Source organism: Ochotona princeps, chromosome 2 (assembly GCF_030435755.1).
Source record: "Ochotona princeps isolate mOchPri1 chromosome 2, mOchPri1.hap1, whole genome shotgun sequence".
In the NCBI taxonomy this organism is placed as follows: domain Eukaryota; kingdom Metazoa; phylum Chordata; class Mammalia; order Lagomorpha; family Ochotonidae; genus Ochotona; species Ochotona princeps.
The window spans coordinates 26,307,264-26,592,730 of record NC_080833.1 but is presented as its reverse complement, the minus strand read 5'-3'; the positions used below and the strand labels follow the sequence as shown (position 1 = coordinate 26,592,730).

Below are 285,467 nucleotides of genomic sequence, written 5' to 3'. Positions count from 1 at the left end.
TCCTTTTTGAGAGTTGTGTTTTCTTTGAAAGGCAGAGTTACGGAAAGGGGTGTGTGGGGCAGGGAGCAGGTTCTTCCCTCTGCTTGTTTACTCTCCAAATGACTGCAATGACTGGGACTGGGCCAGGCTGAATCCAGGAGCCAGGAGTTTCTACATCTCCCACAGAGCTTCAAGGATGCAAGTACTTGGGCCATTCTCCACTGCTTTTCCCGGAACTTTAGCAGGGGCTGAATCAGAAGTGGGGTAGCTGGGACTTGAACTGGTACCCATATGGTATGCTAGCACTGGCAAATAGTGACTGAGCTGATCCGGACCCAGAAGCCAGAGCCTTCTTCCAGATCTCCCACATAAGTGAAGGGCCCCAAGGATTTGAGCCATCCTCTGCTGCTTTCTCAGGCTATTAGCAGGAAACTGAATCAGAGGTGGAGTGGTCAGGACTAGAACTAGTGCCCATATGGGATATCAGCACTACAGGCAGAGGATTAACCTGCTCCGCCGTGCCAGCCCCTTTACTCATTTTATATTAAAGACTTTATTCATTTGAAAGGCACAGTGAGAGAGAGCTTAGATATCTTCACTCCCCAGATGTTTACAAAGGCATGTCTAGGTCAGACTGAAGTTGGGAGCCTGGAACTCCAATCCTGGTCTCCCCTGTGGGTGGCAGGGGCCTCTGCCCTTGGGCCATCTTCTGCTGTCTTAGGTACATTAACTGGCTCTGAAGTGGAGCAGCTAGGACTCAAAACTGGCACCTGTATGAAATGCTGGCATCATAGACTGTGATTTTAACCTGTTGTGCCACATGCCAGCCCCTACCACCGGTGATGGTTAAATCCTGTGGGTCTGTTTCCTCCAGGCAGCAGCAACGTTAGAGACAACTGAAACAGGAGGCTAGAGAGGCCTCTTCAGCTGTAATAATGGAAATGCTCTAGCTGAAAACAGCAAGCCACCCTCCCCTCCTCCACCCATACAAACCCGAGAATCCTGGGCAGCTGGAATAGTACTCTCCCATTACGAGTGTCAGTTTTTAAAAGTACCATTGGGCTGTGAAAGCCACTTTATAATTTCATTGTGCTTGAATAATATGAATTAATACTAGATCAGTAGTGGTGAGGATTAAATAAGAAAACATTTGCAAAGTGTCTACCTCCAGGCTGTGGCTAACCTCAAGGAGTGCTTGTTGAATGAAGGAATGCACAAATCTGAGCAGTAAGACTCCCCTGACCATTTCCAAAAATCAACGTGCAGGGCTTGGCAGCGTGGCCTAGTGGCTAAGGTCCTCACCTTGATCCCATATGGCCGCTGGTTCTGATCCCGGCAGCTCCACTTCCTCTCTGTCTCTCCTCCTCTCAGTATATCTGACTTTGTAATAAAAATAAAACGAATCTTTAAAAAAAAAATCAACATGCAACAGCCCAAATAGCTGAATCTTGGGGACTGTCCCACTGAGCCTGGCACCTGAGGCCTGGTCTAAGAGACACTGCTCATTTTCCATGGCCTGTGAGGATATAGCTGCTCAGAACACTGCAGACAGCACTGTTAGCCCCTTTGGGAATTGCCCCATTTGCAGAGGGCATCCTGGCCAAAGCCATGCCTCTTCCTAGCAGAGCCCATACCCAATGATATGATAAAAGCCTGGCCATTTCAGCTTATTTCTGGACAACTGACAGGCCAATCTAGCCTCAGAGTTCTCTGTGGGACCAGCTGAGGCTCACAACCCAGCTTCTTCTCTGGGTTTGCACTGGTAAGAAGCTGGAATCAAAGCAGGTATCTTAACTGCTAAGATGACCACCTGTCCTTCAAGGACCCTGCTTAATAGATACTCTGCTCTTGGAATTGGCTCAGTCAGCTTCCTGTACCTGTGAACCTGTGAGTGTGCCAGTCCTGGCGGCTGAAGGCTGCAGCATAGGAAAGGACAGAGTCCCTTCACAATGGTGTGGTGTTGGAGGAGGTGGTGTCACCCACCAGGGGCAGCAGCAGTGTAGCAAGGTGACTTCCTAAGGCTCCCAGGGCCATTCCCCACTGCCATTATGGGCAGGTTCACATGCCCTGGTGTGTCCAGTACCCTGTCCAAAAAGGAAAAACTTTCCGACTCTGTTTTCCAAGTCCCAGCTTTGAACGCTCATCTGACTTTCCACAGCACCCCTGCCCCCCTTTCCTATAGCTGGGCAGCCTCCTTGTCTGGGATCTCCCCCCTCCTGCCCACGATAGATTTGTTTTCTGTGTGACAAGGTAATTACAAGTTTGGGGCCAGGAGGCCCAGGAGTCAGTCTGAGAACGGTCATTTCAATCTGGCTCTCCCTGTTGTGCTCACATTATTGATTTTCAGTTTTATTTATTATGATGATTGCGTGTGTGTGTGTGTGCACGCACTAGAGAGAGATCTGGCCTTGGTGACATGAGGTATGGAGGCGAGAGTGCCAGAGCAATTTATTCTTGTCACAATTTAGCTATTTGAAACCACGCACCCACTGGCACTGCTTTTTATCTGCAGGTTTTAACATCTGCTCACCTGTCTTCATTCAGTGCCCTCACCTAACGTTTTCTCAGAGATTCTTCTGGGAAATGGGGTCAGAGGTGACTACCAAAAAAGGGACTGGGGAGAGGAGAGAACAGTCCCTGTTGTTGATGACTGTTGACCCACCTAGGCTGCTTGTATTGTATTCCTGTAGTGACTTTTGGCTAAGCTGCTCCGACTCCCTGCTTCTTGCTTGCCCTGTCTTTTTGGGATCTTCACATGGCAGGTCTCCCCTTCCCACTTCCTTCCTTGCAGGGATGAGGAAAGACAAGCTGGAGGCCCTAGCGAGTGGGAGGGCCTCTGGGCTGCCATGACTGCAGTGGGAGTCAGCTGAGGCCGAGGGTGATGCAGTGGGGCCACGTTCCCCAGGCAGTTGTTTATGTTCATCCTGAGAGAATGAATAAATCATTGTTCAGGGAAGGGATGCAGCTGCCGGTGCCCCCCCTCAGCACATGCCCGGCTCCTGCCCTTTCACTGAGGGCTGCTGGAACAGAGCGAGTTTGTATACCCAGCTCCCCAAATCCTACTGAAGCCTCGCCCTCCTCAGGACCTGCCAGCCCCAAGCCCTTTCAGCACGGCCCTTTTCAAATTAAGCGGTTACCTGTGGAGGGTGTCCAGAAAGCACTCAGGCCCAGCAAGTCTGTGCCCTCCTACTGATGTGCGGGGGGTGGAGGAGAGATGAGGCATCATGGGAGAGGGCAATCCCTGCGGATTTAGTAAGCTCACAGAGGCAGCTGCTAGCAAGAGGGTGGAGCAGGCACCCCCTTCTCACGCCTCCTTCAACTCAGCTTCTCCACCCAGCTCAGTTCCTCAGGAGGGTTTGCATCTTGGCACCTTGGCATTTCTCATTTGGTGGAAGAAGCCACTTTTCCATTTCTTTTGCTTTCTTTTTCTTTAAGATTTTTTTTTTTTATTGGAAAGGCAGATTTGCAGAGAGAAGGAGAGAAGAAAGATCTTCCATCTGCTGATTTATTTCCCCAAGTGGTCACAACAACCAGAGCTGAGCCAATCAGGAATGAGGATCTTGTTTCAGGTCTCCTACGCAGGTGCAGGGGCCCAAGGCTTTGGGCCACCCTTCACTGCTTTCCCAGGCCACAAGCAGGGAGCTGGATGGGAAGTGGAGCAGCTGGGACATGAACCGTCACCCATATGGGATGCTGGTGCTTGCAAGGTGAGGATTTAGCCACTGAGCCTTCCCACCAGGCCCCACTTTGCCATTTCATAGTTTGCACAGACTCCACACCCCCATTCCTTCTTCCGGCAGCTCCCAGCCTCTTCCCCTTTCCGCTGGGGCTGGGTGGAAGGAGAAGCCATTTCCTAAGATTCATTTGGTGAATGCATTTGGAACTTTTCAAAGTCCCTCCTCTGAGGGTTCCTGGGAGGAGACAAGCTCAAGCTTAGTGTATTGCAGATTTTGCTTGAAGAAAAAAAAATATTATCAAAACGTTTCTAATGGTGTGTTTCTCTCTCTCATTTACCACTGAGGCAAGTCTCTCTGAGCGGCGGCAGGGGTGGCTAGGTCTTCCATAAGGTCACCCCCAAAGGTAGTGGAGAAGTAGATGAACCAAACAACTAGGTTGCCAGCTTCCTGGGCCTCCCCAGGAGGAGTAGGCAGGGGAGCAAGGTTCCTTCTTAACTGCCTTCAGGGCTCTGGGGAGGGTCCCTGGGCTTCCCTGGCTGTGTGTGGTTTGGGGAGTCCAAGTGTTAGGTGCTTTCCCAGTGCTTGGGCTCCTGCCTTCATCTGGGAAACCCAGAGCTCCTGACTTCTGGCTTCAGCCTAGCCCCACCCAAACTATTGCAGCCATTTAGGGGAGTGAACCAGTGGTGGAAATGCTCTTTCTCTCTCTTTCTCCCTCTGTCTCTCCTCCTTCCAGATAGGGAGGGAGGGAGGAAAGAAGGAAGGAAGCAAGGAAGGGAGGGAGGAAAGGAAGGAAGGAAGGAAGAGGGCCCGGCATGATAGCGTATCGGTTAAGGTCCTCGCCTTGAAGGCGCCGGGATCCCATATGGGTGCTGGTTCTAATCTCGACGGCCCTGCTTCCTATCCAGCTCCCTGCCTGTGGCCTGGGAAAGCAGTCGAGGATGGCCCAAGGCTTTGGGCCCCTGCACCTGCATAGCAGACCCATAAGAGGTTCCTGGCTTCGGATCGGCTCAGCTCTGGCCGTTACCATTACTTGGGGAGTAAATCATCAGGCAGAAGATCTTTTTCTCTGTCTCTTTTCTTCTCTGTATAACTGACTTGGCAATAAAAATAAACAAATCTCAAAAAAAAAAAGGAAAAAGAAAGAAAGAGAAACCGTCATCAGGGCTTTTCACAACTGGGCCATCTTTCACTGCTTTCCCAGGTGCGTTAGCAGTGAGCTGGATTGGAAGTGAAGCAGCTGAGACTCAAACAAGGGCCCATATGGCCTTCTGGCACCACAGACAGGAGTTTAACTTGCTACACCACAGTACTGGTCCCCTTCCTGTGAGTATTAAGATTGAGTGATTATCTATCCCTAACCCTCAGACTCTTTCTCTGCCTGTTTCCCCTAAACTCCAGCCACACTTGAGTACTCTGTGTTTCTTAAACTCACTCTGAAAGCTTAATTTATTTTTTTTGTTTTTCAGGCTTGGAATAATTTCGTTTTTCTTACCAAAAAAAAAAAAAACACTGCAATACCTTCAGCATGAGGTCTCTTTTCCAGGGCCTTTGGCTTGCTGCTGATGAGCTTGATTCAACCATCAGCCTCTGGCTCAAACACCGCTCTCTGAAGCCTTTGCTTACCCTTTTCTGTTCATTAACTTTATCCCTACCTCTGACCCAGGGCTTGTCACCCTGCACAGCCTCCTCTCTGTCTCCTTTTCAAAAAACGCAGCTCTCAAGGCCATGGCCGCTTTCGATTCTGTGCTGAATCCCCATCGCAGGCTTTGTGACAAAGCGGGCGCTCTGTTCATAACCGCATGCTGCCTGTGAATGACAAGATGGGAAGGGGCAAGGTCTCTGAGGTTGAAAACACTTCATTCAGGACTGCACGGTGGCCCAGTGGGTTAAGCTGCTGCCCACGATGCCAGATCCCATGTGAACATAGATTCGAGTACTGGCTGTTCTGCCTTTTTAATAGTATTGAAAAAAAAACTTGTTTATTTTGTTTGAAAGAATTACATCTTTATGTAATTCTCTTTAGAGGAAGAGACAGAGAAAGACAGAGATCTACCATCTGCTGACTTACCCTCTTAATGGTTATTACAACTAAGGCTAGGCCAGGCTGAAATCCTGACCAGCTGCTCCATGTCTACCTGGCTCCCACTGATGTTCCTTGGTAAGCAACAGATACTGGACCAAATTCTTGGGTCACCCATGGGAGACCTGGATGAAGCCCCTGGCTTATCTAAGGAGTGAGTCAGCAGCTGGACATGTGCTCTCTGTCTCCCTTTTCTCCACCCCCCCCTTTCTGTAATTTTGTCTATCAAGTAAATAAACAATCCCAGCTATAGCAAACTGCCTAGCTTGCTGGGAGAAAAGCAGCCAGGGCAGGCAGACATTCTGGGCCTAGTTCATGCTGACTCTAAGTTAACTATACCAGTGTGCCAGCAGAATTCCCTAGTTTGTAATGTTAAATCTTCAAGGGAGGCTGAGTGGGTTGCCACTACCCACTTACCAGGGTCCTTGGGCCAGTGTGTGGTCCACTAAGAGTTTTTTTTTTAAGGTTTATCTATTTTAATGATTTTTACATGGTTAATTAGGGTGGGAAGGGTCAAGGGTTACAGGAAGGTGGGTGAGATCACCATTTCCACATTCTCTTATTTTCCTTCCTGTATCTGGCAGAAGAGGGGAGACAAGGGGAGAAGCCACATGCAGCCTTCCAAACGCCTCCGTACCTTGGGATGGAGGACAGTCACTCAACACCACCCCAGAGTGCCCAATGTGGGGCATGGTATGAGGGTCCTGACCAAGAGGTGTTGGCAGTTCAACAGTTCTGAATTACTGCCGATCTCGCCACTCCAAGTATGATGAAATCTCTTCAGAATCCACTGGTTGACACAGTCCATCTTAGAGTCTCCATTTGCCTGGACATTTACTACCAACACTTGGCTGGGGTAGTTGATCCATATGTTCTGTCCTCCATCCTCTGTTATGGTACCAGGTGTCCTCTGCAGACTCCAATGTACTGCCATATCCTCCATGTGCACCTGGATATGCTGTCCACTGCTCCATCTAAGCCTGTAAGGAGGCCCATCTCTGATACATGCACTCCACGGTCAGACCATGGAACTTGCAATTCTCTCCACGGTTGGGGTTCTGAGTCCAACAATTCTGTTAGGGGGATTCCCCCCAAAAAAACTTCATCTGAGGCAATCACAGACCAGATTCTTATTTGTGCTTGCCAATACAGGGTCTGCCACAGTCCATCTCCCCAATCAGCTTATACACATGCTGATGGTTGCAATTGCTGGGTCAGTTCTGTCTCCAGCCCTGACTTCTACACAAACTGATGGGTGTTGCAGCCAGCCTGATCCTGCCCACCACACACTCAGCCTTCACATACACCAGGGGGAGCTGCTGCCAAGTCAGAGCAACCCACAATAACCCCTACCAGGCCTGCCCCCTGCCCTGGTTCCTATGCTGGCAAGTATGTACAGCAGACTGATCCAGTCTGTCCCACATCCCATTCAGCTCTCATACATGTCAATGGGCATTGAAGCCTAGTTTAACCCAACCAGCCTCACTATCCAGCCCACACACCTGCTGGTGGGTGCCACCCTGTCTAGCCATGCCTGCCCCAGTCCTGGTTCTCATGCTCACCAGTCAGAGTGACAATCCAAGGGGGAGGAGCCCACTATTTCCTTACTAGGCCCACTCCAACTCCCGGATCTTGTACTCTCCAGGTGGTTCTGCAGTTAAGCTCAATAGAGTTCCCCTCCCCCGCCCCCGTAACAGCATGTGCCAGTTGATGCTGCGACAAAGCTCAATCAACCCACACCCATTCTAGCTTATGCATGCAACTATAGGAACAGTCAACCTAGCCTGGCTTTCCCTTGATCCAGCTCACATGAGGCTAACAGGTATTGTAGCCAGTCTGGTCTGGTCTGTCCCCATTCCAACTCTCATGCTCTCCAGTGGGAGTGATGGTCCAGCCAGAGAGCCCCATGCAGTCCCCCTACTGTGTTAACCTCCTCCCTGGGTCTCAAGTGTGCTAGTTGGGTGCTGCGGCCCAGTCTGGCATGGCCTGCCTCAGCTCAGCATTTGCCAGTGGGTGTTGTAGCCTGGCCAGGCCTGGCCTACCCCCAGTGCCAGCTCACGCTGGTGGGAGCTACAGTCTAGCCAGCCTAGTCAGCTCCTAGTCCCAGGCCCCATGTGAACTGACTTGTGTTGTGACCCAACCTAGCCTGACCCACACTCCATTCTGGTGCTCGGATTTGCCAGAGGGTGATATGAACTGGCCCAACCTGCTTGCCTTCCGACCTGAGCCAAATGTATGCCGGTGTGTATCGTTACCTGGCCTGATCTGTGCTGCTCCCTTTTGTGGTTCTTGCACTCACCTTCAAGGACTTTGTCCCGACAGAGGAGTTGCCCAAGCTCCTCCATCTGAACCTCTCCGAATGCCAGAGCTCATGCCCATTGGTGGGTCCATGGGCCAGCCCTACTTAATCCACCTTCTATCCTAGCAGGAACAGTGACCTTTCCTAACTGGACTTCACCCATTCTGGTTCTTACTGTTGGGTGCTACATCCTAGCCAAGCCTTATGCACATGCAGACACAGCTCACACATGGCTCAGCAGAGGCAGATACATAGCCCAGCCCATCCTATACCCACCCTGGTTCTCATGAGTACCAGTGGGTGCTGGAGTCTAGCCTAGTCTGGCACACCCCAGACCTAATCCACACCTGTGCCAAGGGAAATTGCAGCCATGTCCAGACCAGATAGCAGCCCCTACTCTGGCCTTTGTAGTCACCAGTGGGAACCACACCTAGCCAGGGCATCCCTTATGCTCCCCAACCAGGCCTGTTCTCAGCCACACATCTTGCACATGCTGCTTTTCTCCCAGCAAGTTAGGCAGTTTCTTATAGCTGGGATTGTTTATTTACTTGTTAGAAAAAATTACAGAAAGGGGGGGTGGAGAAAAAGGGAGACAGAGTACATGTCCACCAACTGTGCTAGGTGGGATGCTGCTTGCAGAGAGTCAGTTTCTACTTATCAATTCACTCCCCTCAAATGCCTACAATGACCTGAGGCTGGGTCAGGCCAAAGAACCAATCCATAACTCCCATGTGGCTTATGGGGACTCACTGTCATCACCGCCTCCCAGGGTACACACCAGCAGGGAGCTCGATTCAGGGGCTGGAACCAGCACTGAATCCAGGTGCTCTATTGTGGATCTCAGGCATCCTAAGAGATGTTTTCAACCACCAGGCCAAATACCCACCCTGACTATAGCCTTTAAGTTAATAACCAATACATAATTTGTGTTTTTAGAGATTATTCATGTTTTATTTGAAAGGCAGAGTGACTAAGATACATCTTTCATCTGCTGGTTCACTCCCCAAGTGCCCACAACAGCTGGGCCTGAGCCACGCAAAAGCCAGAGTCAGGAACTCCATTAGGGTCTCCCTTGTGGGTAGCAAGAACCCAAGTATTTGGGCCATCAACTGCTGCCTCCCCAGGGTAAGCCCCAGCAGGAAGCTGGATCAGAGTCAGGACTGAAGCCAGACACTGAGATGGGCTCAGCATCCCAGAAGGGCTCTTTTTTACATTATTCTTTTCAAATAAATATTTTTGTTGTCTTTTAAATTTTATTTTTATTGGAAAGGCAGATTTACATAGAGAAGGAGACACAGAGAGAAAGATGTTCCATCCGCTGGTTCACTCCATAAGTGTCCGTCACTACCAGAACTGAGCTGATCTGAAGCAGGAGTTTCCTCCAGTCCTCCCATGCAGGCAGGGTCCCAAGGGTTTGGACCATCTTCCACTGCTTTCCCAGGCCACAAGGAGGTAGCTGGATGGGAAAGTGGGGCAGCTAGTATACAAACCAGCATCGATATGGGATTCTGGTACATGAAAGGCAAGGATTTAGCCATTGAACCATTGCACCAGACCCCAAATACATATTTATTTTTAATGTTTGTTACTTGAGTGGATGTGCTATAGATACTTGCAAGCCACTTAGTAGGATAGAGACGGATGGGGGTGGCAGAAGGTGGGTGATGGACAAGCCCACAGCCTCCCACCTGTGACCATGGTGGGGGGAAGGGGATGTTGCACCACTCTGTGCCACCAGTGCTAGATATCAGGCGTGATCAGTGCCAGATCACATTAGTGCCAGAGACAGTCCCCCGCTATGTCATCCGAGGGATCTGATGTGAGGAAGAACTTCGGCAGGTTGAGTGGTCTCAATTGTTCTGAGATGTTGTTGGCTTCATTGTGCCAGAGGTGAGAAACCATTTCCAATGCTTGTTGCCTGTCCATGTCTATCTCAGTACACCCGTGGCTGCAGGTACTTGCTGGAGAACTTGGCCTGTAGTGTTGTTCAACCTGCTTTTGAAGAGGTACTTAAGGTCTTCTGTTGATTTGGAGAGGCTGGTTCTTTCGTCTTTTCATGTGCATCTGGATATGTTGTTTATCCTTAGACAGGAGTCAGCAATGGGTGGTCCAGCCCTGCAACATGTGCTTCAACGTGAGACCATACAATTATGGGATGTTTTCTGAGGTTGGGCATCAGGTGGAATGGTCCTGTAGGGATAATGTCTAGGAACCTCTACTAGGCTGGTCCTCAGACCCAGCTCTTATGTGTGCAGTAGTCTGGTCTTGGAGGTGGAGGATTAGCCAGTTGAACCAACACACCCGTCCCCAAAATTTCTTTCTCTCCCATTTCCCCTACTTTGCGTTTGGGACTTGCTGGTGCTAAGATGCTCGGGTTATAGATTGTCAAAAATGACTCTGGGTTCTCTGTTTACAAACCTCACATTTCCTGCCAAGAGGAAGGGAACAATGGGGTTCTGTCTTCAGTAAGTAGAACCCTGATTGACTTTGGCACTGGGGTACTTTGCTATCCTGCTGTGCCTGTGCATGTGGGTAACTGCACAGTTACCACAGAGTGCTCGCAGGCTGGGTGCAGGGCCTTCATCCCGAGCTCTGTCTCATGGGGATTGGCTTTCTTCTCTTAAAAAGCATCTTCCAGGCCTGGTACAGTAGACTAGTGACTAAAGTCCTCACCTAGCATGTGCAAGGATCTCATATGGGGCCAGTTCGTATCCCAGTTGCTTTACTTCCCTTCCAGCTCCTTGCTTATGATCTGGGAATGCAGGAGAGGACAGTCCAAAGCCTTGGGACCCTGCACCCATATGGGGGGCCCAAAAGAAGCTCCTGGCTTCCGATCGGCTCAGCTCTAGCCATTGTGGCCACTTGGGGAGTGAATTGGAATGGAAAATCTCTCTCCTTCTCTCTGCAAATCTGACTTTCCAATAAAACAAAAAAAAGTAGTCTCCCAGCTGGCTGGCTTTGTGGTGCAGTGGGTAAAGGCCAAGCCTGTAAAGCCAGCATGAGTAATGGCGCTGGCTCGAGTCCCGGCTGCTCCATTTCTTATCCAGGAAGGCAAAGGAAGATGGCCTTGGTGCTCCAGCACTCAAGTTGCAGACTCAAGCGGAGCTGCCGGCTCCTGGTTCCACCACTGCAGTAATCTGGGGAGTGCACCAGCGTATAGGTCTATCTCTCCCTCTCCGGAATTCTGCCTCTCAAATAAAGGTGTATTTTAAAGTGATGAGTCAGATACACACACAATAAATATAAAATTCTCAAGTTATGATAAAGCAACAAAAGTGCCCTGAGATAATACAAAAGTCTGCGGTCACAGGTGGTTTCTCAGGGAAAGCTCCGAGATGTGGGGAGAATTTCCGGCAGAAGGAGCGAAGGTTGGGCACAAAGCCAGCCGGCATGCAGGAGCGGGAGACCCACCGACAGAGAAAGAGACTCAAGGATAGAGCAGGGAGTGATCGCCAGAGGGAAGCTAAGCAAAGTGGTGAAGGATCAGATTTTCGTCTTGAAAATCTCATTGCCTGCGCAGTGAGGCGAACCCAGCGCAGGAACCCAGCGAGTGCCGTTGGGCGACAGCACCAGGCCGCGGGCAGCGCGAACTGGGCAGGCGGCTGCGGAGCAGCGACCCGGCGCAGGGCTCCGCGGAAAACCGAGCGCGCCCACGTGGGCCGCTGCGCCCCGCCCCGCCGCGCCGCGCAGTCGCATCCAGACGCCGCAGTCGGAGCCCGGGTCGCGGGGAGGCCCTGCTAGGCACCCCCATCCCGAGCGGGGCGCGCCAGAGCCGGAGCCAGCGGCGCGGGAGCAGGCGCCTCTAGACTGTGAGTCCCGGTCCAAGGGGGAGGGCTGGCCTAGCCAAGTTCAGCGGAGATGGTCTCCGTTTCCGCAGGGGCCCACTATCCGCCCAGGCAAACTGGGGATTAACTGGGGGTGGGGCGGGGCGCCAGGTCTGAGATCCCTTCTTACTGGCTCTGTGAACCAACGCTGCTCGGCCCAGTTCCCACCCCGCCCCAGCTTCCCTAGGGAAAAAAAAAAAATGAAAACAGGGGAGGGTAAGGGCGGATCTGCAGGCCTCTTCCCGCATCTTGAGGATGCTCAGGCTCCTATCCCGCACCATTCCCTCCAGGACTTCGGCCCGCCCCTAGCTTTGCAGAAGGTCTCTGCCACCTAGGGGTCCCGCTGGGATCTGCTGTTCTGTCCCCACCCCTCACCTCCGGTGATCTTCCGGTTTCCTGCGTTTTGGTCACGGGAACCCTCATCTCAATTCAGGCTAGGATTTCCACAGAAGCCGCACTGGGAGGAGTCGTGTCCTTGGCCCTTCCTCCAGGGATGGGGCAAACCAGGGACAGGACGCAAGGTGGTGGATTTGTTCCCGGACACTGGGAGAGAGAGGAGGGGCTCCCTGGGGCGAGGAGGGAGGGGCGCCCAGCTCCTCCAGCTCTTCTATCCTGGCACATGGAAATCCTGCTCCAGGCCTCTCTGCAAGTCTGGGGGGATCCTGGGAGTCTGGTGGGGGCTCGGGTACAGGAGTTGTGAGTCTAGTCAGAAGCCAGAGGAAAAGCAAACCAACAGTTGCAGTTGAGTGGCAATTTCCTACCATCAGGAAAGAAACATGGCTAAGGAGGGTGGCGGAGGGCAGGAAAGTGAAATGCAGTGTGCTTGTTTACATTTACTCAGGTCGCTGGGGAGACTTTGAAGAGGGCTTCAGAGGGGCGTGCTGGTGTGCTAGTGCTGGGCAGAGCTTGGAGAGCTCAGCTGTAAAGTATTGCAAAGGATTTGCTGGGTGGAGGGGGGAGCTTGGAGGAGGGAGAGGCGGGATATTGTAGCAAAGGAACAGGTGTGAGGACAATAAGAGGGTATTCTGGGAACACTGAGCAGTGTAATTGATGGGAAGGCAGAATGGCAAGAAGCCAGTGGCCAGCCGCACACAAGGCATTGCACGTCATGAAGACCTTTCAGATCTGCACTTTAAACAGATTATTTGAAAGAGAAAGATCAGTCTTCTATATGCTCTGGCTGTCTGCAACAGCCAGGCCTGAGCCAAGCCAAAACTGAAAGTCAGGAACTCCGTCCTGGTCCCTGTGTGGGTGGCAGGGGCCAGAGTGGCTGGTTCATTTTCTGCTGCGTTCCCAGGAAGCTGGATTGGAAGCACAGCAGTGAGGGGGGATCGTCACCCAGTGTGGGGTGCCAGCATTGCCAGGGCAGCTCCACCTGTCGGGCCGTAGTGCTGTGCCCTGTTACATTTTTAATCAGTGCTGGTGAGATCAGTGAAAGGGCCATGGGAGTAATTCAAGGTCAGAAAAATGGCCTGGGCCAAATGAAATTGAAGAGCGAGAATTACCTGAATTTGGTGACCAATGAGATGAGGGAAGGAAGCTAAACATGGATTCTGGGCTACTGCCAGGCACTGGCTCGGGTGGCTGAGTGGGAAGGAGAGGTGCCATGTTGAGGATGCTGAGGCGGCTAGCTTGGACCGGGAGATTGCCCGGGCCCTCTGGCTGGCTGCAGGGCTGGGTAACTGTTGGATCTGGACAAGGAACAGATTGAAGAATCACCAGCACATCACGGTCCCCAGAGCTGCAGCAGAGAGCGACCTAACCTGGGGAGAAGCATGTAGACCAAGATGGTGGCCTGCCCCTGAGGGCTATATGGGTGACTGTGAGGGAACAGTGGGGGAAGGGTGGGGACCCACAAAGGGAGCATTAGCAGAGCGAGGGGAGAGGATAGCACGGCCTGCTGCCCTGTGGCCTGGTTGCCATGACTGCAGGCACCCTGCCCTGCCCTGCCCTGCCCTGTGTGACACATTCTTCTGCTTCCCTTCAGCAGACCAGATGTTCGCCATCCAGCCAGGGCTGGCTGAGGGGGGCCCATTCCTGGGGGGCCCAGCCCCTGCAGCATGTCAGCCCCAACCAGACAGCAACTGCAATTTCATGGCAAGTGCCAGTGATGCCAATGAGAACTGGCATGGGATACTGGGCAGGGTGGAGCCCACCCTGTTAAAGAGCTCCTCCAAGCTGTCCTCTGCTAGCCAGGCCTCACAGGCTCCTGGGTCGCATGAAGAAGGGGTCCGCAGCCCCCCTGAGGGAGCAGAGATTCCCAGGGCTGAGCCTGAGAAGATGGGGGATGCCAGCACCATCTGCTCCCCTCTGGAGGACAATGGCTACGCCAGCAGCCCCCTGAGCACTGACAGCCCCAGCAGCAGCAGCAGCAGCAGCAGCCCTGAGCCTGCCTGTGGGACCCCCCGAGGCCTGGGCCCCTCAGATCCTCTTCTGCCCTCTGTGGCCCAAGCTGTGCAGCAGCTGCAGGCACAGGAGCGCTACAAAGAGCGGGAGAAGGAGAAGCACCACGTGCACTTGGTGATGTACCGGCGCCTGGCACTGCTGCAGTGGATCCGGGGCTTGCAGCACCAGCTGGTTGACCAGCAGGCCCGGCTGCAGGAAAGCTTCGACACCATCCTAGACAATCGCAAGGAGCTGATCCGTTGTCTCCAGCAGAGGGCAGCACCATCCAGGCCCCAGGACCAGGGCTAAGGGTGTGTCCCCCACAAGGGTGAGAGGGTGTATGTGGGTATGTCTGCAGGCACATGTGTGGTTGTACACAGATCAGTACATGATCATTTGCTAGCCTGACTGCAGGTAAGTCTGAGTGAGTATGATGTACTAACAGGAAGACAGGTGTGTGCAGGCATATGTAAATAGAGTATGATGCTATGTGTGTGTAAGTATGTAGGAAAAACAGATGTATATAACATGTATGTAACAGGGAGGTGAATTTGTAAATTCATGGGTGGACAGATACCCAAATGTGTGTATATATCTGCACTAAGGATGTTCATACAAAAGGGATGTGTGTGTGTATGAGTGGATTTGAGTTGGGTGTGTATGAATGAGCCCTTGTATGCATAGGCCTGGGTGTCAGGTGCATGTGTATTTGCAGATGGACCAGGGAATAAGTGTATACAGGCTCAGATGCACCAGTCAGGCATATGCTCACACCCTGTTTTACCGTGGCTTAACCACAACGCTTTTGCACCCAACTGGGTCTCACTCTCCCTAATGAGAAAGCATTGGCCTGCTGTTATCTGTCCATGGCTGATCCATCCTCTTGGGATGGTCCAGACTGTCACTCTTCTCCAACCCTCGCGTATCCCATACCTTGCTGTACTGGTCCGCTGTCCTTGATGTAAGAGGTCTAGATCCTCTCTGGCCTGCCGTAGCATCTTTATCTACATTTTGTTAGGGTTAGTTGGTGGAGAATGAATTTGACAGGGGAAGAAAATGGGAGGGGGAAGGTGGTATTCATAGCAGAGAAGACAAGCAACCGTCCCTCTTGAACTCTGCCTCTGGATACCCTGGGAAGTGACAGTAGCAGAACCCTGGGAAGAACAGAACAGAGATTCTGAAGTACCAGTTTTCGACAAGCCAGAGCTCTCTCTGCACTGGGGAAGGAACTGTTGAGAACCACACCGGCTTTAGCTCCCGATGAGAAGGCGTACTTGCAGCAATGGATGGGAGTTCTACAGCACGGGCAAGCAAGCTCTCACTGCCCTCCCTGAGCCTCTGCCTTGCCATGGGCTCTCTGGCTTTTGCAGCTTCGTGCATTGTGCATCTCTGAAGTGGGACTCAGGGCAGGGGTTAGCTCAGCTCTCGAAGATGGGCAGGTGGCCATGTCAGCCCAGGCCCAGGAGACTCTTAGATGGCCTTCAAATGGAGACAGGCTCCAGCAGCGGCTCTGTGGGCTGCAGAGTTGTCAAGCCCCATGCAGGACCAGTGGTGAAGGTGGCCAGGCTCTTGGCTCTACTCCCAGGAGCCAAAAAAATACAAGATCCTTGTGCATGAAGTCACCCTGCCAGGCCAACGATGATGGGGAGGTTGGCAGTGGCAGCCCTGGCCCTTGGGCTCCAGGTGCACCAGGCATGAAGGATTTTGCCATTCCTCTCCAGAGAGCTCCATCCCTGATGAGTGGGTAAAGGGAGGGGTGTGGGCAGCGGGGACTTGGCATCTGTGGCTTCTTGCGTATTGAGTGTGAATCCGGGTCCTGGACTAACGCAGGATGAATAAACCAGGCCGAAGAGTGCAGCCCGAGACTGTGTCATGTTGCTGGGTGCCCTGGGCCTCAGTAGGCTCCCTTCATGCTGGAGTCTGGGGCTGAGTAGTCAGGAGGAAAGGAGCTCAGCCTCCCATGCCTGGCAGTCTGATGGGGAGCTCTCAGGAGCGCCCCAGCCTGATGGGGGAGCTGGGCTCTGCCTTGAGAACCCATGTTGGATTGCCCTCGTCCTGAGTGCCCTGGGGACCTGAATGGATTGTGAGGCTCATGGCTCCTCCCCTCTACCCCCACTGTCACCTACATACACACTCATGTATTCCATCACAGCCTGGACTTGCTGCTGTCCTGAGGGTGGGTGCCTGGGAGAGGCTGAGGGTCATAGAGGGTTCTGACATGCGCAGTCCTAATACAGGTACATGACTCCAGATCTCTGCAGATGCTGGTTTAGATTTCATCTTCCATTTTATAGTTTGTGTAATGATTTATTGATTTCTCAAAAAATCTGTTACTTTTCCTTTTTTATGGAAATCTTCCAGATCCAATGTTGGCCCCAATCTGGGTTGGCACTCCTAACTCCCTGAGGCCAACTAGTTGTCAGCATAAGCTGGTCTGGCCGCTTCTCCAAAAACTCCATTATTTGATAAACCTTATTATTACCTAGTGCTGCATAACACCCTGCCCTCAAGCTTACGATGGGAAACAAGGAAATAAGTCCACATGTGTAAGCTCTCAGGGGCCTAAGCGTGGCTGTTAGGCTCTCTCTTTCCTGATCTGTCCCAGAACTGCACTCAGGGTGCCAGCCTAAGGCAGCTATGCTGGTAACAGTTGGCCCCTCAGTTGGCTCTAAACCCCCCTGCCTTGCCTGGCTTATGGGTCCTTCCAGCATGGCAATCTGCTTCCTCCAAGCACACATGACAGACAAGTGAAAGACTGCTAGGAGACTGGAAGTCCCAATTTCCTGCAGGCTAGAAGTAGGGGATCTCACACGCGGCCAGGAGTCCAGCACTACCCAGCACCACCCGAGGCATGTTGTGGCTGGTTTAGTAAAGGTATATCTTACTGGCTAATATCTACTCAGATGAATTGAAAATTTTCAGAGAAATCTGAGTATTCTTTTAGCTGCTTCCAATAAAGTATATTTAGTTTATAAAAAATTTATATTTATTTTTATTGAAAAGGCAGATTTATGGAGGGAAGAAGAGACAGAAAGATATTGCATCCACTGGTTCACTTCCCAAATGGCCACAATGGCTAGAGCTGAGCCAAAGGTGTAAGTCAGGAGCTTCTTCCGGGTCTTCCACATGGACACAGGGTTTCAAGGCTTTGGGCCATCCTCTGTTTCTTTCCCAGGCCACAGGCAGGGAGCTGAATGGGGAAGTGGAACATATGAGACACAAACTGGCGCCCATATGGGATGCTGGTGCTTGAGGTGGAGGATTATTCAATTAAGCCATTGTACCAGCCCCTGAAAATTATTTTTTTTAAAGATCTACTTTTTTATTTCAAAGGTAGTTAAAGATGGAGACAGAGAGATCATCCAACTGCTGCTTCACTCTTCAGATGGCTACAGCGGCTGGTGTTGGGCCAGGCTGAAGCCAGGAGCTGGGTGTCCCATGTGGGCGGCAAGAGCCTAAGCACTTGAACCTTCTGCTTTTCCCAGGTGCATTAACAAAGAGCTGGCTTGGAAGCAGGCCAGCTGGGGGTTTGAACTGGCACACATGCTGATGCCAGCAGTTCAGGTGGCAGCTTAACCCATTGCACTACAACACTGGCCCCAATGATAAAAATCCTTACATAGGCTCCTTGGTATTTTCTTTTTAAAGTTTGTTTATTTCTGTGTACCTGAAAAGTAGAAAAAGAAAGCAATTTTATCTATACTAGTTTACTCCTAAACACCTGTAACACCCAGGGCTGGGTTAGGCTAAAACTCAACACCTGAAGTTCCATCCTTTGCGGATAAATAGTTCAAGCACCTGAGACAGCATTTGCTGCCTCCTAGGCTGCATCAGCAGGAAGCTGGACCAGAAGTAGAGCAGCCAGGAGAAAATCAGCACTCTATTACAGAATGTGAGTGCCCCAAGAACCAGCTTCACCTGTTACACAATACCCTACCCAAGCTCATTAAAAAAAGTTATTATTTAAACAGTGAGAATGAAAGACACACGGAGATATTGTAGCTATTTGAGGTTCACTTCTAAAATAGCTACAATAGCTGGGGCCAGGCCAAAGTCAAGAGTCTAGATATCCATCAGGGTCCCACACTTGAGTGACAGGGGCCAGGTACTTCAGCCATTGTATGCTGCCTTCCCAGCAGCACTGGCAGGGCAAAGCTCCTTTTAAACAATTAAAGATTAATCTGAGAGGCAGGGAGAGAGACAGAGGAAGCAACATGTCATTCATTGGCTTACTCCCTACATGTCTGCAGTGGCAAGGGATCCAAAGATAGGGGTCAGGAAACCAGCGTCTCCCACATGAGAGGCAGGAACCTAGCTAGCTTCTTGAATCATCACTGTTGCCTTCCAGGATCCCCATTGGCAGAGCTGGAATCAGGACGAAACGCTGGGAATCGAACCCTGGCACTCCAAAACATTATGCAGGTGTCTTAACTGCTAGGCCAAATGCCTGCCCCAAGTATATTTCTTTTAAACCTCACAAAGAATACTTGCCTCTGAAACAGTGAGCCAGAACATTAAACATGCTTGTCTTCTCTGTATGTGACGCGTACTTGGACCACCTCTTACAAGAAGTTCTGGCCAGGGTCTGTGGTTACTGAAGGAGGTGTCTCACAAAGAGGCCAAGTCAAGCCCTCAGGGCACAGAAAGTCCTCTGAAAAGCTCCTTTCCTCAACAGTGAGGACTCTTCCAAACATAATAGCTGCTCAAGGCACACACTCTGCCATCAAACCACCTCGATTTGCATCTTGGCTTCATCATTTTTCATTTCTATAACATTGGAAATATGTTACATTCTTTTTTTTTTAAGATTTATTTATTTTTATTGCAAAGGCAGATACATAGAAAGGAAGAGAGACAGGAAGATCTTCCATCTGATGATTCACTCCCCAAGTGAGCCTCAACGGCCGGTGCTGTGCTAATCTGAAGCCAGGAGTCAGGAACTTCCTCCAGGTCTCCCATGCGGGTGCAGGGTCCCAAGGCTTTGGGCCGTCCTCGACTGCTTTCCCAGGCCACAAGCAGGAAGCTGGATGGGAAGCGGAGCTGCTGGGATTAGAACCGGTGCCCATATGGGATCCAGGTGTGTTCAAGGCAAGGACTTTAGTCACTAGGTCACCGTGCTGGGCCCAAGTCAGTTAACTTCTTTGTGCTGTTTTCTCATCTCAAAATGCAGGTGACAGGGGCGTGGCATTGTGGCATAACAATGCCTTCAATGCCACCATCCTGGATGGGTGCTGGTTGGAGTCCCAGCTGCTCCATTTCTGATTCAGCTTTCTGCTAAGTGCACCTGGAAAACAGCAGAGCATGGCTCAAATGCTTGGGATCCTCTACCCATTTGGGAATCCTGGAGAAAACTCCTGGTTCCCAGCTTCAGCTTAGCTCAGCTCAGCTCCGGCTGTTGTGGCCATTGGGAAATAGAACCTGTGGATGGATAAAAAACCTCTCTGTAACTTTTTTTTTTTTAATTGAAAGGCAGATTTGCAAAGAAAATGAGAGACACAGAGAAAGGATCTTCCATCTATTGATTCACTCCCTACATGGCCTCAATGGCTGGAGCTGAGCTGATCCAACAGGAGCCAGGAGCTGCTTCTGGGTCTGCTACGTGATAATGTGTATTGTGGAGCCAGCAGGTGCTCAAGTATTTGGGTCCCTGACACCTGTGTGAGATACCTGGATGGAGTTCCTGGCTCCTGGCTTTGGCTCAACCTAGTCCCAACTGTTGCAGACATTAGAAGAGTAAACCAAGGTGGTGAAAGAGATCTCTCTTTGTTTTTCAAATAAGATGAGAATAAACAAAAATTTTACAAGTCTTTGAAAAGAGAAAGCTGCCTTATTTTCCTTCCCATGAAATTGCTCTGTGAGCTGAGCGGTAGGCAGCCAAACCAGACCAGGGAAGCAGTGGACACTTACAGGACCCCTTCCGTCACATCTGCTGGGAAGGAAGGACTGGAGTCACTGCGATGTCTCCTGCATGAGATGGACCCTGCCTAGGCTTCCTTACCCGCACCGTCATGAGGACTGAATGACAAAGTGGAGACTACGGTGCACCTACGTACATGGAGAAAATGCTAGAGCCCTGAGGAGTCCACCCCATCCTGGAACAGTCTGATCTGCGCACGTCAAGGAGACGCACATCTAAAAGTGCCACACACACGCCACTCCAGGCCTAGAAGGAAAGTCAGGACCTCTCCCCTCCTCCTCACCTCTCAGCACTCTCACTGTGTTCCTGTTACCCAGGTGGGAAATCTGGGCTGCGTTTCAGGTATTTGGAAATTGAGCCACTGAGGGGAATCTCGGCCCAGCTCTCTCTCTGCTGGTCAAATAAATCATTTTTTTAATATGCTCTGTTGAAAAGAAATATCAAATTTCAATGTGGAAGATTTTTAAAAATGAAAGGGATTGTTTTAAAGTCACAGAGCTGAGAATGGTGCTGTGGGCAGTCACACATCCCCATGGCCGCTGCCCAGAGGAAACCCTTAAAGTTCCTAGGAAGTTTAGGTGCTGGAAACATTCCCTGTGAGGATTCAACATGCAATGGTTCATTAGCAGTTGTTGAGGCTGGCCTTGGACACTTCTTGTTTACTAGTAGAAGATCATGTGATGTTGGAATAGGGGGATTTATCTTGGTGTTTTCAGGATGCAGTTTCCACCATAAGGGTAATCACACAAAGCAAATGATCTGGGCTCGATGTAACGGCTTGATTACCTAATCCACCCCCTTTAAGTGCCCAGGATCCCATATGAGCGCTGGTTCATAGCCTGGCTTCTCCACTTCCCATTCAGCTCCCTGCTGTTAGCTTGGGAAAGCAGCAGAGAATGGCTCAAAGCCTTGGGGCCCTGCACAGGCAAAGGTTAGATCTGAGCCAGGTATGTAGAAAGTTCCACAACCGTCAGCTGTTGTTGCCTGAGATTGGTTGGATTCCCAGGCCCTCTGGGCCCAGAAGCCCTCTATCTCCAGATGGCTCGTCCTCATTCCTTTATCACCAGATCTGGGGACCTTAGGGGTGGGAGTTACTGGAAGAAAAAAGAGGTGTATGGTACTGAAGTCTCAGATGCCACAGTCGGGACCGGTAGGATTCCACCTAAACCCCACCACATACACCCCACCAGCACCACCACCTGGGCTGGGGGACGCGAGGCGTCTCAGGGGTTGCACTGGTGGTCCCCAGCAGGGCAGAGCCACCCTTCAGCTGGGGTCCCTCGGCCCGAGGCGGGATCCCCCTCACCATCCCGGCACGCCAAAGGCACCGACAGAGAGCGGCCTTCCCGGGGGCCTGCCGCGCACCCGCGAGGAGCGCGGCGTGGCCCCTGAGGCGAGGGGGCCGAGGAGACGACTGGGGGTGGGGGGCGAAGAACGACTCCTCGAGGCGTCCCTGGGACCGGCCTGGTGCTGTCTTCCCTCGGGATCTCCTCCGCTCCGGCGAATTAGTTGCCTGCTGTCCTCTGACTCCCCAAACTCGGCCTGAAGCCGCATTTGCTTGCCCACTGGCCGGCGACCCATCGCAAGCCAGCGGCAGAGCCCGGCTCTCGTCAGGCACATCCCTGCTCGGCCACGTGGGTCGGGGTGAACCTCAGAGGCCCCCACCCCACCCCGCACCCCATCCTCGCTCCTCAGGCGGGGCCATCTCCAAGCCCAATCCCTGCCATTTGCGGCCATCCCAGCGCATCCGAGCTCACCTCTCCACCCCAACTTCCACCTGCTGCCTTCGGTCCTGGAGGGGTCACAACGATCTGAGGAGGCATCTACAAGATAGGATGGCTGTGGCCATACCACGCCCAGTATAAGTTCTTCCCCAAGGCTCCCCAGCTGCCCAAGGAAGGTGGTTAGCACGTCTGCAAGGCTTGTTCTGGCCAATTACCCCCTCCCCGCCTGGTCTGCTGTCCTGTAAATCAGCAGGCCCCGCCTCCATTCCTTAGTCCTCCGCCCCTCTCCCCCTCCCTTAGGCCATGAATTCCTCCCTCAGGCCCCTAGGGATCCCTCAGAAAGCTGGGCACCTGCGGATTCCTCAGCGTGGACCCCGCCCACATTCAGCAAACCCGTCCGTGTCCCCTGCCAGCTGCTGACCGGCGCTGCCCAGGTACTCTGACCTCGCTGTCTTTATAACTGACTGAAAGCACCCGTCCCTTGTAGGCACTTACTGCGGCCCTCCACACGCCAGACCCTCTCCTAAGTGCCGGCCCACAAGGGACTAGCAAGGGACTAGACCTAGACCTGGGCAAGGAATTCAAGTGTGGTCCAGGCCGGTGTACGGAACGTTGAAAGCATTTTCCTGAAGCCGGCTCTGGCAGGTGTTGCCGATTTCTGTGAGAACCGAGGCCTGGGACATCAGGGCTGAGCCATACTGACCGGTTTTCTCCTGTAGGGACTTTTTGGGTCTTCACTGCCGCCCCCCACCCTCACCCCCGCCGTGTATACTGTTGAGTTCCAGGGACAGGACGAGTGTCCGCAGAGTTTCGACACAGAACCCCTTTTTCCTGGATGATCTTACACATGCAGCGTTCTGGGGCTCACATTTGAAGAACGCATTGCTGTGCCCCTCCCCTCAGCGTGGAGGGGATGGCAGTGTGTTTAGCACAGGGGAAGGGCTAAGGGAAGTGGAAGGAGCGCACAGTGGAGCTGATAAGGACGTGAAGGAAGACAAGGAGGAGAGGAAAGGAGCATCCTAGAAGAAGCGAAGAAATGAGGATTTGGCCACTGTGAGTGGGTGACCCTCAGGGCTGCACCCCGGGGGGACTCTCCCTTGATGGAAGGTTCTTTCTGAACCAACAACTGCAGCATGGACAGGGATGTTGTCAGCATGCCTGATCTTAGTGCTGTGAGCTGCACGTGTAGCTACCCACATCTTCTGGGATGCTGGGAACAGTTAACAAGCCCTGTGAGCCAGGCAGACCTCTGTCTTCAGGGAGACCCAAGAGCTTCTCTGCGTGGGTGTATATGTGGGGGAGCTTGTCACGGGTGTAGACCTGGTCTTCAGCACAGAGGAGCCCTGTGCCAGGGTCACTGGATTTCCTTATGGGAGTCACCAACTCTCTCCAAAGATCCCTCCTGCTTCATATCCATTGGATTTGCATCAGCAGGACCTGGGTACCACCAATATGGACAAAGTGCTCAATGATGAGGCGTACACGGGCATGTCTGTGTGTCCACGTGCAGATCCTGGCAGATTTGGGGTTGCTGGGTTAGAGGAGAACATGAGGAATTGCTTCCCTGAGAGTTTCTGTCCTGGAACTATAATATTTGTATTTTTTTCAAATATTTATTTATTTTTGTTTGAAAGGCAGATTTTACAGGGAGAGAGGACAGAGGAAGAGATCTTCCATCCACTGGTTCATGCCCCCAAATTACTATAATGGCCAGGAGCCAGGAGCTTCTTCCTGGCCTCCCCCATGGGTGCAGGGTCTTAAGACTTCAGGCCATCCTTTGCTGCTTTCCCAAGCCATAAGCAAGGGGCTTAATTGAAAGTAGAGCAGAGCTGGGATACCAGCACTAACAGGTGGAAGATTAATTTGCCACATCACTGTGCTGGTCTCATATAATCTAGTCTCAGTGTAAGACTCTCACAGGAAACACTGGGGGTACAGCTGATGTGATGGCTCAAGGCTAATCCTCAAACGAATTATGAGGTAACTTGTCCAAGGCTTCGTAGTCATCAGATACAGACTTCCAGTTCCAACACAGAGACATGTCCTATACTAGAAGCCTTTTTGTTCTCACTATAGATTTATCAAATCTCAAAATGATATGGGTGCCAATTCATGCCCTGGCTGCTCTACTTCCCTTCCAATTTCATGCTTATGGCCTCGAAAAGCAGCAGAGACCAGCCCAAAGCCTTGGGACTCTGCACCTGTGTGAGGCACCTGGAAGAAGCTCCTGACTCCTGGCTTTGGATCAGCTCAGCTCCAGCCTTGTGGCCATATGGGAAGTAAATCAGAAAATGGAAGATCTTTCTCTTTGTCTCTCCTTCTCTGTAAATCTGCCTTTCCAAGAAAAATAAATAAATCTTTAAAAAAAGAAAGAAAGAAAGAAACCAGGTTTTAGAGTCTGTATGCACACTCACTGTATGCAGATCCAGAGTTACTTAACCTTTAAGATTTATTTATTTTTCTTGGAAAGTCAGATTTACAGAGATAGGAGAGATAGAGACAAAGAGAGGTCTTCCATCTGCTGATTCACTCCCCAAATTGCTACAATGGCATGAGTTGGTCTGGTTCAAATCTGGGAGCCAGGAACTTCATTTGGGTCTTTTTTTTTTTTAAAGATTTATTTATTTTTATTGCAAAGTCAGATATACAGAGAGGAGGAGAGACAGAGAGGAAAATCTTCCGTCTGATGATTCACTCCCCCAGCAGCCGCAGCGGTCGGTGCTGCGTCAATCTGAAGCCAGGAGCCAGGAACCTCCGAGTCTCCCACACGGGTGCAGGGTCCCAAGGCTTTGGGCAGCCCCTGACTGCTTTCCCAGGCCACAGGAAGGGAACTGGATGGGAAGTAGGGCCGCTAGAATTAAAACTGCTGCCCGTATGGGATCCTGGGGTGTGCAAGGTGGAGGATTTTAGCTGCTAGGCTACAACCCAGGCCCTACTTTTTTTTTTTCCTTTACTTATTTGAATGACAAAGTAACAGTAAGAGAGGAAAAGAGAGTACGAAAAAGTGATCTCCCATTTGCTGGTTCACTGCTCAAATGCCTGTAGCAGTCTGGTATGGACCAGAACAAAGCAAGGAATCTTTGAAACTCAACTCAGGCCTCCCACTAGGGTGGCAGAGTGCCAACTAATTTGATCCATTACCTTCCTTGCCCGAGTTTTGTTGGCAGCAGGGATTGAAAGTGGAGCTGAAACTTGAACAGCTCTTTGATAGGGTGTGTGTGTGTGATCGTGGCCTCTCCAAATGCCTGCACCTTAATGTTAAAGCTTCCAGAAATAAACACTTTGTTTTTTTTTTTATTGTGCTCTAGGTTTTTTTTTTTTTTCTTTTAACGTATTTGCTGATTCACTCCTTAAATGTCCATGACCCCCACCAAAACAGGAACCCTGAGCACAGCCAGATGTTCCATGCAGGTGACAGGACCCGAATCACCTGAGCCACCACTACTGCCTTCCAGGATCTACACTGACAGGAAGTCCACAGCTAGAATCCAGCTCAAGAATTCTGATGCAGGTGCAGGTGCGGAATCAGTGTGCTAAACACCTGCTGCTTGCATTTGTGTGAATCCAACTTCTGTGTTCTTCTTTTAAAAAATGTATTTATTTTATTGGAAAAGCAGATTTATGGAGAGAAGGAGACACAGAGGGAAAGGTCTTTCAAATGTTGGTACATGTCCCAAATGGCCACAACAGAGCTGAGCCAATCCAAAGCCAGGAGCTTCTTTCAGGTCTCCCATGTGGGCACAGCATTCCTAAGTTTCAGGCCATCCTCGACTGCTTTCCCAGGCCACAAGCAGGGAGCCAGATGGGAAGTGGAGCATCCAGGACATGAATCAGTGCCCACCTGGGATGCTTCTGCTTTGAGGTGGAGGATTAGCCAATTGAACCAATGCTGGGCCCCTGTGTTCTTTTGAAACCAATTTTGAAGGAGGTTACTAAGATGTTAGTCTTTATTGTGGTTTTTTTTTTTTTTGTAATTTACAAAGAAGAAAAGTGAAAGCTGCTTATATGAACATGATTAGCCATATTTTTATGGAAGGTACCACACTTAGTATTCCCTAAGGTCACCTGTACGGACTCTAGAAATGGAATGGTTGTGATTACAAGTGCACTAGGGCAGGATGGGAAGGAGGTGGGGTCGGAATGAAGAACGAGGATGGGGAAGGCAATGGGAATAAGATGGAGACATGGAGCAACCCAGGCACGTGTGAGAGAAAGGAAAGGGTGACACGCGTCAAGGCCTTCCCATTTCACCATCACCACAATTCTGTGTGGCAGTTCTCCTATCTTCCCATTTTACAGGTGAGTGAAAAGTGGTTTCTTTGAATGAACTTCATTTCTTTATCTTTTTCTTTAAAATTTATCTATTTATTGGAAAGGCTGAGTGAGTGGGGAGAGTGAAGGCGAAAGGCAGAGATGTTTTATTTACTGGCTCACTCCCCAGATGGCTACAACATTCAAGGCTGGGCTTGCCCTAAAACAGGAGCCGGCAACTTCAGCCAGGTCTCTCATGTAGGTGCAGGGGCCTAAAGCACTGAGCCAACTTGTACTGCTTTCCTAGGCACATTAGCAAGGAGATGACCCAGAAGTGGAGCAACTAGGACTCAAATCAGCACCCACAGGTTCTTCTGACGCTGCAGGCTGTGGTTTACCCACAACCCCGGCCTGGCATGAGCTCCATTTCTGGGAAAGCAAACACAATCCCAGACACACCATTCTTCCCTTTCTCACCTTCTTCCAGCCCCATCTGGAAGAATTAATGTTTGGGAACTTGGGCCTAAACAGCAGTCTCACAGGAAACCAAAAAGGAGTCCCTAAACGGGACAGCCTCCCTGCTGGCACTTAGTAAGATAGAGACAGAAATTTGCCTTTGGAATGGGAGGGGAGGAGAGGTGACAGCCGCTTCTGCTTGGTGCTCTGACCTCTGACTGGCCAGGCACCTGTTATCCTTTCATAAGCAAAAAAAGAGGACAGGGACCGCACTACAACTGCACCTGTGTGTCAAATCTGACAACCTTCCAGGACACCCAAGCTGTCCTACCCCTGCATTCATTCCTACTCCCAAATCCAGCAAGACGTGAGCAGATCCCTTTGAGCTGCCTTTCTGGGTCTTTCTCCACCCATACCTCTGCTCTGACTGCCACCAAGATCTCCTGGCTTGTGAGTGTGTGTACATGAGCATGTATGTATACCTATGCCTATATGTGTTCTGGGGTGGAGGGAATCAGAATGGCTGTGTACCCATCTTACAGATGAGAAAACTGAGGTAGGAGAAGGGCAAAAAAAGTTTTAGGCTCATTTGGAAATGGCAAATTTCCTGTGGAGCTTTCTAGGACCCTGCCTGTTCATAATGTTTCACATTTTTCAAATCATTTCCATCCAGTTACATGGCTATAAGGGAGCTGCAGCCCCACTGTTTCGGTGGAGAAGACATAGCCAAAGTCAAGTAGCATCAACTAGGGTTAGCAGGAGTGGTTAGGGTCACCCCAGCAGGAGGCACCAAATTACAGGCCTGACCTCTCTGTTGCAGTAACAGTGTCACAGTGTTACAGTTGCTGGAATCCTGTCCTTGTATCACCCCGTAGCTTTGACATCACCACCTCAGGAGGCAGGCATCAATATGTCATTTGATAGTGTTGCAGGGTTCCAACGAGATCACGCCAGACAAATCTAGTGTGTATTAAGGAGTCTTTATTAACCAAGCTTGATGATAGCAGGGACCACTAGGAATTAGCAAGGGGCAAGTCCATATGGCAATCCAATCTGAAAATCCCAAGTGGGAGAGATAAGATGGTGGCACAGGGTACAGACATGTTTGATAAGACAGAGAATCTTTAGACAGGGTGAAGTACAATAAGTAGATTACAGGGTTCAGGCAGTAAGCAGGGGATACCTGGAGACCCCCTGGACACAGGGAAGCTGCGGTGACGGGACAGCAGTGTTGCAGTGGACCAAAAAACCACCAGCAGTCAGCGATCGACAACTCCAACCCTGGCAATCCAGGCTCTGGTGATCCGTTTCCAGCACCAGCCAGACATCCAGCAGTGGCCTCCACACAGCTCTTGTGACCACCAGGTGGGAGCCTGGGTCCGTGTGGGGAGCTAGGGTGGCGAGTGCAGTCTGGGACCTGAGAATCGAGCTGGGTGACTGGGACCAGCCACAGGTGGAGAAAGAGCAGGAGACTCAGGGACAGCAAAAACAAACAGACAAAAACAGCCCTGTAACAAAATGGGCAAAGGAAATGAACAGACATTTTTCAAAAGAACAGATTCAAATGGCTAACAGACATATGAAAAGATGCTCAGGCTCCCTAGCCATCAGACAGATACAAATAAAAACCACGTTGAGGTACCACCTAACTCCAGTGAGACTGGCCTACATTCAGAACTCAACTAACAACACCTGCTGGCGTGGATGTGGGGAGAAAGGCACCCTCCTTCACTGCTGGTGGGAATGTAAGCTAATACAACCATTGTGGAAATCAGTATGGAGAGTGCTTGGAAAATTGCAAATAAACCTGCCATATGACCCAGCTATCCCACTCCTAGGAATATACCCAAAAGAAATGAAATCTGCATGTGAGAAGGGGATCTGTAATCCTATATTTACAGTAGCACAATCTGCAATAGCAAAGACGTGGAAACAATCCAGATGTGCGTCCAAGGAAGAGTGGTTAAAGAAACTGTGGTACATGGAATATTATTCAGCTATTAAGAAAAATGAAATTATTCTATTAAACTAGGTGGTCCCAACTAGAGACCATTATGCTCAGTGAAAGGAGTCAATCACAAAAGAACAAATACCAAATATTCTCTCTCAACACGAAAAGTGTAACTCCAATAGTCCAATCTATACTGTTTTTTAAATTTATTTTTATTACAAAGTCAGATATACAGAGAGGAGGAGAGACAGAGAGGAAGATCTTCCCTCTGATGATTCACTCCCCAAGTGAGCCGCAACGGGCCGGTGCGCGCCAATCCGATGCCAGGAACCAAGAACCTCTTCCAGGTCTCCCATGCAGGTGCAGTGTCCCAATGCATTGGGCCGTCCTCGACTGCCTTCCCAGGCCACAAGCAGGGAGCTGGATGGAAAGTGGAGCTGCCGGGATTAGAACCGGCGCCCATATGGGATCCCGGGGCATTCAAGGCGAGGACTTTAGCCACTAGGCCACGCCACTGGGTCCCTATACTGTTTTTTGATTGTTTGTTTGCTTTTGGGGCTGTATCCTATGTGTTTTTATGTCTTTATTTCAGTTTGGTTCCTTTCAAATAATCTCTTTCCTCTAGTCGAATTCATCATGTGCTCATGAACTATACAATGGCATCACTTTTCCCAAGAGACATCTGTGTTTCCTTTTGTCATTCATGTGTTGGTTTCTCAGTGGCACGTTATTTTTTCAAAGTGTATAATATGTTGTTAATGTTGTTGTTGTTGATGCGGCTGTTCTAACTCATACCAGTTGTTGATCTTGTTTCATGGCTTCTCACTTAGGGTAATGTATCGTGATGGAGTACTGGGGTCTATCATATACAGACGTGGGGGTAGAATGGAACATGCATTCCTGCATCCAGATGAAAGATGGATTCCCAATGAAACTGTTGGACTTGTGTAGACAATGGGATGCTGGACTGTCTGACATTGTCTGTACCAACAATGTCGGCGTACACTTAAATAAGAGACTGATACAATTATGATTCGTTATGAAGGACTACACTATTGTAACAAAATGGGAAAAATCTGATGGGGGGTGGGAGTTTGAGGGGGAATCCCAGCCTATACAAAAATGTACCACATAATTCAAAATTCAAAATAAAAATATTAAAAAAAAGAAAGAAAATCCCAAATGGAATAAATGGTCATTACCCTGAAATCCATTCATTAAACTGAAGACCTATGTCCCAACTTCCCCAGTAATGTCAGTTATTTTTTTTTTTTTTTGGATTTATTTTATTTTTATTACAAAGTCAGATATACTGAGAGGAGGAGAGACAGAGAGGAAGTGGAGCTGCCGGGATTAGAACCGGCGACCATATGGGATCCTGGCACGTTCAAGGTGAGGACTTTAGCCACTAGGCCACGCCGCCAGGCCCAATGTCAGTTATTCTAAAATAGACATACAGCAAATGACCTGGGCACACTTACAAAGCTGTAGACATTCACCTTTTCTTGGCTTCTCTGTCCACACTTCATTACTGCTAGGCTTCACCTCTCCTGGAACTCCCGAAAGTACATAAATTAAAAGTACAAAGCATCTTAGCATTGCTATCCTTACTGTCCCGCCTTAGCAGTGAACAGAGGGTGAGGAATACAGACATACAGGGGGCAATGTTCAGGGGATACCCGTCCTCAGACTCCGTCTGCAGGAAGCCAGAGAGCAAGCAGGTACTGGGGAGCTAAGAGTTGGAGTGCCAGAGCAATGCAAGCACTCAACCAAGAGAGCCCCTCCCTATTGTGGGCTTCTATGGGAGTTTGCAAGGGGAGTGGTTATGCAACAATGCAATACCACCCCCTCTCAGGTTCCAGGTGATGTTGTGTGAGTGTCACAGGTGGGCAGGAAGGAACACCTTGGTGGTAGGGGGAGTGGCTTTCAAACTCCTGACCCTTAATTGTCTATCCCACAATAATGGATGATGAACTGGAGGTTAAGTGGCTCTCACAGACCCAACAGCTCATAATGAAGCCAGAAACCTGTTGAATCCTGTGGCAGCACAGGATAGACTGGGAAGACAGGATCTCATTGGTTCACTTACGCATGTGCGGGCACACGCCTGCCCATGTGCAGTAGAGACTGGCTCAATAGGAGCAACTTTTGGCATTTGGGTACTTCTTTAGGTGAGACTGTCCTAGGCAGCATAGGGTCCCAATTTACTGTCCTTGTCCTTTAGACATGAAATGCCAGTATTAGCACTGTCTACCCGACGATTGAGACAACCAGATTAATTTTTAGGGATAATATCTACCCCCTCTTCCTTCAACACACACACTTAGGGCTAGTCTCAGCTTTGGATTCTGGTACCTTTTCTTTCCTCCTTCCTTCCTTCCTACCTTTCCTTCCTTCTCTCTTTTGATTTATTTATTTATTTATTTATTTATTTATTTATTTATTTACTTACTTACTTACTTTAGATTATTTTTATTGGAAAGGCAAATTTACAGAGAGCAGGAGATACAAAGATCTTCTGTCCGATGGTTCACTCCCCAAGTGGCTACAATGGCCAAAGCTGAGCTTATCCAAAGCCAGGAGCCAGGAACTTCTTCCACATCTCCCACGCAGGTGCAGAGTCTCAAGGACTTGGGCCATTCTCTATTGCTTTCCCAGGCCACCAGCGGGGAGCTGGGTGGGAAGTGAAGCAGTCAGAACACAAACTAGCACCCATATGGGATCCTGGCACCTGCAAGGTGAGGTTTTAGCCACGAGGTCATCACGTCAGACCCAAGAATTATTTATTTTCATTGGAAAGACAGATTTACAGAGAGAGGAGAGACAGAGAGAAAGATCTTGTATCTGCTGGTTCACTCCCCAAGTAGCCGCAATGTCCACGGCTAAGCCCATCCAAAGCCAGGAGCCAGGAGCCAGGAGCTTCTTCTGGGTCTCCCAAATGAGTGCAGGGTCCCAAGGCTTTGTGATGCCTTCTTTGTGATCCCGTCCCCTTCATCCTTCTTCCAGCCCCAGCCTGTTATGGGGACTCCTCCTGTCTCTTGAGTTGCTTCCTAGTGTCAGTCAAGAGTTACTGAGCCTGGAGCCTCAACCTGTCTCTGAGGCCTTAGCAGGTGGTTCCTTTAAGGAGGTTGGTTCCCAGGACTAGGGGAGAGGAGGTGGCTGAAGGATGGAAGAGGGAAAGGACCCCACCCCTGCTCCCTGCAGGCATCATCTAATCACCACTGTATGCATTATTACCCGCCTAGCTCAGCGTGCTTTTAAGTAAAATATGCAAAGATTTCCCTCTCAAATGATCTCCCCAGGCAAGCCAGCTTGTTAATGGAAAAAATGCAAATAGGGCCTCAGCTTACTCTCCCAGCCCCAAGGCTCTGGGCAGCTAATGCGCTTTGCTCTTCTCCTTCCTGGGAGTTTCTGTTTGTATTGAAACTATGATTTTGAGGGGGTGCGAGGGAACGTGGGGGTATGGGCATGGAGGAGGCTTTCCTAGTGCCACCCTAAGGGAGAATCTTAGAAGGGAAGGGACAGTTTAGGCACAAAAGTTTGGGGGTATTTGCATGGCTGTGGAGCCTCATTTTCTCATCTGAGGTCTCAGGCCTCGGGCAGTGGGGGTGGAGAGTGGGGTGTGCTGCTGCTGCTGAACCGAGGAAGGGGCTCTGCTTGTGCCCTTGTGCTGGGCATACTTGGCCTGTTCTAACCTGGGGAATCAGATGTGGTGGCGGCAACCTCAGGCTCCTGCCCTGCTTGGTCAGTCTGGAAGGAGAAAGGTCAAGAGGAACAACTACAGGACACCCTAATCAAGCCATCAAAACCCATGTCATCATCCTGAGACCCAGGCACACTGCCTGCTACATTACTGTGCCAAGGCCTGAGGGCCACATTGTCACCCTCGGGTGACTTTCTGAGTGGGCATGCAGAACCCCAGGGATGTGGAGCTCTGGGTCAGGCAGCAAAACAGGCAGGGTCAGGCAGCAAAACAGTTGGGAAGTGTTCCCCAGGAATGCCAATGTCAGGAGAGGTAAGCTGTCCCCAGTTAAAAGGGACTACCATGAAAGCAAACAGATGCACCTTGTGATGCCGGTTTAGAAATAATTTCTGTGGGCTGGTGCAATGGCTGAACTAGCTGATTTTCCACCTGCAAGTGCAGCATCCATATGGTCCCAGTTTGTGTCCTGGCTGCTCCACTTCTCATTCAGCTCCTGGTGGCCTGGGAAAGCAGTGAAGGATGGCCCAGGGCCTTGGGAACCCTGGACGCACGTGGGAGACCCAGAAGAAGCTCCAGACTCCTGACTTCAGATTGGCTCAGCTCTGGCTGCAGGAGCTACTTGGGAAGTAATCCAGTGGATGGAAGATCTTTCTGTCTCTCCTTCTCTCTGTAAATCTGACTTTCCAATAAAAATAAATAAATCCTTAACAGAAAAACCCGATTACAGATGAAATCCAAAGATCTGTGTTATTTGCATAAAATTAATACAAGAGAAAGGAAATAGTTGGGAGTTAAATGAAACCAGACTGACTCTGTGACGAAGACATTCTTTTGTTTTTTTTCCTATATTTGAATTTTTCTGCAATAGAGATTTTCCTTTATTCCTCTTCCCTCCCTCATTCCTTCTTTCCATCTTCCTTACTCTCTTTGCTTTCTTGAGATTTATCTTTTTTCTTTTGTTTTTTTAAAGATTTTTTATTATTATTGGAAAGCCGGATATACAGAGAGGAGGAGAGACAGAGAGGAAGATCTTCCCTCTGATGATTCACTCCCCAAGTGAGCCGCAACGGGCCGGTGCGCGCCAATCCGATGCCGGGACCAGGAACCTCTTCTGGGTCTCCCACGCGGGTGCAGGGTCCCAAAGCTTTGGGCCATCCTCCTGCTGCTTTCCCAGGCCACAAGCAGGGAGCTGGATGGGAAGTGGAGCTGCCAGGATTAGAACCGGCGCCCATATGGGATCCTGGTGCATTCAAGGCGAGGACTTTAGCTGCTAGGCCATGCCGCCAGGCCCTATCTTTTTTATTATTATTATTTCTTTTTACTGGAATGTCAGATTAACAGAAAAAGATTTACAGAGAGAGAGAGAAAAAGATCTTCTGTCCGCTGGTTCACTCCCCAGGTGGCCACAATGGCTTGAGCTGAGCTGTTCTAGGAGCCTGGAGCTTCTTCCACATCTCCCAAGATCTGGGCCATCTCTGACTGCTTTCCCAGGCCACAAGCAGGGAGCTGGATGGGAAGTGGAGCAGCTGGGACATGAACTGGAGCCCATTTGGGATCCTGGCGCATGCAAGGTGAAGACTTTAGGCACTAGGCTACTGTACCAGGCTGTTTCTTAAGATTTTTTTATTTTGGGCCTGGCATGATGGCTCAGTGTCCAGATCTTCGTCTTGCAAGTGATAGGATACATTATGGATGCCAGTTCATGTCCTGGCTTTTCTATTTCCCTTCTAGTTCCCTGTTTGTGGCCTGGGAAAGTAACAGAGGATGGGCCAAGGCTTTGGGACCCTGCAACCCTGTGCTAGACCCAGAGGAAACTTCTGCTCCTGGCTTTTGATGGGTTCAGCTCCACCCATTGTAGTTCTTGCTCACTCCCCAAATGGCTAGAATGGCTGGAGTTGTACCAATCTGAAGGCAGGAGCCAGGAGTTTCCGCGGGGTCTCTGGTACAAGGACTTGGGCTGTCCTTTGCTGCTTTCCTATCTTCCCTTTCTTTCATTGATGTCTTGTTTGTTCTTCCTATCTTATTCTTTCCTTCCTTCCTTCCTTCCTTCCTTCCTTCCTTCCTTCCTTCCTTCCTTCCCTCCCTTTCTCTCCCTCTTGAAATACCAGGAGGATTACAATACATTTCAGGAGAAAGGTGTGTTGGCATGGGAACCCAATCTAGTTCAGGAGCTTGGAGTAGACTTCCTAGGCAATGCGTGTATTTATCAAGGACTTCAGGGTGAGGAGAGAACACAGGTGCAAAGCTTAGAGCAGTTGAAAAAAGCTCAAGTGATGGGCTAAAGGAGCATGCACACTTTTTTTATTGGTGTGGAAGAGATTAGAGATAGAGAGATGGGGATAGAGAGACAGAGAGATGGAGATGACAAAGAAAGACAGAGAGGACATGGTCTCCTACTTGTTGGGTTAATGGCCTGCCCAGACTATCTTAAGAATGTAAGAATGTAAGAATGTAAGTCTCCTGCTTTTTTCTTTTCTTTACTTTCTCTTTTTCTGCATCTGAAAGCACACTCTGGTGCTTGTGTTGGCACAGAGGGGCATGTGCGCTGGGGACAGTTACACGCTCCCATCCTGAAAGTCAGATCTGAATCACTGCCCAACCCCCAGCTTTCCTGACCGCCCTTCCTTGCTTCCATTTCCAAATAAAGGCTGTACTTAATGCCAGGCTTCAAGCAGGAGACAGATACAAAGACAAAGACAGGATGGTTTGTCTCAGGTCCAATTCTGTTGGCTATCAGCCCTCAGGAGAGGGAAATGGTGTGGTTGGTGGCTGGCAGTCAGGTTCTGGGGCCAGAGGCCTTGTGATCAGATTCTGCCTCTGCTGTTTGCCTTCCAATGATCTAGAACAAATTCCTCCACTTCGGTTTTTTTTTTTTTTTTTTTACCTGTACAACATGGTTGACAAAAATACCAACCTCCCAGGAACGTTTTGAAGGTTAAATACATTGCTTTGCATCCAGTATTTGACAATAGCTAGCCTAAAATAAGAACTGAATAAATCCAGTCTTTTTGGAGCACTGTCCTGGAAGAAGGCAAAATAGAGAGCCATGGCAAGGGTAGAGAAAACAGCCTCCTTTGCTTCTGATAATACTCTTTATCTTATTTATTGATTTCCAAGGGAGAGAGAAGATAGTTTCCTTGTTTTAAAATAATATTCTTTATTTTATTTTATTGACTTATTTTTAAAGATCTATTTTTTTGAAAAACAAATTTACAGAGAAAAGTAGAGACACAGAGAGAGAGGGTTTCCATCCGTTGGTTTACCCCCCAAATGCCCACAACGGTTGGAGCTGGACTATTCCAAAAACCAGAAGCCAGGAGCTTCTTCTGGGTCTTTCATGTGGGTTCAGTGTTCCAAGGACTTGAGTCGTCCTCTGTTGCCTTCCCAGTCCATAAGCAGGGAGCTGGATCAGAGTTGAAGCAGCTGAGAATAGAACAAGCACCCAAAGGGGATACTGGAACAATAGGCAGAGGATTAGCCTGTTGAGCCACTGTGTTGGCCCCAATATCCTTTATTTTAAAAAATTTACACATAATAATTGTACGTATTTATTGGTAGAAGTCTGAAGTGGACGGCAAGCTTATATGCAGGACATGGTGGTCACATAGCAAGAAACCAGGTTTCATAGGAATAGCAAAGTCAGGTGAAGACAAGAATGCTGAGGATAAGGAAAGAGAAAAAGAAATGCTGGCTGCTGTAACATTGCAGGAAGTCCCTAGGATTGTAACAGCCTCAAACCAACTGCTCCGTATTTACTTCTGTATTCCCACTTGCCTGTCCCCATCAGTGCTAACACACACACACACACACACACACACACACACAATTCACAAAACTGCTCTATAAAAGAGGCAAGGGCAAACAGAGTGGCTCAGCATGCTAATCCTCCACCTGCAAACACCCACACTTCATATGGGTGCCAGTTCATGTCCCGGCTGCTCCACTTCCCTTCCTACAGCCTGGGAAAGCAGTAGAAGAAGATGGCCCAAAGCCTTGGGACACTGCACCTGCATGGGAGACCAAAAAAAAAAAAAAAAAAAAAAAAAAAAAAGACTCCTGGCTTTTGGCTTTGGATCGGTTCAACTCTGCCGTTGTGGCCATTTGGAAAGTGAGCCAGTGGTTGAAAGATCTTTATTTCTGTCTTTCCTTCTCACTGCAATCCTGCCTTTCCAATAAAAATAAGTAATTTCTTGCAACAAGCAAACAAACAAAGAAAAACTAGACAGAGACAGGTGGAGGGGTGGTAGGGAGAATCAGGGCCCAGCCTTTCTGGAGTGGTCAAGGTTGATGCCCTCTAACGTACCTAAAGATTCTTCCTTTCTATCGTGGCTATCAAGTCTCTGATGGTCAATTTCCTTAACAAAGACAATGTTTATTTATATATTTATTTGAAAGGTAGAGTGGAGATGTGAAGAGCCAGGAGCTCAGTCCTAGATTTCTGTGTGGATGGTAGGGACCCAAGCACTTTATCCATCATCCTACTGCCTTCCAGGTACAATTGCAGGAGCCTGAAATAGAATTGGAATAGCTGGGACTTGAACTGATGCTCTAATATGGAATGTGGGCATTCCAAGCATCTGCTTAAGCTACTGCACCACAGCATTTGCTGTGAAGTTGGAGTGTTTTTTCCCAACCATCTGACCTTACTGGACAGATGAAACATAGATTTTTAAAAGAGAGAGCAGTATCAAAGCATTGTAGTTTTGTGGGGTTTGTGTGTGTGTGTGTGTGTGTGTGTTAAATATTTGAAATAATGTAGAGGAACAGCTAAGGAAATGCTGTGTCCAGTCATGGTTAGGAAGAGGTGAGGGAAATTCCCATTTATCACATTAGGTGATAAAGCTGGGAGCAAAATTGCAAATTACATGGGCCTGGCGGCTAAAGTCCTTGCCTTGAACCCGCCAGGTTCCCATATGGGTACCGGTTCTAATCCCGGCAGCTCCACTTCCCATCCAGCTCCCTGCTTGTGGACTGGGAAAGGAGTGGAGGACGGCCCAAAGCCTTGGGACCCTGCACCCACGTGGGAGACCTGGAAAGACGTTCCTGGATCCTGGCTTTGGATTGGTGCAGTATTGACCGTTGCGGTCACTTGGGGAGTGAATCAGTGGATGGAAGATCTTCCTCTCTGTCTCTCCTCCTCTCTGTATATCTGACTTTGTAATAAAAAATAAACACATCTTTTAAAAAATTGCAAATTACATGGCTTTAATCATATTTAGAAAAGATAGGGATGAAGGGGAAAAAAAACACATTCAAAGGAAATACACCAAGATGTTTACAGTGGTTAACTCTAGATGGTGCTATCTGGGTGTGGATTAAAATAAAATAAAAAATTCCTTCCCAAACTCGGTGAGGCCGGGCTGTAGCACCCCAAAATAACTGGAATGGGTATAGGCCAGTTGGACAAGGGCATTGTTCCTGCCAGGACAGAAGGTGAACTAAATCAGCCTGGGCCAAGGACCCACTGTTGTATGTGAGATCGGCTACTGGAAGGAGACCTGATAGAGGAGCTTGGGGAACTTCTTTATCAGGGTTCAATCCCCTCAGGTGAATGCAAGAACCCAAGTTGGGAGCAGCCTGACCTTACAGTACTCGCTGGCATACATGTGGGTCAGGTCTGGAGATGGGTTAGGCTGGGCCATTCGTAACATCCTTTTGCAGATCTGAGAACCAGGACAGGCTGGGTCGGGCCACAACATCAGCCAGTTCACATTAGGGCTGGGACTGGGGGCTAGCTGGGCTGGGTTGGGCAGCAGCATCCACCAGCAAATGAGGCCATTCCAAACTGGGCTGCAGTAACCATCAGCAAGCAAGAGACCTGGCGTGGGGTGACGGTAGGTACAAGCTGTCAGGACTCCCCTGCTAGGCCACTGCTCTTGTTGGTGAGCATGGGAGCTGAGACTACAACTCCTGTTGATCTGCATGTGAACTGGGTTAGGGGGAGAGCCAGACTTGGATAACTACTGTATCCACTGGTGCAGGCATGAGCCAGAGTAAGGGAAGGCTGGTTGAGCTTCACTGCAGCATTAACTGGCAAATGCTGGGACTGGAGCAAGTCCTGTTGAGCTAGAGTGCGTAATGATCTGGAGAGGGCAAGATCTGGGGAATAAAGTCTGTCCAGTGGGGAGGCTGTGGGCACCTCACTGATGGGTTGGTACTCCCACTGGTGAGCAATTCCACCAGGACTGGAGATGGGCCTGGGCTGGACAGGCGGTGGCACCCACTGGCATGAGAATGGGCTGGAGGGTGGAGTGGGTTGGGTTGAGTTAGGCTTCAATGCCCAACAATGTGTACAAGAGCTAAGTGGGATGTGGAACAGACATACTGGCACATGCTGGCAGGCACAGGAGCTGGTGCTGGGTGCTGACCCAGTGCAGGTTATTGGGGGTTACTCTGACTGGGTTACAGCTCCCCCTGGTGTAGGTGAGGACCGAGTGTGTGATAGGCAGGGTTGGGCTGGGCTGCAGGAGACAAGGCAGGAGATAGATCTATTCTAGCAATTGCAACTATCGGGGTGTGTGTGTGTGTAGGCTGATGTGGGTGACAGGATGAGCTGATACTGTAGTGGCGGGCATACAGAAAAGTTAGGTCTGGGATCACCTTAACTGAGATTTCTTTGAGGGTCCCCTCAACTAAACCACTGGACCCAGAACTCCAGCCATGAGGAGAATGGCAAGACTCATGGTCTGAAGTGGTGAGCATGTGTAGGAGCTGGACTGCATACCCAGATGCACATGAAGGTGGGAGGGCTTGTGAATCTCGGGCACAAGGAAGAAGGCCAAGCACGCCTGCCACCTGTGTGGAAGGCCCCACTGAGTCCTGGCTTTTGGTTTAGGTCTCAAGGCAACCAAATGTTGCAGGCATTTGGGAAGCTAAAAACAGTTGATAGGAGCTCTCCCTATCTGCCGCCTCTCCCTCTCAGACAACTATTTATTTATTCATTTATTTTGAAAGACTTATATTTTTAGGCAAGGACTTTAGCCACTAAACTACTGTGCCAAGACCTCAGATAATTTTTTAAAGGTTTATTTATTTTTCTTGGAAAGGCATATTTACAGAGAGAAGAAAAGGCGAGAAAGATCTTCCATTTGCTGGTTCACTCCCCAGGTGGCCACAATGACCTGGGCTGAGCTGATCCAAAGTTAGGAGCCAGGAGCTTCTTCCGGGTCTCCCATGCGGGTTCAGGAACCCAAGGCTTTGGGCCAGCTCTGACTGCTTTCCCAGGCCACAAGCAGGGAGCTGGATGGGAAGTGGAGCTGCTGGGACATGGACCAGAGCCCATATGGGATCCTGGCACATGTAAGGTGAGGACTTTAGCCACTAGTCTACCTCACTAAGGCCCCCTCAGATAATTTTGAAAAGATAAAGATTGCAGGAGAACTCTGTAAGCTGTCACAAAGAGGTCAGTGAAAGACTTTGCCATCGACTTAATAGCCAAGCAGCCTGGAAGCTGCATAGAGAAACAGGTGATCTCATGGCAGTGGGGGCAGGGCTCTCGGCCACCAGAAGATGTATATCAACTTAGATAAAAACACAGAAGCAGGGATGTGTGGCTGCCACAGGCTGCAGTTCAAACAGAACAGCGCCATCACTGGACTGGAGCCCAGACAGGCGCTCCAACTCAAAGGTACAGTTTGTGAAGACCATGGTTCTGGTGGCACCTGCAGGCTTAGTAAAGAAGAAACAAGAAAGGAAGGAGGGAAGAAAGGAAAGGAAAGGAAAGGAAAGGAAAGGAAAGGAAAGGAAAGGAAAGGAAAGGAAAGGAAAGGAAAGGAAAGGAAAGGAAAGGAAAGGAAAGGAAAGGAAAAGGAGGAAGGAACCTAGAGGGATAATCTGGCGGCTAAAGTCCTCTCCTTGTATCTACTAGATTACCTTGTTTCACTTCCTGCCCAAAGCCTTGGGACCTTGCATCTGCATGGGAGACCCAGAAGAAGCTCCTGGCTCCCAGCTTCGGATAGGATCAGCTCAGCTCCAGCTGTTGAGTCAGTGGATGAAATATATTTATCTGTCTCTCCTTTTCTCTGTAATTCTGCCTTTCCAATAAAAAAATAACCTTTAAAAATAAAAGGAAGGAAAGAGAGAGAACAAAAGAAAAAGAAAGGAAGAAAGCAAGAGAGAGAGAAAGAAGGAAGGGAGGGAGAAAGGAAGACGGAAGAAAGCAAGCAAGAGGGAAGGAAGGAAGAGAAAGAAGGAAGAAAGAAAAGTACTGATTCGTTTTTATTTTTTGTATTTATTGTATCATAACCATGCTATATTATACTAAGGCTGTCAACTACAAGCTGAGAAACAGGCTTGTGGAATTATTGACATCTAGAAGTGACTCCATAATTGTCCTGTAAGAGGCGCTTGGGTTAGTAATTCCTGGGAAGGGAGTGAACCTTGAAATGTTTCCATAGCACTTTACATATTAAGAAAGCATTGTTACGAGCCTGGTGCAGTGGCCTAGCGGCTAAAGCCCTTGCCTTGAAAGCGCAGGGATCCCATATGGGCGCTGGTTCTAATTCTGACGCCCTACTTCCCATCCAGCTCCCTGCTTGTGTCCTGGGAAAGCAGGTGAGGACGGCCCAAAGCTCTGGGACCCTGCACCCACGTGGGAGACCCGGAAAAAATTCCTGGCTCCAACCTTTGGATTGGTGCGGTACTAGACGCTGCAGTCACTTGGGGAGTGAATCATCGGACGGAAGATCTTCCTCTCTGTATATCTGACTTTGTGATAAAATTTAAATAAATTAAAAAAAAAACAAAGAGAAAGAAAAAGAGAAAGAAAGCATCGCGTCAATCAGTATTAGAGGATGAAGGTACAAAGAGAGAAATTACCATGGGGAGGGAGGGTTGCAGATCCCAAAGATGATTTTTATTTTAAAAATATGACTCAGAATGCCAGTGTACGTTCATTCAACTCTTTTCTCTAATTATGCTTTCCATATAGTTGCAATTTATAGTGCATGAATACTACAAATCCTAATTTTTAAAAATGAAATTATGATCATAATTTCCCTTGCTGTGAGTTTAGACTTTTTGATCATTATGATATTTAAAAAAATAGTCAAGAGACAGAGAGGGAGAGGAGACAGAACAGCAAGCTCCTATCTTCTGTTGGAGTCCCCAAATGCCTGTGACAGCTGGGACTGAACCGGGGCCCAGTGTGAAAGCCAGGGCTCAAGCCAGGCCTCCCACACAGGTGGCAGGGATCCAGTTACTTGAACAATCACAGTTGCTGCCCAGAATCTGTGTCAGCAGAAAGCTGGAGTTCCAAGGCACAGCTGGCTGTGGACTCTGGGATCTCTGATGTGGGAAATGGACATCTTAACTGGTATCTTCACCACTAAGTCTAAGCTCCCACCACAATAAGCTCCCACCATCACTGCCTTCTCTCCTTCCTAATCCCTAGTCATGCTGAACATCTCTCACGCTGAGCAATACCTCAATAAGCACTGCTCTACAGACTTGTCAGGCTCCGTGTCAGCATCTGCTGTCAGCTTTTAGACAGTTGGAAATATTTGTCCAGCCTTGGAAGGGAAGTCTAGAAGATAAAAATTTGGGGACCAATTGTCCTGACGAGGGTGGCAGACATGGGGCAGTGGCCAGGTAGAGGGAACAAGGCGAGTCAGAGAGAGAAGGTGGCCCCTTGGAAAGCACAGACCTAACTTGAGGGGTTAGGGAAAGAAAGCCTGGCCAGAGAACGGAGTGGAGGCATGACCATATAGGACTGCGATGGTGTGCTCAGAGGGCTGGCCAGTCAGGGCCTCTCAGAGGGTGACAGCGTCCAGTCACTTGTGTTTATTTGAGGCTCCAGGGTAAATAATAATAAAAAAGTCTAGAAGCAGGTGCTTAGTCTCAGGTGCTGGTTTGGACACTTGTTCCGCTCAGCAGGGTGCCTAGGTTTAATGCCAGCCTCTGGCTTCTGACACCAGCTTCTGATGCAGACACTTAGAAGCAGGTGCTTGGTTCCCTGCCAGCCACATGGGAGACCTGGATTGAGATGCTGGCCCCTGGTTTAAGCCTCATCCAGTCTCGGTCATTGTGGGCATTTAGGGTGTGAACCGGTCGATGGGAGCTTCCTCTCTGCTTCTTCTTTTTTTTTGTTTTAGTTTTAAAGTAAGATTTATTAGAAAAGCTGAGAAAGGTGACTCCCGTCCTAGTGATGGGAGGGGGTTCTGAGATAGAAAAAGACCCTTACCCCCTGCCATAGTGGCAGGAGGAAAAGCTGAAAGAGAAGACCCTAGTCCTCTGCCATAGTGGCAGGAGGAAAAGTAAAAAGACCCCTCCTCTCTGCTTCTTTCTTTAAAAGAATACATTTGTGTCATCCCGATCTATTAAAAATGGAATTAGTGGACATAGTATCGAGTAACCAATATGTTAACAAAAAAGAATACATTTGTAAAAAGATTTTTAAAGAAGATAGTGTATATTTTAAAAGTCCCTCTCCCAAAAAAAGGTCTAATGCTAAGACAGTGTGTTTCAAATATGGCATAATTATTTTTTCATTTGTTTATTTTCACTTTATTTGAAAGGGAAAGAGAGAGTCATTTCCTTTGTGTCTCTTCTTCAAGGCTGCTAATCTCATTCATGAAGTGTCCACCCTCAGGAAGCAATCACCTCGCCAGGGTCCCACCTGCACATACCATCATGTCATGTTATTAAAGAAGTTTTCCAGGACACAATCCAGCCTTAATACGCCAGCCCCTTAATACGTCGTTTGAGCAGACACATAAAGATATGTTGGATTTTTGTGTATCTCATTGGAAATAAAATTGAAAATACACAATATATGCTTTTCATGCATAAAGAGCCTGGCCCAAGAGTCTTTCCTGGCCAGATTTCCCAACTTCCCCTGCACTAGCCCCTGAGGTTAGCAGAAGTTGGCCCCGTCATCATTTGGGGCTCATCCTTAGATGGTACAGCCTTGACTTCCTTCGTTTCTGAGTAGCCTCCTGTTCAGGCCAGACTGTTGGAGATAGAAATGTGGTATGGAATTACAGAATATCACTCAGCAGGGCAACTCTAACCCATGAGGCAGCGTGCAGGGACCTTGGAGGCACAGGCCATGTGAACTAAGCCCACCATGCAGGGATCAATACATGTGTGATTTCCCTCATAGGAAGTGCCTGAAGCAGTCAGATTCATAGAATGAAAGTAGCCTGGTGGCTGCAGAGCCTGGGGATGGGAAAGGGGGTGATTATCACTGAATGAATACAGAGATTCAGTTGTGGAAGACACTGGAGGGGGTAGGTGGCAATGGCTTCAATGACATGAGCCCACTTGACGCCTCTGAAGCGTACATGTAAAGACGGGTAAGATAGTAAACTCTTTTTAAAAGATGATATTCTCATCTTTAAAGGAGTTATTTTTATTTGAAAGGTAGATTTACAGAGAAAGAAGGAGAGAGAGAGGGAGAGATCCCATCTTTTGTCTCACTGTTTTACTCCCAAATGGCCACAACGGCAGGAGCTGAGCTGATCTGAATCTAAGAGCCGACAGCTTCTAGCAGGTCTCCTGCAAGGGTAAAGCAGCCCAAGGAGTTGAGTATCCTCTGCTGCTCCCATGAGCAGGAGCTGGGTGTGAAGTGGAGCAGCTGGAATCTGAACTGGTGGCCATATGGGATACCAGCACCACAGGAAGAAGCTTAGCCTGATATGCCACAGCACCAGTTCCCCGATACATTTTATGTTTTCTCTTTCTTTCACAAATACCCATATCAAGAAAGAGGGTCTCCACTTTTGTGAGGATGCTGTCTGGACCAGCCAGACATAAATAACTTCATGTCATCTGGATGCAAGGAGCACACCTACTATCCACACTCAGGAACTAGGCTAAATCTGCAGGGATGCTGGGGATCTTTTAAAAACTTAACTAATCTCAAATAACAGGGACAACATTGTGATACAGTGGGTTAAGTTGCCACCTGTGTCGTCGATATCCCTTACGGGCACTGGTTTGAGACTCAGCTGTTTCATTTCCCGTCATGCTCCTTGCTAATGGGCCTGGGAAAGCAGCAGAGGATGACCCAAGTGCTTCTCTCACCTTGTTTCTCTGTCACTGACTTTCAAATAAACAAATGCATATGTAACAAATAAATTAATTAATTTGAAGGCAGAGAGAGAGAGAATCTTCCGGCTGCTGGTTCACTTTCCAAAAAGGCACAGTCACAGCAACGGGGCTAAGCCAGGCAAAGCTGGGAGTCTAGAATCCCATCCAGGTCTCCCACATGGGTGCAGGGGCCCAAGCACTTGGTCCATCCTCTGCTGTGTTCCCAGGCACATTAGCCGAGAGCTGGATCCGATGGAGAGGCACCAGGACTCCAACCGAGTGCTCTGATATGGGATGCTGACGTGGCAAGCAGCGACTAATGTGCTGCAGTGCAACACTGGCTGGATGTGGTGTTTTGCGTTATTTTGTTTTAAAGACTTATTTTATTTTTTATTACAAAGTCAGATATACAGAGAAAGGAGAGGAAGAGAGGAAGATCTTCCATCTGATAGTTCACTCCCTAAGCGGTTGCAATGGCTGCAACCGAGCCAGTTTGAAGCCAGGAGCCAGGAGCTTCTTCCAAGTCTCCCACATGGGTGCAGGGTCCCAAGACTTTGGGCCATCCTCCAGTGCTTTCCCAGGCCACAAGCAGGGAGCTGGATGGGAAGTGGGGCCACTGGGATATGAACCAGCGCCCATATGGAATCCCAGCAAGTGCAAAGCAAGGACTTCAGTCACTAGGTTACTGCACAGAACCCTGGATGTGGTGTTTCACACATCATAACTGATAAGTGAATTTCAGTGGCTGATGACTGACAAAAGTAGTGCACACCACACTGAACAAATGTAGCTTGCTTGAATCAGGTGCTGCAAATGATGCTGAAAGGATCCTCTCTGTGACCTGAGGAGTCTAGGAATGTGAACTCTGTGTCTGCATATTTGACAGCTACCAGAGACTGAGAGGAGGACGAAGCTGGTTGTTTTATTGTCATGGCACAAGGGTGATACCTTAGCATTGTGTAGTTTACAACTGTGTGAACACCTTGATGGTGGTCTGTAGGTTAGGGAAACCTATAAGCCCTCACCCACCATCCCAGAGTCCTAAGAAATCCGTGGGAGGGAAAAGGACCTCTGTAGTCCCCAGGATGGGGACTGCCATTACAGTCACTCAGGCAAAGCCTCTCAGGCACACACAGTTCTAGGGAGGCATCTCTGGCCGAGCACAGGGCACCAGTCAGTCTTACAAGCAGGCAGGGATTCTGCAGTCACACGAGGCAGAGCGAGCAGGGTAAGCTAGGTATCCCCCAAGCAAGGGACAGAAAGTTGCAATACCCAGAGAAGACAGCAAGCCCCTTCTTTTACCTCCCTCTCTGGGGTCCTTAGCGGAACAGAGTGTGAGCTAGAACAGAGGGAGCCTCTGTGTGTGTGTGTGTGTGTGTGTGTGTGTGTGTAAGGAGAGCGAGGTGTGCTGAAAAATGAATGTGTCCCTTTTCCAATTTCCCCACAGCTCCCTCCTCCCAGCCCTGCTCATCTGTTCAGGGGAACCCCGGGCCTGTCATTAAGTGTCTTGACACCTCTGCAGCCTCCGTGCCTGAGGCATCTGTCCCTCACCCCTGAAGTTGCTCCCCCCTTCCCCTCACCAGTCTCACAAGCAGCCCTGCTCCAACCTTGGTGTTGAGCCCCTAGAGAGAAGCCACAAGAAAGGAGGGATATGGAGAACATAACCAAGTTGTATGCAAGTATAGGGAAACTTCAAGGTTCGGGAGGCTCCTTCTGACCTGTTGGCCTCTCTACTCCACTTCTCTTTTCTGTGTTCTTTTTTTAAAAATACATTGGCTCATTCAGTGTTTAAAAGAAAATATGAGAAGGGCCCGGCGGCGTGGCCTAGCAGCTAAAGTCCTCGCCTTGAACGCCCCGGGATCCCATATGGGCGCCGGTTCTAGTCCCGGCAGCTCCACTTCCCATCCAGCTCCCTGCTTGTGGCCTGGGAAAGCAGTCGAGGACGGCCCAAAGCTTTGGGACCCTGCACCCGCGTGGGAGACCCGGAAGAGGTTCCAGGTTCCTGGCATCGGATCGGTGCGCACCGGCCCGTTGCGGCTCACTTGGGGAGTGAATCATCGGATGGAAGATCTTCCTCTCTGTCTCTCCTCCTCTCTGTATATCCGGCTTTCCAATAAAAAAAAATGAATTAAAAAAAAAAAAAGAAAATATGAGACGAAGAGGACAAAAGAGTTCACTCCCCAAATACTCGTAATAGCAGCAATAGGGCGAGGTAGGGAGGGTGCAGGCTAGCACAGACTGTGGTCAAGCCAGGAGCCCAGAACTCAGTCCTGCTGTGGGGGGGCAGCTTGAGCTCCACCTGCTGCTTCCCAGGACCTGCGTTGTCAAGGAGCGAGAGCAGGGCCTGGAAACAAACCCACCTGCTTCAGGGCACGGCAGCGGGGTCCTCATCTCATTCCTTCATGCTTTGCTCACAGGTCAATCCCAAAGACAGCTAGAAAGTAATTGACATATGAGGGAACATTTCCCAAGCTTCGCTTTTGAAACTTTCACTTTCTTCACCCAAACACTCACCCCAGTGTGGTGGGCATCTAGTCTCTGGCTTTCTCTTTCTTCTGGGGAACCTTGCTCTGCCCAGCCTCGCTTACTCTGCCCACACCTTTTTCTAAGTACCCTGACCTCTTTTGACTCTTCTGCTTCAACTCTCAGCCCCCAATGCCTGGTGTTCATCCCTCTTCCCATCTTACTAGCCCAGGCTGCTTTCCACAGCCACCCACAGCACAAGGACCTCCCTTGCTTTTTACTTTCTTTTTTCTTTTAAAAAAAAATTAGGATTCAGATTTAACTTTTTTACTTTTTTTTCTTTTTGAGATGTATTATTTATTCAATTGGAATAAATTTACAGAGAGAAGAGAGTGATAAAAAATAGCTTTCATCCGTTAACTTCCCAAATGATCACAACAGCAAGAGCTGAGCTGCTCTGAAATCAGGAGCCTCTTCCAGGTCTCCGACATGTGTGCAGGGGTTCAAGGACTTGGGCCATCCTCCACTGGTTTCCCAAGCTGTAAGAAGGAAATTAAATTGGAAGCAGGATGGCCACAACTCAAGCTGGTACCTATATGGGATACTGGTGTCACACGTGTCACACATGGAGGCTTAGCCAACTATGCCATGACGTCAGCCCCTCTTTCTTGTCCTCCTTCCTCAAGGCTTATTTATTTGTACTTGAAAGGCAGAGCCACAGAGAGAGAAGAAAGGACAGATCTTCCATTCGCTGGCTCACTCTCAAATGGCCACAATGGCTGGAACTGAGTTGGTCCAAAGCCAGGAGTCAGGAGCTTCTTCTGGGTCCCTATGTGGGTACAGGAGTCCAGGTATTTGGGTCATCTTTTAATGCATTCCCAGGCCATTATCAGGAAGCTGGATTAGGTGTGGAGCAGCTGGGGCTCAATCCAGCACCTATATGGGATGCTGTTGCTGCAGGTTAAGGCTTAACAGGCTATGCCATGGCACCAGCCCATATCTCCATTTTGTTCTTCAGTCCACTACATTAGGCTTTGGTCTCCTACTCCACAAACAGCTCTAACTGAGCAAGGGATGGCTTTCATGGCTTCCAACTCAATGGTTTCTATTCAGTCCCTTTTCCTTGTCCACATGGCAGTGTGTGAAATGATACAGCAGGTTTCCTTTTGTAGACCATTTCTTCTATCTTGTAGGAAATGCCCTTATCAGAACTCTGCAATAATCACTTCCCAGAACTCCTGCTCAAAATGATAGACAGAGAAATGCATGCTAGAGAGTTTAGTTTCTTTTTAAAACAACTTTATTTAAGAAACTGTACAGCTGAGTTTGAAAATGGCAAAGATAAAATTTTAGATTTTTAGGTATGCAAGCAACGCTGTGGACCATGGTGGCATTCATGTTCATCGGAGGCATCAGAACATCAAGTGCAAGCAACGTGGGAGTGGATGGCTGCAATGATGCACCACATTCCTGGTACAAAAACCCCAATCTGAAAACAACCCCACCCCAAGGAAAGAAACGGAGCCACAGTTTGTGAACCACATAGGTCAGGAGTGGTCAGTAATTACATTTATGGAAGTCCACGGGAGAAATTTTCCAGGAGATAGGTTCAGTAACAAAAATGAAGGGCAGACCTTGAGCTTACTGGCTAAGATACCAGTTCAGATGCTTCAGTGCTGCATTGTAGTATCTGGGTTCAGTACTAACTCTAGATCCTGACCCCACCTTCCTGCTGATGTAGACTCTCGGAGGTGGCCATGATGGCTCCAGTAGTTGGATGGGAGTTCTAGGTTGAGTTCCTAGCTCCCTGATTCAGCAAGGTACAGTTCTGGTCATTGTAGGCATTTGAGTATTGAACTTGTAAGTGGAGCTTTCTCTCGCTCTGTAAGAAAAAAAATTATAAAATAAGTAATGCTCTAGGAACTACTCTTCGAAGCATGAATGACATGTAATCCAATAGGTCTTTTGAAACAATTTTAATGTGATTGTAGTAAAATTATATATATTCTTACTTCAAATTATTTAAACACTTTGAAAACTTATTCGAGAGGAGAGAGATAGAATGAGAATTCATTCATTGATTCATTTCCTAAACACCTGCAATGGTTGGGCTGTGCTTGGCTGAAGCTGGGCCTTAGCTGGGCACTGGGGAAGTCAGGTTTCCTGTGTGAGTGGCAAGAATCCAAACAATTGTGGTATCACTGCTACACTTTTTTGTTTGAGATTTCATTTCTCTACTTTTGTTTTTAGTCACCTATGCTTTGTTGTCTTACTAAAAACAGTTTTTGTCTATATCAGTGTCTTAAAGTGTTTCTTTTACAGTTTTGGCTCTTATATTTATTTGGAAGGAAGAGTGGTATCTATTCATTTTTTTTAAAGATTTGTTTTATTTTCATTATAAAGTCAGATATACTGAGAGGAGGAGAGATAGAGAGGAAGTGGAGCTGCCGGGATTAGAACCAGCGGCCATATGGGATCAAGGTGAGGACCTTAGCCACTAGGCCATGCTGCCGAGCCCCTATCTATCCATTTTTTAAAAGATTTATTTATTTTTATTGGAAAGTCAGATTTACAGAGAAGCGGAGACAAATCTTCCATCTGCTGGTTCATTCTCCAAGTGGCTGTAATAGCTGGAGCTGAACCAATCCGAAGCTAGGAGTCACAAGTCTCTTCTGGGTTTCCCACGCTGGAACAGGATCCCAAGGCTTTGGGCCATCTTCCACTGCTTTCTTAGGCCATAGGCAGGGAGTTGGATGGGAAGTGGAGTAGCAAGGATACGAACTGGCACCCATATGGGATCCCAGTGGTTGCAAGGTAACGACTTTAGCCACTATTGTGCCAGATCCATCTATCCCTTTATTTATCTATACATTATTTATTTATTTGAAAAACAAACTTGTACACACACACACATCTTCCATCTGCTGCTTCACTCCCCAAATTGACCACAATAACTAGGTAGGGCCAGGTGGAAGCCAGGAGCCTGAAACTCCATCTCAGTCTCCTAAATGGATGTAAGGCCCAGACACATGGGCCATGTTTTGTTGCCTTCCCAGGACATAAGCAGGAAGCTGGATTGGAAGTGGAGCAGCTGGGACTCAAAGTGGTGCTCAAACGGGATGCCAGCAATCATAGGTAGTGGCTTAATTCACTGAGTCACACATAGCCCCAAACCCTCAAGCTTTTAATCACAGTGTTATACTGCTTCACTTTTTAAGTGTGTAGAAACAGGTGTCTATTTCTTCCAAAGTATCATGAACTGCTTATGGTGAGGGACTGGGTTGGATGGGTTTCTGTGACACCTATAAACATTTACCCCATTGAATCCAAGATCTTCAGAGTGGAGTTGGTATTGGATGGGTGAATCAAGATAAAGTTGGTGAAGAGATTGGTGGATAGGGCAGTGAGTGTGGACAAGAACTGCCATAGAAAATCATGAAAAGAGGAGCTTGGGGAATAGGGCACCTGAAGGATTCTGCTTGGGGGTTTGAGACTTTAGCCCTGTAGCTGGTCATTTTGGATAGCCCATATGGATTGCGGTGGGGAGGGAATTAAGAAGGTAGAGATGAGATGTGTTGTGAACATTTACATTCCTCCTTGGATCCTTGGATGAAGAGAGGAATTTGGAGCTCATCCTCCAGGGAGAATAAAGAATCTGATTCAAGGGGTTGGCATTGTGGCACAGGTAGTTAAGTTACCACCTGCAAAGCTAACACCCAATATAGGTGCCAGTTTGAGTCCCGGCTACTTCACTTTCTGATCCAGCTCCCTGCTAGTGCACCTGGGACAGAGTAGAAGGTGACTGAAGTGCTTGGGCCCTTGTACCTACATGAGAGACCTGGATAGTATTTCTGGTTCCTGGCTTCAGCCTGGCCCAGCCCCCAGGCATGTGACCTTTGAGGAGTGAAGCAGTAGGTGGAAGATTCTCTCTCTTTCTCAACTCTGCTTTTCAAATACATAAGTAAATAGTTTTAAAAGGTATTTGGGTCAAAAGTTAAGCCTACTACCCTGTGTCAGATGCTTGGCTTTGACCAGTGTACCAGAGTAATAGAAATACTAGCAATGGTGAAACTGAATGAAGGGTATTCTTTTCTTTCTAACTTCTCTCTACAACTAAAATGATTCCAAAATGCAGCCATGTTCACCTACCGATGAGGATATGTTCTGAGAAAGGTATTATAGGCAATGTCATCATGACAAGGAGCTCACAGAGTGGCTTTCTCATGTCTGGGTGGTGCAGGTCATTCACTTGATGAGGCCCCTTGGTGTGGTCCAGGAATCAGGAAACAAGTGAAGTCCAAGGCTGCAGCTGGCATTATGTGTGTATAGTAAACTTGGTTTTGAGTAAGTAGAACACTATAAAAATCATGATAAAAATCATGGTACAGTCAGAAACGGTCCTTCACTGTCAAATAGTATCTGCTGTAGGACATTATATGTACTGCACTTTTGTGTGTGCATAATAGGTTCTTTTTTTTTTAAAAAAAAGATTTTATTATTATTATTGGAAAGCTGGATATACACAGAGGAGGAGAGACAGAGAGGAAGATCTTCCATCCGATGATTCACTCCCCAAGTGAGCTGCAACGGGGCCGGTACGCGCTGATCCGAAGCCGGGAACCTGGAAACTCTTCCGGGTCTCCCACGCGGGTGCAGGGTCCCAAGGCTTTGGGCCGTCCTCGACTGCTTTCCCAGGCCACAAGCAGGGAGCTGGATGGGAAGTGGAGCTGCCGGGATTAGAACCGGCGCCCATATGGGATCCCAGGGCTTTCGAGGAGAGGACTTTAGCTGCTAGGCCATGCCACCGGGCCCCCACAATAGGTTCTTTTAAACCACCATTGTCACAAACACATGAGCAACATGTTTCACCATGACATTGTGAGGCCTATGTTGTCCTACACCCTAGAGAGTTTTCTGCTCCATTCTAATTTCATGTGACCACTGCTGTATACACAGTCTGCCATTGTCCAACATGTAAAGCAGTACATAGTTGTAAAATGTGACAAACAGAAAGAAAGTTGTAGCTGAGCTAATGACTGGAATCGCAGAAGAGCACAGCCGTTGAAGAGAAAAAGAACTACTGTTATTCTTGGACAGAGCGAGTCACTGGTTTCAAGCTCAATTTGTTCATCTCCACAACGGAGAAGCAGTTTTTGGCAGTGCACCTGCCGGGGATATTGTGATGCTATAACGAGAGAAGATGCAGGAAAAAGGTCAGTGTCCCAGCCGAGTGGTGAATTTCAGCAAGAGGCTGGAAGTCAGCAGGGAAGCAAGTCCAAGGGGAATGGCAATGGGTTGAGGCCGTCACAGTACACTGGGATATAAATAGTGACCCCAACAGACAGGCTGACGGAACAAGTAGGCAGAGTCAGACGCGCTTCAGGAGTGATGCCCAAAACCCTGGGGCCTGGATGGCTCACATCTGGCTCATCCCAGCCGACTGGCTAACTGGAATGCGTGTCCAAACAAACTGAAGGTACCAGAGCTCAGTAGTGTCAGATCCGGATCCGGAGGACAGGGTCTCCCTCCACACCTATGGAGGGGACCAGGAGCTCCCAGCCAGACATGGCACGCGGCAACTTTGGGCTGGAGGCAGTGAACATGGCAGGGCTGAGCATTCCTGCACGACTGGGTCCTCCTCTGCATTAATTACTCGCTGACATGGTCTGCATCGCTTTCCCTTTGTGCTATTTTAATTAACAGAGATCTCCTCCGAGCAAACCAGCTGCTCCATAAGTTGTCAAGTTGTCAGCACACACAAGGATGAGTGGTGGGGGCTACCACTGGGCTCTGGTCGCCATGGCACTGTAGAATCTACGCCAAACCTGGAGCAGGTTAAGACCAGAAGGTGGCTTGGGGCCAGCATAAAGCTCTGAACATGGGGTAAATTGTTTAACCTCTGACCTTTCCTCATCCGTTAGATGAGCCAGTGATGCTGAGTTTCAAAGGACACTTGTAGTAGATGATGATGCTTGATGCCTGGTATGTGCCTTGTTATGAAGCCAGTTTTTGCTCATTTTGGTGTTTGATATCAGGCCCTTTGTCAGGGTAAGAAGCAGCTTCAACTAGACATACAAAAGATAACCACACCCCTAGGAAAAGATGGCCAGAAGAGCCAAGAGGGAGAAAAATGAACGAAGACTTGTCAAGAGGGCTGATGCTATGGTGCAGGGGGTTAAGCCACCGCCTGCAGCATCAGCATCCCACAGGAGCACTGAAAGCCACATCCTGGTCTTCTACTTGGGAGATAAGGATGCTGTGCCATCTTCTGCTGTTTTTTTTCCAGGCACATTAGTAAAAAATCTGTGTCAGAAATTGAGTATCTGGCATGGGATTCCAGATTCAAATGTGGAAACTTCAACTGCTGCACTGCAATGCCAATTCCTCTCCTTTCCATTTTTACATAGCACTTAAATAGGTTTCTTATTTGAGCCTCTTAACTCTGTGAAAAACATAGGATGGCGTATTCAATTAAAACTTTTCATCTGGGGCAGGCAAGACCTGTGGCAAGCAAAAGCAATGAACACAGCAAGGGTAGGTCAGACGCGTCATGGAAAATAGGCAGACAGGTCCTAGCACGATAGCCCAGAGGCTAAAGTCCTCGCCTTGCATGTGCCAAGATCGTATATAGGCACCCGTTCATATCCCAGCTGCTTCACTTCCCATTCAACTCCCTGCTTGTGGCCTGGGAAAGCAGCAGAGAACAGTCCAAAGCCTTGGGACCCTGCACCCACACTGGAGACCCGGAAGAAGCTCCTGGCTTCGGACCGGCTCATCTCTGACTGTTGTGGCCACTTGGGGAGTGAATCAGCCTGTGGAAAATCTTTCTCTCTGTCTCTCCTTCTTTCTATAAAATCTGACTTTCCAATAAAAATAAACAATTTTTTTTAAAAAGGCATGTGGAATCCATGGTGCACCGAAGTGCTGGTCTGGAAGAGTGTGGGCCGCAGGCCTTGCGGGTCCTGGGCAGGCTCTATCACAGTGTACCAAAACACAGGTCTGGGAATGGAGGATCAGGGGCCTCATGCTGGGGTCCCAGGTGGGCCATATCCCCAGCACACCACTGAACTTGACCAGGGGCTTGAGGCTGATGTCCTCTGGGTGGTCTACACGTTTGTCAGGCTAGGTGCTTGCTGGGTCCTGGGCTATGGCTGCTGCACAATACTGCGCTGGTGTAGGAAACGCATGGCAGGAACCTGATTGGTTCCAGGTGGTCATTACAATGCCAGCCCAGGGGCCTGAAGCAGGGCTTCTGACTCTACCTGATGCAGTTGCTGTCTAGGCCAGAAACCTAGGAATCACTCTAAAGGATTTATTTATTCATTCATTCAAAAGGCAAAGTGGCAGGGACAGAAAGAACCTTCCACTGGATCATTCCCCAGATGCTCACAGTTTGCAGGTTTGGGTCAGGCTGAGGCCAAGAGGCAGGAAGTCCATCCAGTCTTCCTGTGTTGGCACTAGGAACCCAAGCACTTGGGGCCTCAGCTACTGCTTTTCCAGGAACATTAGCAGGAAATTGGAATGGAATCAGAGCAGCTAGATTTCAAGGTAATATCAGTTTATTCTACATCAACATACTTTAAATTTAATAAGTGCCTATGGGTCCTCACTAAATATCAGGCAGTGTGCTCAGTCACCCTGTGATTTAAGAATTTTGATGTACATTTGATAGGTGAGGAAACTGAGAAATGTATGCATCTTTGAAATGTCCCCTTCTTTGTATTCTCAAAGCCCCTAGCTCCATTCTCTCTCTCTCTCTCATGTGTGTGTGTGTGTCTGTCCCTAGTGTCATTCCTCAGTGTCCTGACAAAGGGCCCAGTGCCCCCATGGGAACCTGTAGAAGTTCTGGAAGACAGAAGAGAGAGGGGGGAATGTGAAACAGGGTCCACTGGGTACTGGCGAGCAGCTTGCCTGAGTCCCATGAGGCCAAGCCCTCCTCCCCTCCCCACACAGCAGGTGATGTGATCTGGGTTTATGGTTTATAGTAAGGAACAGTAAGCACCTAGTGTCTATTGCAAATGAGTCCTCCAAGACTCAAAGTGCCAGGGTAGATGGTCCACCACTTAGATGTGACCACTTAAAGAATGAACCAGCAGACAGGATCTCTCTCTCTGTCTCTCCTTCTCTCTGTATAACTGCCGTTCCAATTTTTAAAAAAAATAGGTAAATCTTAAAAAAAAAAAAAGATGATAAATGACAGAGCCAACCTGCTCATTTGCACTGCAGTCCTCTGCCTGTGTCACCCTGACAACAAACAGAGAGTTGAGGACCAAACGTCAGTAATCTGAGGACCATATTTCATGAAAGTTGTGTAAAACGGATGACAGATGGGAGCACAGAGGTTTGTGTTTCTGATGGAGGAGCCTTGCTCAGGTCCCCAGGGCCAAGTGTAAAAAGTCCGTGTAATACTAATAATGTCATGTTTATTCAGATCTTTGCAGTTTATAAATATACATTTTCTAAATATACATTGAATAAAATTTGCCAGTTTAAGTGTACAGCTCAAACAAGGCAGGAAGTGCAGTCGTATTTTTGTGTGACTATAGCCACCATATGTCTCCAGAACTCTTCAATTTTGCGAAGCGGAAACCCACCGTCTATTAAACAACAACTTGCCATCTCTCCTCCCTCTGGCCCCTGGAAACCATCCTGGTCCTCTCTGTCTCTATAAACTTGACTCTTCTGGGGACCTCAAAGAAGTGGAGTCCTGCCATCTTTGTCCTTTTTTGGACATGGTGTCGTCAGGGTTCGTCTCTGCTGTAGCTTACATCAGAATGTCCCCCTTTTTTCAGGTTGAACAATATTCCTTTGCATGCACATGACGTGTGCAGTTTATCTCTTTGGATAGCGATTTAATCTGTACGATTATACATAGTAGAGATATGTCCCCACTTTTCAGACAAGAAACTATGATTTAGAAGGGAAGCTGCTGCTCTTAAGGCAAAACCAAGTCTAGAACCCAGGTCCACCTTCTTTCCTCTCCTCACTCCTCACCCGTTTTGAAGAATCCCAGAGGCAAGCCCCCTGCTCAGCTGTGACTGAGACCTTTACACAGGGCGGGGTGGGGATCTTCCCACGCCTGCTGTCCCATGAGTTGTCATTAGCTGTCTAGGCTGAGTCTGACCAGACTCTGGCCTTAGGACAGGGACCTCAGAAGGAGCTAGTGTGAGAAGTGTGGGCATTTCCAGCACAGAAGAGGGTTTTGTAAGATTTGGGCAGACTCTCCTGCCGGATTTGTCAGGCTGATTATTAGGCTGCTCAGTTGTGTTTTTATGAAACGAACTGTTCCAGATGGGATTTCAAAGGTGGGTGGGAGTGGGAGGAAGGAAAACGCAGTGTTTCGCTGATCCTGGCACAGTTAGGGAGAGCACAAACGACGGTGAACTCAGGTGTCATCCTCTATGTTGGGAGGTGCAGTGTCATGTACAGGATCCTATCCCCGGTCAAGAGAAGGGGAAGGGCACGCCAAGCCACCTCAGCCGCTGTGGAAGGCCTCTCTGTGTCCACATCCACGCCCTTCCCTGGTCCTGTGGAAGGAAGGCATTCGGAGGGCAGATCACATCACATCAGGACCTGCCATGGCCTGGCTCCTAACATCCTCAGCTTGCCTTGCCCTGGTGGAGGCCATCGCAAAAGCCCCCTGGATGTTGCCTGCTGCCTCATTAATCGCACTGCTGAGCTCATTAAGTTAATCTTCCTCCTCTCCCTAGTCTCCCAGATCTGAGCTGTCACCTCACTCCCTCACAGCCTGGAGCTGAATTAACCGGTGCTGGCTGCTCGCAAACAAAGATACTGCAGGATCCTTCAGAGGCTGCTGTTGGCTCCTTGACAGAGTCAGAAAAACCGGCAGGAGCGGCTGTTTGGCCTGGTGGACCAAATCCTAGCTGAGATGCTCACTTCCCATATGGAAAGATGCCTGAATTCTCTGCCAGGCTCTAGGTCTCTATTCCAACGTCTTGCCCTGGGAGGCAGTAGGTGATGGCTTAAGAAGTTGGTGTCCTGCATCCCATGTGGGAGACCTGGATCCTGGCTTTGGCCTCAGCATAGCCCTAGTCATTGCAGGCATTTCTCCCATGGTTTGGATGCTCGCTGGAACTCTTTGGTGTCCCTTGGCTTGTGGATACAGCTTCCTGTTCTGCTAGCCATTCACATAGTGTTCTTCCTGTGTGGGTGTGGGTCCAAATACCCTCCTTTTATAAGGACACCAGTTGTATTGCATTAGGATCCATGCCAGTAACTTCTTTTTGACTTGACTACCTCTTTAAAGACAGTAGCTCTGCGCTGGTGTTGTGGCTCATCAGGTTAAGCTGATGCCTGGCATCTGATATTGGAGAGCTGGTATGAGTCCCCGTTGCTTCATTTCTCATCCAGCCCCAGCTAATGAACCTGGGAAGGTAGCAAATGATAGCTCAAGTACTTGGCTCCTGTGTGGCAGACCAGAGGGAATTCTTGGATCCCGACTTCAGTCTGACCTATCCCTGGCCATTGCAGTCATTTGAGGAGTAAACCAATGGATGGAAGATCTTTCTCTCTCATCATCATAATCATTTCTCTTTCTCTATATTTTGAATAAATAAAATAAATATTATAAAAAAAAGACAGTAACTGGAGCTGAGAATCCAATATGTCTTCTTTGGAGCACTCATCTCAACCTGTTACGGTGAGCCCCTGTGCCCCTTGCTAGCCCTCCTCCTTGCATCTTTAGGAAGCTCACGTGCCTTTGTATCTAGAATGGCATCTCAGAAGGAACTTCAGGGCATAGTGACAACCACGACTGTAGTCCAGTGTAAGAAAGAACAAGCAAACGAGGGGGACCAGAGCAGAAAAATCCAAGCTTGTTCAGGACAGTGCTTGTAAGACAGGAAAGCATGGCAAAGTCTCTCCAGGGACTCGAACTGAACCTTTCAACTGGACATAAAACAAGGCTGTGGGGAGGAACACTGACTTATAGTGAAAGAGCTTTCCTCTCACAAAACAAAAGGTTGAGTAAAAGAAGTCTCACACAAAACATCCTTATACTCCCAGGAGACTGAAGATTAAATATAACCTTAGGGTGATGGAAATCAGGAGCCTTTGGGAATGTTGATTAGGAGCAGGGTACAGTGACATCTCTGGGGTAGCTTACTCTGGGTGTCGGTGTACACATATGTAATAATTCACGCAGCTTTGTGTTTGGGATGACATTACATTATGACTGAATTATATCATAAAAAGAAATGAATGAGAGGTGGGCATCATGGTGCAGTGAGTTAAGTCTCTTGTTAGGACATCCACATCCCGTATCACAGTGCCTGAGATCAAGTCCCTCCTCCAGTTCTGACCCAGCCTCCTGTTGATGCACACTTTGGGAGGCAGAAGGTCATGCCTCAGCTACTTGAGTCTTCACCATCCAGGTGGGAGTCTCGGTTGGAGCTTCTGGCTCCTGCTATTAACCTGGCACACTCCTCGTTGTTTTGACCATTTGGAGAGAGAACAAACAGATGGAAGATCTCTCTCTCTCTCTTCCTGTCACTTTGTTTTTCCTGTGAATAAAAAGAAATAAACCTTTCTGGATACTGATAAAACAACCTTTGGGGTGAGAGAAAGTTTTTTTTTTTTTTAGAAGATTCATTTATTTTTATTGGAAAGGCATATATATATATATATATATATATATATATATATATATATATATATATATATCCTCCTTTCTCTCTCAATCTCTCTCTCTTCCTCCCCAGGTGACCGCAATGGCTGGTGCTGAGCTGATCCAAAGCCAGGAGCCAGGAACTCTTCTGGGGTCTCCCACACGGGTGCAGGTCCCAAGGCTTTGGGCCATCCTCTACTGCATTCCCAGGCCACAAGCAGGGAGCTGGATGGGAAGTGGGTGGGATCCCCTATGGGATCCCGGCGTGTTCGAGGTGAGGACTTTAGCATCTAGGGCATGGCACCAGGCCCGAGAGAAACTTTTAAAAAATGAATGAATGGATTTTTTTTTCTGTCCATTGCTAATCCCAGGGCACTGTCCAGTTCCCAAACTATTTCTATCTTCGCTGTGCTCACAGATGAGGAACCATATAAATACACGTCTCTAAGGTGATGTCTATTACATAACAGGTGCTCACAAAATTCAGATTCCCATCATACATCTGTGCAAATCATATTCCAAGGATTGAGAAGAAGTGATGTCCCACGATGAGTTGGGATCTTTTCCCATCTCCCAGCCATGGAGTATGGAGCCAGGTCCTGGAACTAGGATGGTGTTCAGGATTTGATGGAGGAAGAGAAAACAGCAAGAACTCCCCTTCCCCAGGAACAGAACCCAGCCCAGCAGAAACCTCAAATCATAATTAAAAGATGCCCCGCAACTCCCTTGGCAGCATATATTTTGAAGATGAAAGTAAATGATTAAAATAATTAAACATTCCAGCTGACAAGCTGGAGCAAAATCTTGCCAGCGGACGTTTGTCAGTAATTAGCTAATTAATCCTGGCGCAGATTATAAGCCATAACAAACCAGTCAGGCTGAACCGAACCTGCTGCTCAGAATTAGACTTTTAAAAAAGAAGAGAAAGGGTGGGGGAAGGCGAGAGCAAATAAGAGAGAAGGTGTTAAAAATAAGAAACAGACGTGGCATTTGTGGCCACTTGGCCATGCACTCCCAGACGTGGGCTTGGCCTGTAGGGAACCTCCTGGAGCATTCTGTGCCCATGTCAAGACGAAAGGCCCAATGCCTGCTGGGATTTCAACCAGAAAGGATGCAGGAATGGGGAGAGGAAGTGTTCTGTAGCCCTGGCCTCTCAACCAGAAGGAGTGATGGGAAAGTGTCCAGGTAACAGGTAGGAGGTAGTGTCCACATCAGGCAGATGTATCACACTTCCATTAAGCAAGAGACCTCAATAACGGCGAGGGTCTCATTTCTGTGGACAGGAATGACAAGACGCAAGTTGGGAATCAGCGCCCAGCCAAACAGTCTGGGATCAGGGATGGCTTTAGACTAGTGCTATCTGAAAGAAATCAGATGTGAGTTACAAATCTAAAATAAATAAATAGATAGAAAAAGGGAAAAGAAGTAGATGAAATTAAAATACCCTAAAAAAAGAAATAGATGAAATTAATTTTAATAAAATAGTTTTGAGCCAGTATATCCATAATGTTATCATAATAAGATTAATATGATTTTTGTAATATATTTGTGTTCTTTTTCCCTTATCACATCAGTTACATATTTTAAACCTTCAGCTGATCTAGACTCAAACTGATTATATTTCAAGTGTGCAAAAGCCATGTATGACAAGTGACTCCCATAAGCACAACACGGCTCCAGTTATAAAAAGTGGAAGAGAGGGGACCTGTCTTCGGATATCTACACAGAAACACATGACGCCTTGTTCTCTCTCCTTTGCTATTCTTCCACCTTTCTTTTCCTGCTGACTCCCAGCCAAACATGTCCCATCTCTAAGGCTTTCTAAAAATGAATCGTCCGGGCAGCACAGAGGAGAACGATCCAGGGGGACTGGATTCCTGTCCTGGAATCCAAACTCGTTCGGGAGGACTGTCCCGCTGTCACAGCACCAAGAGGTGTGTTCTGCAGTTGACTTTGTGCACCTGCCGGCTTCAGAGATGCTTGGGTACCTGAGTGCTGGCCTTCAGAGAGCCTCATGTAGCAGAAGTCATCAGGAAAAGCTCAACCTTCATAATGATCACACAAGGCAAGGCACAAGAGATGCACATTCTCCGCTGACGGAATGTTCTATAAAGACTGTGGAACGGATCTGCCTCTTGGAAAAGAATTGGGATCTTTGTGCGGTAGATAATTGGCGGCTTTTAACCAGAAACCAGTCCACTTTTCTCCATGCTCTTGGACTAAGCTCTCTACAGATATAGGTGGAATCTTTCAGAACGAATGGCCAGGTGTTAGTAACAGTGAGGGGTATAAGGCATGGCCTTCAACCTGCGGCACAGATCTGGTGGTGCAGCCACTGCCGTGGGCCTCCTTGCCTGGAGGAGCGATGGTGGGGAAGGTGTGTGTGGTGGGGGAGGTGGTCTGGTGTGAGCTCAATCTGCAGAGAGCAGAAGACACTTTCTTTTTTTCAGAAAAAGGATCTATTTTTATCTATTTAAAAAGTTGAGTGCCACAGAAATGGGGAAGGAGGGTGACAGAAAGAGATCATCCATTCACAGGTTTATTCTCCACATGGCTGTGATGATCGGGGCTGGGCCACACCAAAGCCAGGAGTCAGGGACTGCATGGGGCAGGGATCCGGGTGGTTGGGGTGTCTTTGCATATCCAGTAGGAGGGAGTTGAATTACAAGTAGAACAGCTGGGACTTGAGTGCAGACTCTAATTTGGAAAGCCACTATCACAGGCAGCATTTTTTTGAATTTGGGATTACCCCCCAAATTCCTACCCCCCGACAGGTTTTCCCCACATTGCTACAATAGTATAGTCCTTCATAAGGAGTCATAATTCCATCAGTTTCTTATTTAAGTATGCCCCAACATTGCTGATGCAGACAGTGTCAGACAGTCTGGCATCCCATTGTCTACACATTTCCAACAGTTTCATTGGGAGTCCATCTTTTGTTTGGAAGCAAGAATGCATGTTACATTGTACCCCCGCATCTGGATATGGTAGACCCCAGTACTCCATCACTATACATTTCCATAAATGAGAAGACAGGCAGCAATTTTAACTTGCTGTGCCATAACACTGGCCCCAGCCACTTCATTTTAAAAGTTCACCAAAGAGACAAAACATTCCATTCCCTGCCTCCACAACTCATCCTTGTTTGGCCAAATCCCTCTATCCCCCTGTTATTGGAAGAAGGAGCCAGAGTGTTTGTGGTTGTAGTAGTAATTGCTTGTTTGTTTGTTTGTACACCAGAAGATCATATTTAATTATGTATCCTAGCCAACAGCTCTATGTCTGCAATAGATTAGAGCAGCATTGCTTTGGGGCAAACATAGATGGCAAAGAGAATCTTGCGATTGCTCAGGACTCAGGGACATTACTGGGGGCTGGATTGATGCAGGAAGACCCCCAAGAAGATGGTAAGCTATACGTTGGAGATGGGAAGGGACCAGAACCAAGAGGAGGAATGCACTTGGATAGTGGAATATAATGCTCTCGTTCACACAGCACTGTAGAGCTTACAAAGCATGCTCATGTGTGTAATCTCATTTCATCCTCACTGGGCTGTAGGACCCCAGAGGTGCTGTCTCGTTTGAGAAGCAATATAGCATTGAAATTAAGAGTGCAGTCTGCTGGTTTCTGGTTGAATGTGGCAGGTGAAATATATGCATTTATATCTGCTGCCTCAACAAATCACTTAATACTAGAAGTAAAGGAATACAAAGGGGCACAAGGTAGACCATTGATGTCAGCACACTTTAGGGAGATGGCAAGAGGATGGAGGGGTTGGCAAGACTGATGGCTGTATATCAAATACCACAGTAAAGGACACTACAGAGATGTTAGCCAATCAGACCAGGGAGGGCTCAGTAACTGGAGACACCAGCAGGGACTAAGGACATGGGAATGTGTTGAAGGTCTCTTCCCTCTGGCACACAGACACTCACTATGTCTTCCACATCTTGGCAGGGACTCGAGGTTTTATTCTGTCTAAAAAGTAACCAGAATGTGTGTTTGGCCTAGCAGGTGAGGCCCTTGTGTTCTACATTGGAGTGTCTGGGTTTGATAACCAGATCCTGTTCCTGATTCCAGCTTCTTGTGACTACAATTCTGTAAAGCATCAGGGGTGGCTCAGAAAGCTAGCCAGATAATTCTTTAAGAGCATGCTTGATACACCTGTTTGATGCTGGCAGATGCAAAATAAAAATATGAAAAATGTCTTCAGGGTGGGTATTTAGCACAACAGTTAAAATATTGCTTGAAATACTCACATCCCATATTAGGGTGCCTGGTTGGAGTCCTGGCTGCTCCACCTCCAGTTCAGCTTCCTGCCAATCTACACCTTGAGAGGAAGCAGGCTATGGTTCAAGTACTTGGGTTCCTGTTGTTCACATGGGAATATTGAGTTCCCAGCTGCCTACTTCATCCAGGTCCAACTCCAAATATCACAGGCTTTCGGGGAGTAAACCAGAAGACAGGAGATCTCTATCGTTCTGCTCTACCTCTCTATGTCTTAAAAAAAATGCATAAGTATTTTTGAAAATTTATTTATTTTTATTTAAAAGGCAGATTTAAAAAGAAAAGGAGAGACAAAGATCTTTCCTCTGCTGGTTCACTCTCCAAATGGCCGCAATGGTCTTAGCTAAGCCAATTCAAAGCCAGGAGCCAGGAGCTTCATCCAAGTCTCCACTTGGGTACAGGGTCCCAAGAACTTGGGCCATTCTCTGCTGCTTTCATGGGTCATAAGCAGAGAGCTGGATGGGAAGTGGACCTGCAGGGACATGAACTGGTGTCCCTATGAGATGCTGGTCCTACAAGGTGGAAGATTGGCTTGTTGAGCCACCATGCTGGTCCCACTAAATATTTTTAAATGAAGAATTCAACAAAGGAAAAAGACACAGGATCCAGAACATAAAAATGCCAAAGGAATCCCCTGAACATCTTATACCCTGAGGAAGATAGCAGGCTCCAAGAAAAACAAAGAGGAAGTTAATGTGCTCCACTCTGTGGACTCAGCAGTGAGAAGCAATGAGAGTCTATGAAAGAGTTTGGATTTGGGAATATCATATCATAATAAAGATGAAAACTAAGAAAGTGGAGAAAGAAAAAAATCAAGGCCACTATCCTAAGACAAAAATCTATACAAGAAAGATAAGGTAAAATTAGCTTCAGCAGTGCATTGTCTGTGTTAAATCAGTAAGACAGGGGTCAACCATTGGTTTCACAAAACTGCTGTGCTACAACTATATTGAAATAAGAGAAGGCGGGGCGGGCACAGTGGCCTAGCGGCAAGTTCTTGTCTTGAATGCGCCAGGATCCCATATGGACTCCAGTTCATATCCCAGTGGCCCCACTTCCTATCCAGCTCCCTGCTTGTAGCCTGGGAAGACAATCGAGGACAGCCCAAAGCCTTGGGACCCTGCACCCGCATGGGAGACCTTAAGAAGCTCCTGGCTCCTGGCTTTGGATTGGCTCAGCTCTGGCCATTGCGGTCACTTGGGGAGTTAATCATTGGATGGAAGATCTTCCTCTCTGTCTTTCCTCCTCTCTGGTTATCTATCTGACTTTGCAATAAAAATAAAATTAATCTTTAAAAGAAAAAAGAGAAGGAGAAGTGTGGGTGGAGTGATATAAAAATATTAAATCATCACCTTCTGGGTGTTTGGCACCCACGTTGTTCCACATTGGAGAGTCTGGGTTTGGTTCCTGGCCCTGGCTCCTGTCCCCAGCTCTCTGTAAATGCAGAACCTGAGAGGCAGGTGCTCCTCCAAGTAGCAGGGTCTCTGTCACGCATGTCAGGGGACATGCATGGATTCCCAGCTCCTGCCTTCAGTGCAACCTGGTCCTGGCTGGTCTGCATATTTGGGGAGTGAACCAATGAATGAGAGTCAGTCTGTTTCTTTCTCTCTCTCTCTCTCTCTCTCTCTCTCTCTCTCTTTGTGAGTGTTTCTCAAGTAAATGAATAGGAAAAACATTGTGGAAACAAATGGAATCACCATTGTTTTTATCGTGGTCTTCAGACTCCAAGTCTGCTGTTCCTCCCCAGCAGAGTTGTAGAAGCACAGAGCTGAGAAAGCACACGCGTTTCATGTGAATGACAAGTGGGCTTGTTTGGCTGCAAAAGAACTGGTTTGTGCAGGGGAGGAGTGGGCGATGGCTCTGGAGAGGTGACTGCTTGTCACACAGTAGAGCAGGGTGCTAAAGTGAAAGGAAGATGGCTGGAAATTATCCAGAAGAAATGGGAGCACTGAAAACCTTCTAAGGAAAGACGCCTTTCAGGAAGCTTCACAGGCAGCCGTGTGCAGAGGGCGTACGTGTGAGGGTCTGCTTCTGAGCCACGTGGGGGCGCTGTCCTAGTGAAGTGGAATGCTGTGAGCTGGGCTGTGGAGGCACTGGTAGGAACAATGGAAAAATCAAGAAAACAGACAAATCTCTAACTGAAGCAATCAGGAAAAAGGGAGAACAGATACAAACCACCCATCTCAAGCTAGGCAACCAGAGAAGGGTGATCAATATGGAATTGATAAAAATTGTCAATGATGGGATATTAGGAACATGTCTGTGTCAATATATTTGACAATATGGATAAAAATACAGTTTTTAAAAAAGATTTATTTATTTTTATTGGAAAGTCAGATATACAGAGAGGAGGAGAGACAGAGAGGAAGATCTTCCGTCCGATGATTCACTCCCCAAGTGAGCGCAAGGGTCGATGCTATGCCGATCCGAAGCCAGGATCCAGGAACTTCTTCCAGGTCTCCCACACAGGTGCAGGGTCCCAAGGCCTTGGGCCATCCTCAACTGCTTTCCCAGGCCACAAGCAGGGAGCTGGATGGGAAGTGGAGCCGCCGGGATTAGAACCGGCGCCCATATGGGATCCCAGCACGTTCAAGGCGAGGACTTTAGCCGCTAGGCCACGCCGCAGGGCCCAAAACTACAGTTTCTAAAACAGTGGGAAATTGGTCTCATGGTTAAGATTTATCAGGACATCTGTCCCACATTGGAACATGTGGATTCAATCTGTGATTCTGGCTCCTGATCTCAGTTTCCTGGGAATGGGAAATTCAGTAGGCAGAGTGATAGCTCAAGTAGTCGATGGGTTCCTTCCACCCTATGGAATAACCAGATTGAGTTTCTGGAACCTGGTTTTGGCTCTGGTCACTGCTTGTTTATAACAAGTGAACCAGCACATGGGAGCTCTCGCTGTCTGCTTCTCAGTCTTTCTCGCTGCCTTTCTCATAAGCAAGTTTAAAAAGATACTTTCCTGGACCAATTCCAGCTTATTCAAGAAAACAAAGATCACTTAATAGCCCTACATCTATTTTAAAAATCACAACTTGGGCCCAGTTAGATAGCGTAGTGGTTAAAGTCCTCGCCTTGAACGCAACAGGATCCCGTGTGGGTGCCAATTCTAATCCCAGTAGCCCAGCTTCCCATCCAGTTCCCTGCTTGTGGCCTGGGAAAGCAGTAGAGGATGGCCCAAAGCCTTGGGACTCTGCACCCGTGTGAGCGACCCGGAGGAGGTTCCAGGCTCCTGGCTACGGATTGACTCAACTCTGACCGTTGCAGCTCACTTGGAGAGTGAACCATCGGATGGAAGATATTCCTCTCTCTCTCTTCTCCTCTCCTATATTCACCTTTCCAATAAAAATAAATAAAATGTTAAAAAATATTTCTTAATCACATGTTTTTATTTATTTATTTTACTTATACTTGAAAGGCAGAGTCACAGAGAGTAGAGACAGAGAGAGGGGTCTTCCATCCCCTAATTCATTCATTCCTCAAATGGCTGCAGTGACCAGAGGTGGGCTGAACTGAAGCCAGGAGCCTGAAGCTTCTCCTGGGTCACACATATGGGTCCGGAGGTCCATGGACTTGGGGCATTGTCCATTATTCTCCCAAGCCATAAGCAGGGAGCTAGATCCAAATTAGAACAGTTAGGACGTGAACTGGCACCTATATAGGATTGGCGTCATAGGTGGAGGCTTAACGTACTAGGCCACAGCGCCAGCTATCATCTTGATTTAAGGTAAAGAAGGATGCGCCTGTAATTTTACACTGCTTATGACAAAACTCTTGACATTCGGGAACACCATATGCCACTTCACTCATGCAAAAAGTGACTAAGTAGGTATCCCACTTTTTCTTTTGAGATTTGTTTATTTTGTTGGAAAGGCAGATCTACAGAGAAAAGGAGAGGCAGGGTGGTTCACTCCTCAAGTGGCTGAAATGGCTGGAGATGAGCTGATCCAAAGCCAGGAGCCAGGAGCCTCTTCTGGGTCTCCCATGTAGGTGCAGGGTCCCAAGGCTTTGGGCCATCCTTCACTGCTTTCCCAGGCTACAAGCAGGAATCTGGATGGGAAGCAGGCCACTGGGATTCAAATTGGCATCCATATGAGATCCCGGTGTGTGCAAAGTAAGGACTTTAGCCATTAGGCCACCAGTATCTCACTTAAAAAAAAAAAAAAAGATTTCTGGGCCTGGCATGGAGGCCTGGTGGCTAGGGCCCTCACCTTGCACATATTGATGCCGGTTCTAATCTGGTGTCCTTGCTTCCCATTCAGCTCCCTACTCGTGGCTTGGGAAAGCAGTTGAGGACCCTGTGCCCATGTGGGAGACCTGGAGGAGGCTCTTGGCTCCTGGCTTCAGATCGGCTCAGCTCTGGCCACTGTGGCCATTTGGGGAGTGAATCAGCTGACGGAAGATCTTCCTCTCTGTCTCTCCTTCTTTCTATGTATCTGACTTTTCAATAAAAATAAATCTTTTTTTTTTAAGTATTTACTTGAGGTGGCCCCAGCAGGGACCAGCCCCAGACAGCACTATGCCTCTGAAAGTCACTGGTGGGCCTGCTATGGCAGGGGCCTACAGGTTGCCCAGACAAGGGGATTTGGAGATGTATGGGAGTGGGGGCAGCAGCGGGAGTGTTTGACACATGTGAAATGACTTTAGGGGGCTTCTAGGGCCCAGGCCATTACATTTATAGGTAAAGAAAGGCATTTAGATGGGGTAGTTTCAGACCAAGACACCTGCCCGCATGGACATCACCTACAGGCACACACAAAAGCTTGGATTGTGGGGTCTGCCACTCTTTGGCAGGGCAAGGCCACCATACCTGCCAATGAGTGGCAGGGCAAGGGATGGGCCACGTGAGACTGGGCCATGACACCAACACATGAGAGAACCAGGTCTGGGGGCAGATTCTGTAGGGAGTTTGTGGGCTCACCCCTGAGGAACTGCACACCTCTTAGTTTGTGCAACAGCTGGGAGCGATGATAGGCTGAACCTGGGTGGACTGTGCAACTCACCTATACTCATAGAAGCTGGAGTTGGGAGCAGGCCAGGCTGGATCAGGCTGTAATACCTAGTGGAGAGAGTTGCGACTAGAGAGAGTCCAGGCTGCAGCATCTGCTGGCAAGTACTGAAACTGGGGGCAAGTTACCACCAACATGCTTAAGATCCAGGGCTGAGAGCAGGTCTGATAGGGAAACCGTGGGGGCTTCCATACTAGGCTACAGCTTCCACTGGTGTGTCTGACCTTGGAGTGCATATGTCAGGACTGGGCCTCCTTAGCTGTTGATACCCATGCAGTGCAGCGCATACACAGATGCACTCAGAGGACATGCCAGCCTGTTCATCTAGGCTAGCAGAGGACATCGAGTGCCTCATCAAATGACGGAAAACAGAGCAGGTTGGACAGCTTTCCTGGCCAAGCTATGCAGCAAGTGTCTGGGTCTGTGGATGCACTAAGGTGTTTTTTTTTTTGTTTTTTTTTTTTTTTTAACCAGTGGATCTTGGTAGGTTTTTCTCATCCTTGGAGCAGTGAAACTGACACCTCAGAACTGTGAAAATCACCCATGCGTCTCCCTTGGAACATTCTCACCCACATTAGAGTCTCTAAAGTGTCACAAGATGACTGTCCTCTGTCTGTGGGTACTGACGTGATTTGACAGCAAGGAGCAATCTCTTCCCACCTCCACACCCCCAGCAGATACATGAAAAAAAAAGTTGAAGCATTTATCCCACTCACCTTCCTCCATACTTCAACTCTCCCCAGCCTAATCAGAGGTCTACATGGGCATGCATCCCTCTCAAGTACGCAAACAATATTAAAAATAAGATACTTTTGATAAGTATTTATTTGGCAGAGAGAAAGAGAGTACTTCCACCTACTGGTTTGTTCCCCAAATCATCACAATGGCCAGGGCTGGGCCATACCAAAGTCAGGGACTCTATTTGAGTCTTCCACATGGGTGAAAAGAGCCCAAGCACTTCGGCTATTTTTCTAAGCTTTCCTAGATACCATTGTCAGGGAATTGGGTTGGAAGTGGAGCAGCCAGGACTCAAGCTACCACTCATACGTAATGCTGGCATAATGCAGGAACATCTTGACCTACTGCACCTCAATCCTAGATCAGGACTTCCACTTTTTGTAATCACAAGAGTTTTGACTAAGCCAAGTTCTTTAATATTGCCGTTCAGGACAATGGAGCTAGTTGTGTTTGTCCATGGTGCTATTTACTATTTCAACATGGAGTTAATGTCACTGAATTCATCCTCAACTTCAGGTTCCTGTAGCCACAGCATCTGTCTATTGTCCTAACTATAACCTTCATAACCACAGCCCCAGGGGTCTATATCAGAACTTAAGGCTATTTTGCTCTTTTTTTTAATTTATTTAAAATTTTTAGAGGCTGTTGTGATGACTCAACTGACTGCAAGAGCTAGCCTCCCTTGTGGGTTCAAGTTTATGTCCTAGATGCTCCACTTCTGATTCAGCTCCCTGTTTACAGCCTGGGAAAGCAGTGAAGGGTGGCACAAAGTTCTGGGACCCTAGATCCATTGGGAGAACCTGAGGGGTTCTTGGCTTCGGATCAGCTCAGCTCTGGCCATTGCAGCCATTTGGGGTGACCAGCAGTTGGAAGATCTTTCTCTTTGTTTCTCCTCTCTGTAATAATAAGTCACCAAAATAATAATGAGTCAGCAAATGCCTGCAATATCCTGGGATGGGTCAGGCCCAAACCAAAAGCTGAGGACTCAGTCTGGGTCTTCCACATGGATGGCAGGAACCCAAGTACTTGCCTCTTTTCAAGGTGCATATTAGCAGAATGTTGGGTAGGAATCAGAACAAAGATTTGAACCCAGGCACTCCAATATGGGATGCAGGCATCTCAAGCGGTATCTTAACTGTTGTGCCAGTTGCTCCCCTGACAGCCCATAATTCTTAATCACATCTTACAGGTGTGGGGATTTGAGAACATGCTCCCCTCTGGCTGCAGCACCAGCAAAATTTAATGGTTCTACTGAGCCCAACACGGGAAAGACTGAGGCCAGGGTCTGGTGAAAGATGGCCAGAACTGGTTTGGGTATAAGGCCAGTTATTGGTAGACAAATTCAGACCCTCAGGGAGAAATCTAGAAAGACCAAAATACAGGATCAGGGTCACTGCTTAAGGGAAGAGCTCCAGCTTTGGAGAATTAGCCGAGAAAAACTGATGAAGCAGGGAATCCTGCCGTGTGGAATTGGTATAATTGAAAATAGTGGAAAACACAACAGTCGGAAAGGCACCAGAATGTCCGGGTCACCCCCAAGAAATCATGTGCCAAGCTTAGGTGAAAACCTTTCAGTCCAGACGGACCTTGATGAACTGATGCATCTGAGCCTGTCTGGCTCCTTTGCTGGAACTTGACAGTTCATTCCCACAAGGGCAACTCAGTCCTAATGGCTCAGCTGCCTTGAAGGAAGAACTTCTCCAGTCAGGGAAATCATCGAGGCTCTTGCTGTCACTTACACATGGCACCCAAATGATGACAACGGAGGGGAAGTGGGATCTACCAGAGAGAGCCTCTCAGAGTGGACACTTCTCATGGAGAGTAGAGAGACAATTTCTAACTAACATTTTTGGTTCCTACTGTGTGTCAGGGATTGTAAAAATACTTTCACATATATGTCCTTATTTATTCTGAACACCCAGTGAGAAATCTAGTTTTAATTCCTTACACATAAGGGAGCTGGGACACAGAAGGGACTGTGTCCCACATTCTAATGATGAACATGTAGAAGAGCCTTTGATATTTTTTTGTTGTTGTAGTTGTAAGCTCCAAGTAAAGCCATCCACCCACTCACTCATATGGGGCCCTTCAAGATGGTAGTGGCTTTCTGAAGACCACTCATCCTTCTCCCAGTGGTATTGACTGAGGTGCGTTCCAGTCATGCCCTTCTCCTCTAGTCAGCAGCAGCTGGGGAAACTAGGCACCCACCAGGCCTGAGGGTTGCAGGAGGTCTGGAGACTTCAAATGGCAAGGAGGGCAGGGAGTGGGAGGGAACCTCTGTGGAGGAGGGATGCTGGTGGGCGTGGGGGTGGAGTGGGAGAGGACTGGCTCCCTGCTGCTTTCAGAACGATTCTCACCTGCCAATCGATGGCTGGAGACTCACGCAAGTGCTAATCAGCTCCATTGACACACACACAGACTGGGGCTACAATCCATTTTCACTTGGAACGGCAGATCGATTCCTCATTCTCCCTAGTCCCCAACCAGCCTCATCAGACCATCTGGCCTTGAGGGACCAAGAAGCTGGTTAACTCTGCACGTCTGGTCTCCTGTGATCTGTCTTTCTCTGTATCCTCCAGATATCATCTCACATCCCCCAATCCACTTCCAGGCAGTGCAGCAGAGCAGATCTCTTAACTGGGAGTCCCCCGGCCTGGGTCTACTCTGAAATCATCAGCTCAGTATGTGGTCTTGGAACAATCACCTCTTCTCAATGTTTGCAGCTGAGCAATGGGGATGAAAATGTCAGCTCTATGTTGTGAAATGTAGCCAACAGAAAGCACAGGCTGCTGCTGGAAAAACGGGTTCCAACCCAAATCTGGTCCTCCTCCTTTCACCCCCAATCTTTGGGATCTAACATGATTGCAAGGGCATTTCTGCTGACATAAACCTTGGAGAGGTTTTTCTCTTCTCCCGGCTCAGGTGAAGTCGCCAGAAACATTTCTTGACCCATATTCCTTTCCACATCAGACCTCTCATTGGGGTCCTCTGTGCTCTGAAAATTGGGAGCTGTGGGGCAACAGAAACCAAGTAGTTAGGAGCTGACCAGCCGACCCAGCCGGGGTTTCCGATTGCTGAGCTTTACTCCTACTTCTGTCCATGCTGACAGATTCTTTATCAGTGTTTATCACTTGTATTCACATTCAGGAAAGATGACTATGTCTTAGGAATTGTCTTCATGCTCTTTCCATGAATATTCTCTGCCACAGGCAGAATTCTCTGGGCCCCTTAATCCCAATTTGCTGGTCATAGATGCCTGGGCAGGTGTAGGGAATATTTGCTCAAGCTGGGCCAGAGTCTTTCTAACTTCATGTACATCTGGAAGAAGAGCTCCCACTTAGGGATGCTTGTAATAGTGTATGTGAAAACAGTGGGATCAGGTTGCGGAGAGGAGATGGAGAATATAGGCATAAAAACCCAGACACCAGAGAGGGAACAGTGAGGAGGCTTTCTGCTGTGATTCTAGATTCCAGAATTCGGGATCTATATTCTTTCTTGGGGGAGGGGGTTCAGCCAGCTCACCCATGTCTACCCACCACAAGCAAACTTTAAATGAAGCTGGTATGTGCACATTTTTGTGCTATTGTAGCCTTCTCTAGATCAGATCCAGGCATGCACCTGCTCTTTTAAGCATTTTTTATGTAAATACTGACACAGTAAGTGGGGTAATTACAGAAAGACTGAAATAGAAGCACTTAGGCCAAAGGCACAGGCCTTGCAAAAATGTTTCTGGATTAGCATCTGCACACTGTGCTGTACCCTGGAGTTAAATTGCCATTTGTTTATTCATTTAAAAATATTCAATAAATGTCAAGTAATTGCTATGTTCCAGGTCACATAACATGTACTGGACACACACTGGGAACAGGACAAAGACTTTGCTGAAATGAAGCATGCTCTCTATTGAGCTGGGAATTATAGTAATATTAAATAATCTAAGCTCATTTGACTTAAACACATTAATCAAATTATTTAAATATGGGGTAGGCATTATGGCCCAGAAGGTGAGACTACCACAAAGATGCCCACACATGGCTAGTACTGGAGGGCTGATTTGAGTCCCAGGTATTCTGCTTCTAACCCAGCTCTTTGCTGATGTGCCTATAAGGCAGCAGATACTACCGTGTATCTGGAGGATGCAGAGGCAGTTTCTGGCTTCTGAGTCTGGCCTTGCCTAGCCCAGGCTGCTGTGGAGCATGAACCAGTGGATGGAAGATCTCACACACTCTCTCTCTCTCTAGCTCTGCCACTTTGTCTTTCATATAAATAAAGTAAATCTTTGAAAAATGTATTTAAACTTATATATAGAACCTAATATTCCCTAGGAGGTTTTATACACTCATTTCCCATATTAATTGACTCATTAATCCTGTCACTCATATGAAGCACACACCAGTATCTCTTCTTTTCACAGATTGGAAAACTGAAGCACAGGGGAGCTACGTAACCTGCTCGGTCACATGCATAGCAGTACTAGAGCTGGCATTTGAACCCAGGCTACTTGGTTGGTTCCATCACCTCAGTACAAATGCATAGCATCCTATGGTGAAGGATGAACCAATTCCCCTGGTCCAGAGAAAGCTGAGCGGATCTGACCGGTTGCTCAGTCACTCATCAAAGTCCCGTCAATCACCTCTGAGAGGAGCACTAGAGCGATGCCCTGAACTTAGGCCCAGGCTCCTGGAAAGGAGTTCTAGCACTGCTCATTCCACCTAAACTTCCAGACCTACCTTTCTGCTGAGCGCTTCAGAGAGATTCCTGGGGAGGGGCTCCAGGTCTCTCAGTGGCTAATCACTGAACCTGGGCCTCCAGCAGAAGGCTACATCTCCTGACAGCGTCACCGTCAGGTCTCTTCCAGAACATCCACAGCCATCTGCTCTGCTTCAGAAGTCTTCCCACAATCATGCTTTCCTGTTACTCCGGATCCTGACAGCCTCATTGCTTGCTGGCATGATGCTAATAATTCCTCCAGGATCTGCTGGGGCCAAGCCTCTCATATTGCCCCAGGGATTTTTCTAACATACATGCCTGGCTATGACATGATCTTGCTTTAAAAGCCATAGCTCCCCTTGGGGCCGGTGATGTGGTGTGGTGTGGCAAATTCATTCTCTGCCTATAGTGTCGACATTCCGTGAGGGCGCCAGTTCGTGTCCCAGCTACTCTATTTGTGATCCAGCAGCAGAGGATGCATTCAAATCCTTGGAGCCCTATGCCCATGTGGGAGGTCTTGGATCCCTGTGCCCATGTGGGAGGTCTTGGAGCCCTATGCCCAAGTGGGAGGTCTTGGAGCCCTATGCCCATGTGGGAGGTCTGGAAGAAGCGCCTGGCTTTGGATCATCTCAGCTCTGATTGTTGTGGCTACTTATGGACTGAACCAGTAGATGGAATATATCTTTCTTTCTGTCTTTCCATCTCTCCCTGTAAATCTGCCTGTTGAATAAAAACAAATATTTAAAAAAATGAAGTCACAGTTCCTTTCATGATGTTACCATTAGGGGAAACTGGGGGAAGGATATATTGAAATAATGCTATTTCGAGATTTTTCTCTAAACCTAAAATTACTCCAAAATAAAAGCCTTTTTTTTTTTTTTTTTTTAAAGTAATGACTCCTGGAGTTGGTGTCATGACATACTGGATTAAGCCACTGCCTGCAGTGCCACATCTCATATGGGCATGGTTTTGAGTCCTAGCTGCACCACTATTGAGCCAACTTCTTGCAAATGTGTCTGGGAAAGCAGCAGAAGATGATTTGAGCATTTGGGCCCATGCACCAATAAGGGAGTCCCAGATGGAAACTTCTAACTAACTCCAGTTGTTGTAGCCCTCTGGGAAATAAACCAACACATGGAAAATCTTCCTTTCTCCCTGTCTCTCTGCAATGCTACTTTTCAAATAAAAATAATTAAAAAAAAAATTAATGGGGCCAGGCATGGTAGTCTGGTGGTTAAAGTCCTCGCCTTGCATGCACCAGAATCCCATATGCGCAATGGTTCATATCTTGGCTGCTCCAATTCTATCCAGCTTCCTGCTTGTGGCCTGAGAAAGCAGTAGAGGATGGCCCAAAGCCTTGGGACCCTGCGTGGGAGACCTGGAAGAGGCTCTTGGCTCCTGATTTTGGATCAGTTCATCTCTGGCCATTGCAGCCAGTTGGGGAGTGAACCAGTGGAAAATCTGACTTTCCAATAATAAAAGAAAAAGTAGTGGTTCCCACACTATTTACGCTGCTGATTCAAAACACCCTATCAGATCCCTGTCCCTCACTGCTTTCCCACTGCTATTCCCTGGTGAAGCCAAGTAACACATCTGAATACCAATGTAATATTTGAAAAACTCTTCTTTATACCATTAATTTTTTTTAAGATTTGTTTATTTTTATTACAAAGTCAGATATACAGAGAGGAAGAGCTTCCATCTGATGATTCACTCCCCAAGTGAGCCGCAATGGCGGTGCTGCGCCGATCTGAAGCCGGGAACCTGGAACCTCCTCCAGGTCTCCCACACAGGTGCAAGGTCCCAAATCCTTGGGCCGTCCTCAACTGCTTTCCCAGGCCACAAGCAGGGAGCTGGATGGGAAGCTGGGCTACTGGGATTAGAACCGGCGCCCATATGGGATCGTGGCGTGTTCAAGGCGAGGACTTTAGCTGCCAGGCCACCGAGCCAGGCCCTATACCATTAACTTTCTACCCTGTTACCTTGGTGGGCTCCTAACCAGTCATAACTACTTTCAGACAATTACATAACATGTTACTGCATACTAAGCACTAACAAAATGAAAGTTAACTCATGGAATCTTCACCTTAGTCCCATAGGGCAGCTTCTGTTATTGTTATAAGTTTATTTATTTATATGAAAGCAGAGAAGCACGGAGAGCGAGTCTTCACCTACTGGTTCACCTCCCAAGTGCCTGGATCTTTTGCATAGATGGCAGAGACCCAAGTGCTTTCTTGGGTCATCATCTGCTGCCTCTCAGATGGATTAATAGGAAGCTGGATCCAAAGTGGAGGTAGGACTTGAACCCAACTCTGACATGGGGCTGCAGGCATTCCAAGCAGCAGGTGAATGCACTGTGCCACAATGCCTGCTCGAGGAGCTGCTTGTTGACCATTTTCACAGATGTAGGGATAATGTGCTTCAAACCACGTGCAGTCAAACTCAGGTGCCTTGGATCCAGACACCAGGTTCTTCACCCGAGCATTGTGCTGCCATTTACAGCTCAGGTGCCATCTTCTTGGGAAGCTTTCCTTATTTCCTTTCCAGCAAGGTGTCTCTCTTCCCCACTGTCAAATCCCATACTCCTGTATATATTCATGCATTCCTTCAGTAGCCATTAAAATAGAATTACTGAGCACTCACTATTCCCGCCAGCTTCTAGGCATTGGGAAGCTACTTACCTACAACATCTGTATACTCCTTTCTTTCTTTAAAGATCTATTTGTTTTTATTGGAAAGTCAGATATACAGAGAGAAGGAGAGACAGAGAGAAGATCCTCCGTCAGCTGATTCACTCCCTAAGTGGCCATAATGGCCAAAGCTGAGCCAATCCAAAGCCAGGAGTCAGGCGCTTTTTCTGGGTCTCCCATATGGATGCAGGGCCCCAAGTCCTTGGGCCATCCTTCACTGCTTTCCCAGGTGACAAGTAGGGAGCTGGATGGGAAGCAGGGCTGCTGAGATTAGAACCAGCGCCCATCTGAGATCTCAGCACGTGCAAGGCGAGGACCTTAGCTATTAAGCTACCGCACCAGGTCCATCATCTGCATACTCCTATATGAGAATTGTGTGTTGATGTCTCTCTCTCCAGAGAGCTACTTTGTGAAGGTGTTAACCTACATAATGCAGAGTACCTGGCATGGAGACTGACTTCAATAAATGTATTTTGCTGGACTAAATTAATAGTTATTAGAAATTGTGATGGCATTAATGATATTAACCAACCAGATGAGTGTCATGTGGGATTGTAGCAGTATGGACTGCGGGCCAGAAGCCAGGGGCACCATCCTAACTGAGCCCTACTTCAGGATACTTCTGGGAAGATGACAAATGACTTCTGCATGTAGACCAAACAAGTGTTGTCGTTGCGATTATTTCTACAATTAGTGTTGGTGTTACGCCACAGTATGGCAGGAACCAGCAGTGTGCTGGCTGGTTACCCTTGCTCCTGGCAAGGGACACATCAGAGAAGCAGATGCTCCTGGAGGATGAGCAGCAAGGAAGGCCAGACACAGGGTGGGCTCTCAGTCCAAAGTCTCAGCAATCCACAGCTCAGGTCTGGATCACTGAGGCCAGGGCACTTCTGCATTTTCCTTCTGCACCCATAGCTCAAAGCCCTGTATTTATCATGAATGGGATACAGAGAAGTGGATGTAGTGCAGGTAGGAATCACCAGGTTAAAGGACTCTGAACAAGGGGCCTTATCGACTTGCATTGGATCCGAGCTTCAGTGGCATGATTGAGTAGTTAACAGGGAGCTCCAGATAGCAGTTGGATTGTGGGAAGAAGTGAGGCAGAGATTAACTTGGTCCTGAACTCCCTTGTATCCCCAAACCCTGTGAGGACTTCTTTTTTTTTTTAAAGATTTATTTATTTTTATTACAAAGTCAGATATACAGAGAGGAGGAGAGACAGAGAGGAAGATCTTCCATCCGATGATTCACTCCCCAAGTGAGCGCAACGGCCAGTGCTGCGCCGATCCGAAACTGGGAACCTGGAACCTCTTGCAGGTCTCCCAAGCAGGTGCAGGATCCCAAAGCTTTGGGTCGTCCTCGACTGCTTTCCCAGGCCACAAGCAGGGAGCTGGATGGGAAGTGGAGCTGCCAGGATTAGAACCGGCGCCCATATGGGATCGCGGCGTGTTCAAGGTGAGGACTTTAGCTGCTAGGCTACCGAGCTGGGCCCAGGACTTCTTAAAATTTATTTTAGAGAGGGCCCAGCGCAATGCCTTGATTGGCTAATCCTCTGCCATGCAAGTGCCAGGATCTCATTTGAGCAGTTCATGTCCCGGCAGCTCCACTTCCCATCCAAATCCCAGCCTGTGGCCTGGGAAAGCAGCAGGAGACGGCGCAAGTCTTTGCAACCTTGCACACCTATCTTGGAGACCTGGAAGAAGCTCCTGGCTTCGGATTGGCTCAGCTCTGGCTTTTGTGACCATTTGGGGAGTCAATCAATGGATGGGATATCTTTCTCTTTCTATAAATCTTCCTTTCCAATAAAAATAAATCTTAAAAAAATTATTATAGAGGCAGAGAAAGCGAAGAATGAAGAGAAAGGCAGACTAAAAAAAGAGAGAGCCCTCCTACCTATTGGCTTACTCTTCAAATACGATGGCTGGGGCTGAACCAGTTCAAAGCCAGGAGCTGAGAACTCAATTCAGGTCTGTGTGTGTGTTAGGGGGTGGGGCTGGGCACGGACTCAATACCTGAGGCATTACCTTGTGGCTCTCAGAAAGCTGGAACTGGAACCGGGACTTGATCTGGGATGCACACATCCCATCTGCATCCTGTTAGGCCAAAAGCTTGTCCCACTAAAGTTCTCAACTCCGAATGATCTCCTTTGGGACCAGAAGTCAGATGGCACAAATGGTACTTCTGTGACTTTTCCTAAAAGATCCCAGAATCATTGCATTGAGCAATTACAGGCTTCCGAGGTGAATGGAATGTTCCTAAAATCATTATGTCCAGCCCCCTGCCTCTGGGTAGGAAGTTAAAACTAACCGTAGGTGGTAAGTAACAATTGATGGCCATTGGTGTGGTTGGTGCAGTCGGTTTCAGACAGTGTGACACAGCAGCAGGTCTCAAGTCCCCTGGGGCTGCATCAGCTCCTGTGGGATCTTCAGGAAGAATGCTGTGTTTTTGGCCATCTGCAGATGGGACTGCCCTAGTCCCTGGGGATAATGCAAGGAGTAGGAAGGTATCATTTGTCTGAAAGCCTTGGGGATGCAAAAGCCTGTTGCTAAAGATACAACTAGCTTTTGTGTTTGAGTTTGAGGCCAACTGTACACCTCAGAGGTGACGAAGGCAAAGACAAGATTGTCCAGGGATGGGGGTTGCTTGGTCACAAAGTCTGAGACAGAAATTCTTACTCAAGTCATTTAGTAGGGGAGTACTTTCTGCAGGGAGGGTGTAAGAGAAATGCAATGGACAGAGAGTAGAATGCTGGCAAGAATATCATCTTAGCCGATCACACAAGGAAGCTCTTCGGCACAAATCTAACCACAGAATCAGTTCCCCATCGAGGAAAGAGAGCCAATTTTTCACATCTCTGTGCTAATTAGTTATTGATCAAGGCAGGGTGTAGCCTCCCAGGTGTGGAGAAAACAATTCTTCAGATGCAAGAGCAGCTGTGAGTTGTTGCCAACCAACATAACAGAGTGGTGCACTAATAGATCTACAGTCCACCCCACTGCACCAACAGGCTCTGTTTACTTCTCACTTACTGTGTCTAGGCACAGCTTTTCCAGCATCCAGGTTGGTTATAGCTTCTGAGAAAAGTTACAAGAGGAGGCTTTTTTTTAAGATTTATTTTTATTGTATGGTCAGATATACAGAGAGAAGGAGAGACAGAGAGGAAGATCTTCCGTCTGCTGATTCACTCCCCAAGCGGCCACAACGGAAGAACTGAGCTGATCCGAAGCCAAGAGCCAGGAGCCTCTTCTGCATCTCCCGCTCAGGTGCAGAGCCCCAAGGCTTTGGGCCATCCACAACTGCTTTCCCAGGCCACAAACAGGAAGCTGGAAGGGAAGCAGAGCTGTCTGGATTAGAACCAGCGCCCATATGGGATCCTGGCACATGTGAGGTAAGGACTTTAGCTGCTAGGCTACCACGCTGGCCCAAAAGGAGGCTTTTTAAATGAAGCATAGTACCTGCAGTTGCATTTGTTTCTGAGTCGTACTCTCTTCACATCCTTCCTCTGCCACCAGTTTTAGATGTTACTTCCCTTTGGTTTCTCTGATGAGTTGATGCCCATCCTTGTGTTAATTTTCTTTCTTAAAGATTTATTTTATTTTATTTTACTTTTATTGGAGAGTCAGATACACAGAGAGGAGGACAGACAGTGAGAAAGTTCTTCCATCCACTGATTCACTCCCCAAATGACCGCAATGACTGGAGCTTAGCCTATCTGAAGCTAGGAGTCCAGAGTCTTCCAGGTCTCCCTCATGGGCACAGAGTTCCAAGGCTTTGGAACATCCCCAACTGCTTTCCCAGGCCACAAAGCAGGGAGCTGGATGGGGAAATGGGGCTGCCGGGATTAGAACCGGCACCCATATGAGATCCCAGTGCATGCAAGGTGAGAACCTTAGCCGCTAGGTACCACGTTGGACTCAAGTTTCCTTCTTTGTAAGTTGTTTTTTTCTCACACTATTATTTTAAGATCAGTTTCCATTTTTAAAATATTCATTTGAAAATCAAAGTTATAAAGAGAAGACACACACACACACACACACACACACACACATCTTCCATCTACTCGTTCACTCCCTGAGTCAGGCCAGATCCAGGAGCTTCTTCTGGGTCTCCCATGTGAGTGGTAGGGCCCCACACATTTAGGGCATCTTCTGCTGCATTTCCCAGATCATTAGCAAGGAGGTATTCAGAAGTGGAGCATCCAGGACTTAAACCATTGCCCATCCAGATTCTACTGTCATAGACGGCAGCTTTACCTGTTGTGGCACAATGCCAGCCCACATTGTTATTTTTAAGGAGACTCTCATGATTACCACACCTTTATCACACCATAGTTGCCAAAATTGCTCCGGTGTAGTTCCAGAAAAACTTCCAGTGGTTCACCTGCATGCCACATGCATTCCTCTGTGCCCTCACAGGGCGGCTCACATGGTGATCGGATCAGCTGCCCTTGCTGCTTTCTTGTGCCCTCTGTATCTGCTTGGACTTGATTCCTTTTGTATAATGGATCACTGCTGATCCCACTTGATCAGAACCCAACACAAATGGGAGAGTTGAACATGCTGGTCATTTAACATCCTCCAGTGAGATATTTGTTTTCTACCAGGATGGGACACCTTTGGGGTTTGAACTGTAATGGCTCCAGTATGGATCAGCAGAAGTGCCGTGTAGCATTTTGCTCTATGAAAAGCATTTCTAGTTGCATCTGATCAGCTAAGTCATATGGTCCCAGTGTCATATTGCACACTGATGACCTAGTTGCCTTCTTGGGGTGGGTGTTTCACACAGGGCTGAAGTGGCAGCTTGGGATACTCGCATTCCATATTTGGTTCCTGGTTTGAATTCTGGCTACTTCACTTCCGAGCCAACTTCTACTAATACTCATCCTGGTAAGCAACAGCCCCAAGCTACAAGTGAACCCAACCAGAATTACCTAAATATTGATCATTATTTTTTTTAAGATTTATTTTTTTTATTACAAAGTCAGATATACAGAGAGGAGGAGAGACAGAGAGGAAGATCTTCCATCTGATGATTCACTCCCCAAGTGACTGCAATGGCCAGCACTGTGCCGATCAGAAGCCAGGAGCCAGGAACCTCCTCCATGTCTCTCACATGGGTATAGGGTCCCAAGGCATTGGGCCGTCCTCGACTGCTTTCCCAGGCCACAAGCAGGGAGCTGGATGGGAAGTGGAGCTGCCAGGATTAGAACTGGCGCCCATATGGGATCCCGGTGCGTTCAAGGCGAGGACCCTAGCCTCTAGGCCACTGAGCCAGGCCCAACCATTATTTAAAATGTATCTTTCAGACGAATTTTTGTTTGGACAATGCTTATTTTTAGTTCTTCTCCTCCTCCTCCTCCTTCTCTTTCTTCTTCTTTTAAGATTTATATATATATATATATATATATATATATTTTTTTTTTTTTTTAATTTGAAAGGCAGATTTACAGGGAAAAGAGGGAGACAGAAAGATCTTCTATCTTCTGGTTCACTTCTCAAATGACCCCAATGGCCAGAGCTGAGCTGCTCCAAAGCCAGGAGCCAGCGCTTCCTCTAGGTCTCCCATGTGGGTGCAGAGGCCCAAGGACTTGAGCAATCCTCCACTGCTTTCTCAGGCCATAGCAGGGAGCTGTATCAGAAACGGAGAAGCTAGGATTTGAACTGGCACCCATATAGGATGCTGGCACTGCAAGGCAGAGGATTAGGCTGTTGAACCTCCACACCAGTGCCATTACTTTACTTCTGATCCAACTTCCTGACAACGCACCCTAGAAAGCAGTGGAGATCTGGTTAAGGCTTCAGGCTCCTGACTTTGGCCTGACCCAGGCTCAGCCGTTGCAGACATGTTGGGAGTGAACCAGTGGATGCAAGATTCTCTCTCTTTCTCCATCTCTGTAAGTCTGCCTTTCAAATAAATAATAAGGAAATCTTTAAAAATTGAAGTTTTATTGGAATGAAATCACGCTGACTTGTTTATCTGTTCTCATGCGCCGATGTCATCGCTAAATACTTATCACAGACAGCATTGTCTGCAAAGCCAAAATTGTTTACTGTCAGACTCTTTACAGAAAACAGATCAATGGATAAAGGTATCATGCTGCCTCTGTGAACCTCAGCAGACTTTTTTTTTTAAAAAAAAAGATTTATTTATTTATTTGAAAAGCAGAGTTACTGAAAGAATGAGGAGAGACAGAGATCTTCTATTTGCTCATTTATTTCCCAAATCACCTCAACTGCCAGGGCTGGGCCCTCTTCCAGTCCAGCTCCCTGCTAGTGGCCTAGGAAGGTGACAGCCATGGTCCAAGTCCTGGTGTCCCTGCACCCACACGGGAGAGAAGCACAGTGATGTAGCTCCTGGCTCCTGACTCCAGATGGCCTCAGCTCCAGCCATTGTGGCCATTTGGGAAACAAACCAACACATGGAAGACGTTATCTCCCTCTCCTTCTCTCTTTCTCTTTGTAATTCCTCCCTCTAAGTAAGTAAAAAATCCTTTCTTTTTTTAAGAGCTAGTACAAGGTAGGCCTTGATTAACCACCTTCTTCTATAGCTACAAGAAATTGGGGCCACTCTAATGTTAGTTAGCCAGAGGGTATTTCTTTTCTTTCATTCTTTTTCCTTTTTAGATTTATTTATTTTATTAGAAACTCAGATCTACAGAGAGGAGAGACAGAAAGAAAGATTTTCCATCCGCTGGATCACTCCCCAAGTGGTCCCAATAGCTGGAGCTGAGTGATCCGAAACCAGGACTCAGGAGCTTCTTCCAGGTCTCCTTCTTCCAGGGAACCAGGTGGGTGTAGGTTCCTTAGGCTTTGGGCCCTCCTCCATTGCTTTCCCAGGCTACCAGCAGGAAGCTGGATGGAAAGTGGAGCAGCTGGGACACAAACGGGCATCCGTATGGGATCCTAGTGGTTGCAAGGTGAGAACTCGAGCCACTAGGCTACCGTGCCAGGTCCCAGAGGGTATTTGTAAAATCCTGGGATGGAAAGGGGAAGAAAAAACGTCAAAGATCACTGTGCTTATCTCTCTCCTGTTTTAAGACTGGTGGTCTTTGCATTTAGAATTTTGCAACCTTTGTGAATGAATGAAGGGATGCTGGTATGTACAAAGGGAAAGGTCTGGAAGATTACAGCTGCTTGATAGGACTTTGGTGAGAGGAGATCACTAATTCTTCACTCCTTGCACAGTGTGCACACGTGTGCACGCTATATGAATATGTACTTTTTGCATGAGAGAGAGAGAGAGAGAGAGAGAGAGAGAGAGAGAGAGAGAGAGAGAGATTGATCTTCCCTAATGGTAGTTAAGAAAACAATCTTTCTAGGATGATGGATGTTGCTGTGTTCGTAGTGAGATTGTTGATTTAATGACCTCACTTGCCCCTGGCATCCACCCCATGATAGATGGGCTGCCCCAAACTTCTCAGGCTCTTTGTTCCTTGGTGGGCAGAGAGCTGGGAGACACATTCAGAAGGAAATGAATACTACAATTTCTGCAGAGGTAAATGAACTGCATAGCTGTGTTTGGAGACACAGTTGCAACTCCCCTCCCCCATTTCTCAGGAAGGTGATATAAATTCTCCGTTGTGGATGTGAAAAACTAGCCATGGCATATTTTAGCTCTTCTCAGAATTGCTGCAGGATACAAGCATAAAAGAATGACATTTTTTTTCCTATTAAAAATTATGGGTAATACAGGAAGGTTGTAAAACATTTGGACAATACAAACGCATATGATGGAAAAAATGGAAATCTTGCCTTCAGTTCACATCCATCGGGATAATTATTGCAAGTAATGTGATATTGGATCATCTGTAAATAGTTGTTTTTCAACTCATACTCAAGTGTGAATATTCATTAATAATGGAATGGTGTTATACATAGGAAAGCATTTCTATCTTCACCTAATATTGAGGTTTTCATAAAGTGTGTGGACATACATATCGTGAAACAACTATGTCGTGACAGTTTTGTGGCACAGCAGGTAAAGTGTTATGGCACAGCAGCCTGTGATGCTGGCATCCCATATGAGCACTGGTTTGAGTCCCAGAGTGTAGTGACAGGTTCAAGTCCAGGGTCCTCAATGCCTTGGTCCAGCTTCCTGCTGCTCACCTGGGAGGCAGGGAATGATGGATGGCCTTGGTATTTGGGCTCCTGCCACCACTGTGTGGAACAGAATGGAGTTTCTGATTCCTCACATCAGCCTGGCCTGCTGTGGGTATTTGGAGAGTGAATCAGCACAGGGAAGACTTTTCTTTGTCTCTCTTTAAAATAAATGAGTAAATTGGGCCTGTAGCCTAGTGCAGTAGCCTAGTGGCTAAAGTTCTCACCTTGCATGCACTGAGGATCCCATATGGGTGCCGGTTCATATCCCACCACTCCACTTTTCTTCCTGCTCCCTGCCTGTGGCCTGGGAAAGTAGCCGAGGATGTTCCAAAGCCTTGAGACCCTGCACCCATGTGGGAGACCCAGAAGAAGCTCCTGGCTCCTGGCTTTGGATTGGCTTAGCTCCGGGCCGTTGCAGACACTTGAGGAATGAACCAGTTCCAGCTGTTGCAGCCAGTTGAGGAGTGAATCAGAGGACACAGGATCTTTGTCTCTCCTTCTCTCTGTAAATCTTCCTTCCCAATAAAAATAAATAAATCTTTAGAAAAACAAAATTAAATTTAAAAATAAATAAGTAAATCCTCTTAAAAGGTCGTGCAATGTATCTTATCAGCAATTCGAACTTACAGCATTAAGAAATAGCCTTTCTTCTTTCTTTAAAAATATTTATCCTTATTGGAAAGGCAGATTTACAAACAGGACAGACAGAGAGAAAGATCTTCCATCCACTGGTTCACTCCCTAAGTGGTAACAACAGCTGGAGCTGAGTTGATCTGAATCTAGGAGCCAGGAGCTTCTTCCAGGTCTCCCATGTGGGTACATGGTCCTAAGGCTTTGGGCCATCCTCGACTGCTTTTCCAGGCCACAAGTAGGGAGCTGGGACATGAACTGGTGCCTATATGGGCTTCCAATGTGTGCAAGGTGAGGATTTAGCCACTAGGCTACGGTGCCAGGCCCAGAAATAGCCTTTCTTTCAACTGCTGCTATCACTGGGGTAGGATATAGACATGCTCTTCTCTGGATTCTGCAATCTGTTGCATTCTAGGGTAGAGGCAGCAGAGGGACCGGCTCAACCTTTACATCTTTGCCAAGAACACAACTGAAAACCTCATCCAGAAAGCCCTGGGCATGGTTCTACAATCTGAAATTGAGAAACATGGAGTTTAAGTAAAAGCAGACCAAAACATCCTAAAAGCTACATCCCCAAACAAACAAACAAACAAAAAATACAGACATGACCTCTTCCCCACTCACCCCTTCTATGGAGCAAGGTCATGTGCCATGTGTGTTAGCTCTCAGGGTCCCACTTCCCTACACTCACTTTAACTCAGCCAGTTCAGCAGAAGGCAGACTCCTGGAGAACAGGGTAGATGCCCACCCTACCTCAGCAGCCGCTGTCCTTGGTCCTGACTGTGTTCTGGATGAAGCCAGGCACCAAGACAGACAGGTGTAGGTTGGTTGAGCAAACAACTGTCAGGAGAAAAAGAAATTATTAAAGGCATTCTGACATCTGAAGTGTGTTAACAGGGAGGAGGTGAAGGCAAAAATATACACAGTGATAATATACCACTGTAACTGGCATATAGCATACAAAAATACACACACTGTAATTAACTGAAGGGATTTTTTAGACTGAGTGTTGGTTTTCTATCATTTCACATTCCGTTAGACCCAGATAAGGCTGCTAGCAATCCAGCATTCTTTTGGTGTGAGCCACACCAGAACCCCCTCCGTAGGGGGAATGCTGTCTGTTTAGGATGAGATCTGTGAATCATGAGGTCTGAATGGAGCAGGGGGTGAGACGTGGCTGGAATACAAGAGATCATTCTGGAGACCTGTTGGGAGGAGTTGGGGCAAAGACAGAAGAGTACTTGGAAGAGAGAGGAACCTGCACAGGGGTGTGAGTACCTGGTCTGTTAGGACAACAGGAAGAGCTAATCATTGAGTTAAGGTGAGGGTTGTCACTAGTCAGATGGTGAGGCCCAAAACTGCAAGAGCTGGATTACACTGTGGAGTAGCGTCAGGACTGATCAAGGGAGAGTGGTTAGACGGATGGATTAGAGGACAGCTATGTGAAGGATGAGAAAGATGGTAAGGCTGGGTGCAGGCCCACAGGGAGGGTGAGGGCTAAGTGGAAGACCACAAGGAGGGAGGTGATGGAGTGGAGGACCTCACAGGAGACCGTAATGGAGTTTCTGACTCTTGGCTTCAGCCTGGCCTAAACCCACTGTGGTCCTTTGGAATGAACCAGCAGATGAAATAGTTCTCTGTCTCTTCTACTCTCTGTTGTTCTGTCTTTTAAATTAATAAATACATTTTTAAACTAGAAAAAGTTAAGCAGTTACTCTTCTGCGCCAAAGAACATTAGACTTTTACCCAGCTCCCTCCTGTACCACTGAAGCTCCTCTCCATCTCCTCCCATGTGCTCCATCCTCAGGTTTGCACTGAGCTACTTTCTACTTGGATGAGATTGACATTTGTTTTTTTTGAGCATGTAAAGGGTAATGCCTGGTGTTTATGTTTCTGTGCCTGACTCGTTTCATTTAGTATCTCATCCTCCATTTCCCCCCATGTTACTGAAAATTAAAAATTCATGAGTTGTTGCTGAATAATATTCCAGTGTGCATACACAGCACATTTGATCTATCCATTCACTTCTAAAAAAGATTTATGCATCTGATTGGCAGAGAGACAGAACGCGCTATCTTCCATCCACCTGTTCACATCCTGAAAAGACACAATAGCAGAGGACAGGCCAGGAGCCAGGAATTTCATCTAGTACTTCCATTGGGTGGAAGGAATTTGAACACTTGAGTCATCACCTCGATATTTCTTCCTAGACACATTCACAGGGAATAGAGAACTGGATGGGAAGTTGAGTAGCCAGACTCAAATTGGCACTCGCAAATATGATGCTGGCATAGTAAGCAATGCTTAACCTACTATACCACAATATCCTCCCCTTCTCCTTAACTCTTTTCATGTAAATATTTTTCCTTTCTTGAAGACTTTCATACTTGTCTCAAAGTCTGTGTCTTGAATTCATCATCCTGAGTGACTTCAAATCCCTGTTGATGAACCATGGTGCCTAGGGTCCTAGCTTCTCTATTCCTTGATTTTATTTTTTTCATAATCAAAATCTGTCATGTACCTTCTACTCAGCCACTTACAGCTGTGTCTGCTCCTTTTTATTACCAAGATTTTATCACACTTCTTAAATTACTTAATCAGGCACTCTTTTCTTCCCCCTCTCTCCTGTCTTTATCCTATTACCACTCAGCTGCTCTACCTTCACCAGGACTCCAATCCACTTTCTTCTTGCCTGAACTTCAGCAACTTTCTTTCAGTATTCTCAGTTATCTTTCTGTGGCATTAGTTTTTGACACCTGCTTGGAGAGTTGATAAGTCAACCTGGTTTGATCTAACCATTTGATTTCTCTGTCTTACTGAATACTGCAAAAAAGTTTCATACCACCTATAGGACTGACACTAAATTAACGTTCTGACCTCAACTCTATTCAACAGTACACACAGTACTTGATATCTGTAAAAACACTCATAGAAATGATGTTTCGGGCCCGGCGGCGTGGCCTAGCGGCTAAAGTCCTTGCCTTGAACGCCCCGGGATCCCATATGGGCGCCGGTTCTAATCCCAGCAGCCCCACTTCCCATCCAGCTCCCTGCTTGTGGCCTGGGAAAGCAGTCGAGGATGGCCCAAAGCCTTGGGACCCTGCACCCGCATGGGAGACCCGGAAGAGGTTCCAGGTTCCCGGCTTCGGATCGGCGCGCACCAGCCATTGTGGCTCACTTGGGGAGTGAATCATCGGATGGAAGATCTTCCTCTCTGTCTCTCCTCCTCTCTGTATATCTGACTTTGTAATAAAAATAAACAAATCTTTAAAAAATGATGTTTCTTAGAATGAAAAAAATTGAAAATCATCCAAATGCTTAAAAAATAAGTATTAAGGGGAGGGTGTTGTGATACATCAAGTTAAGCCACCGCTTGGAACACCCACTTCTCCTTTGCAGTGTCCGTTTGAGTTTTGGATCCTCCATGTTGGATACAGCTTCCTGTTGATGTACTTAGGAGACAGCTGATGATGGCCCAAGAACTTGGATTCCTGCCAGCTATGTGGGAGACTAGGAGAGACTTCCTAACTCTTGACATTGGCCTGGCCCTGCCTCAGCTATTGCAGGCACTGGAAGGGTGAATCAGTTTGATAGAAGATCTCTTTTTCTCTTGGTCTATCCCTCTCTTCCTGTCATTCTGACTTTCAAATAAATAAATAAATCTTTTCTTAAAAGACCCACATGAACTGGTGTGGTGGTGCCCAGGCTAATCCTCTGTCCGGTTGCGCTGGCATCCCATGTGAGTACTGATTTATGCCCCAGTTGCTCCACTTTTAATCCAGCTCTCTGCTAATGGCCTGGGAACGCAGTAGAGTATGGCTTAAGTCCTTGGGTCCTTGGCCCCTGCACTCATGTGGGAGGCCTAGAGAAAGTTTCTGATTCCAGGTTTCAGACTGGCCCAGTTTCAGCCATTGCAGCCATCTGGGAAGTGAATCAGTGGATGGAAGATCTCTCTCTCTGTGCCACTCGCTCTCTCTGTAAATCTGCCTTTCAAACAAAAATAAATAAATGTTTAAATGTATATATGTATACACACATGGATATGAAAAAAAAACACATGAGGGTCCAGACACATGGGGTAATAGGCTAGACCTCTGCCTGTGGTGCCAGCATCCCATATGGGTGCCCGTTTGTGTCCAGCTGTTCCACTTCCCTTCCAGCTCCCTGCTTATGGCTTAGGAAAGCAGTGGAAGATGCCCAAAATCCTTGAACCCCTGTACCCACATGAGAGACCCAAGGAAGCTCATGGTTCCTGGCTTCAGATGTGCTCAGCTCTAGTAGTTGTGGCCATTTGTGGAGTGAACCAGAGGATGGAAGATCTGTCTCTCCTTCTCTCTACAACTCTGCATTTCAAATAAAAATAAAACATCTTTTTAAAAAAAATCCATATGAATAACTTTCACAGGAGGGATTGTCAGCAGATACAACAAAGACCAAATTTATACCCTCCCCCTCTAAACCTGCATATAATTAAAGGCATAAAAAGAGAGGAGTTAGAATTCTAAAACAAGAGCAAACTACTAAAGAACAGATGGTGAAATGTAAAAAATATGGTCATTGAATTCAGAACCTGAGTGGGTAAGATAACCTCCAGATTAGGTACTTCCTCCTTCTCAAAGTGGAAACAATGTACAGTGTTTCACTGGAACCTCGGGAGACAGACACAACCAAGGTTTTATGTAGCATTGACAAACACTGCTCAGAGCACCAGGCAGGCAGGTGCTGCTCCCTACCAATACGTACTGAATTTCTTTATCTGGCAAAAATGGAGTAAACCTGATACAAAATAGGGGTTAACCTGCTAAAACTTGCCTTAATGGCTTCCTTCTCTACCTAAACTATCATAAACAGTTCATAACTTAATTTCAAAGAAATAAACCAAAAGAAAAGATCCAATGATGAAATGCACCTAACTCTATTTAAATAACCAACTTTCTCTCTAGATAGTTTATTTTTCCTAATTACCATTGATGATGAGGTGTAGTAGGTCAAGCATCTGTCTTCGGTGCCAGTATCCCATATGGGTGCTGGTTCAAGTCCTGCTTCTCCATTTCCCATCCAGCTCTCTGCTAATGGTCTGAGAGAGCAGCAAAGGATGACCTAAGTCTTTGGGCCCTTGCACCAAAGTGGGAAACCTGGAACAAGCTCCTGGCACCTGGCTTCAGATCCGTTCAGTCCAGTCATTTGGGGGAGTGGACACGCAGATAGATCACCTCTGTCTCTCCATTTCTCTCTGTAATTCAGTCTTTCAAATGAAAATAAACAGGGCCCAGCGTGATGGCTTAGTGGCTAAATCCTCACTTTGCAAGCACCAGGATTCCATATGGGCACCAGTTTGTGTTTCAGCAGCTCCACTTCCCATTCAGCTCGCTGCTTGTAGCCTGGGAAGGCAGCCAAGTAGGGTCAAACACCTTGGAACCCTGCACCCATGTGGGAGATCCAGAAGAGGCTCCAGGCTCTTGGCTTCAGATCAGCTTAGCCCTGGCCATTGAGGCCACTTGGGGAGTGAACCAGTGGATGAAGATCTTTCTTTCTTGTCTCCCGTTTTCTTTGTAAAACTGCCTTTCCAATAAAAATAAATAAATCCTTAAAAAAATGAAAACAGATATCTTTTTAAAAAGAAAATAGGCGGAAAGGCAGAGTTTTACAACACACACACACACACACACACACACACACACACACACACACCCTCAATCTTCCACCTGCTGGTTCACTCACGAAATGTCCACAATAGAAAGGTCTAAAACCCAGGAGCCTGGAATTTCATCTGGATCTTCCCTGAGGATGGTAGGAGCCTGAGTTCTTGGCTCATCCTTCCTTTGCTTTCCCAAGCGCATTAGCAGGGAGCTGTAATGCCAGCGTGGCAGGCAGCAACTTCACCTGCAATGCCACAACACTAACCCCTGTTGCTCTGTTCATAGATTGCTTTTCTTAATCTTTTATATTTCAAAATTCAGTTGTCTTGTTGATTTCTAGGAACATGTTTTTTATATATTAATTTTTAAAATGATTTGTTTATATTGGAAAGGCAGATATACAGAGAGAGAAGGAGAGACAGAGAGGAAGATCTTTTGTCCAATGGTTTACTCCCCAAGCGGCTGCAAAGGCTTGAGCTAAGCCAATCCGAAGCCATGAACCAGGTGCTTCTTTTTTTTTTTTTTTAAATTACATTGCATTATGTGACACAGTTTTACATTGCATTATATGACACGGTTTTATAGGTACTGGGATTCTCCTCACCCCTCCCCAAATCCTCCCACCGTGGTGGATTCCTCCACCTTATTGCATTACCACAGTTCAAGTTCAGTTGAGATTCTTTCATTGCAAGCATCTACCAAGCATAAAGTCCAGCATCTTATTGTCCAGATAAGTTCAACTGTTTCTTGGGGAGACCATCTCTGGTCCGAAGGTAGAGTTGGCAGAGTATCATCCCGATAAATTAAAAGTCCCAACATAACATCAGCAACAATTTATAACGTTTTGGAATTAAATGACATAGTATTGAGTAACCAATATGTTGAAAAAAAAAAACGCAAGTTCTTAAACACATGCTGCAACTGCTTCATTGACATTTCAATTTTAGTTTATATACAACCAGATTCTATACACCTTAAAATGGCTATAAATTACTATTCAGCTGTCTCATGTCTATTTTCGTTATAGTATTTAGCATTTTATAGCATTGAAGCATAATTTTGTTGAACCTGGCTTTTTTTCGGGTAGTCTAGACTGGCTTATAACTCTAACAAGATATTTGTCAACAGTTTAGGTGCAGAACAGTTTTAGGAGGGGTGTGCAGAGAAATCTTCAATGCCCTAGTGAGGAGTAACTACTCTTTGTGTCCCACCTAGTAAGGTATAAATGAATCCACGCTGACCGTTCCCTGATTCTAAGCTTTCCTTGTTGCTTTCTATCTATTCTAGATTTTTTGTTTGTATGTTTGTCTGTTTTGAGGGCTTTCTGGAGCAATCCTGATGGTCACTGCCAGGAAGGGTGGGGACCCAAAGTTGCAACCAAGCTAGGTCCGGAGAAATCTCCCCTCCCTAGTCCTGAAGGAAGTTTACTGTTCTTCTCTTTCTGCGGACTGCTCAGGGCTCGTGAGCAGATGCTGCTTCCAGGTCTCCCACACGGTGCAGGGTCCCAAAGCCTTGGGCCATCCTCGACTGCTTGCCCAGGCCACAGGCAGGGAGCTGGATGGGAAGTGGGGCCCGCTGGGACTAGAACAAATGCCCTGGGAAAGCAGCAGAGGACCGCCCAAGGCTTTGGAACCCTGCACCTGCATGGGAGACCTGGAGGAAGTTCCTGGCTCCTGGCTCCGGATCGGCACTTGGGGAATAAACCATCGGACGGAAGATCTTCCTCTCTGTCTCTCCTTCTCTTTCTGTATATCTGCCTTTCCAATAAAAATAAATAAATCTCAAAAAAAAAATATAAAGATTATAAACGTATTTTTCATTATTCATTTTTTTGGCATTTATGCTTCTCTTTCATACAACCGTGTATCATTCTTGTGAAGTATATAAACAGGGCTCCTTTCAAGTTAATTTTCTTCCAATCTGGCTTGCAGGGAGCAGGTTTCTGAAGATTTTTTTCTCTGGCAAAAAAAAGGAAACTGCCACTTGAGAATTTATTATTTTCTAACATCCACATAGGCTCAACCCTTTACAAACAATGTGTAATTTAATCTTCAAGCAAGTTTTGTTTCTTTAATGTTCAGGGGTGGCTTTTTTTAAACATTTATTTAATTTTTATATTTAACGCAGAGTTAGCGAGACATCTTCCATCAGCTGGTCCACTCCCCACATGGCCACAACACCCAAGCTGGGTCGGTCGGAAGCCAGAAGCTTCCTCTGGGTTGCCCATGTGCGTCCAGGGTCCCAAAGCTATGGGCAGTCCTCCATGCTCTCCCAGGCCGCAAGCAGAGAGCTGGATCGAAGAGTGCAAATAAGGCTCAAACCGGCGCCCATATGGGATGCAGGTTTAGCTTGCTACACCACGGGCGCAGGCCCCAGCAAATCCTAAAATCGCAGTTTCTAGAAAAAGAAACCAGGTTTTACAAGACAACCAGAACCCGCCTTGGAGCAAGACCGGCTGCCCCAAGCTGAGCGCCGCGTGCACGCCCGACGCCACGCCCACCTCCAGGGCGCTCGGGATGATGACGTCTTTCGCGAGCGCCTGGGGCCGGGGCTGTCGCGCGGCTTACGTCGTGTCCTGCTTGGCCCCGCGGTGCTGTCTCACCGGTGAGGCCCGCGTTCTGTGCAACCTGCAGCCCCCAGCCTACTGCCACCATGGAGTACCTCATTGGCATCCAGGGCCCGGACTACGTCCTTGTCGCCTCCGACCGGGTGGCCGCCAGCAATATTGTCCAGATGAAGGACGGTGAGAGGAGGCTGAGGCGGCCTGGCCTGGCCTGGCTGTAGGGGCAGCCAGAGGGTTCGGGGAGTCCTGGGGTGGGGAGCGTCTGCGAGGAGGACCCCGGCCTGCACTTGGGGTTTTTGTTTAGGTCGGAGGACGCTAGCGGACCAGCCTAGGGCTGGCGCATTCGCTCCTGTGGACAGTGCTCTTGCTCTGGTCTGCGCGCTAGGGTCCTCGCCGGGTAAGGTGTTTAAGCACCTGCCGGCCCCCGGGGCTGCTCGGAAACCCGAATCGCTTCTGGAAGCTTCCTTTTGCTCACAGTGAGATTTGTTTGCGGGTGGCCTTAGGTAGGCTGCTGGGGGAGAAACTGGGGGGCTGGAAGACTGGCGTCCGTTCCCCTACCCGCAGTTTCTCCGACCCCTCTTTCCCGCATCCTAGGACTCTGACTGCTAAGTTGTCCTTCCTAGTGAAGTAGTGAATGAAATTAGAAAACCTTATCTCCTGTCTGCTTCATCAACTTATTTCGAAATACCCGAGTGTCTTCACCTGTGTTTTCATACAGTCACGCCGGACTCGGACTGGTTGGGAGGATTGCACGAATTAGCCGCAAATGTTTAGGCTTTGACGGCAACTTAGTAGCGACAATGGCAAGGATTGCACTTTCCATGAATTCACATGGCTTTATCCACATTTTACAGTCGTTAGTTTGAGGCGCAGAAGAAACTTGCCAGAGGTCACCGGTGATACCAGCAGGCTTCAGAACTGTGCAGTCCCAGTCCCGCGATATTTTGCCCACAATTACTAACCCATACTGTCTGTCTACAACAAGTACTAAGTACTGAACACCTAATATTTTTTTTTTTAGTTATGAGTTTGTAAAAAATAGGAATGTGTCTTCATGATTGTAGACATGCTCCTGTTGTTTTCATTATGCTTAAACTTAGATGAATCGAAGTCCATTCGACAAATATGTGCTTGCCTTGACTGCTTGCAGAAGATGTGACACTCATTTTAAGAGAAGTTACAATTCAGAGATTTCAGAAATGTCTTCAAAGAATTGTAACACAGCTAGAAAGTGGGTTTTTTCTTATGAGGTACAGTCAACTTCTCAGGTACTACAGAAGGGAAAATTCTAGTGGAGATTTCAGAGAGCTTTAAGAACAAGTGAGAGTTCATAAAAAAAGATTACCCCTGGGGCTTCCTGCATTGTATGGACAAAAGCAAAATGGTGTGCACTGCCGCTTTTGTAAGCCACGGGCGTCTGTCACACGTGGGTCCATCTGGGGAGATGGTTCATTCCTTTCATTGCCACAATGGCCATGACAAAACCAGGAACTTCATTTAGGTCTCCCACATGGCTGTGGGGACACAAGGCTTTGGGCCATCCTCTACCGCTTTCCCAGGCCACGAGCAAGGAGCTGGATGAGAGTCGAGCTACCAGGGATCCCAGCATTTACAAGGCAAAGATTTAAACACTGAGCCGTCGCATGGGACCCTTTCTTGATTTTTGTTCTTGCTGAAAAAGAAAGAGGGGCCTGAAAGTGGTTTGTTAAACATCTGGTTAAACATCTGTGGTATGAATTGCTCAATTATTAAATTCTTAGTTTGTAGAAATTTAGTAGGCCCTGGCACCATAACTCAGTGGCTAAATCCTTGCCTTGTAATAGATGGGCTCTGGTTCTTGTCCCAGCTTCTCCGCTTCCCACCCAGCTCCCTGCTTGTGGCTTGGGAGGACAATGGAACATTGCCCAAAGCCTTAGGATCCTGTACCCGTGCAGGGGACCCAAAGGAGGCTCCTGGCTTTTAGCTTCAGATTGGCTCAGCTCCGGCTGTTGTGACCACTTGGGGAGTGAACCAGAGGATGGAAGTCTTTCTCTGTGTCTCCTCCTCTCTGTAAATTTGCCTTTCCAATAAAATTAAATTAATCTTTAAGAAAAAAAAAGGAAAGAAATTTAGTAAAAACAAAGGAAGAAGTGTCTAGCCAGAGCAATGCCCAGGTGAATACATTTATAGATCTTTTTCATATCAGTAAAGTGCATGAAAACTGTGAAAAGTGGGGTGTGCTTTACACCTCTTTAAATACACAGTTCTTACAGGAACCAGAAATGCAACATACTAGGTATAATCCACTGAAGAGATGAAGATATTCAGAAAGTAAGGGAGCAAAATGTACAAGATGATTTTGTAGGATTAAAGATGTTAACATTAGGTTAGTTTTAAAATTAATGACTTCATGAGTGAATTCTAAGAGTATTTGAAGATCTCTGGTATGGGCAAGAGAATTTCTTTGAAAAAATAGTTGGAATTAATTGAGCTCAGTTCTAATTTCTCCCTTTTCTGGACATAGATTTTTAAAAAATGTAATAGTTTTACAATTGTAGGAGGACTTTATCCTAACTCTTCATGTCATGCTGAAACATACAGTCAAGACTGCTGAAGAGTAATAAACTTGGGACTCATTTTCTCAAAGTATAAAATATTGCATCCGGTTATTCAGTGTGTCACCTTCTAAACTATTCCAATGCTGGAGAGAAAGCATTTCCCAAAGGTTGCCTGCTTATTAAATTGAAGTAGTACAACTCTTGGTTTGATAATGGAGTGCTGCATTTTGTATCACCCCACCCCTGCCTGTATAGAATTGCTTTTTAAGTTAGATTACTACATTGCATGCACACTTTATTTTCTGAATTCTTGAGGCAGGTCAGATCTGAACCACATTATCTAATGCTCAGTATGATACTGTGCATGTATAGAATCTGTTACGGTTTTGCTCACTTGTTAGGCTTGGATGAGTGTTTTTATCACCAATTTATACATTTTGGAAACTGAAATGTAGAGAGGCAAATAATTTGCCCAAGTTCGGAGTCTGGATCATAATGAGGTCTGCTGGGTTTTAGTCCAGGTGGCTGTCTATGGTATGATGTTCACTGTGTTGTCCATTTATTTTATGTATGTAATTCTTACAAGTTCTTCACCAAAAGATCAGAAATTCCCTAGAGTTGTGCAGGCAGTATAGCTCAGGAGGACATTGTGTCTGTCACTTGTTTTTCTATCATCCTCCACTGTTTAAAGACATTTTGACCTTATGTGTAGTTTATTTCAAAAACTTTATTGCATAGAATTTTACAATTTTTCTTGTATTGTAAAATATTTGTTTTATTTGGGGGCCCAGTGCAATGATCTAGTGGCTAAATTCTCACCTTTCAACCACTGAAATCCCTTATAGGTGCTGGTTGATGTCCCTGCTGCTCCACTTCCCATCCTGCTCCCTGCTTGTGGCTTGGTAAAGCAGTAGAAGATGGTGCAAAGCCTGGGACCCTGCACCCATGTGGGAGACCAGAAGAAGCTCCTGGCTCCTGGCTTTGGATTGGCTCAGGTCTGACTGTAGCGGCCACTTGGGGAGTGAAACAGTGGATGGAAGATCTTTCCATCTCTCTGCTCTGTAAATCTACCTTTCCAGTAAAAATATTTTTTTAAAGGAAGATATTTATTTTATTTGGAAGGCAGTAAAAAGGAGAGACAGAAAGAGATCTTTCATCTCACTCCCCAAATGGCTGCAGTGGTTAGGGATGGGTTGGGCCAAAACCAGGAGACAGAAACTCCATCCTGGTCTCCCCTATGGGTGGCAGAGGCCCAGGTGTGCAGGCACGTTAGCAAGGATCTGGATCAAGAATGTTGCAGCTGGGACATGAACTGGCACTGTGACATAGGATGCCAGCATGGCAAGTGGCAGACAGCTCAGTCTGCTGCCAGTGCCAATCCTTAGCCTTTCTTCAAAATGTGACAAATTCTTTGAAAAATAAGCTCTCCCTCCAAATAAGTACAGCTTCTTTCGTACTGTAAAACTGAATTTTTTTAACAAAGTGGTGCATATTGACTACAGAAATTTCAGGGAATATTGGTAAGCAAAAAGAAAGAAATAAAAACTGCCCATGTGCTTAACACTGGCAAGAACTTTGACTTTATGATTCTGGTTCCTTGTTGTGTGGGAATAATATGTCTGTAAGTGAATTTTTTTCTTTTATAAACAAGTTTACAAACCAGATTTTAAATTTCCTATAATCTGCACAACAAATAAAAGTGAGCTTGCTTAGGAGTTTTGAGGCAGTTTGGTATTATATAAAGATACATTTTGTGTAATTTTCCCCCAAAGTCTAAAAAACCATATTATTGGTATCTACAACTCTCAAACACTTGTCAAGTATTTGATAGTAGCATTTTGTTCTTTAATCCTATTAAGGGATTTTAACATTTCAGAAGCTTTCAAACAGGAAACATGTCTCCCAGGGAAGATTATTCAGCACTATTTGAAAAATGAAAAGTGAAAGTGAGAGTGAGATGGGAAGATAAGGTGTTTTGTGGAGCTGCACATTGAATATGAAGTGCTTTCTTCCTCAGGCACTGATTGCAGCCTGAGTATTTATTTGTCTAGTCGGAGTCTGGTTCAGCTAGATAAGTAGAGTCCTGATTTTCGTGAACTGTTGTGTGTAGCTTAATGTCAATTTTTGTTAGAACTTTGGTTAGGTGATCATTTCAGTGTTTCATTCTGTTTTTTCCCTTTGGAAATGAAGCTGGTTTATTTTTTAAAGTGATTTGTTTTCACTGTTGACTTTCTATTTCTTGGGATGGTTCTTTGATTATAGTTGTAGCACTGGCCCTTTTCATACATGCTTTCTTTGTGTAGAAATATAACAACTACAATTGTTTTTGTAGGAATATATCAGGGATTACATTGATGTAACCATCAATGTAAAGCTAATCACCACTGGCTAGATTTCTTCATTCTCTTCCTCCCCTGTTTCTTGCTTTTCAGATGTCTTTAAATTGTCACATTTCATACTTGTTTTTCAGAATATGTGTGAAATTGGCATTAGTAACATATTGATGGTTTAACATAAGATTGAAATTAATACTGCTGCCTATTAAAATCTTTTGAAGACAATGATTAGTAAAATGATTCAAGATAATAATTAATAAACCTGATGGTTGCATGCGTAATAGCTGACAATTTGTATTAAGGCAAATTCTAATGAGGTTTCTTTTCTTTGAACAGATCATGACAAGATGTTTAAGATGAGTGAAAAAATATTACTCCTTTGTGTTGGAGAAGCTGGAGACACCGTACAATTTGCAGAATATATTCAGAAAAATGTACAACTTTATAAGATGCGAAACGGTGGGTAAAACTTGGAGAACAGATTTGTGGATTGGTTAACTGGTGCTGCCATAGCAAATCACACCAGCCTGTGCATCTAAAGACAGAATCACCGAGAGAGGTATATCTTCTGTCTGCTAGTTCCCTCCCTAAATGGCTATAATAGCTGGGCCAGCTGAAGCCAGGAGCCTGGAACTCCATCTGGGTCTCCCATGTGGGTAGCAGGGACCCAAATATTGAAACCATCCTCTGCTGCTTTCTCAGCTACAGTAAGGAAGGACACTGAATCAAAAATGAAGCAGTTGGGATTCAAACCACTGCCTTTATGGTATGCCAGTGTTGCAGGGGGTGGCTAAACCTGCTCTACCTCAATGCCAGTCCCAGCCTGGGGAGATCTTAAACAACAGAGGTTTGTTTTCTCCTAGCTCTGAAAACAGGGTATCTGCGGGATGGACTCCTTTCAAGGCCTTTCTCCCTGAATAACAGGTGGCCCCTTATGCCTTCCAGGATATTCTTCTCTACATCTGTGTCCAGATTTTTCTGATGATGACCTCACTGGAGCTTAGCGACATCTTTAATGAACCTGTCTCCAAATACAATCACATTATGAGTTACTGGGTGCTAGAACTTCCACTGATGAGTTTTTGAAATATACAGTACAGCCTATAATTATTGGTTTGTCTTTAAATTTAAACTAAAGATTATTCTCTTGCAGTTGTATATATGGGTCACATTTTAGTTGAATCTTCTTATTTTTAAAATGTTATCTAGGACATAAAACTAATCCTTCTAATCTTAAAGACTGCAAAATTCCCAGAGCAGAGAACCATTGTAATACCGGTTCTTAGAAGATAAGATAAACGGCACCCACATGGGTGCTGGCATCCTAAAAGGGTACTGGTTTGTTGGCTGCTCCCTACTAATGGCCTGGGAAAGCAGTGTAAGATGACCAAAGGCCTTGGGCCCCTGCACCCACATGGGAGACCCGGATGAATCTCCATCTGGCTCTGGCACTGATACCATCTGGGGAGTAAACCAGAAGATGAAAGATATCTTTCTCTTCCTCTTTTTCCTCTTCCCTTTTTTCCCGTTCCTCTCTATGTAACTCTTTCAAGTAAAAAAAAATGGATAAATCTTGAAAAACAAACCAAAAAAGGGTTCTACCTACTTCTTCTGTGGCTTCCTGTCTAAAGAGATGCATAGGACTTTGTGAGGTGTTCTGTGAACTCTGCAATTCAGGACTGGAACCTACTGGAAAAGCTTCCTAGCAGATGATCCCAGCCACTGCACTTTGTGCTGGTACTCTGGCAGAGAACACCTTATTTCCAGGTAGTTGCTTCGTAGTTGAATGACATTGTTATACACTGTACTGGTACCATATGGAGCTAGAAAGAGACTTCATTTGAATGTAATTGTATCAGATTACGAGGTGAGGTCAGTTCATATCATGTTTTAGTTAGCAGATTAAGCATTATTCATATGGTTTTATAAATATAAAAAGATGGTACCCTGTAAGAACAGGCGTATTGAAGTGATCTGGGGTACTGTTACTCCCTCTGCTTCACTTTAAGCATGACTCCTCGTTTTTTTTTCAGGCTATGAGTTGTCTCCCACAGCCGCAGCAAATTTCACACGCAGAAATCTGGCTGATTGTCTTCGGAGTCGGGTAAGCAGTGTAGCAGACAGCCTTAGAGGAGAGCAGAACACTTTTCTGTGCTTCGCTTATGTTCCTGTTAGGCGTCGGTAGTATTTTTGCGTTTTTTGGCCTTCCTGACCCGTTCCCCTTGCTGTTCTTTCACTTGTCACTCTTCACTCCCTTTGGATTTGTTTCCTCTCTACACAGTTGCTACTTAAAGCCGGGAGGACAAATACACATTCCCAAAGAATCCATGGGGTCATGCCAATAAGAAGATCTGTGACTACTCCTCTCACACAAAAACTTTATTTGTTGGAAAAATTTTAAGTTCATAGCCGAATGAAGAGAAGAGTACTCCTCCATATCCATGTATAACATCCCCTTTTATCCACATCCATGATGCATGGGTTACAGTTGATGAGCCTACCTTGATAGTTATAATTGCTTGAAGTCCATAGTTTACCTCGCTCTTGGTGTTGTATGTTCCATGGCTTTGGATAATATTATGATCCATCATTTAATCTCTTACAAAGTAGTTTTACGGCCCTAAAAATACCCTATTCCCCATCTATTCACTTTTCCCCTGCCTCCCCAGTGCCTGGCACTTCTACTGTTTCTGTAGTTTTACTTTTCTAAATTGTCATGTAGTTGAAATCATGCCTTACATATCCTTTTCAGATTGATTTTATTTACTTAGTAATATGCATTTGAAGTTCCTTCATGTCTTTTTATGGCTTCATAGCTCATTTCTTTTTAGTGCTGAATAATATTCCATTGTACCACCATCTGTTTATTCATTTATTTACTTCTTGGGCTTCCAAGTATTGGCAACTATGAATAAAGCTATAAAAAAGTCCACTGCAAGCTTTTGTTTGAGAATAAGTTCCTTTTTTAACTCCTTTATGTGAATGCCAACGAATGAGATTTATAAGATTTATAAGAAACTGCCAGGCCCAGCGGCGTGGCCTAGCGGCTTAAGTCCTCGTCTTGAGAGCCCCGGGATCCCATATGGGCGCCGGTTCTAATCCCGGCAGCTCCGCTTCCCATCCAGCTCCCTGCTTGTGGCCTGGGAAAGCAGTTGAGGATGACCGAAAGCCTTGGGACCCTGCACCTGTGTGGGAGACCTGGAGGAGGTTCCTGGTTCCCGGCATCGATTTGGCGCGCACCGGCCCATTGCGGCTCACTTGGGGAGTGAATCATCGGATGGAGGATCTTCCTCTCTGTCTCTCCTCCTCTGTGTATATCTGACTTTGTAATAAAATAAATAAATCTTTAAAAAAATTTAAAAAAAAAGGATTTATAAGAAACTGCCAAAAAATATTCTTTGGTTTTCATAGAAAGTCTTATTTTGTAATTCTTGTAATTGAGGTTTCCTATATGGTTCTAGAAGAACCTTGAAGACAATATTGCAGATTTTCATCTTGAGATTATTTGTTTTTGTTCCTCTGTAATTATTTTGTGCCAGACAGAATTGGTTTTCCTTACTTACTCTGGCTTGTTGCTATCTTAAAGTTATCTTAATTCCGATGCAACATTATTAAGTTTGGGATTGAATGCATTAAAAATTATGTAGGCTGTGCCAAGAAAGTTTGTATGATTGTTAAAGGTGTGTATTGTTTCCTTCCCACAGGGACTTTAGTAAATAGAGCCATACCATGTGACCTTACCCCCTGTGCCTGTTGACTCAGCTATGAAGTCGAGATAACTTCCCAACCCCACAGGAGTGCTAGGAAAATTAATGCTTGTGAATCATAATATTTAACATTCATACAACTTTTGCCCAAAGCATTTTGCTTAATAATTTAATCTACTCACTATTCCACTGAGACAGATAGCAGTTAATTCTGTCACTGATACAGAATAAAAAGCTTAAAGTTGCAGTGGGACTGGCTCCAGGTCACACAGCAGGTCAGACAGATCTACGTTAATGGTGTCATCATTATTGGACTGTTCTGCCTCAGGGTCCTCTCCTTGATTCTTCAGTAGTGTTTCTGGTGCTCGTCATGGTTTTAATTTCATCTGTAGTTCTTTAAATTGACTTGAATTAGAATCTACCACAAGTATAAGAGTTGATTTTTTTTTAATGTATTTATTTTATTGGAAAGGCAGATGTACACAAAGGAGGAGAGACAGAGAGGAAGATCTTCAATCCGATGATTCACTCCCCAAGTGAGCGCAATGGCTGGTGCTGCGCCAATCCGGAGCCAGGAGCCAGGAGCCAGGAGCTCTTCCAGGTCTCCCACGTGGGTTCAGGGTTCCAAGGCTTTGGGCCGTCCTCGACTGCTTCCCAGGCCACAAGCAGAGAGCTGAATGGGAAGTGGAGTTGCCAGGATTAGAATTGACGCCCATATGGGATCCCGACATGTTCAAGGTGGGGACCTTAACCATTACGCTATCGTACCGGGCCCAGAGTTGATATTTTTAAGAGTTCCTATATCTCTATCAAGTAGCTTAGTTTCTAAAATTCAGCAAAATTGGATTGAGGACTTCCTTCCTTCCTTTCCTTTTTTTTTTTTTTTAATATAAAATATGGGACAAATGGAGAAGTATCTTCCATCTTCTAGTTCACTGGTTCCTTGCCCCAAGTGGCTGCAACAGCCAAGCCTGAGCCAGTCTGAAGCCAGGAGCCCTGAGATATTTTTTGGTTTCTGCATGGGTGCAGAGGCCCAAGGACTTTGCCTACCCTTTTCTGCTTTCCCAAGCACATTATCAGGGAGCTGGCTTAGAAGGGGAACCACTGGGAGTTACCCATGTGGGATCCCTGCACTGCAGGCCATAGTCTCACCCAATAAACCACAATGCCGGCTGCCAAAAGCTTTTCAGTAGACTCTCAGTGCTGGCTTTAACCATGAATTTATACAATCATGAGGAGTGAAGTCTGTTAAGAAACTAAAGGTAGGGCCTGGCACAGTGGCCCAGAAGCTAAAGTCCTCGCCTTGAACTTGCCTGCTCAGATCCCATATAGACGTCAGTTTTAATCCCGGCAGGCCTGCTTCCCATCCAGCTCCCTGCTTGTGGCCTGGGAAGGCAGTCGAGGATGGCCCAAAGCCTTGGGACCCTGCACCTGCTTGGGAGACCTGAAGGAAGTTTCTGGCTCCTGGCTTTTGGCTTCTGGCTTCAGATCAGCACAGCACCGGCCATTGCAGTCACTTGGGGTGGAAGATCTTCCTCTCTGTCTCTCCTCCTCTCTGTATATCTGACTTTGCAATCAAAATAAATAAATCTTAAAAAAACAAAACTAAAGGTAACATTGATTGAGAAAACAAATTTATATACATTGTTTTGATTTAGGTGAAATGTCAGTTATTTTCTCTTGCTCATTTCTCCTGGAGAGAGAAAGTTGGTCAAGTATTAACATCCGTGCTACCCAGAAATTTCTAGTGTTCAGCAATAAGTAAGCGGTGGCTTACTTCTTCCTCTGACTTACCAGGCAGAACTGGAATAAGCATTGCAGCTCTGGGCACAGTAAATACTCAAAAATTCTGCAGATATTAAGTGCATTAAGCTCCTTTTAGAATTGAGATAAGAGTGGAATGTGCTTGATGCAAATGCAGTGAATTGAGTTAATCTCCTTGCAGAAATGTTTGATGTCTTCACAAATAAATATCTTTTGTAGGCAGTGATATGAGGCTGTGGTAAATATTGACAACCTCTGCCTTGTGCTTCTACAATAAGTTCAATGCTTGCTTCACAACCCCTTTTCAAAAATAGATTCATAATTGTAAAATGAGCAGCTATGTCATACTTATTTTATTCTAGGAATAAAATAAGTTTGTCAGTCTTCCTAATAAATGTAGAGAAACTGCATTTGGTACATATACATAATTAGACCAGTTGGCACTTGAGACTTATCTTGGGTCAGCCAGTTACCATACATAAATGTGTCTACAACTCAGATTATTTGTTTCCTATTTGGTGTATGTGTGCATGCATTTTTGAATGTTGTTTAAAGGTTATGTTTGGATTGGGAGGACATTTGCTTACCAAAAAGAATATAATACGTTCTGTGTATACTGGTTCTTTAAGCGGGTTGGGGAGCAGGGCCAGAATTATGGCATAGTGGTTTAGCTTGACTTGTGACTCTGGCATATAATATTGAAGTGCCTATTCCATTCCCCACTATTTCACTTCACAGCTAGCTCCCTGCTAACGCACCTTGGAAGACAATAGATTGGCTCCAGCCATATGTTTAGGAGACTAGATAAAGTTCCAAATTTTGGGTTGTAACTTGACCCAGACCTGAATGTTGTGGCCTTTTGAAGAGTGAATCCTCTATCAGAGTGCATGGAACTGAGTCCTGCTTCTGCTTCTAAGTCAGCTTCCTGCTAATATGTATCCTTATGGCTCATGTACTAGAGTTCCTTCTACCTGCATGGGAAACTTCTGGCTTTTACCTGGAGAGACAGAGAGGAAGATCTTCCATCCGATGATTCACTCCCCAAGTGACCACAGCGGCCGGTGCTGTGCCAATCCGAAGCCAGGAGCCAGGAACTTCTTCCAGGTCTCTCAAGCAGGTGCAGGGTCGCAAGGGTTTTGGGTCATCCTCGACTGCCTTCCCAGGCTACAAGCAGGGAGCTGGATGGGAAGTAGGGCAGCTGTAATTAAAACCAATGCCCGTATGGGATCCTGGTGCATTCAAGGCGAGGATTTTAGCCTCTAGGCTACCACGCCAGGCTCTGTATAATTATTATAATGATTAAATGAGGTAACTATTCAGTGCTATTAGCATGGTACTCACAAATCGTTTTTGTTTTTAATGCTGCTTTTGGTATTTAGTTGAAGCAGTTTGATGGCTGTAAATTAATTACAAATGGAAACTTCTTTGTTCTGCATTATTTGAACTGTAGCTAGTAAAAAAGGAGATTTGAACCCAGCGTGGTAGCCTAGTAGCTAAAGTCTTCACCTTGCATGCACCAGGATCCCATATGGGCACCAGTTTATGTCCCAGCTGCTCCAGTACCCTTCCACCTCCCTGCCTGTGGCCTGAAAAAGCAGTGGAGGATGGCCCAAAGGCTTGGGACCCTGAACCCATGTGAGAGACCTGGAAGAAGCTGTTGGCTCCTGCCTTTGCATTGGCTCAGCTCCAGCCATTGCAGCCACTTGGAGAATGAACCAATGCATGGAAGACCTTTCTCTCTCTTCTTTTTCCCAATGAAAAGTAAATTAATCTTTTTTTAAAAAGTATGAAAAAATTGGGTCCAGCATAGTGGCCTAGCGGCTTAAGTCCTCGCCCTGAATGCATTGGGATCCCATATGGGCGCCGGTTCTAATACTGGCGGCTCCACTTCCCATCCAGCTCCCTGCTTGTGGCCTGGGAAAGCAGTCGAGGATGACCTAAAGCCTTGGGACCCTGCACCTGTGTGGGAGACCCGGAAGAGGTTCCTGGTTCCCGACTTCAGATCGGCACAGCACCGGTCGTTGCGGTCACTTGGGGAGTGAATCATTGGATGGAAGATCTTCCTCTCTGTCACTCCTCCTCTCTACATATCTGACTTTCCAATCAAAATAAATAAATTAATAAAAAAGTATGAAAAAATTATGGTAGTATTAGGGCAAGTAGAAAATTAACTATGAACATTATTTTCAGTGGACTAAACGAGATTATTTCTTTGTTTTTAAAGGTTTATTTTTCATTTATTTGAAAGGCAGAGTCACAGAAAGAAAAAAGGGAGAAGCAGAACAAAGTCTTCTATCTGCTGGTTTACTCCCTAGATAGCTACGACAACCAGGGCAGACCAAGTTGAAGCCAGGAGCCAGTGGCCTTATTTGAATCTCCCCCATGAATGGTTGGGCCATCTTCCACTGCTTTCCAAAGTGTTTTAGCAGGAGGCTGGATTGGAGATGGAGTGGCCTGGAATAGAACCAGCACCCATATGGGATGTTAGTGTTACAGGCTTTGATCTTTATCTCCTACATTGCAATGCTAAGATTTGGCATTCGGAGTTTGTTTCTTATTTGAAATGAATTATATTTATTTTGCTGTTTGGTGTAGCTTTTTGAATGCCATAAGATTATCTGTTAGCATCAGTGTTTCCATTTTCTTTTTTTCCCATTTTATTTTTTTATAAAAAGGGTGTATTTATGTATTTGAAAGTCAGAGTTACACACACATACAGAGAGCTTTGCCATTCACTGGTACGCTCCCGCACAGGCCACAACAAATGGGACTGGCCCAGGCCCAAGGCAGGAGCTGGAAACTTCCTCCAGGTAACCCATATAGGTGACAGGGGCTCAAGGACTTACATCATTATGGCTGCCTTCCCAGGTACATGAACTGGAAGGTGGATCAGAAGTAGAGCAACAAGTAGTCAAACCAGCATCCATGTGGGATGTTGGGACTGCAGATGGCAGCTTAAACTGTTATGTTACAATGTCAGTCCCTGCATTTTTATTATTATTAAGATTTGTTTGTGTGAAAAGATTACAGGGAGAGAGACAAGGGAGTGTTATCTTTCTTCTGCTGGTTGACTTCCCAAACAGCTGCAGTGACCAGTGCTGGATCAGGCCAAAGCCAGGAGCAGTAGCTTCATGGGTGCCTCCCACATGGGTTTCTGGGACCAAGTACTTGGGCCATCATCTGCTGCCTTCCCAGAAGCATTAGCAAGGAGCTGGATCCAAAATGGGTCAGCCTGGACAGGAAGTGGTACCCAGATGGGATGCTGGCATTGCAGGTTTTTACTTAACATGCCACATCACAATGCTGGCCCCTTGAAATAGTTGAATTTGATGTTCCAGTGAAATGTGGAATTTTGTTTAGAATAGAATGCTGATGTTTGTGCTTGTAATTTTTAAGACATTACTGCTGATCACTGGCAAATGTTTTCATTGAGCTTTTCCTTAAATATTTGATGAGCCTTCAGTAATCTTTTTATTAGGCTATACTTGTAAGTGCTTAGCAAGAAATATTGGGAAAATATCTAGTGTGGTATGATGGTTTTTAATTCCATCACTCTTTCTCAGGAAACTAAGGAGGACCAGTGTAGTAAAGCTTCAGCTAAGCTGTATCTATTTTACATATAGGAATTCCATATAGGAATTGAGAAAGTACCTTATGAAATGCAATAAAAATATGTTTAAAAAAAAAAAAAAGAAAGTAAGTACCTTCACTTACTGCCGCCCATTGAAATTTAAAAATTAGTGGTCGAGTTGAGAGAACCCGGCTTCTGGTGGTATAGCACTACTTCTGTTAGCTGAAGACTGTGAAAAAGAGCATTTGATTGGATTGTTCTTATGGTGTCTTTCAGTGCCCAAATCAGATGGTTTAGAATTCTGATGTCATGACCATAACTGTATTTGACTTTACTCATTGAAAGGCAAAAATCTATCGAAAGTAATTTTTGGGTATTCTAGATGTAACCATAGTTTTGGCATTTCGGCTGAACTGGTGTGTGTTTGATCTAATTGGTAGCAAGCATACACCTAATATGCTCTTGTCCTAGAAGAATCTGTTGCTTTGAGCCTTCTTCCATTCACTTGAGTCGTTTCCTTCTTACCTTAGGTTGCTGGCACCAAGGGCATTGTCTGTTTATTGGTATCTGTGAGGTCCTGTGACCTTGTGAACAGATGGGCCAGGTGAAGCTTTGACACAGGTCTTACTCCAGACACAATCAACCTTTTGTTACATGTGATTAAAATATCACTAACAAGGGCAATTTCACATGCTTTTTGGCAAATGTGGTTAGCAGGATGTGACATGACACAGCACTGCCTTCTTCCTCTGTGTGCCATCTCCCTTGAGGCCTCGTCTGCCCTGTTCGCCCCGACTTACCCATGCCTGGGCTTGCCTTCCAGCTCACCTGCTCCAGATGGGCGGCACAGTGGGAGGACACTGGCAGAGGCAGATGTGTTTATTTTCCGGAGACAAAATGTTGTGCTGCTGCAGATGGCAGTGCCTTGGAGCAAATGGCAGCCTTTGACACTGCTGCCACACAGCCTGGGCACTTGACAGACAGAGCCAGCTTACTTTTGATGGAAGGGAGAGTGAAAAAACAGAAAATTAGAAATGTTTGTCATGAAGCTTCCAGACTTCCAGGATTAGCAGCAGCCTTAAGCCTGGGAAGCAGTTTCCTCCTTGCCAGACCTGTCAGCTAGTGGACTAATTGAACTTTTATTCGGGCCACAAATTATGTGCTTGTGCATTCCCTTTGCCTCCTAGTCGCAATAGGAAATGAAGTAAAAGCTGGAGACATACAGCCACATTCAGATGATATTCAGTGGGATTGTAAAGCTCATGTGTATTGCAGGTCACATCTCACAGCAATCTCTTAGGATTTGGGGTGGCATATGTCTGCCCCATTGGAGATATGCTGTTCTATTTTTATTGGTCATTTTATTATCCAAAGGCCCAGGGACAGATGTGCCTGGAAGTTGAGATGTCTTAATTATTATGACAGCACTTTGTGCTAATAGTGTTTGTTTTATTTTTTTGCCACAAAGAATAAAAATTTTGACAGCTGGCTTTTTAGGCAGTTTGTTTATGTAGTCATTGGGGCTTGAAAAAGATTGGCTTCTGACTCATTGTAGCTACTGGTCTCCCAAGAAAAAGTGGCTTTAGAAGATTCTTCTTTGGAAGTTAATGACTGTCAGAAAACCTTTCTCCTTTAAAAAAAAAAAAAAATATATATATATACACACGCACACACACACACACACACACACTAGTTTTCTCAGTGCTAGTGCTGATAAAGTTAGGAGTTTGCAGGTGTAAAGTACTCTCCCTTCCTCTCCCCTTCTCTCTCCAGGGGGTTGTATGTGAGAAGGTGTTGCTTTCTCACTCAGAGAGCATATATGTGCTACCCTGTGGATGCCTGCTGTGAGCAGAAAACCCCTGTTCTGCTTTAATGGAATGAGCCTATTGGATGACTAGAATTGTGCAGCCGAATAATGGCACTTTTCACCTAAAACATCTTTTCTGTTCACATTGAAGTAAAGCAATATAGGTCTAGATTTGCATTCTGGTAAAACTTGCATCTTGGAAATTATTGTGGTTCTGTTAAGGTTTGCTGTAAGCCTAAAGCAACACAGACTGTGTCTGCTTAGTTAGAATAAGCTTTTAGTTTCTAAATGTTTAATGTTAAAAGGAAAGACTCAGGATTGCTTTAAGTCAGTGTGATAGCCTGGGTTGGCATGCTTGGTGGGCATGTTCTCCCACAAATGAACAGATACAAATATACCCTCGCATTTCGATGCTTCTTTTTATCTACATTTGGCTTAGTTTCTTGCACAGATATGAATTTAGATGCTGATCCCTGGAATCCCATGAGGTTTTCTTTTGTCTTTACTAATACAAGTTTAAAAGGAAGGGCGTTGGGGAAGGCTTTTCAGGAGAGGAAGGATTGGCTGCTCTATTTCTTGGCCTGAGAGGTGGTTACATGTTCTTTAACTAGCTTTATGTGCATATTTGATGCTCATTTACATCTATTATTTAAAGGTGCAAGAAAATAAAAACACAGAGAAACACAACACTTCTGTTATTTCTAAGATTTATTTTATTTTTATTTGAGCAGAAAGAGAGCTTCCATCTGGTAGTCCACTCCTCAAATGACCTCATTGGTTGGAACTGAACCAAGCTGAGCCAAGCTGATCCGAAGCCAGGAGGCTGGAACTTCCTCTGAGTCTCCAGTTAAAAACAAGGGCAGGCATTAGGCATAGTGGTGAAATCACTGATTAGGATGCCTGCATCCCATATTGCAGGGCCTAGGTTTGTATCGTGGCTCTGCCTTCAACTCCAGTGTCCTGCTAATGTGAATGACTATAAGCAATAGGCAATGGCTTGGGTAGTTAGGTCCCTGTCACCCGTGTGGAAGATGTGGATCAGGATCCTGGCTGCCAGCCTTGGCCCGATTTAGTCTCAGTTGTTGCAGGCATTTGGGGAATGAACAGTAGATGAGAACTCGCTGTCATGTGTCCTCTTATCTCTCTGTAGGTAAAGGAGCAAATAGTATTACCTAGACAGTGTATAGTTGATTTGGGTATCTAAAAACATGTAAAGTCTTAGATAGTCCCAAGTATCTATCTCTAGGAGACACTTTGTTTATTACCTCAGAAGGGTGACTGGGCTGTGGTGTTGAGCATCTGTGGATATTCATGGGCACACAGAACAGGTGCAGCTTAACAGATGCTTTGTGGTAGCAAAGCCTGACTTCTTAATTTGAGTCTGTTAAGAACTGACTTGAAAGTCTATGAAATCCTCAGGTTTTCCTGGGAACTGCCAGCTCATGAAAAAAGAATGCAAGTAGCCTCACTGCAAACATGGTGTTGCTTTTACCATTGCACAATCAGCAATTTTATTTTGACATTATTTGAGGGAGAACAGTATTTTTGATTAGCAAGTAAAATTAATGTAAGAAGCAAATACTGTGTTAACCAGTAGGTATAATAAGACATCTGTGCCATGGTGCATTTCAACTTGTTAAATTTTTTTTTTAAATCTATCAACTCGTTAAATTTCTAAACTTCTAATTACAACAAGGTTACAGCTTTAATAGGAGAAACAAATTTGAGGTTAACAGTGGCTATAAATAAATAAAATTCATGAACACTTTGGAATTATTGAGATTAATCTTTAAAATCCAGTATTGTTAAAACTTGAACTATGCACAGTATTTAATGATTTAACATTTTTTATTCCTAAAATTTGGATTTATTAGGCACCTGCTACTTAGAAACTCACCTTCTAGGAACTTTAACAAAGGTGAGCACTTCACTTCCTCACAATGCTTTCAGATAAGCAGTACGGTCCCCCATACTAGATAACAGGACACTGAGGCTCCAAATGTAACATAACTGTAATTTAGTGTAACATGTAAGTATAGGGCCCAGTGCAGTGGCCTAGCAGCTAACGTCCTTGCCTTGAACGCGCCAGGATCCCATATACGTGCCAATTTGTATCCCGGCAGCTCCACTTCCCATCCAGCTCCCTGCTTGTGGCCTGGGAAAGCAGTTGAGGATGGCCCAAAACCTTGGGACCTTGCACCCACGTGGGAGACCAGGAGGAAGCTTCTGTCTCCTGATTTTGGGTTGGATCTAGATAGCTCTGTTTAAACTCACTGATCCAAATGGAGCTTTTTCCCCTTAATAAGAGTTCTTTCTGCTCCTTTCCCCCTCTACTTCCATTGTACTAGCTACTAAGTCCTATTAGTTCTGACTTTAAATATGCATGTACCAGATCCACCTCTTTTTTCTACTGCGCCTTAGTTTGGCCTAAACATCTTCTGTCTGCAGTATTATGGTAACAGCCTTTGACTCTTCTCCTGTTTTCTCTTTCCCAATTCCAGGTCTTTCATGTGGCTGTCAGTTATCATTTTAAAATGACAACCTATTCTACTTCTGTGTCTAAATTTTATTAAGAGAAGGAGAGAAAATGACTAGGTCTAATGGACAGTTGGTCTCAATCCTAAAACATTAGGGTTCTAAGGCACCATTGGCCAATGTCATACAACATGAAGAAGGCTCGAGCAGCAGACAGTGGGAATGGTGGATTTTCACTGGTTGCACACACTGAGGTTTATATTCTTTAGTCTACGAGGCCAGTTCACTTAATTCTCCAGGTACATTTGGCGCTTGTTTACCCGCCCCCAAGCATGTTGTGTTCCTCCGTTTAATCTTCACAGTTTTTGCTTTCTTTGTGTGGAGTCCTTCCTGTCTGCATCTACTTTGAGGACTCCTTTCTGATCCAGGTGTCCGTCTTCATCACCTAGCACAATACTACTATTTTTTTTAATTTGTTTATTTTATTGGAAAGGGAGATTTACAAAGAGAAGGAGAGAGAGATGCAGATGTGCAGATGCAGGTCAGATGCAGGAAGATCTTTTTCTCTGTCTCTCCTTCTCTTTGTAAATCTCCCTTTCCAATAAAAATAAACAAATCTTAAAAAAAAAAAAAAAAGAAAAGGGCCCGGTGGCGTGGCCTATCGGCTAAAGTCCTTGCCTTGAAAGCCGCGGGATCCCATATGGGCACCAGTTCTAATCCTGGCAGCTCCACTTCCCATCCAGCTCCCTGCTTGTGGCCTGGGAAAGCAGTTGAGGATGACCGAAAGCCTTGGGACACTGCACCCGCGTGGGAGACCCGGAAGAGGTTCCAGGTTCCAGGTTCCCGGCTTCGGATCGGCGCGCATCAGCCCGTTGCGGCTCACTTGGGGAGTGAATCATTGGAGGGAAGATCTTCCTCTCTGTCTCTCCTCCTCTGTGTATATCTGACTTTGTAATAAAATGAATAAATCTTTAAAAAAAAAAGAAAAAGAAAAAGATCTTCCATCTATTGGTACACTCCCCAAGTTGCCATAATGTCCACGGCTGAGCTAATCTGAAGCCACGAGCCAGGAGCTTCTTTCTGGGTCTCCCATGCAGATGCAGGGTCCCAAGGCCTTGGGCCGACCTCCACTCCTTTCCCAGGACCTCCACTCCTTTCCCAGGCCACAAGCAGGGAGCTGAATGGGAAGTAGAGCAGCCCAGATTAGAACCGGTGGACATATGGGATCCCAGTGCACACAAGGGAAGGACTTTAGCCACTAGGCTACTGTGCCAGGCGCGGCACAATAATTCTCAGAAAGTCTCCTTTAAAAAGCTTTTGCTACTGTTATCACATTTCAAATGCCAAAGTGAAGATAGTTGAAGCATTTTCCTATTTTATAATTATCCTGTGTTGTGCTAGAGAATTCCCAATGAGATTTAGTTGAAGTCTTTTATAAAATGTGCATTTATACTTAAAGCTATAACAAGTTAAATCTACACTTAGGTTTCTTTAAAAATGAAAGAATATAACCAAGAAAATTAGAGTAACATAATTCCATGTTGCTTAGGTTTTAGGATTAGATTGTTCTCTACCCCTTTCCCATCCATAAAACTGTAATCTTTCAGAGCTGGAAATGATGCTTAAGTTATGATAAATTATGACTTGCTGAAATGTTGGAGATTTTAAAAAACTGAAATGCTGAATTCCAGTATTTCTTTAATTAAAATGGCAGAACTGATATTTTAGTTACACCCCCAAATTCATCCAAAAAATAGCTAAGAAATTCTTTTAGTTATTGGAAACAAGCTCCTTAATTAGATTTGAAAACCAGTTTAAGTGAATGACAGCTGTTCTCTTACTTAATGAAAATGAAGTAGGTATTGCCAAAGCAGTTAAGGTATTGGTAATCTGTTGATCATCCACAGGTACTACTTGAATGCCTACCACATGTATTGCAAGTTTTAGACCGTATAAAAGAATCAAAATTGCCCTTCTAAAACCATAATATTATTGATCATATAATATCTGATAAGTAAACTAGGAAATGGTAGACGCAGGTGTGCATAATAATACATTCTGAAACATTTGAGTGTGAATCTGACATTTACTGTTAAATCACTTTTTTACATTAATTTCCATTTTGCAGAGGCAGCATGATTCGTGGAAAAGAGTGTAAGACTTGGAGCTGGGAAGCCTGAATTATGATCCCGATTCTAATGCTGATTACCCATTTGATTTAGGCCAAGTTCGTGTCTCCTCTTTGAACTTCAGTCCTACATTAATAAAAGGGACATTACTGAGGAACTTAGCTTAACACTGATTCTATAAACTATGTTCTGGTAAAGTACCGTCAGTGACACAGAAGGAATTTTCAGAAGCTTTGATAGTCAGCTGGACTAAAAGAAATAGCAGATGTGCTGTTCCTTTCGAAGTCCGACCTGTGTTTAGTGTCTTTAGAAAGCCTGTTTATTAAACCAGTCATCTCTAGATAAACTCCTGTGTCTGATAGCTCTGTATGTTCTCCCCTCAAAGCATTACTCATCAGGAAGGGAAGTATGTGTCACCCGTGCTTAGCATTCCAAAATACAGTACATCAAAAGAGAAATCGCACCATTGTAAAATGGCACTTGGCTCGTAGCAATGTCATCCTATTCAATTAGAGGTGGCAGAGGCTGGCCTGGCTCCAAAGGAAGCCTGTCAATTCCTCTCCTCTTCTGTGTCCACGCTCGGCAGGATGCTTCCTCACGCCCACCTCTCTCCCCACACTGTGGCTTTGGCTTCCGCCAGATGTCACACCACTGCTCGTTGCCACCCAGACTCTCGTCGCTGGTTTTGTTGTCTCAGTGTATTTATCACAACTGTAGTCTTTCGATGTAAAATTTATGGAATTTCACACTCTCCTTAATCACTGCAGTGTTTCTTTTTCATGAGAGAGGAGATGTGGTATGCATGACAGTTGGAAAGTTTATATGCACGCCAAGTGTACTACCCACTGCCAAATGTTAGGAGAGTCAGAGGTGGAACTAAGCTCAGCTTTGCATGCCTCAGATTCGTAGTAGTTAAGTCTGTTTCAGTTACAGGAAGATTGGCAGCAATTCATAACTGGTGAACTATCAAAACCACTTGAGCAAGTATCTCAGAGCATGCCCCACATCCGGGACTTGGGGTGGGCGGGAAACTGGATGGGGCTTCTCCCTCAATATCCCCATTTACCTCAGATACATGAAGGAAACAATATGGAAATAATAGCCTTACCCACTTTCCTATAGCCCTTGAACCTTTTTACCCAAATTAACTATGTAAAGATTGTCAAAAAAAGGGCCCAGTGCCGTGGCCTAGCAGCTAAAGTCCTCTCCTTGAGCGCGCCAGGATCCCATATGGGCGCCAGTTCTGGTCCCGGCAGCTCCACTTCCCATTCAGCTCCCTGCTTGTGGCCTGGGAAAGCAGTCGAGGACGGCCCAGAGCTTTGGGACCCTGCACACTCATGGGAGACCCGGAAGAGGTTCCAGGTTCCTGGTTCCCAGCTTCGGATTGGCGCAGCACCGGCCGTTGCGGCTCACTTGGGGAGTGAATCATTGGACAGAGGATCTTCCTCTCTGTCTCTCCTCCTCTCTGTATATCTGACTTTGTAATAAAAATTAAAATAAATCTTTAAGAAAAAAAGATTGTCAAAAAAAAATCTTCTAGCTGAAATTTCATCCCTTTTAGCAGCCGAAAGGAAGTAATTTTCCTGGTACTCTATGATATTTTGTTTTATTCTTATTATTGTACAGTCAAATCTGTTAATCTAAAAATGATGCTGATGATGTGGTACTAGCTCATTTGTATTGCTATATGACAGGCATGCCTAGCCAGGAGCAAGAAATTTCCTCTGGGTCTCCCCCGTGGGTGCAGGGGCCCAACCACTTGAGCCATCTTGTGCTTTTCCAGGCACATTAGCAGGCAGCTGGATGGGGAAGTGGAGCAGCTGGGACGTGAGCAGGTTCCTCAGGCAGAGTGTTTCAGAGCCAGCAGTCAGGGGGCTTTTCTTGGCTACTTACATTAATTTCACAGACACACTTCATAGATGATTGTAGTGCTTGCTTTTTGTTGAGCCTGCACTATGTTTTAGGCACGGTGCTTATCATTTGCCTTTTTACAGTAGATATTAGAAGTCTGGTCTCTGCAGCATAGCCCAGCTGTTTCTTCCTGAGATGTTTACTTCATGCTCTTGATCACTATTTTGTTGTGAATGCTTGATCTGTACTTTAAGCTCTTATTTTGCTTAGTATCTTGTGTCTAAAGGGAGGTCAAGGGGCTGGTTTGGTGGTATAGCCAGCTAATCCTCCCCCTCTTTGTGCCAGAATGTCATATGGGTGCTGGTTTATGTTCCTGCTGTAATAAAGGAAGATAGAAAGAGGAGGACCCAGAGCCAGGCAAAAAATAGCAGTGTGTATGTATCTGCATTCAGCTGCTGGTAGCTGATTAAAGCTTGAACTAGTTCTCAGAAGTAGGGTCTGCCACTTTGTGGCATTTGTTTACTGATTTTCTTGTTCCTTTTTTGTGATACAAAGCATTAGCATATGTATTAAAATTTGTATAATGCTTTCTGATATTATTGTTACTCAAATATTTATTGAGAATTTACTACTTGCCTGTGCACCTGTTTTTAAGATTTATTTTTATGTGAAAGGCAGTTACAGAGAGGAGAGATTGAAAGATCTTCCATCTGCTGGTTCATTTTCCCAGATATGAGCCAATCCATAGCCAGGAGCCTCCTCTGGGTCTCCCATGTGTGTGCAGGGGCACGAGGACTTGAGCCATCCTCTGCTGCTTTCACAGGCTGTAAGCAGGGAGCTGGATGGGAAGTGGAGTAGTCAGGATACACACTGGGCACCCTATGGGATGCCAGCGCTGCAGACGGAGGCTTAGCTCACTGTGCCACTACACCAGCCCCTGCTTGTACGTCAGTGAACTAGCCATAGTCCTTATAATTTGTAATCAGCATAGATATCTGAATGTGCAGTTCATGCCATGTACTATTGTTTATACACAGTCATACCTGTGTATGGTGACAATACTAATGAATCAGAAATATAACAGTCAAGAAACCCATAACTGTGGCTTTATCACTTTGGGTGTCACAATTTTTAGAGGTATGAGGGAATAGCAACACAAGACTTTTTGGAAATATGAATAATAAAACTTGGATAAGCCAGAGATGTTTTATGGAGCACTGTCAGGAGCATTTCAGAAACTGTAAATTGTTACCCAGATGTATTGATTTAATTAGTCTAGATAACACCGCTTATTTATGCTTAAGTTTCTCACACATGCGAGAGTTGGTAATTCGAAGTCACACAGTGTTTGTGAGTTATTTTCCATAACACAAATGATAGCTTCTGAATATCAGCTTTGGCGTGTGTGTCTACTAGATGCTTGAGAACAAATGATTTTTTAGGGACCGGTAAAGCAATCAAGTTTGCTTCTGAAATTTTGTTGGCAAAGGATTTTGCATAATGTCTTCTAGCTGTGGCTTTTAAGAGCATCAGTTATTTAAAGCACACCTTAACTTCGTTGTCTAGGCAAAACCTCATTGGAGACGGAATCTATCTGAGTTCTGCTGGTTAAGGCCTTTATTTATGTCTGGGTGGATCCTTAATATACTGTTGCAGTCTGATAAAATTGTTGGTTAGACATGCAATGGCTGTTCAGTGGCCATTGCGTGGAGAATAGATTTATCCTCTCAGGAAGAGGTTCCGTTTATCTTGTGATAGAGAAGAGACTGTATTATTAATCTCTTGAAGATGGAAACCAGCTAGACTCCATGTGCTATTCTCTCTGTTCTGGTTTTAACTCAAAGAACACCAAAGCATTCCATGTCTGCCAGATTTTGCAGTACTGTTTTTACACTTTAAGAAAAAATGCTGTTATACATTGTATCATTAGATAATGTAAACAAAGTTTATGATGTTTACGTGAAAAACTCTAGCTGGTGTATGCTAGGAATTTAAGTCTTGTTTTTTCTTTTGGTGTTGAATGCTTCACCTCTATTATTTTTTTCTCACCATATTCTCTACAAAATAAAAAAGGGAAGGATTAATTGACCCAGTTTTACATATAAGAAAACAGAAGCTGATAGGGGTTAAGTGTCTTGCCTCAGGTCAGACTTACTAAGAAAACAGTCAGAATTAGTAGTGACAGAATTCCAGAGCTTGGCAGAGAGCAGTGCACAACCCATTGGGAAATGGGATAGGCAGGTAATTATTTTCTCAGACGTCTTGACTACTGCTGTTCATTCCCTATTCCTCTGAGACTACACACTAACTTATCCCCCAGATAGGCACTTGTTTGGAGGCCAGGGCTCCTCTGTCTTCCCAAGGTGGTAAAAACTCTCCCTGCTTACTTAGAACTGGATTGAGATTCCAAGTAAACAAAAAATATTTTCATGTTTTTTTTCACATGAGTTTGTTCAGGCTGCCACATGCTCATGTTAGTCAGTGTTCAAAGAACATAAAAGGCCACTTTTGGGACCACTAGTTGTTGTTTTATATTCCATAGTAAGGAGTGGACTATATACTAATGTCATGTAGGGATGAACACACCAACACAGGCATACCCTGCTCGCTCTCTACTGAAGCAAATGCAGGAAGAAAAATACTACTCACTCTGCAGGAAAGGAAACCATGGGAAATTGGAATACCACTGCTGAAGCCTGGTACTGAACTGAATTTAACATGGTAAATGGCGCAGCTGATATAGAAAAATGAAACATTCATTTGGAGAAGAACAAGGCATATTTAGTTAAGATTCTCTGTAATAACTTGGATAATAGCTTGCAGATAATCCAATGACAGGACATCTATGAGTAATGTTTTCTTTATTCATCTCATCGGTCAAAAATGTTGTTTAGTTATGTTAAGGAGTCTTGTTGTTTAAGAAAAATGTTAGCATTTCACCTTTCTGGACTTACTGTCTACTGTCTTCATTAAAATGCAATGGCTCGGTTGGCTTATTGTGCAGCTCCAAGCACCTCCAGGCATATGGCCACCGGTTCACGTTCCTGCTGTTCCACTTCCCATCCAGCTCCCTGCTTGTGGCCTGGAAAAGCAAAGGGGAATGCCCCAGAGCCCTGGGCCCCTGAACCCATGTGGCAGACCCAATAGAAACTCCTCTCTCCTGGGTTCAAATCAGCTCAACTCTGGTTGTTGCAGTCATTTTGGGAGTGAACCATTAATGGAAGATCTTTTTCTTTGTCTTTCCTTCTCTCTGTAAATCTGTCTTCCAATAAAAATAAATCTTAAAAATAAAACAAAACCAAACCTCTATTAATTGACTTACATACTTGAGACCTATTCTCCTTGGTGGGGCATATAGTGCACATTAGAGATTTTGGTGTAAACTGAGCTTTTGTTTTTTGAAGATGTGGGTAGAACTGTTTTCTTCATTCTGTAGTATGCCACTCAGATTTGTGTTGTATTGATTTTACCAATTAGGAATGGCAGAAGAACAGAGTTGAAATAACCCCCATTGGTGTGGGATAGACCGGACTACTGCTACACATACTGGCAAACCAGAGTAGGGGGTGGGCCTGGTGGGGGTTATTGTGGGTCGCTCCAACTAGGCTGCAGCTCCTACTGGTTTATGCAAGGGCCAGGTGTGTGCTGGGCAGAAGCAGGCTGGACTGCAACACCCATTGGTTCCGTTGGAAGTCGGGGCTGAAAACAGAACCAACCCAGCAATTGCAACCATCAGCTGATTGAGACGATGGACTGTGCCAGGCCCTGTACTTGCTAGTACATACAAGAATCTAGTCGGAGAACACCTCAGACAAAGTTTCTTTGGAGATCTCTGCAATCAAAATGCTGGACTGAGAACCCTAACCAAGACAAGACAGAAAACAGAACAGGTCAATCAACCATTGGCAGCGAAATACGGGGCAAACGGAGACTCTGTGATGAACTATGTCAACCAATGGATTCTTCAACGACCTCATCGTGCTTGCAGTGGCAAGAATGGCAGTGAATCATAACTGGTGAACTATCAAAACCACTTGAGCAAGAACCTTGGAGCATGCCCTACATCCGGGACCTGGAGAGGGTGGGAAATTGGTTGGGCCTTCTCCCTTAATACCCTCCTTTAAACATGAAGGAAACAATATGGAAATGATAGTCTTACCACTTTCTTATAGCCCTTGAACCTTTTAACCCTAATTAACTATGTAAAGATTGTCAAAAATATAATATATATATATATATATATATATATATATATATATATAAATAAAAGAAATAACCCCCATTTGTCTTGGGGAAAAATATTGGTGTTCTGCTGTAATCTTTACTTTGCTGTGTCTTTCCTTTGCAGACCCCATATCATGTGAACCTCCTCCTGGCTGGCTATGATGAACATGAGGGACCAGCACTCTATTACATGGACTACTTGGCAGCCTTGGCCAAGGCCCCTTTTGCAGCCCATGGCTATGGTGCCTTTCTGACTCTCAGTATCCTGGACCGATACTACACACCCAGTAAGTATTAGCAGTCTGGGTAGGGAGCAGGAATAGAGGCATGCCTTCCGCTGCTTTTAGCTTGGTCTACCCTTTGGGTGATTAGTCTTGAACAAAGCTGATTGGGTCTAAGAAACACAGCAATGCTCTCTTGAAGCTGTTCTCTCCCTTGGCTCAGAAGGATCTTCCCAAAGGCATTGAAAAGTCTCTCTGTTGCCAGCAATATGAGATGCTGCGTTGGCTTTTGTTTTGTTTGTTGTAAAGGAAAGTTGAGATAGATGTCATAGTGATTAAAACATTGTTAGTGGGCTCGGCAGCGTGGCCTAGTGGCTAAGGTCCTCGCCTTGATCCCATATGGCCGCTGGTTCTAATCCTGGCAGCTCCACTTCCTCTCTCTCTCTCCTCCTCTCAGTATATCTGACTTTGTAATAAAAATAAAATAAATCTTTAAAAAAAAAAAAAAACATTGTTAGTAAAGTCTGTAATTCCTCAGTTACAAGTAAGCTTTGCATTCATTTGCTCTGCCTGGATGCTTATTGGCATCTCAATTATAAAGAATGAGTACACCAAATAATTCATGTATTTGTTTTCAGCTTTTGAAGGTGAACAGATCCCCAACATGACAAACCTAGGCCCTGCTGTTGGTTCTTATCCACTGATGGCAGAAAAAAAAGTCCTCCTGCCAGAAGAAAAAATCTTTCTGCTTGTCCATGTGCTGTCTGCTTGGCAAAGTTCAAACCCAGGGATGTTTTTGTTAACTTCTATATCCTGAATGCAATCCCAGCCTCACCTGTAGCTGCTGTGGGCAGTCAGTACCAGAATTCTTAGTTTCTTCAGGCTGTGAGTGCAGCACAGATGACCACTTCTCCCCTGGTGTTCAGTTCAACCCTGGCAGTGTTAGAAGAGTCTGGCATGTTCATTCCTTTTTGTGCTGCCCTCTTGCTCAACCTCAGCCATGCTAGAGCTCCAGGCCACATTCTGAAAAGAATTAATATGGCTTCCTAGTAACTGTCTCTTGATTTGATCTCTCCCAGCAATAAACTGATTTGCCTACCAAAATAAACTCCAGCCACCCCAGAAGCCTATCTGCATAATATGTCAGCCAAGTTTACCATGCTAACTACACATCCATTGCATCCTGTTTTAGGAGAGTCACAGCCCCGTGCGGGAAAGTGAGGCTAAAACGTTGGCCCTATCTCTCCTCTGATTGGCAGCTGGCAAGGACAAATGGAATTGATTTAAACCCTTGATTAAAAGCAGTTAGAGGAGGGGTGGGCCATTTAAAAAGAGAGGCAGTCCTCTACTTGGAAAGAGGTGAGCCTTGGCCAGGAGAGGCATGATGCCATCATGCTTATACCCTTCTCTGGAACAGATAAGTTTGTTATGACCTTGTGGCTGCTGAAGCAAGGGACCTGGGGCACCCTCAGCTGCTTGCAGAGGGTGCAGATTGTTTTTACCTTTCCTGTTTGTGTGATACTCAGACCTGAGAAGTTTGAAACGTGAAGCTACTGAGAGTCAGGCTCAGTGAGAGCACTCTGAGTACTTAACCTCTGTGTTATCTTTCAGCCATCTCACGCGATAAGGCAGTGGAGCTCCTGAAGAAGTGTCTGGAGGAGGTGAGTACTGTCTGTGGATCCTCACAGAAAGGAATATTGTCTCTGTTGGCTGCTAGCAGCTCTGTCCTTAGGACTGGCTTTTCTGATCCTTGCCAACTAACTAGATGTGAAGTTGCTACCAGGGTTAGCATTCTTTCTGTATCACTCAGACCAATGTCTGCAGTTTCAGTGGACTTGAGTTATAGAAGAAACTTCCATACCCCTGAATTCTCATACCACTATCCTGAGGTCAAGACTGAGAATCTAATGAGTAATCCTAGGCTATTTTGCTACTGGTAACACCTGGGGCCGCAGCTTAAGAACTGTTGCCCTAGATTGTATCTGTTCCTGGGACACTTTTAATTGCCACCCATTTGCTCCACACCATAGTGCTTGAGCTCCTGTCATCTGACATGAAAGCCTCCCCAAGCGTACTGCAACCATTAAAAGCAATCGGGGAAGCTCTAGGCAGAAGGGGAGAGTAGTCTTTTTTTGTGAGGTTGAGCCAGGAACATGGACCCCACCCATCCCAACTCTTTGCTGAAAGTCTAAAGCTTTGGGTAGGAATGTAGGATGAAGTAAAAAATCAGCTCATTGGACTCTTCTTTTACTGTTCTCGTGGCCTAAGCGTGAGTGAATGAGTAGGAGGGTAAGAGCAGACAGGAGCACTGCAAGCAGTGTCAGCTTGCCTCTTAATCCTGTAGTTTTCAGTCCACAGTACCCCCGTTGTTCATTCATCCTCTAGTGTGCCAACCCCCTTTTCCAAAGCAGAAACTGAGAATAAAATCATGTACTTTTCTTAATCTTTCACCTGAAGCTGGTACTAATCTGGTAGCCCCACGACTTGCAAGAGGCTTCCAGGAAGAAGCTACTGAAACATCAAGTACTCTTGAGACTGTTCTTCATGTGTCCCCAAAAGGGATCCTAATCCAGGACAGGAGAGTCATCAGCCAAAGAGGACTCTGGAAATGGAATGGGCTGTTCCCAGCCAGTCCTCAACTGCAAAGGGAGGCACACTTCTAGGGAGGGAGGGCTTAAGCCTGGGGTGGTAGGTATTTCCAGGACAGGCTCCCAAGGGAGCAGGTGGAAAGCTTGGTGACTTTTCTCTAGAGGCTCATGTTGGGTCAGGAAGGGTGCCACAGAAGCCAAGATGCCCTTAGCTGCACTGCTGAGTAACTGCCAGCCAGGTTAGTGGGGCTGTCTGCTTCCATGCATGGCGACCACAGTTTCTGAAGCAGGGCCTTAGGGAAATGTGGAGGCAGTGGTGGCAGTCAGCCAGGACTAGAGGAGACAGCAGAGGACTTGTTCCAATAGCAGTTCTGTTGACATCTTGCTATCTCTCCTCCAGCTGCACACATAAATACACACTGATCTTTGCAATGTTGGTGGGCACCTGGAGCAAATTCTTGGTCCCCAGGAATGCAGTGCTGTCATCCAGAGCTTGTTCTAGGTCAGTCAGTCCTCAGTAGCTGACTGCTGGGATGAGCACACTGAAGTGCTGTGTTCTCCCATCAGCTGACTGACCAAAGACTGGCTCCAGCTGCGTCTCACGGTTCACACTCACTGCCCCGTAGTTAGCGCTCAGCCACCGTTTGGGCTTGCCCCAGTGCTTAGTGCTGACCACCCCCAGGAGTAGCAGTTTATATAGTCTGTATCTCTCCCTGGTGTCTGGAACAAGACTTGGCACATGGTTGGTGTTCAGCAGTTTCAACTAACTTCCTTCATGTTTCTCTGCAGCTCCAAAAGCGCTTCATCCTGAATCTGCCAACCTTCAGCGTCCGAATCATTGACAAAAATGGCATCCACGACCTGGACAACATTTCCTTCTCTAAGCAGGGCTCCTAACGCCATGCCGTCTTCCCACATGTCAGGGAACTTTTTTGATGTGCGCCTTTATTTTTTTTCTACTCTTTCGACGTTGCACTCTTGATAGATGGTTAATTCAGAATAAAATTGAATATGGATAAATTCAGCTGTTTGGTTTGGGCCTAAGTTTTCCTATCACCTGAGAAAGGAACTGGAGGGAGAATTATTTTTTGGATGGAGCTATCTTTCCTTCTACCCCTCTCCCATCATTGTGTTCTAAATGTTCTTCAGTAATTGAGCTCCTCATTCTGTTTATTTATTTATTTTTTTTTTAAGATTCTGTTGGGCCCGGTGCAGTGGCTCATTGGCTAAATCCTCACTTAGCACAAGCCAGGATCCCATATGGGTACCAGTTCATGTCCTGGATTCTCCACTTCCATCTAGCTCGCTGCTTGTAGCCTGAGAGAGCAGTGAAAGCTGGCCCAAGACCTTGGGCCCCTGCACCCATATGGGAGAACCAGAAGAAGCTCCTAGCTTCAGGTCGACTCATCTCTAGCCATTGCAGCCATTTGGGGAGGGAACCAGCAGATGCAAGATCTTTCTGTCTCTGCCTTCTTTCTTTAACTCTGCCTTTCAAATAAATAAACTAGTATTTTGAAGGAGCGTTAGGAAGTAAAAGAGCTCTTCCATCTGCTGGTTCAATTCCCAAGTGGTTACAATGACCAGGGCTGAGGCAGACTGGAAACAGGAGCTGCCTCCCTCCTATGAGTGAAGGGACCCAAATATGGAGCCATCTTCCACTGCTTTGCCAGGTGCATTACTAGAGCTAGATTGGTATTCGGGTGCTGCGGTCAACAACTTAAGCTGCTGCACCACAGTGCTGGCCCTGAAAAAAATTTTTTTAATGTTCTACATATTGCTTCTTTAACACTACGTTACAGATTGTTTTGCATCCATACAAACAGATCATTTAAAAACTTATATTCTGGGCCCAGCGCTGTGGCCTAGTGGTTAAAGTCCTTGCCTTGAACGCACCGGGATCCCATATGGGCGCCGATACTATTCCCGGCAGCTCTACTTCCCATCCAGCTCCCTGCTTGTGGCCTGGGAAAGCAGTCGAGGATGGCCCAAGGCCTTGGGACCCTGCACCCATGTGGGTGATCTGGAGGAAGTTCTGGCACCTGGCTTCAGATCGGCGCAGTACCAGACACTGCGGTCACTTGGGGAGTGAATCATCGGACGGAAGAGCTTCCTCTGTCTCTCCTCCTCTCTGTATATCCGCCTTTCCAATAAAAATAAATAAATCTTTAAAAAAAAAAAAAAGGAAAGGCAGATTTACAAAAAAATTTTTTTAAATTTTATTTTTATTTCAAAGTCAGATATACAGAGAGGAGGAGAGACAGAGGAAGCTCTTCCGTCCGATGATTCACTCCCCAAGTGAGCCGCAATGGCCGGTGCTGTGCCGATCCGAAGCCGGGTACCAGGAACCTCTTCCGGGTCTCCTACGCGGGTGCAGTGTCCCAATGCATTGGGTCATCCTCAACTGCCTTCCCAGGCCACAAGCAGGGAGCTGGATGGGAAGTGGAGCTGCCGGGATTAGAACCGGTGCCCAATGGGATCCCGGGGCGTTCAAGGCGAGGACTTTAGCTGCTAGGCCACGCGGCCGGGCCCGAAACATCATTTGCCTTTCAAGTAAAAAATAAATATATTTTTTAAAAAAGGAATTGGAATCAGGAACATTGCTGGGTCTTGAACTTGGGCACTATTCTGTAAAGTGAAATGATCTTAACAGGTGTGCCACAGTGATTGCTCCTTCCACACTGTGATTCTCAGATTTTTTTTTATTAGAAATTTGTAGAGAGTTTTCTTTTTTAATGTATATAATTAGTCTTTACTTCTAGAGTTAATCTGCTTCCTGCAGGCACCAGCATCTCACATGGGCACCAGTTCAGTTGCAGTTGCTGCAGTTTTAATAGAATTCTCTGCTTATAGCCTGGGAAAGCAATGGAGATGGCAAAAAGCCTTGGGACCCTATACCTGTGTGGGTGACCTGGAGGAAGCCCCGGGCTCCTGGCTTCATATCAGCTCACCTTTGGCTTGCAAGCCATTTGGGGAGTGAACCATTGATGGAAGATCTTTCTGTCTCCTCTCTGTAAATCTGCCTTTCCAATAAAAATGAATCTTTAAAAAATTTTATGGGACTTATGTGGTGATATAATAGGTTAATCCACTGCCTGCATCCTATGTGGGTACTGGCTTGTGTCCCAGCTGCTCCATTTCCGGTCCAGTTCTGATTATGGCCTGGAAAGCAACGGAGGATGGCCTAAGGCTTGGAACCCTGCAGCCATATGGGAGACCCAGAAAACAATCATGGCTCCTAGCTCAGCTCTGAACATTGTGGCCATTTGGGGAGTGAACCAGTGGATGAGAAACATCTTTTCGTGTTTATAAAAATCTGGCATATCTGTAAAATATCCCATGCAAATAATTTTAAAATTTGAAAGGCAGATTTAGAAAGAGACAGAGGTCTACCATCCAAGGGTTCACTTCCCAAATGGCCCCAGCTGATGGAGCTGGACTGATCTGAAGCCAAGAGCCAGGGTTTTCTTCCAGGTGTATCTACCATGTGGGTACAGGGACCTAAGGACTTGTATCTTTTCACTGCTTTCCCAGGCATATTAGCAGGGAGCTCAATTGGAAATGGAAGAGCTAGGACTCAAGACTAGCACTCTCATGAAATGCCGGTGCCACACATACACGCTTAACCTGCGCCCTAGGATTTTTTTTTTTTAAGATTATTCAAAAGGCAGAGCTATGTAAAGTGGGGGAGAGTGATGCTTTCTGTCTGATGGTTCACTCCCTAAATGACTGCAATAGCCAGGACTGGACCAGGCTAAAATTAGGGGCTTCATTCATTTCTCCCATATGGATGGTAGAGGCCCAAGCACTTGGACCATCTGCTGCTTTCCCAGGTGCATTAGCAGGGAGCCTGATCAGAAGTGGAGTGGCCAGGACTCAAAACTGGCACCCATATGAAATGCTGGTGTCACAGGTAGTTGAGTCCACTACACCATAATGCCAGCCGCAGGACCTTCTTTGAAAACGTCCCTAGTAATTTTTTAGTTGTGATAGAAAACCATTGGACTAAAGAGTTTCTGGAGTTGTGCTTCTCAAAGCTTAGTGTGCGTCTCAAACTCCTGTAGGGTTTACTGAAACACATTTACTGGCTGCTATGCTACATTTGATGCTACATAATTGTCTTAGACTAAGATGGAACTTGCTTTATCCCATTTGTGCTATTCTCAATACCATGTACAGATAGGTTTTTGGTTTGTGTGATTCCAGTTTTTCTTGAACTTTTTGAAGTTTTCTATGCAATTTTTGGTTAACATTATTGTATGTCCAGGCCTCAGTTGCAGTGAGATGATTCTCCATCTTTCTAAGTGTCTCGGGACAGTCCCAGGCAAGCCCACCGCCCCATCCTCTGTCTCAGTCTCTTCTCCAACAGAAAGTCATTGCTGAACTCAGTTTATTCCTAGATAGCTCACCCTCCAGCCAAAGCCAACCTGTCTCAAACTAAACCTTGCCATCAGCCCTCTTCTAAACCTCCTCTACAGCATACCATCTTAGATTATGGAGGCACCTAGCTCCCAAATGTCCAAAGAAGAAACAGAAGGTATTTATTTTCAATGAATTTACTTGGAATCTGGTTTTACAGGAAAGTTGGAAATACTGAGTTTCCTTTTACTGCTGAATATACAGTCTCCTCAAGGTTAGCATCTTCTGTAAGCACAGGACAACTGTCAAAATAGCTGGGCATGATTTTCGATGCTGTTGCTTCGCTTCCTGTCTTCACACAGTCACCGAGCCCTGGCATTTCTACTTGCTGCATCTCTCAAACCTCCGCCTGCATTGCTCTGGGCTCACTCCCCATCATTTCTTGGAATGCTCCAGCAGATTCTGGCCTGCATTCTACTTTTAATCTTTTTTCCTTCTCCAATTCTTGCTCTGTTTTCTAAAATACTACCTTGACCATCCATTCCACTCCTCACCTAAAACTTTCTAATGATTTTCCATTGCTTATAGAATAAAGCCCAGTGCTTTGGTGTGACAATACTAGGTATTTCATAGCCCTCTCCTAATCTAGCTAATTTCTTTCATTTCTTTGTTTAAATATTTATTTTTGAGGGGAAGGCAGATTTACCAAGAGAAGGAGAGATGGAAAGCTCTTCCGTTTGCTGGTTCAATTCCCAGTGGCTACAATGGCTGGAGCTGAGCTGATCTGAAGCCAGAAGCCAGGAGCTTCTGGGTCTCCTACATGGGTGCAGCATCCCAAGGCTTTGAGTCATCCTCCACTGCTTTCTCAGACCCCAAGCGAGGAGCTGGATGGGAAGTGGAGCATCCAGGACACGAACTGGCACCCCTATGGGATCCCAGTGCTTGCAAGGCAAGGATCTAGCCATTAAGCCATCTTTGCAGGCCCTTTTTTTTTTTTTTTTACTTGAAAGGTAGAATTATAGAGTAGAGAAAGAGATCTTCCATCCACTAGTTCACTCTCCAGATGACAGCAATAGCTGGAGCTAGGCCAGGCTAAAGCCAGGAGTTTCATGTGACCGTCCCGTGTGGCTGGTAAGGGCTCAAGCACTTTGGTCATTTTCTGCTGCTCTCCCAGGCAGTTTATCAGGAAGCTGGATTCGACAAGGTGAGTTAGTACTTGAATCTGGCACCCATATGGGATGCTGGTATTGGAGGCAATGGCTTCATCCACTGCACCGCAGTGTCAGCCTCTCTTTCTACTTCTACACCCCCATCTAAGTTTACCTGGCCTCATCATTCCTCTCTGACTTCACACTTGTATATCCTGCTTCTTATACCGATACTGTATTATGCAGAAGGGTAAACATTGCTTTGTGGAACTTTCCTTACAGTTCTGTGTATATATGTATTCAGTGATGCTGCTGCCTTCTGATATTTCCCGTTCCTTCCTTCTGCTGGATTGTATCTTTTTTTTAATGTCCTAAACCAGTTTCTTGAAGTTCGGAAAAGATCAGGAAGGTTTTGGTTCTTGAACAGTCCCAGCAAAACATTGCTTGGAACAGTCTTCTGACTCCCCCTCATCTGCGTCAGGTGAATAATGGGATTCATTTCTGCTCAGGTTTGGGGTGGGAAGGTTAGGTTGGAGAAGAGCAGCTGTTCTGCCTCGGGGCAGGGATGATCAGCCTTGAATACTGGAGAGGTAGATGTGGAGGCCAACGAGGAGGAGCCTCGCAGGGCAACAGGAAGGGGTACTGAGACGGCCTGAGACTGTTGGTGTTTCTGATGGAGAGCAGCAGCTGAGCCAGCTGTGCGGGAACTGCGACCCAGAGTCCTATCACCACCTCTGGCCTTGACCCTTTGATGGAAGTAGCAGCAGCAGTGCCCGGGCAAGAGGCAGGACATTCTCAGGATTCATTCTAGACGTCTGTGCTGCTTAGTGCGTGTGAGTGTGAGTTAGCAGTGCCCTAGTACCCTTACTGCAGGAAGTGTACTCCAAGGTCTCCACTGTCCCCCGATCCCTTAACAGGAGATCTGAAACCATGGCTGGTGCAGAACTCTATCTTGGCTATGGTTTTTTCCATATACCTGTCCAGGGTTGCTACATAGCATTAGAGTTCACCTGTCCTTCCAGGTTTTCATTCCCTGGTGACAGCTTTGCGTTGCTTCTGTAGGATTCCGGGGCCATTATTGAGTTGAATAAAGGTTATTTGAAGCACTGCCCTATTTCAGCATTCTGATAACAAAAACCGCTGCTGACCAATGGGCAAATGGTGTATACAGTGTGGACACTCCAAGGAGTGATGATTCACATCCCGGGCAGGCAGATGAGATTTGATCACTTGACTTGGAACAATTTAAAACTTGCAAGGTTTTTTTTTTTCCTGGCATTTTACGTTTACCTATTTTCAGACTTCAGTTGACCATGGGGGATGGAAACTGAAAAATGAAGCTGGGCCCAGGTGGGGGAGGGGCTGCCGTTTCATGTCTGGGAGGAGAAGGGCCTTCAGCCTGCCTGCGCTTACCTTGCTTCATGAGATTTGAGGGGGAGAAGCTTTTCAATGGATGCTCTTATTCCTGGAAGACTAGGACACTTAAAACAAGAAAATCTGGTCTTTACGGGAGTATACAATTCTTGAGCTGCCCTAATCACCATCTGCATTTCCATAGGGTTAAGTCCAACTAGGTAGGAGTTAAAACAGTTTTATTTTGCTGGGGAGGGGTGGCGGAAGGGAGGATCTAAATTAGAATGAAGCACTGAGGGGGTCCGGTGCAGTAGCCTAGCGGCTAAAGTCCTCGTCTTGCACACGCCAGGATCCCATATGGGCGCAGGTTTGTGTCCCAGCAGCCCTGCTTCCCATCCAGCTCCCTGCTTGTGGCCTGGGAAAGTCGAGGACAGCCCAAAGCTTTGGGACCCTGCACCCTCATGGGAGACCCGGAAGAGGCTTCACATCAGCGCATCTCTGGCCAATGTAAGAAAGTGAATCATGGGACGGAAGATCTTCCTCTCTGTCTTTCCTCCTCTCTGTATATCTGACTTCCCAATAAAAATAAAATAAATCTTTAAAAAAAAAAGGAAAGGAAAAAAAAAGCACAGAGACCTCATTCGAAGGATCACATTGTTTCCACTCTGGACTTCCTCTGAGATAACCCTGAATGATGGGCCTGATTGCTGGCAGAGCAGAGCCTGGTAGGGCATAAATACAGGGAGAACCTGCTTCCCCGAGCTGGGGTCATCCCAGCGAGCCCCTCTGCAGGGGGCCAAATGGTACCGAAAATTAAGGACATGCAGGATCTGACAGAGGGGTGTGAGGCTGATGGGCCACGTGACCCTGGAAAAGCAAATGCGGCTTGGTAAGGACTACATGATCCTTGCCTGAGGGAAAAGTTCTTGATTAACTAGTTTCTATTTAACTTGTGAGTATCTACAACCCTTTCTGGATTTGCTGCTATATTCTGGTCATTGCCTAAGTGTTTTCTGTTGTCTCACTCTGTCCCCTCAATTTCCCAGAGTCTAGAATAATAGTGGAAGAATCTCTTGCTGGGTCTGGCCTTCAACTGCAGCAGAGCATAATTTGCTGCTATTCGTCCCTTCTTACGGGTGTGCTGAGGCTTTGAAACCCCTTGGGAAATCACGCTGAGGGGTGATGTCCAGACCCTGTGCTCTGGCACATCCTGCACGTGCGCAGCACATCCCGACATGTGTCCCTGACAGCACCTTGCAGTGACAGGCAGAGCAGCGTCTCAGGTCAGTGGAACAGTGCACTGGCCCAGAGGACAAAGCAAAGTGGTAGTTTGAGGGACGAAATGTTGTGGCCATCTGGGGATTAAACCAACACATGGAAGATCTTTCTCCCTCTCTGAAATGCTGCTTTTCAAATAAATATATTTTTTAAGTAACGGGGCCTGGCGCAGGAGTCTAGTGGCTACAGTCCTAGCCTTGTAACTGCCAGAATTTCATAAGGACACCAGTTCATATCCCAGCTGCTCCACTTCCCTGGGAAAGCAGTAAAGGATAGCCCAAAGCCTTGGGACCCTGCACCAGGAGACCTGGAAGAGGTTGCTGGCTCCTGGCTTCAGATCAGCTCTACTCTGATCATTGTAGCCACTTGGGGAGTGAATCAACAGATGGAAAATCTTTCTGTCTCTCCTTCCCTCTAAATCTGACTTTCCAATAAAACAAACAAATCTCCAAAAATTGCAAAGGAAACAAATGGATAAAGGAGTTATATTTTGTAAGGTAATACACCCTAGTGCATGTGTGTTCTGAAGAATGATCAAGTAGACAAGTCAGTGAACAAGGAAAAAAAAAAAGCTGCCGAAAGACTGAAGTCTTCAAAATGAGAAGCAGAGGAGCAGTAACCTCCTCTAGCTGGGGTAAGTGTTGTGGTACGCTGGGTAAAGCCATGTAGGAGGCCTGCTGAACATCCTGGAGTCATTGGTTGAGTCCTAGCTCTGCTGCTGACCTTCTGGCTGGTGCACACCCTGACAGCCAGGTGATGACTCAAGTCCCTGCCATCACATGGTTGATCCAAATGGCATTCCTGGCTCCAGGCTCTGGCTTGGCCCAGCCCTGGCTATTGTAGGGCACTTGGAGACTGAACTAGCAGACGGAGATTCTTTTAAATTTTGAAAATTAAGAAAAAATTTAAAAAGGAAAAATCGGCAGCTGGGCAGCAGGGAGTGGACAGAGTATAGTAGCATTTTTCTGACACCTATTGTCATCAGCATTCGTGTGGACACACGTAAAACTCACCACAGTTGGGACATCAGCCTGGCTGATGCTCACCCACAGGCCCCCCAAGTGACAATACACAGACACTGACCACCCGACGCACATCCACTGGACAAACAGCCACCACGAGATGCCAAATAAATATACCAAAGTCTGCACCCCCTCTTGGAAGGGCTCTCAGCCCGCTCCTGGATTCTCCCCTTAGACAACCTTTTTAATTCCAGTACATTCTCTTAATTCTCAGGCCCTACTGCTCCCCAGTGACCTTGTCCTCCTGGGAGACAACCTAGGCCTGGACTGAAGAAGGACAGAGGGAGCTTTGTATCCTGTGAAAAAAAAGTTTATTCAGAGAATGAGAAAACAATCTGTGAGATGGGGATCACCTGCAGGGTCAAGAGAAACAATAGTAAATACAGCAACCTGATGATAACCTTGGGGTCCCTGACGCACCACGTGGGGCATCCCCGCCAGCCCACCCAGAGCCCCTTGTAAGCCAGAGCACCCTCTCCATCCTGGTCCAACTGAACATCTCAGCACGCAAGCAAAAACAAGTGAAAACAACTCCCCAGCACCCTGGGATAAACAAATTGCACTGGACATTTTGAAATGTTCCATTTTAATTACAACATATAAATAAATAAGGACAGACAGCAGCAGCACAGTGATGGGCAGCCTGGTTTCAAGTTCTGCAGTTTGTGCTTTAGGTTCCTTTGCCTGGAGAGGCCCTCCCATTTGCCTTCCTCCAAGACTGGGAAAGGCCGGGAAAGCCTGGGAAAGCCCACTGGACTCTCCTGGTCAGGGGTGCTAGTGACTCATAGCACCTCTGTTAACAGCTCCCATTGCTACATCAGGAAAACCCAGGAAGGCACTGGCCCCTAGCAGTACCCACCACTATGCAGGCACCCCAGAGGGAAAGGCTCTGCTCCCTGGGCAAGTTTTTCCAATTTCCTGTCCAAGCCCTTCTCCACCATCAGAGGTAGGGAAACTGCACACAGGACATAGGTCCCTGGGCCTTAAGTTACCGACAGATCACCACAGAGAGGCCATCCTCCCTGATCCAACCCAGACCCCCAGCTCTGGACCAATGTCACCTTTTAGTCTTTTCAGGTCCATCCTTGGCAACTAAGGCCTCATTTCTGGCTTGGGATCCCCCTTGGGGACAGGGAAAGCGGTTATTTCCGATGCTTGCCATCTTTCTCCGAAGCCTTGGTCTCACCATGCCCACTGCTTGCAGTGCTTAGAAACATCTTGTCCAGCCCCTTGAGTGACTCTAGCAAGTAGTTCTGGAAGGCAGTGAGTGCGGCACAGATGGCGGGTCCACCGAAGCCGTGGGTGATGAGGCTGAAGTGGGTCAGGCAGCTCTGTACTCCAGGCTCCAGGATGAGCGCTGGGCGGCTGTTGCCCAGTGGTGAGCGGTCCTGAGCCATCAAATCTGCAAACTCCTTGCAAATCTGCCTGGTGGGGAGAGAGGATCAGAGGGGTAAGAACTAAAGCCTGAGCCCAGAGTGCACATCGGGGGCAATGAACCTGCAGATGGAAGATCTTTGACTTTCTGTAACTCTACCTTTCAATTAAGATTAAATAAAGCTTAAGATATGCATATAAAGAAGAGCTGACACAGTAGTATAGCAAGCTAATCCTCTATCTGCTACAATGCTGGCATCCCATATGGACTCTGGTTGGAGTCCCAGCTGCTCCATTTTCAACCCAGCTCCCTGCTTGTGGCCTGGGAAAGCAGCAGCGGATGGCCCACATCCTTCAGTCCCTGCACCCACTTAAGAGACCTGGAAGAAGCTCCTGGCTCCTGGCTTTGGTCCGGGCCAGCTCCAGATGTTGTGACCATTTAGGGTGTGAACCAGCAGCAGATATAAAATCTGTCTTTCTTACTCCCTCTTTTAAGTAAAAATAAATAAATCTTGAGGAAAAATAAGAAAGAATCAAGGCAATAGCATATGAGCCATGGAATGTTCTTGGACAGGGTAGCTGTGCAGTCAGATGAGCAGGTCTGAGTTGAGATCACAGCATCAAACTGTGGTGAGGGAGGCCCCACTTGCCCAGGCCTGGAGGCCTGCTGGAGGTCATGGGAGCAAAGGGCTGATGGGCCGGGTTCAGACCAAGTACAGGCGGTGGTGGCAGATGCAGTGGGGATCATGGCCTAGATGACGCTGTCATGGAGCAATGACTGTAGTGCCCACACGTGGCCAGGGCTAGCCTATATGTCACCCTGTTTTCACTGCTGCTCAGAACCCATGCATGTGGTCACATGTGATGCCCAAATATTGTGTGCTCATGAGGGGTGTCCATTGTATGTGTGTGTGGCGCCTGTGCCTGCATGTATCCCCTGTGCGTGTGTGTGGAGCCCCTGACAGCCCTCACTCACTTGGCAGCCAGCAGCATGCTCTTGCGGCTGTGCAGTCCCCCGGGGTCAGCATGCTGTCGGCACAGGTACTCGGCGGCTGCCTTGGCTGGGAACTCAGTTTCACAGACATAGCCGAAGTCTCGGGCCAGGTGCACAGCCTCTCCTGGGGAGAAGGGATCTGTCACTGCTGCCAGGTGTAGCCCAGCCTTGAACTTCCAAGTCCCTGGAGGGACTGCCTGATCCTGCTTCTATAGATGCTGTTCTCTGATTGGCCTTGCAGCCCATCTCTAACCCACTTCCAGCCCCTATTCCGCTGCCCACCCTTGGGGACACTGGGGCTGGGCTCTGGTCTCAGACTGGAGCATGGCCCACCATGTTGCCCAAAGCCCAGTCACCAGCCTCAAGGAAGGGGGCTCTCACCTCCTTGGCCCTTCACCACATCCATGATCACTCTCACCCTACGCACACGTATGCTACAAGTAGCTCTTACTGCATATACATGTATGTGCATCATACAAACACACAAAGGCCAGACACCCACATGCCACACAGAGTATACACACAGATACCACAACACCTGCATACCTCCACTTGCGGTCATGCTCACACCAACCTGGGGTGTGACTCACTCACCCTCTACCAACGAGGTCAGCAGGGTCACATTGGCAGCCTTGCGACGGCCAGCTGGCAGGTTGAGCCCAATCTTCTCCAGCCGTTCCCGCAGGCACCGGCCCCCATTCTTGGACTTGGCCCTTGACGTGATAGGGAGAGACAGACACACAACTATGAAGCAAAGAGAAAAGTAGGTGGGCTAAGTGACCCTGAAGGACTGTGTGCCCTCACCCGGCCCTGCTGAGACTCAGAACAGCCTTGGCCATGCTCAGGGGACCCTGAGCAAGCTCCAAACCTCTCCTGATCTTACTGGTGTTGTAGCCAAGGACCCAGCCCCAGGAGTCCCTCATTTCTCCCTGGTCCTCTCAATAACAGGAAGAGCCCAGGCGGGAGAGGGAAAGGCCAGCCTCTGGGGTCCTTGCTGCCAACCTCTGCATGCCAGTTGGGCCCTCACCAGCTAGCCAAGCATGTGCAGAGGCAGTTACATGGGAGACAAGTGCGTACGGCCATGTGGGGAGTCACACAGACACACGGATGAACACAGGTGCATGCAGAGACACATTCACCCTAAGTCAGGACCCCAGGGACTCCCACAGCTCCCTCCAGGATGCTCAGAAGGGCCAGGAATAGGAACTAGCCCCTACAATTGCACAACGCAGCCCCACCCTTCTGGAATGGTGCACACAAGGTTTCCAGGTACACATGTGCAACCACCCCCCTTCTCCCACCCATGGAAACACTGCAGCCCTACATCCCAGGTCACTCATGCTCATGGACACCAACACTGCTAGCCACCCTTCAGTGCACACACCCACACCCCATAGGATGGCACCCACCATCCTCCTCAGACTCATCGGAACTCCCTAAGGCAGAAATAGCTTTTCCAGGCACACAGACATGCATGGAGAGATGAACACATGGCTAACAAGACAAATGGTTGACTACCATGCTCCCCAGCCCCAAGCACACACCAGCCAAGCCCTATGCAGCCATGGGAAGAGGACCTTAGGTCCTGAGGGAGGGGTTGAAGATGGTACCCTCTCTTCCCCAGACTGAGCTGAGTTGCCTGCCCCTTGTGGGTGAGTCCTCCCATTGCTTCTCTGTGCCAAGGTTCTGCCCCCAAGCTCCAGACCTGTGGAAGCAGCAGGGGGCTCAAGCCTGCCCCCATAGCATGCACAATGCAAGGCAGGGAGCACACAGGGGGACCTGGTGTGAGACTAGTCCTCCCAGAGGAGCCCAGGGGTTTTCTCCAGGGTGCTATGCAGGGGCTGTGGGCTGGCTTTCCTACCTGCGCAGGACGCCCCCCAGGAGGGAGGCATTGAGGCACTCCGGAGGTGAGAGTCGCCGCTGCACTTCGCCCACCGTCACCTTGTACTTGGACGTTGAGCTGAGCAGCGACAGCCGGCCAGGCACGGAGCAGAAGACCTCACTGGGGTGGGTGATGCCCCCCACCAGGCTGTCTTTGGCCAGTGAGATGGCTGAAAGGCTGCTGGCTTTGGAGGGGATGGGGACTGTGGAGCAGAAGCAAAAGCAAGAGAGAGAAGGCGACATTGAGCCAGTGGTCACAGCACAGGGCATCGACAACAGGACAGCTGCACACACAGAGAGGTTCCAGCGCCTTTAGGGGGAGGTCCTGATACCCCGCTTTACCAAGACAGAAACAGGCATGCTGAGGTTACAGAGACTCGTCCAAGTTCACACAGCTAATGGGTATGGCCCCTGAGTCCAGAGTCCTGCCTGTAGCCTTCCTCTTAACCCCCAGGCAGTTTTGAAGAGTTCCAGTATTTGGCAGGAGCCACCAGAGAAGAGGCCAGACCTCAGGAGCCAGACCACTGCTGACATAGGACTGCTGGGTCATGGCAGTGGGCCAGCTGGAGCTGGGAAGTCACAAGGAGCCCCTAACCTCTCCCTTCCCACTTATAATCCCCAACAGCTTACCTTCCCAAACTCCTCCCCTCCAAGGCCAGTGGGATCCATCATGGCTTTGGAGTCCCACCTGCTGGGGACTTGTGGTGTGGCCCTACTGGACCCTCAGCTCTGGCCCCTTCCTGCCAGATCACTCTGGGTTACTCAAGGAATCGGGAGACAGGCCCTGTAGTCGTTTCCCTTCAACTACTCCCTATTATTTACTAGTTATGCTTAAGGGCAGAGAAGGGAATTTGAGAAGTCTACTTTATTTTTAAGATTTATCTGTTAGAAGGAAGCGTTACACTGAGGAAAAGACAGAGATCTTTCATGAACAGGTTCACTTCCCAAATGGCCACAATGGCTGGGGATAGACTAGGCTGAAACCAGGAGCCCGGAGCTTCTCCCAAATGGCTATAGGGACCCAAGCACTTGGGCCATCTTCTGCTGCATTCCCAGGCACATTAGCAGGCAGCTGGATGGGGAAGTGGAGCAACTGGGACTCAAACCAGAGTTCATAAGGGATTCCGGCATATCACAATGCCAAACCCTAGAGGTTAAGTTTCCAAGTCACTTAGATACTCTTGGCTCTAAGACAAAGTTCTTCCTGTAGTCTAATCTTGTACTTTTTTTTAAGATTTATTTTTTTTATTGCAAATTCAAATATACAGAGAGGAGGAGAGACAGAGAGGAAGATCCTCCATCTGATGATTCATTCCCCAAATGACCACAATGGCTGGTGCCGCACCTATCTGAAACCAGGAGCCAGGAACCTCCTCCAGGTCTCCCACATGAGTTCAGGGTCCCAAGGCCTTGGGCCGTCCCTGACTGCCCTCCCAGGCCACAAGCAGGGAGCTGAACGGGAAGCAGAGCCGCCGGAATTAGAACCGGAGCCCATATGGGATCCCGGCACGTTCGCGGCAAGGACCCTAGCCGGTAGGCCACCACTCCAGGCCCTAACCTTGTTCTTTACTGAGACATTTGCATCTTCCAAGGAAGTTAGTGGCCTTCACTTCCCAAGCCTTGGAAGAGAAGACACAGCATGTGCAAGGAGTCTGGGGGTGCCTGCTGAGCTCTCATTACACTCCCAGGCCCCCAGGTCCGCCCAGGAGGGGGCTGCACTGATAGTTGGCACTTCACCAGTGAGGGGCAGAGAAGGATGCCAGAGAGGCAAAACACTATAGCCAGGGACACAGCGGCAGCCCAGGACCACCGACAAAGGGTATGATGGCTTTCAGCTGCTCACACCTGTGGGACAGGAGCTGGGCCAGGCCTCAGAAAACAACCAGATGAGTGGTCCCTCATCTGCCAGAATCTATCCCCTTGCACCTGTCTGGTTGGACTTTCCCAGCCAGGAGCCTCCCTTTTCTACCCTGTCCTCCCCTCACGGTGCCCTGTGGCCTCAGATCTAGCCCATTCTCTGCACATCTATCCTTGCTCACTACCCCAGGAATTTCTGCACAGCCCCTGCTCTGGGCTCCCTGCCTTTCATGTATCAGTTCCTAGAGGGTCACATGCTCGCTGGGTAGCTGGCACAAGGGTGCTGCCTATCCGTTGATGAGTACCCGTGGTCCACCATGTGATGTATATGAGCAGCTCTGTGGAGTGAACATTTTCATCCTTATCCCATGTCAAAATGAAGTGACTAAGGATGGGTGTGGGGATACAGTGGTTTAAGTCACCGCTGGGGCCCCTGCATATTACATCTGAGTGCCTGGTTCAAGTCCCAGCTACTCTGGTCTTCTGATCCAGCTTCCTCCTAATGCTCCTGGGACATGGCACAGGATGGGCTAAGTACTTAAGTTCCTGCTGCCCACATGGGAGACTTGGATTTCCTGGCTCCTGGCTCCTGGCTTCAGCCAGGGAAGCCCTGTTAGGGAGTGTACCAGCGAACAGAAGCACTCTCTCTCTCTCTCTCTTCCACTCTGCTTTTCATATAAGCAAATCTTTTTTTCCTTCAAATGAAAAATTTTGAAAATTCAAAGAGGTTCCCATGCACAGCCTGTGAGAAGCAGGCATTGCACTCCAGGGTCTGCCTCACTCTCAGCTGGATCTGGCTCCTACCCACCCCTCTTGCCCACTCCCCACGTGTCCCCAGGGCTCTGGACCCTGCCCTGCCAAGGGATGCTGCCTCTGAGCCACACAGTCCCTTTTCCACTAAACGCATTGTACTGATAGCCCATCTCAATTCAGCGTGAGAGCGGACGCTGAACTGAAGCAGCCACCCTCCACCACCGACCACTGACTGGGCTGAGTGTCACCGTGCAGGCCATAAACCTAACATTCCATTGGGCAGGGTCCTTCCGCCCCCAGCTGGCCCAGCAGGGACCGCCCCCTGTGTGGAGCTTCCCTGGGCCCGTGCTGACCACCCTGACCTCCCACACCTGCTCCCACCCTTTCTGCCTCCCCAAAGATGGGTCTGGGCATGGACAGCCATCAGTGGATGCAGAGTGAACACGTGATGAAGCAAGGGCCCCTGGATCCCAGTGGAGAAAACGGCGATGGTCAGAGGTCAGGGCCAGGTGAGGGGAGTCTCAACCCTTTGTTGGACAATCCAGCACACAGCTACCCTTTCACTCTGCTCTGCAGCCTGGCACCAGAGAGGGTCCCAAAGATACCATTGAGGCGGCTGGAAGAGTGAACAGAGCCCCTCCCCAGGCAGCTCTCTGTTCTCAGGGACAGTGAAGGGAGCACCAAAATACTCAGAAACCAGGGTACATGTATGTTAGCACAACATTTAAAAAATTAATGTACGAGCCAGTATTGTGGTGCAGCAAGTTAAGCTTCCATTTGTAATGTCGGCATCATATATGGGTACCAGTTCAGGTTCCAGCTGTCCCACCTCCCATTCAGTTCCCTGCTCATGTGTCTGATAAAGCAACAGGAGATGGGCCAAGTACTTGGGCCTCTGTCATCCACGTGGGAGACCTGGACAGAGTTCTAGCTCCTGGCTTCAGACTCACCTAGCTGCCATTTGGAGGAATGGGGGAATTGTAGGAGTATATGCCAAGGTCGTGACATAGAGTTAAGCAGCTACTTGGGACGCCAGCATCCCACATCAGGGTGCTGGTCAGGTCCCTGCTATTTGGCTTCCGATCCAGCTCCTTGCCAATATGAATGAGAAGGCAGTGGAAGATGGTCCAAGTCCTTGGGCCCCCACCACGCACACAGGAGACCAGGATGGAGTTCTTGGATCCTGGTTTTGGCCTGGGCCCCACTCGGGCTGTTGAGAAGAGAACTAACAAATGGAAGATCTCTTTAGCCTTTCTCTTCTTCTCTGTCACACTGCCTTTCCAACTAAATAAATAAATCCTTTTAAAAAATGGCTAGATGGATGAAATTCAAAATTAGGGAAGCAGGTAGACTAGGAAGAGGGTAGGTAAGGAGGTGGGAATTAAATTAACACTCATTGCAAAGAGCAGACACATAGGGGGTTTGTCCTCAACATCAGCATGATGGCTCCTCCTGCGTCCTCTGGTCACACACACCCTCCTTTAGATGTAAGCGCTCCTGACTACTCAGCCCCTCAGAGGAGACACACACATTTACACACTTTGCCCATGCATGGGGAGATAATCAAAGGAGCAGGCAACAGACTCTCCAGAATGCTTGTTAAGATTGCAATTCCTGGGGCCCGGCGCTGTGGCCTAGTGGCTAAAGTCCTCACCTTGAACTCACCGGGATCCCATATGGGCACTGGTTCTAATCCCGGCAGCTCCGCTTCCCATCCAGCTCCCTGCTTGTGGCCTGGGAAAGCAGTTGATGAAGGCCCAAAGCTTTGGGACCATGCACCACCATTGGAGACCCAGAGGAAGCTCCTGGCTCATGGCTTCAGATTGGCTCAGCTCCAGCCGTTGCGGCCGCTTGGGGAGTGAACCATTGGATGGAAGATCTTCCTCTCTGTCTCTCCTCCTCTCTGTATATCCACCTTTCCAATAAAAATAAATAAATCTTATTTTTTTAAAAAAAGATAGCAATTCCTCAGGCCTGGCATGATGGTTCAGTGGCTAAATCCTTGCCTTGCATATGCTGGGATCCTACATGGGTGCCAGGTCATGTCCCAGTTGCTCCACTCCCATCCAGCTCCCTGCTTGTGGCCTGGGACAGCAGTAGAGGACAGCTCAATTTGTTATAACTCTGGGTTGAGTAGAGTATCTGAGACTGGAGCCAGCACATGGCATGGTAGGCTAAGTCTCCACCTGCGGTGCCAGTGTCCCATAAAGGCTCTGGTTTCCTCTTAACAGCTCCACTTTTGATCCAGCTCTCTGTTTATGGCCTGGGAAAGCAAAGGAGGATGGCTCAAAGCCTTGAGCTCCTGCACCCATGTAGGAGACCCAGAGGAGGCTCTGGTTCCTGATTTCACACTGGCTTAGCTTTAGCCATTGTGGCGATGGTGGTGGGAGTGGCAAGCCAGGGGCTGCAAGACCTCTCTTTCTATGCAAAATCTGCTTTTCAAATACAAAATAAATAAATATTTGTCTTTTTAAAAAGAGTACCTGAGACAGCAAGCATGACCATAAATAAAATAAAATAAAAAACAGGATTACATCAAAACTTAAAACATTTGCACCTCAAAGACTGTAAAGAAAATAACAAGACAAACCACAGACTGGAAGTAAATATTTACAAGTTATATTTCTGATTATTTGTATCCAGAAGATACAAAAAATTCTTACAACTCAATAGCAATCTAATTAGAAAATTGTCAAAATATGTGAATAGAGAAATAAACACAAAAAATGGCAAATAAGCACACAAAACTGCTCAAAGATGCAAATCATTAGAAAAATGAAAATAAAAACTATATTGAGCTAACCCAAGATGTTTATGATAACAGAGACAGACAATGCCAAGTGTAGGTGAAGGTCTGCAGACATTGAACAGCCTCCATCCCATGGCTACTGGTAATACCAAATAATAGTCACATCAGAAAGTAGCTTGGTGGCTTCCTCAAAGTTAAATATGAACTTATGACATGATCTAGCAATTCCACTTCTAGGAATTTATCCAAGAGCAATGAAAACATATTTCCACACAAGTGCATGTCTGTAAGTCAAAGCAACATTATCCAGGATGGCCAAAGAGTAGAAAGAGCCTCAGTGTCCATCAGTGAAAGCAAACATCAGCAGAATGCACTCCCCGCACACCATGGATACTACAGAGCAGGGAAATGAATCAGACACCCAGCACGGACACCAGCGATGAGCCTCAACACCATGATACCAAGTAAAAGAAGCAGGTGCAAAAGCTGCGTATTTATATATGCACTTATGCAACATGGTCAGAATATGCATATATATAGACAAGAAGCAAATCAGCAGTTGCCTAAGGCACAGGGTAAGAATGGGAATTAAGGGCACTGGTTCTAATCCTAGCGGCCCTATATCCCATCCAGTTCCCTGCTTGTTGGCTGGGAAGGCAGTGGAAGCTTTACAGCTTTAGGGCCCTGCACCCACGTGGCAGACCTGGAAAAAGCTCCTGGCTTTGGATCAGCTCAGCTCTGGCCGTTGCGGCCACTTGGGGAGTGAATCATCAGATGGAAGATCTTCCTCTCTGTCTCTCCTCCTCTCCGTGTATTTGACTTTCCAATAAAAATAAATAAACCCTTTAAAACAAAGAATGGGAACTGACTATAAATGAGCAGGAAGAACTGTAGGAGTGCTGGCCGTGTCCAACATGGGTGGTGGTAACAGTTACACAACTCTGCATTCACTCAAAGCATTGAACAGTATATTGTAACATGGGGAGAAGTCCAGGTATGTAAGTTTTACCTCAGTAAATCTACTTAAAGACACCAAGTACCAGGGCCACAATTCCAGGGAATTGTGACGCCCAAGAAACCTACTCTTTTAAAAAATAGATAAATCATTTTTTTTTTTACATGCAAGGCATATTTTTGATGGCCTCTTCATCTGCTTCAGCCAATCCTGGGCTGTTTGGAGATTCCAGGGGGCACTCAGATCCCCTTCCTTTCCCTTCCCCAGAGCTCAGGGAAGGGTGATTGTTGCCCAGAAGCCCCCTTGGGATTGGACAACCTGGCCTGCCAAAAGGAATTCTCCCACACATCCCAAAGGTGAGGGACATCCTTCCCAGGTCTCATCCTTAAACCACACCTGTGGACGACCTCAACCAACTGAGTTTTCAATCTCTTTACCCTATGCACAAGCAGGGACACTCCCTGTGCTGGGCCCAATAGGGTGAAAGCATCTTTTAAGACTTTCTCACCCATTCATTCACCAAACACTTAGCGCATCTCCTGGGGACAGGCAGCGCCCAAGGCCCTCCAGCTCCCGCTCTGAGCAAGCTCACCCGGTGCTGACCGCTCTCTGCACCTCCCAGCTGGGAAACATCCCGGCTCCAGCTCCATCCCTGCCTCCCAGTCCCACCTGTTTTCTGCCATCTCTGGAGCAAAGCAAAAGGAGGACAAAGCAGGCTGGGAATGGGAATCTGAAGACAGGCTGCCTGTCTTCAGATTATACCCGGCCGTCCCAAGCCAATGGAAAGGGACCCCAATGGCCACCCCAGGGACTGGCTGCAGGGCTTAGTGGACACTGCCTACTGTTCTGCCGCCGGGAGCAAGCGGCAGCCAGGCACAGCCCCGGGGATTGCACAGTGCAGGCTCACAGCCGGGGCACCTGACCCGGGCTTCCCTCACAAGCCAGGGGACAGCAGCCTGCCAAGCTCACAGCTTCAAGTTTCTTGCCACTTCCCCTTGGGCTGCGGTGCCTCAGGCTGGGATTCCGCATCCAGAGTGGGGGCCCAGGCGCAGCCTCCCACTCTGGTTGTCCCAGGTCAGTGACTATGGCCTGTGGGCATAAACCTGCGGGCTCACAGCGCCCTGGAAGCTTCCTCTCCCATTTCAGCCGCACTGGGCATTCCTGGTTCTGCCTTTGGGGACCCAGCACAATTCAGTCCCTTTTCTTCTTGTCTCCTGGCTTGGTAGAGGTGAAGGTTCTCTCAGAGCAATGGCTGATCTTCCTCCATCTCCCCAGGGCAGAGGTCTCCCAAGTCTCTTTCCTAAATGTAGTCTGGCTTCCTGCAGTAGGTTAGGGAACCAGGGTCCTGGCCCCTTGAGTTCTGGAGGAGTGGGGCAGGGAAGCGGTGCATGACTGTGGTAGTGGGCCCCTGCCCGGCAGACCAGCTCTCCCTTCCTCCCTGCAGAAAATGCCCGCTGTCCATGACAGCCATTGAGATGAACACCAACAAAGACATAGGTCTGGTGCCAGCATCCTGGCCTTACCCCTGAGATGAAAGCCTCAGTGAGCCCTCCCCACCACACACCACACACACACCACACACACACACACACACACACACACCCCTCAAGTTCTGGACATCCAGTCCCTCATCTACCCACTCCTTCCAGCCAGTTCCCAGCCCCATCTCACCCCCTACTCCCATCCTGCCCCTCCCCTGAAAGCAGGTGGGGTGAAAAGAACTTAGGTTTGAAAAACAACTCCAGCCAAATCCCACAGGCTCCTTTGTGCATGGAATTCCCTCCTGCACCGGCCCCAATCCTAGGGCACCAGCCCTTCTCCTCCTTGTCTCTTCTCATCTCTCCCTTCCCTGGCTCCCCAAGCATTTGGGCCTCAGTGGCAAATCCACCAGGCTGGGTTGTCCATTCCAACTTTTACTAGTGCAAACGTCCGTGAAGACCCTCACATTGGTACTGAAGTACACGTTTCACAGCCCCCCCAAATACAGAGAATTACACGCCAATACCCCCACAAACATCACCACACATATGCTAGAAGCAGAAGGCACCTGCTGAGAAAGGCAGAGACACCCAGGAAGGGAGCAGGGAGCCTCAGAACTCACACTGAAACCCACAGCAGCAGCCTAGAGCAGGACTCTCACACCAGCTTCCCGAACAGAGCCAGATGCTCCTACTGAAAGCAAACTGCCCGGAGGGTGCTCGAACCCTCAGATGGCCAACCCAGCAAGGCCCTGCTGACCAGAAAGCGCAGAAAGCGCCTCCAGGCTCCGCAGGGCTAAGGTCCCACAAAGTGGAAATCACTGAGCAAATCTCGGGGATCGAGACTCCCCTGCCTACCGCTTAGCCGGCCAAACTCGCTCTGCAAATTAACTCCGCGCCGCTCCCAGCTGCCTCCTTTTCCGCGAGCTGCAGCCCCGGGGAGTCCCTTCCCACCCGGGCTCTGGCCAGCACCGGGCGGCTCGCTCCTGGCCCAGCTTGCCCGCCATCCAGCACCCTGGCCGGCGCGACGCAGCCTCGCTGTCCCTCTGCTGGGTCAGGCGACGTAGCCTGCGGTCACCGGTGGCTGCTGCGTCTTACCCGGTTCTGCCCCAGCACACGCGCCGCAGTCCCTACCTTTTTTGATCACCGACTGGTCCAGGAGGCTCATTCCGGGATCCTCCATGGCCTGCAAGAAGAGGGCGGAGGCGAGGACGGTGCGGACGGAGGGTCCCGAGCCTTCCCAAGCTCCCCTCGGTGCTCGATCCCTATCTGCTCCGTCCAACCCTTGCGCACCCTCGTCGCCTGGGGCGGCCACCATGGGGACTTGGAATCGGCTGCGGCTCGAGGCCCGTCCTTGCGCGGGCTGGAGGAGGCCTGCGTGCTCACCGCAGACAGGCAACTGCTGTGCCTCTGTTAGCCCCAGGCAGCCCGGGACTGGGCAAGAAGGCTCAGCTGAGCTTCTAAGCTCACAGCGGAGGGTAAGGAGCAATTCAGCCCCTCCAAGAACTGCGGCCATCCAGCCTTGGGCACGGACTCAGGGCCGTAGCAAGTCCAGTGGGGCGCATATTCGGAGGGAGAAAACTCAGGTGTCTGCATCGATTCTCTTTGTTGCCCTCAGCCAGGGAACAAAGTCCCCGTGACCTGTCCGGGCACTTCCCCGAGCCCAGCCGCCTCACCTGCAGATCTTCCAGGCCGGGTGGCACCGCCAACCCCGGAAGGCCCAGGGGCGCGTCGGCCAGGCCGTGCAGGAGACGGGGCACAGAGGCGGCGTAGTCGCGTCGGGGATCAAGGCCCAGGGCGCGGGCGCGCGGCGCCAGGAGGCCGGGCGGCTCGTCGTGGGCGCGGGGGGCGGCGCGGGGCGCGGCCCAGGCGCCCTGGGGAGGTTGTGGCTGCGCAGCCAGCGGCGCCAGGCCGCCGTACGGGTCCCCCGCCAGGTGCGGAAAGGCGGCGGCGTCGGGCGCTTGGCCGTATGGCAGTGGTGGCTGCGGGTAGGGCGGGGGGAAGTAGGGCGGCTGGAAATCGGCGGCAGCAGCGGCGGGCGTGTGGCAGAGTGGCGGCGCCGGCCCGTAGGCCGCCTGGGGCAAGGACGACACACGGGCCCCGCCGGCCGCTGCGCCCAGCCCGTCGGGGCGCTCCTGGGGACGGAAGAGCTGTGCGTTAGTGCCGCACTGGCACTGGAGTGATTGCAGCCCCAAGGCTCCACCTAAGTTTGCGGGGACCCCGCTGCCATCCCTTCCCGGGGTCCGGAGTCCATCTCCGAACGACCCGCGGGTGGAGGGACCAGCGCTCTCCCCGTGGCGCCCGCCCTCCAGGATTTCGTTGGTTCAGGGACAGAAGCCTAGCAGAGTGCGGCGCTACGGCTCCTCGGACACCCCCCCTCCGCCCTCGGCCCAGCGCGGCTGCTCACCATGGCAGAGTAAGTGTGTACCAGCATCGGGCGGCTGGGGCGCGGGGCGTGGCGGCGGCGGCGGCGCCCTTGCCCGACGGCGAACGCTGCGGGCAGCGGGCCGGACCCGTGGGACTCTGTGGAGGGCGACCAGGTGCACCAGAGCCCGGGGCCCGGCCAGCGTGCGTGGGGTCCTCAGCTGCGGGTATCCCCTGGCGGGTCCATGGAGGCGGGACGGGCGTCGTTGGCACTTGGAAAAGTCGGCCGGCAGGTGCCTGGCGCCTGTTCTTCTTATGAGCGCAGCCGGCTCCATGCACTCCAGTTATAGTGGCGGGGGCGTGCCACGCCTCCGGGGGCGCGCGTTAAAGAGACAAACGGTGGCCGCGCTCTCTCCACTTCCCAGCGACCACCTAAGGAAAGGCGTGGCTTTGGCGAGATCCGCGGGGTAAGTGGATGGGGAACATGAATTGGATCCCTATGGATCTGAGTCGCCAGGGGGCTGGGAGCTGGCAGCTGCTGGGAAACAGAAAAGGTTTGCAGATTGAGTCTCAGCCGCTCTGGCATCCTTGTCTTTGAGCAAAACGCTGCGTTTGGCTGGCCTCAGTTTCATGGTCTGTAAAATGGGTGTCAGTCCTTTGACTACGTCGCCACGCTTGGCATGGATGGGCCATGGTGAATGTGGAGAGCTACGAGCTGTAGACTCCTGTGCACATGTGTGTCTGTGAGCTCGTGTGTGTCCATGCACGTGTGTGCTGAGGGCCTGTCACAACCTCTAACAGGCCATGTCTTCCAAGCTTCCCGAAGCTGGTAACGCAATGTGGCTGGAGTCGGGATTTGGAAGGAATTTGGATACACGAAAGGGCCGGTGAGGGGATTGCCTAGAATAGGTTTGGTGTAAGGCCCAAGAGGCAAAGATGTCTGAAGCTGCGCAGCCGACAGCCTGGGAGTGGCAAGTCCTTCATTCCGCATTGATCACGTGAAGATGGGAGGTGACAGCTACCCAAGTCATCACCACAACTCATTCCCAAGGTGCTTAGCGCCGAGGGCGCCCCACCCTACCCCCACCCTGGGCTCAGAATCTCTTCTGCATGGTTTTGGATTGAGGGAGCCTGAGATAGTCTAAACTCTAGGTCACTAGGTGGTCCTGGGGAGTCCCTTTTTTTTTCTCTGATCTCCGTTTCTGCAACTTGAACCACTACATCGGAAAGCAGCCCCAACAGGGAGAGCAGAAAGGCTCTTCTTTTCCTTTCTTTTCTTTTCCTTTCTTTTCTTTTCTTTTCTTTTCTTTTCTTTTCTTTTCTTTTCTTTTCTTTTCTTTTCTTTCCTTTCCTTTCCTTTCCTTTCCTTTTCTTTTCTTTTCTTTATCAGAGCAGTCAGTGAGAAAGCAAAGCTGAAACCGCTGAGAGAGAGGAAGGGAGGGGAGGTGAGGGTGAGACCATGAACGTGCCTAGTGTAGGGGATGGAGGTGGGGTGTCCCAGGAGGCACTTGGCAGATACAAAATGCAGGCCTGGATCATCCCAGCCTTGGGTGGGTGTGGAGGAGTGGAGGAGGCTAGCAGCGACAGGTTCATTTTTTTTAAAAATTGGGGCCGGGTGCAGTGGCCTAGTAGTTAAAGTCCTTGCCTTGCACGTGCTGGGATCCCATATGGGCGCCGGTTCTAATCCTGGCAGCCCAGCTTCCCATCCAGCTCCCTGTTTCCCATCCAGCCCCCTGCTTGTGGCCTGGGAAAGCAGTCAAGGACGCCCAAAACCCTGGGACCCTGCACCCACACCGGAGACCGGAGACCGGGAGGAAGCTTTGTGCCTACTGGTTTTGGATTGGCTCGGCTTTGACCATTGTGGCCACTTGGGGAGTGAATCAGCGGATGGAAGATCTTCCTCTCTGTCTCTCCTCTTCTCTGTATTTCTGCCTTTCCAATAAAAATGAATCTTTAAAAAAGATTGATTGATTTGAAAGGCAGAGTTACAAAGAGAGATCTTCCATTTGCTGGTTCTATCTTCAAATAGCCACAACAACCAGGGTTGGGTCAAACTGAAGCTAGGGGCCAGGAGCTTCATCCAGATCTCCCATGGCCACCATCCACTGACTTCCCAGGCACTTTAGCAGGGACAGGATAAAAGTAGAGCTGCCAGGACAGGAAATGGTACCCATATGGGATGGCAGCACTGCAGGCAGTGGTGCCTTAACTTGCTGTACCACAGCTGTCACACCCCAGGATTCATCATCAAAAACTTTGAAGGTTGGGTGGCAGTGTGGTACAGTGTGTTAAGCCACTGCGTGCAATATTGGCATTCCATATTTCAGGGCAGATTTGAGTCCTGGCTGTTCTGCTTTGGTTTCTCTGTTACTGATGCACCTGGGACAGCAGTAGGTGGATCACCCATAGTTTTATGGGTCACCCGTATGGGAGACCTAGATGGAGCGCTGGGCTCCTAGCTTCAGCTTGTGCTAGCCCCTGCCACTGCAACCATTTGGGAGAATGAGCCAGCAGGTGGAAGGTCTCTTTCTGTCTGTTTTTTTGCCCTTCAGATGAATGAAATAGAAAATGACTTTGTGGAGACTGGACTCACCGTCTCGGGGTGAATGAAGTAGGCTAGGCAGCTCTGTGTCCTGTCTGTGCAGATCGCATCAGGGGCCTGGCATGTGCTCGGCAGTAGAGACAGCTTATGACCCCTCCAGCTCTTGCCCTCAACCCGCACGTGTGGTCTCAGTGCCTGGCGCACAGGCTGACGGGTTCCTCTGCGAGAAGTCCAAGTGCACGCTGAGGAGCAGGACACTTCACTCAGCTCTGGGCATCCGCAGGCTCTCTCCAGCAGCTGTGGGAAGGCCACAGTGGCAGCTGGAACTCTGCTGGTGGCTTCCTGAATCTTCTCTGTGGTTGCTCTGACCAGTCCTGCCTTCAGTCCACATCCTTCATGTCACTTCCTCACTCTCAGAGTAAAAGCGTTTGTCTGTTTTTCCTATTGCCACACTTGCCAGGTAGGTTCCTGCCAAGACCCTGTCCGCTGGACACCCTGTCTGCTGTCACCTCCCGACTGTGTCAGTCATGGTCTGCACCCGCAGATCCAGAGCTCTGGGCACCACCAGCCAGTCTGCCCAGAAGGCTGAGATCCTTTCGTCACCCCAGCAAGCCGATCCTCATGGAGCACTGCCTTTTCTCACCCACAAGCATCTGCCCTTGGGATGTACGTGGACGAGACGTGGGGTTGTCCTAGAAGGCATGCAATTCTGGTCTCTGTCTCATAGGACAGTGGTTCTTGAAGGATGGGCAGCATCAAAGGCACTGTGGAGCTTGTGAGGGGTGCTGGTTTGGGAGCCCATCACAGACTCACTGGTGCAGTAGATCTTGGGGTGGGATTTACGATATTCCGGAAGGGAGTCCAGATCACACTCAAGTTTGAGAAGCAGTGCTATTGGGCATCTGCCACCGGGCATTGTGGCTTCACTCACTCCTGCCCCTCTGCCATCCGGGACCAGCTCTGTTCAGTGACAGGAGTGCCTGGCTCATGCTGCACCCACAATCCCAACCCTGCGAATTCTCCCAGGGCTCCCATCACTCACCTTCGGAAACAGAGGTCTAAACACATTGAGCAGCCTTCTAGGATCTGCGGTTGGTTTTAGCTTTGCTTTCCTGCTTCATAAAATAGGAAAAAAATGGGAGAAAAAAAAACAGAAAAATATCAATATGCCTATCACTGGTGTGTGTGTGGCATCTGTGGTGTGTGGTGTCTATGACCACACTGGTGTAGTGTGCAGGAGGTGGGACAACAGAAACAAATGTTGCATGAATGCCTCTGTCTCTTCAGCAGTACTTCAGAAGGCTCCATGTGGATACGGTCCTGCGCTGCGAAGGACCCATGTGTAATTTGACACACATGTGACTCGGGGTACAGCAACCAAGGATGATCTCTTGACTGGCCCCTGCCCCCAAAGTTCAGATCGTTTGGTTTCAGACTCTGGGGTCCTTCTCTTTCAGGCCCAAGAGAACTGTCATGTTGTGAGACACGGGAGTTGCACACCTCCTTGTCTAGGACGCATGTGAAGATCATGGCTGCATGCAGAGTTTCACACACCGGCACTGCTGGGAACCTGAGCATAGAACATCCGCAGACATACACGTGGGCCACGGGTACACAGGGAACACGGAGACAGGGCTTGACGGAGGTGTGCACGCAGACTCCCAGCGGGCAGAGTTGGCATGTTTCCTACATGGGTTTTCCCTTTCCTCCTAGTTTTTCTCCCTTTTCTTTTCAGTGAACTTGAGTTTGAACTTCATGTTAAGAAAAACCAGAAAAAGTTCTGAGGGTGACGTGATGGCTCGACTGGCTAATCCTAAGCACCCGCATTCCATCTGGGAACTGTTTCAAGTCCCAGCTGCTCCGCTTCTCATTCAGCTCCTTGCTTGTGGCCTGGGAAAGCAGTGAAAGACGGCCCAAAGCCTTGGGACCCTGCACCTGCGTGGGAGACCCAAAAGAAGCTCCTGGCTCCTGGTTTCGGATCAGTTAAACTGTGGTCATTGTGGCCACTTGGAGAGTGAATCAGTGGACGGACGATCTTTCACTCTTCCTCTCCTCTCTAGCTATTGTAGACAACTGGGCGTGAACCAGAGTTCTCTGTATCTCCTTCTCTCTGCAATTCTGCATTTCTAGTAAAAATAAATAAATCTTCAAAAAAAAAATAATAATAAAGAAAATCCCTCAGTTCTGCTCAGCCTTGAACATCTCCGGTTTCCATCCTTACATGTGTAAGCTGGGGAAATCTGGCAGGAGATGTTGAGGCGCCACCTTGTGGTTTTGTCTCACAACTTCAGCTCAGCTCTTTTCATAATTTTTTTTAAAAATGTATTTATATTTATTGGGAAGTCAGATTTATAGAGAGAGGGAGAGAGAGAGAAAGAGAAATCTTCTGTCCGCTGGTTCATTCTGCAAGAGACCACAACAGCCAAAGCTGAGCCGATCTGAAGCCAGGAGCCAGGAGTTTCTTCTGAGTCTCCCACATGGATGCAGAGTCGCAAGGCATTGGGCCATCCTCGACTGTTTTCAGAGGCCGCAAGCACGGAGCTGGAAGGGAAGTGGAGTAGCTGGGGCACAAACTGGTACCCATATGGGATCCTGGCACATGCAAAATGAGGATTTAGCCACTAGGCTGTCATGCCAGGCCCTCTTTTTGCACTTTCAAGTGAATGATTGGGAGCAAGCAATCTTGGTAACCCAGCCCCCTTTGCAGTCCAGAGTCCAGACCTCTCCAACCACAGCTCTCCGCAGTCCAGAGCTCGGTGTGCCTTGTATTACAGAGCTTTTCAGGGTCTGATCCTCTCCCTGCCGCCCCATGCACAAGGGAAGCACCTGTCCTGCAGGGATGGAGGTGCTTGTCTCGGTCCTTCCCTCTCATTTCACTTCTCCAGGCGACCACAGCTTTTCCTATGACTCAAAGAGGCCTCTATTTCTTCCACATCTGTTGCTTGCCCATATGGTATAAAGTAGCTGTCCCTTGACTATTCCAGAAGCACAAATTCACCATTTCTTGTACAAGTCCATTTCCGTGGTGGTGTCCCCTGGACCAGTGAAGATCTTGGTCATCCAACCAGTGGCCTAGACCAGGAGTGTGGGAGTCACCCTTGGCTCCCTGTCCCCTTTGCTCATCCCTTCACAGTCTGGCCCGCTGACACCTTCCTGTCTCTTCCCCACCCTCACTGGGGCTGGCTTCCTGCCTTAGTCACCCCTCTGCTGGCCAGTCCTCTTTGTTAGATGCAAACTGGAGCCCATCTGACCCACCCCTAGACCTGCAGTTGGCTCTTGAGCAGACGATCCGTTGGGTCGGCTTCACAGCCTGGCCTGCTAGGACCTGGTCCCTCTGGGCCTTGGCCACTGATGCAGCTATATCTTCTACCTCTGCCCATTTCCTGTCCACACTGCGGTAGTACTGAACATGGACAGTTCTGAAGCCTGCCGGCCTTTTGTGTGGGCTGTCCCTCTGCTTGTGCACCTGGCAAGTGCATCGTCGCCTGCCCGTCCTGAAACAAAGGCTTACTCTGCATTTTTCTGCACCTGTTCATTTTAGCCAAGGGATCTTGGGCCCCAAGGTCTGAGATTTTTCACATTTTCCACCAAGAATCCAGGCTGTTGGCTCTTGAAATAATCACAGGACAATCTCTATTTACACAGGTACAGCCAAGCAGGATATGTTGCATGGAGGTTTGAGGATCTGGGTGCAGGTCTGGAGGGTGCAGGCTTGGTTCAGGCCCATCAAGTGAGGGAGCGGGTGAGCTCTCTCTCTTCCCACTTGGCATATGGGTCAGCAGCCAGTACCAGCTTCAGTCTGCCTGTTTTTATTGGGTTGGTAGTGATCTCTGATTGAAAAGCTGGATTTCACAAGCGAGTGAGGATTCCTGGGGCAGAGGGGATTGTGTGTTTCTTCGGAGCCTCCCCGCCACTGCCTCCAGCAGGTGGTTGTGAACCTGAACCTGTTGTAGCAGTGAAGGGTTGGGGCTTTGGATGAGTTACAGCTGCATGGAGCCCTGGCTCAGGCATTCATCTCTGCCATACTTAGGACAAATCACGTATCCCTGCTTCAGCTTCCTCATCTGTTAGGCTAAACAACATTGCCCTCTTCCCAGTGTTCTTGGGAGGGCTGACAGAGGCAACACTTATGAAGTGCACTTGGCAGGGTATGTGCTGGGCAGATAAGAGCTGGGAGCATGTGGCAGGAAGAGAGCAGGTACAGTGCAGACCACACAGAAGGCTCCTTGTCACCAATGAACATTTATTGAGTGTCCACATGTGCACAGCTTTGAACTTGGTGGCCACAGAACGCGCTGGGGGTGGAGGTGGGGAAAGCAAAGAATCAGGGGGTGTGTGCATTATGTGTTGGGGAGGTTCCCCCTGGGTTCCTAAGAAAGGTGGTTCCTGCTGGAGCCGCCAGGCGCGTCTCTCTGCAGAGAGGGCTTGTAGGAGGGGCTGGGATTTAAGCCAGGCACCATGGTGGCAGTGGGGTGCAATCACAGGGGAAAACATGCGGATTTGGGGGACGTGCCCTTCCTGTTCCTGGCCCCTGCCAGGTGAGCCGCACAGGGATCACACGCTCAGGTGTCCAAGCAGGGATAAGGACAGGCAAAATAAATACCCCCCACCCCCAATCCCTACAGCCACTCTGCTGCAACACGAAACAAAAGCTTGGGGATCCAGGTCCAATGACCCCTGGGTCCTCTTGAGGAAGTGCAGTGGAAAAGGTTTCCCACCCTCCACTGGGCCTCTCCACCCCAAGTTCCTCTAAAAGACAGGGCCAAGTTCAGACCCTGGGGTGCTCTACTTGATAGGAAGAACTGTGATGTCTATGACGTCTACGGCCCGAGCCTGCTTTCTGCCCAAGAGGTTGAGGGCTGCAGGGCCAATTTGAAGGACGTGGACCTGGAGGGCCAGCGGGGGATGCCACAGCCTTGGGGAGCCCACGCCCTGGCCGGCAGGGCACATGGGCAGAGGCAGTCAGCTCCTGCCAGCCCTGTCCTAGCTTGGGGCCTCCCCTCCTGTGCACGGAGGGAGCCAGACATCAGACACAATGACACCTCATGCCCCCCTCCCTGGGGGCTTGCTCCAACCTTCCCCGGCCTGGCGGGGGCAACCACGTGGATTTCCAAGCCGACCTCTGCCCCCAAGGGGGGCTGGCGGGACGGAACGCAGTTCCTTACATTGGAGGGGTGGGCGCTGTACCCTTGTCCTCGGAAAAAGCCAGAAAGCTGGGGTGTTTGTTGAGGGGGAGATGTCTGGGGAGGGGGTCCAGTTTGGGGGCTTCAGGGAAGATGCCTCCTCCCTCCTTCCCTCGCTGCCCGCCCCGGGTCTGTCCCCAGTGGCCACCTCTCAGGGCTCTGCCAGACATTGCTCCAGGGCAGCCATGCGGTAGTGGCTGGCCGTCTCCTCGCCTGCCTGCAGCCTCATGGCCTCCCGACACAGCCGGTTGGCCCGCGCCAACTCCACCAGGACACCCTGGTAGGCGGCCACCATCTCGGGTTTGACGGAGCTAGGGCTGACACTGCCTAGCAGCTGCAGCAGTTCCTGGGGCCAACGGGAGCGCAAGGCAGCGGGAGCCAGCCAGGGCAGCAGCGGCACACAGCCCGTGAAGGCCTGCATGCCCAGGAACCAGAGCTCCTGCAGGTCAGCCCAGATACCCTCGTAGTCAGGCGACAGAGCCAGCACTGCCTGCTCTGAGCCGGGGGTGGCCCGTGCCACGTGTGACTGAGATAGGAAGAGGATGGCGGCGGCGAAGAAACCTCGGGATGCTGGTGTTCCCTGAAGAGCTGGAAGACAAGGAAGGGCAAGGAGGGCATGATGGGCCAGGAGCTGGGCAACAACCATGCTCTCCCCCTGCATCCTGGATGCTTGGGCATCTGGTACCCCACCTCTGACGCTTGCTGTGTGTCTTTGGTAATGGGATGTCTCAGGTTCCTCGCTTATACAATGGGATCAGTTGCACCACCCTCAGAACCTCGCTAGGAGGATTAAAAAGTGATATACTTAAGGCACTGGTCCCTCTGCAGGTGTAGGAGGTGGGAGGCAGCTACAAGAAAACTTTCCTTCAGGTTCTCAGGGTGGTAATGGGAGCTGCACAGTCTAAGGCGCTTCACCAGGCTAAGGCAGACACATCTGTTTGATTCCAGGGCCAGCAGAGGGCACCAGAGGGCAGCAACAGCAGGAGTCACCCAAGGTCTGGCTGACCTGCCCACCGCCCACCATAAAGGGGCTCTCCAGGAGGCTTCTTCTAGCCTGGCAGGACTGTGACTGCGATGGTCCTAGCAGGGAGCTGCCAGAGAGCGCGAGGGGGCTCCTGGCCCACAGGGACACACTCTCCTGCCTACTGTGGGTACCCTGTTGGGATCCCCACCCTGGCAGGGGGAACATGGAGGCAGCTGAGGGGATGGGCACATTACACCCTGTTCCCGGGCATCTGCTCAGCTCCTCCCCGCTGACAGATGGGGCACAGGGAACAGGCGGGGACAGAGGGACCCAAGCAGACACCCACGGCCAAAGTGGGAGACACCAAAGGGCTGCAGGGGGCTGGAGGGGAGGCCCCCGCCCCTTGCAGGCTGTCATGAGGCAAAGCTGGGAGAAGGGATGTGCAGAGGGTAGGGTGGGTGGGTGGCTGGGTTTGGGGAAGGGGTGGGTGTGCTGAGCAGAGAGAAACCTCAATGGAGGAGAGGCAGGTTTCTGACTCAAGGCCTGGCTGGGGGCGGCTGCTCCACCTTGCAATAGGATTCAAATTCCTGGGGCTACAGGGATTCCAGGTGCCTCTGCTTTGCTCAGAGTGGGCCTGTACTTAACACCCACCAGGCCTTGCCTTAGAAGCCTTCAGGAGTGAATGCTATCATTTCAGGAAGGCAGGAGGGAGTGGAGGCTGGCTGGGTGCTGCAGAGATCATTGCCTCATACATGGGGATCATTTTCTGAAAACAATGGACCTGCTCCTAGAATGTTGCAATCCCGTCCGAGTCTCCTGGCTTCCCCCTCAAGTCCCACTGCCCCCCTAGTGAGGGCTTACCTGGAGAGGTGCTAAGGAGCCGGGCCATGAGGAGGCCCAGGGTAGCCACGTTGGCGGCCAGGAGCAGCCGCCCCTGTTGCTGCACGAGTGCAGGAAGTGATGTCATCAGGGTGTTCATCAGGGATGTGAAGCAGGCGTCACGTCTGGGAAGGAGGGGAGGCAAGGAGCAGAGAAGGCAGGGGTTAGTAGAGGCAGATGGGGCCCTTTGCAAAGCCTGCAACCTGGAGATCCCAGCTCCACGGGGGCCAAAAATCAGGCAGCAGTGAGAGGAACTGCTTGCTGCTAAGATGCCTTGGGCCTCACCCAAGCCATCTGGAGTTGGCAGGGGCGGGGGTGTGTCCCAGACTGGGTTACAGCTGCAGTGGGTAGAGGTGCCCAGAGGCAGTACTTGGGGGTTCTGGCTATGCCGGATCCTTGCGTGGAAGTAGCTAGACTTGTCTGTCCATTCAGGAAGCCGCAGGCGTGCAGAAGCAAAGTAGGCAGCCAGGATGGAAGCCGCTGTGCAGCTCTCTTAGCTTCCTCGGTCCCCCTCCCCAGCCTCCCCAAGCTCCCTCTCACTTGATGAGCCCTGGTGCTGTGACCACAAGGTTGAGGAAGATGTGGCAGCAGGTCTGTAAGCCGATCTCCACACTGTCGGGCAGCACCGAGGTGTCGTGCCCGGGGGACGTGAGCTCCCACTGCTGCAGGAAGTACTTGCAGAGGAGTGAAGGGGCCCCCTCCTTGATCAGGATCTCCCGGGGTCCGTCTTCAACAGTCAGGTGGCACCAGCCAGGAAGAAGGAGCCTGTGGGGCAGGGGAGGGACATACCATGTGGGTTAGGAAGTGCGAAGGCTCCAAGACTCGCTGTTAGAGGGCACCGTGGGAACAGGACATGAGGGGCAGGGTGTGTCCTCAGAGCACATGCACCGGATCACACGAGCCCAGGGTCAGACCCAGTTGGTGCCTCCTGGGGAGACTGGAAGCAAGCCAGGCTTCCTCCTCTTTTAATGTGAATGAAGCCCAAGTCAGGTCTGCCCCAAAGCAGTTCTCTTTATTTGGGGGAGACATCTGGGGTCAGCAAGTGGGTCCCTTGAAAACAGCATGAACAATCCTGAGTGAATTCTCAAAGCACATTCAGGGGGCCTAGCCAGCTTCAGGGGGAAAGAGAAGTGGCCCCAGGTGACACTGTTCCTGCAGAATGTACCCACAGGCTCACCGGAGAGCGTCCCCTGGCCAGCTGGGTCCCGGGGTGGTGGGGGAGATGGCCAGGGTAGCCACTTGCTGGGAAAGGTCTCCGGTCTCCTCAGCCTCTTCGTAGAGGGTCTTGGCATAGCGGACGAGGAAGGGCAGCAGCTGGCACACTTCCTTGCGCAGGGATGAAGTCTCCTCAGCCAGCCAGGCGCCCAGGATCCGCACCGAGGCGAACACGAAGGGTTCCTTCTGCTTCTCTGACCCCACCTATTTCCCCCACAAAAGGACCCCTTTGAGAGATGAAGCAGGGCCAGAGACCCTCCCTGGCCCCACCAGCCTGAAGGCCAGCCCAGAAATGTCCCAGCGGGAAGGCAGTTCTGGTCCATTAGTTCTTCCAAGGCAGGTACCAACGCTTATTCTGCCTAGTGCACCCCGCTTTCAGCACCTTGGACAGGGGCCTCACGGGGTGGGTTGGGAAGGGGCCCTTAGTGCACATCTGCTGGGTGAGCTGCATCTCAGAGCAGCCACCCTTGGCTCTTGCACCACCATCTTCCTGACTCTAAAAGCAGCCCCCCAAGGCTAGAAAGAAGTTCACAGGGAAAACCCAAGCAAACGCTCCAGAGCAGCAGCTCTGATCCAGGGTCATGGGATGTACTTCAGGCTCCTGTGTAGACACACGCAACAGGATGAATTAGAAAGTGAGATCAGAGCTAAGTATGGTGTGTGGGATGCAGGGCCGGTGAGCTCAGTGGCTGGAGCAGGTTATTAAATAGATCACTGTTAGGGCTGAATCCTGTGGGGACAGGCTGGCTGGCTGCTCAAACAGCCAAGACGTGTGACTGGGTGCTGCCAAACAGATTCAGTAAAAGCTCTGTAGAGGCAGGGCCCAGGCAGCCCTGGGCCTTTCTTTGCACCATGACATGTGTGTGCATGTGTAAAACCACGCTAGAGTAAGCACAACAGACTCCTCTGACTTGGTGTGTGGCGTGTAGTGTGTATGTCTCTCCAGGGAAGCACTTTGAGTGGGAGGTTACCGTGTCGCGTGTGTGCGTGCTGGGAGGTGAGTGCACATATGGTGAGTGGTATGGTGCTGGTATGCAGGCTCGGGGCTGGAGGGAGTGGGTGATGGGAGGCTGGGTCACACACTTCTCCTCAGAGTGCTGTTTGCGGCAGCTGCGATGTCTTCCCACATCCCCCTTCAGTACCCTGGTCCTGTGGCTCCTGGCCTGGTGGGCCAGGACATCTTTACCTGCTGTAGGTAGTGGATGACAGCTCCAATGGCCTCCTTCATGATGCTCACGAGCTGTACCTTCTGGGGTTCCTTAAGCAGTGACTGCTCACAGCGGGTACACTCCTGGATGCCCAACTCCATGAGGGCATAGCAGGCGGTCACTACATCCTCTTTTACCTCTGTGCCTGTCTCCTCCAGGGCAAGACGCACCTCCACGCACGCCAGGTTCACCAGCAGGGATAGGAACTTGCTCCCGGAGTTGCCCGCCGGGATCCAGTCGGAACCACAGGCATGAGCCAGGCGGGCTGCCAGCTTCAGCGCAGGGTTACGCTGCCAGGAGCTCAGCTTGCTTCCCAGGATGCGTGCCAGCCCGGCCTGCAGATCCCGGAGGCATTCAGGGGGCACGGTTGTTGGGGGCAGGAAGATGGGCAGCAGCTGGCAGAGCTCGAACTTGCTGGCATCCTCAGCTTTCTGGAAATCCTCACTGAGGCCCCGCAACACGGCTAGTAGGTCGGGCTCCGCCTCCTTCCAGCACTGGGTCTCGGCAGCAGCCAGCAGCCCTACAAGGAGCGCCAGGGCCTGGTCGAAGCCGTAACCGTGCCCTAGGTAGGCCTGGCACAGGGCAGATACAGTGCCCCCGGCGATGAGGTGCCGGGGCCCTCGGGGCGTGCCTGCTACGGCCGTCAAACACTGGTAGGTGTCGTCAACCATGGAGCGCCGGGCAGCGTCGTCGGGGTCTCCCCTGGCTGTGAGGAAGGTGCTAAGGATGGGGATCTTGTTCAGAACCTGGGGATGGGCGGCCAGTTCAGGGTCGCTGCAGAAGCAAGCCAGTAGGGCCACACCCAGCGCCCGGAGAACGTGGTCTGGGCAGCCATCGGGTGCTTCCTTGGTGGTCAGCAGACGGTTGGGAAAGGTGAAGCCGACAGCATCGAAGATCCGCCGCCGAGTTTTGGCGTCAATATCTCCTGCTTTCACTGCCTTGGTCACCTGGGTGGGGTGGGGAGCAGTGTGTGCTGTCAGTGGGAACAAGGGAACAAGGCAGCCGCTGTCCCTGCCTGGCACCCTGGGGTGCGGAGGGCCAGCAGTAGTGGGTTATGCAAACACACCTCTGGGGTCATCTCATGTGGCCCCATCTGGCTCTGGCAACAGATGGGGTGACCTCTTGAGAGTCTCTTCAGATAAGGATCATCTCACAGAAGTGGCGGGGCGGGGTGGAGGGGCCTTGAAACCCTCCTCCTCCACTCCTTTGGCTTTTGGGCAAAGTTCTACTAAGATGCCCCCAACCTTGACTGGGAGGGGCTCAGAACTTGGTGCTTTGAGGGCCTCAGGGATTTGGGGTCCTTCTTCTATGGGCTCCCTCTAGAGAAGTCTCTGATCCATTTCCGCCACCTTCTCGAGGTGGGGAATGGCTCCTGGGTCTCACCGCCCTGCCTGTCAAAACATTTTCCCTTCCATTTCACCTAAACACCTCCTCTGCTGCAGTGTGAGCCCTTGACTCCACAGCCTTCTCCCTGTTGCCATGGCAAACAAGCAGTGGCTGTACTCCCTCCTCCACACACCAACTCCCCCCCCCCCCCCAGCACTGCAGCTCTCGCTCTGCTGTCCCCAGCTTGGGTGCCTCCGGCGGCAGGCTGAGTCCCAAACCCCCATCCTCTGTTCTTCTGCCCAGTCTCTCGGACCCCTCCCCAATCACTTCCAGCTGGGCCTCTCTGCACAACAACCGTTCCCCAGCCCTGGAGAACTGTGCACATCACTACCTGCTGCTGTTACCCTATGAGTCAGTTTCCCACCTGTTCTGGGATGCTCCAGGCAGCCTCCTCCAGGGCCCCCAGCCCAGTGTCAATGCTTTATAAACCAACTCCCCCCGCTTCACCCCTTATCCCTTCTGTGCTCATTCTCAGGGGAGTAAGAAAAAAGCAAAAAGTACAGACAGAGGTCTCGGGTGCCTGCAGTGCTGCCAGCAGCACCTCCATGTCCTCGGGGACATCCTGACCCCATTCCTCGGGGGCCCCTCCACCCAGCTCTTCCCACTTCCCGGTTTTCCACCAGTTCCTTACTAGCAGCAGGGCTGCAAACTGCTCGCTGTCATTCTTGGCCTCCCGCAGGGCTCCCAGGTACCGCTCCAGGGTGGGGTTTCGGCTCTCTGCCTGGTTCAGAGCTGGCTCGCAATCCGAGGCCATGATGCCCGCCTTGCCCAACTGTGAACACAAGAGGGACTGAGCATCCCTCTGCAGAGGAGGGGCGGAGGCGGGGGTGGGAGTGGAGGCTGCAGGGAGGGCTGAGCACAGAGGGAGGGGAGGGGAGGATCTGGAGGCCGGCTCCTCCTGGGGGTGGGGTTGGGGGGGGAACTTTTGCTAGGAGGGCTGGACCTGCAGATCCTCAGGGATGAGGAAGGGACCCTGAACCAAGGTCACCTACAGGAAGTGGGGAAGGGAGGACCAAGCGCCCTGCTGCTCAGTCTGACCGCATCTCCTGGGGAGAGAAGGGACTGGCCCCCTTGGCACCAGAGGCCAAGTTTGGTGGCAGCACACAGGGAAGTGAGTGGGGAGGACAGACAGGAAGGAATGGAGACATACAGGACGAAGTTGGATTTTGCAGACTTGGGTTGACGAGGGAGGGTGGAGGGTAGATGGGAAAGGGCATCCTAGGCTTCGCTCCTTCAGAGGCGGCAAGATATGAGCTCCAGCAACACTAAGAATATGAAGTCACACCAGAGAAGGCGGCGGGGCCCCTCCAGGAAGCTCACCCCTCCAGCCAGGGCGCTCAGCCGCCCCCGCAGGCTCCTCGCATCCTCTCCTTTCCCTCCCTCGGGCAGAAGCTGCAGCAGCAGCAGTAGCAGCAGCGGTGGCGGTGGCAGTGGCAAGCAGCAGCGGCAGAAGCAGCAGAATTAACCCCTTGCCCGCCCTCTCCTTGCCCTCCCCATCCCACTCCCAGCCTGTGGATACCAACAGGGACTGAAGAAGCAAAAAGTAGGGGGACGGGAACGGGGAGAGGGTCCCAGGTGGCTTCCGGGACAACAGAGCATCCAAGAGCTGGGTAATCAAAGCGAGGTGGCCGAGATGGGGAGATGAGGAGGGAAGAGGGTTCCTGGCGGTCACCACCTGTCCCGCCGCAGCCAGGTCACAACACGACATTGATGAAGTCACGACAGGGCAGCGATGAGGTCACACTTCACGATGGCGTGGAGATGTCACGGAGAGATCACAGCAAAATCACGACATGGGGAGGAGGCACAGCCCCCAAAGGGGATAGGGAAAATTATTATTATTTTTAAAAGATACTGAACAGGGCTGTGACAAAATGGAGTCTTGACAGGGCACGGTGATGTCGCGATATGGCGCGATGGAGTCGCGATAGGGTCCCCAGGGTGTGTCGGCATCGATCAGCGCCGGCTCCGAGAGACTCCGGCTGGGATGCAGGGGAGGGTCTGAAGGGGGCTGAGCTCACCAGGCTGAGGCCCCGAGCTGCGAAGTCTCCTCCAGGCGCGATGCTCCAGGAGCTTGGGGCCGCTGCTCACGCCGCGTTGCCCACTCCAAGCTCCAGGCTGCTGCAGCTCCACCCCCACCCCCGCAGCGCGCCCGACCAATCCGGGACCGCCTCACTTCGAGCGCTGGCCAATGGCATGGCGGGGCGCTAAGCCGCAGGGGGCTGCCGCCGCGCCCGCCATCTTGCTTGTGGGCATTGCCCAAGTCTGGTGCCTAGGACTCGTGCGCTCAAGACGCGAAGTGTGTAGAAGTCCTCAGGAGAGCGGGAGGCGAGAGGCTGGGGGCGCAGACTCCTTCGCCTACGTGCGTAGTCCTAGCTCTTCTGGACCGCCCCTCCTCCCCCTCGGGCTCGCGGCTGGAAATTGCGCTTCCGGGGAGGTGGGTGCGGGAGGCTGTGCTTCCGGGTGCAGGTGGGAGGAGGCTACGCTTCCGGCCTCCGTCGCTGTCCAGGGAGACTGAGGCGAGAAGGGAGCTGGCCGGGTGGGAGGCCGCACTACCTTCTTCCTCTTCCTCCTTCCTCTGGGTGAGGGGAGTGAAGGTTGGGAACCCCGAGCCCATGGAGCGGAAGGAGGCGGAGGCTGCCGAGAGCCGGGGCCCCGCTAGGTGGCCGTGAGCCCCCGGTAGGTGGCCGGAGGCGGCTGGCTGCCTGGCCGAGGACCACGAGCTCAGGGGAGGGGCAGACGGGGATGGGTCTTGTCTGGGGGTGCGCTGGCCGGGAGTTGGGACTCCTGGCCCGGACAAGGGCAGCCTGCTGCTGGTGACCTTGCAGGTGCGGAGCTTGGGTCCCCGGCAGGAACCCTGATTCTTTGGTAGCCTGGGCCTGGTCCTGCTTCTCTCTCTCCATTCCCTGACAATCCAGCGAGCCGACGGGGCACTGCTTTTCCACCGTCAGACGCTGCAGCCTGGCCCTGGGGTGTTGGGGCTCCCCCGCCACCCCCAGATTAAAAGTTGATGCGGAATTAGGGGGCGGGGTCGAGCACGGTGTGGCTCATCAGAGGCCAGAGCCGCCTCTGTGAGGGGGTCCTTCCGAGGGTCTTGTGGTGACTGCAGTGGAAACAAAGGTGACAAAGTCACCCATGGGGCGACTCTGCCAACCTGACAACAGATGCCAGTCGCTGGAACGCCTTAGCCAAGGCTCCCGGTGCTTTCGAACGTGACGAACAGTCTGGAAACTTAGGAACAAATAGGAAAGACGACCTCCCAGAACAATCTGTTCATCTTTCCAGCTATTTGGAAAACAGTGTTTGCAAATATAATCAAAGCTACTCATGGCAGTCTGTTCTGTAACTTTCCCAAATATCTGAAACCTTTTTTTTTTTCTGAAAAGCTTTCTTCTGGATTACTCATACCAGCTAAATAGGCTGTTTCAGACGCGCTCTCTCGTTATTCAAACATATCTTATCGTTGTGTACATAAATGGAGTTCCACGTATGTAGCTGACAGACTGAACTATGATACATCCCCCATCAACCTGCAGCATGAAGTAAACATTACCCCTGCTCCGTCTCAACAGCTGCCGCACCAGCAAGTGCTTTTATTTCGGGTGTGCTTGTAACGCCCTAAATGCCAGAACCATCGCGAAGCTCTTGGTGATTTTCGTGTGTTAAGTACTGTGTGTGTGTGTGTGCTCTCCCTGGCTTGTTATCCTTTGATGGTCAGCGGAGCAGGGATGTGTGTCCTTGGGCCACTGAGGGTTTCAGAGGAGTGAGACAGGTTGGCAATCCCCCCTGAAATTAGATCTGCTGTTTTTCACTTACTGCCTATAAGACGTGACCCTGCTAATCAGCCAGCTGGCCGAACAGCATTTATCACTGCTGTTTCCAAAACCTGTTCATTTCTCTTCTGCGTTGCCCGCCCACCTGCCAGGCTATTGATGACAGATGTTGAGTCACCTTGAGTTTTTAAATCCTTCTGTGGCAGGAAGAAATGTGTTGGGTGAGAGACATACACGGGGGGCACACTCCCCCATTTCCTGTTGGGAGGCTATAGAAGTTACTGGTTAGACTTTCTAACTTTGCTTCATTTCATAATCTCTTGAATGTGTCTGGCCCACACACCTCCTTCCTGCTCTCATCCACCCCCCTCCCTCGCTTCCAGCTGCAAAACAACTAGAACTGGCTGTGGCTGGTAGTTAGTGAAAGCAGTGCTGGCCTTCAAACGCTTGTGGCTCTCTTGACAGAAGCCTTATCTTGGGTGGACTGCAGCTCAGTCTTGCAGCTGTGTGTGTGTGTGTGTGTGTGTGTGTGAGAGAGAGAGAGAGAGAGAGAGAGAGAGAGAGAGAGAGAGAGAAAGGAAGGAAGGAAGGAAGGAAGGAAGGAAGGAAGGAAGGAAGGAAGGAAGGAAGAAAAAAGAAAAAGTGTCTGCTTCCTGGTATTCATGTTGGTATCAGTGCAGGCAATGCTGAACTTTCTGTGTGTTGGCTAAGGAGTTGTGAGCCTTTGCGGTTTCCAGAATACATGATGGGGGCATATTTGGAACACATGTTTGAATAGCTTCTTTAGAACTCACCCAACTCTCATGGTGTTGCCATGATTTATGAATCTTAGACAGTATAGCCAAGTTGTGTATCTAGGCAGAAACTTCTTAAAAAGTCAGTTCTTCTGCTGGAAGGAACCTGCTATCCAGCTGCAAGATTCTAAAGTAGCCAGCACCGTGCCTGGCATAAATAGTGAATGTGTGTGTGTGTGTGGATTTAAAGCAAGAATTGTAAATTATCCTAAGGGAAAGGAGTAACATTGAAATATGAATTGTATAGATTTTAAAGATCGTAATAGTAGAGATAGTAGCAAACTGGAGACTGAATGTCCTGTCTAAATAGTAATCCTATTGGAGCTGGCATTGCGGTGGAGCAGGTATCTCATACAGGGGCTGGTTTGTGCCCAGCTGCTCCACTTCTAATCCAGTTGTCTGCTAATGACAGTACATGGTTTAAGTGTTTGGGTGCCTGCCACCTGACTAAGAAACCCAGATGAAGTTTCTAGCTCCTGGTTTTGACCTGGCCCGGCACTGGCAGTGTGGCCATCTAGGAAATGAACTAGCTAATGGTAGATCTCTCTCTCTCTCTTTGAAATAAATAAATCTTTAAAAAAATTGTCCCAATTAAAACAATTTAACTCTGGGCCAGATAAAATCCTGAGGTAATTTCATTTTAAAAGAGGCCCAACCTCTTTTGCTAGATAAGGAAGTCCGTTTGGTCAAAGTCACGAAGCTGTGAGTAGCAGACCTAGAACTGGAGCTCTGGTCTGGTGCTCTTTCAGTTTTGCGAGGTAGGTGAGTTGCTGTTAGAATATAACAGAAAACAAAGTGTTTCAATATTACAATGGATTCTGTTCAGGATCCCTTGCTACATTGTTATTCTGATAATTACAGGCTGTGTCAAAGCACAGGCTTAAAATTTATGGGCAGGGATGAATACTGAAAGACAAACTGGAAATTTCTGTGCTCCCTAATCTGTCACATTTTCAAGCACTCCGCATTTCCAGGAATCAATTATTAATTACTTGGCATATAACTTCTCCCTCTGTCTTTCTAGTGTACTGATTGCGCTCGTCTGGGAGGCCATGGAGAAGAGGCTGGGAGCGATGCCAGTTCCGGCTTCCTGGATTTTATCAGGATATTGTTGGCAGTCAACCGTGAAGTGGTTGAGAAGCTTGTACCTGTTTTATGCTTGCTTCTGCTTCAGCACTCTGTGCTCGTCAACAGGTACCGTTTTCTTCAGAGATTGGAGGCAGAGTAAGGACCCTGTGGGAGCCCCTGGGTTCACTGTACACTCTGTTAGGAGGCAGAAGAACAAGCTGGTGAACATGATATGTAGCTTGTTGGGTTTCTTTGCTTTGTTTTAGAACTAGAGTTTACATCAGCTTCTTTCTTGTAAGGTTGAATAGGGCATAATCATCATTCTGAGTCTTCTTTTGTTTAAAGACTTATTACTTATTGTGAAGGCAAATTAATAGAAGAAGGGACAGAGAGAAAAATCTATCTGCTGGTTCACTCACCAAGTGGCTGCAATGGCTGGAGCTGAGCCAATCCGAAGCCAGGAGCCAGAAGGCTACTTCCAGGTCTCCCACATGGGTGCAGGGTCCCAAAGCTTTGGGCCGTCCTCAACTGCTTCCCCAGGCCATAAGCAGGGAGCTGGATGGGAAGTGGAGCAGCCAGGACATGAACTGGTGCCCATGTTACTTTGAGATTTGATAAAGCTGTAGTCAGAGAAGAGACTTCTAGAGTTGCAGTATCTGGGTTGGAGAACTGAAAGTTTCTATTTGATGACTGAAACCTTGAGCAAGTCACCTCATAATTTCTTTGAGGAAGGATAAGATCTACATCACTTGATTTGAGGGATAATATAACTCAGGCATGAATTTAGGAGCTTACTAAATATCTTGCTTCCTTTTCTAGAGAAATCTACACTTAGAGGGAGAATGAGTTCCTTGCCTTTTCCATACAAAAGGCGAATGTTGAGAGGTTTCATGGAGTTTGCTTTCCTCCTTCACCCTGCTAGAGCCTCTTGCCAGGTAGCAGTGCCAAAAGGGTTACATTTTAAAGGAAATCCCCTTTCTGTCTTTTCTTCTTTTGTTGACATTGTTCCTGTCAGAGTCTGGAGTGTGACAAAACAGCAGCTGGAGAAAGACTTCCCGGTTCTGCCCAGTGACCAGAGGCCTTCTGTAGAAACCACTGTAGTTGATAACATGTCAACCTCTGCTCCCTTAATTATAAAGGTTTCTACTGCTTTCCCAAAGGAGTTGGTGGTCATGATCTTGTAAGCCAAGTAATTACTGCATGTAGCAATTTCAGTAGCCTCAGCTTTGGAGTTTTTGTTGACCCGAGTGTTGATTGATGATTGCATAATTATAACCATGGAAATTGCAGTTGACAGAAAGCTGACCCAAATATTTTTTTACCCCAGATGATGGTTTGCTGGGACAGCTGACTATTTCAGGCCAACATTTTATATAAGATCATTTGAATTAAATATGTAACTGATTTAGTACCATCAGTAGGAGAATCACACCTTTCTGAAGTGTACTGGCTGTATGCCAGACTCTTGATTATAAATATTATGCATCTCATTTATTCCACGTGATAACTCTGAAATAGATAGTTTTATTCTCATTTTATAGATAGGGAAATTGAGGCCCTGAGAGACAAAATGATCTGATCAAGGTCTCACAGAACATGTGAGAGCCAGGATTCTAAACCAGGGACTTGTCCACTTAGAATCTGCACTTTCTCTTCTTCTCCTCTGGCTGTAGCCACAGGTGCTCTTTTGAAAGACAGCTTAATTCTTTACCTGAAACCATGACAGGCAGCTTGTTATCTGAAGGATTCAAAGTGTAAGAGAGGTCAAAATGACAAAAATGACGAGTGCTGGCAAGGATGTGAGTGCAAGGGGAACTCCTGTGCCTTGCTGGGGAGAATGTAAGTTAGTACAGCATTATAGGGAACAGTATGGAGGATCTGCAGAAAGCTAAAAGTAGATCTACTGTCTAATGCCCCTATCCCACACCTGGGTATACATCCAAGGAGATGAGATGAGTTTATCTGAGAGGTATCTGTACCTTCATGTTCTTTGCAGCACTGTTCACAACAGCCAGGATGTGGACTCAACCTAAGTGCTCATCAGTGGATGAATGAGTAAAGAAACTCTGGGTGTATATATTTATTATATACAACCATGTAATATAATATATATATATATATATATATATATATATATATATATACAGCAAAATGGATGATGGACCTGGGGAGCAGTATGCTAAGTGAAGTGAGCCTGGTACAGAAAGACAAATATTACATGTTCTCTCTCATAATGTGAGAACCAGTCGGTTGATCTGAATATAGAATAGTGATTATTAGAAGCTGCAAAGGGTGTGGAGGGCAGGGAGAATAGAGGGAGGTTGGATAAAAGGTACCAAAATGCAAATAGAAGGGAAAAGTCCCAGAGTTCTACAGCACAGCAGGGTGGCCATAGTTCAAAATAATTTCTTCGCTGAAGAGTTAGTGGAAATCAAAGCCTTCAAACGTAAGGAAAGGATGTGGAGATGGAAAGGCTAATCATGCTGATTTGATCGGTACCCAGTGTAAACATGCAGTAAAACATCACACTGTACTCCATAAATATGTACAGATTTTTTTTTTGTTCAGCATAAAGGAATAAAATGACCCACTGCAGGGAAAGAAGAAGCAACTTTGAGTTTGTTTTTTATATCTACCAGCTTAGCGTTTGGATAAAAATCACTTTGCGGGTTTGCGGGACAAGTCTGTAGTAATGCTTGAACTTGAATCTTAAAAACGTCCTGTAACTTAAAAGCATGCCTGTAAATGGATTGTGCATAATAAAATGCAAAAGTGGAGTTATTATAGGTGGTTCTTGTGGGGGTTACATTGTATCAGTTTCATTTTAGACTTGTTTGGAGCTCTTTTTTAAAAAGATGTATTTATTTTGATTGGAAAGTCAATACGATGAAAGGAGGAGAGACAGAGAGAAAGATCTGTCTGCTGATTTACTCCCCAAGTGGCTGTAATGGCTGGAACAGGAGATTCTCCTGGGTTTCCCACATGGGTGCAGGGTCCCAAGGCTTTGGGCTGTCCTTAACTGCTTTCCCAGGTCACAGGCAGGGAGCTGGAAGGGAAGCAGGGCCACAGGGACACGAACCAGCATCTACATGGGATCCTGGCGCATTCCAGGCGAGAACTTTAGCTACCCTGACAGGCCCTAGAGCTCTCTCTCTTTTAGCTTATTTATTCAAAAGAGTGACAGAGAGGGAAAGAGAAGAAAGAGATTTCCTTTCACTGGCTCAGTACTCAAATGCTGCAGCAGTGACATTTGGATCAAGTAGAAGCCCGGAACGTGGTGCTCTGTGTGGGTCTGTCATGTGTGTGCTGGGTCCTGAGTACTGTTCCACCTTCTGATGCCTTCCCAGGTGCATTAACAGGGAGCTCCATAGCGAGCGAGACAGCTGGGAATCATACTGGTGTTCATATGGGAGTCTCAGGTGATTGGTGAACATGCTCTACCACAACGGTGCCCCCTAGTTTGAAGTTTTACTATGGAAAACAAAAAAAATCAAGAGCTATGGTTCACATCATGGAAACAAAAACAACATATGTCAGATTTTTAAAATTTTATAACAGCTCTTTCATGTTAATTCATTAAAAACACATCCTGATTAAAAAAGTTGAGCAAAGGATGTAAACAGGAAGTTCCATAAGTAAGAAATTTTATTTTTTTAAAGATTTGTATTTATTTTTATTACAAAGTCAGATATACAGAGAGGAAGATGTTCCGTCCGATGATTCACTACCCAAGTAAGCACAACGGCCGGTGCTGCGCCAATCCGAAGCTGGGAATCAGGAACCTCTTCAGGGTCTCCCACACGGGTGCAGTGTCCCAAAGCATTGGGCTGTCCTCAACTGCTTTCCCAGGCCACAAGCAGGGAGCTGGATGGGAAGTGGAGCTGCCGGGATTAGAACCGGCGCCCATATGGGATCCTGGAGCGTTCAAGGCGAGGACTTTAGCCACTAGGCCACGCCGCTGGGCCCTAGAAGTAAGAAATTAACTGATGTCCTAGCTGTACTTCTGATTCCCACTTCCTGTTGAGTGTGTATCCTGGTAGACAGCAGGTAATGGCTCAGGTACTTGGATCCTTGGCACCCCTGCGGGAGTTCTGGAAGAAGCTCCTGGCTCCTGGCTTCAGATTGGCTCAGCTCCAGCCATTGCAGCCAACTGGGGAGTGAACCAGTGGACGGAAAATCTTTCCCTCTGCCTCTCCTTCTCTCTGTGGATCTACCTTTCCAATAAATAATAAATAAATCTTAAAAAAAACCCCACAACTTATTGCTTATTTTAAAACAGCTTGAGGAGAGGATTTTGAATGTTTTTAACACAAACAGTAAATGTTTGAAGTGATAGATATGCTAATTGCCTTGGTTTGATTGTTACACATTGTATCCATATGTCAGAGTATCACACTATATCCCATAAATTTGTACAATTGTGTCAATTAAAAATGAAAAATGTGAAGTGTACTGGAAAACATATCTGAAGGGTTTATTCGTATTACTAACCAAAGAATTGTCAGTTAAAATGAAAATTCCCCTTTATATCATTAATAAAGAGTAAATATATAGTGCTCTGAAAGAGTAGTGTCCTCAGACAGTGCTGAGGAGTATGAAGACAGCGTAAAAGGTTTGCTTATTCATTTTTATTTTTTTTGAAAAGCAGAGTCAAAGAGAGTGAGACAAGAAGGAATCTGTATGCAGCTTCACTCCCCAGGACTGAGCTGGTGGAAACCGGGAGCCCAGAACCCAATCCAGGTCTCCCACAAAGGTGTCAGGAGCCCAGGCACCTGCTGCCTGTCAGGCAGTGCATTAGTAGGGAGTTGGAACTGCAAGTGCAGTGGGAACGTGAGTGCAGGCCCTCTGACAGTGGAACTTGTGCCTTTCCTCTGGGACAGCTTTGGCTTTGAGCTTTTGTTAGCGCCTTCCCACCGCTGGCACCCTGTACTATCTTCTTGAGACCCCGCCCTCGTCTGCCTTAAGTTACACCGTGCTCCTCTGGGTTCTGCTCATGGTTGATAATGTGCTGTATTTTTTAGTTGTTTTTCCTTCACTCCTTTTTCAGTGTGTTCTTTCAACATCTTGTTCTTCAGGGTTTTGTTTTAAATGTTTCTTTTTTTTTTTTTTTTCACCAAGGATTCTTTTTTTTTTTTTTTTTTTTTTTAAGATTCATACATTTAAAAAATCTTTTTAGGGCCTGGCGGCGTGGCCTAATGGCTGAAGTCCTCGCCTTGAACTCGCCGGGATCCCATATGGGCGCCGGTTCTAATCCCAGTAGCCCAGCTTCCCATCCAGCTCCCTGCTTGTGGCCTGGGAAAGCAGTCAAGGACAGCCCAAAGCCTTGGGACTCTGTACCCATGTGGGAGACCTGGAGGAAGTTCCTGGCTCCTGGCTTCGGATTGGTGTAGCACCAGCTGTTGTGGTCACTTGGGGAGTGAATCATGGACGGAAGATCTTTCTCTCTGTCTCTCCTCCTCTCTGGATATCTGACCTTGCAATAAAAATAAAATAAATCTTTAAAAAAATAAAATAAATCTTTTTAAAGAGATTTATTTTTATTTTTATATTTATTTTTATCTTTTTAAAAGATTTTATTTATTTATTTATTTATTTTTGGAAAGTCAGATATCCAGAGAGGAGGAGGAGAGGGAGGAAAGATCTAATGTCCATTGATTCACTCCCCAATTGGCCACGATGCCCAGAGCTGAGCCAGTCTGAAGCCAGGAGCCCAGAGCCTCTTCTAGGTCTCCCACATGGGTGCAGTGTCCCAAGGTTTTGGGCTGTCCTTGACTGCTCTCCCAGGCCACAAGCAGGGAGCTGGATGGGAAGCAGGGTCACCAAGATTAGAACTGACACCCACATGGGATTCTGGTGCATGCAAGGCGAGGACTTTAGCCATTAGGCTACTGTTCTGGGACCTAAACATTTGTGTGCAGGAGTGGTCGTCTTCCTTGCTACAGGTATAACCTGCGTGTTAACTGCCCCCCAAACTATAAATGTTCCAGAGCTGCAGACAGAATAGCCACTTAGGTCTTATGTCTCCAGCTGGGCAACTCTTAGCTGCATCTGAACTCGTGGTCTTTTTCCCCTTTTCTTCCCTGTTCCCTGTCACCATGGAAGGACTACCTCCCATGTAGTCTGATGTAGAAATCCCTGAGTTCTCCACTTGTTTCTCTCCTCCGCAGCCTGTGTCCCTCACGTGTCTATGTAGAGTGCTCCGTTCCTTGCATGTGTCATCTCCACCCTGCCTGATGTATTCTGATTCAGGTAAACAGCCCCTGTCTGATGCTTTGCCTGAGACTGCTGCTGGGTGCTGCTTTTTTGTTGTCATGATGCCTGTACATCTCTGTGTTCTGTGTGTGTGGTTTCAGGGTTGGTGAGCAGGAGTTCCAAGCAGGTCTTGTTCTTGGACATGACCTTCACTTAGGAAGTGAGGCCTTTCTGCTGTCTCTGCTGGTATATGATGTTGAAGTCACCTCTTTGCTCTGGCAGGGCCTGTGTCTAGCACGCTTCTATCTTCTGCTCCTGGCACTGTTGTTTTGACTTGTAGGGGTTCTGTTTTCTGCTCAGCCATGTAGCCTCTCTCACTGTCAGGCAGTGTAAAGCCTCTTGGTGCCAAGAAGCTGCTGCTTTGCTAAGTCAAGGCCATTAGGAAAATCCACCTAAGTCAGGATGAGTCAGGGTTGCAAGCCCTGCCTATAGAATACACCCGGGTGCAGGTGGACAGTGGTGTGATCGTTGGTTCCAGCAACAGGATGAGCCACTGATACCCGGAGCCCATAAGGATGATGTGTTTGAAGTTTGTTACAGCCCTAGCTCTAGAATACACCCAGGTGCAGATGATGTGTTAGAAGTATGTTACTCCTTAAGCTGATTAGATGATGTGTTTGAAGTGTGTTACTCTTTAAGCTGATTGCTGCGTTTGGATTCGCGCAGGCTACGATGCATGTAGTGGTCGAAAGGGCCTATATAACCACTGGCTTTTCTCTGGTTCGGGGTCGAACCTCTCCTTGGCTGGCCTGCGTGCCCCAAGAATGGTCTGACCCCAGCATGCTGACATAATAAACTCCGCTTGCTTTTGCATTACCGGCAAGACTCTGTCGTTTCTGGGGAGTTGGCAAAACCAGACCCTAACATCACCTGGTGAACATCAGGTGCTGGCCCGCCCTGTACCTCTGCAGCCCAGCCAGGAGCCGGAGATGGGCAGAGGACTCTCAGTGTCTGACTTCTTTTTTTTTTTTAAAGATTTATTTATTTTTATTACAAAGTCAGATATACAGAGAGGAGGAGAGACAGAGAGGAAGATGTTCCGTCCGATGATTCACTCCCCAAGTGAGTGCAATGGCCGGTGCTGCGCCAATCCGAAGCTGGGAACCAGGAACCTCTTCCAGGTCTCCCACGCGGGTGCAGTGTCCCAAGGCATTGGGCCGTCCTCGACTGCTTTCCCAGGCCACAAGCAGGGAGCTGGATGGGAAGTGGAGCTGCCGGGATTAGAACCGGCGCCCATATGGGATCCTGGGGCGTTCAAGGCAAGGACTTCAGCTGCTAGGCCACGCCGCCGGGCCCCAGTGTCTCACTTCTGAAATTCTTTATTTTATTTTATTTTATTTTTTATTTTATTGTATTGTTGTTGACAATCTTTACATAGTTAATTGCGGTTAAAAAAAAAGGTTCAGGGGGTATAGGGAAGTGGGTAAGACTATTATGTCCATATTGTTTCCATCATGTTCTGAGGTAAAGGGGGGATATTGAGGGAGAAGCCCCACCTAGTTTCCCGCCCACCCCAAGTCCTGGATGTGGGGCATGCTCTGAGATATTTGCTCAAGTGGTGTTAATAGTTCTCCAGTTATGAATCGCTGCCAGTTTCGCTCGATGAGGTCGTCCACTGATTGATATGGTCCATCGTAAAGTCTCCGTTTGCCCCATATTTCACTGCCAACATATAGCTGAGATGAATGATTGACCTGTTCTGTCTTCTGTCCTTTCCTGGTTAGAGTTCTGAGTCCAGCAGTTCGATTGGGGAGATCTCCAAAGAAACCTTGAGGTATTTCCAGACCAGATTCTTGTATGTTCTAGCAAGCACAGGGCCCGGTGCAGTCCGTCACCCCGATCAGCTGGTGGTTGCAATTGCTGGGTTGGTTCTGTTTTCAGTCCCAACTTCCAATGGAACCAATGGGTGTTGCAGTCCTGTCTGGTTCTGCCCAGCACATACTTGGCCCTTACATCAACCAGTGGGAGCTGCAGCCTAGTTGGGGCGACCCACAATAACCCCCATCAGGCCCACCCCCTACCCTGGTTTGCCAGTATGTGTAGCAGTAGACCAGTCTGTCCCCCATCCCATTTGGCTCTTGTACATGTCGATGGGTATAAAAGCTTAATTCCATCTAACCAGCTCAACTATCCAGCACTCATGGATGTTGTTGAGTGCCTCTCTGTCTAGCCACCCCAGCCCCTGTCCTAGTTTTCATGCCCTCCCGCGGGACTAGTGACCCAGGAAGGGGGAACCCACTTTTTCCCTCCCAGGTCTCTGTCAGTCCCGGTTTATGCACTCTTTAGGTGGTTCTGTGATTTGACTTGACAGAATTAGCCCCCAGTGCCAGTTTCTGCCAGCTGATGCTGCGGCCAAGCCCAAACATCCCTCACCCGCTCTAATTTATGCTTGCACCAGTAGGAATAATCAGCCCAGCCTGGCTTTTCCCTTATCTAGTCCACATGCAGCGCACAGGTGTTGCAGCCTTGCTTAGTCTGGTCTGTCTTCATCCCAGCCCACGCTCTCCAGTGGGAGTAGCTGTCCGGCGAGGGGACCAGTCCCTTAATCCCCCTGCCAGCTCTGTCCCTCCCTTCCTGGATCTCACGTGTGCTGGTTGGGTGCTGCTGTCAAATCCAGTACAGACAACCTCACCCTGGCATTCCATAATGTGTACTGGTTTTGTCGCAACCAAACCCGGCTCAACCCACACTCTGTTCTGGTGTTCGGATTTGCCAGTGGATGACATGAACTGATTCAGCCTGGTCTGCCCCCGACCCATGCCGAATGTGTGCCAGTGGGAAACTTTCCATGGCCTATTCTGGGCTGTTTCCTGTCATGCTTCTTGTGCTTACCTGCAGGGACTGTGTCCTGCCAGAGGAGTTGCCCAGGCTCCTCCATCAGAACCTCTCCCAATGCCAGATTTTGCACATACCAGGGAGTCCATGAGCCAGCCCTACTCAGTTCACCTCCTGTCCTAGCAGGAACAGTGGCTTTTTCTGGCCGGCTTTCACCCCATTCTTGTTGTTGGATGTTTCAGCCCAGCCATGGCTTGTCCATACCCACATAGAGCTCACACATGGCTCAGTAGGGGGTTGAGACCCAGCCTAGTCAGTCCCACATCCACCCTGGTTCTCCATGACACCAAATGGTGTTGGGGTCTGAACTTGCCTGGTGCATCCAATCCCAGCCCACACTAGTGCCTTGGGTGACTGCAACTGTTTTCTAGATAGAACGCAGCCCCCATTCCAGCCCACGCACCCCTTGGTGGGAACCTCAACCCTGTTAGGGTGTCCAACTAGGGGAACTTGTATTTCCACAGGGTTGGGCCCACACAACCCCATAGAGTCTACCCCCAGACCAAGTTCTCTCACGTGCTGGATACTGTCTTGACCTTGCCAAATGTGACCACTCCACCAAACAGATGGTTAATGGTACCCATCACTGCCAAAGAGGCCCCCATCCATAGTATTGGTGTGGGCTGGTGTGTGACAATCAGTGATGTTCTAGGCAAACAGGCCATTTCTGTATTCCGAATTGGGTTGGTGTATCTGACTAACCGTAATTGTCTCCTGGGTACTTCCCTCCAAACCACCAGGTCTCAGTCCCCACGCATGCCTAAACCTTCCATGACCCTGTCACTGGGAATCACCCAAGATTCACTACTCACCTACACTAAAATTGGACTTAGTCATGGGTGTCCCCAGGCAGCAAACATATCTTAAAAAACCCCAGAGCAGGCCGCCTGGCGGCCAGCAGGCAAAGCCTGGCACCACATGGTGTACTGTCCGCCCTGGGTGAGGCCGAGGACTTGTTCACTGCCTTGCGGCAGTGTCTTTGGCGTGAGCCCCCAGCATTGGGTCCGACCCGGCAGGGGCACCCCCCACAGCCGCCACACTGTGAGGAGCAGCACTTGCCCCCAAACCCAAGGCCCAAACCCCTCCCATACTCACCTAGCCGCAAGATATTAGCAGCTGGGCGGAGCTAGGAATTTTAACCCAGTTCCCAAGTTCCCTCATGGCGCACTTACCCTGAGGAAAGAGCTCTCTTGGGTCCTGGGTGAGGCCGAGGACTCATTCACTGCCTTGAGGCAGTGTCTTTGGCGTGAGCCCCCAGCATTGGGTCCGACCCGGCAGGGGCACCCCCCACAGCCACTCACTTCTGAAATTCTAATTCAAACTCAGATCTCTGCTTCCTAGATTTGGGTTTCGGCTTTCTGTGCCATTGGACATTGTGAGAATCAGCTCAGGTTTCTCCTCTCAGGACTGTGTTCTCGCACTGCCTGCCATCTCTTAACAGTGGTCGTCTTACGTTCTGTCCAGTTTTGAAGTTGGTTATGGCAGGATAATGGTCGGGGTGGAAGCAGAAGTCTATTATGATAACTTATTTATGTGTTTGAGGCACGAAACTGTCTTACTCCTATTTATGTATCTGGCAGACAGGAGGTAATGTTGAAAGTGTATGTTTTGGGCTCGGCATGGTCGTCTAGTGACTGAAGTCCTTGCCTTGCATCTGATGGGATCTTGTATGGGCGCAGGTTCGTATTCTGGCTGCTCCACTTTCCATCCGGCTCCCGGCTTGTGGCCTGGGAAAGCAGTGAAGGATGGCCCAAAGCCTTGGGGCCCTGTACTTGCATGGGAGACCCAGAAGAAGCTATGGGCTCAGAGCCCAGATTGGCTCAGCCCCAGCCCTTGTGGACACTTGGGGAGTAAATCAGCAGATGGAAGACCTTTCCTCTTTGTCTCTCCTTCACTCTGTAAATCTGACTTTCCAATAAAAATAAAATAAATCTTTTAAAAAAGAACGTGTATGTTTTAATTAAACATTTTTATTTTTTATTTTGAGAGACAGAGTTAGGAAGGACATAGAGAGAGATGTCTTCCATCTGCTAGCTCACTCCTCAAATGGCCACAATGACTGGGGCTAGACCAGGTGGAAGCCAGGAGTCAGGAGCTTCATGTTTGTCTCCTGTGTGGGCACAAGGGCCCAAGGACTTGGGATGTTTTCTGCTGTTTTTTTTTTTTTTTTCCAGGTGCGTTAACAAGGAGCAGGATTAGAAGTGGAGCAGCCAATGCAACAAGGTGGAGGAATCCACCATGGGGGGAGGGTTTTGGGGAGGGGTGGGGAGAATCCCAGTACCTATAAAACTGTGCCACATAATGCAATGTAATTAATTAAATAAATAAAAAAAAAAGAAGTGGAGCAGCCAGGGCTTGAACTGGTGGTGCCCATATGGGATGCTGGTGTTGTAGGCCACTGCTTAACTTGCTGAACAACAGTGCCAGCACCATTGAGTGGAGCTACTGATTAGCCTAAAGATAATGCTGGAAAGAGCACCACTAGCCTGGAATATACATGTTTGGAAGAATCATTCTGTCCTATTATGTTTTTCACTTTTGGTCCAGTAAGTGGGCACTTTACTCTCTAGGAGGGAGCAACATTTGGAAAGTAATTTCTGCTTTTTTCTCTCACTGGCCATGATTATCAAAGTGATGAGACTCGATGATCATCCTGTGGTGTGGAATGGCCAGTTTAAAAGATTTGGATATGTTTTCTCCCTGCCATGCTTTAAGAGGTCTGCAGTCATTGAAATGTGTGTTTACACACCTCTGATGCAGTACGCAGTCACCCTTACTATTTATTGTAAAGGTAGTATTCCAATTTCCATGAGCTGCCCTCCTGTTTGAAAGGCAGATTTATAGAGAGCTAAGAGCTTCTTCCGAGTCCCCCATGTGCGTGCAGGGTCCCAAGGCTTTGGGTCATCCTCTGCTGCTTTCCCAGGGCACAAACGGGGAGCTGGATAGAAAGTGGAGCAGCAGGGACACAAACTAGTATGCATATGGGATCCTTGTGCTTTGGGGGGAAGGATTAGGCAATTGAGCCATTGCACCGAGCCCCATGTTTTAGGTTTTAATCACTCCCTGCCTCAGCCTCAGCAGGCAGTGGTTGGAATGAAGACATCCTCTGGTTTAGCAAGAAACTCCTTTTCCACTAGTTATCATTCTTTTTGTTCTCATACCTGCTTGCATTTATGAACCCAAGTAACGTTCCTGGCAGACAGAAGGTCCCTGTAGGCTCTGATATCACTTTCCTCCTTTGCCCTTACCCTTTAGTTCTGCTTTTGAGGCCTGTGTTAGTCGGCCTGTAATGAAATCTGAGGCAGATTAACTTTATGAAGAAAAGAAGTTTGTTTTTTTGTTCACAGTTCTGGCAATGTAAGGTCTAGAGGCTTCATTTGGTGATGACCTTGCTGACAGAGTCCTGAGGCAGTGCAGAGCGTCTCATGGCAAGAGGCAGGCCATGCAGGTGTAGGTCTGCATTCACACGGGCTCCTGCCTCTCTTGTCTAAAGCCACCGGAATTCAGTCCTGGGGTTATGTCCTGATTATCTCACTTGATCACCTTCAGAAGGCTCTATCTCTTTAACACTATGGTTGAGTTAGGTTCCTACCCTGTTAATACTGCTCACAAGACTTTGGGAGTTAAAACTCCTGTGTGAGTTCAGGGGTAGATCATATCAAACAGTAGCAAGGGCTGTTAGCCCTTGTTATACCAGTATATATATTCACCTACTGCTCCTCCCCTTCCCTCTTGTGGACACAAGGAAAAAAAAAAAAAAGAACTGAAACATTTGTCCAATACACTTTCCTCCATACCTCGACCCTCCACTCGCTAATCAGAGGACCATATGGGCATGCATCCCTCTTAACTGTGTAAACAATATTAAAAATAAAATCAAATAATTAAAAAAAGAATTTATATTTTGAACATGTTTTAGTCTTCAGGGAGAAAGCATTTTAGGAGATTTTTAAGTGGTATTATATCCCCACTCCCCTTGTATCTTCTGGGCACCTAGTTTGAGGTCGATGACTAATGAAATATATCTTACAGCAGTGAGCCTTCAACAGGAACTTTTCTCCTGCCACACTGTCTTGTATCCTTAACTACACTGCAGCACAGGGAGATAATAAATTATTAATCCTAAATCTGTCTTTTCAGATTGTAAGATAATGACTTGAGTACATGGCAGTTGGGGGAAGGTAGAATTTTTTGGTCGTTAACACAAATTGTGAAGGATTTTGATTCTGAAATTCAACTAGCATTTAGCAAGCATATATGCACTTGTTACATTACATTCTGATTGACATAAAACTAAACATGATTTCTAACTTTAACCTTGCTCCTTATGAAATTAAATCATTGTCTTTTCCTTGATTCTGCTTCAATAAAAGATTATCATCCTCTATTTTAGAAAACTGTGGTATAGCTTTTGGTTCCTTTTGCCCATTAGAAAACATGCTCTATACAAACATAAATTTCCTTTAAAAAATGATTTATTTATTTTTATTTGAGAGGCAGATTTTACCGAGAGAAGAGACAGTGAGAGAGAGGAGAGAGATCTTCCATTTGTTACCAGTTTACTCTCCAGTTGGCCACAATGGCCGGAGCTGAGCTGATTAAAAGCTAGGAGCCAGGAGCTTCTTCCAAGTTTCCCATGTGAGTGGAGGATTCCAAGGAACTTGAGACACCCTTTGCTGCTCTCCCAGGCCGTCAGCAGCGAGCTGAGCAGCCAGGACTAGAACTGGTACCCATATGGAATGTCAGTGCTACAGGCAGAAGATTAGCCTGAAATACCACTGTGGTGGTCCTGTGAATTTATTTTCTAATTTGTCTGACAAAGTGAAGAGAGATGTGAAAATAGCATAATTGGCAGTAAATCCAAATAAACTTCAAAGCTATCTTAAATTGCCTCTCCTCAGGAATTCTTCAAGGCAAGATATAATAAGATGGAACAAATTTAAACAAAAAAGCAAAATAGGGCCCGGCACAATAGCCTAGCAGCTAAAGTCCTCACCTTGAATGCGCCAGGATACCATATGGGTGCCTGTTCTAATCCCGGCAGCTCCACTTTCCATCCAGTTCCCTGCTTGTGGCCTGGGAAAGCAGTCAAGGATGGCCCAAAGCCTTGGGACCCTGCACCCGCATGGGGGACCTGAAAGAGGTTATTTGGGAAGTGAATCATTGGACAGGAGATCTTCCTCTCTGTCTCTCCTCCTCTCTGTATATCTGACTTTCCAATAAAAATCAATTAAAAATCTTTTAAAAATCCCCAAAATAACAATTATAGACAAAGCATAGATGTTTGGCTTATTTTGGAGATTTTATAAAAATCTCAGTAATAGGGATTAGTGTTGTGGCTGAGTAAGCTGCTGCCTCACATGTCTGCATCCCATATTGGAATCTTGGTTGGAGTCCAGCTGTCCCACTTCTGATCCAGCTTTCTGTTAAGCATCTGGAAAAGCAGTGGGAGATGGCCCAAGAGCTTGGACCCACTGCCACCCACATGGAAGACCCTGAGGGAGTTCCAGGTACCTGGCTTTGGCCAGGAGAAGCCCATTGCAGTGAGTGAACCATTGGATGGAAGGCACTTTTCTCTTTTTCTCTCTCTGTCACTCTGTCTTTCAACTAAACAAAAAAGAAAAAATATTTTAAATTTTTTTTAAAAATAAAAATCTTAGTAATGGAACATCTTGTAATTCAAGGCATTGGGTAGAGTTAGCTGAAACATCATCAAGAATTATGTTAGTATGTGAATGTCTATTCTCAGGTGAACAGTATTAGAGTTTAGGTTCCAATGCATTGCTCTTTATTTGAGGGCCTGCCTTTTAAACATTCTTTTTGTTCCTTTATTCAAGAGTTTTCATAAGAAAAGTCAGCTTGTGCGATTAAGATCTTGTTGCCATTTTTGACAGTACTATATGGGTTTCAGAGAGAAGTTGTAAGAGTTGGTCTTAACCAGCTGCTTTTCAACAGATGATCAAGAGCTAGGAGATAGTGGCCACGAGCAAAGAGCCTGGACTTGCAGGTCAGAGAGGCCTGAGTTTGAGGCCTGATCTTATTATGGCCTGAGGGATGTTAACTACAATCCAGCTCTCATCAAGTTCTTCATCTATAAAATAGGAATGATAGTACCATGTATATGATTAATTTTTAAGATTTATTTTTATTGGAAGGACAGATATACAGAGAGAAGGAGATAAAGATCTTTCATCCACTGGTTCACTTCCCAAGTGGCCACAACAGCCTGAGCTGAGCCAATCTGAAGCCAGGAGCCAGGATCCAGGAGCTTCTTCCAGGTCTCCCATGTGGGTAAAGGGCCCTAAGGCTTTGAGCCGTCCTTTACTGCTTTCCCAGGCCACAAGCAGGGAGCTGAGAGGGAAGTGAGGGATACGAACTGGCCGCGATATGAACTGGCACCCATATGGGATCCTGGCACATGCAAGGCAAGGACTTTAGCCATTAGACTACTGTGCTGGGCCCCACATATATAATTATTATAGGGTACTCATGCAAAGGGCTTAGGATGCTCCCAGGTAAAATTTAGCAAATATTAGCAGTAGTTACTGTAATATATAATTTGGTTATAGTTTTGTCTAACCTAGCACTCAGCAGAGTGCTAGCTTCTTTTCAGTTTCAAAGCAGAACATCAAAGATCTTAGTGAAGAAAAGAGATCTTTCATCTGCTGGTACGTTCTCCAAATGGCTGCCAACAGCCAGGGCTGGGCCAACCTAGACCCAGGAGCTAGGAGCTACATCCAGATCTCCAACTCCGGTGGCAGGGGCCTATCTAAATATTGGGTCATCAACTGCTGCCTTTCCAAGTGCTTTAACAGGAAGCTGAATCAGAAGTGGAGCAGCCAGGACATGATACTTGGTGCTGGAGTTGGGAGCAGTGACTTAACCTGCTGAACCAAAATGATGGCCCCTCTACTGTTTCTTAAACTTCTTAAACGTATGCACAGTGGAATCTCAGTCCTTACATCATTAAATAGAAAGTAGGAAACTGACCTTTCTGCACATTGGAGGAAGTATGCTGCTTTTGACAAAGCTCAGTGTGCCTGATGAGGTTGATTGAAGTCTGTGACAGAATACACTGTGTGAAGTATTTGCCATGATTGTAAAGGGCCATAAGAAGCAGGACAGGCCACCTGTTTCCTCCTCCAGCTAAAGAAACATGAAGAAAACTTTGTTCTGCTGCCATGACATCACTTTGCTGTCTGCCCTGGTTAACTTCCTCCAACACTAACAATGTTCCCAGGCCTTGGCAAGATCTTGTGCCAAACCAAACTGACTGTGTCTTCTCAGTCTGAACAATGTTTTGACTGGGGCCAATTCAGTAGCACTTTTGGATGTTGTGTCAAAAGTAGCTTGCAAGTTAGTCTGGCCTTCCCTCAAAACGTATTTATTGGACCCCAACTGTAGGCAACTGCCAAGGTTGCACTGTACCTAGGCAAGTGTTAACACTGCTGGGAGAAAAGCAGCCAGTTGCTGGCGGGCATCCTGGGCGAGGTTAATGCCAAATTTGTGTTAACTGTACCAGTGTGCCAGCATAGCTCTATAAAAAAAGGTATTTATTGGGTTCCTACAGTTCTAGGATTTAATACTACAGGAGGTAAACAGTACAGGTATGGTCTCTGTCCACATGGAGCTTGCAACTTATTGATTGCTTTGTCATTCATGGACAATAGAAATTCTCTTTAAGAGGGATGGTGGTACTGCATCAAGATTTCCTCCCAAGAGCCTGAAGCCATCTCAGGGATGCTGTGTTGATGACAGGGACCCAGCCTTCCTATAGCCTCCTAGGAGTAGAAGGGTCTGGGCAATTTGATAGTTCCTGCTGGTCTCAACAGAGTTAACCTCCTGCCACAAATTACATAGGGAAAGCTCCTTCCACAATACTGTGCATCTCCAGCTTTCTTTGTAATCCAGCCGACATTATCTCACCTTTAATATTCCACATCCCTGAAAAAGTAGTGAGGATGCTTATTTGGAGATAAGGAAAGCATGCTATGGTTTCATCCTCTGTCCTTTATTTTTTTTTCAGATTTGCTTATTTTAAGGCAGAATGACAGAGTGAGAGCAAGGCTGAGATTGAGTGAGAGAGAGTGAGAGTGAGAGAGAGAGAGAGAGAGAGAGAGAGAGAGAGAACGAGAAAGAGAGAGAACGCACGCTTTGATTTGTTGATTACCTCCTCAAATGGCCCTGGGTTGAGGAGGGCTGGGTTGGGCCAGGTGGAAGCCAGGAGCTGAGATCTCCATCGAGTGGCAGGGATTCAAGTACCTGCGTCATCACCTGCTGTTTCCCAGGTGTATTAATCGGGAGCAGGATTGGAAATACAGCAACCGGGACTGGAAACAGCATACCAAACAGTATGGAATGCAGTGTCCTAAGTGGGTGGCTTAACCCACTTTGTCACAGTGTTGACATCCTTTGCCCTTCGCTTTAAAGTGTGTGTCCTCTGGACATTTTCTGAATATTAGCTACACTAGCCATCAAATCCTGATTTTCTCTGGTCAGTCGCAGTCAGTGTCCCAAGGTAAGAAGGAGTTCTGAATGCTTCTGAATGCTGAGCAAACCTTCTACTGAGAAACAAAAGCAGAAAAGAATGCTCGTCAAGGTCTCTCTGAAACCCTTCCCACTGCAGACTCTGCACCAAACTTAAAGATGGGTGTCCAGTGTGTTTCAGCCCAGCTCCCGTTTGTAAGTGACTCCAGATGATGTGATTTCTAGGAATGTTCTGTTTCCTCTACCTGGCTTAGCCTTATGCTTTGATTCTAACTCAGCAGCACCATGAGACTGGAGGGAGCATGTGCTCTTCGGTTCTCCACTCGTGAGTCACAGGGAACTGCTCGTGTTCACAGCCGTGGAGGCTGGGGTGGGGCAGGGCCTTGTGACTTGGCTTTGCTTCTGGAGCTTTGGGGTTACAGTTTCAAGAGGACTGCCATCCTACTTGTTAGGAAATGACTGCTCTCATAGGCTTGTTTATTGGTTTTAATACCAATCAATGTATATCGTCCTTAACTGGGGGCAGCCTGGATAAGATGGCAGCTTTTGGAAATGGTCCTGCTAGAGTGGAGTCTTTTTTTTTTTTTTTTTTTGCTTACAAAGATTATATTTTTGAACACTATATGTTAGTTGTCACAGATCAAAGAAAACATGCAATATTTTTATTTTTGAGAATGGCTTATCTCACTACACATAACAGTTTACAATTGGTTTTATCATTGCAAAAGATTTCATTTTTTTTTATTATTTTTTATTTTTACTTCATTAATTACATTGTATTATGTGACACAGTTACATAGGTACTTGGGTTCTCCCCACCCCTCCCCAAACCCTCCCACCATGGTGGATTCCTCCACCTTGTTGCATAACCACAGCTCAAGTTCAGTTGAGATTCCCCCATTGCAAGCGTATACCAAACATAGAGTCCAGCATCTTATTGTCCAGTCAAGCTCAACGGCTTCTTAGGTATACCCTCTCTGGTCTGAAGACAGAGCCAGCAGAGTATCATCCCAGTCAATTGAAAGCTCCAACATAGCATCAGCAAAAATTTACATCATTATGGAATTAATTGACATAGTATTGAGTAACCAATATGTTAAAATAGAGTGGAGTCTTAATCGGAGTAATTAAAGCAACCTCGTGGAGAGGTGCTGAAGAGCCAGGCTCCACTTGAGAAAGGTGAGTGATCTGTACCCCTGCTGGGTGACCTATGGCATCTGGCCCAAAGCCAAATCCAAAACATGCTGCCATTCTCCTTCAGAGTTTTGCTTCATCGGTTCTTTGGTTCCTTACTGCTCGGCTTTCAGAGTTCCTCTTGGCTGCGCTCCCCTGGGTCCGCTTCAGGACTGCACTGTGACATCTCTCACAATGTAATTCTCATATTACCCCTTCTGGTAAAAGGTTAAAGGGAAGACACGGCATCTAAGCTCAGGGCAGTGGACCTCATCATGTAGGCTTATTTGCCTTTGCATTCCTCTCTGTAGAATGTGTGAAGTATGATTAACTTGTAAATGTAGCTATGAGAGAAAGTTCCATGTAAATACAAGTTATAAAAATGAAGTCTGTTAGAAAAAATCACAAGTCTATAGTGAATAAAGCAAGCAGCACTGGATTATCTCCGTTCCACTACTCCATTAGGTGACGACTTGAATGAAATCACGCTTCTCCAGTGTTTGTAGTCCTTGGTTCCTTACATGTGTTGTTTCACGTGCAGGGTCTTAAAAGTTAACTGGGGCTGGCATTGCGGGTTCAGGTGAAGCTGCTGCTGCTGTACTGGCATCCCATATGGGTGCCAGTTCAGGTTCCAATGGCTAACAACTTCTGACCTGACTCCTTGCTAACACACCTGGGAAAGTAGCAGAAGATGGCTCAAGTGCTTGGGCCCCTGCTCCCACGTGGGAGACCCAGATGGAGCTATTGGTGTCACTCTGGCCTAACACTGACTGTTGTGGCTTTCTAGAGAGTGAACTAGTGGGTGAAACGTCTCTCTCTGTCTCTCCCTCTTTGTAGAACTCGGCCTTTCAAATAAATAGAATAATTATTTTTTAAAAAGAATGTGTACTACTATAGAAAAGAAAGTTAACTGCTTAGAGTTGTTGCATTTATTTTTTAATTTTTTGCAAATTGTGTTTGTTTATTTGAATGGGGGAGGAATAGAGACAGGGAGCTCCCATCTGCTGGTTCACTGCCCACATGCCTGCAGCAGCCTGGGCCAAGACTCAATCTAGGTCTTCTGTGGGGGTGACAGGAAGTCAATTACTTGAGCCATCAGCTGCTGCCTCCTAGGGCCTGCGTTGGCAGGAAGCTGGAACCAGGGGCCGGAGCCAGGAGTCAAGCCTAAGTGCTGCTGTGAGCTTCTTCTATGACATCTTAGCTGTTAGGGCTAAAAGCCCCTATGTGATTGCATTTTAATGCCCTCTCTGGGCTACTTAATTTATGTCATTTGATCAATGCTATCTAGGTGACATGTACATACTATAGCTAAGTACATTTCAGGCCAACAAACACTATCCCAGCCTAAATAAAACCCAGTTCCTGCCATCAGAGATCTCACAGTATGGAGGCAGAGAATGAAGTAGCAACAAAAAGCAGGGTGGTAAGTCCCAAGGTGTGCTGTGGAGCACAAAGGGTAGGGCAGAGAAGAGCTGAACCCTGTTCCATAGCAGGCAGCTGGAACACGGGATATGCTCTTTGCTTTGAACCTCCTCACAGATTTATTTGAAGTAGGTTTTAAACTGCAGAGCTCTTTTCACGTCTTTTTCTCGGAGGGAGAGGTAGAATGGAACAGAGCTTATACCAGTGCTGTGAAGTCTAGAGGAAGGAGCCCCAAGAACATTATTTCTGTACGGATTGGCTTTGCCTTAATTTAAATAAGCTTGCTCTCAGAAATTCTAAGAATACTAACTACTCACACAGTTTCGCTTTCATTTACACGCAGATGAGAAGGCATCTGTAGCTCTCCATTTTATTTGCTACAAGCAATAAGTGAAAGTGGTTGGAGATACTGAAGTGTCTGAAGCTTGGCTGTACCGAGGCTCCTATGTCCCAATTCAGCCAACTGCAGCTTTTTTTTTTTTAATTTTTTCACAATTTTTTTATGACACTTACATAATGCTCGAAAAAGAGAGACTTTTAGTGGACAAACTGACATAAACTTTTCTCTGTCGGCTTTATCTACTGAAGTAGCACCTTGTGGGTAGTTATATTATTTCCTTATTTCCTCCCAAGCTTAGTGCTCTTATTTAATTTATATAACTCTTCTGCAGCTCTCCAAAGGACCTTGTCTTTATAAACAGCCAAACAAACCAGCCAAAAAATAAATAAGAAAAACGAAAAGAAAGAAATCTCCCAGTTTTCTGATTCATGATTTTTTGTGTGGGTTTCAAAAGCAGGTTGGCATGATTGTGGTAAATGCAAATAATTCATCAGCCCATAATAACTGCAGTCAGAGATGGCAATCAGCTGTAGATTGTTAACAATAACATCTGCAAGTGAGCTTTACACAGAATTGCTACCTTCACGACATCGCATTTAGGTGCTTTACTCTCCGGAAAAAACAGGTTTTTCTTTTATGCTTTTATGTACGGAAAGACTAAAGTGTATCTGTTATCATTTGATACCTGTGCTTTCTGTAGTACAAAGACAGTATTCCATGGAGCGGTGTGGGCTCTTTCATGCTGTGGCTTGGAGGCGTGCTCTTCTTGCTGACAGCATTCTCTAGAGTCTTTTAGTCATAAGGTGGTGGGAGAAGTGGAGCAGGATTCAGAGTACATCAGATGCGCGTGTAACCCCGTAGTTGCAGGTTGTTTTTTTCTTTAAAGTACACGATTTAATCATTTGCTTTCAATCTGTCTTTAAATGTTACGAAGCTCTTGATGACTGAATTGTTTCTGAGCAGGTGACTTTATGGTAAGGGAAGCTATTTTAAGCCACATCAATGATTCGATTAATACTTGGTAGTGAAAAATGGTTTTGGGCTACATCTTCAGATGAGTCTTTTGAAACATAATAACAAGCATATCCAGTTAATACAAAATTGTGACTTTTACTTATCTATTTTTATTGCAAAGTCAGATATACAGAGAGGAGGAGAGAGAAATATCTTCCGTCCGATGATTCACTCCCCAGGTGACTGCAACGGCCGGTGCTGTGTCAATCTGAAGCCAGATCCTCTTCCGGGTCTCCCATGTGGGTGCAGGGTCCCAAGGCTTTGGGCCGTCCTCGACTGCTTTCCCAGGCCACAAGCAGGGAGCTGGATGGGAAGTGTAGCTGCTGGGATTAGAACCAGCACCTATATGGGATCCTGGTGCATTCAAGGCGAGGACTTTAGATGGTAGGCCACGGCACTGGGCCCCTGACTTATTTTTTTCCAAGATATATTTATTTGAGAGGTGGAGTTTTGCAGAGAGAAGGAGAGACATATTTCTTTCATGCACTGGTTGACTCCCCAAATGATTGCAGTTGCCAGACCTGGGTCAGGAGTAAGCCAGGAGGAGCCAGGAGGAGCCAGGAGCTTCTTCTGGGTTTCCTATATGGGTGCACAAGCCCAAGATGAATTGGACCATCTTCTGTTGCTTTCTCAGGTGTATTAGCAGGGAGCTAGATCAGAAGTGAAGCAGCTGGGAAGTGAATCAATGCCCATATTGGATGTTGGTGTGGCAGATGGTGACTTAGCCCATTGTACCACAACACTCGTTCCAACTTTTGTAAGTACCAGGTAGAAATTAAAGGGATGAAGGGCTGGCTCAGTGGCTCAACTGGCTAGTCCTCTGCCTCCTGGTGCTGCAACCCATATGGGCCCCACTTTTTTTCTAGGCTGCTGCTCTACTTCCCATCCAGCTCCCTGCTTATGGCCTGGGAAAGAAGTGGAGGATGGCCTGAGGCCTTGGAACCCTGCACCTGTGTGGGAGACCTGGAAGAAGCTCCTGGCTCCTGGCTTCGGATCAGTTATTGTGGCCATTTGGGGAGTTAACCTGTGGGTGGAATATCTTTGTCTCTCCTTCTCTTTGTGGATTTCTCTTTCCAATAAAAACAAATAAATCTTAAAAAAAATAAAAAGAAATTAAAAGAATAAGACTTGGGGTAGAATAGTGTCCATGTTTTTATCTAGGTGGCCAAAACTTTACAGTGCTGTTTCTTTTCCTTTTTCTGCTTAACGGCTTATTTTATCCGAAAGGCAAAATGACACAGAGAGGAAGGGGGACACACACACACACACACACAATTTCCCACTCATTGGTTCCCTAATTTCCTTCAATAGTTAAAGTCGGGCCAGGCTAAAAGAAAGGTGTCAGAAAGGGCCATTGTCTTGCCGCCTCCCAGGCACATTAACAAGAAAGCTGGATCAGAAGCAGAGTGAGACAGATTTGAACTGGCGCAGTCTAACCAGCTGTGACACAGTGCTTGCCTCTTTTTGTTTTTTTTTTTTTTTTAAGATTTATTTATTTGTATTGGAAAGTCAGATATAGAGAGTAGGAGAGACTGAGAGGAAGATCTTCCATCTGATGATTCACTTCCCAAGTGGCTGCAATGGCTGGCGTTGCTCCAATCTAAAGCCAAAACCTGGAGCCTCTTCCAGGTCCCCCATACGGGTGCAGGGTCCCATGGCTTTGGGCCGTCCTCAACTGCTTTCCCAGGCCACAGGCAGGGAGCTGGATGAGAAGCGGGGCCGCTAGAATTAGAACCGGCACCCATATAGGATCCCGGCACATTCAAGGCAAGGACTTTAGCCACTAGGCTACTGTGCCAGGCCCTCTTTTTGTTTCGTTTTCTTCTCATCATTGCTTAGGAGAGAGAAAGTTGAATGCATCGTCTAGATGTCCTTAGTGATGGATGGCGATTTGCCTTGGTGAACTGGGAAACCATTCTCTGTTGCTTTGTTCAGAAATTTCCACAGTGAAAGCCCGTCTTGCTTTTGAGTGACTTAAAGTGGTCCAAAATAGCTAAGACGACTGAAATTGGCTGATCCTTTTATAAGGAAAGAATGCTTTGTGATTTGAAAAGATTTTCCAGTCTGTGGTTTAGGTAGGGAAGGCTGGTTCTCTTTCTCCAGTCTCTCTCTGCACATCTCTCGCCCTAATTCCCACTCAGTGCTCTCTCTGATGAAATTTCAGAAGCTTGTTCTAACTCCTTAATGTACTCAGAGCTTTGCTTTTTGTCTGCAGCCTTTCTTTCTCTCAGCCCAGGAAATTAATTAACATTAGGCGCTGACTCAAGTGACTCAAACTCAAGTGATTCCATTTGGAGCTGACATCTATTGCTTTCATTAATTTTTAAAAATAACAAATTTGAATATTGAGGGAATTTTAAAAAGTAATTTTTACTTTTAAAATTAACTTCTTGAATGTCTGCCTACTGTGTGTGAAGCTTTTTGTTGGGTCTGCACATACAAAGGTACAAGATACAACATTATCACTTAAGGAAGGCAGAGTGTGTGAGGCAGACAGAGGAGTGGGATCTAGGGAGAGAACTGCTGTGATCCAGGTGTGTGCACAGAGGGCGGAGAGGCTGAGGCAGAGGGCTGGGGCATGCGCAGAGCAGCCGGACCAGGTGTCATCGGGGAAGCCTTCCTGAGACGTGTGGTACCCAAGTAATCACAACGGCGGAAACAGTGGCAAAAGGACACACTCCAGGCATGTGATTAAGTACTTTGCTTCGGTTATTTCTGTAATAACCTTGTGAATGAGGTGCCGTTAACATCACTCCTATTTTTCACTTGTTAAACAAAGAAATTTGACCTGAAGTACTTAGCCTGAAAGTGACTAGGTTTAAGTTCAAAATGCAGGCAGCCTTTTTTCAGGAACCAAAGCGCTGACTAGAGGTATTTGGGGTGGAGGTCAAAAGATAAGGGTGAGGATGGGGGGCATTGATTTTTTTTTTTTTTTTTTTTGGCATTGATCTTGATATGGGATTTTCTGTCAGAACAAATTTTAAATCAGTTTCCTGAGGGCTCTGTATTGCTCCCTTCCCTCCCAACCTGGGAACCTTGAACATGCTTTCCGAGGAAACCTAGGTTCAGTGGGGGTTGTTTTCTCACCTGTGAAGAATAACTGTTCTGCCATATACAGACAGATTAAAAGGAGACTTTTGCATCTAAATATTGCTAGCTTCTGGGGAGACAGGATGGCACTGTTTTTGTCTTCAGGGATTTGTCATAACCCAATCCCTCCGAGGCTCCTCCGTTAGGGGGCAGTATTGTAGGAGAGGACTTGCTCTTCTGAGCACTCTTAGCCAAGGTCCCTGGGACACAAGTTATGTGATTGTTCTTGGATGCTTGGTTTCCATCTAGCAGATGTTCAAGATTTAATGTAATAGTTGAGATGTATATGGTGGGCAGCTAGTTCCACAGGGAGTTTGTCTGTGATCCGAATGGTCTTTGGGAAAATGGAAACACTGGAATGAAAGAAAGGAGGCAGAATATGGACACAAAGCCTGTTAGTTCTTGTTAGTCTCATTACAGCAAATCACCTACGCTGTTTACTTTAACTGTGCTCTTAACAAAGTTAGGCACACAGCAAAGGCAATGAGTAGTAATTATTTTCTTTTCAAAGGGCTGCTTTGTGAGGCAGCTGCCACCTCTCAGTCCTACCTATGTGCAGTTGAGGAAAAACATGTTGGCCCTTTTGAAAAAGAGAAGAGAAGGCAGCGATTATTAATTACTCTGGACTTTTCCAAACTTCACTATACCAGATTGTGCCCTTCAAAGGACTTTGTTACCTCCCCTGCCTTGCTCTCTGAATATGCCAACCCTGCAGGGGAGAGCTGGGGTGGAGTCAGCTGTAGCCATTTTTCTCTGTGTTATTAGTGGGTGTTCAGAGAGCGCCTGTGCTGACAGTCAAAAGGAAGGTGGAGCTTCCCCTCCTCACCCCCTGGGATTTTTGAAAGACCTCGGTTGTTTTGGGTTCAATAATGTACCTGTGTGTGTCATTTTCATGTGGCAGCCATCTTGGCCTGCTGCTTCTGAGAGAAGGCGTGCTTTTATTGACTGCCGGAAGGCTGCTAGTGTAGGGCGTTCACTGACTCCAGCTGCCTTGCTGCTTGCTAATAGTTCATTACGGACACCATTGGAAAGGAAAATGTTGCGTGAGTTCCTAACCACATTGTAGAATTATGAAATTTCAAGTAAAAAATTTTAGCTTTGATAAATGTTAAAAATAATTAATGCAAACTGTGAATTATCCTTGCATTTTAAAGTAAGATTTGTTTACTATTTATTTGAAAGGCAGAGTTACATAGAGAGAGGGAGAGACAGAAATCTCTCATCCACTGGTTCACTCTCCAAATGTTTGCAACAAGCAGGGCTGGGCCAGCCAAAAGCCAGCAGTCCAGATCTCATCTGGATCGCTTGCAGAGGTGGTCCCAGCACTTGGGTCATCCTCCACTGCTTTCTCAGGTTCATCAGCTGGGTTAGAAGTGGAGAAACTTGGATTCCAACCGGCGCAAAGGTTTCTAGTCAGTACGCAATGCACTGGGCCCCTTGACCCTATATCATTTTCTGCAAAAAACCCCTACTCAAGAGAACACTTTTCATCTGTTTCCTTTTGTTGTTGTTGTTTTAAAAATAATACTGGTGGGTCATTCTTTCTTTTCCCATTTCCACAGTTACAGCTTTCCCACTGGGATACTATCCGGTGAAACTGGTTAGAGGGTGAATTTTTGAATACATTAACAGCACAGCCCTAAACTAGTGGGTGTTCTGTCTCTGCTTTTTACTTGGTTGCAAGCCAGTGTAGTTTCCAAGTTTGTTGGCTCAGTCAAGCTTGTTACCTGAGATTTAGTGCCAGAGGCAATAACACTGTCTCTAAATATTTCCAGAGTTGTTCACAGCTTCCTAAAAGTATTTAATGACTTTTCTTCTGGCTATAATTCATATATTCTGTAGAATTTTCGACTCTGCTACTTGGCATTATGAAACCTGGTCTAGATTTTGTGCCAGATCTGTCTTTTGAGGGGTGGTGATGTAAGTCAGCATTGCTAGTTCCAGAGCCTCTTTTTGGGGGGATCATCCAGGTAACACACATGCAAGTCCTGTCTTTTCTGCTTGCCGCGGCCTTAGAAGGAAAGGGATTGGGGCTGTTGTTGTGACACTGCAAGTCAAGCTATTGCCTGTGATGCAAGCATCCCATATGGCATGTTGTCCTGGCTACTGCACTTCTGATCCAGCTCCCTGCTAATAGTCTGGGAAAAGCAGCAGACAATGCTCAAGTGTTTGGACCTCTCTACCCCTGTGGGAGACAGAGATGGAGCTGCTGGCTCCTGGGTTCTGCCTGGCTCAGCCCCACTCATTGCAGTCATCTGGGGAGAGAACGAGCAGATGGAAGATCTCTCGTGCCCTGTTCTCACCCTCAGTACCTTTCTACACTTCTACATGTTTTCAGCCATGTGGTTCTGACTCCCCCAAAGGGTTTTCAGTCGGAGGTTCTACCAACTGTAAGCCTTTTTTTTTTCGGTAAAGATTTAATACTGCTTTTGCTTGGGTCCTGGGAGCAGAGCCAGGCTATGCAGGCGTGGGCAGAGAGGAACTGATCTAAAATTGGAGTTTATTTTCATTTTACCTTTCATCCAAGTTACTTCTAGAATCCAATATTGACTCTACCAGTGCTTTTCTGCTTCCTGCTCTCATGAACTCTTTTACCAAAGAGCAACAGTGAAATCAGTGATAGCTAAGTCTTGGCAAGATTAAATTACTCCTCACAGGTTTCATCTGTAGTAAATGATGGACTTAGAGTTAAAATTAGAACCCATGTCTATTAACCATTTAAGTTTGTTAATCTTTTAACCCCTTAAGAGGAAAAACTGTGATGCAGTTAATTAATGAGAAAAAACAGCTGTTCTAAACACATAGTAAAAGAATATTAAATAACATTTTGAAAAACTTAGTCAAGGAGGTCGACTGTGTGGCATTGAAGGTTAAATCTTTGAGTGCTGGGCCTAGCATCGTAGTAGCCTAGTGGTTAAGTCATTGCCTTGCATGCACCAGAGTACTATATGGGCACCAGTTTGTATCCCAGCTGCTCTACTTTCCATCCAGCTCCCTGCTTGTGGCCTGGAAAAGCAGTCGAGGACAGCCCAAAGCCTTGGGACCCTGCACCCATGTGGAAGACCCGGAAGAGCTCCTGGTTCCTGGCTTCAGATTGGCTTAGCTCTGGCCATTGTGGCCATTTGGGGAGTGAAATCAGTGGATGCAAGATCTTTCTGTCTCTCCTTCACTCTTTTTTTTTTTTTAAAGATTTATTTATTTTTATTGCAGAGTCAGATATACAGAGAGAAGGAGAGACAGAAAGGAAGATCTTCTGCTCGATAAGTCACTCCCCAAGTGAGTGCAACAGCTGGTGCTGTGCCAATCTGAAGCCAGGAACCAGAATCTCTGCCGGGTCTCCCACGTGGGTGCAGGGTCCCAAGGCATTGGGCCGTCCTCGACTGCTTTCCCAGGCCACAAGCAGGGAGCTGGATGGGAAGTGGAGCTGCCAGGATTAGAACCGGCATCCATATGAGATTCCGGGGTGTTCAACGCGAAGACTTCGGCCACTAGGCCACGCTGCCAGGCCCTCCTTCACTCTTGTAAAGCTGACTTTCCAATAAAAATAAACAAAATCTTAAAAAAAAAACAACAACCAAAAAACCTTTGACTACAGTGCTGGCTTCCCATATCAGCACCCATTTGAATCTTGGCTGCTCTGCTTCCAATCCAGCTGTCTAATGGCCTGGAAAAGCAGTGTAGGATGACCCACATGTGTGAAACCTGGAAGTCGCTCCTGGCTTTTAGTGTTGGATTGGCCTAAGCTCCAGGTGTGGCCATTTGGGGAGTAAACCAGCAGATAGAAGATCTCTCTTTCTGTAACTCAGCTTTTCAAATAAAAATAAAGAAATCTTTAAACAACAACAAAACACCTAAGTCAAAATTCCAGTAACTAAGCATGTAAACTGAAGATCAGCACACTTCTCTTTATTGGGGTTGTTGGGATTAATTTTCTTAGCAACACTATGGCCAGCTAACCTATCCCAAATTTTACATTTCCTTTACTCCTGGCCACTGTCAAATATATAAGTGCTTCTGACTATCTGTCCTCTCTTAGGCTTTGTTCTCTTGACATAAGACAAAGAATCCAGCTGTCAGATAAGACTCACACATGAATCAGAGCTCTTACTCATTGCTAAGCTTTAGCAATAGTGTTAAAGACTACAGCAGTCAAGAGGTGCAATGGGGGCCCGGCGGTGTGGCCTAGTGGCTAAAGTCCTCGCCTTGAATGCCCCGGGATCCCATATGGGCGCCGGTTCTAATCCCGGCAGCTCCACTTCCCATCCAGCTCCCTGCTTGTGGCCTGGGAAAGCAGTCGAGGACGGCCCAAAGCTTTGGGACCATGCACCCACGTGGGAGACCTGGAAGAGGTTCCTGGTCCCGGCATCGGATTGGCACGCACCGGCCCGTTGCGGCTCACTTGGGGAGTGAAACATCGGATGGAAGATCTTCCTCTCTGTCTCTCCTCCTGTCTGTACATCCGGCTTTCTAATAATAATAAACAATCTTTAAAAAAAAAAGGTGCAATGGACTGGGGAGAATCTGCCACATTCTGTGTGTCTCCCCAGGTTCTCTGTCTCCTGCTGTACCTGTTCATGCAGGCCTGGAGTGATGGCTGAGGTCTCCTGAGGGAGGCTTCCAAGTCCCCTCCTGAAGGGTGGACACATTCAGGTTATGAAACATTTTCCTTTCATTCCCCAGATAGTGAGCGGTGTATCTGACATTTTTCAGGGAGCCATGGAAGCAAAAGAGGACCTTTGCAGGTCAAACCAGTTATAAAGCTTCCCTGTACTTTTATCTCTTTTCTCAAAGGTCTGGATTTTGCCAGAGCTGCTAGCAACAACCGGGGAATAGAATGTTTTGTTACCTTTGCTTTGACCTTGAAATCTCCATAAAATCTCTGGGCTGTTTCCCCAGGTTCTCACCCTAAGACAGTCCTCATGATTTGCCTCAAAGCTTTTACTGTTTTATACCGAGGATGAATAGGCAGCTTCCTGTCATCAGTTCCTCATGTTTTTTTGCCGGAGTCCAGCTCCAGCCGAGAGTTCGGAGCTCGGGAAGGGTGCGTGGAGTCGGCGATAAAGAAAGACACAGACACTGACACTTGGTGCGTTCTCACAACAGCCCAAGAAAAAGCTGTCCTTTTTATTTACTCAAAACCTCACAAGCTTCTGCACAAGCAACTAATTATTCTATTTTTACTTCAAGACTAAGGGGCATGTACAGACATTTGGTCACTCTGTCCGCACTTCAAGGCTAAGCAGGTGTCCCCAGAGATAATTCTTTAAAACACTGTATTCATATTCTTCAAAGCAAGCCATTATTCATTCTTCAACAGTAGCCATGGAGCGGCAGCCAGGACTCCAAGGCCAAGGCACATGCGATTACCTGCTAATCAGTAGTACATTCCTACCACATTTCCATTTCTACAATTTGCTCATTATTCAATGGGAAAATAATTTACAAGGGGAAAAAATATAATTCTAAAAACAAAAATTACAAATATTAAATCCCTCTACAACTATAGACCCTGCAACCCCATAAACAATAAAACAATAATCAAAAACATTTTTCTTTAATAAAAGCATCCTTAATTCCTCTAGCTAAAAATTATAAAAGCGGCTAAAACAGCTACATTTTCTATGCTCCAAAAAATTGCAAAAACAGGCTAGCCTATAAAATAACAATAACTATACTTATTGCCATAGCAATTTCATCTCTCACTCCCATCACTTGCATTCCCGTGGGTCCACTGGGTGCTACCTGACTGGCCAGGCCCTGGAAAGGAGGCAGATCTGCCTCACCTGTGACCTCCTGTCTTCCTGCTGCCTCCTGGCCTTGAACCAGTCATTATTTTAGGGCAGGGCACTCGTGCAGTGCTCCCAACACCATTTTTTTTCTTGTTATGAAGTGCCTTAACCATTATGATTTGTGTGAGTCTGATTTGACATTTTCGTGTAACTTCATACTTTTTGACTCAGCTGCACTTATCATATCTCCCCTCTCAACTTATAAATTGACAAGAATCCATTGAGCTAATAAAGCCTGTCTGTTCTCAAACCTGTGAAGACATTAGAATGTTCTGAAATGAGCTTTCTCCTCCTGGCAACGTGACTGTTTTCCCTCTAGGCTTCAGATAGCGACCCATTCATTCTGCTCGGTGCCTGTCCTCTGGTTAGAAGGATGGCTGACATTCTTCTCACCCCTCACTGTCCCTTCTTGACCATTACTCCTCTGCTTTCATGTAAAAATTTGGCTCTTTGGCATTCACACCACTTTTTGCTCCGAATCATTGTTCATGAACTTTCCTCATTTATTGTGGCATATGAACCTCATCCCTTTTTCAAAGCCTTGTCATATCTTTTGCATGAGCCACCCAGCATCTGGCCCCTGGCTTCCTGACAGTTCACATGTTTATTCATTCTCTCAGTGTTTTTATTCAGGCATGTTTGCACACTTATTTATGTACTCATTTTAAAAGTTTTTTTTTTTTTTTTTGGCTACCTACAATGTAGTATGCCAAGGCCTGTGAAAGCACTGAAGCCACAACAATGAGAGGGGAAAAAGAAAACAAAAGCCGAATAGTCCTGGAGCTTATAGTTTGGGGAAAAGATATTGAGCAAATGGAGGAATTTCCAAGAAACGATGATTGAGCTGGGACCTCATATGAGAAATAAACTTAATAGAGAAGGGAGTCAAGGGAGTTCCGGCTGGAGGGGCAGACTGTGCAAAAGCTGATAGAAATGAAGAAAGCTGATAGTTTGGAACGTACGACAGGTAATTCTCCATGTTTTGTGGTGTTTGTAAGTGGACGTGAAGCTCTTGTGTATTTCAGAGACTATAAATTACAAAAACTTAAACATTGTTCTCATACATATAGAGTGTGTGCCTCAGCTTTATTTCATAAATGAGGGAATCAGTAGATGGTAAAACTGCTTTTGAGGAACATAGATTTATGTGGTGGAAATGGTCAGGGTGGAAATGAGAAAGTTTAAAAGTTAGATATGGAACAGTATCTTTTTATAAAATTTATCTATTTTTTTAAGATTTATTATTATTGGAAAGCCGGATATACAGACAGGAGGAGAGACAGAGAGGAAGATCCTCCATCCGATGATTCACTCCCCAAGTGAGCCGCAACGGGCCGGTGCTATGCCGATCTGAAGCCAGGAACCAGGAACCTCTTCCAGGTCTCCCACACAGGTGCAGGGTCCCAATGCATTGGGCCGTCTTCGACTGCTTTCCCAGGCCACAAGCAGGGAGCTGGATGGGAAGTGGAGCTGCCGGGATTAGAACCGGCGCCCATATGGGATCCCGGGGCGTTCAAGGCGAGGACTTTAGCCACTAGGCCATGCCGCCGGGCCCAAATTTATCTATTTTTATTGGAAAGTTTCTTTTATTTTCTCTTATTATTATTATATTTATTTTTGTTGGAAAGACAGATCCACAGAGAGAAAGATCTTCCGTCCGCTGGTCTGCTCTCCGAGTGGCCTCAATGGCCAGAGCTGAGCCAATTTGAAACCAGAATCCAGGAGCTTCTTTCAGGTCTCCCATATAGATGCAAGGTCCCAAGGCCCTGGGTTGTCTTCCATTGCTTTCCCAGGTCACAAGCAGAGAGCTAGACGGGAATTAGAGCAGGGGGACATGAACTGGCGCCCTTATGGGATCCCAGCGAGGTGCAAGGCAAGGATTTAGCCACTAGGCTGCTATTGTTATTTATTTCATTGAAGTTCTTGGCTTATTAATGCTTACTCTATTTATCTTGGGTTTAATTTACTCTTCTTTTTCGGGATTTTGTGATGGAAATGTGTTATTGATTTTTTAAAAGTTATTTATTTGAAACACAGAGACACAGGGAGGGAGGAAGATGGGAGTGGGTCGGCTGAGAGACAGGGAGAAAGAAGAGGGAAGAGAGTTACTTCATCTGCTAGTTCACTCCCCAAGTGAGTGCAGCAGCCAGGTGTGCCAGGCTGAAGCCAGGAGTAAGGAACTCCATTTGGGTCTCTCATTTAGGCAACAGGAATGCAAGAACTAAACCTGTTATCTGCTGTCTTCCAGGTGCACCAGCAGGGAGCTAGATTGGAAGTGGAGTAGCCAGGATTTGAACTAGTGCCCTAATATGGAATGCTAGGGTCTCAAATAGCAGCTTTAAACCACTATGCCACAGTACTGACCCAGGTCTGGCATTGTGTTACAACAGATCACCAGCATTCCATGTGAATATTGGTGCAAGTGCTGGTTGTTCCATGTCCCATCCAGGTCCCTGGTGTTATCCTGGGCAGTCAGCAGCAGATAGCCCAAGTGTGTAGACCCCAGCCACCCTAAGAAGAGATTCTGATGGAGTGACCGGCTTCTGGCTTTGCCATGCCCCATCCCTGGTAGAGTGAACCAGGAAATAGGTCTCTTGTTTTTTCTCTTTCTCTTCCTCTTTTTGTTTTTAAAGATTTATTTATTTATTTGTAAGGCAGAGTTATGGAGAGAGTAGGAGAGAGAGAAAAAGAGAGAGAGAAAGAGAGAGAGAGAGAAGGAGAGAGAGAGAGAGAGAGAGAGAGAGAGAGAGAGAGAGAGAGAGAGAGGCGTCTTCTACCCCCTGGTTCACTCCCCAAATAGGCCACTCCAAAGCCAGGAGCTAAGTCTTGGTGAGATTACTCCGTGTCTCCCATGTCGGTATAGGGGCTCAAAGCTTTGGATCATCTTTTACTGCTTTCCCAGACCCTTAGAAGGGAGCTGGATTGGAAGTGAAGAAGCCGAAACTCTAACTGGTGCCCATATGGGATGCTGGTGCCACAGGCTGAGGCTTAGCGTGCCATATTATGGTACTGGCCCTGCATCTCTTTCTTTCTCTGCCTGTATGTTTTTCTCCCTGTTTCTGTAACACTGCTTTTCAAACAAATAAATACATCTTAAAAAAAAAAAAAGAATAGCAGTAACTATTTAAAAAGTTTCAAAAGAGTTTGTTCCTTTTTTTTTTTTTTTGAAAGAGACAGAGCCATAGACAGATCTACCATCTGCTAACTGACTCCTCAAATGCTTGCAACAGCCAGGGGTTGTCCATGCCAAAACCAGAAGCCCCAAGCTCCATCCCCTCTGGGTGGCAGGCACCCAGGTACTTGAGTCATCATTGCCTGTTTTCTCCCAAGGTTTGCATTAATAGGAAGCTAAAACCAGGAGCAGCTGGGACGCAGCCTCAGGCATTCAAGTGTGTGCTGCTGGTATCTCAAGCTGTCTTAACCACTCAAGCCAGATACCTTCCTTGATCTTTGTTAAAGTTTGACTTTATTTTTATACATATTTTTGAATTATATATTGTTCAAACAAAAATAGCTTTGTTTTAACAACTATACATAAGGCCATAGTATGAAGATTTTCAACAACTTGCTTTTCACCTAAAAGATACCGTAGGAATATGTTTATAACTTTATGCAGAATTTTACCTCATTTTTGTAGTTGCTCCACAGTGTTCTGTGGTAACCATTTCTATTTTGATATTTAGGTTCTTGAAATATTTCACTAGTACAAACTGTGTTACAGTGAATATCCTCAGAAATGAGGTTTCCAGGATAGAGGTGCAAAGGATATTTTTGTTAAATGTGCAATTTGTTGAATGTCTTCTCTTTGATGATAACAAGGAATAAACTTTTTCCTTTCGTTTACCATGCTATGTGTGGTAACTCATTCTTTATACGCGATTTTATTTTGTTATTTAAGGGTTGAACTCTGCGAATAAGTCTTCCCACATTCGTCACCTACATAAGGGTTGGGTTTCTGTGATGCTTCCCGAGGCCTGAGTTGTGTCCGAAGGCTTTGGCACATTTCTCACAGTGTTCTTGGGCTTTTTTTAAAAAACCTTTCCCACAATCACTGCAAGATATTGCGAGTTTTCTTTTTTTTTTTTTTTTGGAAGATTTTTTTATTAATATTTTTTATTATCTTTACCTAGTTAATTAGGGTAAAAAGGCACAAGGGCTATAGGAAAGTTGGTAAGACTATTATTTCCATATTGTTTCTTTCATATATCTGAGGTAAAGGGGATATTGAGGGAGAAGCCCCAACCAGTCTCCCACCCATCCCAGGTCCCGGATGTGGGGCATGCTCTGAGATACTTGCTCTGGTGGTTTTGATAGTTCACCAGTTATGAATTGCTGCCAATCTCGCCCTCCAAGCATGATGAGGTCATAGTCCATCACAGAGCCTCCAATTGCCCAGTATTTCGCTGCCAACATATAGCTGAGATGGCTGATTGACCTGTTCTGTCTTCTGTCTTTTCTTGGTTAGGGTTCTCATCTGCCATTTCGATTGGGGAGATCCCCAAAGAAACTTTGTGGTGTTCCCAGACCAGATTCTTGTATGTACTAGCAAGTACGGGGCCTGGCATCGTCTCAATCAGCTGATGGTTGCGATTGCTGGGTTGGTTCTGTTTTCAGCCCCGACTTCCAATGGAACCAATGGGTGTTGCAGTCCTGTCTGGTTCTGCCCAGCACATACTCGGCCCTTACATCAACCAGTGGGAGCTGCAGCCTAGTTGGGGCGACCCACAATAACCCCCATCAGGCCCACCCCCTACCCTGGTTTGCCAGTATGTGTAGCAGTAGACCAGTCTGTCCCCCATCCCATTTGGCTCTTGTACATGTCGATGGGTATAAAAGCTTAATTCCATCTAACCAGCTCAACTATCCAGCCCTCACGGATGTTGTTGAGTGCCTCTCTGTCTAGCCACCCCAGCCCCTGTCCTAGTTTTCATGCCCTCCAGTGGTAGTGGTAACCCAAGAGGGAGGAACCCACTATTTCCTTCCCATGTGTCTCTCACTCCTGGATTATGCACTCTGCAGCTGCACTCTGCAGGTGGTTCTGTGGTTTAACTTGACAGAATTAGCCCCCAGTGCCAGCTTCTGCCAGCTGATGCTGAGGCTAAGCCCAAACAACCCTCACCCACTCTAATTTTGTCTGCACCAGTAGGAATAATAAAAGCCCAGCCTGGCTTTTCCCTTATCTAGTCCACATGCAGCGCACAGGTGTTGTAGCCCTGCTTAGTCTGGTCTGCCCCCATCCCAGCTCACACTCTCCAGTTGGGGTAGCTGTCCAGCAAGGGAACCACCCCTTATTCCCCTGTCGGCTCTGCCCTCTCCCTTCCTGGTTCTCACATGTACTGGATGGGCGCTGTAATCACATCCGGTACAGACAACCTCACCTTGGCATTCTGTATTGTGCACTGGTTTTTGTTGCGACTGAGCCTGGCTTGACCCACACTCTGTTCTGGTGTTCGGATTTGCCAGTGGATGACATGAACTGATTCAGCCTGGTCTGCCCCCGACCCATGCCAAATGTATGCCAGTGGGAAATTTTCCATGGCCTATTCTGGGCTGTTTCCTATCATGCTTCTTGCGCTTACCTGCAGGGACTGTGTCCTGCCAGAGGAGTTGCCCAGGCTCCTCCATCAGAACCTCTCCCAGTGCCAGATTTTGCACATACCAGGGTATCCATGAGCCAGCCCTACTCAGTTCACCTCTTGTCCTAGTAGGAACAGTGGTTTTTCCTGACTGGCCTTCAACCTAAGCTGGTTCTTGTTGTTGGATGTTTCAGCCCAGCCACGGCTCATCTATACCCACCTACGGCTCACACATGGTTCAGCAGGGATTGAGACCCAGCCTAGTCCATCCCACATCTACTCTGGTCCTCCAGGACACCAGACGGTGTTAGGGTCTGGCCCGGCTTGGTGCGTCCAGTCCCTTGTGCCAAGGGAGACTACAACTGTTTCCTGATCAGAACACAGCCCCCATTATAGACCACGCACCCCTTGGTGGGAATCTCAACCCAGTTAGGGTGCCCCCTTAGCTCCCCAACCAGGCCTGTTTCCAGCCATAGATCACACGCCTGCCAGTGGTTGCTCTGACTCAGGTTGACTCAGCCTCTCACCTGTCCCAGCCTCTGCCTTAGACACTGTGGCTTAGCGTTTTTGACTCACGCAGACCAGTAGGTGCAAGAGCCTAGCTCGGCTTGACTTGTGCTCCATCCTGGTTTCTAGTTTCACTTGTAGGCTAACGTTTGCTCAGTCCTGCCCAGTACATCCCGTTCAATTACCAATTCACACATTAGGCAGCTGTTGGAACTACTTTGCCCAGCTTGTCCAACCCCCAGGTTTGGACCACGTGTTCACCAGCGGGAGCTATGACTTGCCAGGGGAGTTTCCCAAGTTCCTCCACTTGTTCCACTCCCAACCAGTGACTTAGCCCACTGTGTTACAGTGCTCACTCCCATTTCTTACGCTTGAAAGACTTTTCTCTATTATGTTTTCAGTCAGAATGGATAAGGAAGGTTGGAAAGGAGTTGATTCTGAACAAAGGCTATCCCACGTTCTTCATATTATAGGGTTTCTGATACAAATTCACTGATGGCTTGAAAGGGCAAAGTTTATTCTGAAAGCATTTACACATGCATCTATGGGGTTTTTCTCTAACAAGTTCTTTGATGAATAATAAGTGCTTCTTGAAGACTCTCCCACATTCAGTTCATTGATCAGTAAAGTTGGTTGTCTATGTGAATTTTATGGCAACTTAAGAGAGATGATAGTAGTTTAGCTTATTTATATCTAATTCACAACCTTTACATATATCAGATTTTTCTCCAGTATGATGGTTCTCTCTGATGGTTAACAAAGGAGGAACTTTATTTGGAGACTTCTACATTGCTTTCATTTGTATCATGTGTTTGTGCAGAGTTCATTGAGTAGCATTCACATGTCTGTATCCAAAATATGAGTAAACTTCATAGCCTCATTCCTAAATGTCAGCCATCCCGGGAATCTGTGCTCTGGGCAGTTTTGGGAATAACTGTTCCTGAGCTGTTCTCCTAAGCAAGGGCAAAGAATTCTGTGTAAGTCAAGAAATTCAAACTCGGGCTGTTAGTAGAATTGGCTCCTTCTAAGGTTCTGGGTAAAATCTTGGCTTCCATAGCTTCTGGTGATTGCTGTCAATCTTGGCATTCCTTGATTTACAGTTGTATCACTTCAATTGCTGCCTCTGTTATTACATGGCATTTTCCTTCAATTCAACATAATTTACTAATTTCCCTCATGCAGTTTCAATTTACAGTTGTGCAAAATAGTATTCATCTTAAGATTGAAAGGGAGGGATGGCATTGTGGCATAGTAGGTTAACTCACCACCTGAAACACCCACATCCCATATGAGCACTATTTTAAGTCCTGGCTGCTCCATTTCCAGTCCGACTTCATGGTAGTGCACATAGGAAAGCAGTCCTTGGGCCTCTGAACGCATTTTGAATTCCCAGATGGAGCTCTTGGCTCCTGGCCTACCCCAGCCCCCCACTGTTGTGATCATTTGTGGAGTGAACCAGTGGGTGAAAGATCTCTCTCTCTAACTCTGCCTTTCAAATAAATAAATACAATGTTAAAAAAAAAAAAAAAAACTGCAGGGAACCACTCTCTAAATTTCTAGAGCTTTTGCTCTGTGTAGTCTCCTCCTTTCAGGTATTTGTTAGAAAATTGTAGCTGTCGCAGCCACCCTGAACTCTTTCTCCTTAACCTAGCAAGACTTTATTCTGCTTGGGTTCTCCCAACCTGTGCCACAGTTTGCAGCAAGCCTCCAGGCAAGGCAGGTGGCCCTAGCCATCATCTGGTTTACTTCATGTCTCCCGGGGGTCACAGTCCTGCCGTCCTGCTATCCGAGGTTGGAGAGGAGTTGCTTCTGTATTTTGCTTAGTTCTCTAGTTGCTCATATTTGGAAGGTCAGTCTTATAGCAAGTCTTTCTTTGAACAGAATGGAAATCATAGTGCATTTTAAAAAATTAAAATGATAGGGTATAGAAAATGCAAGTTATTTTCTTTTTTGTCAATCCCTTAACTGTGTTCAGTATGAGGAAACTATAAGAAGCATGAGGGAAGTTAACATGCAGGTAGTTGCTGATGTAACTTTATTGATTTCAGCAGCATCTGTCAGCCAGGTTGCTGTTATCAGGATTCATTAATATGATAATTCCCCAATACATGGGAAGCTGAAGAAGGAAATAAGGGATATTCCTGTGACTTTGGCAGGTTCATTTTTTTCATAGTTGCTATTTATTCATCCTTTATAAAAGAAATTTTGACTTTCCAGATCTCCTAAGATGCCTTGTCTGATGTTAAGTCAGTGTCAATACATCCTTATTTTCAAGAACACTGGTAGGCTGGCTTCTATAGCATTCCTGACTCTCAAGAGTCCAGAAACCTGCCCTTGTGTTCTACACTTGATCTTAGCCAAAAGGCCGAGAAGCAATCCTTTGTGTTCTTTCTGTCTGCCGGTTGATTGTATCCACGGCAAGTCTCTTGGACATTTATTGTGGCACAGGAGCCAGATTCATTCTGGCTGATTACCAGAGTGTTGCTTTATCACCCTGTTTGAGCTTGTGTATACCCAGAGATGATTATCCGTCTTTCCAGTGCTTTGATTGTATTGCTTAGTTTGTTTAGTTAATTCCAATATGTGTTTTATATTTCTACCATAGGGCTAGGACTAGGATGAGGAAAGAGGAACCCAGAGCGTGAAATTTAAAGAGGTACTCAGTGTCAAGGTTGCATAACCAGGCACTCAAATGATTCTGAGAATGATCCCCTCTTTAAATTTTATGCCCAAGGTACATGTTTTGACTTTACTTTGTCTGAAAAAACATAGATGAGGTAATGCTCTGGGAAAATTGTTGCTTTGCCTGAAATAATTCAACGGCTCCAAGTTTATCCATACACAGCATTAGCCGGAATTTTGGATCATATTATGTAGGTTACTTCAGTAAATCATTTTGGGTGATCCCTTTATTTCTTTTTCTTTTTCTGTTTTAAAGATTTATTTATTTTTATTACAAAGTCAGATATGCAGAGAGGAGGAGAGACAGAGAGGAAGATCTTCCGCTCGATAAGTCAGTCCCCAAGTGAGCGCAATGGCCAGTGCTGCACCGATCCAAAGCTGGGAACCAGGAACTTCTTCTGGGTCTCCCACATGGGTGCAGGGTCCCAAAGCTTTGGGCCGTCCTCAACTGCTTTCCCAGGCCACAGGCAGGGAGCTGGATGGGAAGTGGAGCTGCTGGGATTAGAACCAGCACGTGCAAGGCGAGGACTTTAGCCGCTAGGCCACACTAATGGGCCTGATCCCTTTATTTCTTATCATGACCTGTCTTTGTTGTTAAGAAGTTTCTTCTAGCAAGGTCTCCCTCGTGAGTAAAGTTTTTGATAATCTTTGTTACAACCCTGGCTGATACCCTGGTATGCAAAACCATATTAAGTGGTAACCTGCATGAGGTATTGCTGCCAATGCACAGGGTGAACTATTCCAGCTTATTGAACTACCTGCTGCTGTGCTCCCATACTCTTCACATTGTCCTGGAAAGATGCCTTGGAGGTGAGTGGGAGGTCAGGTGTTGGACTCTGCCTCCCCTGTTCACTCTTCAACTGGAATAATTATTTCTTTACTTTTTGTCTCTTAAGTGAGAATTCTATGTAATAGCCGTGTATGGTTTGAACTCATTGAGAAGGGGAACCTTTGGTGAATGTGAAGCAGTCTTACAGTCTGAAATATCCTGAGCCATTAAATACTCTTGTACACTTTATGTTTCAGTCACCAGATGCCCTTCTCACCCTTCTAAAAACCTGTCTTCAAAATAGCCTCAAATATTGGTATCCAACCCTCTTTTCAGAGCAGTAGTCCCTGTTTTTATTCCATCTTAATATGTTTTCTTTCTTTTTCTTTTTAAAAGTTTTATTTATTTTATTACAAAGTCAAATATACAGAGAGGAGGAGAGACAGAGAGGAAGATCTTCTGTCCGATGATTCACTCCCCAAGTGAGCCGCAACGGCCGGTGGTGTGCCGATCCGAAGCCGGGAACCAGGAACCTCTTCCGGGTCTCCCACGCGGTTGTAGGGTCCCAAGGCATTGGGCCGTCCTCTACTGATTTCCCAGGCCACAAGCAGGGAGCTGGATGGGAAGTGGAGCCGCCAGGATTAGAACCAGCGCCCATATGGGATCCCGGGGCATTCAAAGCGGTGACTTTAGCCACTAGGCCACGGTGCCGGGCCCAATATGTTTTCATTCTTTGTTTTCTAGATGCCAGTGAGAGCAGATGCCAGCAAGTGAAGACGCGCTTTGGAGTTGGCCTGAGATCTGGGGGAGAAAATCACCTCTGGCTTCTTGAAGGATTCCCCTCTGTCCAGTCGTGTTGGGCTGCCTGCTGCCAGGACTCTGCCTGTCAAGCCTTTTGGTGGCTGGAAGGGATATGTATTGGGGCCAACTGCAGCAAGCCACGGAGCTGCCAGGCTGTTAGGACAGACTCTTCCAATTCCATACTGGTGTTTTTAAAAAAACGCCAAACTACAGATGATTTGGGGTTTCCACCTGAAGATGGTGTACCACATCTTTTGGGGCTGGAGTGGAGCGGGGCATCTTGGAGGAGACAGAGCCCTGCCAGAACTCCATTCAGACTTTCTGTATCTGCCAGTGACCATCAGAGCTTGACCAGGAAGCTTTGGAAAAGAGAGAATCCCAATGAAGAAGTGACCCCTTTAATGACGCGGCATGCTGAAGTGAATGGCTCAAAGGAATTGTACAATCTTACTGGCCAGGACTCTGCAGAGGTAAGCATCTTAGGGAGAGGGAGCCCAGGAAGTTCTGTGTCTACTCAGGTTTGACACATCCCAGCAGTGAGGCTGATGCTGTGGGCAGTATATAATAGGCCAAGGAGTATGCCTGTTCAGCTGCTGTTTGTCGTTGGCTGCTGCTGCCCAGATGTACAAGGGCCATTTGGCCTTAGAGATGTTGATTTACTTCATGAAGTTCTGACCATTGCTTTGAGAGAAACCAAAAGATGCTCATTATCTAGTCCAGGCTTGTTCTTGGCTACAGGTAAGTGCAGTTGTGTGGGCGTTAGTCTCCACCAACGCTCCCGCAGTGTTTTCTGCCAGATTGCAAAACAGTTGATTGATGTGGTTGCAGGCAAGTTCTCCTCCTCCTCCATCTCCCCACTTGTAAACACATTCCTATTCCAAGCAGAATTAACCCTGTGACCTGCTGGACTGGGGAGCTGGATGTGGCCATTAGCCAGGACGTCTCTGGGGGTGACTTCTCACCAAGCTGTGTATGCCAAGGGAGATACCATCAGTAGAACTTATTTGGTTTATTGTGTTTTTTCATTGTTGATCTTCCTGGGCAAATGATTAAAAGGAATGAATGACTCACTCTTTGCTCACTCTGCCTTGATTACTGTGACTTATTTTTGTATTTGTTTTGTCCTGTTTGTCTCTGAATTGAAGCCAGAGGGGGGAGGCTACTGTTTGCCAGGCCCTGTGTATTCTAATCTTAGTCTACTTTGTCATTTTTGTTTAATTTTCACAGCAGGTTTTCCAAGTTAGGTATTACTAGCTTCATGTTACAAGTGAGGCAACTGAGTCCCAAATAGATTAAACAAGTTAACTATTGAATCACGTAGCTAGAATTAGAACCTAGATTTAATATTTGCCAAAAAAATATTAGTGCAGTATTAGAGGGCAATCATAGGTGTGCTGTTCTTACAAACATGTATGGAAACCTGTCAATATCAGGTAATTTTTTTGAAGATTATTTATTTAGGGGCCTGTTGCGATAGCCTAGCAGCTAAAGTCTTCACCTTGCACGCACCAGGGTTCCGTATGGGTGCCAGTTCTAATCCTAGCGGCCTTGCTTCCCATCCAACTCCCTTCTTGTGGCCTGGGAAAGCATTCAAGGACAGCCCAAAGCCTTGGGACCCTGCACCCACATGGGAGACCTGGAAGAAGCTTCTGGCTCCTGGTTTTGGATCAGCTCAGCTGCAGCTGTTGTGGCCACTTGGGGAGTGAATCATCGAACGGAAGCAGGGATCTAGATGGGAAGTAAGGCTGCCGGGATTACAACCAGCACCCATAGTGGAACCCTGAGCGTTCAAGGGTAGGACTTTAGCCATTAGGCTACATTTCTTGATGTGTAGAATTTGACTAGGTAGTTAAAGGTAGTTTTTGTGTGTGTATGTGTTTTTGTTTGTTTTTAAACACAGAGGCACAGTGTATGCAAAGACTCAGTGTGTCAGTAAGTATATGTTGTGCCTTTATTTTGGTCAAGGTACCATACTAAGACAGGCACTGTGAATATTATAGTTCGGAAGCTGAATATCTGACCTAATACAGCTTCTTCTCTGGCAAGGAAACTAGAACTCAGTTTGTAATAATTAAAAAATTATAAGCTTGATGTAGGTTGTGAGAGGATAAGTACAGAGTGCAGTTACAGTACCTAATAAGAACTTTAAATAGAGACGAAGGTGTAAGGTTAGGTTACTCTGAAGAAAGAAAGTTTTGAGATCTGTAGTAAGTATTAGGGGAGGAGTATATTTAAAGCAGTGGAACTAATTTCCAAGTGTGTTAACTACCCAAGAGCACGGCAAGATCAAGAAATCGAGAGAGTCTGATGTTGGGCAGTGATCAAGGAAGAGGCTTGAGAGGTGTGCAGAGCTTCAAGGCTTTCTTAAGATACTGGCCTCTGTCTTTTTAAAGGGTTTATTTATTTTACTTGAAAAAGTTACAGAGAAGGAAAGACAGAGATCTTCCATCCGCTGATTCACTCCTCAAATGGTTGCAGTGGCAGATGCTAGGTTGGTTCAAAGCTAGGAGTCAGGAACTTCTTCCAGGTCTTCTTTGTGGGTGCAGGGTCCAAGGCCTTAGGCTATCTTCTGCTGCTTTTCCAGGCTGTTAGATGACAGCTGGATTGGAAGTGGAGCAGTCAGGACTCGAATCCACAACCATATGGGATGCCGGTGCTACAGGCAGAGGATTAGCCTGTATGCCACTTTGTCAGACCCTAGCCATTATGTTAAGATCTATGGGAAGTTGTTAAAAAGATTTAGGCAAGAATGACACACAGTTGTATGCTCTTTATCAATGGGGGACATAGACCATGGCCCTCTGTGGATGCTGAAACCAGATTAGAAGAACCTTGTATGTATAATACATACACTGCAATACCGGTCAGTTGAGCGGATAGTCTAGCCAACTATTAAGTAACTAAGAGTGGGTAGCACATACAGTGTGGGTATACTGGACAAATGGATGATTTACATCCTGAGTGGGGTGGAGTGGGATGGTGCAAGATTCCATCATGCTACTCAGAATACATGCAATTTAAAACTTAGAAAGTTAGGATCTGGTGCAGTGGTTCAGTGGCTAAATCCTCATGTTGCATACACCAGGATCCCATATAAGCACCGGTTTGTGTCCCAGCTGCTCCACTTCCCACCAGGTGCCTGCTAGTGGCCTGGGAGGGCAACAGAGGATGGCCCAAAGCCTTGGAATCCTGCACCCACTTGGAAGTCCTGGAGGAAGCTCTTGGCTCCCGGCTTCAGATTGGCTCAACTCCGGCCACTCGCAGCCTCTTGGGGAGTGAACCAGTGGATGGAGGATTTTCCTCTCTGTCTCTCCTTCTCTCTGTATATCTGTCTTTCCCATAAAAAGAAATAAAAAATTAAAACTTAGAAATTTTTTACTTCTTAAGTTTTCCATTTAATATTTTCAGTCCATAGTTGACTAGATTGTTGCTCTCTGAAACCGTGGAGAGCAAAATCTGACATAAAGTAGCACTATTGTAATCAGATCTTTTTCTGTAAGGTAAACAGGCTGGAAACAGGCTACAAAAGGGCAAGAATGTACATAGCGTGATGAAGTAGGAGGCTTTTCAGGAAAGCATTGCAATAAGGAAAGTGATTAAAGGTACAGAGAAGGGATAAACAACAAATGATCATTCATGCGTGCATCAGATTCACTTTGAGCCTTTGTTGGAAAAAGATCAGTGACCCTCAACTTTAGAATTTGTGCCTTGTGACATGGAGGGGGATTGGGAGGGAGGCAGCTAAGACAGGTTTATAGGTTCCATGAAACAACATTCTGGCAGTTCTAATCTCATTCCTATTTCTTCTGAACTATAATAAGTCACTTACATAGAGTAGAAGCAGAATCAGGTAGGGTGGGGATGCGTCGGTAATTGACAGGGACAGAGTGATTAGGATATGAAAGCCATTTTGAGGGTGAGAGATGGCAAGCTACATGAAGGGTAAGAAGATGGCTGGATGTCCTTGAATATGGAGACCATGCATTTTGAACAGTGGCACTGATCCTGTTTTGTGAGTCTCCCCTTAGCAGCTGTCAAGAAATGGCTGTTAGGGGTGCATGTTGTAGTGCTGTGGGTTAAGCTGTGGCTTGGGATACCTACATCCATTTTGAAATACTTTGGAGCAAGTCTAAGATGCTTCTGAAAGGCAGCAGATGATGGCCGAGGTATTGGATTTCTGCCATCCACGTGGAAGACCTGGATGTAGTTGCTGGCTCTTGGCTTCAGCCTGGCCACACCAGCTGTTGTAGGAATTTGGGGAGTGAAGCAGCAATGAAAGAGCGTGCTTGCTCTCCCTATCATAATGCCTTTCAAACAAACAAAGCTAACAATTTTTTTTTTGTGGATATGGACCATACAGAGTCCAGCATCTTATTGTCCAAATAAATTCAACAGTTTCTTTGGGAGACCATCCTTGATCTGAAAGTAGAGCTGGTAGAATATAATCTCTTCCAATGAGATGTCACTACACAACTTCAACAACAGGAAGAAACATTGGAATTAACAACATCACGAAGTTAATTAACATGGTATTGAGTGACCAATATGTTAGAAAATGCAAGTTCTTAACCACATCCTGTAACTATTTCCTTGGCATCTCAATTTTAGTATATACACAACCAGCTGCTATAAGCCTTTTTTTTTTTTCCTCCCAAGCTAACATGTTTTTGAGTTTAACCTAAACCAGAGTGGCACAGGGACAGTGAAAGGATCAACATTCCATCATGTATAACAGCTGAGTACAAACTTAACATCAAAGTTTCTATGCAGTTACATCTTGCTTAGCATTAACAGTCATAAATTGATAAAGTTTTTTGGGGGAGAAAATTAAGCCGCAATTTAGACTTTGCAGTATATAGTGATTAAGCATGGTTTTACAGAACTTTGCATTTTAACAATTGAAGAATAGAAAAGTTTTAGGCAAGTGAACAAAGAAATCCCCAACAACCCAGTGAGTGAGGAAGAATTCAACTCTCCATCCTACCTAGTGAAGTCCAGGAGAAGCAAATAGGGAGCCTGACCAGTAAATAAAGGCTGAGCAATTATAGGCTAGTTGTCCTTTTCCCTGGCTGTTCCAGACTTTCTATATCAGTGTCTCTTTGCCTATTTGAAAAGCCAAATGGGAAGCCTGATCAGTAAGGTACAAGCTGCGTGATTATCAACTAGCTGACCTTTATTAGACTCTGTCTATCTGAACTAATTTTGGGGCTCACAAGCAACCCTGATGGTCGGTGTAAGAGAAGCCTGGGAGCTAAGGCTGGAACTAGATAAGGACCAGAGAAAGCTCCTCTCCTGAGTCCAGAAGGAAATTTACAGTCCTTTTATCTCTGAGTGCCACCCGGGGCTTCTGGCTGTGGTTCTGATGTCACCAGACCCTATGAGAGGGTTTTGGGCTGCTACCATCCCGTGTGGGAGATCCAATAGGAAATGACTGACCTCAGAGTTCTCAGCCTCCAAGGGCATTCATATTCCCTGTGATCTCCTAGGCAGTCAGGATACAGTTCTTGGTTCTCAGTGTCCATACTGACAATCCTGAATGAAGTATCCATTGCTTCTGTGGCGAAAGCACTTGGGAGGCCTCAAGGAGTATCCGGGAATTGGAATACAGACCTCCTCTTATCCTCCTGTTCCACCCTGAGACCCCTCCTGCTCTGTACACACAACCTCCTTTTAAGAGGGTGTCAGGGTAGTTCTTGGATCCCACCACAAATTTCTATGGCTTTTCTAACGTCTAGACCATTAAGAATTTGTTATCTATAAATAATAAGTTACACTTAAAGTCTTCCTCAAACATTTTAAGAAGGTGGAGAATTTCTCTGCACTTCTGATCTGTAGTGGAACAAGAGGAATATTAAACAAATTTAGTTTTTCAGTTCTTAGAGGCAGTTCCACTAGGGTTCCATCTTCTCCAGGGCAGCGCTGTATTCAAGGGAGTTGCTGCACTTCCGAGGTCAGATGAGCCATAGGGAAACCCACAGCTTTAAGTATCCATCAGGAAATTTTAGGGACAAGAGTATAATCTTTCCCATGGATTATTAGTGTTCCAGAATATCAATCATTCGGTTATATTATCAAATATATACATAAGTCTTTTGGGAAAAACGATGCCACCGTGTAAGCCATGAGCCAGCAATGAATTCAACAAGAAAAAAGCGAGTATTTGGAACAAATAAAACTGAAATAGAAAACATCAAAACACATGGGGTGCAGCCAAAATGAAACAAAACAAAAACATTATGGATCGTATTATTGAAGTTACACTTTCCATGTTGGTTTCCTTATATAAGAGAAACATATGGTATTTGTTCTTTTGTGATTGACCCATTTCATTGAGCATAATGGTCTCTAGTTGAGACCACCTAGTTGTAAATAGTATAATTTCATTCTTCTTAATTGCTGAATAATATTCCATGGAGTAGATGTACCACAGTTTCTTTAACCACTCTTCTTTGGATGCACATCTACATTGTTTCCATATCTTTGCTGTTGTGGATTGTGCTGCTGTAAATATAGGATTGCATATCCCCTTCTCATATGCAGATTTTATTTCTGTTGGGTATATTCCTAGCAGCTGGGTAGCCGGGTCATATGACAGATTTGTTTGCAATTCTCCAAGCACTCTCCATATTGATTTCCACAGTGGTTGTATTAGCCTACACTCCCACCAGCAGTGAAGGAGGGTGCCTTTCTCCCCACATCCATGCCAGCATGTGTTGTTTTTCGAGTTCTGAAAGTAGGTCAGTCTCACTGGAGTTAGGTGGTACCTCAATGTGGTTTTCATTTGTATCTCTCTGATGGCTAGGGATCCTGAGCATTTTTTCATATGTCTGTTAGCCATTTGAATCTGTTCTTTTGAAAAATGTCTGTTCATTTCCTTTGCCCATTTTGTTACAGGACTGTTTGTTTGTTTGTTTGTTTTTGCTGTCCCTGAGTTTCTGAAGGTCTTTGTGTAAATCCTGGATATTAGTCCCCGATCACTTGTGTAGTGTACAGAAAATTTTCTCCCATTTTGTTGGTTGCTTGTTCACTTTGTTGTTTCCTTTGCTGTACAGAAGCTTCTTAGTTTGATGTAGTCCCATTTGTTCATTTTGGCTTTGATTTCCTTTGCTTTTGAGTCTTTTCTAAGAAGTTTTTCCCTGTTCCTATATCTTGGAATGTGCTTCCTCTGTTTTCCTTTAATAGTTTGATAGTTTCTGGGTGTAGATTTAGCTCCTTGATCCATTTAGAGTTGATTTTCATATAATGTGACAGTTGTGGGTCTTGCTTCTTAATTCTGCAAGCTGCTATCCAGTTGTCCTAACAGCATTTGTTGAATAGACCAACCTTTTTGCCTGGGTTGTTTTCAGTTTTCTTGTCAAAGATTAGTTGATTATACATGTGTGGGCTCCCTTCTCATGTTTCTATTCTGTTCCATTGATCTTCTTCTCTGTTTCTGTACCAGTACCATACTGTTTTGATAACAACTGCTCTGTAGTATGCCTTGAGGTCTGGAATTGTGATTCTTCCAGCTTGATTTCTATTTTTCAGGATAGCTTTAGCTATTCGTGGTCTTTTGTGATTCCAGATGAACTTTTGTATCATCTTTTCTATTTCTGAAAAGGATGTTGTTGGGATTTTGATTGTTATTGCGTTGAATCTGTATATTTGCTTTTAATATGGTCATTTTGATTACGTTGATCCTGCCAATCAAGGAACATGGTAAGTTTCTCCATTTTCCAAGGACTTCTTCTATTTCCTTTTTTAATGTTTTGTAGTTTTCATCATAAAGGTCTTCCCCACATTTAGTTAGCTTAATTCTTAGGTATTCAAGATTCCTCTCCTCTATTTTAAAGGAGACTGTACTTACAATTTCTTTCTCATCCATTGAGTTATTTGTGTACACTAGTGCCATTGACTTGTGTTCATTAATTTTGTATCCTGCTACCCTACCAAAGTTTCTTATGAGTTCCAATAGTCTCTTGACTGAGTCTTTTGGTTCTCCTATGTAAAGAATCTTGTCGTCTGCAAATAAAGATAATTTCATTTCCTCTCTTCCAATTTGGATTCCTTTAATTCTTTTTTCTTTCCTAATAGCTCTGGCAAGGACTTCCAATACTATATTGAAGAGTAGTGGTGACAGTGGACATCCCTGTCTAACTCCAGATTTTTGTGGGAAGGCTTCCAGTCTTTCCCCATTTAGTATGATGCTGGCATTGGAAGGGGAGCCCACACACATTCACAAATCAATAAATGTGATACATCACATCAACAGATTGAAAGATAAAAACCATATGATCCTCTCAATAGATGCAGAGAAGGCATTTGATAAAATCCAACACCACTTTATGCTGAAAAAGCAACTGTCCCAGATAACTGTTTCATCTTGTGTAAACACACAAAATGGCGCCTGGTGGAGCACTGTGGGACGGCTGGGGCTGTTGGCTTTCTGATTGGGGACCACACAGATCCTGCAGGACACAAAGCTGGCGCTGTCATCCCCGTGAGATCAGCCTGGTGTGACTAGCTAGAAACGTGCCTACTCCGGCGATTGATCCCTGTGCTGTTGGCGCCGACCCACTACCAGTCTGCCCTGTGGAGTCCGCAGCTCCCTTTCCGTTTGTTGCTGGGTCAAAGTATTTAGCAGGATTGGCCAGTCCCAGTCTGTCTTCACTTCCCAAGCTTCCCGTGCGAACCCAGGCTCCCACCTGGTTGCTTCAAGGGCTGATCTGTGGCCTCCTCTGGATCCCTAGTTGTCATTGGAGTCCAGATCACAGCTCACGGGTGGCTGCTGGATTTTCTGTTCCCTGTAACACCGCTCTGCTGATGTTGCCTCTTCTCTGTGTCCAGGGGTTCTCCAGGTACCTCCTTGTTGAATTCCTGGCCCCTAATTTTTTCTGTAATATGCTCTCTGTTCTTTACCCTGTCTAATAATTTTCGGTCATCTCAAACATGTCTGCACCCTTTGCCGCCATCTTGATTCCTCTCAACAAATAAATCTTAAAAGAAATGGCAGGTAAATTGACTCAGCCAAAAATAAGAGCTTTGCTAGGTGGTTCATGTAGAAGGAAACTGGGGCATGGAAATTGAGGTGGTCATTGAAAAGAGTAGATGAAAGTGTATAAGAAAAGAGGCAAGGACAGACACTTAACCTAGTGGTTAAGACAGTCAGATCCCATATCAAAAGTGTCTGGGTTTGGTCACCAGCTCTGACTCTAGCTTTTAGCTAATGCAGACTCTGGGAGGTACTGGTGGTGCTTTGGTTATTGGGCTTGTGCCACTAGTATGGGAGACCTGGGTTGAGTTACCAGCTCCCTACTTCAGCCCAGCACAGTTCTTGTAGGGTGAACCAGAGGATGAAGTGTGCACTCTCTCTCTTTCTGCCTTTCACATAAATAAAATACACAATAATTATCTTACAGAGAAAAAGTCACTAATATGGGAGGGGGCTAATAGAAAGGTAGGACAAGGGGTTTAGCATGTATATATTTCTGTGATGGGAAGTTCGATGTAGGGGGAACAGGTGATATGAGTCCTGAAGGACAGGAAGTTCATGTCAAAGCCTGGAATATTTGAATTTAAAATTTTGGAGGTGGAGTTTTTTTTGTTTTTGTTTTTAAAGATTTATGTATTGGGCTTGGCGGCGTGGCCTAGTGGCTAAGGTCCTCGCCTTGATCCCATATGGCCGCTGGTTCTAATCCCGGCAGCTCCACTTCCTCTCTATCTCTCCTCCTCTCAGTATATCTGACTTTGTAATGAAAACAAAATAAATCCAAAAAAAAAAAAAAAAAGAATTCTCATGGTTTAAAAAAAAAAAAAGATTTATGTATTGATTTATTTATTTGAAAAGCAGGGTTACAAGAGAAGGAAGATCCACAGAGATTCTTCATTTGCTGACTCACTTGTCTGAGTGGCAGCAATGGCCAGGGCTGGGCCAGAACAGAGTCAGAAACCTGGAACTCCATCTGGGTCTCCCACATGGGTTGCAGGGGTCCAAGCACTTGGGCAATCTTCTGGTGCTTTCCCAGGTGCTTTAGAAGGGAGCTGGATTGAAAGTGGAGCAGCCAGTGCCACTCAATGCACATAAACTATAGCACAGTGTTGACCCTGGAGATGTTCTTGTGATGATAGGATCTGCAATGCAGCTGTGGAAAAGGGTTGCTGCATAGAGTGGAGAAAAAGTTTGTGTAGGTCAGGAACAGGAAAAATCCAACAAGTTTAGCAAATATGTTCACTTTGTTACATCTGTACATGTTTTTTTTTTAAAGATTTATTTTATTTTTATTACAAAGTCAGATATACTGAGAAGAGGAGAGATAGAGAGGAAGTGGAGCTGCCAGGATTAGAACCAGCAGCCATATGGGATCAAGGCAAGGACCTTAGCCACTAGGCCACGCTGCCAAGCCCACATCTGTACATGTTGAAGGACTTCAATAGTGATGATGGCAATAGTAGCAATGGCTTACGTTTACTGTGTACCATTCTGAGCTCTTTCTATACATGAACTATCCCACAGATCCTATAAAGAACTGTAACTGTCCCTGTTTTACAAATAAAGGCACTCAAAGAAAGAAAGAAAGGCTAAGGAACATGGCCAAGGCAACATGGCCAGTATATAATGGGCAAGACTTGAGCCTGGCAGCCTGAGCCTGGCCAAGGTCTTTCCCCTTACCCCTTTTACTCTCTGGGCGGGACTTGGGATAAAGAGAAATTTTGCTAGCCAGATGTCAAAAGCAAAGTAGGAGGAGTGAGTGGGTAAGTTGGGAGATGACAACTACAATGAGAGCTGAAATACAGTGCAGCAGGATGGCAAAGGAGAGGAGGCTTTTACAGGAAGGTAGGAGAGTAGTGATTTGCACCAGGAATTAGGAGGTGGGAGCAAAGAAAATAACTCAGCAATTATGTCCAGTGAAATTAGAAATGGACCAGTAAAATTAGCAATATGATAGATTTAAAACTGATAGCCTCCTGGAAGATGGTAGCAACTCAGACTTTGGCTTTGCAGAATCCTGTATGTGCCCAAAGGGGGGTCTTGAGAGGGTGGCTGCGTAGTTCCTGTACTTTGTGTTCCTCAGCCATGGGCAGTGGCAAGAGATGACTGTCATTCAGCAGGATTTTAAAGGCTTTGTGGTCTCATGGCGGGGGGCGGATGGACCTGGGGGAGGAATACTGATCTTGAACTGTGAGCTACAGTAGTACACACAGGTAGTACTGCACAGACATGACACATTTTGGCATCATATCTTGAGAACTGAGAGTCACACACACACAAAAATGGGACAAAGTCAAGTCTTCACATCCGTGCCAGTTATATCTGACCTTACTTAGGGGCTTCATTCTTATCCTGAAGGTTGTGGATAGCCCTGGAAGATCACCTTGAGAATTCAGACTAGTCAACAGGGTAAGCATTTCTGTTGGAAGGAAACTTGGGAGTTCCAACTTTTTACTGCACCAGGGAGAGGAACAGAAATGTATGCACTGCGGATCTCCTAATTAGGGATGGTTGGCTAGCGGCACTGGTTTCTAGTTTGTACTGTTTTCTCTAAGGTAGGTCAAGCAACTCTGCATCTGGAATGGGGAGAAATGGTAGCATAAATTGCTCTTGCTTGAAGTGCCTGCAGAGCTGCAGTGGCGTTGGCTTGCCACTTTGCATCTCTCATTTTTTTGAGACATATGAAGATACTTCAGAAAGCTCATGAGAAATGGAATGAAAAGATAACTATTTTGGTGCAGAAGTTTAGAATTCCTTGCATATGAGGGTTCTTCCAAAAGTTTATGAAAATGCATATTATGAAAAAAACTGCATGGATTTCAATTTTTTTTAACCTAAATAGACTTACTTTGATTCCATTTTCCACACAAATATTTTGAAATACTCTTGAATATTCTCCCTTCCCCCCACCCCCCAAACACATATACCAAAAACTTGTATTGTGGATCTTTTGCAACTCCAGAAGTGGAAAGGAATGCCATCTGTTTATGCACTTTTCCCAGCTTTAAGAGAAGCTTGTCCTACTAATTTAGTACTGAGACCTTTCTGCTTCATTGGCTGAAGGGGTGTGGGGCCTTGCTGACCGAGTGCTGGGGAACATACAGTGCTAGAAGTTCAGCCTTTGGCAATGAAGGTTGCCAGTCATGCTTTGTGAAGGATGAAGGAGTGTGTCCTTTGAGCCCAGGAAAGGAAGAGCCACTTAGCTACCCCTGCAGGTAAGATTTGACTTTGGGAAGCCTGAGGTGTTCCTACCGTTCAGCATCTCCTCATTTCTGGGCAATAGTCACAGCCTATATTGTTCTTTTTCAAGTATATTTGCTAATTAGAAAAAAAAATATTTCCAAGAACAACAAAGGGAAAGAGAAAAAGAGACAGATCCATTTCCTACTGCCTTCACTCTGCAAATGCCCACAACAGCCAGTGCTGGGCTAGTCTAAAGCCAGGAGCTAGAAACCCTCCCCGTGTGGGTGATGGGGACTCAAGGATTGAGCCATCATCTGTTGTCTCCAGGAACATTAGAAGGAATAAGGATTGGAAAATGGAGGTGGGACCCTGTTCCAGGCACTCTGATATGAATTGCTGGCATCCCAAGTGGGCCACTTAACCCAGGGTGGGGTTGAGGGGGTAAATGAATGAAGCTCCTGGAGGCCCTTCTGTTGCCTTTTGTCTCCAGGGAAGCTCCTATGCTTATTCCATGTGAGATCCAAGCCGGCTTTTACCAGGAGATGGAGGCCAGGATGTGGGCACTACCCTGCAGAACCTTACATAAGCAATGACAGAACCCCAAGCAGTTCTCATTCTCTCTTGTTTGTGTTTTCTGTGGTTTATTTTTCAGGATTCTTTACTTGCTTTCTTTTGGTTTTTGTTTTTAAATTTTCCTTTACGTCCCTTAGGCTTGTGAAATTTTTGCCAAGGGTTGATTTATTCTTCTGCCTATTATTTCCTGACAAGTTTGGAATCCCTTAGGGCCCAGTTTTCCCCCAGCTTCTTCTCAGTTACCTTCAGGTAACTTCAGGTGAAAAACCTTCCCTAACATTCTTTTAGCTGTAGGCCCCTTTCTAGCCTCCTAGCTTGGGTAATTTGCATGGGTATCTCACTCCTCAGTGACTCAGACCCTTCCAGTGTTTTCTTACTAAACAGTACCCTCTACCCCAGCCTGGTTTGCTGCCCCAGCAGCGTAACTGGGAAGCCTGTTTCCTTATTGTATGTGGACAGAAGTCCCTGCACTTGCAGTCTTCCTTTTTCAGAAATACCTCTTCCTGAACAACACCTTCCCAGTTTGTCTCCCACAACTGCCTGCTTTTCCCTCTATTTGCCAAAGAGTTCTGCTTCCTTATTATATGGTTTTTGCTATGTACAGTGAGTTTGAAATTATATTTATTGACTGCTTTGTAAATTAACTTATTATTTTAGTGCGTTGTGGCTACTATAACAAAGTGCCATAAGCTGGGTGGTTTGTAAACAGCAAAAATTCATTTCTTACAGTTTTGGAAACTGAGAAGTCCAATTTGAAAAGTGGGGGCTGCAGGCATGGCATCTGCTAACGGGGCCTGTTTCTTGTAGACGGTACATTTTAGCTGTGTCCTCAGGAGATGAGGCAAACAAGTGCCCTCAGTCTGTTTTATGAGAGCACCTCCAGCGACCCCTCCTCCTAATATCACCCCGAGGGTTAGGAATTTTTTTTCTTTTAAAATTTTTAAAAATTTAATTTGAGCAGTGGGTGTGGAGTACAGCCACTTGGGACACCACATGCCTTATCAGAGTACCTGGTTCAAGTCCTGGCTACTCTGCTTTTGATCCAGCTTCCTGGAATGGCCACTGATGATGGCTCAAGTACTTGGGTCATTTCTACCCTTTTGGAAACCCAGATAGAGTTCCTGGCTGCTGGCTGTGGCCTGGCCCAGCTGATACCTGTATTTGGAGAGTGAACTAGCCTATGAATACTCTGCCTCTTTGTTACTCTGCCTTTCACAAAAAATAAATTTATTTGAGTGTCATCGAGACTGAGACAGATGGGGGCTCCCATCTTCTGATCTGCTTTCCTGACTGTGATGGCCAGAACTGGGCTGGGCTAGAGAACAGTTGGAAGTTAAATCCATGTCTTCCCTAAGGGTTGCAGGAACCACTTACTTGGGCCGTCACTGCTGCCTCTAGGGTCTGCACTGGCTTGAAGCTAGAGTAAGGAGCTAGAACTGGGGATTCAACCCAGATACTCGAATGTGGAATGCGGGTACCTTAAGTGCTGGACTAACTCCTGGTCCTGGGTTTTCAAGGTAGACATTTTTAGAGCATGTTAGGAAACAAGAGATGGAAGGGTTTTTGGTATAAATCCATTAATAGGTCTTTCTAACAGACAAAGCTTAAGCCATGGGAAGCTCAAAACTAACCGTATCTTAATTAACGCCACAAGCTGTCATGCTTTCCACTTTCTCAGTTTTAGTTTCTGTAAGGAGACTTTGAGGATTTGTAACTTAGTAATTAACTACTACAAAGATAAACCTGCCTGGTCCTCCAGCCCCAGGTTCATTTGCTAAGAAGCAGGTGGGGATGCGTTATACTGCTTTACTGCGGCAAGGAGATACTGCCCTCTGGGATGTGTTTTATCAGACCTCAGTGGCTTTTCTTGTCATACACTCCTGTCTCAGAGTATGTTGAAACCTGAGGTTTTCTAAGCTATTTGTTAATATTAAGTAGGCACGAAGATATCGTGTGTTTCACCAAGGAGGTCTACTTTAGGACCATGATGGCATGACCATAGTTAAGCATGAGAATCCTATAGATGCCCTGCCAGCTCCTACCTGGCTCAGAGGGGAAAATAATAGAGGACTTTGCTTTTGGAGTTTTGAATTATGACATTAATCACCAGTTTTTAGCTCTCCTGATTTGCAGAGGGTAGTCCCAGAGTGGGGACAAGGAAGAAGGGAGAAAAAGAAAGAGAAGTGAGATGGAGAAAGAGCATGAGAAATTAAACCTTTCACAATTCTGGATAAGGCTTCTTTGAAGAAGACACAGGTGTATTCAGCTGGGACATGATTTTATGACATACAGTTTATTAAAAAATGGGTTAGTTTTTATGATTTCTGTCGTGTCAAAAAAAATTGCCCAGGGAAATATCATCCCCTACAATTTTTTAGTATTACTTCGTAATTTCTGAAGTAGATTAATTTGTTTGATATTTCCTTAAAAAATAAATGCATAAATAAAGAAATAATAAACTTGCTTTAAAGATAACCTGTGTTCCTAACTTTAAAATACTCATATTTGTCTCCCACTTCTAGGAACCTATTCTAAAGCAGTAGCTCCTACATTATAAAAAGCATTTTACACAACGAGATGTAGTGCAGGCAGTCTAGTAAGGGGAAAATGGGCATTGTACAAGCATTAAAAACATCCTTGGAGGTATGTGGCTGGCTCTTTCCTTACTTGTACTTCCCATTCCAGCTAGAGGGAACACTCGCTTTTCTACGGACACTGTAACAGCTAGTTTGAAGCATAATTGCCTTATCATAAACTACAGATGTTGAAAGTGTAAGGTTGGGTTGTTTTTGACGTGTGTGTGTACTCATTTATACACAGGAATGTGTGTGTGTGTATATTCGTATATACTCACACATAACCATAAAGCCATCACCATGGAAAGGAGCATATGCACCAACCTCCCATTCTCCTGTGTATTCGGAGTGCAGCTACCTCACTGCTGCCTTGTCCCAACGGCTCATCTGCTTTTAGTCATGATGGGTTTTTTGTGGCTTTTAAATAAATGGAGTCATACGTTATGTATGCATTTCTTTTAATTGCTTTATTGAGGTCTAATTTACATACCATAAAACTCATTCCTTTCCTTTTGTGCATACAGTTAGGTGATGTTAGTAAATGTAAAGAGTTGTCGTCACAATCCAGTTTGGTAACTATTCTGTCACCCTCAGAACTTCCCTTGTTTGCCCCCAAATTCCTGGGTCTTGTCTATATTCCCACCCAACTCTAGGTATCCATTGACCATGCTGTCTTTGTAGATTCCCATTGGCTGGACTTTCCATTTATAAATGAAATCATATAATGTGTAGTCTGCATTTGCTTCTTTCATTTAGTGTATTTTTTTATTCGTATTGGGATGCCATGATTTCCTTTTAATTGCTAAATAGCATGGCATTGTATTAAGAAACGTAATCCATGTTGCTAGAAATTCACATGTTACTAGATATTGGATTGCTTGTAGAGTGTGGGTATTATATAACAGTTCTCTACACGTCTTTTTAATTTTTTAAAAAAAATTGTTTTATGATACAGTTTAATAGGTTCTGGGATTTCCTGTCCCCCTCTTCAAGTTCCCTCCCCTCCCCTCCCCACTGATTTCCCCTCTAGTTTTACAATTCTGTACAAGTCTTTGTGGGTAGATATGTATTTAATTTTTAAAGGAACTATCCAAGTGTTTTCCAGAGTGGTTGTAGCTTGTACATCCTCTCTACATTCTGGTCAATGCTTGGTATACTGAGTTTTTAAATTTTATACATTGTAGGAGATATGTGTTAATATCTTATTGTGGTTTTGATTTACATGGAGAACATTCTTCATGTGTTTATTTTCCATAGGTTTTTAAAATTTTTTTTATTTATTTTTATTTTATTTTATTTTTTTATTTTATTATTTTATTTTTTTTTAGATTTATTTTATTTTTATTACAAAGTCAGAGATACTGAGAGGAGGAGAGATAGAGAGGAAGTGGAGCTGCCGGGATTAGAACCAGCGGCCATATGGGATCAAGGCAAGGACCTTAGCCACTAGGCCACGCTTCCGAGCCCATTATTTTATTTTTTTATTAATTACATTGCATTATGTGACAGTTACATAGGCTCTGGTTTTCCCCCATACCCTCCCCCTACCCTTCCCCCATGGTGGATTCCTCCACCTTGTTGCAATATTACAGTTCAAATTCAGTCAAGATTCTTTCCTTGCAAACTTATGGCAAGTATAGAGTCCAGCATCTTATTGTCCAGATAAGTTGAACAGTTTCTTGGTGAGACCATTTCTGGTCTGAAGATAGAGCTGGTAGAATATCATCGTCCCAGTCAATTAAGAATCCCGACATAACATCAACAACGATTTACACCATTATGGAATTGACATGGTTTTGAGTAACCAATATGTTAAAAGAAAAAAAAAAACACAAGTTCTTAGCCACATCCTGTGATTAGCTCATTGATATTTCAATTTTAGTTTATATATAGAGCCGGCTGTTATACCCCCCTAAAACGGCTATGAGGTACTATTCAGCTGTCTTGCATCTATTTTCATTTTAGTATTTAGCCGTTTATTGTGTTGAAGTATAATTTTGCTGAACTTGGCGGATTTTGGGATAATCTAGACTGGCTTATAACTCTAACAAGACATTTGTCAACAATTAAGGTGCAGAACATTTTTTTTTTGAGGGGTGTGCAAAGAAATCTTCAACACCATGATGAGGAGTAACTAATCTTTGTGTCCCACCTAGTGAGGTATGAGTAAATCCACGCTAGCCCTTTCCTGTCAGATTCTAAGCTTTACTTTTTGTTGTTTGTCTATTTATTCTAGGGTTTTTTTTTTGTTTGTATGTTTGTTTGTTTTGAGGGGTTTCCGGAGCACTCCCGATGGTCATTGCGAGGGAGGGTGGGGGTTCAGAGCCAGAGCCAGGCAAGTACCAGAGAAAGCTCCCCTCCCTGGTCCGAAGGACGTTTATTGTTCTTCTGTTTCTGGGGACCACTCAGGGCTTCTGTTTGTCGTTCCGATGATGTTGGTTTCTGCACAGTAGTGTTTGGACTTCTTCCATCCCCTGCGGAAGCTCCGACTGGGGGTGGGTGACCTCAGAGTTCTCCGCCTCCGAGGGCACTCCAATTCCCCATGGCCTCCTTGGTAGTTGGGGTATACTCCTTGTTGCTCGTATTAATAGGTTTTTTTTAAAGTGATGATTTCTTTTAAAATTTTTATTTACTTGTTTTTTAATTGGAAAGTCAGATTTATAGAGAGGAGAGACAGATCTTCCATCCACTGGTTCACTCTCCAAGTGGCCGCAAAAGCCGGAGCTGAGCTGATCTGAAGCCAGGAGCCAGGCGCTTCTGGATCTCCCATGCTGGTACAGGGTCCCAAGGCTTTGGGCTGTCCTCTGCTGCTTTCCCAGGCCACCAACAGGGAGCTGGAAGGGAGGTGCAACAGCTGGGGTATGAAACAGCTCCCATAGGCAATCCCAGTGCTTGCAAGGCAAGGACTTTAGCCACGATGCTGCTGTGCCAGGCCCTCCACCCATCTTTTATGTGTAAAGTATTACTATTCCCCCTTTTAATTTTTAAATGTAAAATACTTATTTGTTTGTTTTCATATATTTTAAAAGCAAAAACAAAGAGAGACAGAGAGAAATCTTTCATTTATTGTTTCCTTCCCCACATGGCTACAACAGTCAGTCCTGGTCAGAACCAGGAGCCAGAACTCTCACATTGGTGGCAGGGGCCCAAGTACTTTACTTTCTTCCCAAGCATAGTAGTAGGTTGCTGGGTTGGAAGGCTAGCAGCTTGGACTCCAAGTAGCACTCTGTATGAGATGTTTGACATTGCCATGGTAACTTAACCTGCTGTGTCACATGCCATCCCTGCTGTGTCACATGCCATCCCTGGCATTTTAATTTTTTTTATATGTGTATCCATTTGTTCTAGCACTGTATTTTCCCCTATCCTTTCTCCACTGAGTTGAATTTTCATCTTGATTGAAAATTGTTTATATGTTGGTGGGTCTATTTCTGGACTGTCTGATTTGGGCTATTTGTATTGACATCAAAACAATTAGTTTTGTAATAAATTTTAAAGCAGATAATGTAAATATTAAAGCCTTGTTTTTTTAAAAAAACCAGAATGACTTTTGTTAATCTTAGATCCTTTGCATTTCCTCATCCATTTAAAAATCAGGAGTGGGAATTAGTACAGCTGTTAGGTGGCTGCTTGGAATGCCTTCATTCCGTATCATTGTGCCTGGCTCCAGTTCTGGCTCCTTTCCTTCTGAATCCAGCTTTGTGCTAATGTATACAGGATGAGGTTCAACTGCTTTGGTCCCTGAAACCTATTTGGGAGGCCTAGATTAAGTGCCAGGATCCTGGCTTTGCCCTGGCCTATCCTTGGCTGTTGGAGACATTTGTGGGGTGAACCAGTGGTTGGAATATTCCCGTCTCTCCTCTTTTAGCATTTCAAACAAGGTGAAAATTTTCAAAATTTAAAGCTGTTTAAAACTACAATAGCCGGGCCCAGCAGCATGGCCTAGCGGCTAAAGTCCTCGCCTTGAAAGCCCCGGGATCCCATATGGGCGCCGGTTCTAATCCCGGCAGCTCCACTTCCCATCCAATCCCTGCTTGTGGCCTGGGAAAGCAGTTGAGGATGGCCCAATGCATTGGGACACTGCACCCGCGTGGGAGACCCGGAAGAGGTTCCAGGTTCCCGGCTTCGGATCGGCGCGCATCGGCCCGTTGCAGCTCACTTGGGGAGGGTGAATCATCGGACGGAAGATCTTCCTCTCTGTCTCTCCTCCTCTGTGTATATCTGGCTGTAATAAAATGAATAAATCTTTAAAAAAAAAAACTACAATAGCCGTCTTACCAATTCCTTTGAAAACACCTTCTAGGATTTTGATTGGGATTGTGTTGGAGCTGTAGATCAATTTGGAGATAATCAGTATGCTGATAGTGTTAGTTTATGGATCTACCAGCACAGAATGTCTATTTATTTAAGCAACTTTTTAAAGATTTGTCAGCTATATGTTATATTTTTTTCGAGTTACAGCTGTTGCACATTTTTAGTACACTTTATCTTTTCATATATTATATTAAAAATATTTGAGACTGGCACAGTAGCCTAGTGGCTATAGTTCTCACCTTGCATGCACTGGGACCCCATATGGGTGCCAGTATCTGTCCCAGCAACCCTGCTTCCCATCCAGCTCTCTGCTTGTGGCCTGAGAAAGCAGTTGAGGATGGCTCAAAGCTGGGGCCCTGCACCTGCATGGGAGACCCAGAAGAAGCTCCTGACTCCTGGCTCAGATCAGCTCAGCTCTAGCCATTGCAGCCACTTGGGGGGTGAACCATTGGACAGAGATCTTTCTATCTCTCCTTCTCTCTGAGAATCTTATGTTTAATGAAAATAAATAAAGTTTAAAAAATTGTATTTGCAAGACACAATGATGGAATCACAGAGAGAAAGCTTCCTTTTGCTGGTTCACTCTCCACGTGGCTGCAAACAGGTGTGTCCTGGCCAGGCCAAAGCAAGGAGCAAGGAGCTCCGTGGGGGCAGGAATGCAAGTCATCATCTGCTGCCCCCCAGCACATTAGCAGGGAAGCTGGATTGGAAGCAGAGTGGCTGGGATCTGAACCAGCACTATGATACAGGATGGAAAGCAGGCATTCCAAGTGATGGTTTATGTCATCATGCCTCAACACCCATTGCAGTAAGTTGTGTATTTATTTAAAGCTTCTTATCAACAATGAGAAGCACGTAATATAGGAGTTCAAGGAATTTAAGGAATATGTCACACAGGAAATGAATCAAATGGAACCTAATATATCAGAAATTAAGAATATAGTGGAGCAAATTAAAAGTACAATGGGGGGACCCGGTGGCATGGCCTAGTGGCTAAAGTCCTCGCCTTGAACACACTGGGATCCCATATGGGTGCCAGTTCTAATCCTGGCAGCTCCACTTCCCATCCAGCTCCCTGCTGTGGCCTGGGAAAGCAGTCGAGGACGGCCCAATGCTTTGGGACCCTGCACCCCTGTGGGAGACCTGGAAGAGGTTCCAGGTTCCCGGCTTCGGATTGGCGCAGCACCAGCCGTTGCGGTCACTTGGGGAGTGAATCATCGGATGGGAGATCTTCCTCTCTGTCTCTCCTCCTCTCTGTATATCTGACTTTGTAATAAAAATAAATAAATCTTAAAAAAAAAAGTACAATGGAGAGCCTCCAAAATAGAATGAATGAAACAGAAGAAAGAATCTCAAAATTAGAAGACATTTGTTTCACCAGGGGAAAAGAAACAAAAAGCTGGAAACAGAGCTGGGTCAAGCTAAAAAAAAGTATTTAAGAACCAAGAGATATTATTAAAAGGCCAGATATAAGAGTTATGGGAGTTCCAGAAGGTGCAGAAAGAGAAACTGGGTTTAAAAATGTATTTAATGAAATATTAAAGCAAAAATTCCGTAATCTAGAGAAAGAATTGGGAAACAACATCCAGGAGGGACACAGAACTTGCAACAGGGTTGACCAAAAGCGATCTTCACCACAACACATGATAATCAAGCTCTCTTCAATTTAACATAAGGAGAAGATCCTTAAATATGCATGTGAAAAAAACCAACTGACATAAAGGAATGCCAATTAAACTCACAGGAGACCTCTCACGGGAAACTCTACAGGTCAGAAGAGAATGGAGTGACATATTCCAGATGCTAAAAGCAAAAAATTGTCGGCCCAGAATACCATAACCAGCAAAGCTTTCCTTTGTCTTTGAAAATGAAATGAAATTCTTCCACAGTAAAGAAAAGTTAAAATATGCTTCTTCCAAACCTGCCCTACAAATGATACTTAAAGATGTTCTCTTGACAGGGAAGAGGTATATCACCCACCAAAACCAAAGGCAAATGTGAAGAACATCTCAGTAAAATAACAGAAGACTAAATCAGTGAACAACCCATTGCTAAAATGACAGAACCAAATTACCACCCATTCATAACCCTAAATGTAAATGGATTAAGCTTATCAAACATCATAGATAGGTAGACTGGATTAAAAAAAACCCATCTGTTGCCTACAGAAGACTCATTTCATCAACAAAGATCAGTGGAAGCTATATCTCATGAATATTGATTTTTTGTTGTTAGTTTCACCTCTTCAAAATACTTTTTCTCATTAAATTCACTGACTCATAGATCATACAGCAGAGCAGCATCATTTTCTTCAAGAAGATTCTTAATTTTCATTTCTTCAGTGACACATTAGTGATTCAGTAGAATGTTATTTAACTTCATGTCATTTTTAATTTTTTTCTTTGTGTTGTTGATTTTGTCTTGTGGCTTTGCATTTAAGGTGATATATAGTTACTGTGTAATGGAGACTGTCATATCCAGATATGAGGATAAAATGCAGTATAAATCTCTGCTTCCTGATTAAAGATAGACTCCCAATGAAACTGTCTCCAGACTCAGCCCACACATATACCAGTGGGTACTGCTGCCTTGATCAGCCTGGCCTGTCCCCAGCCCTGGCTCTCAAGCTCACCAGTAGGAGATGCAGTCCAGCAGGGAAATGCCCGCAGTTTCCCTACCAGATCCACCCCCAGGTTTGGATCCCATGCCTGCCAGGAGGTACTGTGGTCCAGCCTGACATGATTTGTACCCAGTCTCAGCACTTACCAATGAGTACTTCAGCCTAGCCTCGCTGGGCCACACCCATTCTGGCTCTTATGTATGCCAGTGGGTGTGACAACCCAGCCAAGTCTGCCCCTGGACTGACTCACTCCCATTTCTAGCTCTCATGTTCACCAGTGAAAGTAGTGGTCCAGCAAGGGAGTCTCCAAAGTTCCCCTATTTGGGCTACTCCCAGCTCTGGGTCCTATGTGTGCCATTGGGCATTGTAGCCCAGTCTGAGATGGCCTGTCATTAGTTTGAGCATTTGCCAGCTGGTACTACAGCCTAGCTTAGTCTAGCCACCCCTGTCCCCAGTCCCAGCTCTCACCTATGGGTACAGCAGTCTAGCTCAGCCTGGCCTACCCACAGCCCTCATGTGAACTGGCAAGTGTTGCAATTCAACCTGGTTGGCCTGCACACCATCCTGGCTCTTGCTCACGCTAGTATGTGCCCAGCCTGGCCTGCCTTCATAGCCGCTCACACATATGCCTATGGGTGTTACAGCTCAACCTAGTGTGAGCCATCTCCAGCCCAGGCTGTCGCGCTTACCAGCAGTAACTCCAGCCTAGCAGGAGGAGTTTCCCAGGTTCTCCTGCCAGGTCTGCTCACAGCCCCAGATCTCTCATGTGCCATTGGGTGCTGCAGCCTAGCTTGACTTGTCCAGCCCCTAGTCCTAGCACTCTTTGGCAAGCATGGCAACCTAGCCCAGCCTGGCCTACTCGCAGACCCAGCTGTCATGTGAACTGGTGGGTGCTGCAGTCTAGCCTGAGCGATATGTCCCACATCTATTCTTGTGAGTGCCAACAGGTACTGGAGCCTAGCCCACTCACAGACCCAGCTGTCATGTGAACTGGTGGGTGCTGCAGTCTAGCCTGAGCTGTTCCACATCCATTCTTGTGAGTGCCAACAGGTACTGGAACCTGGTCCAGTCTGGCTTGCCTCTAGACCCAGCCCCAGATCTTGACCGCACTGGCAGGTGCCTCAAACCAGCCTGGCATGGCCCACCCATAGTCTCAGCTTTTGCTTGGGGGTAATGCAGTTAAGTCCAGCTGGGCACCCTGTGCTGGTTCTCATGCATACCCTCCGGTGTTGTGGCCTGGCCCAGCCTTGTCTGGCCCCAGACCTGACCCTCACAAATGCTGATGAGTGCTGGCTTGGCCTGTCCTGTCGCCTGCCCTGAGCTATCGTGCTCCCCAGTAGGAGCTATGGCCCAGTAGGGCGTGTTCTGTAAGTTCCCCTACTAGGGTCTGACCCATCCCCAGACTTCATGTGTGTCAGAGGGTGTCAGGGCTTTGCTTATCATAGGACGCCTGCAGTCCCAGCCTTTGCATGTGCCAGCTGGTGCTGCAGCCTGGCCTCACCCAGCTTCCTCCTGACTCAAGCTCCTGGTGAGTTCTACAGAGCAACCTGCTTCAGCCCATCACTACCCCCCAGCTCTCTGTGCAAATTGGTGGATGCTGCAGTACCACAGAGGCAAGCCCACAAGTCCCCTATAGAACCTGCCCCTAGATTCAATTCTTTTGCATTCTGTAGGTGCTGTGGTCCAACTTGCCTGGCCTAGCCCAGCCAGGCATGCCCCCAGTTACAGCTTTTGCATGCACCAGCAGGTGGCAGGCAATGCGGGTTAGCCCAACACAGATCTACACGGGTGGGTGCCTTGGCCTGACCCAGACATGCTCTCTGGCTTCCCCCCACTAGACCTCCAGGTCTCAGCTCCTTCACCTGCTTTCAAGTGCAGTGGTAAGGTTCGTGGGAGACCCCAGAAGTCATTCCTCTCCTGTCAAACATGCCCTCAGCCATTCCCACTGCAACATGTCCCCAGATGTCCCTGCCTGGGCAGTCTGTAGCACACTCACCTGGGAGCTGGAATGTTGCATCCTGGCCTGGTGTTCCCTGCCCTCCCCACATATCTAAAAAAAAAAAGGTAACTATACTGGCACACTGATATAGTTAACACAAATTTGGCATTAACCATGTCCAGAATGCTTGCCAGCTATTGGCTGCTTTTCTCCCAGCAGTGTAACAATTGTCTAGGTACAATAGCTAAAAGGCAACCTAGGCAGTTGCCTACAGTTGGGGCAGATCATCTACATTGTCATGTCTCGTCTCAGTTATCCAGGGAAAGTGATAAAATATTGCAGTATACTTATATGCATGTTGGTTTTTCCTCATTATTCAAACTTTTGTTTGATACTAGTGTAATATTTATTTTTTGTTCTTTTAATTTATGTACATCTTTATATTTAAAGTGGTTTTTTTTTTAGTAAACTGCATATAGCTGAGTTGCTTTTGTAGTCTGACAATCTGCCAATTATTAGACCATTTAATGTGATTTTTTAAAGATTTATTCATTTTTTGTTGCAAAGGTAGATTTATAGAGAGAGGGACGGAGTGAAAAAGAGCTATCCACTGGTTCACTTCCCACCTGGCCACAATGGCCAGAGCTGAGCCCAACCAGAGCCAGGAACTAAGAGCTTCTTGTAGGTGTCCCAGGCGGGTGCAGGATCTCAAGACTTTTGGGCCATCCTCTGCTGCTTTCCCTGGCGACAATCAGGGAGCTGGATGGGAAGTGGAGCAGTTGGAACATGAACTGATGCCCACATGGGATCCTGGCGCATGCAACTAGGCTATCGTGTCAGGCCCTCTTACTGGATCTTACCGTGTGATTATAAATTTGTGTTAAGCCACTAAGTGTAACAGTGATAAAAAATGTGATACAGAATTGCAGTTTTTTGTGATATGGCTTTAGTGGCTGATGCAGAGTTTATGTATTTTCACCATATGAAGAATAAAATGATATGATTTCATCTTCAGTTTTGAAAAGTATTTCCACTGTTTAGATAAATCTAAGCTGGCAGATTTTTTTTTTTTTTTTTTTTGCTTTCTGTTGAGAAGTCTGTTGTATTTAAATCTCTGTTCTAAATATAGTGTATCTTTTTTTTCCCCTCTAACTACATTTAAGATTTTTAAAAATAATTGTGTAAGGGGGAGGGGTGGGGGGATTCCCAGAGCCTATGAAACTGTCACATAACGCTAAATATTAATAAAAATAAAAATTTAAAAAAAAATAATTGTGTAAAGCGATTGGTTATGTTTACTTCTTTGTGTAATTTTATTTGTTTTGTGTGTTTGGTACTTTTTGAACTTTTCTTTATAAAAAGATTTATTTTGGGGCCCAGTGTGATGGTTCAGTGGCTAAATCCTCGCCTTGCATGTGCCAGGATCGCCTGTGGGCACCAGTTAGTGTCCCGGCTGCTCCACTTCCCATCCAGCTCATTGCTTATGGCCTGTGAAAGCAGTAGAGGATGGCTCAAAGCCTTGAGACCCTGCACCCATTTGGGAGATCTGGAGGAAGCTCCTGGCTCCTGGCTTTGGATCAACTCAGCTCTGGCTGTTATGGTCACCTGGGAAAGAGCAGATAGATGGAAGCTCTTTCTCTGTGTCTCTCCTTCTCTCTGTAACTCTGCCTTTAAAAAAATTGTTTTTGTTTGAAAGGCAGAGTTAGAGAAAGATGGAGAGACATAGAGATCCGCTATCCAGTGGTTCACTCTCCAAATGGCTGCAATGGCCGGGCTGAGCCAATCAAAAGCCAGGAACCAGGAGCTTCTTCCTGGTTTCCAACATGGTTTCAGGCACCCAAGAACCTGAGCCATCCTCTGTTGCTTTCCTATGCCATAAGTAGGGAGCTGGATTGGGAATGGAGCAGTTGGGACCTGAGCTGGTTCCCATGTGGGATACCAGTGCCAAAGACAGAAGCTTAGCACACTACATCATGGTGGCAGCTTCTCATTTTTTAAACACTTGTCTATTTTTAAATTTATTTTGAAAGGCAGAGTTATAGAAAGAGAGGGAGAGAGAAGTTACAGACTCATTCTCCAAATGGCATCAACTGCCAAAGCTATGTCAGGCTGAAACCTGTAGCTTTTCCTCACCATGTGGGTGCAGCGCCCAAGCACTAGAGTCATTATCCACTGCTTTCTCAGATGTTAGCAGGATCAGAAGTGGAGCAGCCAGGTCTTGAACTGGTTCTCTTCCAGGATGTGAATGTCACAGAATGTTGCTTTACCCCCTATACCACAACATTGGCCACCCATTTTTTTTTAAATCTAGATTGGAATGTGGATTGAATTTATCAAAATTGAAAAAATTATTGGCCATCATTTCTTTTAAATATTTTGCTGTTCTCACATCCCTTAAGAAATCTAATTACAAGCATATTTGGCTTTTGGAATTTTTCAGTTTGTTGATGCTCTGTTCATTTCTTTTCAAACTTTTATCCTATGTTTCATTTTGAATTTTTTATTATTTTTTATTTTAGTTGATTAGGGCACAAAGGGTCAAGAGCTGCAAGAAAGTGAATAAGACCATTATTTCTACATTCTGTTTTTTCCTTCCTGTATCTGGGGGAAGAGGGAGATAAAGGGAGAAGCCCCACCCAACCTCCCAACCATCCCAGGGTCCCCAATATGAGGCATACTCCAAGGGCACTGCTTAAGTGGTTTTGATAGTTCAACAGGTTTGAATTGCTGCCAGTCTTGCCATTCCAAGCACAATGAAATTACTGCACAATCCACTGATTGACATAGTCCACCTTAGAGTCTCCGTTTGCCCAGATTTTCACTGCCAACATATGGCTGGGGTAGTTTAAGGATTTGTTCTGTCCTCCATCTTTTACAAAATATTCTGAAATAGAGCAAAAGAGAGATCTTACATTTACTGGGTCACTCCCCAAACAGCTGTGACTTTTTCAGGGTTTCTTATGTGGGTGACAGGGCCCAAGGACTTGTGCCATCTTCTGTTTTCCTAGGCACAGTAGGAGAGAGCTAGATCAGAGTGGAACCGTTAGAACTACAAACTGGCTTTCATATGGGCTACCAGTGTTACAGTGCCAAGTTGCTGGGCCACAGTGCTGTCCACTATTTTGAAATTCTTTTGAAATTATTCAGGTGTAGTAGTATTTTCTTATGCATTGCCGAATCTGCCATTAAATCCTTTCGAAATGTTTTTCATTTCAGATGTTGTAATGTTTGCTTCCAGCAGCTTGATGTGGGTCTTTCTTTGTCTTCCATGTCTCTACTTCATTCCCCAGCCCCTGTTGTTTTTAGTCCACAAGGCCCTTAGTAGATGCCTGAAACCATGGATAGTATATAATCTTACATATTCTATGTTTCTCTATAAAACATATCTATAATGAAGTTTAATTTATAAATCAAGTGCATTAAGAAGCTAACAATAACTTCTAATAAAATGGAGCAATTACTGTACTAAATAAAATAAAGGTTTTGAATTTAAGCGCTGCAGTATAATAGCAGTTGATTTAATAGCCTTGAAAGCTACTAAGTAATTTAGCAGGTGGGCAGCGTAAATAATACGGATAAATTGAGCACAGGGATGGTTCACATCCTGAATGAGAACAAGCAGGTTGGCAAGAGATTTTGTCACACTGCTCAGAATGACTTGCAATTTAAAACTTATGAATTGTTTATTTCTACAATTTTCCATTTAATATTTTCAAACTAGAGTTGACCTTGGATACCAGAAATCGCAGAAAATGAAGCTGTGGATGGTGAAGCTACTGTGTGTTGTCTTCCTTGCTGCTTCCTGAGCATATGGAATGCAGTCATAACAATTATTTTTAATGTCCTTGTTCACCAACTCTGTCATCTTTGTTATTTTTGGATCTTAGTGGTATTTTTCCTCATTGCAGGTTTTATTTTCCTGCTTCTTTCCATTTTAGGTTAGTTTTAATTGTATGGAAGATAATGTAAATTTCATCTAGTGAGGTGCTAGATTTTTTATCACTATAGTTTTTCTTTTTTTTTTTTTAACGTTATCATTTATTTGAAAGAGTAACAGAGAGGGAGAGGAACACACACACACACACACATATCATCAGCAGCAGCAGCAGCATCTTTTACACACTAGTTTACTTCCTAGATGTTCGCAGCAACCAGCGATAGGCCCAGCAGAAGTTGAACTCCTTTCACATGTCCTACATGGATGTCAGGAACCAGTTACTTGGGCCATCATCTGCTCTCTCCTACGTGTGTTATCTGGAACCTGGATTGGAAGCACAGAGTAACTAGAACTTAAACTGGCACTCTTCCTATGAGATGTGGGTGAGCAAGGCAGTGGCTCAACGTGCTGTGCCTAATATCTGCTTTGTTTGGGGATGTGGTTAAATTATTTGAAAATCGTTTGATCCTTTTGATCTTCCCTTTTATGCTTTGTTGTGTTAGTACAAAGATGCATTTGGTCCAGTTTTTTCAAGCTACTGACATGACTCTTATTAGAACTCTGATGCCCTGTGAATTATGACATTTGAGAAAAGATTCTATTTGTAGCACATGTGAACTCTATTCCTGGTCTCTATAACTTTGGGTAATTCTTTCTCTGGCCTTGAATAGAGTTGAGGAGGGTCTTGCACATTTCCCCAGAGCTCTTTGTCAGAGTAGCTCTCTTCTTTGCTAGACTTCCATCTACATCTCAGAAACACTGCTGCTGTCTGCTCCTTCCAGGGCCATGCAAGGTCTGGAAGCTTTCTCAGATGGCATGCTTGAGCAGTCATAGGGCCGCCCTGTTTGATTTTCGTCTCTGAAAGATCATTGTGTTTCATTACCTAATGTCATGTCAGTATTTTGTGGATTTTGTCAGATTTTTAAAAATTCTTTCACATAGGAAGGTAAGTCTACTCTCCATTTTGCCAGGGAGCAACAGTCCACCTTGATCTTCCATCCGATGATTCACTCCCCAAGTGAGCTGCAATGGCCAGTGCTCGCCGATCCGAAGCCAGACCCCGGAACCTCTTCCAGGTCTCCCATGCGGGTGCAGTGTCCCAATGCTTTGGGCCGTCCTCAACTGCTTTCCCAGGCCACAAGTAGGGAGCTGGATGGGAAGTGGAGCTGCCAGGATTAGAACCGGCACCCATATGGGATCCTGGGGCTTTCAAGGCGAGGACTTTAGCCACTAGGCCATGCCGCCGGGCCCTGTATTCTATTTTTGATGATCATAGTTGATCAGTCTGGGAAGGGTCGAGGATCAGGGCAAAGTGGGTGAGACCATTATTTACACACTTTATTTTTTGTCTTCCTGTTTCTGAGGGAGGGGGAGGATACAATGGGAGAGGTCACACCCAGCCTCCCAACCACTGCAGTACCTGATGTCATCACATGGTGCCCGTTGTGGAGCAAGTGTCAAGGGATCTGCTCAGTGGTTTCGATAGTTCTGATGCTGTTGATATGGACATTCCAAGGATGAGGAAATCCTTCCAAGGTCAACTGGCTGACAATAGTCCACTTCAGAGTTTCCATTTGCCCAGAAATTTGCTGTCAAGCTTCACTGGGGTAGTTGATCAGTTTGTTCTGGCCTCCTTCCTCTGAAAATCAATGATTGCTATGGCCCAGCCCAGCCTTGCCCACCACACTTTAAGCCCTCACATACACCAGGGGGAGCTGCAGCCCAGTCAGAATGACCCCCAGTAACTCCCACTGGATCAGCCCCCAACTCTGGTTCCTATGCCTGCCAGCATGTATAATGGACTGGTCTGGTCTGTCCAATATCCCATTGAGATCTTGTATATATCATTGGGCATTGAAGCCTAACTCAACTCAACCAGTTCCACCCTCTATCCCACACTCCTGTTCAGCCAGGTCTGCCCCTTGTCCTGGTTCTCATGCTCACCAGTAGAGTTGCAGCCCATCAAAGAGTTGCCCACAGCCTCCTCACTGGACCCAATCCCTGCCCCGGATATTGCACTTTGTAGGTAGTTCTGTAATCTGGCTCAACAGGACTTGGCCCCAGTCCCAGCGCTTACCAGCTGCTGCTATGACAAAGCCCAACCCGCCTGCCCTTATTCTGGCTTATGCCTGTACCAGCAGATATAATCGGTGTGCCCAGCCTGGCTCTCCCCCAACTCAGTTCACATGTAGGCCAACAGGTGTTGTTGCCCTGCCCAGCCTGGTCTGCCTCCAGTCCCAACTGTCATGCTAACCAGCAGGAGCAGTGGCCCAGTAAGGGAGTCCCTACTACTCACCTACTGGGCTCACAATGCTTCCTCCGCCCCCACTGCCACCAGTCTCATGTGTGCATGTGGGTGCTGTGGCCCAGTCTGGTGTGGCCTGTTTTGCCTCAGCGTTTGCTGGTGGGTACTGTGCTGTATCTTCTCCTGGCCCGGTCTGCCCCCATTCCAGCTTGCACTGGCTAAATTTCTAAATTGCGCTTGTGCGCCGACAATCAATTGAGATCAAGATCCAAAAGCAGACTTGGGCCTTTGAAACACAGATCCTTTTTTTTTTTTTTTAAGATTTATTTTTATTGGAAAGTCAGATATACAGAGAGGAAGATTTTCCATCCAGTGATTCACTCCCCAAGTCACTGTAACAGCTGGAGCTGAGCCTATCTGAAGCCCACAAGCCAGGAACCTCTTCCAGGTCTCTCACATAGGTGCAGGGTCCCAAGGCCTTGGGCCGTCCTCCATTGCTTTCCCAGGCCACAAGCAAGGAGCTGGATGGGAAGTGGGGCTGCTGGGACATGAACTGGTGCCCATATGGGATCTCAGTGCATGCAAGGCGAGGACTTTAGCTGCTAGGCTACTGCGACAATGAGCCTTGTGAAGTGTGTTCCCCACCAATGGGGAATCAGATGACAGAAACCTGAAGGCATATGGACTTAAGACTGAAAAATTAGGCAGAAGTACCCCAAAAACAAAGAGAGCACAATGAGAACAGACCTCAAATCTTAGTATAATCTTTGGCCAAATTATTGTCAAATCACCAGTCATAGTGGCAGACCTGCAGGAGATCGACCTTAAAAAGCAGCTGCAAATATTATATAGGGGTAGGAGTTGTTTAGTATTTTGTGGGAGACAAAGTTTATATATGTATCAGATAGAATGTCTAGTGTTCAACCGAAATTAATAGACATATAAAGAAATAGGAGAAAATGACCTCTACTTGGTGACAGAAAAGGCAGTTAATAGAAACTCACTCCAGGTTGTCTTAAATGTTAGCATTAGTAGTTGAACTTCACAGTAGCTGTTACACACCCACACCCACACACACACACACACACACTTTGTCTCTTTGTCCCTCTCTGAGAATTAAAGGAAAATTATTTTAAAGATTTCATTTTTATTTGGAGGCAGAGTTACAGAGAGGCAGAGAAAGACAAAGAGATATCTTCCATCTGCTAGTTCACCTCCCAAAAGACCTCATTCAACAGCTGAAGCTGAATTGGTCCAAAGTCAGGAGCCAGGAGCTTCTTCCGGTTTCCCACATGGGTGTAGAGCCCTGATGACTTGAGCAATTTTCCACTGCTTTCTCAGGTCATTAGTGGGGAGTTGGATTAGCAGTGGAGCAGCCAGGACTCAAACTGGTACTCATATGGAGTGCTAGTGTTGCAGGTGGAGGCTTAACGTACTGCACCATGGTAGAGGACCGGAAAAATTGTTTTGGTGAGAGAACAGATAACAATGAGAAGCATTAAAAATGGGAAAATGGAAACAAAAAAACTTTCATTGAAGGCAATAAGAAGGTATTGGTAACTGTTGTGAAATACCAGCATAAAATGGAACAGAGACAGAGACAGATTGAAAAGGGTTTATTCTGTTTCTTTGAAAGCAAAGAACTCTTGTTTAAAAAATTTATGTTTTTGAAGGGTGTATATGTATATATATATAAATATAAATATAAATAAATAAATAAACACACACACACACACACACACATAAGCCAAGGGGTGGCTTATGTGTATAAGTCACCATGTAGGTTGGTCACATCTCATTTCTGATTGGAATCCTAGCTACTTCACCTCCAGAACAAATCTCTGCTAATGTCCCTAGGAAGCAACAGATGACAGGTTAATTACTTGTATCCCTGTCACATGGAGCCTGGGGTGGAGTTCCAGGCTTCTAATTTCAACTTGGCCCAGTCCTGGCTATTCTAGGCATTTGGAAAATAAATCAGTAGATGGAAGATTTTGTGTGCACGTGTGCATGCGTTTGTATGTGTGTATGAGAGAGAGCGTGAGGCCTTTTTTCCTTTGTTATTAAGGATCTGTTTAAAGATCTATTTTTATTGGAAAGTCTCATATATAGAGAGAAGAAAAGAGAGAGAGAGAGAGAAAGAGAGAGAGAGAGAGAGAAGCTCTTCCATACACTGATTGACTCCCCAAACAGCTGCAAGAGCTGGAGCTGAGCCAATCCGAAGCCAGGAGCCTGGAGCCTCTTCTGGGTCTCCCATGCAGGAGCAGGGTCCCAAGGCTTTGGGCCGTCCTTGACTGCTTTCCCAGGCCACAAGCAGTGAGCTGGGTGGAAAGAGGGGCTGCCGGGATTAGAAGCAGGGCCATATGAGATTCCTGTGCATGCAAGGCGAGGACATTAGCCACTGGGCTACTGCGCCAGGCCCTTAAAAGATTTTTACAAATTTGGCCCCAGCACAATAGCCTAGTGGCTAAAGTCCTTGCTTTGCATACACCTGGATCCCATATGGGCACCAGTTCTAATCCTGGTGATCTCACTTCCCATCCAACTCTCTGCTTGAGGCCTAGGAAAGCAGTCAAGGATGGCCCAAAGCCTTGGGACCCTGCACCCGCGTGGGAGACCCAGATGAAGCTCCAGGCTCTTGGCTTCAGATGGGCTCAGCTCCAGCCACTGTCGCTGCTTGGGGAGTAAATCAATGGATGGAAAATCTTTCCTCTCTGTCTCTCCTCCTCCCTGTATATCTGAATTTGCAATAAAAATAAATAAATCTTTTTAAAAAAGATTTAAAAAATTTATTTTGAAAATCAGAGTTAGAAGGAGAGACAGATAAAGAGATTTTTTTTTATCTGCCCAGATTTTTCACTTCTCAGATGCTGTCAAGGATCAGCACTAGGCCAGGCCAAAGCCAGTGACTGGGAGCTCTAGATGGATTTCTCATGTGGATATCAGGGACCCAAAACAGTTGGGCCATCTCCTGTTGCTTTTCCCAGGCCATTAGTAGGGATTCGAATGGGAAGTGGAGCAACTGGGATATGAATTGGCATCCATATTCAATGCCAGCATTGTGGGCTCTCTCTTATTAATGATAGTTTTGGTTACTCATGATTTCATGTGTTTCCAGATGAATCTTTGCATCTTCTTTTCTGTTTCTGAGATAATGTTTTTGGGATTTTGCTCGGGATTACTTTGCATCTATAGATTCATGATGATTCTACTGATTCAAAAGCATGGTAAATTTCTCCATCTTTTGAAGTCTTCTTCTATTTCTGTCTTTAACATTTTGTGGTTTGCATTGCAGAGGTCGTTCATGTCTTTGGTCAGGTTTATTCCAAGGTGTTTACATTTCTTTTCCACTATTTTGAATGGGGTTGTTCTTGTAAATTCTTTCTCAGCCACGTACCCAACACCTGCATCACACTGAAGGGGAAAAGTTGTAAACTTTTTCACTAAGATCTGGAATTAGACAAGGTTTTGGTTTAAAGTTCATACCGTACTATTTACATATTTGGATGAATGCAGTGCCTTGCTAAGTGGTGGTCCTGCTTTGCCTTTGCTGCTTCAAACCCATGCACTCACTATTCAGTGGCCTGTAAAACAGAAACCTGACCCTGTACAGTTTTAATTTTTTTTATGTATTAGGAAGGCAGACACACAGAGAGAAGGAGAGACAAAGAGAAAGATCCTCCATCCTCTTGTTCACTCCCTGAGTGGCCACAACTGCCAGAGCTGAGCTGATCAAAAGTTAGGAGCCTGGAGCTTCTTCTGGGTTTTCTGCACAGGTGCAGGATCCCAAAGCTTTGGGCTGTCCTCTGCTGCTTTCCCAGGCCACAGGCAGAGAGCTGGAAGGGAAGTGGAACAGCTGGGACACAAACCTGCACCCATATGGGATCCTGGAGCACGCAAAGTGAGAATTTAGCCACTAGGCTATCATGCTGGGCCTTTTTAAAACTTTTTTTCATTTTATTTTTAATATTGTTTACATAGTCAAGATGGATGCACACACATGTGGGTCTGATTAGACTGGGCTGCTGGGAGGGTTGAAGCATGGAGCAAGGTGGGTATGACAAATGTTTCAGTTCTTTTGTTTTTATTCTCCTGGGGAAGGTAGAATGTGGCAAGGACTACTCCATGCTGACAAACTACATCAGCACTTGGGAATTGCGGGGACAGTCATTTCATGATACCTTAGAGACCCTGATGTGGGGAAGGATGTTCCAAGGGTGTTACTTGTATAGTTTTGGTAGTATTGGTTTTGTTGCCCCAGGATTGAGAACATCTGTCCAAGGTCTATTGGGTGACCAAGTCCACCTCAGTGGGCATCCATAGACCCAGACATTTACTACAAGGCTTGGCCAAGTGAATTCTCCAGCTTGTTCTGTATCCCATGCTCTGATGACGCACTTGATGTCCTCTACTGGTAGAGATGAGCTGGCTCTTATGACCCCCATGTGCATCCAGGCCTGCTGTCCACTATACAGGTATCAGCAACAGAGGAAGCCCAGCACTGACACATGTCCAAGGTCGGACCACATATCTTGTGATTTTCCCTATGGCTGGGATTTGAGTTCAAGCGATCTAACTGGGGAGTTCCCCCAACAAACCTCGCCTGGGGTGACCTCAGACTTGACTCTTGTGTGTGTATATGTCAGCCAGTGCAGGGTCAGGTTCAGTCACCTATACCAGCCAGTGCATAAACTGGTAGATGCAGCTGCCTGGTCAGTTCCCCTCCCAACCCCGTCTCTCATGTGAATTGATGGGTGCTGTGGCCTAGCTCAGCTCAGCCTGCCACAGGCTCAGTCTTCATGCCCTAAGCCCCAGTTTCTGTGCATGCTGGCGTGTGCTGTGGCCTAGTCTAGTCCCTTTGCATCCCATCTTGCTCTTGCTCACACCCATGGGTGCTGCACCTTAGGTTCAGCCTGACCCACCCACAGACCCAATCCACATGTATGTCAACAGGTGCTGCTGCTTTGACCATCCTGATCTGCCCCCAGCCCTAGTTCTTATGCTTACCAGCAGGAGATGCAGCCCAGCAGAGCCCACGGTTCCCCTACCAGGTCCATTTCCAGCCCCAGATCTTGTGCCTACCAGGGGGTACTGTGGTCCAGCCTGATGTGACTTGCTTCCAGTCTGAACACTTGGCAGTAGGTGGTAAGGCCTAGCCTGGCTGGCCCTTACCCATTTTGGGTCTGTGCGTGCCAACATGTACAGCAGCCTAGCCCAGCCTGGCCTGCCCTCAGACCCAGCCTAAATTCCAGCTGAAAGCTGCTGCAGCCTTGCCTGGACTGGCCTACTACCAGTCCTAGCGTTTAGGCTTACCAATGAAAGCAGCAGCCCAGCAGGGGAATCCCTGAGGCTCCCCTATAAGGCCTGCTCCCAGCCCCGGTTTTGCGCATGCCAGCAGCTGCTGTGGCCCAGTCTGAGATGGCCTGATCCCAGTCTTAGCCCTTGCCAGCAGGTGCTGCAGCCCAGCTCAGCATGGCCCCTTCCACCCTAGTCCTGACTCTCACTGGTGGGTGCAGCAGTGTAGCCCAACCTGGCCCCCTCCCAACCCCAGCCCTCATGTAAACAGGTGGGTGTTGCAGTTCAACCCAGACTGACTTACATCCCATCTTGACTCTCACTCATGCCAGTGTCTCTGGGGACTGTCCCAGCCTAGCCTGCCCCCATACCTGGCCCACATGAATACAGACAAGCGCTGTAGCCCAGCCTGGCCTGTCCTGCTTCCAGCCCTGCCTGTTATGCTCACAAGCAGGAGCTGTGACTTAGAAACGAAGTTCCCCAAGTTCTGCTACCAGGCCCACTCACAGCCCCAGATCTTAAGTGTGCCAGTGGGTGCTGCAGCCCAGCCTGACATGGCTGGCCTGCAGACTTGGCTTTCATGTGACCCAGCAGGTGCCATGGCCTCATCTGAGCTGTCCCATATCCATTCTGACTTTCGCAAGCACTAACGGGTACTGAACCCAACCCAGTCTGGACAGTCCCCAGACCCAGTCCACACATAGCATGCCAGTGGTTGCTGCAGCCTTCCCCAACCTGGTCCACTCATAGTCCCAACTCTTGTGCTCACTAGTGGGAGCTTTAGCCTAGCAGGGGAGCACCAAAAATTCCACAACCATGCCTGTTCCCGGCCTTGAGTTTTGTACATGCTGGTGAGTATTTCAATGCAGCCTGGCATGGCCTGCCCACAGTCTCAACTTTCACTGGCAGATGTTTCAGTCTAGCCCAACTGGGTGCAGCTCACATCTTATCTTGGCTCTTGTATGCCAGCAGGTGCTGTGGCCTGGTGTGGCTTGGCCTGTCCACAGACCCAGCTCACACAAATGCTAATGAGTGCTGCACCATTGCCTGGCTTGGACCATCCTCAGACCCATCGTTTGTGCTCCCCAATGGGAGCTGAGGCCCAGCAGGATATTCCCCAAGTTCCCCTACCAGGCCCACTCCTAGTCCTGGATCTCATGTGTGCCAGAGGGTGCCACACCCCTGCTTGCCATAGTCTGCCCTCACTCAGCTTTTACGTGTGCCAGTGGTTGCCGCAGCCTGGTCCAGTCCAGCTTCCTCTCAACTCTGGCTCCCATGAGTGTCAGGTGAGTTCCTTAGTCCAGCCAGGCCTGGCTCATCACCAACGCCAGCTCTCTGTGCAAATCAGAAGATGCTACAGTCCCACAGAGGTGAGCCCACAAGTCCCCTACAAGATCTGCCCCCAGATCTAGTTCTCTTGCATTCATGTAGGTGCTGTGGTCCAGCCTGACGTGGCCCATCCCTGCCCTAACATCAGGCGTGTCCCCTAGTCTCAGCTTTTATGTGCACCAGGAAGCTATGGGTGATCCTACTTAGCCCACCCAGGTCTCCCAGGTGTGCAGCCTTAGCCTGACCCTGACATGTGCTCTGGTTTTCCAGCCTGTAGACCCCCTCTAGAGTCTTTTCAACTCATTCACCTGCAAGGGCAATGACCCAGTCTCCAGAAACCATTCCTTCCCTGTCAAACATGTTTTCAGCCACTCTGTCTCCATTCTGTCCCCAGACCCCCTTCTCCAGGCAGTCTGCAACAGCACTAGTGGCAGCAGCACCACCACCAACACCACCCCTGTCACCTGGGAACCAGGGTGGCATATCCTGGCCCTGTTTTCCCCACCTTCCGCACATATCATAAAACAATAAAAGTAGGCAACTATGCTGACACACAGGTATAGTTAACACAGATTTGGCATTAGCCAGGTCTAGCATGTGCCAGCTACTGGCTGCTTTTCTCCCAGCAGTGTAACACTTTCCTGGGTACAATGTACCCTAGGCAGTTGCCTACAGCTGGGGACCCTGTACACTCTTTTTGTTTTTCTTTTTTAAGATTCATTTATTTTTATTGGAAAGTCAGATATACAGAGAGGAGGAGAGACAGAGAAGAAGGTCTTCTGTCAGTTAATCCACTCTCCAAGTGACCACAATGGTCAGAGCTGTGCCAAACGGAAGACAGGAGCATGGAGCCTCTTCTGGGTCTCCCACATGGATGCTGGGTCCCAAGGCTTTGGGCCGTCCTCTACTGCTTTCCCAGGCCACAAGCATAGAGTTGGATGGGAAGTGGGGCTGCTGGGATTAGAACTGATGCCTGCATGGGATCCTGGCTCATGCACGGCGAGGACTTTAGCCACTAGGCTACTGTGCCAGCTCCTTGCTTGTGGCCTGGGAAAACAGTTGAGGATGGCCCAAAGCCTTGGGTCCCTGCACCCATGCAGGAGACCCAGAGGAGGCTCCAGGCTCCTAGTCCTGGCTTTGGATGGGCTGAGCTCTAGTCATTGCAGCTACCTGGGGAGTGAATCAGCAAATTGAAGAGCTTTCTCTGTCTCTCCTTCACTCTGTAAATCTGACTTTTCAATAAAAATAAATCAATCTTTTTTAAAAAAAAGCTGAGTTACATCAACGTTTGAGTACCATTTTTCTTAGAGACTAGTTTATATAATTCAAAATTGTTTATTTATTTGAATTGATTTGTTTATTTGAATGGCAGAGAGAGACAAATACTTTCCATCTGGTTAACTCCGCAGCTGCCTGCAACAGTCAGATTTAGGCCAAGCTCAAACCAGGAGCCAAGGACTCCATCTGGGTTTTCTACATGGGTAGCAGGGACCCAAGAAGTTGTGCTATCATCCTTTGTCTCCTAGAAGTGTTAGTAAGAAGCTGCATGGGAGGCATGGAGTAGCTGATGTGGGATATAGGCATCCCAAGCGATGGCTTAGTGTGCTGTGTCACAGTGCTTGCCCCAAGTTTCTTCAATATATTTGGCATCTTTGCAGTTTTCAAAAAGCATTTAATGTGTCTTCATGAATCGTAGCTGAAGAACTATGTAACTTTTGCATACTCAAATGAATTTTTGCATTTCTTTAGGTTCACAAGGCAGTTACAATTTCCAGTCCCTTAACTACAGTCCTGACTGCAGAGATTCGTAATGGGTCAAAGAATCAATCAGTTCAGCTTGAAACATCAGCAGATCCTGGAACTACAGCCAGTCCTCAGCAAGTAAAAAATGTTCCTGGGAAAATGCAGATTGCTACCCCTCTGCCAGTGGCCCCCTCCTACAGCTATGCTACCCTCACCCCCAAGACCTCTTTCCAGAGCACCTCAGCACCACACCCAGGTGAGGCTCTTTGCTTGTGCTCTTGGAGAGGAGATGGGAAAGTGAAACATGTGATGACAGCACTCCCTTTTAGAAGGAAGAAGGGAGGGAAGGAGGCATGACTTGATTGCCAAACGTTAGGGAAGAAACAGCCCTGTCAATGGACTTGGGACCCTGTATCCCTTTCTCAGCAGCTCCCTACCCCCGCCTGTGCAAGTTTATGAGTCTCATTTTCTAAGAGCCAGATTCCGCTGTGATTTAAAGGCACATGTTTCAGTTAAGTAATGTTTGAGGCATCAAGCAAGCAGAGGCCACAGAGCAGAAAAGATTTGGGTCAGTACACCTGCTTGCCTGCTGAAAGGCTGATTGTAGCCAGATGTTTGCTTGGGTTTTTATATTTCATTTTGCAACCCAGAGGAAGGAGACTTACCCATAGAATGTGGTCCCATGACTTTCCTGTACCTCACTGGTGCTGCTCTAAGACATTACTAGGAAATGGTTAATCACAGCAACTATACTGATCTTTATTCGTTGAGAACGTTAAGAGGGTGGAGCAAAGCCAGTGAAAATGAATTCTCACCAAGTTTTAATGTTCTGGTATCTTCTTTGGTGGTGATATGACAGTTTAGAGCTTTTCAGTCCTGAGGTACCAGTGTAATTTTTCAGTTCAGGCAGAACACCTGTGAATTTTGGTGTACTTGTGAAGGGATTGAGTTAACTGTATTGAATAGCCATTTCTTGTCCATCATACTTTCTGTGAGTGTAGCAGTTTCTTTCTTACTTCTTTGCTTTATTTCTTTTTTAAAAATCACTCCTGAGAATTCTTGTTCCTTCTTCTGGGGCATGCAAATGCTGAAGCTTCCATAAAGAATGGTTTAATTTCTCTCTGAGTGCAATGTTCTTGAGCAGAGTCAGATAAATCTCAAGTTTCATATTTGTCCAGGAAGCCCTGCTCACCTCTCGGTCTTGCAATATGAGAGTTACCCAGCCTGTTGTTTACTTGAAGCTCTCCTATCGAATGAACAATTATTGCCAGAGAAAAAAGATTTATAGAATCAATGATTCTTGGTCTGCAGACACTTTCGGTTCTTAACCACACTGAGGAAGTGTAGTGTGGTGCTACCGACGTGTAATGGATAGGGATATTGTGGAACCTGTGAAGACCGTTTCCCTCACAGCACAGAATTGTCTGGTGAAAAGTGTCAGTAGATATTGTCAGTAGAGTTGAGGCTGAGAAACCCTGACCTATATGAAATAGTTGTCGGACAGTACGAAGACAGCATCCAGCTATTTACTGATTTGTGTATTACAGACATGCTACAGTACGTCAAGTAGGTTACTTCAAACCAAGATGCTTCAGAACTGGGGTGATGTTTTAGAAAGGAGACAGTCTTTAAGCTGCCAACCATGGGCTACATTTAAAGAAAAACTACCTCTTTTAAATGAAATAGCTTTAGCCAAACTCTCAAGAATAGACCATGGCTTCTGTGGAGCACAAGAGGAAGAATTGGAATGATTAGAGGCAGAATTAGGTAGGAAAGGGAACAGGGCCATCACATGATGGTTTGTCTGATGCTGGGTTAGAGGTTTGGCCTCAAAGATGGTGTAGGCATGGAGATCTGAAATAAGAAGGTAACTTGATAGGTGAATATTTTCCCAGTTCTGTGGCGGTAGGTATTTTAGGGAGATAAGGTGAATTGGAATGGGGAGTGCAATCAGAGAGGTCAGGCCGGTTAAGATTCTGGAAATAATCCGAAATATAAACAATCAGTGCATGGTTGTAGCACTTAGGATAGAGGGAGACTAAGGTCCAAAGACTGATAGAAAGCCTTTCCGTCTAAGAACTTTATATGTGTCTCTTGTTACAAATTTTTTTTTTAAAGATTTATTTTATTTTTCATTACAAAGTCAGATATACTGAGAGGAGGAGAGACAGAGAGGAAGTGGAGCTGCCGGGATTAGAACCAGCGGCCATATGGGATCAAGGCGAGGACCTTAGCCACTAGGCCGCACTGCCGAGCCCTCTTGTTAGAAAATTTAAAAAGTGATCACAAAAGTGATCCTTGAACAGAATTTTGGCTCTGTGATAGGCGTATGAGGAGGGCTTTAGGTCAGAACACGGGTAAAGTCCAATGGAGAGACCGGAAGGAAAGTAGCCTAATACAGGTGTTGTGATGACCAAGAGGTTTAAGGTGGAAAACTGGAAACTCTCCCAGCAGTAGTGGAGTCCCTAGGTGAACGATGGAGGTTAGATTTGCTAAGAAGTTGTTCATCTGTGACCTTGGAAGATCCTTTCCATGGAAAAGTGGAGGCAGAATCAAATTTCAGAGAACTGCAGAGTAGGAAAATGATAAAGAAATGCAGGCAGCAGCTCAATATCATTCATGGAAGGTGTTGGATGGCAATGGAGAGGAGAAGTGGGACAGTCTGTATCTATTTCTTATCTGTGATGTATTTGATTTATTTCCAGTTATAAAGGAACTGGTGGTGTCTGCTGGAGAGAGTGTCCAGATAACGCTTCCCAAGAATGAAGTTCAATTAAATGCATATGTTCTCCAAGAACCAGATGATGGTAAAAAAAAAAATTCCTTTACATTTGGTTAGTGTTCTAGTTCATAGTGATGTCTACATCCCTCAATTGATGTATTCATTACAGTAGTCCTGTGAGGAGAGAAGATAGCATGAGAATGCATCAGTACTTACGTAATATGAGAGAGGATTTGAGATTGCAAGCTTTGCTGCCAAGCCTAGATTCACATCTCGACTCGGCTTGTTGTTAGTGGAATGATTTTAAATGCATAACCTCTAAAAAAAGTGTGTAACTTCTTTGAGTTTCCATTTTTTCTTGGCAAAGTAGGAGTAATATTTCCCAACTTATAAGGTTAATTATTTTTCAAAGTTAACTTTAAATCCCATTTTCTATGAACCTTAAAAAAGTATTTACTTATTTAATTTATCTAAAAGGCAGAGAAACAGAAATTTACCATCTGCTGATTCACTTTCCAAATGTCTTACAATAGCCAGAACTGGGCCAGCCTGAGGCCAGGAACTCAGTCTGCATCTCACAAGTAGGTGGTAGGAGCCCAGGTTCTTGAGCCATCATCTGCTGCTTCCCAGCATGTTCACTGGCCAGAACTGGAGCCAGGATGTGGAGCCAGGACTCAGCCCCCTTCCCCCACTCCAGCACTCTGATAAGAGGTGCTGGGACCTCAAGTGATGCTTTAACCACTATGCCAGATACCAGCCTTATCCTAAGGTTACATTAAATCTGAAATGAGATAGTATATTATTATCTAGTTCAGTGGCTGGAATATGGTTGAGAATCGTTAATGCAAGTCTTATTTAGGAGGTTGTATCGTGTCCACTTAAAGAGAAACAAGCTAAGGCTCAGGAAACCTGTTTATTTTAGCTAAATAAATAGTAAATAGTAAATAAAGAATTTGGAAATTATTTAGAACTACAGCTAGTATAGATATGTTGCTTTAAGAAAAAAAAGACAAGAGGCAGGCATTCTGCCATAGAGGCTTGAGCAATGCTTGTATCACCTATCTCAGCACCATTTTGAGTCTTGGCCAATTCTGCTCTCTGCTAATGCATCTGGAAAGCAGAAGACAATGGCTCAATTATTTGAGTTTCTGCCTACTTTATGAGAGACCTAGATGGGCTTCTGGCTCACAGTCTCACCCTTGCCTAGCCTGGGCTATTGGGGCATTTGAAAATGAGCCAGCAGATGAAAGATCTCTCACTCTACCTTTCAAATAAATAAATGTTTTGGAAAAAAAATGAAAAATTCAGCCCATAATTCAAGTTTGTAAAATATGTAGAGGACAAATAATTCATTTAATAATTTGTGGAACAATGTTGTAGTGCATCAGGTTAGGCTTCTTGCATTCCATATGGCCACCCGCTTGAGTCCTGACTGCTCCACTTCTCATCTAGCTTCATATTGGTGCTCCTCGGAAAGTGCTCCTGTCATTCATGCAGAAGGTGTGAATTAAGCTCCTGGCTTCAGACTGGCCCAATCCTGCGTGGTGTGGCCATTTGGCGGGGGAGTAAACCAGCAGATTATTTCTCTCTTTGTCTCTCCCTGTCTCTGTAACTGTGCCTTTCAAATAAATAAATAAATAAATCTTTCTCTTTTAAATTGAAAGGCTGATTTTTTCAGAAAGAAGGAGATACCACTGGTTCACTCCCCAAGTGGCCAACAGCCAGAACTGAGCCAATCCAAAGTTAGGAGCCAGGAGCTTTCTCGGAGTCTCCCACGTGGGTGCAGCATCCCAAGGCTTGGGCCATCCTCTATTGCTTTCCCAGGCCACAAGCAGGGAACTGGAATGGAAGTGGAGCAGCCGGGACACAAACTGGTGCCCATATAGGATCCTGGAGCTAAACCATCCCGCCAGGCCCATAAATAAATCTTAAAAAGAAAACTTTAGTAATCATAATATCCCTTTCACACTTGAAGTATACATTGTATTCCAATGCTTGATTTACAAACATGGATGCATTCTCTTAAGATTATTTATGACATGAATGAAACATATTTTGATGGAAAATGCTTGGATTGGGTTTCTAATTCTCTCATTGAAAGCCTAGAGTCAAGTAGAATGACCTTCTGCATTCCAGATGGGATCCTTCTATTTTAGGTGCAGATATTTCCAGTTTGATATTCCTGATTAATGGGTCTAATACCAAACGGTGTGTTTATGCAAAAAGCACTTTCTCAGAATCTAAATGCCCTCTCTATTTTATTTCTGTTCTCAAATGGAGGTTTCCTTGTCAAGTCATTCCACTCCCCACCCCCCACATCTGTTAGAGAATCATTTCCTGTCTCCCTCTGGTGGGCAGTTAAGCTGAAGGCTTTTGGTAGCCTGTAAAGAGGGCTGCAGGGAGGGTGGTTGTTGTGGACTGGAGGGTTAAGCTGCCACTTCCAACGTTGATATCCTAGTGCAGTATTGCTTTAAGTCTTGGCTGCCTCACTTCTGATCTAGCTCCCTGCTAATGTGCCTTGGAAGGCAGCAGAGCATGGTCCAAGAACTTGTGTTCTTGTCACCCAAATGGGAGAAAGGATAGAGTTCTAGTCTAGTTTCAGCCTAACCCAGCCCTAGCTGTGTGACCATTTGAGAAGTGAACCAGAGGTGGAAGACCCCTCTCCCTCTCTTTGCCCCACACCCCTCCATAGTCTGCCTTCTAAGTAAATAAATGAATAAATGTTTTTAAAGCAAAAACTAAAGCAAAACAAAAACAAAACCAGGCTGCTGCTATGAAAGAATTGCTAGGTTCTACATGTTGTCTTTCCTAACCCACCTGTGCATATACTCTTTCTCTGAGTTACTATTCTTTCGTGAATCAGTAATCCAAAAACCATCCATTCAGAAACTGTTGTTTCCTTCTACCTTCTCCCCAGCCTCTTTCACCTTTATCACATCCATGAGCCAGGTAATTTCGCCCTTTTAGGGACTGGATCAGTTTTGTGTGTGCTGCGACCCCAGGTTTAGAACTCCAGGTTTCAAAGTCACTGCCCTCAGTCAGCATGCTGTGTAACAGGCTCCCTGCGCTGTTCCTTGTGCCAGTTTCTTCCTGTAAGGCATCGCTCATGCCCTAGGGTTTTGTCTCCTAGAAATACTGTCCTTTTTGAAATTTGCATTGATAGCCTTAAATATTAAGAAAATTATCAGTTCCAAAACTAGTGTGAATTTGTTTTCTGCACAGAGAAAGAAATTTCCAAGTAGTTAGAAGAATGTCTATTAGCCTGAGCCCCGTTCCTGCTTCTCTCCTTACCTAACTTCCACATGCACAATTCTGAGAGCCACTGGAACTGGCACATGGCCAGACCAACACTAGTTTTATGGGGGGAGGAAAGAGACAGGGAGCAGGAAAGGAAGGAGGGAGGAAGGAAGTCTTGGATTTAAGTTCTGTATTCTGACGTTCACGTTTGCATTCATGCAGTGAGGAAAAAGATTAGTGCTGGAAGGAAGAAAGGAAGGAAGCAAAGAGGAAAGGGAGGGAAGAAGAGAGGGAGGAAGGAAAGCTTGGAATTAGGATCTGTGTTGTAACTTTCATGTTTGAACTTATTGAAATAGCAAAAAAATGACCAGTGGAAAGAAGGAAGAGAGGAAGGAAAGGAGTAAGGAATGTGGGAATGTTGACTTTACATTTGAACTCGTAAGAAAAAGGTGACTGTTCTCTGCTAACCATTTGAGGTTTTTCTCCCTGTTTTGGGTGATAGCTTAAGCGAAACTTTCCTAAACTAAACCAAACCTTCCCACCAAATTTCACCCATCCTTAGCGGGAGGTGGTGGTTGTGGGGGACATTTTGACATTCCTGAAATTTAAGAGCACTTTTACTGGAGAGATTCCGTTTGGATAACAGGATTCCCTCCTTACCCTATGTACGATACCGATAGGGTCTGAGCTGCAAATGAAGGCCATTTAATGCTTCATTTGGTCTTAATTAATTTCAGTGGGGCCTGTTTTAAATGGGCCATCCCCTACCATCTTTGTGCAGTGTGTTATTTAGCTCAGCAGGAATGCAGTAGCTCTTTTAACTCACCAGGGTGTGATGACCTCAGTGAGACGAGCATTGTTAGCATTCTGTAAAAAGCTATTTTTGAACCATGTTATTTAGAAGTCATCGCTGTGCTTTGTTGCAAAAGAAGTTTTTCAAGAGAATGGCCTTTGTTCCTAGTGAGTTCATCTACAGTGGTTGGTAGGGCAAGTATTTTCAGTAGGATGCCATATCAGGAGCAACTTGGTTTTATTATTATTTTAAAGAAAGATTGACCCTAGGAAGGGTGAGTATGAGATGGGAATGAACATTGTTAAGAGAGTGAAAGAAGCCTGCCATCCTTTTGTTCAGTAAATGGCTTGGTTTCCTTACAGACCTTAGGGTACAATTTTTAAAGACATTTATTTATTTGAAGGGCAGAGTTACAGAGAGAAGAGGAATCTCTCTGTTTCTCTCTCTCTCTCACACACACACACATTGAGAAGAGACAGAGGCAGAGAGAGCTCTTCCGTCTGCTGGTTCACTCCCCCAGTGGCTGCAGCAGCCAAGGCTAGGCCAGTCTGGAGCCAGGAGCTTTCAGGTTTCCCATGTGGGTGGCAGAGGCCTAGCCACCTGGCAGCTTTCACTGTTTTCCCAGGCAGGGAGCTGAAACACCAACAGCCAGAACATAAACCAGCACCCATGTAGGATGCCAGTGTTGCAGGCGGTAGCTTCACTACACCACAATGCTGGCCCCTTTCGGGCACAATCTTAAAAACAAGCCTTGTCAAAATTTAGAAGAGGTTTGTTATTGGCAGGCTGTGAAGCTGTCATCTTTGTGTGTAGGTGTGTGTTTTCATGATTTTTGTAACTGCCCTTCTATAGGAGAAACCTACACCTACGACTGGCGGCTGATTACTCATCCTAAAGACTACAGTGGAGAAATGGAAGGGAAACATTCCCAGGTCCTCAAACTGTCCAAGGTGAATTTGTCTTCTTTGATTTGCAGGGCTAAGGTAGAGGCGTTGACTATTTCCTAAAATGTGGAGTATAGCATTTTTCTGTTCGTATTTAAGTTGAGAATGATCTTTCAGAAGTGAATCCTCCAAAAGTCTGACTGGCTGGCATCCAGTGTTTGTTAGTGTATGCCTCTCAAATTTTCATTTATGGTGAGAAGATTGTACCAGCATGGTAGTGATAGCTGAAAATACACACTAAACAGCTTTAAGACTAACAGAAGGATTTTAGAATTTGGGAGATGAATTAGGTTTTTTGTTTTGTGTGTGTGTGTGTGTGTGTGGCCACATGACTGTGTACATTGGCTCACTCCTTTAAAGAGTCAGCATAGTTATTAAGAGTGGTAAAAATGGTCATATTTTTTGGCCCAGCAATCTCATTCATTCATTCAATAACCACTCTTTATGCACAGGCTAAGTGGTAGGCATTGGTGATTCACCAGTGAGTTAATCATAACCTTAGTGTTCAAGGACGGTGAGGCTAGTATGTGATATTATTGAGAAGCAGATAAGTGTAACAGGTAGTAACACTACTTCAGTATAGGGACTGTTGAAATCCTGGGGAATTAGAATACCTTTCTCAGAGTTCGCCTACTTGCATCATGAAAGATGATTAATTTACTGAATGATGATGTATGGATGGAAACAAGGGAGAGGATGTGAGCGGTCAGATGGAGGGCCACTTGATAAAATGTAAGGTCAGTGAGTTGGGTGGAGGTGTAGTGGAAGGGACGTCTAGGATACCACCAGCCTTTTGCCTTAGGCATCTGGATGGATGTCCCTTGAAATAAGTGCTCAGAAGGGGGAACAGTTTTGGGGGAGTTCTACAGATGATTAGTTCAATTTTGGGCAGAATGAGGTACCTGTGAGGCTCTGCATGGAGCTGTGCGTTTAGTAGCTGGGACTGAGGGATTAGAGATCTGGAGACAAGTTTGGGTGACACAACAACCCCAAGCAGATAACTGAAGGCACGGTTGTAGGTAAGATCAGCCAAGGAGAGTGTAGAGCAAAGGAAGTTGAGGTTAGAAATCTGGGACACCCTGTCGTTCTAGGGATAGCAGGTAAAGAAGCAGCAGGGAGGTGAGGCCCAGCATGAAAGCCTTAAAAGGAGAAGGAACTAACCAAAATAGTACTTGCACCTCTTAGTATTAAACCAAAGAGGATAATTTAAAGTAAAGTAAAAAAAAATTTACCTGAAAGATGTTCATTACAATATTAGTTGTGATAGTCAAAGTTGGAAACAACTGAAGTATCCAACAATGTAGAATGCAAATGTGAATTAGGATACATTTATTCATGTGCTTTTCTACAGTCACTAAATTATTAAAAGGATTGTATAGCAAAACGAGCAAAGTGTTCCTGCTAAATGAGCAAAAGGAGGAGCAGTGAAACGTGTGTTATGTTGGTTTTAGCTTGACCCTAAATGCCTTTGACATATGAGCTCCTTGAAGGTGGTACAGATCTTATTTCTTCGCCTCCCAGCCCAAAGCCTAAGACAGTGACTGGTATATGATTGAGTCTCAACGAATGTCTGTTGAACAAATGACCTACATAAAATTGTTTTATATGTGGTCAAGGATACAAAAGAAATAGAGAAATGTGATGAGTTGATGTGTTAATAGTGAGATGATGGGTGATTTTGTTGGGGTTTTATTTTGTTTTTTGCCTTTTTATACAGTTAGATGAAATAGGGAGAGAAAAATTTTCAGATAGCGGGGAATCATTTTGTATTTTTACAAACTGTTTTTCTTTGAAGAGCTGATTATTTTAATTTCATAACTCTGTGAAGTAGGCTGATTGGGCCGCTAATGTTCTCTGAAAAGAAAATGGACGTGCAGAGAGATTGAAATCCCTCTGTTGTTCCACAGTCAGCTAGTAATAAAGTTCACATTAAAAGTTGTTTTTTTTTTTTTTTGCTTGTTGTTTTGGTTTAATTTATTTTCTCATCTTAGCTAGTTTATACTTTTTTTTTCCATTTTGGAAGTGGGGCAAGAGAAAAATGTAAAATTCAGCCTGGGAAGACTCAGATGTAAGTATTAAATACAACTGCTGCATTTGATGGTTGTCTAACAGGGCTCTCTCACTTCCACAGCTCACTCCCGGCCTGTATGAATTTAAAGTGATTGTAGATGGTCAGCACGCCCATGGGGAAGGGTATGTGAATGTCACCGTAGAACCAGGTATGTACTTCCAGCTCTGGCTGTGTCTCCATTGCTCCCTCTGCAGGGCTGTCAAGGACATGAAGATTTAACTTTGGGTTTTTTTCTGTGTGTGTGTACCCGTTTGATGTTTATTGAGCCATTCCTTGTTCGGTGTAGCATTAATATTATAGTAGCAAGATGCATACTTTGTTCCAAGTGTTCCAATGGGAGCAGTGGGCTGAGGCAGAGAAGTGTTGGTCACATGGCCCACAGAGCAGTATGGCTGCCTGCCTGAGAACTACTTCCCCAAGTGGGCCATGCTGAGAGAGCACTGTGTGTTGTAATTAAGGGACATGAAGAAGCCAGGAGGCTAGGATGCAGAAAGATAGCCAGCCAGGTGATAGGCCCTTTCTTACCTTTCTCTGGAGTTCTTCATTTTGATCTTACTGACTCATCTTTTCAAATGAATCACTATTGGTGGAGCATGGTACAGTGGTAGAGCATCTTGTTTCGTTCTGTCAGAGAAATCTGGGAGAAGTTGGGGAGGAGCAAATCCACTGGCAGAAATTCCTAACACTGTTTTGTGTCTCTGCATTCTTCAAACCCGTAGGCTTTCATCTCCTTCCAAGCACTTTAGCACTAGGGCCATGGCTGCTGCACAGTGGGGCCAGCTGCTGCTTGTGACACAGACATCCCATATGAGTGCCATTGCAAGTCCTGGCTGCTCCATTCCCAGTCCAGCTCCCTGCTAATGTACCAGAGAAAGCAGTGGATAATGGCCTGAATACTTGGTCTCTGCTGCCCACAAGGGAGACCCAAGTGGAATTCCAAGGTCCTGGCTTCAGGCTGGCCCAGCCATGGCCATTGTGGCTGTTTGGGGAGTGAACATATGGATCTGTTTCTCTCTCTCTCTCTCTCTCTCTCTCTCTCTCTTTCTAACTCTGCATTTCAAATAGATAGATTGATCTTTTTAAAAAATCAGCAAAGGGGCTAGAGCCATGGCACAGCACACTAATCCTCGGCCTGTGGTGCTGGTATCCCGTATGGGTACCAGTTTATTTCCTGGCTGCTCCACTTGCCATCCAACACCCTGCTATTGCCTGGGGAAACAGCAGAAGATGGCTCAAGTCCTTGGGCCCCTGCTCCCTTGTGGGAGACCTGCAGAGCTCCAGCAGTTGCAGGCATTTGGAGAGTGAACCAGTGGTTGGAAGGTCTGTATCTCCTTCTATCCTCTCTGTAAAAATAGATAAATGTTTCAGCATAAATACCATTTGGTCTTTTTTTTTTTTTTGAAATAAAACATCCATTGGGTCTGTAACTCAGTCATCTGGGGGACCAGAGTGGTTTGTGACCTTCCTGTCCCTCAGCCATAGTCCCCGTCACACAGCCGAGGAATGGTTGCACAGTCACCCACTCTCTTTTCACCCCAGTCTGTGCCAAGGACTGCTTTGCTTGCCAAGGCCTTAATTGCACAGAGCTTGTTTGTCATCCTTCTCTAGGCTGACTTGCCTGAAAGCAGTCACCTGCTGTTGAAGCGTTCTCTGTGAACTAGATGGCATCTGCACATGAAAATTCAGGATACGTAGGGATGGTGAGGGTTGGAAGGGGCGTTTATAATCCCAGGGATGTTAGTTTAGAATGATGGCCTGGTCTTGTGACTTTCCCATCAGGTGATGCTTCAGCCAACTATTATGTAATAGAAACTGATTTATAATCTAGTCAGCTGTAGCTTTCTTCTCTGCCAATTTCTTCCTGGTCACTTTGTTGCAGAACCCCGAAAGAATCAGCCTCCCGTCGCAGTTGTGTCACCCCAGTTCCAGGAGATCTCTCTCCCAACCACGTCCACAGTGATTGATGGCAGCCGTAAGTACTTACCCAAATGTAGTATTCTAGAACTGTACCTGGGTGGAAAACCGTGGTAGAGTATTCGGGGCCAGCCTTGTCTGCATTCTGTATTAGCCAGGTTATGGGAAGACTGAGCACCTGAAACAAGGAAGTAATAAAAACAGTCATCCTATTTTAAATTCCCAAATGATGTGTTTGAAATAATAGTTCTGAGTTTGTGAGAGAGTGGGATTTTGCATATACTTAGCATGATTTTAGTTGAAATTCCCTGGTTTTCAGAGTTGTTTGCACAGAGTTGCCTTTCTTGGTTGTCAGCACGTGATTAGCAACTGAGAGCCCTGTTGCTCTCAGCCAAGCCCATCACTGTCAGGTCCTGCTGGGAGACCCAGGCAGTATTCTCCACAATCCCAGCTGGGCTCACCCAGTGAGTGATGTGACATTTCTGGTGGTCTTTGCCCTTGATCCTGGCTCAGTTTCTACCAATCCTCTCACCAGTATTTGCTTGGTTCCTTTGAGACCCTCTGAAGGCCTGATACAGTAACTGGCTTGGCATCAGCAATGATTTGTTGGCTGAGAGTCACTGCTTTATCAGAGAGCTCTCTGGAAAGGTTAAGCATTTCACATCAGTAATTCTGGCAAGAGGAGGAGACTAAGAGGATAGATGCCAAGAGGGAAAAGAAAGAATAGATAGAAGCCCTTGTGATGGAGTGTAGTAGAAAGGGTTCCCATTGTGCCGTATTATTTTGTAGTGTATAGGTCAAAGTTAAATAATTTGTAAAAGGACACAGTGAGAAAAATGATACCATGGCCATTCTCTCAGCTATCCAATTTTCCTCCAGACAACCAATAGAGGTGTTTTATTACCCTTCCAGAGACAGGTTAGTTATATGCTAAGAGATCTATACATAGTTGTTAGTCTCCTTTTTTAATACAAATGGTGATACATTATTTGCACAATTACCTGATGCTTATTTCTATATGTTGCAGCATTTTTCTCATATATAAAGTCCTTGTTTATTTTTAAAAAAGAATTCATAGCATTTCACTGTATGGTTGTGTAATTTCATTGTTTGAATTTTTGCTTATTTGCATCAGTGTCAATTGAAGATTATTTAGATTATTTTCACTTTTTTGCTGTTACAGTGTTACCATGTTAATGATCTTGTGAATTTTATGTTTAATGCCTGCTCAGGTGTATCTGTACAATAAATTTCTAAAAGAACTGCAGAGGCAAAGATAAATACCGCTAAATCACTTATTATAGAGGTTCTATCAGTTTATATATCCAGCATGGCTAATGAGAGGGCCTCTTCACACTTTTATCCATTTAATAATATTATGATACTTTGGTGGTCTTAATCTGATAGGTTGAAAGTAATGTTTCAAATGTGATTTTGATTTGCATCACTTGTAAGTGAGGTTGAGTACCTTTTCTTGTGTTAAGAATTACTGATTTTCCATTTTTTCATAGAGTAGCATTTTAAGCAGAGATCGGCTGTATTGGAATCCTTGGCAAACTAGGCAGTAGAATATTCACAGAGGAGCAGGATGACCCAATATTCCCGGGGAAGAAACACTCTGGAGAGAGAGCCCATGGTTTCACGAAGCTTTCCCAGCTTCAAATCTCTGGGTGTTTGTCCTGGTTTGTTTAAACTGGATGAGTGCTGAGACCCGGTGTTCTCTTGTAACTGATGTTTCTTAATGGTCCAGAAAGCACTGATGATGATAAAATTGTCCAGTACCATTGGGAGGAACTGAAAGGGCCTCTGAGAGAAGAGAAGATTTCTGAAGATACAGCCATATTAAAACTGAGTAAGCTCGTCCCTGGCAACTACACTTTCAGGTAAATTAGGGTTTAGATTCATATTTAACTGATGCCATGTTTGTCTCTGAGGGGTTTTACATCTTTATGGGAATAACCCACATTTACTCTGGAGTTGGTTGATGATACAATCATTCCTTAGTATCCACAGGGGATTGGTTCCAGGACACTCTTCCCAAACCCCACAGGATACCAGAATCCATGGTTGCTCAGTTCCCCTATATAACTGGTGTAGTGTTTGCACCTGACTTTCACTCAACCTCTGGTATACTTTTAATGATCTCTAGCTTGCTTATAATGCCTAATACAATGTAGATGCTATGTGAATAATTGCTATATTTTATTACTTAGGAAATAAGAAGAAAAAGTCTATACATATTCAGGACAGACATTATTATTTTTTAAGAGATAGGTTGATTGCATTTATGGGTGTGGTGGGCTAACCATACAGCCTTTGGCTTCCTTGGTTTTTGAGCCCTATAATGATCGTAACGCCATCTGTGGGTACTTCTGGGGGCAAAGGTGCTTGTATAGTAAGTCAGGATCTACCACAGCTAATCTCTTTAAGAGCTTTATCTTGCATATCTTCAAAATTTTTCCTGTCACTGAGTGAAAGGGCCCAGTCATTCTCTAACTTTTCTCAGGCACAATCTGGCAGGAACCTGTCCCCATCCTGTACCTTCCTCTTGGCATGCTGCTGCAATTGAGGTACCTCCGTGTGATTGGTGTAAATGTGGTTTGTAGTCTCTTTCTCTATTAGGGCTTTTGGGAGGCTTTAAAAAAGGACTTATTTATGTAAAAGAGTGACAGTGAGAGAGAGAGAGATAAGGAGAGAATCTTTTATCTACTGGTTCACTCCTGAAATGCCTGCAATAGTCAGGGCAGGGCCCGATAGAAGTCAGGAGCTCCATCCAGGCCTCCTACATGTGTTGCAGGAACTCAGATACTTGGACCATCGTACTCTGCCTTCCCTGGCACATTGGCAGGAAGCTGGATGAGAAGTGGAACTGCCGGTGGGCCTGCAAAAGCGTAGTGACTAAATCCTCACCTTGCAACCACCAGGATCCCTTATGGGAGCTGGTTCATGTCCTGGCTGCTCCGCTTCCCTTCCAGCTCCCTGCTCTACTGCTTGTGGCCTGGTAAAGTAGTGGAATATGTGACCCAAAGCCTCGGGACCCTGAATCCACATGGGAGACCCAGGAGAAATTCCTGGCTCCTGGCTTCAGATCAACTTCAGCTCCAGCAGTTACAGCGACTTGGTGGGCAGACCAGAGGATGGAAGATCTTACTCTCTGTCTCTCCTCTCTGTAAATCTGCCTCTCCAATAAAAATAAATACATCTTAGAAAAGGAAAGTGGAATAGCCAGGACTTAGGACCACTGTTCTAGTATAGGATACAAGCAGCCGGTTAACCCACTGCATTACACCTGTCCCTTTTTTGAGACTCTGATGCAAAAGAAAGTGCTTTGGGAATTAGTGGTGACATTCTAGAATGTAATTGATAAGGCTTTAAGCAGGCTCAAGAGTAATCCTTATAACATAATTTCTTGGGTTGCTTGTACATAAGTATCACACAAACAGGATTTGTTGATGACACATCATCTTTTTACAGCTGAGAAAAATGAGTACTTAGTAACTTCTTGTATTTGGTAACTTCCATGAGGTCACGCAGCTGGAACTCAAATGCCATTCAGCCTCACTGCTTTGCATGGGCCTTGTATGAGAGTACTGCCAAAACCTCTTAGAAAATGAAACTAAAAGACAAACTTATTTGAGTACAAAAATGTTTGAAATCCACACCGTTTTCTTCCCATAGTATGAATTTCTGTGACCTTTTTGAGGCCTCCCTGTGTTTCGTTCCTGCCTCTTTGACCTTCTCCAGAGGGAAGCATGTGGCTCTGCTCTCTCCCTCTGTGCTCAGTGCCCTTCTCCGCCCCTTCCCATGGTGTGGCCTGTGGCAGCTGATTCCCAGGATCTCTCTCCCCATGAATCTGAGATTGGTCAAGTCTTACACACTATTAGGGACCGAGATGAGTTTCCTAGCATGACACTTACATAGAAATCAATTTGCAAGTTCTGACTTAGAGCACTCCTGTGGACTCTAGGCTTTCGAGAGTGACAGGTAGCTGCCAGTACCAGATAAGAGCCTTGTAGGTGGTTTAACCTAGAAATTTGTGGGTTTTTTCCCCACCAATTTCTAATATCAGAAATTTTCCCATTTAAAGTTTTAAAAAATCATAATAATGATGACTAGCATTTCTTGAAAATATTTGCTATATGTGCTAAACGCTAGTCTGAGTTCCTGTTTGCAGTGTCTCATTTAAACCTTGTAATGGATTATGAGATTATGATGGTTATTTTCATTTTGTGCATTAGAAAATTTTAGCACAAAGAGGTTAAGTGGCTTGTCCAAGGTCACACAGCAGACTGACTCCGGGTTCTAAGATTTGACTCCAGTGTTAGCCCACATCTTTTTTGCTAGATTGGGTTCTTGCGAGCAATACTGTTTCCCTAACCTTTAGTTCTTTTTTTCTGATTGGTGATGGGATTGGAGTAGATTAGCACTGTGAGTCAATCTGGCTGTGTCTCACTTTTTCCTCTCTCCTACTTGTACCCAGCACTGGCCGCTCCCCAGCCCTGTGGTCAGGTGCTGTTTGAGATTCTTGGGACAGGTCAGGGAGTGCCCAAGGTGAAAGTCACAGCAGAAAATGGCTGCCCTTTAGTTATCTTGGTATAACTTGTTTTTGTGTGACATACAAGTGAGACAGATTAAAAAACAAAAGAAACAAACAAGCAAACTGTGAAAACAATATGGAAACTGGGAGAAGGAGCGAGACTGCTGCATGTTTTCCTGTTTCTGATGCTTGCTGGTTTATGCAAGGATGTACAAGCTTTTGTGCTTTTCTGCTGAAGAGTATGATTCCAAAACTCCCCTTCAGACCAAAGGTAATAGGTGAGAAGGTAGGATGTGACCTCACAGATGTCTGGCTCCGTCTGTGGTTGGTGGTGAGAATTAAACACACTGCATGTCTTTTCTATGCTTATCCTCTTCCTGTCAGCAAAATGGAAGGAGCCCAAACCTCCTTGCTTGCTTATGCTCACATTTTGAGGTGGCATGAGCAGCTTTAGGCTGTTCAGCTGGAAGGCATCATTTAGGTAAAAGTCTGCTTTTAAAAGAACATTTTTTTTATTCCTCTTGCAAATCTTGTTTCTCACTGACACAAACTGTGGAACTGTTGCGTAGGAGAATTCATTTCCTTCACAAGCTCCTGCCTTACCGTAGCCAGCCCTCCTAGTCCGCCAGGGGCTGTCTACCCAGGGTGTCCCTTTCTGTGGTCTGCATGATGGCAGGACAGCCTGCTACAGCTTGAGTTTGTTCTTTTTAGTGGAGCGGCTTTGAACTCCCCAAGGTGAGAACCAGGAGTAATCTTAAGATGTGGTTTCTGAGCTTTGGAACTAGAGAACTAGGCTTGTATGGTGGCTGACCATGTAACCCCCGGGTAGTGTGCTCAACCCCTCTAAGCTTCACATTAAGTACAATCCAAGATGCCTCCTCCTGGGTGAGGGTCATTCCAGGGGCTTCTATGGTTTCAGCAGGCAACAGAACCAAATGGTGCTAGAAACATATTGCCTGCATCCAGACCCCAACCACACGACTGCCAAGCTCTGTGAGTCTGGGCCTGTTATGGTGCTGCTCTCTGCCTCAGTTCCCTCATCCATGTAAGGAGTCAAAGGAAGAGGATACTTGGTAGAACTGTAGCTGTTGTGCAGCTTTCATGACTGCTGTACCACTCCCTTGGATTAGTGTCTGGCACACGGTAAGCATTCAGTGTTAGTGTTTCGTGCCACTCCATGCACTCCTCGGAGCACCGGTTAGGGATTGGTAGCCTTCCCACCTTGGTGTCTCACTCCTGTCAGGTTAATTTCTTTTCCCTTAACCCCATTTGTAATTGTACTCCTTTGTTCTAACAGCTTGACTGTAGTGGACTCTGATGGAGCCAGCAACTCTACCACTGCCAACCTGACAGTGAACAAAGCTGTGGATTACCCCCCTGTGGCCAATGCAGGCCCCAACCAAGTGATCACCCTGCCCCAGAACTCCATCACGCTCTGTGGGAACCAGAGCACCGATGACCACGGTATCAGCAGCTATGAGTGGTCCCTCAGCCCAAGCAGCAAAGGGAAGGTGGTGGAGATGCAGGTAGGAGGCCATGGTCTCTGCCTTCTTTTAGGGGAAGGAGAATTGTTGGACTCAGTTACCATACCAAAGCTTAGTTCTGCTCCATTTGTTCTGCCAAAGTCAGCTTTGTGAGTGGACCATTTAGATTGTAAAAAGATCCTAATAATCATTTTTTTTTAAAGTTAGGGAACTTTGGTTAGCATGTTCAGGGAAATTCTTTCTTTCTGTAAGATTTATTTATTTATTTTAATGGCAGATTTGCAGAGAAAGAGAGAGGGAGGGAGGGAAGGGGGAGAGAGAGAACCTTCCATCCGCTGGTTTACTCCCCAGACGGCCCAGAAGCCGTGTAGGTCTCTCATATAAGTGGCAGGGCCTATACACTGGGGCCATCTTCCACTGCTTCAGCCAGTTACATTAGAAGAGAGCTGGATTAGGAGTAGAGCAGCTGGGGCTTGAACCAGCATTCATAAGGAATGCTGACAGCACAGAGAGCAGCTTTGGCTTTACCTACCACACCACAGTGCCTGCCAACCCCTCAGGAAAATCTATCCTAAGAATTAGAGAAAAGGCTGAATGAGAAATGTGGTTGCTTTGGATGATTCCAGAGAGTCAAAAGATTTAGGAACTATAAGGATACAAATTTGAATGAATGTTGTTAGAAATTGGAGTAGAGGGACCAGTGCTGTGAGATAGTAGGCTAAGCCTCTGCCTGCAGTGCCAGTATTTCCTGAGCACTGTTTCATGTCCTGGCTGATCCACTTCCAATCTAGCTCTCTGCTTATTGTCTGGGAAAGTGGGGGAGAATGGGAGAATGGCTCAAGTCCTTGGGCTCCTGCAGCCATGTGCGGGACTTAGCAGAAGCCCCTAGATCTTAGCTTTGAATAACCTCACCTGCAGTCACCACAGCCACTTGGGGAGTGAACCAGCAGATGAAAAATCCTCTCTCTCTCTCTCTCTAACTCTGCCTAAGGGGAAAAAGAAAAAAAAATTTTTTTGAATAAAGAAATTGGAGAAGATTGTATTACTGAAAGTTGAGTATCTTCTTTCCTTAGAAGGTCAGATCAGACAAATAAATGAAAACAACTGGTGTGTGCAGGGGCATAGGGGGTAGTTGTGGTAAGCCAGCGGGCACGAGCCCTGACGAGTGGGGTCATTTGTTTTTCAGGATCAGCCAGTTGTTGCCACATGGAGGTGTAGTACCAGGAGTGTTTGGTAGTCCCAACTTCTCAAAAGAAGACAAAAATGGAGAACTTTATGTAAAATTTCTAACTTGTGACATACTACAGGCCAAACAAAATGCCTACAAGCTGGATTCAGCCCACAGGCTGCCTGCCAGCTTTTGCCCACTTTTCTACAGAAAGCTCTTGCACTGGAGTTTTGCCCTAAATTATTTATAATGGTCCTTCTGATGCTCAAGTTTCTGGATTTGAAGTTTGTTGTGAGCCCTGTATGTTACCTGGCAGATTGCTCTCATGTTGTAGAATCCATACCAAGTCTTAGTAAGCCGACTTATGGTGTCTGGTTCAATAGTCACTGCTTAGACTGAATTGGGAGGTAATAGCTCAGTACCAATTTGGGTTTAGAAAACTGGGTAAATCGATTCCACCAGAGTAGGGCTTGTTGCTGCATATCATGCTCACAGCAGTCCGTTTTCCCACTTCTGTATTTACATGTGTAGGGTGTCAGAACACCCATCCTGCAGCTCTCCGCAATGCAAGAAGGAGACTACACTTACCAACTCATGGTGACTGACACTATAGGACAGCAGGCCACTGCTCAAGTGACCGTCATTGTGCAGCCTGGTGAGTGCCATCCCCGTGGCACAGGCCTTTCTCATGGCTCCTCTCTTGTAAGGTGTAAGAGGGAAGAAGCAGAAGGCACCAACCCATGAAGCTTCTGACAACTTCTGTTGCCCATTCTCCCTGTGCTTTCTTGATGACTGGAGATCCCAGCCTCTGTACGTGCCCCCCAGGGCACCCAGCAGATGCGGGCTGTGCCAGCATTAACTCTTCCATGTTTTCCAGTGGCCAGTGAATAACCCATTTCCTCAGGAAAGCCCCACTTGGACACTCACATTCTTTCAGTGGCCCCTCGTGGCATGGCACTGTAGCTCACTGTATGCTCTGTTGGAGTTGTTTGGTACTTCTTAGTCTTACATTTTCCCCCGGTGAGCTCCCTAACAGTATCCCTGTCTCCCACATTATCTGCCATTCCTGTGGGCTCACAGACAGGTTTCCTATACCTCCAGCACCTGCGTCCCATTGGGTCTTCTCCTTTCTCAGCCAAGTGGATTGCTTTTGACCTCCACATCTCTGTCTCCTAGAGAACAACAAGCCTCCCCAAGCCGACGCCGGCCCAGACAAAGAGCTGACCCTGCCGGTGGACAGCACAACCCTGGATGGCAGCAAGAGCTCGGATGATCAGAGAATTGCCTCCTACCTCTGGGAGAAGACCCAGTGAGTGCTGGCCCCAGACTACAGGAGAGTCTGTTTGCGTTTGTTCCCAAGAACCAACTTGCTTTGACAAGCTCATCCAGTGGGAATACTGAAAAAGACATGCTTGCAGTCCCAAGTGTCCTCTCTAAGAAAGCAATTTTGTAGATAATTTTTTATAAGAAAAGCAGGATTGTTTGCCATCAGCTATGCCAGGTGGTACCACAGGAGCCTAGTGTTTCTGCAGGTACAGCCCCTCTGCTGAAATGCAATGTTTAATTACACATTAGAGGCAGGCTGGAAGGGGTAATGGAGCAGAAAAGTACTATTGCTTAAAATTAACAGGGCAATGCTGGCAGGTGGGGAGAAAGGGGCAAAGGAGCTATTAAAAGGAATTAAAAATTCAAATACAAAATCAAAGTATTGCTCTGTTATTGTTTCCTTGAAGACATCATTTACCAATCTAAGTTAGCCAGAGGCCAAAGGCTTTACTGAAATAATACTAATTAAGCTGAAATTGCCTGATTGCACCATTCCTGCTTCTCACAGTTTCTTTGAGTTCCTTTAAACCGTAATAAATGGAACTCGAATTATATGCAGAATCCCACAGGAAGCAAAATAAGCCCAAGGGGAAGCTAAAAGCATTCTCCATTTCTGAAGGTAGCAGCCATTGTACAGGCTGGGTTTTCTGTTTTGTTTCTGTGGTGTTTTTTTTTGTTTTTTTTTTTGTTTTTTTTTTTTGATGAGGCACACTAGAGATGGGTGGAACGGGCGTAATTTGACTGGAAACCACTTAACTGCGTTGGTTTCTAGAAATTATCTCTCTCTGCTCTTATTTCTCTATTGCAGAGAGCGTGCTCTCCCTCAGCCCAGTATGCTTTTATTATAATTGCTTATTGAAGATACAGCTGGTAAACCTTTCAGCCGGGTTTCGTTAGCACTAAGCAGAGTTCAAGCTCAGCATTGCTTCTGAGAGGAGACTGTGTTTCAGGAGATGCCTCTAGGGTCAGAGGTTCTGAATCTAATAAGCCCAACAAAATAAAGCAAACACTGGTGTCTGCAGATTTTGCTGGCTCTTGTGTAGTTTCCACACAGCGTGGGACATTCAGATCCTAGAGCAGAAGGGCTGTGCTTGCTCCCTGCAGCCTTGTGCTCCGATTCTGGAAGGAGCTCGGTGCATGAGGCCCCGAGGGGAGGCAGGGATCCAGGCCCCCCTGGTCCCCTGGCCCCCCTGGTCCCCTGGCCCTGTCCCAGTCCTGGAGGAAGCCTTTTGCTGATGGAGCTGCTGAGAAGATGGCTTCGTCCTGAGAGTGCCTCTGCGGCCTTGGCTCATTGCCTTCCCTCGAGTTTTTGTCAGGAGGAATTTGGACAAGTGATAAAGAAATGTATAATTTGCTTCTTTACTGAGCCGAGCTAGCTACCGGGCCAGAAATGCTTTTCAGAAACTTTTTTTTTAGAGGCAGAGAGAAAGAGCCTGAGAAAGGTGGCCTGTCCACTAGTTTACTTCTCAAATGCCCACCACGGTTGGGGCTAGGCCAGGTCATTGCCAGGAGCCAGAGCTCGATCCGGATCTTCCCCCTGGGTGGCAGGATCCCTGTTCTTGAGCCATCTCCTGCCGCCTGCCACAGTGCGTGTTAGCAGGATGGGCTGTGGGCATCTGAACCACCAGACTGGATGTCTACCCAGAAACCTTGCTCTAATGGTTATGCTGATTTGTGCAGAGAGGTTTCTTTCTTCCTTTTACAAATCGGTACAGAGAAGGATTCTAGCTTTCAGAAGCTGATGTAAAGGATAAGGCTAAGACATATTTGAACACTAGGGGAAGTGAATTTTGTGACCAGCAGGTAGCTTGTTGTTTGGGATCAAGTGGCACTTTGTCCAAATGGAATATTTTTTTTAGGCTTTTTAAAAATTTTATTTTATTTTATTTATTCATTAATTACATTGTATTATGTGTCACAGTTTCATAGGTACTGGGATTCTCCCCACCCCTCCCCAAACCCTCCCGCCATGGTGGATTCCTCCACCTTGTTGCATAACCACAGTTCAAGTTCAGTTGAGATTCCCCCATTGCAAGCATATACCAGACATAGAGTCCAGCATCTTATTGTCCAGTCAAGTTCAATGGCTTCTTAGGTATACCCTCTCTGGTTTGAAGACAGAGCCAGCAGAGTAGCATCCCGATCAATTAAAAGCTCCAACATACCATCAGTAAAAATTTACATCATTATGGAATTAACTGATATAGTAATGAGTAGCCAATATGTTAAAAATAAATGCTAGTTCTTAACCACCTTCTGTGACCACCTCATTGACATTTCAATTTTAGTTTATACACAACATATAACATTCATAACATAACATGTTATACATAACATCATATCATCTTAAATTAAGGCAAACATGTGGTATTTAACCTTTTGGGATTGGCTCATTTCCCTTAGCATTATGGTTTCCAGTTTGGCCCATTTGGCCACAAAGAACTGCATTTTGTTTTTTTTAATAGCTGAGTAGTATTCCATGGAGTAGATGAACCATAGCTTTCTTATCCAATCCTCTGCTGATGGGCATTTTGGCTGCTTCCATGTTTTTGCAATTATTGATTGTGCTGCTATGAACAAAGGAGTGCATGTTGGTTTCTCATAAAACAAGTGTTCTGGATATATTCCTAGGAGTGCTATTGCTGGATCATACGGTATGTTGAATTTGAGTTGTTTGAATGTTCTCCATACTGATTTCCATAGAGGCTGTACCAGCCTGCAGCCCCACCAGCAGTGGAGTAGGGTTCAAATGGGATATTTTTAAATGTGTCCTGCTAAAGCCTGGGAAACAATAGTTTGTATCTTAGCAAAGGCAGTAGCTGTTTCCTCCTGCAAGATAAGGGTCAGGAGCGTGGACACAGGTCCCCCTCCACCCTCTGGTCACTGTCTTTCTCCAGGGGACCTGATGGGGTGCAGCTCGAGAATGCTAACAGCAGTGTCGCCACCGTGTCTGGACTGCAGGTGGGGACCTACGTGTTCACCTTGACTGTCAAAGATGAGAGGAACCTGCAAAGCCAGAGCTCCGTGAACGTCATTGTCAAAGAAGGTACGTCCCTGCCTCTGGCTTGGGCAACAGCTGAGGCATGTTGCTCGCTTCAGTGGCTACAGAATATATTAGAACGAGGTGGGGCAGAAGGGTGAAGTGAGGGCAGTAGGTTTTTTGCTTTTCTAAAACAACCTGTAATTGAGAGTGACCATAGGGTGAACTTTTCACTTCTTTGCTGCTCTCTTCTCCCTTGCTCCCAGCCGACTACCCTGAACAGGTAAAGGATGGAGGGCTCTTCCTTGGAGTTTTCATTTTGCCTCTGTGCTGAGTCCGTGACTCTGGCTGCAGTGACACCTACTGGCAGGCCTGAGGATAACAACGCTGCACTGCAGCCTCCTGTAGCCGCAGGCCCGAGCTGACTCAAGGCCAGGATGAGTTGACCTAGCTCTGGCTTGCAGGTGCAGTGACCAGTGAGCACCTGTGAGAGGGCCAGAAGCTAATAGTGGGAAAAACCATCAGATGTGCAGGCTGTGTACCTTGAGCTCCAGGCCCATATACTGAGCTTAGTAATTACTGAGCAAAGCATCAAACGGGCCCAGAATAGGAGAGAGTTCCCTCTCCCTTTTCTCTCATGAGTACCAAGGCAGGAACCAAATACGGTGTTCAGAGACCAGCGCTTTAAGAGATTTTCAAGAATTGTTGGTGTTGACTCATGAAACCCAAGGTCTAAGGCTTGAAACTGCCTTGGCTTTTTGTTTACTCCTTGCTGTGCCCTGGTATCAAGAGCACAGTTCTCTGGTGGGACGGGAGACCTACACACTATTGGTTACTGTCATGGACAGACACTGAAAATATTTTGCCATTTAAGGTGCTGTTGGTACTTAACTTCCCGAGGAAGGAAGGCACCTTCCTTCTTTTCTAGAATGTCGTATGATTTCAGTGATTCTCTTTGGCTAGAAATGAACAAACCACCTACAGCCAGGATAACTGCGAATGTGGTGATTACCCTGCCCACGAACACAGCAGAGCTGGATGGCTCCAAGTCCTCAGATGACAAGGGAATAGTCAGCTACCTCTGGACTCGAGATGAGGGCAGCCCAGCAGCAGGGGTAAGTGTGCAGGAGCTGGGCGTGGTGGCGAATGGCCACATGAGGATTAGGTAACAAGATGGAGCCGAGGGGGAGACCAAGCATTTTAATACATGTTTTTAAAGATTACTTATTTACTTATTTGAATATCACAGTTACACAGAGAGGAGGAGAGACGGAGATCTGCCATCTCCTGGTTCACTCACCAGATGGTCACAGGGCCCGGACTGGGGCAAGTCAGAGCTAGGAACTAGGGGTTTCATCTAGGTCTCTTACATGAGTACAGGGCCCCAAGTACTTAGGCCATCTGTGCTGCTTTCCCCAGGCACATTATACCTGGGAGCTAGCTAGAAAGTAGAGAAGCTGGGACTCTAACCAATGCCCACATGGGGTACCAGCATTGCAGGTGGCAGCTTTATTTGCTGTATCCCAATGCTGACCCCATCAGCATCTGTTTTAACCAGGAAGCCCCCAAATCCAATGTAGATTATTCTCTAAATGACTTGCTGAGTGTCATTCTGTATGCTAGTCCTCTGCCCTTATCCTAGCAGCTGTGGCCTGAGCTGCCCAGGGCTGAGGCAGTCCAGCCAGGATGGGGGTGGGAGGAGGCTCTGTGCTGGCAGAAGCAGGCACTCTGAGAAAACAGCGGAGTTCTGTCCTGCAACTGGCTGTGTTGTCCGACCCTACAGGAGGTGCTAAACCACTCTGACCATCACCCCGTCCTCTTTCTTGCCAACCTGGTTGAGGGAACCTACACCTTTCACCTGAAAGTGACTGATGCGAAGGGTGAGAGTGACACAGACCGGACCACGGTGGAGGTGAAGCCAGGTAAGTTCCTTCTGTGATGAGCCTGTCTGGGCCTCTGTCCTGAACTCCTTCCCCTCAGCCAAGACAGAGCTGGATGGCATATGTGCTATCACCTGGAGTCCAGAGATCCCGAGCTGAGGAATCCTCAGGGACTGACCCAACAGCAACCCTCCTCCCCATGCAGACAAGCCATCCCCCTGTTCCCGCTCAGCTCAAATGGAGAGACAAACTCTGAGAGGGCAGGGCTTGCTCAACGTCACACAGCGGTTGTGTCAGAGCCAGGCCTCTGTGCCCCTCGTCCAGCCCTTTCTCAGCATGTGACTGTGGACAGTGGGCCCAGGGTACTCTGGGAACATGAGCTCAGGGATGGCTTGAGTCATGCAGCTTCCAGCTGCAGAAAACCATGCACTTTTCTAAGAGAAGCTTCAGGCCTTATCTAACTACCCCAGACAGGTAAAGCAGCTGACATCCTGTGCTTCCTTGAGAGATTCAGAAATAAGCTGTCCTTCCTAATAGAAGCAGGTTTTTGTTTTTGCTTCAGAGCTAATTTGGTGATAAGGAAGAACCAAATGTGGAGGTGGGGAGAACTTTATAAATCACTGGGCTTCTGAGGAGAAGGCATTAGCTTCAAACCTCCTCTTCATGATGTAGGCCGGGCTCTTGTACAGATGATGGAGATGGGATGGTGCCTCTGTCTTTGTCCTGGCTCAGGAAGGACAGCAGACGAGACACTGTGAGGTCCCCTTAGCTTGGAGACTCACAGACAGCCTGCTGATGGTGTGGAGTACACATGAAAACAGGCAAATGGCACATCAGAGTATGTGAATAGCTTGTTCCGCAGCATCCGCCTTTTACTTCCAAGTGTAGAGCAGTCTTTGGGACATATCCATAAGTAAAGCACAATCAACCCACAGTTCTAGGGTTTAAAAAGTCAGTGCAGCTGTGTGCCGGTGCCCAAGGAAATCCCGGTTTCTTGGCCTGGATTTTCCGTGGTCGCTGAGCTGGAACCTGGAGGGCCAGATTCCTTTCCCCTCCTGCGAGGAGCTGAGAGGGAGTTTTTCCCTGGAGTAGACAGAGCTCAGCGAGTCCCCGACAGTGACCAAATCAGGAGAGGGTGCCTACTTCGCACCATGTAGGTGAAGATCCCAGCCATGCCAGCCCAACAGAAGCTCTGTAGTATCGAGGGCTCAGAGTTCCCTTCTCTTCCTGCTTCCCTTCCCTGACCCCTGGGGCCCCCTAGCCTGTGTGTGGTCGCCCACAGATAGCCAGGAGGACGGGCATGCTGAGCAGCTCCTCCAGCCAGCCCCAGTGCCCAACCAGGGCCCTTCCACTCAAAGAAAGGCCAAACGCCTTCGCTCCACAGCACATGCACCGTGGCTGGCAGGGCTGCATTCACGCTCCGATTCTAAAGCCATGACTGGTCCACGTGCCTTCCAGATCCCAGGAAAAGCAACCTGGTGGAGATCATCTTGGACGTCAACGTCAGTCAGCTCACTGAGAGGCTGAAGGGGATGTTCATCCGCCAGATTGGGGTCCTGCTGGGGGTGCTGGACTCCGACATCATTGTGCAAAAGATTCAGCCGTACACGGAGCAGAGGTAGCTGGGCAATGCCTGGGGGGAGAAAAGGAAAGACCAGGGCTCCCTGGCCTTCTGGAGCGAGCCGAGAAACAGCATGGATAGGCAGAGAAGGGTGGGTCCCCTGGCCAGGAGTCCCTCACGGCATCCATCTCTGCCCTGGTCCCACTCGCTCACTCTGTCCCTAGACACTCAGTGGGGTATGGGCAGGGTGGAGGAGATGAGCTGGTTTGGAAGCCCACAGTCTGTTTCAGGACAGTCAGGTGCACATAGCACATGCAGTCCATCCTGGAAATGCACAGGTGAGAACAGTTAAGTCTTCCCGAAGAACAAGGGGGCAGGGGGTGAAACTTACCAAAGCTGACCTAGGGGAACCAGGTGCAACTTCAGGTCCAGGTCCCATGATGTGAAAGGGTAGCATGTCTTCAAGAAGCAACCAGCTGGTGCAGAAACCCCAGGGTGGGATATGAGGCTGGCTGTGGAGACACCAGAGACGTGCACGTTAGCTCTGAATGTCTGCCCAGGAGGACCCTCGTTACTTGGTTGTGTGTGTATATGAGAGGTGCTTGTTTTGTTTTTAAAGCAAGGAAATCCTTTAAAAAAATTTTTTTTTTTCTGTAAGGAGGCTAGATGAAAATAGGGAGGAACTGCAGGCTAGGGAACCAGTCAGAAAGCTTCTAGAATAGTCCAATTGAACAGGCCTTAAAACCTGAATTAAGGTGGTGGTGGAAGGGAAAAGAGCTGTGGAGGTGCATCCACGGGACGCGGTGGTCCGGCGGAGTGCCGTTGATGAAGTAGTGATGCTGAAGGTGTCGGTGCAAGTCTGAGGAGATAGCCCAGGCCGTCTGCCCAGCTGGAGGGACAAAGGGAACCTGTTTGCTCTGGCGAGCCTGGGTGTATTGCAGGTGCAGGGAGAGAGATGCCAGCAGACACTTCCAGGAGGATTCTGGAACTTGGGTGGGAGGAAGAGCCAGAGAGACGTGGAGTCACCCGCATGTGGGCAGGGGTCACAGGCATGAGGACAGAAGAGTCCCCAGTGGGAGAGTGAGGAGGGAAGGACAGAACTGTGGAGAACAACACCAGTATTTCAGAGGACACAGAGAAAGAGGTAGCAGAGGAAATGAAGAGCAGTCAGGGAGGCGGGAGGAAGGCCAGGAGAACACCTGTCCAAGGCAGATACGTGAGCCTCGGGCGGACTGCCAGGAAGGTGCAGAGGGGACGGGGTGGTGCATAACAGACGGCTGCAGGTCTTGGGGTCCAGCGCAGGAGAAAGGAGGAGGTGCCGGTGTGGGTGTGATTGTGTTGGTCCAGCGTCCTGGCTTCCATCTGAGGGGGCGGGAGGGAAGTGAGAAGCAGCTCTGGGGAAGGCTGCAGAACTGGGGTCCTAGCTGAGGGCTGAAGCAGCAGGTGACAGAGGTTCGAGACTCGAGCTCTGCAGTAGACATGCTGGAAGCTTCTCTGAGCTTTTCCTGGGCCCCACCCCCCACCTGCAGCCAGGAGGGGCTGTGCACCCAGGAAATCTCAGCCCCTCAGCTGGCTGTGATGTGCACTGGGCCTTGCAGGCTGCGAGGCAGTGTGATGAGACCTTTTTGTTTTTGCTTAAGCTGTGCTCAGCAACTCAGAGGCAGAACAAGGGCAACGGCTTGTAGTTTGTTTTGTTTTGTTTTTTGGTAGTAGTTATGTGAACGGCAGTGTTAACAGAAAAAAAGGAAAGCGAGACAGAGAAGGAGACATCTTCCATCTGCTGAATCATTCCCCAGAGCCAGGCCAGGCCCAAGCCAGGAGGCTGGAGCTCCATCCGGGTCTCCTAGATGTCAGGGATCCAAGCACTTGGGCCATCTTCTGCCCTTTCCAGTCATATTAGCAGGGAGCTGAATCAGAAGTGGAGCAGCTGGGACTTGAACCAGCCCTTGTGAGGGGTGCTGGCATCTCAGGCAGCTGTTTAACCTGTGTCACAGCACCAGCACTGACCAGGGGGCTCTTGCAGAGCAAGCCTAAGGAAGAGAGAAGCATGTGAACTCCTTTGGGTTCTGATTTGGGTGATTGACTTAGTGTAGGAATTCAGCAGCAGCATGTTGCAGGAGCAAGAAAACACGCCCCAGTGGGCAAGCCTGAGGGCCTTCCACTCACACGCACACGTGCGCACACAGAGCTCTGAACTGTACCCATCAGGGAGCTCTGTGGCTGTGGGAAAGTTACTGTACCTTTCTGAGCCCATTTCATCACCTGTCAAAGTACCAGTATCTGCTGCTGAGGGGAAAATGAGATCTTGGTGTGGTCCCTAACACGTAGTACTCCATTAAAGGGTTTTGCCCCATATTGGAGGGCTCTGTGGACGATCTGGGGTAGATACTGTCATAGCGTTTGTGCGTGGAGATTGGCCACACAGGAGAGGCGTGGGGAGAGGAGATAAAGATTTGAGGAGCTTTGATGTAAAGACAGAAATGCATCTATAAACATGGATAGGAAACCAGGCAAAAGCAAGGGGAAGCATGTTTCTTGATTCTGGAATTCCTAATGCCCCACTCATCCTCACCGTGCAGCAGGTTTCCCGAGGGTCACTGCTTCCTGAACTTCGATGTGTGACACACATAACGTCATCCTGTCCATTTGGGACTTTGGGATAAAGAGACAAGTGGCCCCGGTGGCCCAGGGCAGCAGGATCCACAGGCCCCACCCAGCCGTGCTGCCTGTACAGGGCATCGAGATCCTAGGAGGACCGACATGGAGACTGGATTCTGTGCTGCTCAGATGTGAGCCTGTTTTGTCTCAAACAGAAAAAGATCATCTGTACTGGCCACACCATGGTGTTGCTTTTGTTATTATTGTCATCACAGCCATAGTTTTAACTTGTGGATAATCTTTAGTGCACTTTGCAAAGCACAGCAGTTTGTCTTACAAGCAACCCAGGAGGAAATCCAGCAGCACCACTGGCTTAACCTTAAAAAGGCTGGCAACAACAATGTAGCCCCAGCCTGAGCCCTGGTGTTTTCATCCAGTAGCTGGCCATTTGCAGTGGGTCCTCCTGTTAGCTGGACCAGCTAGAAGTATTTAAAAAAAAATGTGGCCCAGTGAGGTGGCCTAGCAGCTAAAAGTCCTCACCGTGAACATGCCGGGATCCCATATGGGCACTGGTTCTAATCCCGGCGGGCCTGCTTCCCATCCAGCTCCCTGCTTGTGGCCTGGTAAAGCAGTCGAGGACGGCCCAAAGCCTGGGGACCCTGCACCTGCGTGGGAGATCTGGAAGAGGCTCTGGTCTCCTGGCTTCAGACTGGCTCAGCTCTGGCCATTGCAGCCACTTAGAGAATGAATCAGCAATGGATGGAAGATCTTCCTCTCTGTCTCTCCTCCTCTATGTATATCTGACTTTGCAATAAAAAAGAAAATAAATCTTTTTTTAAAAAATGTACTGATTTATTGAAAGGCAGAGAGAAATATCAATCTTCCATTCACTGGTTCCCTTTGCAAATACCTACAGCAGCCATGGCTAGGCCAGGCTGCCACCAGGAGCCAGGGTCCCCCTCCACATGGATGGCAGCATCCAAGGACTGGGCCAACACCTGCTGCCTCCTGCGGCACTCAGGAGTATCAGGCTGTCCTGGAAGCAGGGCTGGGACTTGAGTCAGGCACTCTGGTCTGGGGAGGAGGGCTTCCTGGTGGCAGCTTAGTTGCTGTGGCAGATGCCTGCTCCAGCTCAGGGTGTTTAATGGGCTTTGGGGTGGGCTTCATGACACAGCAGTTAGGCCGCCTCTGGGGACTTCTGAGTGCCATATTGGATACCGCTTGAGTCCGGCTGCTCTGCTTCTCACTAGCTCCCTGCTAATGGACCTGGCAAGGCAGAGGGCTCCTGTCAGCCATGTGGGAGGCCCTGGGGACCTCCCAGAGCCTGGCCTTGGCCTCACCCAGGCCTGACTGTTGCAGGCCTTTGAGGTAAAGCAGATCAGTGGATGGAAGCTCTCATTCTCCATCTCTCTTTCCATCATTCTGCCTTTCATAAGCAAATAAATCTGTAATCAAGAAGTGAAGGAATGGACTTTGGAGTCAGATGTAACAGATTTGGGATCTGGCTCTGCTGTAATTAACTGTGTGACCTTGGGCAAGTTACCCCTCTGAGCTCCCTGTTGTCTCCATAGACGGAGAGGACGCTGATAACCCTGACCGAGTGTGCATACACTTAGAAGGTGCTGAGCACATGGCGCCTGTCGCTGCTGTGGCCGCGGACAGCTCCGGCTCACTCCCGCTGTTGCGTGTCTCCACAGCACCAAGATGGTGTTCTTCGTTCAGAACGAGCCTTCCCACCAGATCTTCAAGGGCCATCAGGTGGCAGCAATGCTTAAGAGTGAGCTGCAGAAGCAAAAGGCAGACTTCCTGATATTTGGAGCCCTGGAAATCAACACTGTCAGTGAGTGATGTGGGGACGCTGGGGCAAGACTACCCGCTTCCCTTGAGTCCCTGTGCCCGGGGCACACGGGCCCAGTCAGCCTGCATGGCTGTCATCAAGAGTCCCGAGTCACTGCTGGGTTCTGAACCTGGGGCCTGGGGAGGCTGCAGGGGCGCCGGGAGCTCGGTCCAGGCAGATGTAGGTTGTTACTGTCCCTGGCCTGCGCCTTTTAATTACACAGGTTGGCATGGGTGCAGGATATGTGACTTTGGGGCCAGAGAAATCACAAGTCATTTCATGTCCTCGCATGACAGAATACCACTCTGACTGATTTCTTCAAAATTGAAACAGTGGTTAGATCCACTCCTAGGGCTTGTTACTTATTACTTTAATAGACACACAGATTTCAAAACTTTGTGTTCTTACAGATTTCAAAGCCATGTTCAGTTATAATTTCTTTCCTTTGTAGTAATAAATGTGTTTTTTAATTTTGTAATTGCAATCTCCTCTAAGAGGGTGGTGAGACCAAAGGAAGGCAGGCAGGGTGCCTGTCTGGCGGCCTCTAGCTGCTCGCGTTTCATGGCCATGAGCCTGTGACAGCAGGCCGTGCACTGCCTGTCACAGCAATGGGGCAGGTGTCCTGGGAGCTTCCCCAGGGGGTAGCGGGGTGGCAGGCTTTGGGGCATAGCCTCACAGCCCGTGACCCCAGCTGACCTTTTCCCTTCTCTGCCACCATCAGCGTGTCAGCTCAACTGCTCAGACCACGGCCACTGTGACTCGTTCACCAAACGCTGCATCTGCGACCCATTTTGGATGGAGAATTTCATCAAGGTGCAGCTGAGGGATGGAGACAGCAACTGTGGTGAGCTGCTGGGTGGGGCAGACCAGCTGCACTGGCCGCCGGGCAGCTCCGTCTCCTGCGGGCAGGGTGGGGAGGCAGTCAGGAGAAACACTTTGCATACCTCCTGAGGACTTTCCTGCGAAGCAGGACCAGCTGAAGCCTCCGAGTATCTCTGCTGTGGGGTCACCAGCACAGCTGATGCAGGGCTCTCGGAAGGGGCAGGACCATTGGCTGGCCTCATGGGGAGAAGCTGCTGGCAGCGCGGGGCAGCCCACACTTGCCTCCTGACCTGCTGCCCTGCCTTCTCTGGTTGTCTGGGCAGAGTGGAGCGTTCTGTATGTGATCATCGCCACCTTTGTCATCATTGTGGCCTTGGGAATCCTGTCTTGGACCATGGTCTGTTGCTGTAAGAGGTAAGACAGCTCTCCTTCAGGGTTCACCTGGACTGCTGCTCACAAATCCATTCCTCTAGGAGGTAGTTAGCTCCTTCAGCAGGGAAGCACCGTGCGGGCGCCCTAGGCAAGATTAGGGTTGAGGACCAGCGCAGTGGCCTAGCAGCTAAAGTCCTTGTGTTGAATGTGCCAGGATCCCATATGGTCGCCGGTTCTAATCCCGGCAGCCCCACTTCCCATCCAGCTCTCTGCTTGTGGCCTGGGAAAGCAGTTGAGGATGGCCCAAAGCCTTGGGACCCTGCACCCACGTGAGAGACCCGGAAGAGCTCCTGGCTCCCAACTTCGGATTGGCGCAGCACCAGCCGTTGCAGTCACTTGGGGAGTGAACCAGCAGACAGAAGATCTTTCTGTCTCTCCTTCTCTCTGTCTATCTGACTTTGCAATAAAAATAAATAAATCTTTTTTTAAAGAAAAAGATTAGGGTTGACCTGACACTCTCCATCCCCAAGACCTGTGCAGGGAGGTTTCTCCACTGCCATCGCTGCCAAGGGCAGAAGCACCCCCTCTTGCCAGGGGCTTCCACCGTTTGCAGCCATGGTAAGCAGGCAGGCCTGGCACTGGACCTGGATTCCACCTCTAACCTGCGCAGCACACCCAGTGTGCCATGGCTGCTGCCCCACTGCAGGAGCACAGAGTGAGGTGCGGTGGCCACGGCCCTTGTCTGAGGCTGCCGGCTAATGATGCAGCTCTTCACCTTTACAACTGACCTCTTGTTCTGTCTTGATTCGCTTACTGTGTCAGCCATGTCCCATATAACGGTTCCCTTTTATTTCTTTGAAGATTTATTTATTTAGTTAGTTAGTTGAAAGGCAAAGTTAGAGAGGGAGAGACGAAAGATCTTTCATCTGTTGATTCACTGTTCAAATGGCCACCATGACTGGAGCTGGGCCAGTCAGAAGCCAGGAGCCAGGAAGTTCTTCTAGGTTTCTCATATGGGTGTAAGGGACACAAGCACTTGGGCCATCTTCCGCTGCTTTTCCCAGGTGTATAAACAAGGAGCTGGATCAGAAGTAGAAGTGGAGCAGCTGGGACTTGAACCCACACCTGTACTGGGATGCTGATGCCATAGGTGTTGGCTTTGCTTGCTATGCCACAGCACCAGCCGCAGTATTTTCTATTTCAGTGCACACAACCTTTTCTGATTTTACAGATGAAGAAACTTAGGTTCAGGAAAAGTATATCACCTGTCAGAGGAGGCCTGATAGGGAGGGCCAAGGTCACCCAGGCGTATAACCTGCTAGACAGCCGAGGAAACTATAAGGGTTAAGGAAGATGCCCACCAGCCAGATACTCACCATTTACGGCTGTGTTGGGGCAGCAGGTGCCTCTCTCACCACCCCAAGCAGAGGGTTATTACTATTATTATTATTATTATATTATTATAGAGGCAAAGAAATACAAAGGTTTAGAGAGAGCCATCCCATCTGGTGGTTCACCCCTCCAATGCCTACAATAACTGCAGCTGGGCTGGGGCCAAAAATGGTAGCCAACACTCAACCTGCCGCCCCACCCCTGTGGTAGCAGGAGTTCAGTTGCGTGCCACTGCCTACTGGGATCTACGGGGTCTGCTGGGGTGAGGAGCAAGAGCCAGGGATGGAGCCCAGTGTTCTGCCGGGAGACACCCGCATCCTGAAGGACGTCCTAACCCCTCGGGCCATCTGCCCCACTTTGCCTTCTGACGGGTCCACCCTTTGCTTGCACCCTTTGCAGCTCCCATGCCTTGTGCCTTGTCCCAACATGGGCAGGGACCAAGTCACAGCCCCGTCCCCCCAGCTACTGAGTAAATGCAGACACCCCAGGGGCCAGCCCAGGCCCACGGAGCCTCTGTCCTGAGCAGGATTGTGTATTTTAGGCAAAAAGGAAAACCCAAGAGGAAGAGCAGATACAAGATCCTTGATGCCACCGACCAGGAGAGCCTGGAGTTGAAGCCGACCCCTCGGGCAGGTAGGGCCCAGGTTCTGGGCATTCTGTCTGCGGGCTGGGCTCTCTGTCTGCAGGTGGGTAATGTAGGGCCTGGGTGCTGAGGACCCCAACTGTAAACAGGACAGGTAGGGTCCAGGTGCTTGGCTGTGAGGGCTGGGCAGGTAGGGCCTGGGTGCTGGGCTCTCTGTCTGCGGGCTGGGCAGGTAGGGCCTGGGTACTGGGCTCTCTGTCTGCAGGTGGGTAATGTAGGGCCTGGGTGCTGGGCTCTCTGTCTGCGGGCTGGGCAGGTAGGGCCTGGGTGCTGGGCTCTCTGTCTGCAGGTGGGTAATGTAGGGCCTGGGTACTGAGGACCCCAACTGTGAACAGGACAGGTAGGGTCCAGGTGCATGGCTCTGAGGGCTGGGCAGGTAGGGCCCGGGTGCTAGGCTGGCGCTCCGTCTACAGGCCAGTAACGTAGGGCCCGGGTGCTGGGCACTGCATTTGGGGGGGGGCAGGTAGGGCCCTGGAGTGGATGGGGCTGCTCATGGCTGGGCTGGCACTGCATGGTATTTCCTAGCTTGGAAAAGCATTCTCCGGGTCTGCTCTCCTCTAATCCACTTGGCCAACACATCACGGTCCCATGGAGCCCTCCTCTGAGATGCATCTAGAATTCCCTGCCTCACTAGCTCACCATGCCTCTACCCAGAGCACATTTTGTCCCATCCCCTCCTGCCCTCAGCAGTTCTTTACACATCAGCCACAGCACTTTCTTGAAAACATGAATAAAATCAGCCCCGTAAACACCCCTGCTGGCTCCCGTGCTCTGGGCAGCAACCACAGCAAGGTCCCCACATACTCGTGCCCTCCATCCTGGCCTCGGGCCTTCCGGGCAAGCTGGAGCTGGTGTGTTGGAGAAGGCTGGTATTTGCTTGAGGATAGTTCTGGAGAGAGTTGAGGAAATGAGGCTGCAGGCTTGATGGGCCAAGTTGGGGAGAATTCTGAAGGTTAGCTGGAGGAACCAGGCCTTTGTTCTGACACTGCATGGAAGTGACATCCTAGGAAAAGCGGCCTGGAGACAACTTGGAAGCTGCAGAGGGGAGAGGTTGCAGGGGGGAGGCCCCCAGAGGGCTGCATGCAGTGGTTGGAGGAGGAGGTAATGAGGGGGGAAATAAGGGGTGTCACAGAACTGGGGAGCAGGCAGTCAGGCCGCCTTCCGGGAGCACAGGACTGCACAGGTGACAGGAGGGCAGTCAGTATGGGACAGGGAGACGAGCATGGACGGAAGGGTCGTCCCGGGCCCTAGAGCACCTGCATGGACAGTGAGGCGGGCACTCACGCTCACAGGCAGTTCATGCTTTCCATTTTCTTTTTTTTTTCTTTAAGACGGCATTACAGAGAGAGTTGGGCACACACAGAAACAGAGCTTCTGTCGGCTCATTCTGTCCCCTCAGTGCCACAGCACTGGCCATTTCCATTTTTCTCTCGAATGACGACAACTGCGCCTTGGTGGACATGGGTGTGGATGTCCTATGGGCGTGAGCCTCAGGGTGGACTTGCTGAGTCACGGAGACGTGTGTTGAGCTTTTGTTGGTGCACACACTTCTCAGCCAGCATGGTTTGGTGGGTGATATGCACCTGGTGCCTCAGGCTGAGCGACAGTGTGTGGTGGCCAGGCCTGGTGGAATGCGAAGAGCCCGTGTACCCACTGGTACCCTCCCATGTGGCTGTGGGTGGGAGGCAGCTGCTGCACGCTGGGAGGATAGGCTGAGCTCCCATCCGCAGGGCCTGTTCTCCTCCTGGTCAGGTGCAGGCTGCCTGCGCACTTCTGTGGTCCCGATGTTCTGCCATCTTGAGGCCAGCCGGCAGGTGGCGCCGCAGGCCTGTTCCAGAATGTGAGTGAGGCCATGTAGGCTCCAGACCCAGTGGAGTGCAGTTCTAGGGTGGGTCCTGGTGACAGGTATAGCTGGGGGAGGGAGGGGGGCGTCCTCAGCCTGTGCAGCCCAGAGCACTGCAGCTGAGGCCGGAGGCAGGAGGGCAGGGGGCTGAGTAACCCCTGCAGCTGCCCCAGTGTTGGGGAGTGGGGTCGCAGGCACCAGCCCGCTGATGCTGCGTGGCTCACACCAAGTGTCTCGCTCAGTCACTGCCATCATTTATTTGAAAAGCCAAGGGCTACAGCAGGACAGAAAGGTGAACTTTCCTCCACAGCTCCTGGGACCGCGACTTTGCCTGTCCCTCAGCTCCTCCCCGGCCAGGATGTCTATCCTGATGGTCTGCTCTTCCCTGCAGGCGTCAAGCAGAAGGGCCCAGCACCGAGCAGCAGCCTCATGCACTCCGAGTCGGAGCTGGACAGTGATGATGCCATTTTCACATGGCCCGACCGAGAGAAGGGCAAGCTCCCACACGGCCAGAACGGCTCAGTGCCCAACGGGCAGACCCCGCTCAAGGTCAGGAGTGCACGGGAGGAGATCTTGTAGCTGCCTGGCCTGAGGCCTCAGGGCTGGGACTAGCAGTGCACAGCACCCAGGGGCCACTGCCACCCTCTGGCATCTGCTGATCACTCTGTGCCGTGCCCCGGAACTGCTGGTACCCAAACCCGGACACTCCAGGAACCATGAATGAAGCTGTGAACCAAGGGGCTGTTCCCCAAGCCTGTCCAGTAGGCCCCAGCCACTGCACGCCCCAGGGCCTTGGTTCAGGTTGCAGAGCTCTCCCTGGCACGGGGCAGACACCCTGGCTGCCCTGCAGCTCCTGCCCCCAGTGAGGCTGCTCCCAGGGCATGCCTGGTGAGCTACCCGCCCCACGTGCCCGGCTGCAGCTCCATTGGGAGGTGGCAGGTGCACTCCCTCTGTTCGGCAGCTCTTGGAGGGTGTGGGAGGATGGCCTAGGGTGGGAGGGACCCCTGGCTGCTGGGCTGTAGGCAGATGGATACCCCCCTTCTCGGCCAGCACTTGCTGCTGCGGGGCTCAGGCCCCTACTCCTGGCTGAGACTGCACGGCCTTGGCAGGGAAGCCAGCCACGGCATGCACCCTCTGTCCTCTCCCTGGGGCCCTGGCACAGGGTCTCAGGGCATGGGCACCTACTCCCCCGGGGCTTGTGGCTGCACACAGGCAACCTTGACTGGAAGGATGAGTTTCCTGTCTTGGTGCCTACCACCCTGGTGCCTGGGGTTGGGGACTGGGGGATCAGGGAGAGACTTTTTAAAGAAACTTAGAATTTCTACTACTGCACTACTGTTGTTGTGATGATTAAACTGGCTATTTAATTGTGTGTTGGCCTGCACTGCTGTGATCCTGCCTACTCCCTGTGGGGGGCGCCACCTTGCCGTGTCCTGCACCTCGCAGCTTTCCTTGACCCAGAAGTGGGACGCATCCTCCTGTGACTGAGCTTTAGCCCCGCAGCGTCCTGAGCTGTCCGACTGCCTCACCCTTTGGGTCCCCTTCCCCGTCAGTTCCGGGTGGCCACGTGCCCTAGTTGTGTTCCCTGTTCCCTGTGACATTTGGTCAGCAGGTGGCAGACAGGGTGGACAGCCTTGGACGTCCCAAGGGAAGGCAGGGAGGGACGGGGCAGTATCTGTGTCCACTGAGCCAGCATCCAGTCATGGCACGACACAGCAACTGTGCACCTTGCTCCAGACCAGCTTGGCAAATGCCAGCTTGGAATCGCTGGGTTCCCAGGGTGGGGGAGGCTTTCCAACATCTGGGGACCCCTGCTTCGAGAGCTTGCAGCCAAGATGCCCCTGTGCAGTGTGCCACCTTGGAGCAGAAGGAGCAGAGTGCCCTCTGGTGAGTGCGGTTCGGCTGCCCTGGGGTGTGGGGCAGGAGTTGTTGCTGCCCAAACAGGCACCAGGATGAGCATGGCATCCAGGTGGCAGAGTGAGTCTGGGCAGAGCCAAAGCAGTAGACCAGGACTTGGGGGCCTATTGCCTCAGTGTCGCTCATAGGGGTCTGGGGCTGGACCACAAGGATTGGCCTCTCCCTGGCTCTGCAGGAGGCTTCCTGGTGCCCCAGACTCATTTCTGCCCTCCAAAAGGGGGGCATTTTTATCTCAGAAATGAAGGAAATACCTCCACCCCTTGCTTTGCAACACCCCTTCCCCAAGTAGACAACTGGAGGGAACCTGGCTTGCTTTCCAGGCCCGGACTGCCACGCCCCCTGGCGGCCACCAGAAGCTGCTTCAGGGGAATGAGGCTCTTGTCACCCCAAGCCACCCTTCCCAGCTACTGCTGGCTCCTGGGCCTTAGCCACTGAGCCCTTCCTCGGCCCTTGCCCAGTCAGATTTTCTAGAAGGCCTGCAGAGGGAATCCTTGTATGTCTCAGCTGCACCCTGTTAGCAACCCCAAGGCTGGAAGCTGCAGCTTCAGCCTGTTGTTGGGGTGATGGCCAGTGAGTGGGAGGTGCCCCAGGGGCGCACTCTCTGGGAACAGCAGATGTGGACTCAGCAGCACCTGACCGGGCAGCAGGGGCCAGCAGACCTGGAGCAGACTCCGGCCCCTACACAGAGCATGGCCTGCCTGGTTAAAGCCCAGTGGCATACTTGCTGGCTACATTGGGGTCACCACTGTCACTTTCCACTTGCATTACCTAGAATTTGTGGTGGGTGGGGTGCTGGTGGCTCGCTGATGTGCAGGCTTTCCAGGCTTTGGGCTGCCCACTCCTAAGGGCCTAGGCAGGGTATGTGTGCCCCAGGGTGTAACAGCTGCTTAGAACCACCTGGAGAATGCAAAATCCAGGAGTTGGAGTGGGCCCAGTACGCAAACAGTGGGCACCTCCCTCTTGGGTGAGCATGAGAACCCAGACTTGGGCAGGCATGGCTAGACAGAGTGTTACCCGCTGGCATGTGTGGGCTGGATAGTGGGCTGGTTGGGTTGAACTAGGCTTCAATGCCCATTGACATGTACATGAGCTGAATGGGATGTGGATGGACTGCACCAGTCCAATGTACATACTGGCAAGCACGGGAACCAGGGCAGGGGCAGGCCTGGTGAAGGTTATTGCGGGTTGCTCCGACTAGGCTGCAGCTCCCTCCAATGTCTGTGAGGGCCTAGTGTGTGGTGGGCAGGATCTGGTTGGGCTGCAACAGCCATCACTTTGTGTCAAAGGGCTGGAGACAGAACTGACCCAGCAATTGCAGCCACGAGCATGTGCACAAGCTGATTTGGACAATGGACCGTGCTGGACCCAGTATTGGCATGCACACACGAGTCAGGTCTGGGATCACCTCAGGTGAAGATTATTTGGGGATTCCCCAACTGAGTTGCTGGACTCAGATCCCAACCATGGAGAGAATTGCAGGTTCCATGGTCTGACCATGGAGCGCATGTGTCAGAGCTGGGCCTCCACAGTGGCTTAGAGCTGTGGACAGCATATCCAAATGCACACGGAGGATATGGCAGTACACTGGAGCCTCCAGCGGACACCTGGTACATGGCAGAGGACAGAGGACAGAACAAAGTTATCAACTACCCCAGCCAAGCGTAGGCAGTGAATGGGCAAACACTAAGGTAGACTATGTCAACCAGTGGATTCTGGAGAGATTTCATCGTGGTTGGAGTGGCGAGATCGGCAATAATTCAGACCTGTTGAACTATCAAAACCCCATGAGCAGGACCTCAGAGCATGCTCCACGTCGGGGACCCTGGGCTGGTGTTGGGTGGCTGCCCTCCATCCCAAGGTGCAGAGGTGTTTGGGAGGCTGGGTGTGGATTCTCTCGTTGATTCCCCCTTTCTCCCAGATATAGGGGGGAAAAAAGAGAGAGAATGTGGAAATTGCGATCTCACCCACCTTCCTGTAGTCCTTGACCCTATTTACCCCAATCAACTACATAAAAATCATCAAAAATAATTTAAAATCTGGGGCCCGGCGGCGTGGCCTAGCGGCTAAAGTCCTCGCCTTGAACGCACCAGGATCCCATATGGGCGCCGGTTCTAATCCCGGCAGCTCCACTTCCCATCCAGCTCCCTGCTTGTGGCCTGGGAAAGCAGTCGAGGACGGCCCAATGCTTTGGGACCCTGCACCCGCGTGGGAGACCTGGAAGAGGTTCCTGGTTCCCGGCATCGGATTGGTGCGCACCGGCCCGTTGCGGCTCACTTGGGGAGTGAATCATTGGACGGAAGATCTTCCTCTCTGTCTCTCCTCTCTGTATATCTGACTTTGTAATAAAAGTAAATCTTTAAAAAAAAAATCATTAAAAATCTAAAAAAAACAAAAAAAACTGCTTAAACAGAACCACCTCCCCACCCCCTCACCGCTACGAGGCGTTCTGAGGGGTGTGAGGCAACTTGGAAGGATCCTGACCAGGACCAGGACCAGTGTTCCTCCCCAGCAAGGCCGGGCCTGGCCAGTGTCCTCCCCGGCCCCAGTGCAGGGGCAGAGCACTGATATCTGTGGGGCCCCACTCCCACCTTCTGGGGGAGGCTTTTTTTTTCCTTTCTTACTTAATCTTTTCCTTAAAGATTTTTTTTAAGGCAGAGTTACAGAAAGAAAAAAGAGAGAGGTCTTCCATTTGTTGGTTCACTCCCCAGTGGCCCCAACAGTCAGGACTGGGCCAGGCCAAAGCCGGGAGCTCAAAGCTCAATCCAGGCCCCATGTGGGCAGCCACTGCTTGCCTCCCAGGGCACACAGGAGCTGTTTTTTTTTTTTTTTAATTTGTTTATTTAAAGATTTATTTATTTTTATTGGAAAGTCAGATACACATAGAGGAGATACAGAAAGATCTGTCTGCTGGTTCACTCCCCAAGTGGCCACTGAGCCGATCCAAAGCCAGGAGCCAGGAGCTTCTGGGTCTCCCACATGGGTGCAGGGTCCCAAGGCTTTGGGCCATCCTTGACTGCTTTCCCAGGTCACAAGCAGAGAGCTGAATGGGAAGTCAAGCTGTTGGGATTAACACTGGTGCCCATATGGGATCCTGGCACGTTCAAGGCAAGGACTTCAGCCGCTATGCTATCACAAAATAAATACAATCAAGCCTTGGAATGACAGCCCCCCACCCCGCCATCCCAGGCTGCTTGGATCTTAAACTAGTGAATGGGAATCTGCACAGTGCTTGAGTAGGCCGAAGACAGTGCTCAGCAGCACAGTTTCAAGATCAGGCTGACTGGGAGGGGAAGCCCCAGCCCCGCGTCGGCACCTTGGCGCAGGGGTGGCAGAGCTGCTGCTGGTAAGGCGGGTTCCTCGTCCAGGACAGTCTGTGCCCAGCCTTCTGCCCACACAGGTGAGAGCCGGCCCCCTCTGAGTTCTGCCCTCTGGGACCCCCTCCACCTGTCT

General features: G+C 47.3%; 5 protein-coding genes and 1 long non-coding RNA gene across 11 annotated transcripts; 3 read left to right on the top strand and 3 right to left on the bottom strand.

The window, feature by feature from the left end:
* Positions 1 to 11,713: 11,713 nt before the first annotated feature.
* C2H1orf216 (chromosome 2 C1orf216 homolog) lies at positions 11,714 to 15,363 on the top strand. 2 transcript variants are annotated; one of them, XM_004591589.2, is made up of 2 exons: positions 11,714 to 11,844; positions 13,850 to 15,363. In XM_004591589.2, the coding sequence occupies exon 2, from the start codon at positions 13,855 to 13,857 to the stop codon at positions 14,551 to 14,553; it is 699 nt and encodes a 232-aa protein (XP_004591646.2). In that variant the 5' UTR covers positions 11,714 to 11,844; positions 13,850 to 13,854; the 3' UTR covers positions 14,554 to 15,363. The 2 variants fall into 2 exon arrangements, with proteins under 2 accessions (XP_004591646.2, XP_058534770.1); XM_058678787.1 differs by having other exon boundaries at positions 13,847 to 15,363.
* LOC131482869 (uncharacterized) lies at positions 12,668 to 13,827 on the bottom strand. Its single transcript, XR_009247358.1, has 2 exons — positions 13,365 to 13,827; positions 12,668 to 12,778 (listed from the first exon to the last, which is right to left on the bottom strand). It is a non-coding gene; the product is annotated as an uncharacterized LOC131482869 (long non-coding RNA).
* A 77,362-nt stretch (positions 15,364 to 92,725) lies between the features above and the next one.
* On the top strand, positions 92,726 to 122,967 carry PSMB2 (proteasome 20S subunit beta 2). The gene is made up of 6 exons (XM_004591590.3): positions 92,726 to 92,913; positions 97,943 to 98,065; positions 99,640 to 99,710; positions 119,259 to 119,421; positions 120,967 to 121,016; positions 122,733 to 122,967. Exons 1-6 carry the CDS (start codon positions 92,823 to 92,825, stop codon positions 122,838 to 122,840), a joined length of 606 nt encoding a protein of 201 aa, XP_004591647.1. The 5' UTR covers positions 92,726 to 92,822; the 3' UTR covers positions 122,841 to 122,967.
* An 8,954-nt stretch (positions 122,968 to 131,921) lies between these two features.
* Positions 131,922 to 145,465, bottom strand: TFAP2E (transcription factor AP-2 epsilon; the record flags this gene model as incomplete). Its single annotated transcript, XM_012928828.2, has 6 exons — positions 131,922 to 132,525; positions 133,451 to 133,592; positions 134,063 to 134,181; positions 135,330 to 135,552; positions 144,276 to 144,327; positions 144,818 to 145,465. Coding segments are annotated over 6 exons (1,467 nt in total), but the record flags the coding sequence as incomplete, so codon positions are not given.
* A 6,805-nt stretch (positions 145,466 to 152,270) lies between these two features.
* Positions 152,271 to 161,036, bottom strand: NCDN (neurochondrin). 4 transcript variants are annotated; one of them, XM_058678744.1, is made up of 9 exons: positions 160,904 to 161,036; positions 160,558 to 160,625; positions 160,203 to 160,274; positions 159,514 to 159,654; positions 157,475 to 158,443; positions 156,251 to 156,492; positions 155,614 to 155,838; positions 155,056 to 155,198; positions 152,271 to 153,818 (listed from the first exon to the last, which is right to left on the bottom strand). In XM_058678744.1, the coding sequence occupies exons 2-9, from the start codon at positions 160,588 to 160,590 to the stop codon at positions 153,382 to 153,384; spliced, it is 2,262 nt and encodes a 753-aa protein (XP_058534727.1). In that variant the 5' UTR covers positions 160,591 to 160,625; positions 160,904 to 161,036; the 3' UTR covers positions 152,271 to 153,381. The 4 variants fall into 4 exon arrangements, with proteins under 4 accessions (XP_058534727.1, XP_004591649.1, XP_004591650.1 ...); XM_004591592.2 differs by lacking the exon at positions 160,203 to 160,274; XM_058678759.1 differs by lacking the exons at positions 160,558 to 160,625; positions 160,904 to 161,036 and adding an exon at positions 160,402 to 160,547 and having other exon boundaries at positions 152,272 to 153,818.
* A 92-nt stretch (positions 161,037 to 161,128) lies between these two features.
* KIAA0319L (KIAA0319 like) lies at positions 161,129 to 281,472 on the top strand. Of its 2 annotated transcripts, none has more exons than XM_058678731.1 (21): positions 161,129 to 161,319; positions 164,474 to 164,643; positions 205,198 to 205,724; positions 243,983 to 244,232; positions 246,682 to 246,783; positions 251,581 to 251,678; positions 253,804 to 253,891; positions 255,623 to 255,715; positions 257,408 to 257,540; positions 261,492 to 261,720; positions 263,378 to 263,501; positions 264,023 to 264,155; positions 267,070 to 267,218; positions 268,116 to 268,267; positions 268,936 to 269,074; positions 270,491 to 270,650; positions 274,889 to 275,031; positions 275,750 to 275,872; positions 276,174 to 276,264; positions 278,156 to 278,247; positions 280,492 to 281,472. In XM_058678731.1, exons 2-21 carry the CDS (start codon positions 164,502 to 164,504, stop codon positions 280,677 to 280,679), a joined length of 3,156 nt encoding a protein of 1,051 aa, XP_058534714.1. In that variant the 5' UTR covers positions 161,129 to 161,319; positions 164,474 to 164,501; the 3' UTR covers positions 280,680 to 281,472. The 2 variants fall into 2 exon arrangements, with proteins under 2 accessions (XP_058534714.1, XP_058534717.1); XM_058678734.1 differs by lacking the exon at positions 161,129 to 161,319 and adding an exon at positions 161,449 to 161,561.
* Positions 281,473 to 285,467: the final 3,995 nt, after the last annotated feature.

What these genes read in the sequence shown, in the direction of transcription:
- NCDN (XM_058678744.1), bottom strand. Translation starts at nt 160,590, where the DNA reads ATGTCGTGTTGTGACCTGGCTGCGGCGGGACAG. An exon ending in ACCTGGCTGCGGCGGGACAG is followed by an intron (nt 160,275 to 160,557) that starts GTGGTGACCGCC and finishes CTGCTGCTGCAG; the next exon opens with CTTCTGCCCGAGGGAGGGAA. An exon ending in ACAGCACCAGGGCTCATCAA is followed by an intron (nt 155,199 to 155,613) that starts GTGAGAGGGAGC and finishes CCTCCTTCCCAG; the next exon opens with ACGTGACGCCTGCTTCACAT.
- PSMB2 (XM_004591590.3), top strand. Translation starts at nt 92,823, where the DNA reads ATGGAGTACCTCATTGGCATCCAGGGCCCGGACTACGTCCTTGTCGCC. An exon ending in ACTTTATAAGATGCGAAACG is followed by an intron (nt 98,066 to 99,639) that starts GTGGGTAAAACT and finishes TTTTTTTTTCAG; the next exon opens with GCTATGAGTTGTCTCCCACA. An exon ending in CTGATTGTCTTCGGAGTCGG is followed by an intron (nt 99,711 to 119,258) that starts GTAAGCAGTGTA and finishes TTTCCTTTGCAG; the next exon opens with ACCCCATATCATGTGAACCT.
- KIAA0319L (XM_058678731.1), top strand. Translation starts at nt 164,502, where the DNA reads ATGGAGAAGAGGCTGGGAGCGATGCCAGTTCCGGCTTCCTGGATTTTA. An exon ending in GACCGTCATTGTGCAGCCTG is followed by an intron (nt 263,502 to 264,022) that starts GTGAGTGCCATC and finishes TCTGTCTCCTAG; the next exon opens with AGAACAACAAGCCTCCCCAA. An exon ending in CCTGGAAATCAACACTGTCA is followed by an intron (nt 275,032 to 275,749) that starts GTGAGTGATGTG and finishes TGCCACCATCAG; the next exon opens with CGTGTCAGCTCAACTGCTCA.
- C2H1orf216 (XM_004591589.2), top strand. Translation starts at nt 13,855, where the DNA reads ATGTTCGCCATCCAGCCAGGGCTGGCTGAGGGGGGCCCATTCCTGGGG.